Source organism: Monodelphis domestica, chromosome 4, assembly GCF_027887165.1.
Source record: "Monodelphis domestica isolate mMonDom1 chromosome 4, mMonDom1.pri, whole genome shotgun sequence".
NCBI classification, from domain to species: Eukaryota; Metazoa; Chordata; class Mammalia; order Didelphimorphia; family Didelphidae; genus Monodelphis; species Monodelphis domestica.
In genome coordinates, this window is record NC_077230.1 from 219,107,293 (window position 1) to 219,395,650 (window position 288,358).

Sequence of the window (288,358 nt, forward strand, 5' to 3'; positions counted from 1 at the left end):
ATGTGCTAGAAAGTGACAAATCAGAAACAACTGACTGCCTCCTAGGCCGGCCAAAGCCAAGTTTAAGCCACCATTGGTACATGTAAGGTACAGGAAATGATGCAAAGAACTGCCTTTAAATTTTGTTGTCACTTCCTGTGAGGAGGTCTTCACCTTGGAACTTGAGCATGGAGGAGCTTGAGCTTGAGATCTCAGATGGCTTCCCTTTGGACACAGTGAGTGAAAAGTCTTACTCCCTTTCCTTGGCTTTTTCTGGAGACATGAGCCTCTGGAGAGGCCATTCATCTTGGGACTCCTTTTCCCTTGGCTTTTTAGAGTCACCAGCCTCAGGAGAAGCCCCTCATCTTGGAGGAAGCCTTGTGGCTGGAAGCCATGTTAAATTTAATCCTCCATCCCCCTTTTCCTCCCATTTCTGGGGCTTCTGAATTCCCTCCTGGTTCAGATCAGGTAGGAGCAGCTAACTCTCTCTCTTTCTCTCTCTCATTTCCTTAATTTCTTCCCTCTATTTGTAAATAAACTATCATAAAAGCCTTTCTGACTTGAGTAATTCATTGGGATTTAGTAATTAAATCCCTGGCAACCAACTCTCAAATATTCAGTCCAACCATAAATTTTACCCCTTACATGGCTTAGGTATCAGTACTATATTTGTGTCATAAAAATAATTTGGTAGGACTCCTTCTTTGGTTATTTTGCTAAATAGAGTATATAGTATTGGGATTGTTATTTAAGTATTTGATAGATTTCACTCATGATCCATCTAGCCCTAGGGTTTTTCTTAGGGAGTTCATTGATGGCATGTTCAATTTCTTTTTCTAAGGTGGAATTATTTAAGTATTCTATTTCCTCTGTTGTTAATCTGAACAATGTATATTTTTGCAAATATTCTTCATTTCACATAGCCTGTCAAACTGATTGTTATATGTGTAAAAATAATAATTGATTATAAACTGATTAGATACTATGCTTGCTGTGCTTGCAAAGTATCTTCAGTTTATATCAGTGAAGTGAAGCTCATAAGTGAACTTCTCTTCAGGGTCAGGCTCAAGGACACGAAGGAGACTCTTGTTATATAAAAATAAACTATTTAATTAAAATATAAAGATAAAAAAAATGTCTAACTCTAAGGGAGTCTAACTCCACCTGAATAAAACTCCCTGGTTCCACAAGGAAACTCTTCCTTCCTGATCTGACTAACCCAAATTTTCTCTATTCTACAATAAACTAAACACTATTATCCTTATACTTCTTCATTTTGTCTGCAAGTTATTAAAAAAGCAAAGTCTATCTGGCTGAGCCTCAGCAAGAACCAAGTTAGGACTCTCAGCCTTAGAAGACTCAGAGTCCAAACCAAAAGACCAGGTCTTTCTTTGGTCTTCTCAGATATAAAAACAATCTATGTAACAACAATAGATAGTCACTAGTATTTCCCAAGTTGGAAAAGGAAAACCACTTAGCTCCTTCAGGTTTTTTCCCTCCTTTCCTTCTACTTAAGACAGTGAGGAGAGAGAGAAAAGATGTCACCAGCACTCCAAGAGAGAGTAAGTAACTGCTACTCCCTCAGAGTAACTGCCACTCCCAGAGACCAACTGTCAGAGAAAAACCATTAAAACCTCCCACACACACTGTCAACATTTGAAATTGACACTCTTAGATCTGCTTCAAACTCCAATTCTTTTTCAAGCCAGCTTCTCTACTTCTTATCTCTAAACTAATATAATGAGACCCAATTTCTAATATCGTCTTTATATGTAATTGGGCAAAATATCTCCTAATAATTGTTTTAATTTCCTCTTCATTGGCAGTGAATTCACTGTTTTCATTTTTGATGCGAGTAATTTTTTGCTTTTTAAAGCAAATTTGCTTTTTAACAAAATAAAATTAACCAATGCTCTATTTTGTGTTCTTTTCATTGAATCAATTCCTTATCTTATTTATTAGTTCAATAGTTCTTTTACTTTCAATTCTATTAATTTTTCCTTTTATTTTTAGGATTCCCAATTTAGTCTTTAATTGGGGATGTTTAATTTGTTCTTTTTCTAGTATTTCTAGTTACATGCCCAATTCATTGATCTTCATTTTCTCTATTTTATTGATATAAGCATTCAGGGATATAAATTCCCCCCTAAGTACTGCTTTAGCTATCTCCCATAAATGTTGATATGCTCAAGCTGAAGGTGATTCCTGAGGCCAACTTTCTTCTTTGATCCAACCTTCTTCTTGAAGCTGACTTCCTTTTTGAAGTCAAACTCCTTCTTAAAGCCAATTTCCTTCTTGGAGTCAATTTCTTCTTTAGGCCCAGAAAGTCAGGGCCTTTTATAGTGGGTTCTTGTCTCTTCCCCTTTTCAAAGGAACCAATCATAGCTTCCAATTGTCTAGCACTGCCAAGTGGGAAGTGTTTGTGGGAATCACCTTCTGTGGGTTCTTACCTTCTGAAGGTCAATTTCTCATCACAAAGGTTCACAGTTTCCTGATTGAACAGTGTCTGTGGGTGTGAACTCTTAAAAGAATTCATAAGTTTCTAACTAATTGAGTTAAGGGGAAGGTCAAAGTCCCCACTAGCAGAATATTATTATGTATTTCCTGCTTAAGCTTTTTTAGTCTCTCCTTTACAAAATCTGGAGGTTTCCTTATCTCTTTTCATCAGATTTATTTTTGCTTTAGCTTTGTCTGAGGTCATGATTGCTACTCCTGCTTTTTAAAATCTCAATTGAAGCCCAATATATTCTGCTCCATCCCCTTACCTTTATATGTGTATTTACTTACCTCAAATGTGTTTCTTGTAAACAACATATCCTAGGATTCAGTTTTTTAATATACTTTGCAATCTGCTTCCATTTTATGGGTGAGTTCATACCATTTACATTCACAATAATTTTCTGTTTAGGTCTGGTCTTTTCCTCAGGAATGCTTGGAAATCTATTTTATTAAATGACCATATTTTCCCTGGAACAAATATAGTCAGTTTTGATGAGTAGGTGATTCTTGATAGTAAACCCAGTTCCCTTGCCTTCCTGAATATCATATTCTAAGCTTTTTGTTCCTTCAGTGTAGAAGCTACCAGATCCTGTATAATTCTGACTGGGGTTCTATGATATTTGAATTGTTTCTTTGTGGCTGTTTGAAGTATTTTCTCCTTGACCTGGGAGCTTTTGAACGTGGCTATAACATACCTGTGAGTAATCATTTGGGGATTTATTGCAAGATATGATCTTTTGATTTCTATTTTACCCTCTTGTTCAAGAATATCAGGGCAGTTTTCTTGAATAATTTCTTGTGATATGATGGCATGACTTTCAGGTAGTCCAATAATTTTTAAATTATCTCTCCTAAGTCTATTCTCCAGGTCAGTTGTTTTTCTCAAGATATGTTTTCATATTTTCTTCTTCCAGGACCTTTTGATCCTCTTCCATTTGGTCAATTCTACTTTTCATGGAACTCTTTTCTTCATTGGATTTTTGTACCTCTTTTTCCACTTAACCAATTTTGCTTTTTCTAATTGACCAATCTTATTTTCTTTTTGCATTACTTTCATTTGTTTTTCTCATTTTTTCTTCCCATTTTTCTTCTATCTCTCTTATTTGATTTTTGAATTTTTTTTGAGCTCTTCCAGGGCCTGAAAAAAATTTCTGTTTTTCTTTGAAGTTTTGCATGTGGTTGCTTTGCTCTCACTGTTCCCTATTGAATTAATGCTTTGGTGTTCTTTATCTCCACAAAAATTTCCTGTGGTTAGGTGTTTCTTTTCCTGTTTGCTCATTTTATCAGCCTTTTTTGTCTGTGGACTGGGAGTTCCAAAAACTATTGGTTCTATTTTTTCTGCTGCTTGCAAGACTTAAAGCACTATGAGTTATTTTGCCCTGGGGCTAGGTACTTCACCACAGGTTTGAAAGGATCAAGTATTATGGATTTGGGGGCATATCTGCAGGGTTGCCAGGACTTGGAACTTCAAAGAATGGGTGTGGAGAGCTCTGCTATTGGCTTAGGCAGGGTCCCAGGGTCCCAAAGTTGACTTATGCCTAGGTTCAGAACCTAGTACAGTAGATGGGAGATGGCTGGTGTAAAATTTAAATTAAAATCCAATAACTCCAAGCATTATATTTTATAAAGTTTATTAATAATCACTCAAAGTAGAAAGAAAAAAAACTAAAAGGAAACAAACCTAATTATCTAACAAAAAATAACCCCATGTGTGCTGACTTAATCCTTAAGTGGTGGGGCGAGGCCTATGACCCACAGGAGCTAGCGAGTGACAAATCAAAAACAACTGACTGCCTCCTGGGAAGTACAAAGGAAAATTAAAGCTGCCATTGGTCCATGTAAAAGTGGACCAAAGGCATAGGATGTGATGCAAAGAACTGTTTTTAAATATGGTGGTAGGAGGTTCTTTCCCCTTTGAGCTTGGCCTTGGAGGAGCTTGGGCTTGAGACCTCAGACTGTTTCCCTCTGGACTGACACATGGGTGAGTGAAAAAGGCTGACTCCTTTTCCTTGGCTTTTCTGGAGACACTAGCCTCTGGAGGGGCCCCTTATCTTGGAGGAGGCCTCGTGGCTAGAAGTCTTGTTTAATTAACCTCTGTGCCCCCATTTGCTAGAGCCTCTGAAGCCATGCCTGGTTTAGACCAGGCCTGTGTAGTTATTTCTCTCTCATTTTCCTTACTTTCACTCTCTCTATTTGTAAATAAACTACCATAAAAGTCATTTTGACTTGAGTAATTCATTTGGAATTAAGTAATTAATTCCTGGTGACAATACCCGTAAATATTCAATCCAACCATAAGTTTACCCTTACAATTCAAGAAACAAAACCACTTTGCCAGTGATTCTACTCATCCATTCAACATTTACTATGGATACCACAATGTCTTAGGCATTATAGGATCATCTTAGGACACATCATATTGCTTTTGACTAAAGACCATTTCTAGGCTTACAGAGCAGATGAGATAAAAAAAAAATCAGCAAATTTCTAAGCATTAAAATATTTAGCATTGTAGAGGTTCTGTGTATTTTGGAGAGTAGCATGTGACAGAATTAACTTTTTGGATTGTCTTGTTGACTCACTTTGAGCTGCAGTCCGCTGAAACCTCAATATTCTTCACAATCCACATTCCATCTTTTAAATGCCTTTATAAAGACCATCCCCATTCTTAGAATGTATTCCTTAACATTGGACTTTTCTGATACCCAGTCTCTTATAAGATGTAGCTCAAAGGCCACTTTCTTCATGTGATGTTTCTTGATGCCCACAACTTACTTCCTGCACATAAATACATTGTGTTAATTTGATTTATATTTTGTATCTTCTTTTATCAATGTTGTTTCATCTTACAATGTAAATCACGTTAAAGGAGGGATTATTTAACTTTTGTCTTTGTATCCATTGCACATAACATAATAATAGGTACTTAAGAAGTAAGTCACCTCTCCTCCCACTCAGTAAACCCCATGAACTTCTGATTGCCTTCAGAATCAAAAACAAAATGCTCTGTTTGGCATTCAAAGCCATGCATAATTTAACCTTTCTAATAACTATTTTTCTAATCCTCTTATACCTTACTTCCTAACACATACTCTTTGATCCAATAACACTGGCCTCCTAGCTTCCACAAATAAACCACTCCATCTCTCAGTTCCAGGAATTCTCTCTAGCTGTCACTCATGCTTGGAATGCTTTCCCTTCTCTGCTCTGATTTCTGACCTCCCTGGTTTCCTTAAAGTTCCAACTATAAGAAGCCTCCTTCAGCCCTTCTTAATTATTTCCTATTCTTATTCCATAATTAGCTTTCTTTGTGTATATGTTTTTCCCTCATTAGATTATAAGCTCCTTGAGGGCAGGAGTTGTCTTTTGCTTCTTTTTGTGTTCTCAGTGCTTAGCATAGTTCCTGGCAGATAGTAAGTACTTAATAAATGCTTATTGATTGAATGATTGATCAAACAATTCAAATTTACACATTGATGATGTATGAAATAGTATGTTTCAATCTTCTCTAACCTGCTATCTATCTATCAAGAGGTAGAAAGTATATTTCATTATCAAATTGTCATGGTTATTGCCTTGATCAGAGATCTTAAGATCTTCAAAGTTGTTCTGGCAACTAGATGGTATAATGAATACAGGGCTGGACCTGAAGTTAGGAAATATGAGTTTGAATTCTACCTTAGACACAACTAACTGTGTGACCTTGAGCAAGTCTTTTAATCTCACCATTAGTACTTTGGAATTATGATGATCATTATACTAAGTATTCCTAATTCTTTCAAAGTTATTTCCCTTTACCCCAGTGTTGTCATTGTATAAATTATTCTGGTTCTGTTTACTTCAGTCTACATCAGTTCATATGAGTCTTCCCAAGTTTCTCTGAAACCCTCTACATCATTTTTTACATCATAGCTTTCAGTGCTCCAAAGTGGTATAAACCAAGGCAAAATCTGATTGCTACATCCATGGTCTGAGCTCTGCAAGTTTCTGGCCTGGGTTTGTATCTGAGCAAGAATAGATTGCTGCTGAGTCAACTCCTATACACCAAATGGAAAGCTCTATTGGTTCAGAGTGGCAGAATTGTATGATCTCCTTTAGTTTGGTATTCTTGCCTTGGTTATCTTGCTGTAGGTTGGCCTTGATGTAGGAAATAGATCCCCACCTTATTCCTTGGGTTTGAGTCACAAAGCTGCTGCTTGCTTCAGAACTTATAACTACTTATATACATTGCCCAAGACTCCTCTAAATGCTATCCTTATACATAGATCCCTTTCTCAGTTTGCTCAGATTCTGTGACCCCAAACTGAGTCATGGATAAAAAAACTGCCAGTTGGCACATGTCTCTACTATGATGGTCTGAATTGGTCTGGTGATAACTCAGTATGAGATTTACTCTAGTCCAGGTGCATAGCCTCTCCCTAGGTGACAGAATGTTCTACAAATGGTATATTCTTAGACTGACAAGTCCCCATTCAGACAAGTGTGAAGACTTCTCTGGTTGTCTCTTTGTGCCAATATTGAATGGTGTGAAAGAGAATTCTTCACTGTCTATCCTGAGTTAACAATAACTTAAGTACCCCTACTTAGTATCTCACTAGACTAAAGACAGAATTAACTTCCCCTTGTCTACTTTTGAATTGAATCAACAAAAGATTAAACACCCTACTTAGTACTAGGCGAGAAACTAGAAAAGTACTTAGAGAATTCACATGCTTAGAAATTCAATCAGTCAGGAATCTGTGGATCTTTTTGATGAGAACTTAACCTTTAGAAGGTGAGAAGTTGGTCTGCAGACACTTCCCCATGGGCAGTACTAGACAATTAGGAAACTTTGATTGGCTCCTATGAAGAGGGGAAGGGACAAGAAGTCACCATAAAAAGAAAGCCTTGAACTCCTTCAGAGCAGATTATCTTTGAGAAGACAGTCTGAAGAGATTGTCTTCTGGAGATAGTCTTAGATAGTCTTTGAGGGAGCTTCACTGGAGATTACCAGCTTGGATGGCTTGGATTGTGGTCTCAGAGCTAGGCTTCTACTTAGACTGTGACTCTTGGATTACTTTGTTGAGTGAGTAAAAGGCTGACCCCCTTCCTAGCTTCTGGAGAGGCTAGCTTCTGTCTTGGAGGAGGCCATGTGGTTACTCACTACCAGCTTTCCTGGTTGAGAGCTAATTAATCTCTGCCTGGATTAAGCAGACCTGGAGCAAAATATTTAGGTTGATAGGAGAGATACCTTCTCTATTCTCTTCAAATTTCTCTTCCTTATTGTTTTCTCTCTATTTGTAAATAAATTTCTGACTCAAGATATAATAAATACTGGCAACCTCATAATTTCATATAATTATTGTCCAACTATTGATTTTAACCTTTACAATGGACAAATGACTTATTGTGCCTTTTTATGGATGGCCCCAACAGTAATATCTGATGCATTTTAAATAGATCAGTTTTATGAAGGGAAACTCAACTGTATTGTTTCCTAAAACTCCACCATCTTGGCCCTGCCTTCTAGAAACAATGTTTCTTAGTGCTTTTAGATAAATACTAAAAAATCTACCATTTCCTTTATTTGTTTTCCCAAGAACAAACATGAGCCATCTTTCCACTAAACTGCAATTTTCTTTTTGTCTTTTGACTTCATTTGCAGTGAGAATATTGGTGCTCTGATGATCATGATCCTCTAGTAGTCTGAACTCTCACTAACTACTTAATAAAGTTTTCAGATTTAGAGCACTAGGAACTAAGTTAATGTTATATAAGTATGAAAAATTATATAATTTTTACTTAGCATCTCCTGCTTTGCTCCTTGATGAATACTGAAGTAAAAGAAGACTATATAATACTAAAGGACCTTTTGTATTTTTAGGAGTAACCATGGCCAAACTATTCATTACCAAGTGATCAAGATATAGGTGATGAGCCCTCTCATCTCTGGCTTTTCCTCAGAACATAGGTGTTTATTCTAGTTTAGAACTGGAAGCCTTCCCAACATAGCAGAAACCAGCTAAAGCTTACAATTCCCTGGTATAGCCTCTAGTATTATATAATGAATAGGGAAAAAAATAGAACAGTAGAGCATAACAGAAAATCCAGAAATAGAACCACATGTATGTTGGAATTTATTATTTGATAAATCTGAGGTGGCAAAAATTAGATAGAAGCATTATGATTAAAATAAGTTTAGCTCTGCACCTCATAGCATACTATACCACAACAGATTATGACTAGATTAATGCTTTAAACATTAAAAACAAAGTCAGAAAATGTCTTCTTTCAGCTTCTTTACTCCTTCTTATCCTTGTTAAAAATCTAAAGGAAAAGAAATACTGCAAGGGTCTCAAAAGAAAGCAAGAGAAAGATAGTTGATTCTCTTCAACTCTTCTTATTAGTCACTACTGGGCAGCTAATCTAGATTCTGTGTCCAATCATTTTCAAAGCAATCATTATACTAATGTTCAATCAGAAGTTGCTCTGTCATCTCAATAAGGTACATGTCCTCCAGCAAGAAACAGAGCACATGTCCCACAGAAAAGGGACCAGAGTTCCACTGGGAGGGGCCCTGGTTCAGAACTTCAAGAGGTTCCCTTGGCCACTCCTGTTACAGAATAACCTGGTAATGACAAACAGCATTGCAAAGTAAGCAATATGGCATGTTGGACAGAGAGCCAGACTTGGAATCAGACTTATTGGGTTCAAGTACCTTCTCTGACACATACTAAGATGGAAACTTGGACGAGTCATTTAACCTCTTAGTGTCCTGGGCTACTTTCAAGTATTATAAATTACAGAAAAGTTGCTCATATGTATTGAGAGAGGGAATTTCTTCATTGAAAATTCCTAATAACAATGAAATCAGAGAACATGGAGAAGAAAAACAAAAACAGCCATTTAACAATAGAAGTCATCATTTAAATTGCTTTATGATAAAAAAAAAAACTTTTTAAAGTTATCAAACAGATTATACCCTTTGACCTAGGGAGCTACACTACTGAATTTAAAGGGTTTTTTTTTTAATTGGAAAAACAATTAGGCTTTATTTTATATTGTTAAAATTATAAATTGTCATAAATTTATCTTGTAACATAAAATGTTTGTTTTAATGCTTATGTAATAAAAATGAATAAATCTTCTAGGCATGAAATAGAAAAGTATGGAGTGTGAAGATAGGATTAACTCCCCTCATATATTTTTAACTAAACAAATCAAGAACTCAAAGCACCCCTACTTAACACTAAGTAAGAGAATTCACGAGTCACTTACTAGAGCAAGCTCATACCTCCAAAGGCTACTCTCCACACACACACACACACACTTGGGTAGTGCTAAGCAAATTGAAAGACTGTAATTGATTCCTATAAAGTGGGGGAGCAACAGGAAGTGACATCAAGAAAACTGCTTTTAAAAGGCTAGCCTGAGGACTAATGCACTTTCTCTGCATCAGTGAGCTGGACCAGAGGAGACTTTCCCTGGATCCTGCATAGGCTTTCAGTGATGAGTGGAGTGGTTCCTTCCTTGGTTCTTCTGTGAGGAGACCCTCTCTACTCATTGGCACTTTCAGTGGGATACGCCCTTCAGTGTAAGTTCTGGTAACATTCTTGGTGGTCTTAGCCTCTTGTGTACTGAAGGTTCTTAGGGGATTCTTTGGTGTCTCCTGGCTCCTTAGATTTTGACTTCCTAATTAGGACTTTAGATTCTGGTGAGATTCCCTTTCAGATGCACATTTGCCATCTGGAGACATTAAGATTAAACTCAGGGTATTTGTAGCTAGGCAGTACTTGCTGTCTCTTTATACTACCTTTTCCCACTTTCATTCTTTCCACCTCTTTGTAAATAAAACTGCTAAAAGTCATTTGACTTAAGCTATAATGTTTTTAAATCTGAGACCACAATATTACTTTAGCATTCTCATATTTAGCATAAAACCTAAATTTTAAATTCTTACAGGAGGTTGTTGGGTTTTTTTTAAACTGCAATTGCAGTCTTTTATAAATGTCTTAGTAATATTATCTGTAGTGATAGAGGAAATCCAAAGCTGGAATATCATTACTTCATTACAGCACTTAGGACAATGACTGACAAAGAAAGATAGCTTAATAGGTGCTTTTTTGATTAATTAACTGTTTATTTATTGCTTAGAATGCTAACCACATTCCTTCTACTTTCAATTCTATTTCCTGAGTCCCCACTGGCATGCCTTTCATTTAACAAATCAGCCAAGATGACACCATTCATTTAAAAAAATATTTTATTTTTTTCAATCACATGTAAAACTATTTTCAACATTCATTAAAAATTTTTTTTGAGTTCTAAATTTCTCTCTCCCTCTTTTCCCCTCTCATTAAGAAGACAAGGTATTTGTTATATGTTTTACTTGTATGGTTGTGCAAAACATAAAATTTCCATATTAGTCATATGAAAGAAAACACAAACAAAAAATAAAACCTGAAAAAAAGTGGAAAAAATATGTTTCAGTTTGTACTTAAGAGTTCATCAGTTCCCTCTCTTGAGGTAGATAGAATTTTTCATCATGAACTCTTTGGAATTATGAATCATTGTATTAATATGAATAGCTATCTTTCACATTTGATGATCATTACAATATTACTAAGTACTATATTCTCCTGGTTCTGCTCATTTCAGTTTGCATCAATTCATAGACTTTTCCAGGTTTTTCCATAACTGTCCACTTTGTTATTTATTATAGCATAATAGTATTCCATTACAATTATATACTACAACTTGTTTAGCCATTCCCCCAAAATTGATAGACTTCTGTCTCCTCAGTTTCCAATTCTTTGTTGCTACAAAAAAAAGCTGCTATAAATATTTTGCATATATATGTATTTTTCTCTATCCCTTGCTTTTTAATATCTTAAGGATATATACCTAGTAGTGGTAATGCTGAATCAAAGACACAGTTTTATAGCCCTTTGGGCATAGTTCCAAATTACTCTCCAAAATGGTTAGATCATTGTACAACTCCACTGGCAGTAGTGTCCCAATTTTCCCAGATATCCAATATTTGTTATTTTGCTTTCCTGTCATATTAGTCAATCTGATAGGTATAATGTATCTCTCAGAGTTGTTTTAACTTGCATTTCTCTAATTAATAATGATTTGGAGTATTTTTTCATATTACTATTTTAACAACTAAAATTATTTTTGCCAATAGATGTAAGGGTAAAAATGGGTTTGACTAAATATGAATTTAAAAAAGAGATTGTGGTCACTGTTTATAAAATAATTAACCCTTAAGTCAAAATAGCTGTTAGTAGCTTTTTAACAATTTAGTTTAATATAAATGTAGTAAAAGAGAGAAAGTAGGAAAGAAGTAGAAAGTATTGCCTAGATAGATTCTCTATAACTGCTGTCAGAAGTCCAGCTCACCACTCAGCAAGAGCTCCCTTAAGTACTGATCTCCACATGGCATTGCAGTAGTCTCTTCAGCCAGAAGTTCTGGTGGTATCTTCATCAAGGGTTCCACCAACACAAGCCTCTTCCTTCAGCTCTAGTCACTCACCCAGCAAACCTCTCCATCACAGCAATCTCCAACCCAGAATGAACCCATAAGAAAGATCTCTCTCAAAAAGACCAGGAATCCATCGACAAGAAAGAAATGCTCAGGGGGTAGTGCTTGTAGCCTTTGGGGTTGATATATTTTTCTGTTAATGATGTACTGGGTGTTAAGTAGGGGTACTTTTAAGTTCTTGATTAATTAACCTAAAATAGAGAAAGTTTTAATTCTCTCTTCACAGTATAAATAGCTTTGATTTCTTCTGAAAACTGCCTTTTCCTATCCTTTTTATCAACTGGGGAATTATTTATATTCTTATAAATTTGACTCAGTTCTCTTAATATTTGAGAAAAGAAGTTTCTATCAGAGACACCTTTCCTCTTTCCCTCAGTTTTCTGCTTTCCTCCTAATCTTGGCTGCATTGGTTTTGGTTGTGTAAAAAATTTTAGGGAGTTCGATTTAATATAATCAAAATTATCCATTTTATATTTTATATTTATATCTTGTTGGATGAGAAATTTTTCCTTTTCTCATAGATGTGACAGGTAAGCTATTCCATGTTTCCTTAATTTGCTTATAGTATCATCCTTTGTATCTAAATCATGTATTCATTTTGACCTTAACTTGGCATATAGTGTGAGATGTTGGCATATACCTAGCTTCTGCCAAACTTCTTTCTGATTTATTCTGCAATTTTCCTTCTATCCTCCCCCCATTTACCCTTGTCTCTCCTTTCACTCTTTCCCTCCTCAAAAGTGTGCTTTTGACTACTGAATCCCCCAATCTACCTTCCCTTCTATCATCTCTCCCTTTTCCACCTCCTCTCCTACTTCCCTGAAGGGTAAGCCAATCTTCTTTACCTAGGTGGGTATGAAAATTCTGATGAAAGATTCAAGCATTGTCTGCACCACCCCCATTTTCCACTGTAAAAGCTCTTTTGTGGCTCTTCCATGTGAGAAGATTTACCTCAAAAACCTCTCCCTTCTCCCAGTGTATCCCTCTTTCTCACACCCTAAGTGTTTTTTTTAATATCTCACCATAGTCAATTCACATCCACACCCTCTGTGTATAATCCTTCTAACTGTCCAAATAATGATAAATTTTTAGGAGTTATGAGAGGGAAAAGAGGCTTAATTATATTAAAAAGTTGGACAAGATTATATTTAAATTAGGGTGGCCAGGAATTTAATTTATTCTAAAGAGTCTTAATTACAATTTAGAAAATCAGAGAGAGGATAGGGTAAGATATAACACTAGGTTCAAGTCCTTTTATATTGGCATAGAGGTTCATCAATCCCACCTGGATTGGTTTCTTTTTTGACCTGTGTGCTCTTTTTTTTTGGCACTATTCAGGTTAAATATGTGCTTCTATGGCACTATGTAGATAAAGTCTGTACTCCTTTTTTGATCCCATTTCCTAGAATCAGACACACATATTAATCATAGTCCCAAAATATTTATCAATAAATGTCAGGTTTCCATAGTCTAAAGCTTTTGGATATGCATTTATATGCTAGGTAAGTGGACATCTAGCTCATTCTATTGCAAAAATCAAAAACAGCTAACAGAAAATCTTCTCAAAACTGGTGACATGTGCTTCAAATGCGAAAAAAAAGAGAAAAAAGAAATCAAATACTATATGGCACATGTAGGAAGAAAAACAAGAATTTTAAAAATGTGTATATTTCACAATCACAGAGGTACTGTATTCAAAAATCTGTTTCTTCTTCTTTGCTACTATTTGGAGGGGAAACAAAACTGAAAAGGGTTAATATTAAGAAAATCAATAGAGTCTAAGAGGCACCACTTTCTGCCCCTTGTGGAGGGGCAGTAGCACCCTGAGAATTTTTTTGGACAAGCTCCAATTAAGTTATACTGTTGATGGGTCATTTTGTTTGAGTTATCATTTTCCCAATTTCTATTCCTAGAATTGTTATCATTCCTAAAATAGTGATTCCTATAATCATTATTATAGTTAATTCTATCAGTCCTAAAGTTGTGATTTCTATAATCATTATTATAGTTTTTCTATATTATTTTTGATTGCCTTGAATAAATTTCTACAGTCCATCATTGTGTGGCCCTTCTTCTCACAAAAGTAGCAGGTAATGGATCAATAGTTAGATTCTTGGAGAGCAGCAAGTGCCATTGGTTGAGTATCATGCCCTTTTTCCTGTTTATCAATCCTATTTCTTAAATGTTTCAATTCTTTCCTAATTGTTTCCATGAAATCATTAGTCTCTTCATCTTTTTCTTTGTTTCCTTTTGAAACATAAACAGCAGTTTTTCTCAATTCATCAAGATCTATCTCAGGTCACCTTGGGCAATGAGTCTTAAAATAATTCCTGATCACTTTGCAAGAGTTATTGACAAAATGTCTTCTAATTTGTCTTATGTCATTTTTTTTAGAAAGGTCAAAGTTTAGGTACTGATCCCAAACTCAATGAGCCTATCCATGAATCTGGAATGTGTCTCATCATCTGATTGCTTAAGTTTTTCAAATTCTGTCCATCTATGTATGTTTTCAGAGTAAACTCTCCTTGCAGCTAGAATGGCCTCCCTACAACAATATAATTGTAAATAATCTTCAGAGTTGTTATAGTCCCATTCAGGATCCTGTGATGGCCAATGTGCTGCATTGAGCCCCCAGACCTTATTGACATGAGAAATTATTTTTTTTCACATTCTGTTAAAAAAGCCTAGAGTAAATTTCCAATGTCTTTATAAGACGGATTGTGCCAAAAAAATATGCCAGTCATCTTTTTCATTACAACAAAGTGATCTTCTTCATAAGTGGGAACATTGTGTGTCAATTCATTCATGTCTTGTGGAGTAAAAGGTATATGGTGTCTTAGGGTTACCACATCCCTATTGCATACTATTTTGGGCACTTCCCTTAAAGGGAAAAGAAATTTATTTGAATTGGGTAATGGTGAGTCAGCTTGGAGAGGAACAGTTTTGTTAGAAGGACAAGATTTTCTTGGGGCTGGAATTGATTATGGGGTGGGAAAAGGAACAGGAGAATATGGGATTTCAGGAAAAGGATCAGGGGCAGTAAGGTCAGTCAAGAGTTGCAAAGCATCAGAGAGGTAGTTCTGCAGCTGAGATATAGGAGAGGGGTATTCCATTTCTATTTTGGAGGAAGGATTTTCCTCTCTTGGTTCAGGAACAGGCTTGTAAAAATCAGACATGTTTTGGATGTGGTCAGTATTTGCCATTGACCATGTAAGAAGTGTTTGAAATTGTCCAATTGAATTTGTGTGTCTGCCTGCATTTCAGCTTTAATTTTTCTTATGGTAGCATTTCTTGTCACGATATTAGAAATAGAAAAATAAAATTACCTAAGGACATAAGGAAAAGGAGACATTCTGAAACCTTTAAAATTCCCAATTGTTCAAAAGCCAGCCAGAAAACTTTCATGTAGAGTAGCATCCATTTTTAATTAATTTATTATATAAATATTTTTAATTTGTTAAGTTGCTTATAATTCTGGTTTTATTCAGTAGATGGAGCTACTAGTTTGGGGTTAAAGTCAGGGTGTGAAAATTAAAGGGTGTGGTAAGGGTGTGGTCCCTTTAAGGATGTCACAATTTGATTTGATTAATTCCTTGATTGGAGGGTGGGAGAATAAACCTTTTGTTGGAGGTTAAGTATAGGAGGAGCAAGGGGAAGCAGCTGACTTCTCCCTCAGGGTGAAAAACACTAGGTGTTTCTGCCACATACTTCTAGGAAGCAGCTTCCAGGCTGCTTTCTTCAGTTGAGCACATGTCAAAAAGGTTTTTATAAATTATTTTTTACCTTATTTGGGCTGTGAAAGCCTCTTAGAGTAAAGAGGACCAGTTTTGTTGTTGTTGTTACTTTAACACTAGTCTTCCTGATTGATCTCTCCAGGTTTTACTTCTCACTTAAGTTAACTCTAGAGAAGATGGGTTTGGAAAAAAGAAAGTAGATTTTCTATTGGGGGCAAGAGGAGGACTATTTTCCCCCTCAAGAGGGAGTGAAAGCTTTTCCCCAGATTTTTGCTCTCACAGCTAATTAAGAAATAACCTATTTGCTGCTGGTAAGGCAGACAGAATCTTCCCCAGGTGAAAACCTGAGAGTCTGCTAATTGGGTTGTTTGTGGGGGTGGGGGGTGGGAACAGTTTCCCCAGGTGAGGCCTCAGGGTTCAGCCACTAAGATTAAAAGCAGCAGTGCTATATTTATTTTTAAGTGGAAAAAGAAAAAAAATTGAACTTACCTCTGGCAGTTGTGAAATGTAGACTCAAACAAGCTATTAAAAGCTGACTTAGGGATAGTAACAAAAGTAAAGGAAAAGTCAAGAAAAGTTAAGAAGATAGAGGGTATTTCATCACAATTGCTGTGGTCAGCCAAATAAATGTAAGGGGGAAAGGTGTTAATTATATAAAAAGCTTAGACTGGATTATATTTAAAATAGGAGCACCAGGAATTTAATTTATTACAAAGAGATTTATTTACAATTTATTTACAAAATATAAAAAGAGTTAAGTTAGTAAATCAGAAAGAGGATAGGGTAAGATATCTACCCTAAGCACTAAGTAATTTACTTCCAGCCCCTGGCTCAACCTGGGCAAGGAGAGTTAGTTGCACCTAGCCTCAGCAAAGCTGAGGACCTGGGGAAGTCTCTCTCTCAAGAGGTAGGTCTCTCCTGAGGCTAGTTTTGTTGTTTGTTTGTTTTTTTTTTCAGAAAATCTTCAGGAAAGAAGTCAGTCTTTTGACTCACTATGTGTCAGTCCAAAAGAAGAGATTTAAGAACAGTCTCACTAGTAACAGGTTCTCAGGTCCAGTCAGCAAATTCTCCTCCAGTCTCCAACTCCAAAGAATAAAGAACTCCCTCTCCCAGGAAGTTCAACTCCAAGTAAAAACTGCTCTTAGGAAGTTATAACTCCCCTTTAAAGACACTTTCTTTTGTGTCACTTCCTGTGCCTTCCCCTAATTTTAAAAAGTCTACCAATCAAGCTAAAGCTTTGTTTTAGGATTGCCTAGGTGATTAAATCTAAAAATGGGCAGAGGAGTTAATTTCATTTTTACAATCAGGGGAGAGTTAATTAATTTCATTTTCATAATCAGGGGAGAGTTAAATTTAATCTTCACAGTTATAAATATCATTTTCTCATGTAGGAATGTAGAGGTTTAACCTTTTTGAATTCCTTATGATTTCCCTTTCCCATTTGCCTTTTTCTTATGCTTTTCTTGAACCTTATATTTGAAAATCACATTTTCTGTTCAACTTTGTTCTTTCATCAGGAACACTTGAAAGTCTTCTCTTTCACTCAATATTGTCTTTTCTCCTCAAGCACTATATTCAGTTTAACTGGGTATGTGACCCTTGATTGTAGTACTAGCTCCTTTGTTCTCTCAAATATCAGATTGCAAGCCTTCCAATCCTTTAATTTGCTAAATTTTGTGTTATCCTGACTATGACTTCATGATATTTGAATTGTTTCTTTTTCTATCTGCTTATAATATTTTTTCCTTCTACTGGAAGTTCTAGAATTTGATTATAATATTCCTGGGAGTTTTGATTTGGGATCTCTTTCAGGAGATGATCAGTGAATTCTTTCACTTTTTAATTTGTCCTCTGATCCTAGACTATTAGGACTATTTTCCTTGATAATATCTTTTTTTCTTCTTTTTTCTTTTTTTTTAAACATTATTTTTTTGGTCGTTTCCATACATTATTCACTGGAAACAAAAATCATTTTCTTTTCCTCCCCTCCCCCGCCACCTTTCCCTCTCCCATAGCCGACGCACGATTCCACTGGAAATCACATGTGTTCTTGACTCGAACCCATTTCCCTATTGTTGGAATTTGCATTATAGTGTTCATTTAGAGTCTCTCCTCAGTCTTATCCCCTCCAACCCTATAGTCAAGCAGTTGCTTTTCATCAGTGTTTTTACTCCCACAGTTTATCCTCTGCTTTTGGGTAGTATTTTTTAGATCCCTGCAGATTGTTCAGGGACATTTCATTGATACTAATGGAGAAGTCCATCACCTTCGATTGTACCACAATGTATCAGTCTCTTTGTACAATGTTTTTTTGGTTCTGCTCCTTTCGCTCTGCATCACTTCCTGGAGGTTGTTCCAGTCTCCATGGAATTCCTCTACTTTATTATTCCTTTTAGCACAATAGTATTCCATCACCAACATATACCACAATTTGTTCAGCTATTCCCCAATTGATGGGCATCCCCTCATTTTCCAATTTTTGGCCACCAGAAAGAGTGCAGCTATGAATATTCTTGTACAAGTCTTTTTCCTTATTATCTCTTTGGGGTACAAACCCAGCAGTGCTATAGCTGGATCAAAGGGCAGACAGTCTTTTATCACCCTTTGGGTATAGTTCCAAATTGCCCTCTAGAATGGTTGGATCAATTCACAACTCCACCAGCAATGAATTAATGTCCCCACTTTGCCACATCCCCTCCAGCATTCATTACTTTCCATAGCTGTCATATTAGCCAATCTGCTAGGTGTGAGGTGATACCTCAGAGTTGTTTTGATTTGCATCTCTCTGATTATAAGAGATCTAGAACACTTTTTCATGTGCTTATTAATAGTTTTGATTTCTTTGGCTACGAACTGCCTGTTCATGTCCCTTGCCCATTTGTCAATTGGAGAATGGCTTGATTTTTTGTACAATTGATTTAGTTCTTTATAAATTTGAGTAATTAAACCTTTGTCAGAGGTTTTTATGAAGATTGTTTCCCAATTTGTTGCTACCCTTCTGATTTTTGTTACATTGGTTTTGTTTGTACAAAAACCTTTTAATTTGATGTAATCCAGATTATTTATTTTGCATTTTGTAACTCTTTCTAATTCTTGCTTGGTTTTGAAGTCTTTCCCTTCCCAAAGGTCTGACATGTATACTATTCTGTGTTCGCCTAATTTTCTTATAGTTTCCTTCTTTATGTTCAAGTCATTCACCCATTTTGAATTTATCTTGGTGTAGGGTGTGAGGTTTTGATCTAAACCTAATCTTTCCCACACTGTCCTCCAATTTTCCCAGCAGTTTTTATGAAATAGTGGATTTTTGTCCCAAAAGCTGGGATCTTTGGGTTTTGCATATACTGTCTTGCTGAGGTTGCTTGCCCCCAGTCTATTCCACTGATCCTCCTTTCTGTCTCTTAGCCAGTACCAAATTGTTTTGATGACCGCTGCTTTATAATATAGTTTGAGATCTGGGACTGCAAGTCCTCCTTCCTTTGTATTTTTTTTTCATTATTTCCCTGGATATCCTTGATTTTTTGTTCTTCCAAATGAACTTTGTTATGGTTTTTTCTAAATCAGTAAAAAAAAATTTTGGAAGTTCCATGGGTATGGCACTAAATAGATAGATGAGTTTGGGTAGGATGGTCATTTTTATTATATTGGGTAGTCCTACCCATGAGCAGTTAATGTTCTTCCAATTGTTCAAGTCTAGTTTTAGTTGTGTGGAAAGTGTTTTGTAGTTGTGTTCATATAGATCCTGTGTTTGTCTCGGGAGATAGATTCCTAAGTATTTTATTTTGTCTAAGGTAATTTTGAATGGGATTTCTCTTTCTAGTTCTTGCTGCTGAGCTGTGTTGGAATTATATAGAAATGCTGATGACTTATGTGGGTTTATTTTGTATCCTGCAACTTTGCTAAAGTTGTTGATTATTTCGATTAGCTTTTTGGTTGAATCTCTAGGATTCTTTAAGTAGACCATCATGTCATCTGCAAAGAGCGATAATTTGTTCTCCTCCTTGCCTATCTTAATGCCTTCAATTTCTTTTTCTTCTCTAATTGCTACTGCTAGTGTTTCTAATACAATGTCAAATAATAGAGGTGATAATGGGCATCCTTGTTTCACTCCTGATCTTAATAGGAATGGATTTAGTTTATCCCCATTGCAGATGATATTAGTTGATGGTTTTAGATATATACTGTTTATTATTTTTAGGAATGACCCTTCTATTCCTATGCTTTCTAGTGTTTTTAGTAGGAATGGGTGTTGTATTTTATCAAAGGCTTTTTCTGCATCTATTGAGATAATCATGTGGTTCTTGTTGGTTTGCTTGTTGATGTGGTCAATTATGTGGATAGTTTTCCTAATGTTGAACCAGTTCTGCATCCCTGGTATAAATCCTACTTGATCATGGTGGATGACCCTTCTGCTCACTTGCTGGAGTCTTTTTGCTAGTATCCTATTTAAGATTTTTGCATCTATATTCATTAGGGAGATTGGTTTATAATTTTCTTTCTCTGTTTTTGGCCTGCCTGGCTTTGGAATTAGTACCATGTTTGTGTCATAAAAGGAGTTTGGTAGAACTCCCTCTTTGCTTATGATGTCAAATAGTTTGTATAGTATTGGAGTTAGCTGTTCTCTGAATGTTTGATAGAATTCACTGGTGAATCCATTAGGCCCTGGGGATTTTTTCTTAGGAAGTTCTTTGATGGCCTGTTGGATTTCTTTTTATGTTCTAAGAAGATCATAGTATTAACATCAATTGATTTTCTGGGTTTGGGTCAAGGAACTCTAGATCTTTTGGGGTCTAAATAAGATCATTTGAGGAGAGGACAGTTGAAGAAGAGGGTAAAAAAGGAGCAATTCATATTTGTAGTAGGTAGAAAGGAATGGCTTATTTAAAAAGCATTTAAGTCACTTTATCATGAATTTAAAAATCTGTGATTTCATAAGTGTTTGTACAACTTCTACCTACATTTCAACAGATATCTTCAAGATTTGCTAAAGCTAAAAACGTCACCATGTGGCCAGTCTATTATTCTCTACTAAACTTTATTCAAGTCAGTGCCCTAGGAGTTTAATGTTTGATATTGGAAAAAGAGGAGACACCCATAGATCATTCAACAGTTAACAAAAGGATGCTTACTTGGTAGAAGAATATTCAACAAACGTAATCATTTAGAGCCCCTTGATTGATTTAGCTGAATGGAATTCCCATTGTTATTTACCAGTCAAGTTTCTCAGAGTTCCTCTACTTCCTCTTGGCTATACTCAGGCAACATTGATATCAGCAGGTGAGCCAACCAAGTTTCTAATAATGTCTCAATACCTCTTAAGGAAAAAGTAGTCTAATTTGTATGGGAGTTAGAGGAGGCTAGACTATTGATCCCACTACTATTTCTCCCATTATGATATCTTTCCAGATTTGGGCTTATTCTGAAATATCTTCCATCACTGAGCCTGTTTTATGCATTTAATAACAACTTTAAATCTCACTATAATTATGGTTGTCCGGATAATTTCATTAAAAACATTTTCTTTTGGACTTCCGGTCAAGATGGCGGCTTAGAGAAAGCTAAAGTTCAGATCTCTGGAAAACCCTTCCAGACCGATCTCAAACTATAAGCTCCTAAGGCGCCGAAATTCAAAACGATCAACAGCATAGACCCTGGGAACCCTTCTCCTGGACCTGGACCTGGATCAAAAGGTATGGCCCCCCTCAAAAGCCAGAACCCAAGATCACTCGGACCTAAGGGGTAGGAGCGCAGAGTCCAAGGCTCCGGGAAGCCGCAGCCCCGCCCCGCTCAGAGAACAGGGTCCTTTGAAACAACAACAACCCTCAGGGCCTTCTATCCAACTCCCAGTTTAAGTCACTGCCCTCGGAGCTCCCCCCCCCGCAGAGAGCAGGGTCCTCTGAAACAACAGCAACTCTCAGGGCAGGCAAGACAGCCTCACGGGCTGGATCCTTCTATCGGAGTCTCAGTGAAAGTCACTGCCCTCCGAGCTCCGGGAAGCCGCAGCTCCTTCCTCCACAGAGAGCAGGGTCCTCTGAAACAACAGCAACCCTCAGGGCGGGCAAGACAGCCTCACGGGCTGGATCCTTCTATCGGAGTCTCAGTGAAAGTCACTGCCCTCCGAGCTCCGGGAAGCCGCAGCTCCTTCCTCCGCAGAGAGCAGGGTCCTCTGAAACAACAGCAACCCTCAGGGCGGGCAAGACAGCCTCACGGCCAGCTATTCTGAAGGCAACTTCCGGAAAGCAACCCAACCCAGTCCAGTCGAGCAGGCACCTTAGCAGCAGGGAAGCAGAGAGAACTGGGGGAGAGTGTGGCCCCCTGGTCCGACCCTTCCATTCCAGTTCCAGTGAAAGTCATTGCCCATACTCAATTTAACGCAGGGAAAGCTCATAGAACCGACAATCTGCCCAGGACTAAAGCCTCTGAACACCAGACAGAGATAAGAAAAGCTAATCCTCCCCATTCAGAGATGGCAAACTCCACAGAAGCACAGAAGCCCCAAAATCCCAAGAAAAATAAGAAGAAAGGGGCAACTTTGGACACATTCTATGGAACCAAAATACAAAATACAGAGGAGATAGAAGATGATGCACAAGAAAATGCTCCGAAACCTTTCAAAGGAAATGGAAACTCTCCACAAACACATGAAGAATTTGAATCAGAAATGACCAAAAAGATGGAAGCCTTCTGGGAGGAAAAGTGGGAAATAATGCAAAAGAAATTCATGCATCTACAAAACCGGTGTGATGAAACTGAAAAGGAAAACCAGGCTTTAAAGGCCAGAATCAGGCAGCTGGAAGACAACGATCATGTAAAAGAGCAAGAATTAATAAAGCAAAGCCAAAATACCAAGAAATTAGAAGAGAACATAAAATATCTCACCAACAAGGTGACAGATCTGGAAAATAGAGGGAGAAGAGATAATTTAAGAATAATTGGACTTTCAGAAAAGCCAGAAATAAACAGCAAACTCGACATCGTGATACAAGATATAATCAAAGAAAATTGCCCAGAGATTCTAGAACAAGGGGGAAATACAGCCACTGACAGAGCTCACAGAACACCTTCTACACTAAACCCCGAAAAGACAACTCCCAGGAATGTAATTGCCAAATTCCAAAGCTATCAAACAAAAGAAAAAATCATACAGGAAGCCAGAAAAAGACAATTTAGATATAAAGGAATGCCAATCAGGGTCACACAAGACCTTGCAAGTTCTACTCTGAATGATCGTAAGTCATGGAACATGATCTTCAGAAAGGCAAGAGAGCTGGGTCTTCAACCAAGAATCAGCTACCCAGCAAAACTGACTATATACTTCCAAGGAAAAGTATGGGCATTCAACAAAATAGAAGACTTCCAACTTTTTGCAAAGAAAAGACCAGAGCTCTGTGGAAAGTTTGATACTGAAAATCAAAGAGCAAGGAATACCTGAAAAGGTAAATATTAAGGAAAGGGGAAAAATGTTATCTTCTTCTTTTACTCAAACTCTCTTCTATAAGGACTACATTTATATCAATCTATGTATACTAATATGTGGGGGAAATGTAATGTATAAATAGAGGGTAAAGAAAGACCAAATAGAAAAATCTTTCTCACACAAAGATTCACATGGGAAGGGGAGGGGAAGAAAACTCCTATAAGAAGGAGAGGAAGAGAGGGTTTTTTTTTACTTAAACCTTAATCTCAGGGAAATCAACTCTGAGAGGGAAAAACATCCAGATCCATTGGGATCTTGAATTCTATCTTACCCAACAAGGGTAGGGAGAAGGGAAAACCAAGGGGGGGAGGGGGAGAGGGAGAACAAAAAGGGAGGGAAAGAGAGGGGGGAGAGAGAGGGAACAAAAAGGGAGGGACTAAAAAGGGAAACATCAAGGGAGGGGACAAGGGGGACTGATTCAAAGTAAATCACTGGACTAAAAGGTAGAGCCGAAGAAGAAAAGGTTAGAATTAGGGAAGGATATCAAAATGCCAGGGAGTCCACAAATGACAATCATAACTTTGAACGTGAATGGGATGAACTCACCCATAAAATGTAGACGAATAGCAGAATGGATTAGAATCCAAAACCCTACCATATGTTGTCTTCAAGAAACACACATGAGGCGGGTTGACACCCACAAGGTCAGAATTAAAGGATGGAGTAAGACCTTCTGGGCCTCAACTGATAGAAAGAATGCAGGAGTGGTAATCATGATATCTGATAAAGCCAAAGCAAAAATAGACCTGATCAAAAGGGATAGGGAAGGTAATTATATTTTGTTAAAAGGGACTTTAGACAATGAGGAAATATCATTAATCAACATGTATGCACCAAATAATATAGCACCCAAATTTCTAATGGAGAAACTAGGAGAATTGAAGGAAGAAATAGACAGTAAAACCATATTAGTGGGATACTTAAACCAACCATTATCAAATTTAGATAAATCAAATCAAATAAATAAGAAAGAGGTAAAAGAAGTGATTGAAATCTTAGAAAAATTAGAATTAATAGACATATGGAGAAAAATAAATAGGGATAAAAAGGAATACACCTTCTTCTCAGCACCACATGGCACATTCACAAAAATTGACCATACATTAGGTCACAGAAACATAGCACACAAATGCAGAAAAGCAGAAATAATGAATGCAGCCTTCTCAGATCACAAGGCAATAAAAATAATGATTAGTAATGGTACATGGAAAACCAAATCTAAAACCAATTGGAAATTAAACAATATGATACTCCAAAACCGTTTAGTTAAAGAAGAAATCATAGAAACAATTAATAATTTCATTGAGGAAAATGACAATGGCGAGACATCCTTTCAAACCTTTTGGGATGCAGCCAAAGCGGTAATCAGAGGTAAATTCATATCCCTGAATGCTTATATTAACAAACAAGGGAGAGCAGAGATCAATCAATTGGAAATGCAAATGAAAAAACTCGAAAGCGATCAAATTAAAACCCCCCAGCAGAAAACCAAACTAGAAATCCTAAAAATTAAGGGAGAAATTAATAAAATCGAAAGTGATAGAACTATTGATTTAATAAATAAGACAAGAAGCTGGTACTTTGAAAAAAACAAACAAAATAGACAAAGTACTGGTCAATCTAATTAAAAAAAGGAAGGAAGAAAAGCAAATTAACAGCATTAAAGATGAAAAGGGGGACAGCACCTCCGATGAAGAGGAAATTAAGGCAATCATTAGAAATTACTTTGCCCAATTATATGGCAATAAATACACCAATTTAGGAGAAATGGATGAATATATACAAAAATACAAACTGCCTAGACTAACAGAAGAGGAAATAGAATTCTTAAATAATCCCATATCAGAAAATGAAATCCAACAAGCCATCAAAGAACTTCCTAAGAAAAAATCCCCAGGGCCTGATGGATTCACCAGTGAATTCTATCAAACATTCAGAGAACAGTTAATCCCAATACTATACAAACTATTTGACACAATAAGTAAAGAGGGAGTTCTACCAAACTCCTTTTACGACACAAACATGGTACTGATTCCAAAACCAGGCAGGTCAAAAACAGAGAAAGAAAACTACAGACCAATCTCCCTAATGAATATAGATGCAAAAATCTTAAATAGGATACTAGCAAAAAGACTCCAGCAAGTGATCAGAAGGATCATTCACCATGATCAAGTAGGATTTATACCAGGGATGCAAGGCTGGTTCAACATTAGGAAAACCATCCACATAATTGACCACATCAACAAGCAAACCAGCAAGAACCACATGATTATCTCAATAGATGCAGAAAAAGCATTTGATAAAATACAACACCCATTCCTATTAAAAACACTAGAAAGCATAGGAATAGAAGGGTCATTCCTAAAAATAATAAACAGTATATATCTAAAACCATCAGCTAATATCATCTGCAATGGGGATAAACTAGATGCATTCCCAATAAGATCAGGAGTGAAACAAGGATGCCCATTATCACCTCTACTATTTGACATTGTACTAGAAACACTAGCAGTAGCAATTAGAGAAGAAAAAGAAATTGAAGGCATCAAAATAGGCAAGGAGGAGACCAAGTTATCACTCTTTGAAGATGGCATGATGGTCTACTTAAAGAATCCTAGAGATTCAACCAAAAAGCTAATTGAAATAATCAACAACTTTAGCAAAGTTGCAGGATACAAAATAAACCCACATAAATCATCAGCTTTTCTATATATCTCCAACACAGCTCAGCAGCAAGAACTAGAAAGAGAAATCCCATTCAAAATCACCTTAGACAAAATAAAATACCTAGGAATCTACCTCCCAAGACAAACACAGGAACTATATGAACACAACTACAAAACACTCGCCACACAACTAAAACTAGACTTGAGCAAATGGAAAAACATTAACTGTTCATGGATAGGACGAGCCAATATAATAAAAATGACCATCCTACCCAAACTTATTTATCTATTTAGTGCCATACCCATTGAACTACCAAAATACTTCTTCACTGATTTAGAAAAAACCATAACAAAGTTCATTTGGAAGAACAAAAGATCAAGGATATCCAGGGAAATAATGAAAAAAAAACACATATGATGGGGGCCTTGCAGTCCCTGACCTTAAACTATATTACAAAGCAGCAGTCATCAAAACAATTTGGTACTGGCTAAGAAACAGAAAGGAAGATCAGTGGAATAGACTGGGGGAAAGCGACCTCAACAAGACAATATACGATAAACCCAAAGATCCCAGCTTTTGGGACAAAAATCCACTATTCGATAAAAACTGCTGGGAAAATTGGAAGACAGTGTGGGAGAGGCTAGGAATAGATCAACACCTCACACCCTATACCAAGATAAATTCAAAATGGGTGAGTGACTTAAACATAAAGAAGGAAACCATAAGTAAATTGGGTAAACACAGAATAGTATACATGTCAGACCTTTGGGAGGGGAAAGGCTTTAAAACCAAGCAAGACATAGAAAGAATCACAAAATGTAAAATAAATAATTTTGACTACACCAAACTAAAAAGCTTTTGTACAAACAAAACCAATGTAACTAAAATCAGAAGGGAAACAACAAATTGGGAAAAAATCTTCATAGAAACCTCTGACAAAGGTTTAATTACTCATATTTATAAAGAGCTAAATCAATTGTACAAAAAATCAAGCCATTCTCCAATTGATAAATGGGCAAGGGACATGGATAGGCAGTTCTCAGATAAAGAAATCAAAACTATTAACAAGCACATGAAGAAGTGCTCTACATCTCTGATAATCAGAGAGATGCAAATAAAAACAACTCTGAGGTATCACCTCACACCTAGCAGATTGGCCAACATAACAGCAAAGGAAAGTAATGAATGCTGGAGGGGATGTGGCAAAGTAGGGACATTAATTCATTGCTGGTGGAGTTGTGAACTGATCCAACCATTCTGGAGGGCAATTTGGAACTATGCCCAAAGGGCGACAAAAGAATATCTACCCTTTGATCCAGCCATAGCACTGCTGGGTTTGTACCCCAAAGAGATAATGGACAAAAAGACTTGTACAAAAATATTCATAGCTGCGCTCTTTGTGATGGCCAAAAACTGGAAAACGAGGGGATGCCCATCAATTGGGGAATGGCTGAGCAAATTGTGGTATATGTTGGTGATGGGATACTATTGTGCTAAAAGGAATAATAAAGTGGAGAAGTTCCATGGAGACTGGAACAACCTCCAGGAAGTGATGCAGAGCAAGAGGAGCAGAACCAGGAGAACATTGTACACAGAGACTAATATACTGTGGTATAATCGAACGTAATGGACTTCTCCATTAGTGGCAGTGTAATGTCCCTGAACAATCTGCAGGGATCTAGGAGAAAAAAACACTATTCATAAGCAAAGGATAAACTATGGGAGTGGAAACACCGAGGAAAAGCAACTGCCTAAATACAGCGGTTGAGGGGACATGACAGAGGAGAGACTCTAAATGAACACTCTAATGCAAATATTATCAACAAAACAATGGGTTCAAATCAAGAAAACATGTAATGCCCAGTGGATTTACGTGTCGGCTATGGGGGATGGGGGGGAGGAAAAGAAAATGATCTATGTCTTTAATGAATAATGCTTGGAAATGATCAAATAAAATATATTAAAAAAACATTTTCTTTTAAAATATTTTAAAATATTATTCACTTTTCCTTCCCACTGATATTACCCTCCTTGGCCCTAATAGAACCCTCTCTTTAAATTAAAAAAAAAAAGGACAAAAAACCCCAATATGTCAAACATGCCTACAAATGCATGCTTTGTTTTACATCTACATTCCACCAGCAGACAGTATGTAGTATAGTAGAGAAAGAATGCTGGATTCAGATTCATAATACTTGGTCTGAATCTTGGCTCTGCTATTTCCTCTACCTGTTGGACCTAAGGCAAGATACCTACCCTATATGAACTTAAACTCCTTCATCTGTAAAGTGACAGTTAGATGACATGACTTCTAAAGGTCCCTTCCAGCTCTAAATGTATAATCCTATGAAAATGTAGCAGCTTCAGAAACAAGTCAGTGGAATATGCCCTTGCAGAGAAAGATACCTATTTGCTCAAGAAATACTGAAAACCATCTGCTTTTTAAAACAGGCTAAACCACAGATGGTTGACCAGTCTTAGCTGGATCCAACAGCTTTAGAGTTAAGGATCTCTCAGACTTAGTTTCATATATGCCAGAAGATCTGGGAAACATTATATGGCATCAGTCAATAGGATGACATCAGCCCCTTATAAACATGCAATCCACAAAGCTCAAAGGAATTTTAACTGTTTGAAGAAAAACAAAGAGTACTCACCACAGCCTTCATGGAAAATAAAAAAGGCCTGCCAATGAGCAGCTCTTTCCCCAGAGCTCTATACGAAGTCACTTAGAGTCATGTACTACAAAAGGCTCCCAGGAGGTGTCATTTCTCAACTGGTGGCTCTGTGCCACTAACTCAGCACAGTACAAGGTATCAACTTCACAACATTGTGGCTCTCCTGTCTAGTCTGCATAATGAAGCTGCTTTGTTGTCACTAGCCATCTGCCAGAGAAAAATGTTTCCCTTTTATAATTCCCATCCTGGCAGTGATGAAGGGAATGCTCCACAACTTCCTTGTCTTGCTATTTTCCCTGTCTAACAGAATGTCAGACAAGGAACCTCTCTTCTTAATCAACCAATCAAATAAGCATTTATTAAACCATTACTGTGTGCCAGGCCCTACATTAGCCACTAGGGATACAAAGAAAGGTTAAAAAATATACTCCCATCCCTCAGAGAGATCACATTTTAATGGGAAGAGACATTACACAAATACCCAGAACATACTAGATAGATAGATAGATAGATAGATAGATAGATAGATAGATAGATAGATAGATAGATAGTGTAAATGGGAGGTAATCCCAGAGGGAAGGAACTAGTAATATGTGTGGAGGCATTCTGGTATTTCTCTCTTGAGTTGCAGTCCTGGCAACCTCAGGCTTCACAGTATTTGTCCAGACACCAGAAACATGCTACCAGTCTTATTTCCAAAAAAGTTTTGGTCACAGACATCAGGTTTAGATATGACAGTTCTGAGGCCTGATCTTCCTTCTGTAATAAAGAATGGATAATCTGTTGGAGCTATATTTCTGGTTGCAGTAAATGATATACTCTGGCTTTGCTGACTAGAGAAATACTAGGGGAAACTGAGGGAAGCCTAGTTATAATGGAGATAGAAATATTTCTTCAGATAGAGAGATAGAGATGCTGCTAGAGGGGTTACTCTGGGGTTGCCTATTGATCACTGCTGATGGCTAATAGATTAATATTTTTCCTAACCTCCTCCTTCCTTGATACCACCCTTCACCTCCCAATTTCCACCCACATCCTTCTGCCTCCCTTTCCCCTCTCCCGGTCTTAGTCAGCCATCTTCTAAGTAACTCAGGGGAACTATAAGATTTCAGAGAAATATTTTTCACTCTTCCTTTCTCAAGTATGGGGATTTATTTGGAACAACAGGATGGGGACTGAGGTGAGAGGGATAGGGATGTCCCTAATCTACAAGGAGAATTAGGAGGATTATGGAAAATGTCAGTCCTGTCACAAGTATGACTCAGAGACAGTCAGAGAGATGGAGGACAACTGTTAAATCTTCTTTCTTCTTCCAATTACACAAAGCAACCAACAAAAGTTAATTTCTTCTCAGATTAATTCCAGAAGACCCCCCAAAGGTCCTTCAACCTAGGACAGACAAAGCCAGTCTCCCCTGGTCAGGAACCCCCCAGAGAAGTCTCAGTTCAATCTCCTCTGGCCAGGCCCCAACTACCTTTTCCTGGGAACATTCTATTGGAATCTTCACCTTGACTGACAGATCATGTCCCCAGCTTTGTTTCGCAAGCCTGAAATTCTCTCTTCCTCCATGCCTCTTCCACACTTCTCTCAGGAACACAAAGACCGTCTTTTCTCTGAGTGTACAAAGCCCACACAAATCCAAGAGCTTAATGAAATACTTAAATTTCTCTCTGAGTGTCAAATCCTCTCAAGTCTCCCTGGGAACAAGTGAGTGGGATAGTCAAAGCTATCATCTAAACCTTGATGGGGGTATGGGATGTGGAGGGAAATCATTATAAATCACTTGTTAGAAAAACTGGGGGCGGGGGGGGGGGGGAGAAGCAGTTCCCAGTACCCTTCCTCTGTTATCTTCTGCTGTTTGTCCTATCTTACACTCTCTGAATCAGAGACCATGCCTTAAAAAGACTTCATCTATTCAGCTTTAGAATTTTACCAGGACAAATTTTTGCCCTTTTGTCTTTTCTGATTAGTGAGTACAAACTCAGAAGAAATTTTATCAAGCCAGCCTTAGTCATGCTTCACATCCCATCTAACACCACCTTGATTTCTACCTCTCTTTTTGGGACCATATGTAACCAGACTCCCAGGCAAGTTGAGTAGATGAGGGGAAGCCTTATGTGGAATGCTGCCTTACAAAGCTTAGTTCTGGATGGGGGGTGGGAGGGAGATTACACTAATGTTGGTCTGTGTGCCTGCATGAGGGATGGAGATTGGGCTAAAACTTTGGAGAACAGAAACATTCATGATTTTGGTTTTGAGAGAAGACAGAAATGGTTTTAAATTTTTAATTTCAGGTTTTAGTCTTGGTGAGTAATGAGAGAGACAGACAGTCAGACAGAAAGACTTTGTAAGGCAAACATATAGGCAAATTTGGTTCCTAAACATATTCCTGATTTCCAGCTTTCCTCCCAAGAAATTCAGAGTAATTTCCCCTTAGGTGAGATCAAGGTCTCCTTTTTTCTATTGACAGAGATTTACTCTCATATAAAAAGCTTGTTCACTATTATGTATTTTCTGGCATAATCAAATTTGTATAACTTTTTTGATTGTTCTTTGCTATCTTGCTTGGATAAAAGTTTATTTTCTATTTGTGAGGGTATTTTATATAACTAGAGTTTGATAGGAAGGGATCAATCCAGGAGATGCAAGCAGTCAGGAAAGCAATTGTTTTTTTAAAATGTGTGTGCACATATGTTTGTATATATTTTTGAGAGAGAAATCTATATTCTATATATGCATATAAAATATATTTATATATGTTGTTTTTGAAATGTACATGTAGACATGTACATTTCAAAAAACAGCACATAAATTTTAAAAATCAATAAAAATCTTCCTTCTGACCCTTTCATAATTTTTCCCACATTAAGAAAGAAAAACAAAACTCCTGTTTTAAACATGAATTGTAAAGTAAAATAAATTCCTACATTAGCTAAGCCCCAAAAAAGTATTTCCCAATTTGGAGTCTTGGTTTATCTTCTCTCTCTCAGGAGATTACTGGGAGCCACAAGTGAGAGCTGGTTGTCAGGTGGGGGTCAGAGGCTGGAGAGCTGCCCTAGGAGAGCACAACAAGCCCTCTATACCAGAGATACTACCCCTCCCTGAACACCGCATACACCCATACTCAACAGATTCCTGTCATCTGTTTCAGAGCAGAACCTGACTGAATCACAATGTGGCTTCCGACCAGATCGCAGCACCATCGACATGGTCTTCACGGTGAGACAAATGCAGGAAAAATGCCTTGAGCAGAACCTGAGTCTCTACATTGTCTTCGTAGACCTGACAAAGGCGTTCGACACAGTGAACAGGGACACATTGTGGGTGATCCTCCGCAAGCTTGGTTGCCCAGCAAAATTCGTTAAACTGATCCAGCTCTTTCATGTCGACATGACAGGGGAAGTCCTATCTGGTGGAGAGACTTCCAATCACTTCAACATCTCCAATGGCGTGAAACAAGGCTGTGTCCTCGCTCCGGTACTATTCAACCTATTTTTCACCCAAGTATTATGACATGCTGTGATGGATCTAGACCTGGGCGTCTACATCAAATACTGACTGGATGGCTCACTATTTGACCTTCACCGCCTGACTGTAAAAACAAAGACAACAGAGAGACTCATCCTGGAAGCTCTCTTTGCAGATGACTGTGCTCTCATGGCCCACCAAGAAAATCATCTCCAAACCATTGTGGACAGGTTCTCCACCGCAACAAAACTGTTTGGCCTGACGATCAGCCTCAGCAAACCAGAGGTGCTGTTCCAACCTGCACCGGGGAGGCCAACGAACCAGCCGTGCATTACAATCAACAGCACGCAGCTTTCTAATGTCAACACTTTCAAGTACCTGGGCAGCACCATCGCCAACGACGGGTCTCTAGACCATGAGATTAATGCCAGGATCCAAAAGGCCAGCCAGGCACTCGGGCGGCTGCACTCCAAAGTCCTCCAACACGACGAAGCTCAAAGTGTACAACATAGTGGTCCTCAGCTCGCTCCTGTATGGTTGTGAGACATGGACACTGTACTGGAAGCACATGAAACAGCTGGAGCAATTCCACCAACGCTCCCTCCGGTCAATCACGAGGATCCGATGGCAGGACCGAATCACCAACCAGGAAGTCCTCGACAGAGCCAACTCCACCAGCATCGAAGTCCTGGTCCTCAAAACCCAGCTACGATGGTCTGGACACGTCATCCGCATGGACCCACAGCGAATACCAAGACAGGTATTCTATGGTGAACTGTCAGCTGGACTCAGGAAACAAGGCCGACCAACGAAAAGATTCAAGGATCAGCTCAAGTCCAACTTGAAGTGGGCTGGCATGATACCAAAGCAACTAGAACTCGCTGCCTCTGACAGAAGCAGCTGGCGAACCCACATTAACCATGCCGCCACCACCTTTGAAGATGAGCGACGTCAATGTCTTGCCGCTGTGCGTGAACGCCGACACCAGGCCACAACCGCACCTCCCGTAACAACTGGCGTCCCAGGCCCCATGTGCCACAAACTCTGCGCCTCAGCCTTTGGACTCCAAAGCCACATGAGGGTACCCCGTAGATGAAACTGCACAAAGACAATAGTCATTCTCGGTCACAGAGAGACTACCACTACTCAAGAGATTAGCATTTTTTATCATTAGTACTCTGGAATCATGGTTAGTCATTTTATTGATCAGAGTTCCTATGTCAAAGTTGTTTGTTTTTTATAATATTGTTATTATTGTATAAGTTGTTCTCTGGTTCTGCTCTGTTCACTCTGCACCAGTTCATAAAGTCTGCCCAAGTTTTCTCTAAAAACCACTCCTTTCATCATTTCTTACAGCACAATAGTATTCCATTCCATTTCTATACCATAACTTGTTCAGCCATTCCCCAACTGATTGGCATCCCCTCAGTTTTCCGTTCTTTTCCACCACAAAATTGGAGTATAAGGCCTACTGGTGGTATTGCTGGGTAAAAAGGCTTGCTCAATTTAATAACTTTGGGAGGATAGTCCAAATCGCTTTCTATAATATCTGGACAAATTCATAGTTCCACCAACATCCCATTAATGTATCTGTTTACTTTCTCCAAAAATATTATAGGCATCTTTGACCAGTATCCGTGCTTATTCATTCCTACAATGTGTAAGGGAAATCTGATCATCTCTATATTTAGCTAGGATTTTTGAGTGAATGACTACCTTAATTTGATCCAATACTCTCATTTTGTTTTTGCTTTTTAAAAAATTTTAGTGCTCTCATTGTGGATGTGGATGAATTTCTAATGCAATTTTTACATTGAAGCCATCAGATATGCAATCATGCTTATATGGTACCTAATTATATGTCTAGTTTTCCAATGGTATGATAGTTTCTTATACTCTGATTTATGTTTTTTTTAAATCAAGAGGATTATAAAATTAGTATTAAACATACTAAAAAAATCTTTCTGAAGATTTGACTCTTACCAAAAGGACTAAACTTCTGTTAGGCAAGGAACATGCCTCTTCCATCTTTGTAGGTTCAGTCCCTAGCACAGTGTCTTGAACATAATTAAAAGTAAGGTAATTAATATTTGTTCAGTTCAGTTGCTGCTTGTGATATTGGCTAATTTTGTTGAGTAAAGTTTGGAAAGAGGTGGCTTGAAAATTTTTTTGCATGCCTTTGCATATAATGTATAATTCCATAAATACTATATTTATACTTTTCTAGTTTAAAAGTGTTAATGTTCTCCTTAATAATAGTATTTAACATTAACTTGCATTAATACAATACTTTAAAATTTATAAAATACTTTCCTTTTAACAACTGTGTAAAATGAGTAAATACCAAGTTCAATGTGATTTAGTCTTCTTGATTATGTTAGGACTCCTAAGACATCTCAGGAAAATTAGTTTTTACGTAATGGAGGTCTCCTAATCCACCTTGGAAATCTTCATACAATTTTTGGAATCATTGTGGAAGAAGGAAAATACGTTCTCAGCTTGAGCCTCCATTCAATAGATTCTGCTCATAGACCACACAGTGCACTAGAAGTTAAATGATAAAGATTTCAGTCACATTAATATTTGTGAAGTGTAACTAGCTCATGTAATTAAAAATTATATACTAAGTTCCTTTTCTTTTAAAATTAACATTGATATCCTTGTTTTTATATCACCTACATTTTGAAATATATAAATCTAAGGGAAGGTATAAAGTTCTAAAGAGCACCATGGAGGGATTAGGTTATTTGTTTCTAATACCATAGTTCATGAGCCCCCCAAGTATGTTTTCTCCATGATTATCAGTTGATATTAATTAGTTAGCTAGACTTAATCAGTTTCAGAAAAGTTCAACATAAATGTGGAGAACCCAAGATTGGACAGTGGACACCAAATTGCCTAAGGAAAGATAAACCAGCCCAGGTCAAAGCTTTCACAGTGGAAATAGTTTATAAGTAGCCCTTACATTTTCAGCCTTCATGAGGTAGGGAAATACAGTCTTTTAAAAAATCCTCCCTCCTCAAAGTTTAAAACAGTCTCTCACAAAGCAGACCCAATTTAGAAAGGAAATGTTCCAAAAAGATGCTCATCTAGTGAACAACTGAGATGTTTTTTCACCTTTTAAATGCAACAGCATACTAGTTTGTCACTTACTTTAGGTGGTTTGTGATAATTTGACTGATTGATTTAGTTAACTTCTACCCTGCCATTTATATTGTTTTCTTGGTACTGTTAATTTTTCTCTGTATTAGATTATATAATTTTTTTTCAATTTAGGTCAGCTAGAGAGCCAGGCCTACCAACAGGAAATCCTTGGTTCAAATCTGGCCTCAGATACTTCCCAGCTGTGTGAACCTGGGTAAGTCACTTAACCCCAATTTTCTAACTGCTCTTCTGTCTTGGAACCAATACTTCATATTGATTCTAAAACAGATGGTAAGGATTTTAATAATTCTGCTCTTGCCCCTTACCTTTACTCTATGTCAGCATTGGCAAATCTTTTTGAAATCATGTGCCCAAGTTGCACCTTCAAGCTGTCTGTGAGTCCCCCACATTATCCCAGACAGTGGAGGAAGTGGAGGATTTAAATTATTGTCCAATACTGCAAGTGTTATATTTTACAAAGCTTATTAATAATAACGAGAAGTAAAGGAATAAAAAGGTAATTATCTAACAAAATAAGACCATGTGACCAAGCTCTCCTTGCCTGTTTAAAAGAATAACTGGCAGCTGCTCCAGTTACCAGAAGCATATAGAGAGAGATGGGGCTACACAAAAATTTATATCCTCTCTATGTCAGCACATAACGTGAGTTGGAAAGTGGGGTGCTGGGAATCATAATTTTTAGGGTAACAGATTCTAATTACACAATTCCCCCTGAATCACCCATGGAAAACTAGCATTTAGAAATCTCCCAGATTTACATGCCTAGTTTCCCCATGGAATCAGTACACATAACCAACTTATATGTCTAGAGATCTTTAACTAGAGGTACATACAATATTGTATATAGTTTTAGAAAAATCATTCTTTCTTTTATTTATCAATTCACTGAAAATTTTATTACTCTCAATTCTATCTCTTTAAGATTTTCATGGTAGCCAAAAATTGGACAATGAGGGGATGCCCATCAATTGGGGAATGGCTGAACAAATTGTGGTATATGTTGGTGATGGAATACTATTGTGCTAAAAGAAATAATGAACTGGAGGAATTCCATGGAGACTGGAACAACCTCCAGGAAGTGATGCAGAGTGAGAGGAGCAGAACCAGGAGAACATTATACACAGAGACTGATACATTGTGGTACAAGAGAATGTAATGGACTTCTCCAGTAATGGCTTTACAATGTCCCTGAACAACCTGCAGCGATCTACGAGAAAAAAACAAACAAAAAAAAAACTGTCCTCAAGCAGAGGACAAACTGAGGGAGTAAAAACACCGAGGAAAAGCAACTGCTTGACTACAGAAGTTGAGGGGACATGATTGAGGAGAGACGCTAAATGAGCACCCTAATGCAAATACCAACACCAAGGAAATGGGTTCAGAGCAAGGACACATGTGATACCCAGACGAATCAAGCGTCGGCTAGGGAAGGGGGAGGGGGGTTGGGGGGAGGAAAAGAAAATGATCTGTTTCCAATGAACAATGTATGAAAATGATCAAATCAAATAATGTTAAAAAAAGATTTTCAGAAATTCATTTTATGTGTTTAATTAGAGTTTAATTTATTGCCTTTCTAGTTTAAACAAATGTTGGAACCTTATTCCAAAAATCTTGTTGTTTTGTCTATATGTGAATAACTAGTTCTTTGACATATAAACAAAGTTGTATAAATTTTATTCCACTTTGTAATGATCACTTTTGTAAAAATAGCATTTTCCTCTTTAGCTGTTATATAGACCAAATTTATTGAACTTTATTGAAGGGAACACCAGCACTGACAACCCTGAACTAAAAAGATGTGATCATGCTGCTCCTCATAGCAGTGGCCAATGGTCAGTAAAACAGGATATCTTTCCAAAAGCAATTTCCTTATTGTGAACATATCAGGAATTCACATGGTTAACAAGTATTGAAATTTTCATCAGGGTCAATGCTAAATATTTGAGGCAAAAGCAGGCTTAATTTGGCTTTCTCAAAAGGAGCCCACTCTAAAGCTATCTTAATCAACATCAACATTACCAGCAGCCTTGTAATTAACATATCACAGAGCCTTTACCACAGAGAAGGGACACTGGAGATAAAGTACTTTACTTAGAGCTCACCAAGGCTCATGTAAAGTCAATTTCCAAGTCTCTATCAACTCTTAAATATTCATATAGTCATATGAATAATGGGTGAACATCCTGTAACAAGAGTTTTGACCAATCTTTGTTTGCACAGGACTTGCAAGCTTGTTGTGAACTATCATAATGTTTATCACTGATGACAGTGAGATAATGGATAATGGATTGACTTGTAAATAAAAAGATAAAGGTAAAAGCCCAAAGAAGGAAGAGGCTTAGAGGCTTTTTTCCAAAACCTACCTTTGTCTTGTTGTCTTTTTCTTCTCTCCCTCCCTCATCCCATAGTTAACGTCTATAGCTCCTCTGCAGTTCAAGAACCCATCAGGTATCTGATATGTAGGTTATAACATTTGGGCAATTCTACTTTTTAAGCAGTTTTCTTCAGTAAATTTGTATATATCTTTTCCCTATTTTTTTGTGCTTCTGTTACCAAACTGTTAACTATTTTTTGCATGCTTCTCTTAGATCATTTCTTTTCACAATTTTCCTTCTACCTTTCTTATTTAAAATTTTTAATCCTTTTTGAGATCTCCAAACAATTCTTTTTGCACCTAACAGCAATTCATATTTTTCTTTGAGGCTTTGCATGTAGCTGTTTTGAAATTGTTATTCTCTTTTAATTTTGTGCTTTGAAGTTCCATAGTAAGTTTCTACGATTAGGCTATTTTTTTGGTTTTTGTTTTGTCCATTTTCCCATTTTATTTCTTGACTTGTAGCCTTATGTTAAAGTTGGGCTGTATTCCTGGCATGGAAAGGAGAATGTGACAAGGTTCAGGTATGTCATACTGAAGTTTTTAGAACTAATTCTGGAAGCTGATATGTGTTCTTCAGGATAGCATGATTTATTTATTTATTTATTTATTTTAATAAATCCTTACCCTGTGTCTTGGAATCAATACTGTATATTGGTTCCAAGGCAGAAGAGTGGTAAGGGTTAGGCAATGGGGGTCAAGTAACTTGCTCAGGGTCACACAGCTGGGAAGTATCTGAGGCCAGATTTGAACCTAGGACCTCCCATCTCTAAGCCTGGCTCTCAATCCACTGAGCCACCCAGCTGCCCCCTAGGGTGGCATGATTTAAAAAGAGATGTGTTCTCTGCTCTCCTGGTCTATAAGAGACCACAAGCACTCTTTTCCACCTTATAAAATCCCCTATCCCACTCTGACCACATGTGCTAGCGTGCTAGTGCTCCTCCTCTTCCTGAGACTGTGACCTGGTTCTGTGACTTAGGTCCTTGTTTGGAGCTTCCATGTAATCCTCTTCTGATCAGCTGTATGGCTGGTTTACTGTCTATAGGTTAACAGGTTTGGGAGCTACCACCACCAATTTGGTTGCTCCTAAGGCTTGGCTGGGCAAGAGTTACTATTGGCTTGCCTTGGCCACCTGTGCTGGACTGCACTCCACTCTCACCTAGTGAGGAAGACCTTTTGTGTTGACCTTCTAAGTTGTCTTGGATTGAAAATTTGTTTTACTCCATCCTTTTATTGGATCTTTGTTCCAGAATTCTTCTTGAGAAATTATTTTTAAATTATTTGGAGGAGAATTTGGGAGACTTTAGGCAAGTTCTTTTTTTACTACACCATCTTGGCTCTGTCCTCTACATAATTTTCTTTTCAATAAATTTTGTCTATATAACAGCTAAAGAAGAAAATTCTATTTTTACAAAAGTGATCATTACAAAGTGGAATAAAATTTATACAACTTTGTTTATATGTCAAAGAACTAGTTATTCACATATAGATAAAACAAGATTTTTGGAACAAGGTTCCAACATGTGTTTAAACTAGAAAGGCAATAAATTAAACTCTAATTAAACACATAAAATGAATTTCTGAAAATCTTAAAGAGATAGAATTCAGTAATAAAATTCTCACTGAATTGATAAATAAAAAAAAGAATGATTTTTCTAAAAACAGATAAACCATTAGCTAATTTGTTTAAAAGAAGCCAAGTTATCAACATAAAAAATGAAAAAGAGTTCATAGCAAATGAAGAGGAAATAATGAAAATTTTTTAGAAACAATTTTGCATAATTATGATAAAGCTGGATAATTAAATGAAGTAGATTAATATTTACAAAAATGTAAAATGTGCAGATTAACAGAACCAAAAATAGATAATTTAAGCAAACTAATCTCAAAAGAAATTTAACAAGTAACAAATTCTTAAAGAAGTTCAGGCTAAACAAATAAATAAATATTTTTTTTTAAAGTTCAGGATAGCAACGTTCTCTGCCTTCTTCAAAGAAAGAACTGTCAATAGAACATTTTTTAAAAATGCACAGAAAAGAACAGAAGTTTCAGAGGGAAATATAGATCATGAAGATTATAGCTTACAAAATAATGTCCTGAGTTTATTATATATATATATATATATTTATTTATACATGCATTTTTGTATTTTATAAATAGTTATATGTAATAAAGATTCATGATTTCATATATAATCTTTTCTGTTCATGGTATATAAAATGTCTATTGATATTTGTCAAGTTCAAGATAAATAAAAATTAATTCATGCTGATTGTGGCAAAAATTTAGATTAGATCAGCTCTCTAATTACTAAGAAGAATGCTTAAAATGTGAAATAAACTATAAAAGCTGTCACTGAAGCCCAATTTTCTATTGTTAGACATATATAACAAACAAAACAGACCTATAGAAAAGTATGCCTATTCTTAATTAACCTTATTGACCATTCTTTAATTAATTCAGTTAAGAAGGCTGCACTTTCAATTACCTAGATATCACAAAGATCTCATTGTAAAGGCATGAATAACACATACTGTAAATAATTATTTCTTCTCTTTCATAAGGTCTAGGACTTCATGAATATGAGTGTTATCTTCCTCAATACAGACTGAGATTCCTTTATGGATTAGTAGACTATATAATGAGTTCCCACAGCCAAAAAATATTAATCACCTGGCTCCCAAAAAGTCACCAACCTTCTGGTAATAAGCTACTCCCAATTTAGCAAGGCTGATGTTTTGTCAGTAGACACATGATCTAGGTCCATCATAGGTCCATGTAAGGCCCATAATTTCCAGCATGTTAGCATCTTCCAGAGCTTGCGCTGTTAACTTTTCAAGAAATTAAGTCACCTCCTTATGAAAATGAAATACTATTGTTAAGGGTAAAATTTAGGGTTGTTGATTGAATATATTATATCAGTGGTTGCCAGGGATTTAAGTTCAATCCCAATAAAATACTCAAGTCAGTTTAGGATTTTATGGTGATTTAATTACAATAGAAGGAAGAAATTAAGAAGGATAAGAGGGAAAGGGTATAAAATTTTCTCCAGCCTAGCAGAAGCCAAGGGAAGTTCAGAGGCCTCAGCCAAGGGGCCTTCTCAGAAGATTAAATCTAGCTCAGCTTCTAGCCAAGAGGCCTCCTTCAAGATGAGGGGCCTCCTTGGAGGATAGTGCCTTTCAAGGGTCAAGGATAGGAGGAATCAGCCTTGGTTTACTCACCAAGGTTGCTCAGGGAAGACACCACACCTAAACCATGCTACAGAACCAAAAAGCTGCAAGCACGCCAAACGCTGCCAGGAGCTCCCAATGCCACCAAGAGAATGATCACAGGAAGTCATGCAAAATATATAGACAGTTCTTTACATTACTTCCTGTGTCTCACATGTACCAATGATGACTTAAGCTTGGCTTTGGACAGCTCAGAAGGTCAGTCAGATTTGTCACTTGCTAGCACATGCCAGTCATAGGCCAACCTCCCCTTGTGAACTTGGAAATTACTCCATTCTACTTAGATGTACTTTAGGGGAAGATAAAGTTGTGATCTCCTGATTGAACAATGAAGGTACTTAGTTCTCACTTTATAGTGAAGCTAGAACTTTAAGCTAAATCTATTTTTAGTGCCTTAATACAAAAAGATATTACGTACCTATAAAGGTTAAATTAATCACAAAAAGGTCAACTAACAAAAGGTGAACTTAACAAAGAAGTGTGAAGTAGCTCAAAAGATATAATCTAACCAGAGAAGGTGAGAACTAAAGAATGGGCAGTCCTAGAGAAAAGTATCTGCTATGCTTGGTAGATGTGAAAATTTATAGGAGGAGACACAAGAGTGAAAGGTCTATAAAAGAGGATGAAAAGTTCAGATTCAGACATTCGGAGATATGGGCAGTTCAATGGTGGAACTCAGCCTAGAGGAGCTCACTCAGTCAGCTTCCTTGAGATGGTCTTGTGGTGAGTGATAAGACTGACTTTCCTTTTCCCTTAAGCTCAGGGAGGCCCCTTTGGCCAAGGCCTTTAACTCCTGCCTGGCTCAGCCTGAGCTGGAGCAGTTTAAATTAACTCTTTCCCTCTCCCTCTCTCTTCTCCTTAATTCCTTCTCTATATATTAATTTAAATCACCGTAATTGAAAGCTGACTTGGGTATTTTATTATTTGGGATTTTCCCTGGTGACCAAATTAATTTAGATTTTAAGTCAAAATGCTAAAATTATCCTTACACCCTACAGTTAATCCTTAAGTGGGGGGTGTAGACATTCCTTGGTTGCTAAAATTCTAAAGACTAAGCAGGGTGGAGAAAATCTAAAATTCACAGTATGGAAAAACATATGTTTATATTAATCATACAATGCCCTCTAATAAGCTGCTTATTTTAGGGAACATATAAGTGATCTTCAACTAAAGCTCTGATTTATGTTAAGCCTCATTCTACACTTGCTGTGACTAAGAAATCAAGCTATAAAAATTATAGCATAGAAATCTATGAATTATGGCTAATGGAAAACTCGACTCTATAGGTCTTTTTTAATAGATTTGTAGAATATACTAAAGTTATAATGGTGTTGTGAAAAATGATTATTGATCCTGTATTTTATATTTTATGTTACTCTATAAGTTATTTCATTCTATAACCCCACATAACAAACCTCAGCCTCTTCTTCACCTCGTGAAGTGGTTCAAAAGTTTAAAAGTTCAAGCTTTCTTTCTCAGATTTAGATGCCAAAGGTTTAGGCTTTCTCACAGTCACTGTTAAAGAGAAACTCTTCGCTAGAGTTTAGAAGTACAATTCTACCATAAAACATTTGAATTCTATGGGAATTGTTATTTCAACATGACCTGCAAATCACTCCTGCCAAGACAAGTTTGTCATCCTGTATAACTTAAGTTTCTGAGAGACTTCGTGGCATTTGTGTGTTATTCTTAAAAAGATGACTAGATGGGGGCAGCTAGGTAGCTCAGAGGATTGAGAGCCAGACCCATGGATGAGAGGTCCTGGGCTCAGATCTGGCCTCAGATATTTCCTAGCTGTGTGACCCTGGGCAAGTCACTTAACTCCCATTGCCTTGTCCTTACCACTCTTCTGCCTTGGTACCAATAAGATGGAAGGAAGGAAGGAAGGAAGGAAGGAAGGAAGGAAGGGAGGAAGGGAGGAAGGGAGGAAGGGAGGAAGGGAGGAAGGGAGGAAGGGAGGAAGGGAGGAAGGGAGGAAGGGAGGAAGGGAGGAAGGGAGGAAGGGAGGAAAGAAAGAAAGAAAGAAAGAAAGAAAGAAAGAAAGAAAGAAAGAAAGAAAGAAAGAAAGAAAGAAAGAAAGAAAGAAAGAAAGAAAGAAAGAAAGAAAGAAAGAAAGAAAGAAAGAAAGAAAGAAAGAAAGAAGGGAGAGAGGGAGGGAGGGAGGGAGGAAGGAAGGAAGGAAGGAAGGAAGGAAGGAAGGAAGGAAGGAAGGAAGGAAGGAAGGGAGGGAGGAAGGAAGGAAGGAAGGAAGGGAGGGAGGGAGGGAGGGAGGGAGGGAGGAAGGAAGGAAGGAAGGAAGGAAGAAAGGAAGGAAGGAAGGAAGGAAGGAAGGAAGGAAGGAAGGAAGGAAGGAAGGAAGGAAGGAAGGAAGGAAGGAAGGAAGGGAGGGAGGGAGGGAGGGAGGGATGGAGGAAGGAAGGAAGGAAGGAAGGAAGGAAGGAAGGAAGGAAGGAAGGAAGGAAGGAAGGAAGAAAAGAAGAAAGACTAGCTGATTTTGTTCTATCTTTAGCCTCACTCTTGCCCATTACAAAAGTGGTCCTATCTAATTCCCAGATATCAAATGGTCTACATCCCTGATTACCTATCAAATCACCTCAGGATGCATCTGGATAAATTCACTAAAGCATTCCTTAGAGACAGAGAAGAGTGGCTCTGAGCACATGTACCATTTATGCCTGTTTTCCTTAATGCAATCAATCATGACCCCTCACCCTCATGATGCTGCCAGTATTATGATTTCCTTACCTGCACTGTGCTGTTCTTTGTTCTATGCTCATAAAAAGGAATTGCAAGTCCAACTCTCAATCTTTGGCTGGAAACTGAGGTAACCTTAATTGATCTCTTCATCAATAGGTATGACACTTTGGTAACAAACCATTATCTTGCCTGGAGAAATGTGCCTCATTTTACCTTTGTGTTAAATTTCACTCACAACAGTGTAGTCAGATTCAGATCAATTCACTGGATGCAGGTAGAAAGAAGGAAGATTTGGGTGGACAGGGTAGGAGTAAGTGAGACTCACTAAAAGGCAACAGAAATAAAAGGAGAAACAAGGATAAAACCATGTCTAATTGTGAGAAAGAAATTACTACACCAGAGAGATATTGGCAAGCAAATGCAAGAGATGGAATTTTGAAGGAACTGTCAATCAACCGTAAGGAAGGAAGATTCTAATAGAATTGGATGAGAAGGCAGTTGGGAACTGAGAGACTTTCTTCCTGCTAACTGAGAGGAAAGAGGCTGAGAAACATACTTGCTCTGGATTCCTGGCTACTCATTGACTTAATATTGAAAAGATTGGAGCTTAGTTCTGAAGAACCTTTTCAGTTTATCAGCAATATCTCTCTGGTGTAGTAATCTCTTTCTCACATAAGTTAGATAAAGCAGCACAGCACAATTTTTTTTTGAGTTTTATTTCCTCCTAAAATTTTGTTTCTGTATAGATATGACCAGTGAAATATGTGAGTAATATCAATGTTAAGTTTGTAGACTTGGTATATCAAGGTTTGATGGTTACCTGATACACCTAATTGGGAATAGGATCATCAGGCCCTTCCAGGTGCAAATGCTTTCTGAGTCTTAGACCAAGGTTTACAAATATCAAAAATAGGGTTTATTATTATTCAAATGTAGGAGGACAGGAGGACTAGGAACAAAGGAATCCCTCTTCTATGAATTCTGGGTATTCCTCCCACCTATGGGCCTTGCAAAAGGCCATCTTCGCATCTTCCACATCTTCTGGCTAACTGTTTACTATACTCTCTGTCTATGAAACTCAAGCTATATAACTATCTGACCTAATTAATCCCCCCAAATATTTGGATAAGTTTATAATTTGTCAGAGTTGTAGCTTTGAACTCTTGATGAGTTCAACCCTCTTCGGTGTAAAGGATACTTTTAGCATTGTGACCTAAACTATATTAATTATTTGGTCACCATGGATATCCCAAATTAAAAAAATACCCAAGTCAGCTGAAAATTTATGATGATTTAATTAATATAGTGAAAAGAAATTAAGAAGAAGGGAGAAGGAAAGAATGTAGGATTTCTCCTGCCTGGCTTGTGCCAGGGGGAAGATTAGAGGCTCTAGGAAGGAAAGGTTTTAGAGAGTAAAGAAGGAAGGAATCAGCCTGAACTCCAAGAGGGCTCAGCCAAGATGCCTGAACCTGAATTAGCTCAAGGGCAAACTCACTGCCAAAACCCAGACAAATATCTGCCACCACGCTAAGATGTTGGAATGCTTAGCACGCTGCCAGCCAGAGCCACCTCTCTGGGGAAAGAGAGCGAAGAGAGGAAGTCATGTGCCCTATATAGATGGTTTTATGTCACTTTCCTGCATCTCATCTGTACCAATGTTAGCTTAGCTTGACTTAGGACAGCCCAGGGGTCTGTCAGCTGTTTTCTGCACATCTGTTGAAGGCCATTTTCTTAGATACTTAATCCTTGAGTATGGGTGCAGACATTCCTGACCTTGTTAAACTAAGTAGGGTGGAGCAATGTAGAGTTCCCAAGACCTGATTCTGTTAGACCAAGTATCTCCATTGTTACAAATCAGGAAATAGGTAAATCAAATCTTCCAAAGTACAGTCTGAGTAGGGTGGAGTAGTTTTAAAATTCACATCGGGCTGGGCCCAAGATGGCTTTAGGCCTTCCTCACAGTCAGTTTTACTGACTTGCTGGCAGTTCTCTCCGCAGCAGTCAGGTCACAGGCTCAGGACTCAGGAACACTGTTAGATGACAAATTGGAAGAGAGAGTTGGTAGGATCTCAATACCAGGATACTAGGACAGTAGGACAGGTAGGTTTGGCTCCACAGGGAAAAGGTTGGTCAACTCCTACTTGGCTCACACAGAAGCTAGCCACCAAAAGTTGCTGGTCCAAGCTCTCCCAGGGACAGGAACCAACGACCTCAACTGTCTCATTGTGTCCATTCTTATATCTTCTCCACACTCTAGAATAGGGTCCTTATAGTTCTGTGGCATATAGCAAGTCCTCTTTGCAAACTCTCCTGTTGATTCTTTATTTGAAAACCCATTTCATTCTTTTTCCTTCCTATTCCAGGGATGTAAATGTTTAACAAACAGCTTTGGGGGGTGTACTTGAGATACACTTTTAAGTTTAATCCCCATTTTCAGCATTTTCTCCATTACTTTCATTAGTGCTCAAGTCTCCTGGTGGCAGCCTTTTGAATGTACTCTCAGTTCTAGTTCAGTGAGCAATTGAAAGACTTCTCTCCACCATGGAGTAAGTGGACAGGAAACAGTCATAGAATAATTGTTTTGCATGCTCTGGATTGATGACAAGCCTCCTTGATTACTCATCATCACACACACTTCTAAAAGCAAGCTCACCAAGTCCCTCTGGTGGATTGGCAGCAGGCAGAGTACATGGACATGCACAAGTCCCCCACTGGCCAGTTCCTTACTACAATGATACAGTAGGGAAGAGGGAAGTATCAAAGATGATGATGAGGAGGTTTTGAACCTGTGTGACTAGGTGGCTGTCAGCAGAAAGAGGGAAGCTAGGGTGAGAGTAAAGCTTAGGGGGTGGGTGGAAATGAGGCATTTGGGACATTTTGAGTCTGAGAAATCTGGATAGGGATATACAGAGTTGGTTACAGAAAAAGAATGTGAGGGTAAGACTGATGTACCCTATCCCATTCCCTCTTGCCTCTCCCCCAAATCCAACTTCATCTGATGGCTTCAGAGCTAGTTAGTTCTTTTGGTTAGTTTTCTTATATTTGAAAGGATCCAAAGATGAGTTCGGCTGGGAGAAGAGCAGTACCCTCTGAGGTATTAAATGTTTTCCCTTCACTTTCTACTATGGCAGATTTCAGTGGACAATCAATGAATCCTCCATTTCCTTTGCTAAGAAGTCATAACAACAAAACTGAAAAGCTTGTCATTTATTACAAAAACATTGCTAGAGGCGTTGATGTAACTTTCTTTTTTCAGTTGAGAAATCATTCAAGTTGATGATCAAATCATCAGCTCTCATCTTCAGGGGTTTCAATGGGTGTCTAGAGAATGAACAGTGAGAATATGTTGAAAATAGGTAGCAGTTTATCCTTTTCTGTCTCCTACAACAGGCAATAAGGTTATACAGCAGATAGAGCTCTAGGCCTGGGGTCAGGAAGGCTTATCTTCATGAGTTCAAATCTGGCCTCATACATTTATTTACTACCTGTGTGATCCTGGTTAAGTAATTTAATCCTGTTTGCCTCAGTTTCCTCATTTGGAGAATGAGCTGGAAATGGCAAACCATATCAGTATATTTGCCAAGAAAATCTCAAATGGGGATGTGAAGACATGAAGAGTGAGACATGACTAAACAACAGCAACAAATATTTATCTATTGTTTTAGTGGCTATGACACAATGTCAATCAATTATCACCAATGTGGAAAGGAAACTAAAACAAGTTCTGGACTTTCTGCCACTGTGTTGGAACAAGCAACAGTGGAAATATTAGAGAGAGAAGAAACTGACAAGACTGACAGTTGGTGGGGGAAGGGGCAACTGGGAGTGGCAGTTGCTCTTGGGACGAGCACTTCCTTTCTGGTGTTGGAGATGTGAGGAACTTTTCTTCCCAGTCTCAGGATAGAAGTGCCTCTATTTTTCTTCAGACCAAAGAGACAGGCCCAACCAGCTCTGAAAGTCAGAACTTTTCTTGATGCTTGCTGTCTACTGCTAAGATTTTAAAATTAAGAAAACTAGCACAGATATAGCGTAGACAGGAATAAGAGAAACCCTCCACCAGCCTGTGAGGCCTGGCCTCAGCTCCAATGCTGAGAGAGACTCTAACCTTATCTAGAAAAATCCCTCTTCCCTGATACCAATCCTAACTGTTTATTAAAATGTATCTTATTTGAATATTGAAGTCAGATAAGAGAGACTATCTTTTCAGGGGGCATAGAGGGAGCTGAACCTCAGGACAGCCATTCAACTACAAATGGTCCTTATTGGACCCCTGCTGGGTGACCAAAGTCTGGGAAAAGTTTGTCCCTCAGGAGAGTCCATGTTTACCTCCTCTGGGGCATCTTTGGCATCAATCCATAGAGAAAACATCCCCACAGGCTATCATAAGTGGCCCATTTCTCAGACACCCCATTTTGTTCAAAAATAGCCTCTCGGCAGGGGGCATCTCTCTCCTTTTGCCTCACTGGCAGCCATATTCCCTCTCTCCCTTCAACTCCTCCATTCCCTGCTACAAACCTTCCATATCCCCTGTTCTTCTTATCCACCCATCTTTCCCTATAAATATTACACTGGGGAAAAAAAAGCACCACATGCCCAATTATGTGTGCTTCTGGCTGTCCCAAGAGAATTACATCATTCAATCAATATTCACTGCAAAGTGCCAGGTCTTGGCTCTGACCTGTGCCCTGTCCCCTAGGTAAATGACAGTAGTATTCAGGAAGTCAATTCATTAGTTTCTATATTAGTAACCTCTGAGCTTTTGAATAGGCAGTCCCCATACTAGGAATGTTCGCCCTCCTCATGCTCCTTCTTACCCTACTAAAAGACCAATTTCTCTTGTAGCTCTTGTGCCACCTCCCACAAGAGGCTTTTCCCTGATTCCCTTAGTTGCTAATTTCCAACTCTGCCCCCTCCATTATTTTTTTCTTATTTTGTAATTTTTGGTATTTATTTATCTATGTATATATCCCTTTTTTTCATCCTGAATAGAATATAAGCTAGAGGGCAGAAACTATTTCATATTTGATTTGTATCTTTTAGGATAATGCCTGATACATAGTAGTTGATTAATAAATGCTAATTGAATTTAAATTAAATAAAAATTTGAAAACATGTTTTCAAAAACAGAGTAGAATTTAGACAAGAGGAGTCAATGATTTTCTAAGCAATGGGCATGTTATTGGTGTGTTATTGTATTATGCCTATGGCATAAACTTTTGTTTGTATTTTATAGTAAAGTTTTCCCTTGAAAAGGTGTCTGATGTGACTTCAACTCTTAATTTTGGGATGGACTAATATTTCTTAAAATAAGACCCTGACCTAACCAAAGTCTAGCAGGGAGTACCAAAGGAAACCTTCAATTACTTAGGATAATGGGCATGGATAAATGATATCCATAATGAATGCAAAATGTCTTTGTTTTCCTTTTTTCCCTTAAAGCCAAGTTTCAGTTTTCTCCCTCACAAAATCTTTTGTCCAAGGTGAGAATAAATAAAGTCATTAGAGGCAACATAGTTTAACAGAAATCATGGATTTGAAGTCTGAGAACATACATACTCACATACTCTTGCTTCTGGTAACCTTGGACAAGTCCCTTCACTGTTCCTTTAGTTGCTCTGCCTGTAAAATAAGGGTAGTGGTGGGCTAGTTGGTTTTTAAAATCCCTTCTAGCTCTAAATCTATTATACTACAACTTTTCAAATTTGCCTTTAATTTGAATTGTAGCATTACATTGTAACCCTTGTCCCAAACATACTGGTATAAGATTCTGTATTTATTGGTGCAGATGAAAGTCCTGCTTTGTGTAAGAGACAGATAGAGCAGGCAAGAGGTGGGTGAGCTCTGGATGAGCCCTACTATGTGAGACCTGTTGTTGTGTGGCTCAAAGAGAGTCTATATATTCAAGACTTGAACTCTTCCTCACCTAATACCAGTTACACAATGACCACACATATAGATAATAGCAAAGAAATCCAAAATCGTTTAACAGTTGGTGAACATTCCTTCTCAGGCTTTTCCTAGGTGAGTGTCCATCAGTTCTCTATACCTGCTAATTAGAAAGTTCAATTAACTTTCCTATGGGCTGTAGATGGTGGCAAATTGTTTTTTGTCTGTTTTTTCAAAGAAGACCGGTGACATCATTAGGTGATTTTTGTGTGTGAATTGAATTTAAGTAAGGCAGAATTGCACAAAGTTATCAACTTCACTCTTTCTTCTAGTCATCAAAGTCCAGTGGTAAGACCAAAGAGGGTGATCTTGGCCTTCTGAAGATTGGATTTGGCTCTCCCCTGATTGTAACAATGAAGGTATTTAGCTCTTCACTGATTGTGAAATTTAAAATTGTAATCCCCTGTCTATTTTTAGATTTTAATCCCCTTAAAATATAAATTGAGTATGGAAATCTACCCATTTTGGATTGTAACCACAAAAAGGTATGAACACCCATTTCATACATTGAGTGGGAGGTCTGTCACCCACATGTGAAAGAGTGGGAAGTCCTGGAGTGGAGCATCAGCTGTGATTGGTAGACATAAAAATTTAGGGGAAGTGACACAAGAGGAAAAGGTCTTTAAAAGTGGAAATACAGACACACATAGATACATGGAGTGAAGAGAGACACTTGGAGTGGAGAGAGACACTTGGAGTGAAGGCTCACACTTGGAGTAGAACCTCCTCTAAGAAGCAGTTCTACTGGAGTTGAGGCTGATAAAGAATCTGCTGATTAAACTGACACATGGTGAGTATAAAGGCTGACTTCCTTTCCTTGTCCTTTCTGGAGGAGGGCCCATCATCTTGAGACTCCTTTCCCCTGGCTGGGGCCTTTGAATTCCTACCTGCCTCAGAGGAAGCTGGAGTTCTCTCTCTCTCTCTCTCTCCATCTCTCTCTCTCTCTCTCCATCTCTCTCTCTCTCTCTCTCTCTCTCTCTCTCTCTCTCTCTCTCTCTCTCTCTCTCTCTCTCTTCCCTTTTTTTCTCTTTGTCTCTTCCTTAATATCTTCCCTCTATTGTAAAATAAACTACCATAAATTCTATTCTGACTTTAATAATTCATTTTTGGGATTTAGTAATTAAATCCCTGGTGACCAATTAAATATATTCAGTCCAACAATAAATTTAACAGCCTCTTCAATGTCTGACCAATTTCTAGCTGCTTCATAGTACCTGCTTTAACTGCTTTTATGGTTGTTGGAACAAATTGTTCTCATCTGCTCCTTCCCCTGGGAGGTCTTCATATGTTTGGCATAGATATCTCTCTAACTTTCTGATGGGTTTGAGGCCTGTTGATTATCCTCACCTGGTTTAACCCTCCTGTCTAGGCAATTTTACCAGTGTGTGGCAGCTATGCATGCTACAGTTTCTTGGAGCCACAGAAGAGAGTTGGGTGAAAGGTAGCCATCAGACATGGTGTATAAGCAGTCCTAAAAAGGGCTTTTTAAGCTCTCATATCAGAGGTGCTAGTCCCTCTGGACACCCTCCTACATTCTTTGGTACTGTTTTATAAACAAGAATCTCTCAGTTTCTCCTTAAAAAAAAACAACCAAAACCAAAAACCCTTACCTTCCATCTTAGAATCAATGCTGTGTATTAGTTCCAAGGCACAAGACTGATGAGGGCTAAGCAACTGAGATTAAGTGACTTGCCCAGGGTCACACATCTAGGAAGTGTCTGGGGCCAAATCTGAAATTGGGACCTTCCATCTCTAGGTCTGATTCTCAATCGACTGAGCTATCCAGCTGCCCCCTCTCAGTTTCTCCTTCAATTGGGAGATGTACTGAGTATGAGTAATTATATCACTTTCTACCTGCCAAGGCCTATGTCTCCCTAAATAACTTGCTTTCAAATTCCTTACTTTGGTCAAGTGATCCCAGCAAGGAATCCATATACTGATAAACACTTTCCCCACAAATAACATTTTAGCAATAATAGATGCTTTTTGATTTCTAGTGGGATATGCTTATGCATGCTAAGATGGTTAGTTATCACCAAGAATGACTCATTTTTACTATCTCCTTCCAGGGACAGAAAGTCAAGTTCCATAGACTTGCAAGTACTTATGTGCTCCAAATATGTAGCATGAGTTGGTAATGTTTTCTTTCATATACATCTGGTAGGTTTATACTGACATCTGTAGCCATTTTAGGACAGTAAAATTGATTTTTTGCCAATTCTACAGTCCTTTCTTGACCAATACATCCAAAGTTATCATGCAAAGTATTCAAAGCTACTGAGGGGCATGCTTTGAGTAGCATCAGCTGCTTCCTAAAATGGCATTCCATTGCACAGATCAAACTTCTGCCATTGACTCAGCAGTAAGCCACCTTTTGCAGTCTGGAACTTTACATGAGTAGGATCATTACCTTGCTTTTTGGCTTTTATTACTTCTCTTAGTCTTTCATCAGCCATCTGTTCTTGCCTCTAGTCATATCTTCAGACAACTTCAGCAAAGAAAATTGGCTTAATGTCACATGGTTCACATATTCTTTTGGCAATACTGTCTGCTAGAAGTCTGAAGCTTTCAACTATACTTCCACTCAGTTGTAGTCCAGGATCGTGAATATCATAGATTGCTCTCATACCTTCTTCTGGTACCATCACAATTCCAGTGTTCTGTGGAATTCTGGACAAATCCTCTACATCCACATCAGTCTTTTCAGGCCTATGATGTATGTTGAAGTCATAAATGGCTAATGCTGCTACAAAGGTATCTGCTGCCTTTGCAGCTATCTCATCATTTTGCTTCAGTGACAGATCCTAGGCACACTCTTGTCTGTCCAACCCTAGTCTCCCAAAATTATTCATCTGGGGATCATAGTTAACATCCAGAGAAAATGTCAAATTTGGACCTTAACTATATGCCATAGAAGGTATGGACTCCCAACTTACCCACAGATGGAGTAGAGTTCTTGGGTATAATGGTAACATTAAATATCTCTGCAGGAATGCTTCCCTTTGATTAGAAGAGCTCCTATCACTTTAAGCAGTTTCTTAATCCTCAGAGGATGAACAAGTCTGAAATTCCCAGGAACAACTTGCTTTGAGAGTCCCAAAAGAGACTGGCTCTGAAGAGTCCCAAAGTAACTTCAAGGGACTGGTGAAGGCTAGAGCTAGTGTTCTCTCTCTCTCTCTCTCTCTCTCTCCCTCTCTCTCTCTCCCGTCTCCCTGCTTCTCTCTCTTTTACATAAACACACACACACACACACACACACACACACACACACACACACACACACACAGGGGAGGGACTTCACTTCCACCTATACCATTGTATCTATGGGCTTTGGGACTGAGGATTACATTCTTATGCATTTCAGGTATTATCAGATGAATCTAATATTTTCATTTCATGGATGAGATCACTTATAGGGGAATGGCTAACTTGTTCAACCAATGATGTTACCTCTTACAATTCAATCAAGAAAAATGCCTTCACACTTGAGATGACAAAGGGTTAACAAATCTTTTCACTTTGTTAATGTATTAGCACAATATGCCTCATTATCTCTGTTATCTGTATCTTGCTTTTATAAACTTCTATGATGTAAACTAGGGTAAGATTGAAGAATATCAAGTGTTTAGAAACCAATTACCCCTATCTACATATTTATTTGTTTATTCCTATATATTATATAACATAATATACCAGAATTTTCCAGGACAGGGATCTTATCTGTGTAATGCTATTTGGATAAAAATATATGATAATAATATTTACTTAGATCCATTAAATATTCAAATATTATTTGGCAAATCTGTATAGTGACTCTATGGGATTTGCTCTGAATGGAACATAATAAAGCCACAAATTAGGTAGCTAGGTGATCCAGGGGATATAGTACTAGACCTGGAGTCAGTTCAAATTTAGCCCTAAGAGCCTGCAAGCTTTGTAACTCTGGGCAATTCATAGAACAGTAGAACCCTGACTACCTCATTTTTCTCATCTATAAAATAGAGTTAATAGTAGCATTTACCTCCCAGGGATATTGTAAGGATAAAAAATAAGATGGTATCAATAAAGTGCTTTGCAAACCCTAAAGAACTACTTATATGCTTGCTATCATTATTATATTCAATATTCTTTCCTTCCTTTCTTCCTGTGTCTGAGTTTCCTGATCTCACCAAAGGTTGGGAGTGAATTGGCTAATCAGCACAGAAGTTTTGACCCTCTTCATTTTTCTGACCTGAACGGTTTCATTTCTCAGCTTGGTGCCTAACTATTTTATATAGGAACTTTACAAATTCCTAAAGGCAAGCCTTAGAGCAGCAGGAACTCTATATCAGCAACTATCATTCCTCAAACTTACCCCGCCAATTCCTGATTCCTAGCATTCTCAAATTGTGGAATACACATACTCTTCTGTTTTCTGGAATACACATACCTTCTCTTTCAGGGTTCCATTCGCATCTTCCTCTCTGTAGCCCTTCCTAACCCCTCTAAATGAAAGTGTTCTCTCAATTCAAATCTTTGTAACCCAGGTTCCTTAGGGCATGCTCAGTTCTAACTGAGGAACCTTTTGAGTGACATATACACCCCCATCACCCCCCCATTCACCTATTGAGTAGGTTGTGGGGTGGGGTAGCCTCTTTTGATTGGCTGCCTCCATCCTTAATACTGAGACTGAGATATTTTGCCCTTTTATCTGCTTGTCCAGATGACTCTTTGCGGAATAGGCCAGGACTAGAAGTTTGAGTCATTGAGTCCTTGGAGCTAAGTTTGCAGATGAGATGGAACAGCCAGCTAGATTAGCATGGAAGCCCAGAGAAGCCAAGGTTCCCGAGACTCTTGCCAGAGAGGGATTTTGTACTTGGAACGGGGATGGACTTCTATGAGAACAGAGTTAAACTATGAATTTAATCCCTTTTTCTCTACCAGGGACTAAGGTTGTGTGTGTGTGTGTGTGTGTGTGGTAAGAAGGAGGAAGAAGATTATGCCATCCCACAGTGTTAGGGAAGGAAGAATGAATATTTGTGATTATCTATTGAAGTAAATATTTCTGTGTAAAAGTTAATCTGTTAGTGATTGAATGGAATTTGGTTGTAGAGGGCCACCCCTTAGATCTGAGGGAACTATCAGTGAGGGCTGGAACCATTAACAGAGTTTTTAGATACTCTAAACAGTTTTTTCCTACTCTAGAAACACAACACACCTGGATGTCAGTGGGTAGAAGAGTTGATCTATTATAGATTTCTAGAGCACTGTCTCCCTTCACTCTCTACCTTGTATTATATTTATTGTTGCTCAGAGACTCATCTTCCAGTTCATGACCTTTGGAGTAACAGACTCCAGATACAGAAGAATCTGGATATATCTGAGTACTTTGTTGAGCATCTCTGTCTGTCTGTCTGTCTGTCTGTCTCTCTTTTTCTTTCCCACCCCCTTCCATCTTAGAATCAATACTGTATATGGGTCTTAAGACAGAAGGGTAGTAAGGGCGAGGCAATGGGAATTAAATGACTTGCCCAGGGTCACATTGCTAGGAAGTTGTCTGAGGCCAAATTTGAACCCAGAATCTCGTATCTCTAGTCTTGGCTCTCAATCCACTGAGCCACCTATCTATTCCGTGAGTATAAATATATCTTTTGTTAGAGCAGGGGCAAGGATAAATCCAGTGATCTTCCCAATCAGAGTCCCTTTTGTACATTAATACAGTTCTTATTTTCCTTTTGGTTATTCTTCCCTCACCATGTGCCCTCCAAACATGAACTCTGGCTGTCCTGTCTCAGTTGCCATTTATTTGCATAGCCTTGCACAAGCACCTCCAAAGCATCATTTTGGCAACCATCTTATATTGCCTGAATATTACAGAATCTAAGAATTTAGAGCTGGAAGGGACATCAAGTTGTCCTGCAATATCCATGTCAATGCATATCCAAAAGAAATCTCCATTAAAATATATTTAGCAAGTAATCATCCACTTTTTACTTGAAGACCTCTGAGACAGAACCCATCTCAAGGCAACACAGTCTCCTTCTGAATAGTTCTAATTGTTAGGATCTTTATCAGTTTAGTTAAATTTACCCCTTTGTAATTTATGTTTTTGGCTTCTAGTTCTTCTTACTTGGCCTAAATAGAACAAATCTAATCCCTCTTATACATGACAGCTCTTCAAAGACAGTTATGATGTTTTGTTTTGGATCATTCTTAGTTCATCTTGGGTTCATTTTCTAGCTATCTTATTTTGGATAAGAAAATAGCCTGTTGTTCTTGTAGCCATCTCTCCATTGTCTTCTTAGCAGATATCTGATATAATACATCAGTCTCAAAGATAAAAAAGCACATTTCTTTTCCTGTCCCATCTCCACTTATACTCCCTTAAAATGACATGTTTAAAATAATGTATTCCTAACATGAAATCAGCCAGGATAATATACATTATATTAAAAGGCCCCCTTCTCTATATTTTGAGGAGACCAGTTTTCCTCTATTTTAGTCCTGAGCCAATTTTGTCCTTTGACACTTATCCGTATATTATTTCATTTTATTCTTACAAAACCTATAGGAAGTAGGTGCTATTGTCATTTTTATTTTATAGATGAGTAAATAGAGGTTACATAGAGAGTAAACAGAGGTGTGACATAGGGTCATACAGTTGGAAATGTTTGAGTAGAGATTTGAACTCTAATCTTCCTGACTTCAGGTCCAGTACCCTATCCTGTGGGCTGCCTAGCTGTGTGATTTGCACGTTTTGTTGAACTAGGAACCATTCTACAATTAAAGTCATTATAGAATTTGAGAGCTGGAAAGTACTTAGCAACCAGTTAGTCCAAAAGTAATGCCCACTATAGGACAAGCAGTTGTCTGTTAGGGGGCAGTTGGATGGTTCAGGGGATTGAGAGCCAGGTCAAGAGATGGAGGTCGTCCGTTCAAATCTGTCCTCAGACTTCCTAGTTGTGTGCAAGTCACTTAATCCCCATTGTCTAGCCCTTACCACTCTTCTGCTATGGAACCAATACCAAGTATTGATTTAAGACCCAAAGTAAGGGTTTAAAAAAAAATTGTCTGTTAGTTATGTTATAATAGGTATTCTCTTTTATATTTAAGAAATATAAATAGAATATTACTGTACCCACATTCTTTCAAGGTTTATTTGCAGAAAAACAGTTCCAGTCCTCAAGGAGCTTACTGTCTAGAAGTGGATAAAATATTATCCATGTTTAGTGTTTTTAATTTGCCATGGTGTTTTCCCATCTGTTACCTCACTTTTGCCCTTACAGTAACCCTGAGGTAGGCAGGTGAGATAATAATACCTGAGACTATCCTTTCTGAAATTCAGCTGTGAAGCTGTGATGTAAGTGGACTGAGCCTCAGGATTTGGGAGTCAGAGGCCAACCATGCTTCATGACTTTGGGGAGCCACTTCATCTCTCTGAAGATGGAGAGAGTAAGCTTCGAAGTACCTTCCCTTGTTCTGAGGATTGAATGATGTAGTCCAGATGCCAATTGCTTTGTAATGCAAGAAAGCTATATAAGCGTGATTTTAAATTATTTTTTAAAGACCTCATAACTTTCCCTCTGAAATTACTTTTCACTTACTCTGCATGTATCTTGTATGTGCATGACTATCGGCAAGTTTTCTCTTTCATTAGAATGTAAGTTCCTTGACGGCAAAGGACGCTGTTCTTTGCCTTTCTTGGCAAACACAGCACTTAGCACAACGACTGGCAGATAGTAGACACTTAATAAAAGCTAGCAGGCTGTTGGAGGAACTTCAGTCACTTGGGGCAGTTACATAATTCACCTCCATACACTCAGCTCACCCTTCCTCAGAGGTCGAGTTTCAATCCACAGTGCCCGCCTCGGGATAGGGAGGACCATTTCCAATTCGATTGCCTAAAAAGCTCGCACCACCCGTAAGGGCGGGAATTGGAGGGCTAATATCAGAAAAGTTACGTGAAACTCTCGTGGACTGGGGGAGTGAGAAAGGGTGTGAGCTGAAAATCCGAGTCCATTTGTGCATCTCAGGAGGGGCGGGGAGAGGGGGCGGGACTCGAAGGAGTTAGGAGCTCGCCGATTGGTCTGAATGAAGACGCCGGTTTCCCCCACCCCCCGGTATTCCCTCCCCCTTCCAGAGGAGAGTGTGTGCCTGCGTCAGCTCTACGCGTCACGGGCTCGGAGACGAAAGAGGGCGTGTCCTGGCACCTCCTGGGCCCCCTGATTGGCGGTAGGAGAAGAGCTATGCTCCCTGGCCGGCCGGGAGGAGGGCGGCGCGTCTGGAGGCCCTAGCCGGGGTTGGTTAGAGACCGGTCCAGTGGCACGATCATGGCAGCAAGAACCGGTCCGGGGGCCTTGAAGAGAGTGGTCTCGGGCTACCGTCCGAAGTCGGCCGCTGCTCCTGGAGGCCCGACCCCGGCTCGAGGCCCCTCAAAGAGCGTCAGGTAAAACCGCCAAGAAACTCAGCCGTCCTCGTAGTTGTTGCCTTGTCGCAATTTCACTCGGAGGCGGCTGCCTGGTCTGGGGGAGCGGGGAATCGGAGAAGGGATTTGGGGAGAAGGCATTTGACCCCTGACCGCCCCCCTTCGAAGCCCCGGAGTGGAATCCGGAGGAAGGATGGCCCCCGCCAGGGCTCGGGTTGAGCGGTGAATCATGATTGACGCTGGTGGAGACAATAACTTGCTGCGGGGTTCTTCCGGCCCTTCCCCCACTGCTCGTGGGGAAGCCGGCTGCAGTGGCCCTGGGGCCTGGCGTTGAGCCCCACTTCTCCTCCGCCCATTGTCTGTCCGGCCAGTTGCCCTGACCGGGCCTGCCAGGCTTGGGGTTAGAGCCCTTTGCTCCCCCGCCCTTTGGCGCTTGCAAAACGAAACACTGGTACTGGGGGGAATAGAGGAGGAGTTGGAGAGGAGGGGCGCCGAAGGTCCAATTCTGTACTGACCTGGAGGCTTGGGTTAAGCCCTAGCACCTTTTGCTACTCGGCTGGTTCCGTAACTTTGAAAACCTAGCACCCACCCGTTTGACTTTTAGGTTAGTAAGGACACAAAAGGACTTCCCTCGACTGCTTTTTCAAATCCTTTGTCTTCAGTCACTCATGTCTTGTCATGATTATAATAGTGAATTTATGGAACATTTTGGGTTGGTAAAAGCATTTTACAGAAAATCGGCTCATCTAATCCTTAAAAGTAGGGAAATAGGTGCTGTTATGATCCCTGCTTTGCAGATAATAACAATAATGACAACTAACATTTATATGAGGCCTACAATGAGCCAGGCACGGTGCTAAGAGCTTCCCAATTATCTCATTTGATTTGCACAACCTTCGCAGATAGGTGCTATTGCTATCTTCTTTTGACTGATGAGGAAACTGAAGCAAGCGAAAGTTAAGCGACTTGCCCAGAGTCACAGAAGTTCTTGGTTATATTTGTACCATAAAAGCCTTAAAAGTTTATGTTTGCAATGAATTATAAATGTAAACTTCATCCCAGTGAGAAAAAGACATGAATCTTATTGAGGCCTCTGAAGAAACCTAGCTTCAACAAAAATACAGAAATTTCTTCCTCTCTAATAAAACTTTTGAGTGGAATCTAAGAAATTTTTGTTCATTTCCTCCGCCTGTCAAGTTGTGGAATTGTTTATCCCCCCTGACACTCCATTGGTGTAGGGAACTCTCTCAACCTAAACATAACATTCCAGTGCTCCTTCTCTTAGATAAAGGGGGTTTTGGCTAAGATTATACAATTAGTAAATATCTGAGGCTGGATTTGAATTCAAGTCTTATTAATTCCAAGCCTAGCCCTTTCTTATGCACTGCACCACCTTACTTTCCCCAATTCATGAAATTCTGTACACAAAATATAAATTGTCATTATTATCCAATAAAAGGAGTTTTCATTTATGAAACACTTCACAGTAGCATTTCTTTAGGTACCAGACTTAATAACCAGACTAGTTGATGTAAAATTATCTAATTAAAAAAAAATTTTGTTTTAAAAAACTCATCCATGTAGGTATACCTCTAAAGATATATACTGAAGAAATAATTTATGGCTTAGCTGGGTACCCAGGGAGAGAAATTATAGAGAACTTAAAGTATTGCCAAGGAGATGTAAACTGTTAAGTAAAGATTTATGGTTTCCAGTAGCTATAATGCTATAATAGAGAACTTGTCCTGTTGTTGGCCATCTTAATTTCTTTTTTAAGGAACAACTTTTAGTTTGTTTCTAAGAAGATTTTTTCTAATTGGATTCATTTCTGATTTTTTAAATGGGGAGTTGGTATAAAAATAGTACCTATTTGACAGAAATTTGCCCACAGGTAACTTCCCATAAATGTGTTTACTTGTACAATCATCCCTCAGTTATTCACATTTATAAAATTATGTGAAAAGATTAACTCAAGAGGAATTAAAATGTGTCATTCCAGCCAGCTAGAGACAAAATGGCAGCTGTCATGAACAGTTCCTCTCAAAAAAAGGTATAGTTTCCATCATGATTTCTGGGAAACCAATAGAATTGGTGTCGCTCTCTAGCAATCAAGCAGAATGCCATTGTGTGAAACAGACATTGTTTGAATTAGTCAGTAAATTATAAACTCTTGTTTTATTGGTTAACCCTTTAGTCTGAATAAAGATGGTATGAACCTGTCTGTACTAAAAAAATAACTTGGCCAACTAATTTTTTTAGCCTAGCCTATGTATTGTATTCATTATAAAGATTATATATATATATATATGCATATATATATATATATATATATATATATATATATATATATATATATATATATAAAATCTAATTAGTCAGGAAGCTATCCTGAATAAGATTCCAATTCGTTTTTTTAAACCTTTACCTTTTGTCTTAGAGTCAATACTGTGTATTGCTTCCAAGGCAGACGAGTGGTAAGGGCTAGGCAGTAAGTGGAATAAGTGGTAAGGGCTAGGTTAAGTGACTTGTCTAGGCTCACACAGCTAGGAAGTGCCTTGAGCTAAGATTTGAACCCAGGACCTCCTGTCTCTAGGCCTTGTTCTCAATCTACTGAACCACCTTGCTGCCCCTTAAAATCCAAATTAAAAGGAAAAATACTTTTGATGATTAAATTCTCCAGATATTTTTCTTCAAAGATGATGTATACATTGCTCTAGTCTAGTACATTTCAAAGTTTCTTCAAGGAAATCCTTGTAATGGTGTAATGCAAGAGATTAGTCAAACCAGGAACACTGTAAAAACAAAGTGAATGAAGAACACTTTGCTTGGACTAATAAAGCAGATGGAAGGATAGTTCATTGATATAGTTTATCAATATTTATCTTTGATGATAAATATTGTGCTTCAGATAGATAATAGTTTGGCCCCAGAATTGAGAAGGATGAAATTTTACTGTTACCCTTAGGAAATTGTATCACACTTAAGAGCGGTAGATAGCATGATGAAAGTGGAAAGAACTCTGAACTTGAAGTCTCAGGACCTTAGTTCTAATATTGACTACTCTACTTTTTATCTGTATGACTTTGGGTAGGTCAAATAACCTAGCTTGTGCCTAATTTTTCTCATCTACCAAATGAGGGAGTTGAACTAGATGGCCCCAAGGTCCCATTCAGCTCTAGGTCTGTGATCTTTGTACTGTGACCTTAGCTATACAAAATCTCATCCCACCCATTCAGCCTTTTACCAGTCCACTGGAGCTTTTGCAACATATAATATTTTGCTCTCTACCTTTTTGTGCACCAGTCCCCACCTCATTCCACCTTTTTTGCCCAGGTAACATTAATCAAATTCATATCGCTATTAATACCAGAAAGAATAATACAATCTTCTGCTTTATTTCTTCACTTGCAATCCCTCCAATAATCTAAACCCTGACTGCCACTCCCCAGTAAGTGTTGTTTCCCTATTACAGAATATAAGCTTCATGAGGCAAGGAATTGATCACCTTCTTATTTGTATATCAAGCATAGTACCTAAAACACAAGTGGTTTATATGTATATATTTGCAGATGTTTTATTTTTTTAAGATTAAGTCTCCCTATCTCACCCATGTATAGGGGCTATTCATAGGCTCAATCCCACTGTTAATTGTCACAAGATCTTTGACCTGTTCTGCTTAGACAATTTGGTATGCCAGCCTTCTGCCTCCCATATTGATATAGAGATCTGACCAGCATAGCCTGCCTACTGTTTACCTTCTGAGATAAAGAGATCCTATGCCTTAGCCCAAATACCTGGGATTACAAGAATGTGCCACCACAGTAGCTGATTGATCACTTTAACTATATTCTTCTTGGGATGCTGTGTGTTGTAAAGCATGAAACAGCATAAGCTCAGAATTTTTAAAATTATAAATAGCTGGTAACATTGGAAAGAGGCAAAGTAGATATAAGCCATATTATTAGCAGTGATTTGTTGTTTCAAAGATATATATGACTCTAACATAGTGTGGGCTAGGCAGATGGAAAGAACAAGAAACAGTAAATGTGGGGGCAGCCAGGTGGTTGGGTGGATTGAGAGCTAGAGATAGGAGGTCCATTGTTCTGTGACTCAGACATTTCCTAGCTATGTGACCATGTCACTTAACTCCCATTGCCCAGCTTTTAGTGCTCTTTTGTTGTGGAACCATTACACAGTATTGATTCTAAAAGGGAAGGTAAGGGTTTAAAAAAAAGTGAAATAAAAGAAACAGGAAATGAATGACCAAAATAGTATTGCTAACCCTCAGAATGCCATAAGAATAAGAGGAAGTACTTTCTGACTTCTGGAAATTCATTTCACCTTTGAAGGCCTTAGTTTCTTCATCTGAAAATTAAGAGCATTGAATTCAATAAATTTAAATTTTCTGACTCAGTCTATCTCTAACACATTGAATCATTACTCTTTAGAAGATTTATGGGGGGAAATGGGCAAGAATCACAGTGGCTGAGAAGGTGTGAAGTTGCTGATGTTCACATGTTTTTTTAAGGTTGGTGAAGGAAATAAACGGATAAAATCACAGATCTGATAAAGCAACCAGACAACTTATTATATTACTTAGGGTCATATGAAAATATGGCTATTTCTAAATCTATAAACATACTTGAAAAAAGCATTTTAATAAATGAGACTGGCTTAAAAAATTCAATATTATTGGCTACCACTACAAAATATTTGGATAATAATAATATTTGAACTTACGCTATTATGTTCTTTATCATGATTCTTTTCTTGGATTCTCTGAATGTAATAACTATTCCTAATAGTTAAATAGTGTAAGAGGTAAATTAATGTCCAAAGGGAAACACACCCAGGTTTCCAAGGCAAGCAGCAAGTAAGCACTCAGCTGTTGGCAATGTAAGGGAAAGAGGAATTTTATGTTTTCCAAGCCTCCCGGGAGCTGCTCCAATCAGCAGCAGCAACAGCAGCAGCAACAGCAGCAGGAGCAGCAGAATGACCACCCTGGCAGGGAAGCAAGCAGGAGCAGATGGCAGCTCCTAAGAGAGTTCAGAGTTCTCTTGGAGTTCTCTAGTTGGGTGGGTGGGTGGGGGTGTGTGGCAGGGTTGGGGCAATAAGCTATGGCAGGAGAAACATGGTTTTGTTTTGTTTTTTCCCCAAACTAATCTACTCAGAGAGAATTAAGGGTTTCTGAACCCCACTTCTGGTCACCATATATGTAAGAGTTAAATTAATGTCCAATACTTAAAGTATTATTTTTATAAAGTTTATTTGACAAAATAGAACCTTGTGAGTAAGTTTTCTACCTGTTCAAAAATCCCCACTCAACCAAAACTGCCAATAGGAAGGAAAGAGCCCTAGACACCGAACTTCACCCAATTTAGCCTATCTACATCATCACATAATGACAGGAAGTGAGTGGGGTCCTGGGAATCATGGTTTTTGCTGGGAATCAGTTTTTTAGGGTAACAGATTCTAATTTCACAATAGTATACATATATTTATATAACATGAGAGTTATTCAGCACTCTGGAATTTAATGGCATCTAAAGCAGTAAGCAACCTCTTTTTATATTTGTATTTTTTAGACCCATTGCACTCATTCAAATGTAGGTAGTCCATATGCTCTGATCTTGATTCTTATATTTACTTATATTCTGAATAGCTTTATTTTATCAACTTTCTATTGACTGGGGAATGTTTTAGGCATCATCTTCAAAATTTCATGCTTTCTTAGATCAGAAAGGATTTTTTTTTTTAAACCCTTTACCTTCCATCTTGGAGTCAATACTGTGAATTGGCTCCAAGACGAAGAATGGTAAGGGCTAGACTATGGGGGGTAAGTGACTTGGCCAGGATCACACAACTGGGAAGTGGCTGAGGTCAGATTTGAACCCAGGACCTTCCATCTCTAGGCCTGGCTCTCAATCCACTGAGAGAAAGGATTTTTTTTTTTTGAGGTGGCAATATCATTTGACATGAATTCTTCTAATGAAATTCATTCATTGTATTAACACTACTAAGTCCTGGACAGACTGATAATTTCTCCAGGGAGTATCTTTTTTTTTTTTAACCTTTCTGTCAATACAAAGTATTCCTTCTAAAGCAGAAGAGCAGTAAGGGCTAGGCATTTGTGGTTAAGTGACTTGCTCAAGGTAACACAGCTAGGAAGTAATCTTAGGTCATATTTGAACCCAGGTCTTCCCAAATTCAGGTCTTGAGCTCTGTCTACTCTGCTACCTAGCTTCCCCTCCAGTTAATGCTTATATTGCACTTTATTTTTGTAGGATGAAATAGCTCGGTTTTATTTATATCTTGACTAAAGTTCTGAAAGGATAATTAATTATGAAAAAAAAAGTCATACTCCATAGACACAAAACTGAGAGTAGCCATCAGCAATAAATCCCTAAGTGGTTACATATACATATGTTGGTTATTGTAAGGAGCAAAAGTTGAATGACTAAAGAAACAGGTTTAGCCTTCTGAGCATATTGATATATTAAGCAATGCATGCCAGTTGCCCAACATATTGGGACCAGGACCCTTCCTCAGTTGATAACGGGATCCTGAATACTGGTAGAGACAGACTTTTATACATGAAAAAGAATTAATCAAATAAGGCTAATTAAAAGGAAACACAATCTTTGGGAAACTGATTTCTAATTAGATGAAAGATTAGAGACTTTCCAAGTTGGGAGGGGGTATGAACAGGTAAAATTCAATGAATTCAGGAAAAGAGGCATTCTTCTTTACAGGTATCTGAAAGCAACCAAAGGAACATGGAAACAATAACTGATTGATCAGTAATGGGGCCAGTTTTCAGATAAGATATAATAGGTTACTTGAGATGTACAATTGTGAGAAAACTCCTTATATCAGTCTTAGGATTTGACTGCATTTCTGGTCAACACATGACCTATATTCTTGCTTAAGGGTCTCTAAACAGCAGGTACAGATGGTTCAGTTTCCCCAGCCATGAAAGGTTAGATTCAAACAATACAATAAGGTTTTCTCTCAGTTCTCACAATTGAATAAAGTTTTCTCACAGAACAGAAGTTGGACTACAACCATAATGGAATAGATAGAGAAGTGAGCTGGCTCCACAATTGCTTCACAAGATGGAGTCAGTGTGGTTTACTTAATTCTCATAATTAATCACTTGCTGTCCTATTCTCTTAATTTCTCACAATTCTAGGTGTCAACTGTTCTATTATTGCTAACATGCAAATATCTAGTAACCATCGAAATTCCACTAGCTTAACCCTTCTTGTTTAAAAATTCAATTTTTTATTTCTAGAGTTTTCTGTTTTTTAGTTGTTTGAAACATGTCTGACTCTTTGTGACTGTCATTTGGAGTTTTCTTGTTAAAGATACTGGAATGCTTTGCCATTTCTTTCTCTAGCTCATTTTACAGATGAAGAAATTGAGACAAACAAGGTGAATCAACTTTCCCCAATGAGTATGAATTGACAGCTAATGAGTTTCTGAGGCTGGCTATGAACTCAGGAAGATGAGTCTTCCTGACTTCAGACCAGGCACTCTATCTACTCTTACTACCCCCAAAGGATTATAGGGAAGACTTTTTTTTAATTAGTTTTTATGAAATAGCCCCCAACACATGGCTGTGGTATGTTCCAGATTCAGTGCTCTTAATTTGTTTTACTGGTTCTTTTTATACACACATACCTATGCACACATGCATATGCATATGCTCTATAGTATCGTCAATTTCCACAAATTCCTCTTCCTCCTTTCTTTTTAGATATTTCCCTCGTAACAAATATGTATAGTCAAAGCAAATCAGCTCATTGGCCATTTCTGAAAAGGTTGCCTTTATTTTGCAATTCTAATCTATGCTCTCCAAGTCAAGTTGTGTGAAGGGATATTTAAAGTCTTTTGAAGTTAAGTAACCACATTATTGTGGCTATTCTTTTGGGAAGTCGATAATATAGACTGCTGGACCTAGAGTCAGGAAGACCTGAGTTCAAATCCAGCCTTAGACCTTTACTAGCTATGTGACCCTGGAAAAGTTATAACCTCCTTCACCCTCGGTTTCCTCATCTGTAAAATAGGAATAATAATAGCACCTACCTCTCAGGATTGTTGTGATGATAAAATAATATTGTAAACCAATTTGCAAACCATAACGTGCTATATAAATAGTAGCTCTTATTATCATTAGGTTCTGCTTATTTAAGTATCACTTCATAGAGATATTCCCAAGTTTTTCTGAAATTTTCCCTGGCACAGTTTCTCAGGGCATAATAATATAGTCTGTTGTATTCATATGCCACAATTTATTCAACCATTTCCCAGTCAAAGGGAATCCACTTTGTTTCCAATTTTTGGAAACAGGGCTGTTCCCATAGTGTGTCTCTTTCCACTGCAGTGTGCTTATCTTTTAAAGATTTCCAGCTTGGACCAACAGATCTTTGTACTCATCTATAATCTTCAAGAAGCCATTCTAGCCTCCATGCCACTGTGAAGCATCATTCATAAACATTTGTGGAGTTCTCCTTTGGTAAATCTGGAGGAAGCCTAAAACTGAATTTATATATATATATACACTTTACTATGGCTTGAAGTTATAGCATGGTAAATTCTTTCCTCATTGAGAACTGAAAAACTTTGAACTAATCATTATTTAAAACATACCTTTCTCAGAGTAATCAAAAGAAGATGGAGTAAGACCTAATTAATTTTTAAATATTTAGTTTTTTTATTAACAAAAATCTGTCTCATCTCCCTTCAACACCATTCTATTGGAAGAGAAAAGACAAAAAAACTTTGTAACTAAAATAAAACATGTCCAAAAAATATTTGTCTCCTGCACCCTTAGGATGTTACCTCTCTGTCAGGCTATGGCTAGCATGTGTTGTTCTGGAGTCATGATTGGTCATTGCATTAATCAGAGTTCCTAACTCTTTCAGAGTTGTTTGTTTTGACAGTGTTGTTACTGTATAAATTGTTCAAGTTCTATTCATTTCATTGCATCAGTTAATACAACTTTTTCTAAGGGTTCCCCCCTTAAAACTCTCAAAATTTCATCAATATATGTACATATATGTACATTTATACACCCTCCCCTTTGCTAGTTCTTCAGTCTAATCTCTTCAGAAAAAAAAGTTCAGTTTTCTTCCTTTTCCCAGTCTAGGGCTTGTTTTGTATCCTTATCTTTGTTCATGTTACTCCTTTCTAGAATACTCTTCACCCTTCTTTCTACTAATTAGTATTTATCATTTCTTTCATGAACTAACTTAAGATCTAATCTCCTGTAAGAAGCTTTCCCTGAGTAACTAACCTATCCTCATCACTCCTTTCCTCCAGTTTCTGTTAGCATTTAATACAACGAAAACCCTTGGTAAGTCTCTGTGATCAGAGTTTACTACTACCTTTTAAATTCTATATCATTTTCAGTTCTGAATTCTCTCCCTCCAACCTCCTTCCTCAACCCCCTGTAGAAAAGGCAAGTAAAACAAAACCTATTACAAAGAATACATAGACATGCAAAACAAGTCACCCCTAACTATTAACTTTAAAAACTCAATAACAAACTCCTTACTTCCTCCACATTTTTGAAGTTCATTAGAGTCACTGGTTTCTCAGCTACCACCTATGCCAGAAGAATAGAATGTCTGAATCTTGGCAAATCATTCTTGAAAGGCTATTAGTTTCTGTAGAGCATTATTATATACTTAAGTTTTAATAATGTATTTTTCCCTGTTTAATTTTCTTGTATCAAGGCAAGAGACCCAACTATGTCTTCTATGACTACCCTTCTTCTAATAATGAGTAGAATAATACTCTGGGTATAGCATTAGACATTTACTACATATTTGTTGAATAAGTGAATGACTAGAGTAATAATGAAAAACCCATTTCACATCAAGGGCCTAAGATTTTCTTTTGGCAGATAGAAAACAAAAAACGTAAATCAGTGAAGCCATAAAACAGATGTCAAGAAAAGCACAAATAAAAGCAGAAGGAAAGATTGAGAGGGAAATATACATAAAGGGTTACACCATGAAATAGCCCTACATAAAGACCGCAAAGAATTTAGAAAACTTCATCTTAGAAGGTCAAACAGAACATGAAGAAGGCAGAAAAAGATTTAAAACAGAATCATAAAAGAAAAGAAAATATACACCAACTCCCAGTGAATGAATGGTATCAGCAAAAAATACCATGTTTGACATCCTCTGAACACAAAAACATCACATATTGACCAAGAAGACATTCCACATGTTTTTTTGGGGGGACTGAAATGGCAATAACGGTTAAATGGATGCCAAAATTTAAAAGCCCATGGGAATGATGGAAATTGATCCAGTCACATTAATAGAAGTGGAAGTAATTGCCCGAGACACTTTTAAAGATCTCATATAATCATAGAGTATTTGAACAAAGAGATCAATATCCAGTCTAACTCTCTACTTTTACAGATAAGGAAACTAAAGCTCTGAAATGTAAGCTCTCCCATGCCAGTGCTTATTCTACATCCCCTGATATGCCCACCTATTTAATATATGGCATGTGGCCAATATCCTTCAAGACATGAAAAGCATAAAAAACTGTCCTACCTCTAGAGAAAAAAATAAACCTGGAAACATTGATATTATCATGCTATCAGTCTTTCACAAATCTATTAGCTCTTTACATGAATTACACACCAGTTTACATCGAGAGGGTAAAATCCAGCATTTTAAAGGAAAATGTAAAGGATATCAAATAACCCCAGCCTTTTCCTTTCATCTATATTGTGGACTACAAAAAGCTGTTCAACTTAGTGGAACAGCAGTAATATACTGTAGTTGAGTAAATGGAGTATAGGTTAAACTCTTATGTGGTAATATCTGGTGAAATACCAAAAGCATGATTTTCATATGCTTGCAATGTAAATTTATCTCATTAATTTATTTGCAAGTGCTTCCATTTCTAATCCTTAGAAAGGTGATACACTGTGGGATAAGCTGAATATATTACAGAGGCATAGTATATCATGTGACTGTAAGCTGACTTAACGCCAGTTTTCAGGAAGAAGACATTTTTGTATTTTACTGTGGCAGATAATCCTTTTCTTGACTACATGCTATTATTTTTAGTTTCCTGAGGTGTTAAAAAAAAAAAAAGCTCACAAACCTTATATAAGCTTATAAAACATGTTGAGAAGTTTAAGGAATTTCTGAAGTTGTAAATGATTCTAAAATATTACTTTTGTTTCAGTAGTTCTGATCACGTGCTTCCTGATAATTGTCCAATCACTCTAATACGGCATTTTTTTGTATTTTCAGACATCTGGCTTCCTGTGGTATTTTGATGACCAAAGTGCCTCCATTACACACACCACTTGTGCCTAAGGAGATCTCTGCAAGAACGTTCTTCAAAATTGCTGCTCCATTAATAAATAAAAGAAAAGAATATTCAGAGAGGAGAATTATAGGGTTTGTATAGCATAACTAGTTATATTAAGTGACAAGTAAATGCTGCTTCTCTGGCAATGGAACCTCATTTCTCCCTTTTCTTTCTATAGTCTCTTTTTTTTCCCCTACTTTTGTGAGTTTTTCTGCTGCCCTAGTTCAGAAGCTTTATTTCATTTTCTAGGTGCTTCTTAAATTTTTTAGTGATTTATTAATGTTCAAAAAAGTATGATTACATTGTATACTTTCTTTTTTATGTATATACTTTCTGATAAAGGTTTAAACTTAGGAATTTACAAATTATTTAAGTAAAGCCTTCTGTAATGTTTTTCATGAAGTTTGGTCATTTCTTTTACCCCCCTTTTTGAGTTTCTTAAGGATAATTCTGTAGTTTATAGGCTTATTTTATTCACTACCTTTCCTCTGGTCTCAAACAGATTAGGAAAATCATTGACTAGCTGTTGATTTGGCAAAAGCAGTATGGATAGGGAGAAAAAAACTATTAGTCCACATAAATCCAATGATACTTTTTGACCAGATGAAAGTTATTCTATCAACTTTATCTTTAAAAAAAGGGGGGGAGAAAAAAATCATCAATTTGTCTTGTCTAATGGTTGAAATTTCTCCATGTTTTCTATCATATTTGATGTAATTGAATCCGCTCTCGAATTTTGTTCCTTTTCTTATAGAAAACTTCATTTGTGTTTAATTCCTAGGGTAATTATATCTTTATAGGAATCTGTTTAGATTCTAACTTCATTTAACTTAGTTCAACATATATGGATTACCACTTAGTTTGTTCAGAGCACATTTGCTAGGCACTAGGATATGCCTGCCTTCAAGAAGCTTGCATTCTATTTAAATACTTGATAATTTCCCAAGTACTACAAAAGAAGTTTTAATTTTCTCTTGCTCCCTACTTTAATGATTTGATTTTTTTTTCCTTCTCTTTGTGTATGTAGTGAAAATGGACAAGGCATAGTCAAACAGGAGGTCCAAATAAGTAAAACAGTGAAACTAGCAGGGACTGAGAATGTGCCATTAGGGGTTAGCCTCCCTTTTCAGGTTTATGGTTTTAAAATGCTTCCAGAGATTAGTATAATTAGTAGAGCACTGTACTACAAGTTAGAAAACCTGGATTATAATCCTTCTGTCATGATAACTGGTAAAGATAGTCTCCATTATAGACAGTCTCCCTCATCTGAAAAATGAGGGCCTTAGACTAAAATATCTCTATAATACTAACTCTAAAAAATTCATAATTTATTTGGAATAGAATTTTAAAAATTTATGTCTGCTTCTTCCAAGATCAAAAAAAAATATAGTACTAGGTATGAAAAATTAGGTGCTAGGGGATTAAAAAATAGTCCCCTAATTCCACTTTAATGATTTGGGAGGAAAACTTTACATTAAAGGTTCCTTCACCACAATCAGATTTATTAGAAAAATTTAACTAAAAGAAAACACTAGCCCTTCAAATATATTTTCTTACTTGGAAATTTATTTTCTTATTTTAAATAATGTTATACTTCCTTCCTCATTGAAGGTAGAACTTCAGTCCCCCCCCCCCCCCCATCCCCCCATGGTATCTAAAAAAACCCTCTTAACTTAAAAGAAAGTTGGTGAGTGGTTTTTGTTAGAACATTTTCTGTAATAATTGAAATCATTGCTCTTATTTCTTTTAATTCATGAGCCTTTGGGAGGTATGCAACACATTTATTATTGTTCTCATTTTACAGGAAACTAAGCCTCAGAAAGGGCCTTGCCTTGAGATGACACAGTGAGTGAGAAGAGCTGGGCTTGAAATAGAATCTCCAGAGCCTCTCATTTCAAGCCCACGGGCTTTTTTCAGTGCATATTGCCTCTCATAAAAAAGGCAGTTTAAGGAGAATGACATTTTAAAAAATGTCTGTTGTTCAGTCATGTCCAACTCTTCTGTGACCTAATTTGGGATTTTCTTGGCAAAGTAACTGGAATGGTTTGCTATTTCCATCACCACTTTGTTTTATAGATGAGGAAATTGAGGCAAACAGGATTAATTGACTTGCCTAGGGTCACACAGCTAGTTAGTAAGTGTCTAAAACCAAATCTGAACTCAGTAAGATGAATCTTCCCGACTTTAGACCCAGAGCTCTGTCTACTGCACCATCTAACTACCCTGTACCACAAAGCCATAAATCAGAGAACTAAGAAGCATATTGATTTCCTGCCTGTTGGCTTAAACATCCAGTGTATGTCTGTGTGTGTATGTGTATACATGAATTTATGTGTGTGTATATATATTTGCATTGCTTATATGGTATACTTAATAATAGTAACTAACATTTATCCTAGTACCTTAAAGTTTACAAACCAATTTGCATTTGTTTTTCCTTTAATCTTTATAGCAACCCAGTGTTGGGTATGTACTATTGTTTCCCTCATTTTACAGATGAGGAAGCTGAGGCTGAGACTGGTTAAGTGACTGGCCTAAGGTCATATGTCTAGCAGGTGTTTGAAGCATGATTTGAGCTCAGGTTTTCCTGACTTCAAGTCTTGCGCTGTATTCACTATGTCTTATGGGGTAGAAAATATGTATATTCTAATCTCCAAGGTACAGATAATTTATAGTCCAGAATTGACCTGCACATGGTAAAAAAAAGCATTCAAGGGATTGAGAAATATGTGCATTTTTTGTGTTGATGGCAGCCCTTATAGACAACAACAATAAGACAACACTAATGAGTTATTTCAAAATGTATAAATGTGTTCCTTATTTTTTTCTGAATAATTAATATGATGTCAAAATATTTGGCTTTCTTATGCTAGTGGCAAGTTTTTCAGTGATTCACTTTAAAGGACACTTAAGGACAGTTTTTTATTGATGCATCTTATTTTCCACTCTGCTTCTTCTTGCCCTCCCAGTAAGGGACATGTACAAGGAGAAGGAGTAAAAGAAGGAATGTATTTTGCTATTGCTATTAAGAAAAGAAAATGGAAAAGGATGTACTTGCTCTTGAGGTCAAAGGTCCTTGCACTTGTCAAAGCTCTTAATAGCTGTTTTCTAGTTTCCTCTGCAATGGAGGGAATGAACATTAGTTGGAAGTTGAATGTGTACACTTTACATTCTCTTCTCTAGGCACTGGTTTAGAGAAGAGAGTAACAAATGTGAAAATAAAATTTTGATGATTTTATTAAATTTATCATTAAATCAATTAAAAAATTTTTAAAAATGATTACTCAAAAGAGTTCTTTGTTTCCTTATGCTTAAAAGGAACTAAAAAAATGTGAATGGAACCTGCATACTTTGTTTTTTATATATATAAAGTAAAAATGTACATGACTTTTTAAAGAAACTCAAATAGAATTTTGTAATTGACCAAAGGAAAAATAGAAAGATTCTTTATTTTGCCATTCTATGTGAAGAAAAGATACCATTCTATCACCAACTTGTTATGCTATTCATTATCCCCCCCCTTTTTTTTAAACCCTTACCTTCCATCTTGGAGTCAATACTCCATTTTGGCTGCAAGGCAGAAGAGTGGTATGGGCTAGGCAATGGGGGTTAAGTGACTTGCCCAGGGTCACACAGCTAGGAAGGGTCTGAGGCCAGATTTGAACCCAGGGCCTTCTGTCTCTAGGCCAGCCTCTCAATCCACTGAGCCACCAGCTTCCCCCTCATTATCCCTTTTTGAAAGATGGAAATGTTTTTGAAAGTGTAAAGGGGCAACTAGATGCCTCAGTAATAGAGAGCAAGACCTGGAGATGAGAAGCCCTAAGTTCTTTCTGGCCTCAGATACTTTCTAGCTATGTGACCCCATGGAATTGATACTTTGTGTTGATTCTAAGACAATAGGTAAAGGTTTTTAAAAAAGTAAGAGTAACCTATTAAAGTGGTGGATTAGAATAGCTTTTTAATAGATGAATGGGAAATAAAGATTTCAGCATAATTAACAAATCAGGTTTCATGGATTTTTAGTCCAGTCTTTGAAAACATAAGTTTATTTTATTACTGTTTCCCATCTCTTGATTCAGTTCGAAAATTGTTCACTCTAAAAATTCAATATATCCATAATATTATCCCATATATGCTTTTTGTTTATTTTCACTTTATTAACTTCACATATTCAATTCTGTACATTTGTTTCAGATATTCTATGCAAGAAATGTATGATGTAGTATCTGGTATGGAAGACTACAAGAATTTTGTTCCTTGGTGCAAAAAATCAGATGTAATATCAAAGAGATCTGGATATTGCAAAACACGGTTAGAAATTGGATTTCCACCTGTGTTGGAGCGATATACATCCATAGTAACCTTGGTGAAACCACATTTGGTCAAGGTAACTTTTTTCCCTCATTTATCTAGTTTTTTCCTGATGGGGGTCTCATATCTTTTATTATTCAGATGTATCAAAACAATAGCTTTAAAAGGTTTTCTCAAAGCTAATAAAGTTGGGAGGGTGCCTTGTTATTTTAAAATCTCCTTAAAGAGTCTCATTCTAAGATATTAATGTACACTCTTCAAGTGATAGCTATTTACTTACAACTTAAGAGTGGGGAACCCTTTTTTTCTAACAAGGACCATTGTATCAGAGAAAAACATAAGTTTAAGACTAATAAGTGAAAACATTAATTCTTGGATGTATTTTTCCCCAATTACATGTAAAAACAATTTTTTAACATTCATTTTTTAAAGTTTTGAGTTCCAAATTCTTTCCTTCCTTCCCTCCCTCTCTCCCACCCTCCCTACTCCCTGAGCAAGTAAACAATCTGATATAGATTTTACATGTGCAACCATGTAAAATATTTTTCCAGATTAGTCATTTTGTGGAGAGATCTCAAATAAAAAAGAAAGTGAAATATAGTATATTTCAGTTTGCATTCAGATTCCTTTAGTTCTTTTTTGGAGGGCAGATAGAATTCTTAACCATGAGTCTCTGGGATTGTCTTAGATCACTGCATTGCTTAAAATAACTAGGTATTCACAGTTGTTCATCAAAAAATATTGCTGTCTTTATATACAATGTTCTTCTGGTTCTGCTTAATTTTACATCAGTTCATTTAATTCTTTCTAGATTTTTCAGAAATTATCCTACTTGGCATTTCTTAGCTTGATAGTAGTATTCCATCAAAATCATATACAACTTCTTTTTAGAAAGAAAACATTCCATTAAAAAATGGAAAATTATTTAAAGTACATTTCTTAAAAATTGAGAAGGCCAAAGGAGAATGGAAATGTTCTCTCCTCCTCTATATTAATATAAGATTCATGTCCACGGCCTTGCACATAACATGCTTTTATGTGTGTGTTGTTCTTAATGAACACAAAGAAGAAGAAAAAAACAAATACATACAGACCAGAGAACAACATTCCTGGAAGAGCATCTTTGTGACTTCCTAGTATTATTAAAATTAGAGTATGTTACATTTTTGCGATTATTGGTAATCTCCCAATTTAAAAAAATATCATATTTTTACTTAGTACTTTTTCTCATGCCAAAATTTACTCCCAATTACATTATTCCCATATTTGGCATTCAACCAAGGCAAGGGAGGGGAGCAACTCTGTGATAGCAGAGGGAAGGGTACTACTCTACTGTAAATCAAGACTTTACTTTCTGACTAGTACTCCTGTCAAGACTTGGTAGTAGTCACACCATCATCTGCCAGGTAGTCTTAGACTGGTCCAGGACCATGTTAGTGAACCTGTGGCATGCATGCTGGAGAGGGCTGTTCTCTTCTCTCTCTCCACGCACGTCTGAGGACATTTCTCATGTCACCCATCCCTCTACCCAGCAGCCCAATGGGAGTGCTTCCTCCCTCCCCTGCCTGGTGTAAGGAGGTGACTCACACGCTGTGTAAGAGTACAGTTGGGCACTTGGTCTCTAAAAGGTTCACTATCACTGGTATAGGACAAAGCAGATGTCAGTGAAATAGAAAAGCATTAGGCATCTGAGTTCCTCTAAGTCTTAATCTGGAGATCTTCAGAGAAACTTCAGGCCAAGTTTCTTTTCCTGAGTTCCCCTCAGCTGACTCCAGAAATATTTAGTTTGGTCATTTAAAAGTAAAAAAAAAATTATGTTCACTGATTTGAATTGCTTAACATTTATGCCTAATTGCTATGCAAAATAGGAACTATTATGAATGTCATTGAATTCTAAGATACTTTGAAAGATCTTTGACTGCTTTGGTGTTGATCATTCCTTCCACCAGCTTATAGCTCCTCCATGTCTTAGTAGGTGGTGATGAGCCTTTCTGCTGGTTTGGACTCCTTTTCAGAACCCAGGACTACTTCTATCTCATGTTAAGGCATCAATGTAGGTCTTTTTAGAAAGATTATTAAATATGAATCAGATTATATTTGTTATGAGTTTTCATTTTGACACTAAGCTTGGCTCATTTTTTATTTCTACTGTACTTTGATGGCCTTTTCTCAATTAAAATGATATGACCATTCTCTCAGGGAGTCTAGCAGTGCAGAACTTGATGGCAGAAAATCATGAGAACTGTAGCTATATGACCCTAGTCCAATCTCCTATCTGATAATTACAATTTTAAAAAATATTTTAAATATTTTAAATAACATTTTATATATAAACCTATATGTATATCATAACATTTTGAGCCATTTCTTTCACACTGAAATTTTCCATCAGCCAAAGATTTTCAGAATACTCAGAAGTTTCCAAAATAGATAAAGATCTATTTTACCTTATAATCTACATCTTAGGGATGTATTGTTTTAGTTCCTTAATTTATCCAGGGAAAGTAATTGATACTCTCTTTATAATAGCCTGCATAGCATTCACTATATTCTGCCAATGCTAACTAAGAATGAAATATTTTGAAAATTTTATTCCTGATAAAACACATCAATAGATGGTGTTTTGTTAGATTAAATTGTGGTTGTAGATGAAATACTTTTAGATTTATATATTTCTAGCCCCCATTGATATTAATTTCATAGATTATATTTGCATCTTTATTTTAAGCACAGAAGACTTTTTTTGGTATTATATTTATCTTGTACGGCTTATCCTCTGCCTCAGAGATGACAAACACTCAAGGTGGGAAGGGGGCACATGTGGCCCATAATACTGCCAACTTTATGGTTTGAACTGGATTAAAATGTAGTCCTAATCTGATTTTAATGTGTTGATGTATTAATAACAAAGAAGAAACTTATAAATGTTTGCTTTTCTAATTCAATGTACATACAACCTGAAGAGGTACTTATGTATGATTTAGTGATCCCATTTCTATTTGAGTTTGACACAAATGCTTTTCATTCTACAATTATATTATGAAATCCAGGCCCTTGCATGCAGCAAACATTCTGTACACATTTCTGTGGATGAGTTAATGAATTAAAGTGCATTGTGTCACATCAACTTCTCTTTTAACCTATAAATTGTATTACATTAATTAAGTTGAGGCAATTGTTACTAAAGATGAATGTTAATATGAAACTTTTGAATATTAATTAGATACAGTGCTTTAATCTTTAAAGAAAATGCTAAAGTCTCTCCAGTGGCTTATCACTGAGTCAAGTTACTAACTCAGGGGATGAATAGTATAGGCTTTTAAAAGTCATATATAATTCAAGCTCCAGCATTTTGTCCTTGAGCTCTAACTCAAATGTTAGTTAACAAATATTAGCATTTTCTTTACATAAAATGTATAACTATAGAATATTCTTACAATAAAATATATTTTTGTTTAGAAATTAATTTTTTTTAAACTTTTACCTTCTGTCTTGTAGTCACTACTGTGTATTGGCTCCAAGGCAGAAGAAGAGTGGTAAGGGCTAGGCAATGGGGGTTAAGTGACTTGCCCAGGGTCACATAGCTAGGAAGTGTCTGAGGCTAGATTTGAACCTAGGACCTCCCATCTCTAGGCCTAACTCTCAATCCACTGAGTTACCCAGTTGCCCCCCTTAAAAATTAATTTAAACAAATTGCCATATTTTAAACATTGGTTTAATTTCAAATGGGTCCTTACATAAAAAAGGAAAGCAGCAGCCAAACTTATGAATAAGTCTCATTTTTTTGACTCTCATTCTGACATATCTAGTCTCTTTGGATTGAGGGATTGGGTTTTCCCCACAGTTCCCTCTCTCTGGTTGTGTGTAGAACAGGACCGAATTCTGAGCTTCATTTAGGAACTATGGGCATCTTGTTCCAATCTCCCCCTCCCCTTTAAGGCTGCTTTGATTTTTATTTAACATAATTTCCCCTGAATAAATATGGGAATGGTGGTACTTATTCTGGTACCTGCATCCCTAGTGAAATAAATGATCTGCCTATTCTTTAAACCTTATCCTGTCTTCAGTTGTCTGACATGTGAAAGGTTTAGCTTTTCTAAATGTTTATTTCAATCAGTAAAGCTTAACTAGTACCAAACAAATGCATTGAACTGTGCCTTTTATATCATTCTAGGCATCCTGCACAGATGGAAAACTTTTCAATCACTTAGAAACAGTTTGGCGTTTCAGCCCTGGCCTTCCTGGATATCCAAGGACTTGTACAGTGGACTTTTCTGTATGTATATTATAAAATACTTGAATTATTCAATATAAGATATATGAAGTCAACATAGAAGTGAAGCAAATAGACTGGCTGACTATCTTTAATGTATTTGTGTCATGACGGAGATCTTCCCAAGAATTGTCAAATCTGATCTTTGGTGATTCATGTGGGGACAAAGGATGATGAAAGCCAGAAAAAAAACTGAACGACTGGGACACAAATGGTACTTTCATCATTTGTGCCAGGTGAAGATAGGTGATTCAGAAGGGAAAGGCAGATTTAAGAATTGAAAAAGTTGCCAAGGACAATAAGTGGTAAATTTTTGACAATGGCTTCAAATATAGGATAACAGCTTGGAATCCTGATAGGGAAAAAGAGGGAAAACTGTCTGTGTAAATTGGTTAGATTTGGCTCTCCAGGTGTACCAGCACTTAGTAGGAGAAAGAGTAGCAGAAAATAGAATAAGTAATTCATCATAAAGTCTCCTAATAAGAGAGCCTGCATGAAACCTATGACCTCTGAAATCTATATACAAATGCAAAAAATAAATAGCCTACAAAGGCAAAAATTAACAGGATTAATTAAAGGTCCTTAATTAGGGAGGCAGAATTGATCTCAAGGGAATCACTAAGAGAGCAGGATGAAACTCAAATGAAATATGGCAAGCTTTTTACAAAAATTGCAGACTAGCTAAGGGGAAGCAATTGGAATTAGAGTAGCATTGAATATTAAGGTATATATGCACATATAGCAACACCAATGAAATATTAGTATTGAAAAGTTGGGCTTTTGTTTTTATGGAAAAAATGTACTTCTTTACTGTAATCAGTAAATAAGTATCTGCAAGTTACTAAAAGTTCTCCCACCCATTTTGCCTTTTCCTGTTCAATTTTGGGACCAACTTTCTGTCCACCTAGGCTATTCTGGAAATAATAGGATGTCCATCCAAATAAATGTATGTTAAGATGTAGGCAGTGGACATTTTCATCCAGTTGGTCTTTTCTGTGTGGATGAACAGGTTAACAAACTCCAAAACAGAGCAGGAACTTGATGATAAATGAAAGAATAAACATTAATCGGTTAACACTGTATGTCAAGCTCTGTGCTAGCTAGCAGCTCATTTTGATCACTAAATAATTGAAGTAAAAAAGATAGTAACTGCAGGGGCTACTTTTTCTCCGCAGAGCAAATGAGAATGAAGGATTGAAAAGTTTTAACATTCATGTTAAACTTTTGAGAGAACAGGTTTCAGAGAGTTCAAGGGAAGTATAGGGAAGATTAAATGATGAAATGTTTTCCTGGGGAAGTTAGCCCAAGAGGAAGGGGAAGCTCTCAAGAATGATTCTTAGCAGAAATTAAGAATGAAAAAGTGGAACCATCTGAAAGACTGCTTTACTCATGGGGTACTCATCAATAAACTCAGATTTTTAAAGAAGATGGGAGAAAGGACAAATAAATGAATATAAATGAATAATGTTCTCTAAAAATTGCATCAGGAATACTAAACCCAGAATGAACTAGTCAGTGGTAAAAATCCTAAGGACAAACATTAAAGCACAGCATAGCTTTTCATTCTAATTTTTTAAAACTACACCAGGGCAAGAGGAGGATCACAGAACAGCTCATTCTAGTCAGGTGGAGCAGGATGATGATTACTAATAACAGTGATAAAGCAGAGCTGGGTTTTTTTTTCCTAAGTTAGATAGTACAAAAATGTTTCGAAGTTAATAGAAAGGGGCAGCCAGGTGGCACAGTGAATAGAGAGCCAGACACCTGGCATTAGGAAGAACCCAAGTTCAAATCTGTCCTCGATATTTCCTAGTTGTGTGACCCCGGGCAAGTAATTTAATCCCATTTGCCTAGCCCTTGCTTACCCTTCTGGCTTAAGAGCTGTTACTAAGATCACCAAGCAAGGGTTTTAAAAAAAAGAAGCAGCAGTAGTCAATGAAAATCCAAAATACATGAGGAGAGAATAAGGAAGCATCTAGTTGACCTTGCTGAAAGACTAGCAGATATGATTACTTAGGTGCTCCCAGGGATCTTTGAAACATCTTAGAGAATGAAAGAAGTGTCCCAGGATTGGAGAAGAGCATATCTCTTGATTTTCAAAAACCGGAAGACTTGTATTCCTGGCAAAATTCGAGACATATTAGTAATGGTTGATATGTGAATGCTTAGAAAAGAAGTAAAGACCTCCATGAGATAATATGGCCTTATCAAGAACGAGTCAGACTGACTTAATTCTTTTTTGACAAAGTAACAAAAAATAATTAAGACTTATAGCCCCAGGACTCATGATGAAAATGCCAACCATGGCCAGAGAAGGAACTATTAGAATTGATGAGTGCCATCTTCTGCTTTATTTCCTTCATGAGATTTTTATTGTATTTGTGATATGTTTCTTCTATCAAAACATGAGCAATATGAAAATATGTATTGCATGAAAGTACTGGTATAACCTATGTCAGATTATTTACTGCCTTGGAGGTGGGGAAAGGCAGGAAGAGCGAATCTCAGACCTAAAATGTCAGAAAGCAAATTGTTTGTACAAATAACTGAAAAAGGGTAAAAAAGACAAAGCCCAGAAGAATGCTGTAAATCAAGTAGGCTTTAACTTCAGCAGAGCATTTGATACAAATCTCTCATGCTGTACTTGTGGATCAGGTTTAGAGATATGGGCTAACATGCTCACTTGGCACTTGACTCCTTTCTTTCTGGGAAAAGAGCTGAAATGAGAGAACAGGACAGGCTGGAGGGGGTTACGTGAGGTGTCCTCAAACAAAGCTTTCTGTATCTTTCCCAGGATTCCCATATTATGATTAGACAAACTCCTTGTCTTCATGTGGCAAAATTCAACCTAACCTAAACTACAGCAGTAGCCATGTGGTACTGCTCAAGAATTGCAGGCAGAAAATTTCCTTCAGGAAGTACTCTTCCTTCTGTGAAGCTGGCTGAGAACCTCCTCCAGACCCTTTCTTTCATACATTTTGTGTGAGCCAGAAACCTCGGTTTTCTTAGGATAGTGGTTCTAAAACTATTTAGTTGCCAGTTCTTGTTGATTTCACTTTTACAATATTACTTGTCTCCATCCATCCACTCATAAGGCTACAGCCCTAGTTCAGGCCCTCACTTTGGACCTAGACAATTAGAAAAAAGTTTTAATTGGTTTTCCTGCCTTTTGTTTCCCTTCTATTCAGTCCATCCTTCACATAACTGCCAAAATGATGCTTTTGCACACCCACTTGCCACAAAAACTCTTGCCCAAGAAGCAGCAGGGTTTAATCACAGTGGATAGAGCCAGGCCTAGAGACAGGAGGTCCTGGGTTTAAATGTGACCTTAAGGCACTTCTTAACTGTGTGACCCTGGGCAACTTACTTAACCCCCATTGCCTAGCCCTTACCACTCTTCTGCTTTGGAACTGAAACTTAGTATCCGTTCTAAGACGGAGGTAAGGGTTTAAAAATAAAACAAAATTTCTTATCATTTAAAGCCTTCCCCCGTTTGACTTATCCTGTGCCCTTATACAGTCTAACCAAAATGGCCACATACTAGTCCTCAGACATGACATTCCATTTTCTTTCTCCTTGCCTTTGCCTATCTCCTTCCTAGAATGTACATCCTGCTCTTTTGATCCTTAAAAGAGTCCCTCTTACCAGGCCTCTTGTTATACCCTGGTCCAAGCCACCAGCTCTATCTTCCAACCCAACTCTTATCTTGTATTTACTTCGTATGTTTTGTACATGTATAATCACATGAACATGTTATTTCCTCCTAATAATGTGGCCTTTAGAGATTGTTAAATATTTCTTTGTGTACTCTGTGCCTAGCAGTCCTGTCACGTGGCAGCTCATTGATTTTCTGCAGGTACTTGGATTTCAACTAAAATAATTTGACTTTTTTTCCAACAGATTTCTTTTGAGTTTCGTTCACTTCTACACTCTCAGCTTGCCACACTATTTTTCGATGAAGTTGTGAAGCAGATGGTAGCTGCCTTTGAAAGAAGAGCATCCAAACTATACGGTCCAGAAACTAGTATACCTCGGGAACTGATGCTACATGAAGTCCATCACACATAAAGGAAAAAAAAACTGGTGCTGTCCGCTTATAATGATCATCTTAATCTAGTCCACTTTGAAGTGTTTTCATCACTGTGCTTTCAAAAGACAGGAAATAGTTGTTAAATATAGCTTTGAGTGTAAAAATTGAAAATATGCAACCAGATGTACATAGATATTTGCTTCAATCAAGTGCAATTCAAGGTAATTTGTACATTAGCGTGTTCTGTACTTACGATAATGAAATGTAGTTATTGTTAGAATACTGATATCACTTTTCCCAGCACAATTTCAAATTTGTAAATCAGAAAAAACTATTGTAATTACTGCTTCACCTACAATATTAGCTGTTATTTCTGCGCTATGTAATATATTCATGATATATCAAGTTTAAGTTATTAAATCCAAAATATTTGTAACTTATTGTTATAGGGCCTACCTTGATAGCCTGAGATGTTTGATAATCATCAGTGCATCATTAAGGTAAAAATTTTATGACCTAAAAATATTGCTCCCGAGGGTACACGGCATTACTTTTGTGTATTTCATAGTGATTTTATCAGCCTGATTTTTTTTGGTCAGTGGTCCAGAGCTTTAAGCTACTTTCCAAGTAGTTTGTACCCTTCCCTCCAGGCACCCACTTGGCTGCTCTTTCAGCACTGTTGAGTGCCGAATTGAGTCAACTGCAGTTGATGAGATTCAGATGAATTGGTTGACATCTGGCAGTTTTCATCCCCATGTTTCTATTTATATAAATGTGTGCATTCACTTTCAATAATGTATTTTAAACCATAACTGATATTTTTTTAAACAAATCAATGTAAGCACTGAGGAAGTAACTTAATAAAGTTATAGCAATTTGTTTACCTTTTTGTACAGTTGTCATTAAAATCTTTATTCCATTTTCATGAATGCACTTCTAGTACAAGAACAAACCAAGTTAGGCTCATTTCTGATGGTTTAAGATTGATCAAAGGATCCCCAATACCTTTATATCTTGAATATGGTAAAACAATTTTTCATAGCTCTTTAAACCTAAAAATCAGCTTTAGAAAAAAAATCGGAACTTTAACCTTTTCCTCTTTTTTACTTTGGCAATTTTTAGATGAAACCAGCAGTCAAACTTTTAGTTCAACAAATTGATCCAATACCTTCCTCCTTTAGGGGTACCATCCCCAGTTTACAGGTGAGCAAACATGTCTGAGCTTCAGTAATTTGCCATGGAAGTTACAGGAAAAAGAACTCAAGTTGCTTTTTAATGCAGTAGAAGAAAATGCCATATTCCCTTTACATTTTTGGAAAATACTCTCATTATCCCATAATCCACAATTACATGATTGTCACAATTACAAACTTATGTTTGAGGCAGCTAGATACTACAGCAGAGAGCACAGGGCCTGAAGTCAGAAAGGCGAGTTCAAATCCAGCCTCAGAAACATTTAAACTATGATCCTAAAAAAAAATAAAACTATGATCCTAAGTAAATGATTTAACTTTGCCTCAGTTTCTTAATCAATAAAACAGGGATAATAGTACCTACATACTAGAGTTATTTTGAGGATTAAATGAGTCAACATTTACGAATGTGCTCTGCAAACCTCACAGAGCTATATTAATGCTAGTCTGTTAATTCGTTAGTCTGGTTTATGAAACCTTCTACCATGGTTGAAGCCAGATTTTTAGTAGCTGCACATCTATATTCTTTCAGTGATCATAATGCAAGGCACAGAATCAGATTAACTTCCTTACCCTAAGGAACTTACTACCATATGAGAGAAAGGGCTCAGCAAATACCAAAAGTAAAAGGACAGGCAAGACTTTTTTTTAGAAGTGACTGAAGACACCACAGAAGTAACATTTGAGTAGCTAGATATGTTGTACCCTCTCCTTATAAAAAGCCAGGTGATCAGTGGATAGCCAGGCCTAGAGATGGGAAATCCAGGTTTCAAATCTGACCCCTCCCTAGCTGTAAAACTGTGGGCAAGTCTCTGTCGACACACAATTGCCTAGCCCTTACCACTCTTCTATTTTGGAACTGATACTTACTATCAACCCTAAGACAAGGTAAAGGTTTAAAAAAAGGGCCCTAATCACTGAAATGAATTGCACGGGGATATAGCAGAGATTCTAATCCAGGCCACTTTAACCACCAATCCATCATTAGGGAAGGTTACAATAATACAAGTATTAAAAAATTTCACCCTAACAATTTTCAATTTACATTTGGTATTATTTAGATGAATCCAACATTTTGGTCAATTTTTAATTTAAATTGGTCAAATTTTAATTTAAAATTTTTTAAGAGTTCAGTATCTTTTCTTATGGTTTTAGTTCTACCAGATCAAAGAAATAATACAATTAGTAACTTTAAACAATTTTATTACACAAAGGTCATCACATAATTGGATATTTCTCTACTTTGTACACAATTTTAATTATTCTTCATCTGCCCATAAAGGCTGCTTCTGAACTTTCTAGTGATGGCAAACACTAAAATTCTGATTTAACAGAATAGTAGTAAAAATGCCTCAGCTGGTTTAAGTTGAAAGCAGAACATTGGTACATGGATCTTGCACCCAATATTAGGAATGTACAAATGTCTTTATTCAAAAAATACAAAATAAATTATCTGTAGGCATGGATAATGACAGCAGTAAACCATTACATATTTTGTCAACTGAAACCAGTAACTGATGGTTTATAGTGATTTTTTTAAACATCAGCCTTTACTTCAGTCTTCTCTCCAACTGACTTCTCTGAAGTTAGTGAAGAACACTGCCTTGAGTCTTGCTTGCATCACAGATCATAATGATTTTAGAAAGCATTATTCTAGGAAATTAGAACATGCCACCTCCCATGCCTCCACCCATACCACCCATCCCTCCCATGCCAGGTTCTTTCTCTTCTTTAGGAATTTCAGTAACAACAACTTCTGCTGTAGTTAATAAAGAAGCCACACCAGCAGCATCCAACAGAGCAGTTCTTACAACCTAGGGGAAAAAATTCAAGAAAATATTAATTTTACCCAACTAAATATTCCAAGTAACAACTTATAAAATGTGATAGAGAGATAATCGAATTCTCTAAGCAGCTCTGAATCTATTCCAAGTCTTGAGACACATATGGTAAAAATTAAAACTGTTTACCTTAGTTGGGTCAATTATTCCTTTTTCAACCATATTCACAAAATCTCCAATCATGGCATCATAACCTATCTCTGAAGAGCTTTGTAAAATCTTCTCAACTATCAATGAGCCTTCCACACCAGCATTCTTAGCAATGGTCATTGCAGGGATTTTCAGTGTCTTCTTAATTATGTCTATTCCTATAGAAGGAAAAATTATTTAGCAAGATCATCTATTGAGTTTAGTTTGAAAAAGTAAATATCATTAGTAGCACTTAAGGTTTGCAAAGTGTTTTTTAAGTATATTAGTGAGTGACTTGCTTGGCTCACAATGCTAAATATCTAGGGCAAAATTCAAACACAGGCATTCCTGACTTAGGTCCAATACTCTACCCACTATGCCACCTCTAGAATATAGTCCATTATTATAACCAATCACAAATCTGAAATACAATCAGATCATACTCTTACAGCCATGTCTCCAGGTCCCCCCCCCCCCCAAAACTAGCCATACTTCTTTTTTTTTGGACTGGCACACCAGGACAGTGCTGGTGATAATATACCCAGATTTCAACAAAGCACATGAAAGTTTGCTAATATCTTTGTAACGACATGATGTAAAGTGAGCTACAAACTACAATTGGGGGTATTCTAAGAAATGTCTTGAAACTATTGTTAATGCTGGATCACATTAGCAGCATCAATTACTACTACTAATGGACTGATGGTCAACTTAAAGGCTTTGGGGTCCTATTCTAGTCAAAAAATTTATTACAGCATAGATGAAAGGATAAGAATATATTGACCAAATCTGCACATGATTCAAGCTAACATGCAGATAAATGGGATCCAAACATGGATAAATTATTAATATTAATATTTTGGGAAAAGCTGCTCCAATACAACTGAAGCCAGGGTAACACTTCCAAAAAAGTGAAATGGGATGTCCTGGGAAATGGTGATACCTATTTTTGAGTAGGTTCCCCGTTCAGGTATTGTGTTGGATTAAATGGCTTCTGAGATCTTTTTCAGCCCTAAGATTGTATAAGACCGCTAATCATCTAATGACTATTAGTCATCCATCCCCTAATTACATCCTAATTTTTTCTGCCTTCTGTCAACAGGAATAGTACATTCTCAGTAAAGACAATCAGTTCAAGAGCACAAATTCACAAGGATATCCTTTACCAATTTTTTGATCTTCATTATTTGGAGTTAATGCTTCCAAGGCTGGAATGCATCGAAGCAATGCACAGCCACCTCCCAGAACTATGCCCTCTTCAACAGCAGCACGTGTAGCATTAAGTGCATCAGTAACTCGGTCTTTCTTTTCATTCACTTCTACGTCACTTGTTCCACCAACCTAAAAGTACAAGAAAACTCAGTTTTAAACACCACCATATTAAAAAGCACAGAGGAAAAAAAAAACATATTTGTTGTTAACTTCTTACAAGATACACTAATCAGGGTTACTTTGTTATTCAACTCTTGATCAGCCTGTACTGGGTTCATTTTGCCTAATCAGTTTTTAACCAATTTCCTATTGAAATTTCTTCAATTTTCATCATCAGAATCACAATTTAACCTAACCATCAGAGGTAACTTGCCATTGGGAAGAAAACAATCCAAATTATTTCCTTGGTTGAATTAGGTCACCACCCATGTCTTACCTTTATTACAGCAACACCATCAGAAAGTTTGGCCAATCGCTCATTTAACTTTTCTTTTTCGTAGTCACTAGTAGTGATCTCTAACTGTTCAATGATTTCCTGAACACGCTTTTCAATTTGGGATCTGTCACCCCTTCCCTTCAAAAGCATGGCATCATCTTTTGTCACAATAACCTCCCCGACTTTTCCAAAATCATGAGCTTGAATATCTTCAAGATTCAGAGTCAATCCCTCTTCTCCAAATACCTGTAAAAGGCATTATGAAATATGTTGGATATTAGGAAATTATAATAATTTATTTAAGTAGAACTTTTCTGCATCATATCAAACTCATTTGAAACATATCAATCTATTTAAACTTAAAAAAAGGATCCAGAACTATTAAAGTCCATACTAAAAAGAATATAACAGTACATAACCAGGCATCTTGCCACCATAAAAGGTTGTTTTGATCTTAAATCAAATTCAAGTCTTTAGATTCCAAGTTCAATTTAAGTAAGCACCATTATGTACAAGGCATTGTAGCAATCTAATTGCTTTACTATATCACACTACATATATTTAAAAAATAACTCATTAGAATGTGAGTGCAAGTATCTCTAGTCCTAATTGATGTTAAGCTATTTTACTTACTGTACCACCAGTAGCAATAGCCATATCCTTAAGCTGGTTCTTCCTGTTATCACCAAAACCTGGAGCTTTCACTGCAACAACCTGCAGTCCAACTTTTAACCTATAAACAAAAACATTACAAGATTATTCTAGGATGACCAAAAAACTCACTTTGCATTCTTTAGACCTAGTTTTCCTTGCTTTTTACTCCTCTCAATACTAAGAGCTGCTAGCCACAAAGCTGTGAATCTCTGGGGGAAGATTCTTTATTCTAGAAAATCTTAAGACCCAAGACCTTATTGACTAAATATGACAGCATGGTACAACAATGTACTTGTATGTCCCATCCAAATGCATCTTCATGTTTTTGGCTTGTGCAGATTCTAGTCCTGAATGTAATGTTAAAAATAATATAGAACGAAAACACATTTTTTTTTTGGTCTAGAGCAATGAAGTTTCTTAAAAAAAAAAAAAAAGCTGCCCAATGCACCAAGGTTAAGTAACCTGCTCATAATTACATAGCTAATCCTCTAAGAAATAGAAATCCACACTCCAAGGCTATCTTCCCACTACAGCATGCCAATACATTACTAGTAAAAACTCATTAACACTAAATTTATTGACAAAAAAGTAAACAGTCATGAGTTTCAGCCAGCCCAAATAATTTCCTGAAATGGGCCTCTTTACACCAGTGTTATTTCCTCTATATTCAACTGTCCCTGCATATTTTTCAAATATTCTATATATAAATTTTTTTTAGTTCGCTAAGCATATTTTATTAATCATTAAATAGGCTGCCTTGAAATTAATAGGTTAACATTTGGAGACATAAATTCATTGCATCAATTAGAAGTATACCAAATGGGTATCTAACTAGGTAACAAATGATAAAACCAGGTTTTCTTGCAGTTAAATTATATAAATAATACCACTATTTCTGTACTTAGAATGTTCTGTATATACGAATTCTACTGTTTTACTATACTAGCAAAAAGTGTAATGGGACATAAGACTAAATTTAGATAGACCCAATATCTAGCAGTATAATTAAATTACTCTCAATTTGTAGAGCCTCCAAATATCCATGCCTCATTCATTACCTGTTCAAAACAAGAGTACTTAATGCTTCTCCATCAACATCTTCAGCAATTATTACTAAAGGCTTACGGTGGGCATTTGCAATTTCAAGTGCAGGTACAATAGACTGGACACTGGAGATTTTTTTTTCACTTAGGAGAACATAGGCATCCTGGAATTCACATTTCTGACCTATATGATAGATAATGACAGTCTTTTTAAAACAAATTAAGGAACATTACTAATAAACTACCTACTATCCCCATAAGTTTGAAAAATAACAAATTATGTTAAATAAATCATAACTCACAAATGCCCCATGGGAAACATTGCTAAACATTTGTTCTAGCCTACCTTTAAAGAATATTCATTTAACTGCTCAAGTTTATCACACCCATTCTGCCATTTATCACACTCATTCTGCCACCTCCTTCACCCTTTTCCCTTACCCAAGTCTACCTCTCTAAAATGACTTAAGTTTGCTACGCTAACTAATGATCAGTAGTTTCCCCCTCATTTCCCAAAAGCAAAATTCTCCACAAATAGCCAAGACACAACATGACAGAATTCAGATTATCTAGCCCATGTCTTAAATGTCAGTGACCACACATTATTTACCTTTAGCTGTATTAATAAAATAAGGAGAGATATAACCTCTGTCAAATTTCATGCCTTCAATAATTTCTAATTCGTCATTCAATGTTTTTCCATCCTGAAAACATGAAAACAAATTATAAATACAGTGGGGAAAAAACATGCAAGAATCAAGTGAGCAAACAAAATTAGGGAAAAAATCTAAACAGGCAATTAAAAATTAGCTCATTGCAGTTTGTATAAATTGGCGAACTGGTGGTAGAACAGTAGATTAGTTCAAATTTTTTGGTAATCAATATACTAAAACCCCTATAATATAGTTATGCTTTTTGATCCAGAGAGAACCTAATAAGACTATAGTTTTAAGGACATTACTGGCCAAGATGGCATCAAAGGTACACGAATCCATCTGATCTCTACCAAAATTATGATGATGCCTCAGAATGAATTCTAAAGAAGCATAACTCACAAAAAGACAAGGTGAAGTAATTTTTTACAACTTAGAAGACCAGAATAAGGAATCTAGTACATCAGGGGTAGAAGTAGAGTATGAAGCAATGCACTAGCGCAGGCCCCACTGTCTCAACGGGCCCTGGTTGCAGCTGAAGCAGCGACAAAGACTTCCAGCTCTCAGCCAGAGATAGTAGGGTAGTTGGGAATTGGAAACTTCACATTAAAATATTACAGGGATTCTTTTGCTGATTCTAGGTGCAAGACTCTACTACTCATGCACAGATTTAGGAAGCAGTCCTGGGACATGGTCTCAGTGGGAGGAGCACTAGCAAGCATCAAGGCTTCTTGTCACAAGGGAGCTGGGGATCCCCAGTCACAGTTCCAAGGGAAGAACGCTGGTGGTTACACCTCCAGGCCTGGAGAGTACTAAACACACTTCTCCTTATATCATACCACCTCAGAAGAACTGAAAGCAGAAAGGTTCCTGGGGCCAGCTCTGAAGGCAGTTGTACAAAGAACCTGAAGCTTGGAAAAGTGTACCTTTCACCTCAGTTATAGACCCCAATTTTAACAGTTTCTTAAATTTAAAAAAAAAAGGCTGGAAAATGAAAAAATAAAAGAAAAAGGAAACTCAATATTCAAAGTTGTTTTGATGACAGGGAAGAGCAAAACAAACTCAGAAGAAAATGAAGTCAATGCTGTTACATCCAAAGCCTCCAAGAAAAATATGAAATACTCTCAATCCCCCAAAAAGTAATGGAGGGGATCAAATAAGAGGTAGAAGAAAAACTGGTAAAAAAGAGTGGTACAAGAAAATCATGAAGAGGGGGCAGCTGGGTGTCTCAGTGGATTGAGAGTCAGGCCTCAAGATGGGAGGTTCTGGGTTCAAATCTGATCTCAGACACTTCCTAGCTGTGTGACCCCATTGCCTAGCCCTTACTGCTCTTCTGCCTTGGAGCCAATATACAGTATTGATTCCAAGATAGAAGGTAAGGGTTTTTTTAAATAAAGTTTTATTTTAAAAAAAATCATGAAGAGTCAAGGGCTTGATAAGGGAGGACCAAAAGTATACTGAAGAAATTAACAACTTAAAAAGAATAGGTCAAATAGTAAAGGAGGAGCACAAAAAAGAGGACTCCTTAAAAAGCAGCATCAGTCAAATGGAAAATGATATACAAAAATGCACTATAGAGAACTTTTTAAAAGGCAGTACTGGTCATATGGAAAAGAGGGTACATTAATTCACTGAGGAAAAGTAGAATTGACCAATTGAAAAAGTAGAAACATTAACTCGGAAAATCATGCCTTAAAAATTAAAATTGGACAAGTGGAGATCGGAGATCAAGAAACAAAGTCAAAAAGAATGAAAAAAAAGGGGGAAATATCTCATTTGAACAACTGACCCAGAAAAAAATCCAGGAGATAATTTAATCACCTCCTGAAAGAGACCTAAAAGGTCAATCCCTAAGAATATTACAGCCAAATTCCAGAACTCTCAGGTCAAGAAGAAAATATTGTAAGCAGTCAAAAAGAAACAATTCAAATCTTGTGAAGCCATAGTCAGGATGATATATGCTTTAGCAGCTTCTACATTCATTAAATGATGAAAGGGCCTGGAATATATTTCAGAGGGCAAAAGAACTAGGACTTCACTCAAGAATAACTTACTCAGCAAAACTGAGCAAAATCCTTCAGAGAAAAAAAAGGGTATTTCAAACATTCCTGATGAAAAGACCAGAGCTGAATGGAAAATCTGACTCTTAAATACAAGATCAAGAAAAACACAAAAAAGTAAACAGGAAAGAGAAATCAAAAGACATTCAATAAAGATAAATTGTGCACATAACACCAAAGAACTTTATCATTTTAGGGCTGAATATGAGATGATGTAAATAAAATTAAAGCACGAGAAAGAGAAAAACACTGGAAGGGGAAGAGAATTATAGAATAAGCCAAGTTATCTCATATAAAAGAAGCATGAAAGTTTTCAGAGTGGAGGGGAAGATGAGAGAAGGTAGGGAGAGAATATATGAACCTTACTCTCATTGGAATTGGCTCAACGTACACAATCAATTGGATATAAAGACCTCTTACCCTACAGAAAGTTGAGAGGGGACAGGGATAAGAAAATGGGGGATGGGGTTTATAGAAGAAGGCAAATTGGGGGAAGAGAAGGTCAGAAACTAACAGGGAGAAATAGAATGAAGAGAAATACATAGTAATCATAATGGTATAAAATTTTTATAAGTCTCTAATAAAGAATTCATTTCTCAAATTCATAGATATGAGTTAAATATATAAAAATACAAGTCATTCCTTAAAAATGCTCTAAATCACTGTTAATTAGGGGAAAAAAACTGAGATACCTTCCCACACCTAACAGATCAACTAGTATGACAGAAAAGGAAAATGAAACTTGGAGGGACTGAGAAAATGAAGACAATAATATATTGCTGGGAGACTTGTGAAGTGATTCAATCATTCTGGTGAGCAATTTGAATCTATGCCCAACAATACTATTACTATATGTTTGTAATTCAAAAGAGATAAAAAAACAAAAAGGACCTATACATACAAAAATATTTAAAGCAGCTCTTTTTATGGGGGTAAAGAATTGGACAATGAAAGGATATCCATCAATTGAAGAATAGCTAAATTATAGTATATTATTGTGATGAAATAACATTGTGCTGTCAGGAATAACAAGTAGGAACTCAGAAAAACCTGGAAAGGCTTACATGAATGGAAACAGTATGAAATAAGCAGAACCAACACATTGTACCTAGTGACAGGAATATTGTACAATGAACAACTGTGAATAACTTAGCTATTCTCAGCAATATAATAATCCAAAATTATCCTAAAGGAATCGTGATGAAAAAATGCTAACTGTTCCCAGAAAGAACTGAATCCAGACCAAAAAAAAAAAGGTTTTCCACTTTTATTCTTAATTATTTTTTAAATTCAAGTTTCTTTTCACAAAATGAAAAAATGTTTTCCATGTCTACACATGTAAAATCTATGAGATTTCTTACCATCTCAAGGGGGGAGGGGGAAAGACAAAGAATTTGAGACTCAATATTCTTTGAAAAAATATTGGAAACTTTTTCCATGTAATGGAGGGAAGGGGGAAAACACAAAAACATACACACAAAATTCTTATCAGGTGAGACCTAACAATACAAAAGTTATTCTTAAGTAGCACTACATGATAGCAACAAACTGGACAGGAAGAATAGGAGATTGGCTAAATCACCTCTGGTCTCTGAATGATACAATATAATTCTACAATACTGTGAATATATTAAGAAGGCAATACAGGAAAAAAAATACAATGTTTCTGGTTACATTGCACAATTAAAAAAAATACATTTATAGCTTTATATCTCAATTTTAGACATTTATTTTTAGTTACTAAATTTAGAATAAGTTATCTACAGAATTGTTAGGTTCAAAGTATTCACAAAGTGCTCCTTATATGTAGCAGTCCACACCTGTCTAGGGGCAAGGGAAACAGTATGTACAGATTGTCCTCAGTCTTGCACATGGCTGGGAAAGCCTCTGACCCTTGACCCCAGCTTCCCCCAGGTTAGGCGGGAAAACAGGTTTCTTTGTGTTCACCTGGTTAAGAGAAAGCACACCTATACCTTGTTGATAATCATCCCTATGTGTTGTGTATATTTACATATCAAAGAGATTAAATACAGCCACAGCAGGCTCTACCTCTCTCTCCCTCACTTGGATCTCAGCTCTCACTGATGTCTGTCCTTGCTAGGCCAAGTTCCATCTTTAATCCTTCTCTATCTCTCTCACCTGGGACCTGGCCTTCGGCCAGGCACTTTCTTTTCTCTATCATCTCTCCGACCTGTGTGGTATTAAATTTGGATCACTGGACGGTACAAGCCTTCTGAGTAGTCCACTGATCAGAGTATTGCTGTGGCTCATTGATAATTAATAAGGCCTGCATTTCTCACTCATTCCTGCCACCTCATATCTATAATTTGGCTCTGCCATCCCCCTTGTGGTATCCAAAACTTCTAGCCTTCCTCTATCTTCCTACCTTAAAGCTTCTCTCCCCTCAGGAAGCTTTATTATAAAATAAGAGGCATATTTGTGATACTCAAAAAAAAACACACAAGCTTTTCCTCTACCCAATACATCCAGTTAATGTTCCAAGAGCGGAATTAATGAGACCCAAAGTCACAGTCTGAAGCATTTGTTAACTTTGCATGCCACTGGTCATAATAAAGATCAAATATGTGTAGCTGGTTCAGTACAGCCATCACCATTACTTAAACACTTAAGAATGTATATACCATAGATTAATCTAATATACAATAGATAACTTTGTACACTATTGTATAAAGACTTTCCAAATGAGTTTGTCTGATAGCATTAAGCTGCCCTTAATCAAAGAACAAATATTAACTAAGTACCTACTGTCTCAGGCACTATGCCTACACTCTAAAGATACTAGTGAATTAAATGAATACCCAGTGTAAAAGACTCATAACTTGCCTTTACTGTGATGACACCTTTTCGTCCAACTTTTTTCATTGCATCAGATATTATGTTGCCAATTTCTCGATCTCCATTTGCAGAAATTGTAGCAACCTAAAATAATTAAGTTAGTATTTCAAATGCAAAGTTTCATTGTCAACAATAATCCAATTTGGCCCTGGCAACATTAATCCCATTTTCATACCACCCACCATTAAAATACAAAAACTATCAGAAAAATTATATACATATGTAATTAAATTGTTATGGAAAAGTGATTATTTATAGATGCATTTCCTACATATAACCCTATAATAATGTACTTATATTTATTTAAAATTTAAATTGTTTTATTACTTTAGTCAGAATAACCCAAAGTAGTCAAATTAACTTGGGGCTAAATGTGAATCTACTGGTTCCCCAAATGGAAATACATTAAAATAGAAAGCAATACAATGAAACTTGAAAGCATATTTACAGTGAGTGTTCTTAGAGCCTGACCAATATAAAATAAAATGACAGCAACTATTTTTGTTTTTACTTTTAAAAGAGTGTAGTTGTGATCACAAAGTATTCACCTCATTAAGAATGCCTATCTGTGGGCAATGAGGTGGCTCAGTGAATAGTCAGGTCTAGATAGGAAGTCCTTCATTTAAATCTAAACTCAGATACTTCCTAGCTGGGTGACCCTGGTCAAGTCACCTAAACCCAATTGCCAAGCCCTTAGGACTCTTCTGCCTTGGAATCAGATACTTTAGTATCAATTCTAAGATAGAAGATAATGGTTAATCCAAAAAAAAAGCCTACCTGAGCAATTTCTTCAGGGGTTGTGACAGGTTTAGACTGGTTCTTAAGCTCACTAATGACAGCGTCAACAGCCAACATCACACCTGAATCCAGAGTAATTATTTGTTATAATATTTATTTTGAGCCAATGAATAAGTTTTGTGAAGCTGGTAAGAAATTTAGTCTAAGCCTATATATGTTGCTTCTGTGCTACAGTCTTAAAGAATTAAGGGAATTTTCAGTAACAACATAAAGGACTCAATGGATAAGTGGTCAAGGTTAGGAACAAATTATTGTCAAAACAATTCTCAACATTTAGCAATATGAAGACTCATTTCAAGTAACTAAGAAATGAAAATAAAAACCTATAACTTCACTTTACATCCAGAAAACTAGAAAAGATAAAAGAAACTGGCAATAATCACAATAGTGGAGGGATTACGGAAAGACAAACACACCTCTATCTTGTTGGAGATGTGAACTGGTTCAACCATTTGGAATTATGCAAAATAGCCAAACTATCTATATCCTTTAATCCAGAGATAGTAGGATTTGGGCATATGGTCCCAAAAGTTCAAAGTCAAAAAGGTCACATATAAATATAGGTACCCCAATATAGATTTTAAAATCTGAGTGTAACTGTTACACTTGCTTTAATAGTTATGGACTAATGCAATGATCTGGGATAATTCTGGAAGACTTATGCCTGGGAATGCTATCCACCTCCAGACAAAGAACTGTTGACCCAGATAGATGCAGATCAAAGCATACTCTCTTTCACATCAGTGTATTTATGGTTTTATTTGGGGGTTTGGGTTTTGTATGACTGTGCTCTTATAACAATGACCAACATGGAAGTGTGTTTTGCATGATGATACATCCATAGCCCAGAACAAATTGATTCCCAAATCTGAATGGGGGGAAGAAATGAGATGGTTTGGATCTTATAATTTTGGAAAAGATATGTTGAAAATTATTATTACACGTAATTGGGAAAATAAAATACCTTTGATTCAAAAATAAAAAGTTATTCACTGACAAAACTAAAAAAGAATTCATTCTACAAAGACTGATAAAAATCATAAGCTGTACTGATGAATAAATAACACCAATACTGGCAATTTCATCTTCCTCTTTAAACTCATTTCCCTACTTATTTCAAGAACTGTCAATTCAAGAGTAAAGAACTGTAGATCTATTTTTATTACTTTAGTGTAATAGCAAAAAAAAAAATTGTAGAAAAATAAAAATGAATGTTTTCAAGTTAATTAGCCAATAGTTATTTCCCTAACCAGCCAATTCATTAGTTTTTAAGTGTCAATTATATGAAGTCTTACCTCTCCTGATCTCCACTGGATTTGCTCCTTTGCTGATCTTCTCAAAACCTTCCTTAGCAATGGAGCGTGCAAGGACTGTGGCAGTGGTAGTGCCATCCCCAGCCTCTTCATTTGTGTTATTGGCAACATCCTGAACTAGTCGGGCACCAATGTTTTTATATTTGTCCTTCAAGTCAATTGCTTTTGCAACAGTCACTCCATCTTTTGTTACCTTGGGACTTCCCCAACTCTGTTCAATGATCACAGTTCTCCCCTATAAATGCAAGAATATTGAATGTGACAGTCAAAGCACATTTGTAGGTCCATACAGAAATAAAAGTATTTATACTGTGTAAACTCTGGAAAGCAATATCGAAGATATAAAAATATAGGCTATAAAAAGGAAAAGGATTTAGGAGCAGTGAGATACCACAGGGGATAGAACCAAGCCTGGAGTCAGGAGGAGCTGGGTTCAAATTTGACCTCAGACACTTCCTAGCTATGTGACCCTGGGCAAGTTGCTCAATAACATTTGCCTAGCCCCTGATCTTCTGTCTTTCAGAGTTGTTACAAAGACAGAAAGAAAGTAACGGTTAAAAAAAAAGTATAGTCACTTGGAAACACTCTGAGGCACTGGGAATATAATATCACCAGACAGTTTATTGCCTCACTAATAATTCAATCCCAAATCATAGTTCTCAAGGACACTGCTCCAGCATACAATCAAACCGACCTGCCCTCCAACAAGGGATCTATTATGGGATAGAAAGTGTAAATTACCAGATGCCTGCCCAAACCATTCATATTTTATCTTTTTGAAATGTAAATAGATAACATCTTAACAATTTACAGAAATAAAAAAATCCCTATTTTCAAAGTCTCAGACCTGGATAGGAAAAAGGACCCAGGATTTATCTGAGAACAGAGCTCAAAGCCTAGCACTTCAGAACTCAGTTTCTTTGCCCTATAAAGAAGATAAACTAGAGAGCCTATTTAGGTTTCTTTGAGCTCTAAATCTATGATCCTGGGTCATTATTTAGTCCAATATTCATTTTAAAGTTGAGGAAACCAGGGGCAGCTGGGTAGCTCAGTGGATTGAGAGCCAGGTCTAAAAATGGGAGGTCCTAGGTTCAAATCTAGCCTCAGACACTTCCCAGCTATGTGACCCTGAGTAAGTCACTTAACCCCCATTACCTAGCCCTTTCCACTCTTCTGCCTTGGAACCAATACATAGTATTGATTCCAAGATGGAAGATAAGGGTTTTATTTTTAAAAATAAATAAAATAATAAAGTTGAGGAAACCCAAGTCTAGAAATGTCAAGAAACTACTAAAAACTCAACCTCTGTGGCAGATGAAAGCAACAGAACATTAATCTATAGCTAAAAACAGTTCAGAGGCATTAGACTCCCAAACTGATACAAAGTAAGAACTAGATAGATCTTAACTTGCCACTTATGACCACATCAGTAGTATCAAACTCAAAACAGAAAGAGATCCCTATTGTAGGCATATTCACTTAGAAAACTTCAAATTAACACTATTTCTGTTGTACTATTGTTTTATTTTGTTAAACATTTCTCAATTACATTTTTATTTTTTAAACAAACACTTGTCTTCCATCTTAGATCAATACTGAACATTGGTTCCAAGGCAGAAAAGTGGTATGGGCTCAGCAATAGGAGTTAAGTGACTAGTAACTAGCCCAGGGTCACATAACTAGGAAGGGGCTGGAGGCCAGATTTAAACCTAGGACCTCCCATCTCTAGGCCTGCTCTCAATCCACTGAGTCAGCTCCCCCCTCCCCAAATACATTTTAATCTGGTTTAGGGTCACACTGGAGTTTTGCAGGCTCTAAATTTGGCACCTCTGGCTTATGTCAAGTATCTTTACTTTCTAGACTTTAGTTCCTTCATCTATTAAACAAGGGGGTTGGACTGGATGACTTTTAAGGTCCCTTTGAGCTATCTGTTACTATGTTGTATCACACATGCCAATGTGACCCTCTTTGCATGACTGAGAGAATATTTGGCCTTTTGTAACTGCTTAATGTAGAGGCTTCACAGGAACATTATTTCATCTAATCAATACCAGAACTGATCAAATTTTAGTTATCTGTAACTTCTACAAATATCCATGGACTTTTGTATGGTAAAGAGAGATTTGCAAAATAAGTGGAAATACTATGGTGCCATGTCCCTTTTCTCAAGGTATAGGAGATAATACCACTTATGATTATATGGACCTCCAAAACTAGGATTAAGTTCAATTCTGAAACTTTAGTTGGACATGTTAAACAATAAAATTATTCTCCCCCAAAATATCAACTCTACCCATGTGAGTAACTACCTAGGATTACAACCATAATCTCTAAAAAATCTGTGAATTAAACTAAAAAAATGTCCATAAGATTCTTGCCTACAACTATGAAACTTGTCATTCCATTCACCCAACTTTCCATCTCCTTAAGTCAGCTGGACATAAGTTACACCAATGTTAGCAACAGGTTATGGAAAAACAAGGAAGCAAGCAGTTTTCTTTAAACAAAGTCTGAAGATTAATGTTGATTATCTTCCTCCATTCACTAACCCTAGATGTTCAGGCCATTAAAATTTGAGTCAAAGTTTAAATACTAGGTAGGCAAACCAAATTAGTTTTGCCTGGAGTTAAGAATTATTTTGGTATTACAAGGTAATGCAAATGACTCCTATTCATTTAATAAAATAGTGAAAAAAAGAAAATTGAGATTCAACATAAAAGTCGCAATGGAATCTGACCCATTGGGACTTTGGCTTAATCAACTGAGCAAAAACTGCTTTTTGGAAGTTGCCTAATTAATGTAAAATCTTACTCTTAGCTCCCCTGACAACATAAAATTTCATTCATTCTTATTCAATCCAAGACAGTTTTAAGGGGAAAAAAGGATACTGATACCTTTGGCCCCATAGTAACAGCAACAGCGTCAGCTAAAAGATCTACACCTTGAAGCATTAAGGCTCTGGCATCTGCTCCAAATTTGACATCTTTAGCATAAGCACGTGTCAAGTGAGGGGCCAGTGCCCTAGACACTGGCCTTATCTGCCGAAGGACTGTGGACAACCGGAGCATTTCTGGAAAAATGAAACAATTAGATCAGTTCCAATGCTCTAGGCTCCCTCTGGCTCGATTGTGCCACCTGTTGACAAGAACATGAAGTGGTAGGCACTCGTTGCAAAAGAGTCTCCCCTACATCTTCAGAAGGCATTTCTCGGTTAATGCCGCCACCATCAGTGAGGATCTGACTACTGCTACATCTCATAGCCAGACCATTAGTCTTGGGCCCTAACACAAGGCCTCAGCTCCTCTGCACAGTGCAGATGCACCTGAGCTCAAATTCTTCCCCTGGCCTCCAGCTAAAAACCAGAGTTAATCATTCCTTTCTGTACTTGCTGGAAACGTGCTTCCAATGGGCCCCAAGAATGAATTAGAGGGGAGAAGCACACAAGAAGTAAAACTACAAGTGAGAAATGAGACATTGGTAGAAAATCAGGGTGAGGGCTAGAGCGAAAATCCCTGACACAGCAAATCGCCCATCAGGAGGAGGAAATGTCTCCTTGTATCCAAGTTGTTGAAACAGTATCAGCGTGAGATACACTTGAGACTGCGGTGCAAGGGGCCCGCCTGCCCACCCCACGCCCGGCCACATGTCTTCCTATCAGGACACATGGTACAAGGTCAAGGCTCCATCGTTCCTCCCCCTGCTGTCGGAAAAGCAGAGCTGCACGAACCCGGACCACCTACTACCCCCTTTTCCCCTCGACCAAGTCTTCCCGTTAAGTTTTTTTCCCCAGGATCCGATCACGGCCCTAGTCCCACCCCCGTGGCCCAGGGCGGGCGCCTCCCAGCCGCCGCCGCCCTCCGGAAGGGAAAAGGCTGCCTAGAAGCACTGAGGCAAGGGGCCAGGCCTAGCCCCGGAACGCGCTAGTCCGGGGCCTGATACCAAGAGATTAGTCGCAGAATTCCATCAGTCTACACAGACCTGACCCCACCCCAGCCCTGCTTCTTCTCGCCAAGGTTGCACCTCCAAGGAGGCTGCCGCCATATCCCGCAGCCCAGTCCAGGCCCTCCCGCAGCTGAAGCAGCGCCCCCAGCTCGAAGGGGAAAGCATGTAAAAAGAGGCCGTAGGGAAGCTGGCCCAAGCCGTAAAATGGCTCTCTTTCGCCATCCACGCGCCGGGCTCGCCGGTAGGGAGACAAAAGAACATGGGAGGGGAAGGCTGGGAAAGGGAAGGGAAGCGCGAGACAGACCCTCGTGTACCTGCGGGGGCAGGCGGACAAGCGCGCGGTGCAGATCGTCAGCAACGAATGAGGGACACACGTACAGGGCGCTCACGGCAAAGAATTCCAGACCCCGCCCCCCCTGCTGCACCACATGTGCGGATGGCGCCTCCACCCCCGACTAACCGCCCCCTGGGGCCCCGAAATCTGTCTGAGTCATACCCTGGCTCCACCCCTCTCGACACTCGCGAGCCAAGCTAGGGTGGAGCTAGAGAGGCAGGGAATGGTTTAGGCTCGTTCCTGGGACCCCATTTTTCCAGAACTTTCTGGAACGCGCCGCTACAGACGCGGGTCAAGGGTGAAATTGCGTCATTTCCTGGGGGCCCGAAGGGATTTATTTTACCGAGTCCAGCAGGGAAGAAAAGTCTTGAAAGACCTTTTTCTCCTGTTTCCTCTTCCCGTGTATTGGTTTGAGTAGCGGCCCGAAAGACGAATAGTACCTCGCGTAGCGGCCACCGCTATCCGACGTACTGAGGCATTTAGCAAGGTAGGGGGCGGGACGCGCCTGCGCGGCAACTAGTCTTTCCTAGTGTACCCCCCCTTTACTACATTCACGTGTTTCGCGGACCGGGCTACGAGTCTACCGGCGTCCGGGAAGGGACGGAGGAAACCGACTGAGCAAGAGCTACAACTGCGGGCCACTGCGGAAGCCATGGTGAGTTCGACCCCCGCGGCCTTCTAGACATGCAGCAACAACAGCCCTGCCCAAGCCCTTCCATCCTCCCTTTTTCCTGGTACCGGGCCTCTGGGGCCGGGCAGCAGCCTTACGGCCCGATTGGCCGTTGACAGTTATCCGAACCACAAATTCTTTTACTGATATGATCATTGTCATTTTAATAATAATAATAATTCAGGACGTCCCGGAAAATCTCAGTGCAGCTTTAAGCCACGGAAGTTGTAAACTGCCGTAAGACTTTCGGGAGAATGTACAATAGCAGCTAACATATATAAGCCTTGCAAAACTTAGATTTTCTCTTATAGACTGAGACCAAAGGCATCCCCACCCCTTTTCTTAACTATTTGGGGAGATTGATGTTCTTATCGACATTTAATAGGCAGAGAACCCGAGGCTGAGAGAAAAGTTAAGCATTTGGAAGAAAAACTTGGGTGGGGAACTCCCGAGTTCTAGGAGCACGTGTAGACCGCCCTCCCCCCACTTTCTGCCCATCTTGCTGAGTGAGGGCTTGTATTTGTTGGGGAGGGTGGACGGGTTTCTGCCCTCTAATGTTCCACCCGACTGGCCTTGCACACGTGCCCCAAGGCAACTGGGTGGCGGGTCCCCGCTGTCTGCAGCCATGTGGAGGCCTCCATCGACCTTCTCCCATTGGGGGGCGGGATCGGGGTGCAGGTTGACCCCCTAGAGCGCCCCCACTCTTTCCTTATGAGCCAGGAGAAAAATGAAAAGTTTTGACCTTGGTTCGTCCTGGTAGCCATTCTGACCTGTGAGTGGGGAGACAACATAGACTTGATAAAATTTAAAATGCAACAAACTTGAAAGTGGAGATCAGAGATTTCGAAAACACGGTAGGGCCATCCCACAGTTAACAGGTGTTGTGGAATGGGGAAATCGGGCAAAAGTTTTGACACTTGTTCATGGTAATTTTCTTCAAGGAGGAATGACTTTTTGTTTGTTTGAAAATATATATATATAAAGTTTCTCTCTCAACAGGCGGGGCAGGCTTTTAGAAAGTTTCTTCCTCTCTTTGACCGAGTTTTGGTTGAAAGGAGTGCAGCTGAAACTGTTACCAAAGGAGGTATTATGCTTCCAGAAAAATCTCAAGGAAAAGTATTACAGGCAACCGTAGTAGCTGTTGGATCAGGATCCAAAGGAAAGGTAAATACAGATTCCTCAGCTTAACTATGTGAGAAAAGCAAAAAGATAACTTCTTTGTCTTGATTTAATTAGTAGTTTTTCAAACATACTAGCCCTTAGCTCAGTATATTCCAGTCTTCCTCAGTCCATCTAAGTAAGTGAATTTGAAATACCCTAACTACTGAGTACTCTTGTTTTTTTTTAAGTGAAAAGTCCTTATATGTAGATTGACACTGATTAGGAAATGATGCTGGAGCTGATTATTCATTACTGATAAGATGGATCTTGATAAGTTAGGCTTCCAGTTCTTTTTTTCACTTGTTCCTGTGAGTAGAATGCTCTTTACTCCTTCAAAACTCAGCTCAAATCTACCCTTCCAAGCCTCTTTACCCTATCCTCAGGATTCATTTTACACTAACATAGTTCCTGTTAGTTTTTTGCATGCTCTTTCTCCCATTGAGAGTGTGGGTTCCTTGAAATCAAAGAATGGGATTTTGCCTCCCTTTTGTCAGGGCTTACTCAGCCCACAGCACACTGTTAATAAATGCTTTTTGACTGGCATTTACTTGGCAGTCCACAACTTTAAGCAAATTTGTAGTGAGTATAATGTATTTCAAAGTAGCGTTTAAAAAATATGTAATTTTATCATAAACTAATAAAAATGAGTAAATAATATTAGGGACTGAGGGGAATTTTCTATCATTATAGAACCTATACCCTTCTCATAGATGTATAAATAGCATTGAGGTTCATAGCGGGTGATTTTCACTTGGCTTATAGCTTGTAAGGAATTCTCCTGCAAATCTGAGGAACCCCACTATGCCACATGACCTGTATTTTAATTATGTTTTTTGTGTATATTATTCCAAGCCCCCTTTAGAGGGGAATTCTAATTTTCTTCCTTTCTTGGGGGGGGATGTGGTGGTGGTTAGGAAGAGTTAATTTTCATAAATTTACACTCAGAAGTAGTCCATGTATTGAGACATCATTTAATCTTGTTGAATCTAAATTTTAAGGCTGTGTGGAAACTTATGGGAAGGGAACATACAAATCTTTTAAATACTTTAGTATGTGCCAGGCACCATTAGTGCCTTGAAAATACCATCTTATTTGATTCTCACAAACAACCCTGGGAGGTAGGAACTAATAATATCTGCATTTTAGAGTTGAAGAAAAGCAGAAAGAAGTTAAGTGAATTATCCAGGGTATCTAAGGTTGGATTTGAATTCAGGTCTTCCTGGCTATCATCTGATTGTATCCCTTTATTTTAGAGTTGAGAAAACGTTCAGAGAAGTTTGTTTTGGCAAGATCCCAGTGATAGATTAGTGACAGAACCAGGATTATAGAATGACTTGTGTTTACAGAGAAAGTTCTAGCAAGTTTTCCAGAAGCCTAGAGGGGAGTTATCAGAAAAGTTTTGAAACTTTTATGGTTCCCTATTGAAATCTTTTAACTATGCTTTTTGTTTGATCAGAAGATAACACCCTTATGTTTCCTTCTCCTTTGGGCCCTACATTTTAAGCTGTTATATCTGAATAACAAAAGTTGTACATTTTTCCTTTATCCTGTCTTCTTTACATAGAATAAATTTCTTATATTTGAATGAGAATGTAGATTAACATTTCCACCAGAATTTTTAACTGTTTCAGAGCTCTTGAGTTGTGTTATAGAAAGAAATGACTAACCAGGGTACCTCAGAGTTTAACCTAATGTTTAACTTGTAGTATAAAGTTCACTGAGAGCTTCCAAAATTTAAATCTTTGTGTGACTAAAGTGCATAGTTCTTTTGCTAAAGATAAATCCTTTGGCTTTTAGGACTAAAGAACTAGTTTTGAAATAATGGATCTTAATAAAATTAAAATATGCCACAAATTTATTGTTTTAATAAATTTAATGTGAGAGTTGGACAAAGAAGATGCGATCACTAACAATTTTTTTTTCCATTTTGTAGAGTGGAGAGATTCAGCCAGTTAGTGTGAAAGTTGGGGATAAAGTTCTTCTTCCAGAGTATGGTGGCACTAAAGTAGTCCTAGAAGACAAGGTTTGTTTTATTCAACTTTAAATGAGTGAAGTACTGCAGTGTTGCTAACAGAATTAACTAATATACTCTTTTTTTATTTGCAGGACTATTTCTTATTTAGAGATGGTGATATTCTGGGGAAATATTTAGACTGAAATCACTGTTGAAGTGGCGTCATGAATGTTGCCCATTCCACTGAAGTTCTGAAGTCTTTTGTTTCATCATGTAAATAATTTCCAGGTCTCTTGTTTTATAATAAACGGATATCTAGTGTCTGAAATCCAATTACTCTGCACCGATATGAACATTTCCAAATAAAAAAATGTATAAATGGATGGTTAACCATTTTTTTGTGTGTGTTAAAAATTCTCTGAAACATTTTAATGTCACAATTTTTAATAGATTTTAAGAGTTAAAAGAGGGCACCTAGGTATGTAAGTAGATAGAGTTCCTGGGCCTGGAGTCTGGAAATCTTGAGTTCAAATGTAGCTTCAGACAATAGCGGTGTAACTCTGGCAACCCAGGTAACAATCCTGTATGTCTCAGTTTCCTCATATATAAAATGAGGTAGAGTAAGAAATGGCAAATCACTGCAGTATCTTTACCCAAGAAAACCCCAAGAGAGCATCATGAAGTCAGACACAACTGAATAATAAAGAGTTAAAAGACTTTAAAATTGGGTGCTTTGCCTTTAGTTTTGATATAATTGTATCTGATTAAAAATAAGAATAAACAGTAACTTTCTTTTTAGTGCCATTATGTAAACCAAGTCTTAAGTAGTAACATTTTAACTCCCTAAAAGTAGAATTATTTACATTGTTGATAGAGGATCTATGTTATAGATACTTAGTGCTAGCTTAGTTTTGCTGAATAAAGTTTTTGTCTAAAATTTTTTAGTTAGGAATTTCCTAGGTAGATTCACTTTTTAAATATAGACCAGAAAATTGTCTCCTAAGAACTGAAAACATAAGATAGAGTATAATTTATTTCAGACTGTTGAGAGTGATTAGTTAGAACATGCTGAAACAATTATTAGATTGTTTCAAAATTACAATTTCTGGAGTCATGAAGACTTAAAATCCATGCTTAGACACTAGCTGTGTCCCTGAGTAAGTCATTTAACAGTATCCTGTTTCCATCTAACAGAATAATGTACCTACCTTACAGGGCTGTGAGGGGCAACTGCCACATCTTATAAGAGGCTTTGCAAATTTTTTCAAGCATATAAATGTTAGCTATTCTGTATTCCCAATAACCAATTATGGATTAATTTACATGGGCTAGTGGTGTAACCAATAGGAAAAGGAGTTACTGGGCACCTGTCACAGTTTTGGTGGTGTCTGCATTATTGCTGTATTCTTTAACACAACTGGATTGGCATACTAGATGTTTTGCCCTGTTCTTTAACTTCATAGGGCGTTTGTTTTTATTCTAGTAAAGAATTTTTTGATAAGCACAAATTCAATCAGATTTGTAATGTAGTCCTTGACCCTGTAAATAAAAGTGTTTTGGATCTGTCACATTCCAATAAGATAGATAATAGTTTAAGGAACAATTTAGAGAATTTTTAATTAAGATGAGTTTTTCCTTGGTCTCAGTAAAAATGATTTTGAATTTTAATTTGAAATCATAAATTTTAGTATTTAACTCAATATGTCCACTCTAAACATTTTTTTCAATTGCATGTAGAAATATTTACTGATGGTTACATGACATTTTGTGATTCAGATTCTTCCCTTAAAGTGGTAAGTATTCTGATATAGGTTTCACTAGTGTTGTCATGTAATACATATTTTCATATTCCTCATGCTGTAAAAGAAAACTCGGAAGAAAAACTCGAAGGAAATAAAGTAGAAAATGGAATTCTTTGATCTGCAATCAGACCCCAACAATTCTTTGACCTATGGGTAGCATTTTTTATCGTGAATCCTTTGGGGTTATCTTGGAACGTGGCATTGCTGATAATAGTTTAGTGCTTAACATGTCAACTCTTCTTGTTGAGGTCCTTGTACCTACAAGAATATACATGAATATCCCTGCTTGCATATCTCCATAGAAGTAAGTACAAAGGGCTTCTTTTTATAACTAATTTCTCAGTTTGGATTCATTTCCCACCCTTCTTTTTCTAAATGAAAAGTTGGGCCCAATAATAACATCCATGGTCACACAATTCTATCCACATCTTTCATATCTAGTTTCTAACACTCCAATTAATCAAGGCAAGAGAAGATAGGGATAGAGGTTTTTAACATTTTTTATCCCCTTTTTTGGGGGGGGGACATGGAGTACTTATGCTTGCATATAGAGAGAAGGAAGTTGCTTGAGGAGAAATGATCAAGAAAAGTTTTCACAGGACTTTGCCAGAAGACCAATAAAAGATAACTAATTTCTAGAACAGTATGCTGGAATTTTCATTTTGTTTCTGAAAAGGGGAAGAAAAAAGGGATAAAAATATGTAAAGGGCTATTTCTTGAAATCTTCCATTATAATGGAAAGCATGGTTTTCTTTTTCATTTAAAACATTTGTGCATTCAAGTTTATTAAATTATTTGAAGATTGGTTAATACCTTGAACTTAAGTATCTCCAAAGCAAAACATTTAAATGTCATTTATTCATCCTATTTTAAAAAAATTATTTGAGAAGGGAAATGGGGCAGCTAGTATGGTTTAGTGAATAGAGCACTAGTCTTGGAGTCAGGAAGACTTCATGAATTCAAATCCAGCCTGAGACTAGCTACATGACCCTGGGCAAGTCACAACCCTATTTGCCTCAGTTCCTCATCTGGAAAATGAGCTGGAGAAAAAAATGGCTACCCACTCCAGTATCTTTGCCAAGAAAACCCAAATGGGGTAATGAAGAATTAGAAACACTGAAATGACTGAACAGCAAAGAAAACAAGCAGTCTTATCAATTTTCTTCATTTGTAATTCTCAACTTCTCCATAGCCTTTAAAACTATTGATCACTCTCTCTTCCTTGATACTCTTTTCTCTAGGTTTTTGAGACACCATTGTCCCGAGTCTCCTGTCTTCTGACTACTCAGTCATTTAGATCACATGTTCTAACCATATGTGGCCCACAGGGTTCTTCCTGTCTGGGGCCTCTTCTTCTTTGGTACTACTTAAGTTGGTGATCTCACCAGCTCCCATGGATCTAATTACCATCTCTATGCTTATGATTCTCAAATCTATTCCAACTCAACCTCTCTGCTTATCTTCAATTTCATATCTTCATCTGCTTTCCAGACATCTTAAACTCATGCTTAAAACCCCACTCATTATCTTTCTAAGTCTTCTCCTGTTCTACCCTCCCCATTTCTGTTGAGGGCAATGTCATCTTTTCAGTCTCTCAGGCCTTAAAACAGGTATTATCCTCCATTCTTCTCAATAAATTCTAGCGGCTCTCTATTACCATCAAGATCAAACATGAAATTCAGTGTTTAATATTCAAAGCCCTTCATAATCTACCTGTCTCCTCCCTCTTTATTATTATTTTTAAATACTTACCTTCTATCTTAGAATTTATATTAAATATCAGTTCCCAAGGCATAAGAGCAGTAAGGGCTAGGCAATTGGGGTTAATTGACTTGCCCAGGATCATACAGGTTTGAACCCAGAACCTCCTCTCTCCAGGCCTCTATTCACTGACCCACGTACCTTTCCCTGCCTCTTGTCTTTTCAAGTTTTCTTATACCTTACACTGTCATATATTTTTTGATTCAGTAACAATGTCTTCCTGACTGTTCTACAAACAAGACACTTTCTCAGCTGTGGGCATTTTCTTTGACTGTCTCCCATGCCTGGAATACTTTTCTCATCTTCATCTTCTGACTTCCTTTAAATCCCAACTAAAATTCCATCTTCTAGAGAAAGCTTTTCCCAACCTCTTTTAATTAATACATTGTCAAATGTATTAATTAAATTAATTTAATATTAACATTAATTTTAATTTAAGGGATTTTTCTTTTTTAAATTATGTCCTATCTTGTAAATAACATGTGTGCACACATTTGTTTTATTCCTTCTATTAAATTGTGATCTCGTCTAAATGATCACCCTAGTGCAAATATTAATGGTATAGAAATGGGTCTTAATCAATGACACATGCAAAACCCAGAGGAATTGCAATCAGCTATGGGAGGAGGTTTGGGGGAGGGCAGGGAAAAAATGTGAATCTCGTAACCATGGAAAAATAAAAATATTAATTTCTAAATTAAATAAAATTTTCAAAAAAAGAATTGTGAGCTCCTTGAGGGCAGAGGCTGTCTTTTGCCTCTTTTTGTATCCCTAGCTCTTAGCACATAGCACTTAACAAATATTTACTGACTTTTGTAGGTGGAGAAGGCATAAAAAATTACCTGCCACAAATGACAGATGGAAGAATGTGAAGGCTGAATTTTGAGGTATAGTCAACAGGGCAAAAGTCTTTTTAAAAGGGGAACAATGTCCTGTGTTTGAAGTGTATGAAGTACTTAAAAAAGCCACACAAAAAAACCAACTACCAGGAAGGCTGATTCTGTGATTTATTCTATAAATAGTGTAGGAAAGGCCAAGTGGAGCATAGAAGCAAGTCACTACCATATAGTCTGCTGAACAGTAGTTTTGGAAGTGATGGAAATTTCTCCTGTTTCTTGATTCTGTCTCCCTCCCCACCCCACCCCCCTTTTAAAATCTAGGTTCAGGACAGAACCAGGACCTCAACTGTGGCCAATTTATCATTTCCTATATTGTTTCTAGCACTATACATAGCAAAAAACCAAGGGGAAAAACTTGCTCTGCAATTTCTCACTTTTTTCAATGGGTTTTAAGGAAGTTTTGGCCAACTTTCTACCTATAGGAAAATCTACTGGTTGAAAGAAGGCATTGTTCAGACTGCTTTACTTTTGTAAATAATAGAACAAGATAGCTCAGAACATTATGTAGCATGTTGTAATGTTACTAAACCTTGAGCACCAGCTATGAAATAAGATTTATGAAAGTGATTATGAGACTTTTGATTTTAATGCACATAAGTGCAGTGAGAACCCAAAAGTACTTAGGAATGAATTTAGTCTAATTTGTTCATACCATGTAATGAAATCATTTGTAAGACAGAGCTGATTAAGTAGCTGTTTTGGTTTAATTTCATAATATATTCCCAATCTTAATAACTTTATGCACATCATCTCTACCCCTCTCCCACTTAATTTTTTTCCCCTTTAACAGATATTTATTTGACTTGCAAACAGTTGTGTGTATGTGTGTGGGAGGAGAGAAATTCCTGGCCTTGGAATTGCAAAGCCTAGCTTTGTGTGTCATGCCTGTTTCCTCATCTAAGATGTAGATAATATTTGTACTTTTAAAGCTAAGATAACAATATACTCAGTGACTACAACAATGTAAATGGAAAATACTTGCAAAACAAGTGGAAATGGATGTTGCGAAATTATAAGGAATAAGCTTGGCCCCAAAGAATAGATATATAAATTGAACCTGTATGTCATTAACCATCACCCCCCACTACCCCCACTTGCAGATATTGGGCATCTACACGTGTTGGGTATGGCACATTACTACAGCAGATTTTTCAAAGTATTGATTGGTTTACTGAATTTTTTTTTCTCTTCTATGTCTTTTTTTTAAACTCTTACCTTCTTAGAACCAATACACAGTGTTTGGTTCCAGGGGAGAAGAGCAGTAAGAGCTAGGCAATAGGGGTTTAAATGGCTTGCCCAGGGTCACACAGCTAGGAATATTAGTTATATAGGATGACTCTGGAAGGAGGATGGGGAAGACTATGGAGGTGGATCTAAGCTATATTAAAGCAAAAGATATCAATAAAATGTATTTTAAAAATATTTGCTCTAAGAACAAGATCTGGAGTTGGGAAGACCTGGGTTCAAATGTGACCTCAGACACTTCCTGCTATGTGACCCACTTAATTCTGTCACTTAACCCCAATTGCCCAATGCTTCATGAAGGTAAGGGTTTTGAAAAACAAAACATTTGCTCTCCCTACCTCAGCATAAATATGAGAATACCTTGTAAACCACAGTACTATCATAGTAGTAGTAGTCTCTCGGTAACCAAGGATGACGATTGTCTTTGTGCGCTTTCATCTATGGTGTATAGATGAGTGTGCACAAAGACACTTGTGCGTGAAGGAGATTTAAGTGGAAAAGTCGGTGCACAGAGACAGTCCCACTCTCTCGGCATTGGAAGCCTGGGTCCAATGGCACAAAAAGTCATTACGCCTGGAGACTTCCTCAGCTGCATTATATAGCCCTGTTGTCTTTTGTGCTCCAACACGCCCTAAGCACTCCACAGTGCTTTGCTGCATCGCCATCTCAGCCGTTGAACCTTCTTATTGGTTTCTTCCATCTGTTCTGCTGAAGCAGTCTTCACATGCTGTGTGAGCAAAGCCCTAGTTCACCAGGGGTCGATGACCCGATGGCTACCCTCACAAGATTTAGCTGGCCTGTCGAAGCCATTGCCTGGGGTGTGTCTGCTGCCCCATGCTAGCAGCTACTGGGAGCCACAAGTAAGAGCTGGGTGTCAGGTGAGGGTCAGAGGCTGGAGAGCTACCCTAGGAGGGCACGACAAGCCCTCCATACCAGAGATACTACCCCTCCCTGAGCATGCTGGGTCTGGAGTCAGGAGGACTTAGGTTCAAATCTGACCATAGACATTTCCTAGCTGAGTGACCCTGGGCAAGTCACTTAACCCAGATTTCCTAGACTTTGCCACTCTTCTGCCTTGAAACCAAAACATAATATTGACTCTAAGACAGAAGAGTTAAAAAAAAAATTTAAGTCAAATGGAGAATTTTCTATTTGATATTGAATATAATAGGGAGACACTGGCTTTTATTGAATAGAGGGTAAGGGGTGACATGGTCAAACTTACTATATAAAGTGAATAATTATTTTGACTATCTCCTTTTGAGTCTGAATCTGTGGTTTTATTCATATAGGAATGATCATTGATAAAAGGAATTGGCATGCAGCCTGTTAAAAGCAAGATTTATGGGAACTTTCTGACTCAAGCTAGTTCTCTATCCACTATTCTAGGGTACTTTTCATTATGGCCCAGAGAGTTTAGATTATTTGCCCCAAGGTTACTATATTTAGCAATCCCTCTGTTGGATATAGATTCCAAGTCAGTCACAGATAGAATGGCAAGTCTCCTATATCCCAAAATGCTTGTTGTGGAAGTTTTTGTGGTAGTAAAAATCAACAAAGATAACCCTGGAAACTATTTGCAGATAGATTAGGGAATTACTGCACAAAATGTGGTTTGTAAAAAGTAATGGAACAAATCTGAAGAATTCAAAGAAACGTGGGAAGACATGAATTGACAGAAAGTAAGCGGAACCAATAAAGTATATACACCAACTACAATAATGTCAACAAAAAGAACTTTGGATTTGGAGTCATAAGGTTTTGGATTCAAGTTCTTCTGCTACTATCTATGTAACCCTGCACAAATTATTTTACTGAACTATTTTCTTATTTATGAAGTTGAAAAAGTTGGACCACATTTCTTAGGTCCTTTCCAGTTCTGTAGCTTAGGAACTTCTTTGAGTCAGTTTCTGATCTCCCTCCAAGCTTTGGTGCTACCCATCTCCCCTCTCCCAACAATTATCCTATTTGGACAGAGGGTTTTGGGGGTCTGACATGTGATTTCATTAGAATCAGAAATTCCTGATGAGGAAACTCTTTCTCCTTATATAGAATAGCACTTGTTCTATTGCTGATAGTCCTATATAAGATTTGTCCAGGAAACTGAGAGAAGGTTTGAAGTGAGAATAATAAGCAATTGTTTACTGTCTAAAGAGAAAATAAGATAAAAGCTTCTCAGTGACCAACACCTCTAAAAAATAAGCTCAGAGAGAAAAACAAAAAAGTAACAGATTTAGTTCAACTCAAAATATTAAATCTGAGAAAATCTGAGACACTACAGAGAAAAGAAGCAAGAAGAAAAATTAGGGGATTTGGGAAAGACCAGTATTGAATGCCAGATAATTATTAACTAGTATAACAACACAACAACAACTCATATTTGTCATTGTTATTTGTCCTTTTTTGACACAATATGTGATGTCTTGATTTTGGAGTGAATTGAATTTAAATAAGGCAGAGTTACACAAAGTCCTCAACCTCAGTCTCTTCCAAAATCTTCAAAGTCCAGTGGCAATACAAAAATCAGCATGGCTGTTGGTGGTCTGGGATTAAGTGGATGGTTTTGGTATCTTCCATATCAAACAACAGTTTGCTCTAGCTGCTTCCATGGACATTGGAATACATTGTTCTCCTCAGCCCATCCCACGAAAGAAAGCCTTCGCTTGTTTGGGGTAGACATTCCCCTAGATGACCAATAGGTAACTATGTTGTGTGTGTGTGCGCGCACACACACACACACACAAACATAAAGCTCTTTAAAAGGGAGGGAAAGGAAGGAGGCAGCTAGGTGGCTCAGTAGATTGAGAGTCAGGCCCAGAGATTGGAGGTCTAGGTTCAAATCTAGCCTCAGACACTTCCTAGCTACATGACCCTAGGCAAGTCATTTAACACCCATTGCCTACCCCTTACCACTATTCTGTCTTGCAACTAATACACAGTATTGATTTTAAGATGAAAGGCAAGGGTTTAAAAAAAAAGTAAAACCCTTACCTTCTATCTTTGAATCTATATTAGGTATTGGTTCTGAGGCAGAAGAGTGGTAAGGGCCAGGCAATGGGGGTTAAGTGACTTGCCCAGGGTCACACAGCTAGGAAGTATTTAAGGCCAGATTTGAACAGAGGACCTCCTGTCTCTAGGCCTGGCTCTCAATTCACTGAGCCACCTTGCTGACCCTATATGGCATTTTAAAGTAAACAAAGACCTTTCTTCACAACAATCCTGGGAGGCAGATATTAGGAGTATTATTATTCCCACTTTTTAAATGAACAATAAATCTGAAGATTTCAAAGAAACATGGTAAGACATGAATTGATGTAAATTAAGCAAACCCAGTAAATATATGCATCAACTATAACAATGTCAACATTAAAAAGTAGAACCATGTAATTATAAAGGCTTATCTTCATTCCAGATCATGAGAGAAATCTAGACAGATCTAAATAAATGGAAAAATAGTTATTGTTCTTACATAGGTCATATTAATATAATAAAAAGGACACTACTATCTAAATTACTATATGCAGTGCCATCCTACTCAATCAGATTACCAAAGAATTACTTTATAGATCTAAGAAAAAAGTAAGGAAATTCATCAAAAAGAAATATCAAAATCTGGCCTCACTACACTTCCTAGCTAGCTGTGTGACCCTGGGCAAATTGGTTAACCTCTATTGTCTAGCCCTTACTTCCCTTCTGCCTTGAAACCAATATATAGTATTTATTGTAAGATAAAAGATAAGGCTTTTTGTTAACAACAAAAACAAAAACAAAAAAACAGAAGGATCAAAAATCAAGAGAAATAATAAAAAAGGGGGAAAGAAGTGGGGCTAGCAATACCAAATCTCAAACTACAATGCAAAACAGTAATCATCAAAACTATTTTGCAAAGTGTCATTAATCAGTTATTTAAAATTATATTGACATGTAATCCCTAAAAATTAAAAATAAGTCAGAACTGGCACTGGTTAAAAAATAGTTCTATCAATGAAATAGATTATGTACACTTCTGACATCATTCAAATGAAACTTCACACTCTAAAGTTACCAATGATCTTTTAATTACCAGATCTAATGACTCTTTTCTCAATTTTTATTCTTACTGTCCTTTCTTCAGTTTTTAACACTGTTGATTACCTCCTTGTGATACTTTCACTAGGTTTTTGTGACATTGCTCTCTGCAGGTCCTCTTCCTATCTCTCCAACAGTTCCTCACTTACCTTTGCTGGTTCTTTATCCAAGACATTCCCACTAATCCTTAGGCTCTGTCTTGACTCTTATTTTCTTTTCCAAAACTCCTTGATGATTTTATTAACTTCTATGGGTTTAATTATCATCTTTATGCAGATGATTCCCAACTTTATACATCTAGCTCTCATCTCTATCCTGAACACAGTTTTAAATCACCAATTGCTTTTAGACATTGAACTGGATATTCCAGAGATAACTAAAATTCAACATGTCCAAAACAGAATTAATTTTCTTTCTCCCTCCCCCAAAACCTTCCCTCTTCTAAAATTTCCTACAACTTTTGAGGACATATCCATTTTCCCAATCATCAAAGTTGCAGCCTCCTGGCCCGCGAGAGGTTGCAAGGAGAGAAGATAGAGATAGGGAAGAAGTTTTAGATCCCTCGAAGGGTATGAACGAGCCAACTTTAGAGATGTAAATAATCGAGTCAGTAAACAATTATTATTTATAAGAGCCACAGCTGCTCCGACCACTGGGCTATCCAGGCTAACCCACCCAATGGTCTCAATTTAACACTGCACTGGTCAGAGGATAATGCTAGCTCAGATGGAAAGGAGATCAGAAACTAAAGGAGGTAGATAATGCTAGGTAGCATTAGAAGAAAGAGAGAGGAAGGAAGGCAGGCCTGGCCTAAAGACCAGGCCTTAGTGAGAAAGATAGAGAGGAGAGAGAAAGGGGAGAAGATGCTCCTTTGCAAACCTGTGGGTGTCCTCCAAGTGGGCGGGCTGGCTGTGGCTCCTCAATTTATTGTCTTGGTAGCTCAATACATATTGAACAGTTACATGATACCTTAATGCATATGGATGAGTTACCTGGGGTATTCCCATTGGATAATGCAACTTATGACAAGATGAAGGTGGGGTTATTATCCCCGGGAGAGTGAGACAAAGGAAAGCAAGGTTTCGCACCTAAACTTTAGCCACACTGGCAATAAAGCTCATTGCCATGCGCAGGATGGCCATGTGCTCACTCACAATCCTTGTCTCCCCATAATGCCTATGGGCTGGACTGCTACAAAAGTTTACTACCTTGGGGTCATCTTCAACTCCTCTCTCAGATTCACTCTACATACCCAATTTGTTGCCAACTGTTATCGACATCACTCATCTTTCCTTCGTTTTGCTTATATAGCAACTACCACCCTGGTATAAGCCTTCAATATTTCATAGATGGATTTTCACCAGAGTTTTCTATTTGGCCCCTTCCCACTCCAATCTATACCTGACTTAGATGCCAAAGAGATTTTCCTAAAGCACAGATCTGAGCCTGTTATCCTGCTATTTAGTGAACTTCAGTAGCTTCCTATCACTCCCAGGATCAAATTAAATCCTGTGTTTACTATTGAAAACACTTTACTACTTGGCCTCTTCCTACAGCTTATATCTTACACTATACTCCCCTCTATTTACTCTACAATGGAGTAACACTAGCCTTTCTGTTTTTTGAACCAGACAGACATTGCATCTCAACTCTTTGGTTTTTTGGTGGAAATCCCCCAAGCTCAGAATGCTCTCTTTCCTCTCTTCAGACTTTTTATTTCCCTGGTTTCTATCAAGACTAGCAATGGGGGCAGCCAGGTGTCTTAGTGGATAGAGCACCAGACTTGACCTCAGACATTTCCTAGCTATTTGACCCTGGACAAGTCCTTTTACCACAGTTTCCTAGCCCTCATCACTTTTCTGTCTTACTTATTATTGATTCTAAGACAGAAGGTAAGCACTAAAAAATGGTCCAAATTTGTTACTTGAACATGAGTGACACATCAACAAATTAGAAGAATAAGAAAGAAATTATATTTTATCTCTATGGATTGAGAAAGAGTTCAGGATCAAACAAAGAATATATGTAGAGGTTCTCAGAAGATAAAATGGACAATTCTGATTATAAAATATTATAAATATACATAGAAACAAAACCAATGTAATTAAAATTAGAAGAGAAATGGGCAATCAAGAAAAAAGTCTTTTTTTTCTCTGATAAAGGTCTTATTTCCAGGATATTCCAGTATATATATAAGGAACTGCTTCAAATTTATGAGTCATTTCCTAGCTGATAAGTGAAAAGTCAAAAGATATGACCAGATTTCAAAAGAAGAAATCCAAACTCCCAAGATCCATGTGGAAAATGCTTCAAATCCCGAATAACTAGTGAAATGATAATATTAATAGGTAACATATATGCCTATTAAAGCAATTCTGAGGTTCTACCTCTCACCTATTAGACTGACAAGGATGACAAAAGTGGAAAATGATAAATGATAGAAGGACTATAGGCAACTGTCACTGATCAGTGTGTTAGGCAGGATTTGTGAGTGAGTACTTTTTAACTTAAACTTTTCTTTTTGTTTGGTGTCTTTATACTGTTCCTACTTGACACGACATTTCTTTTGGGCTGGTTATTCCTCCAGGCTCCCTAGGTCAATGATGGTGAGCCTTTCAGAGATAGAGTGCTGGGCACCACCCCTTCACTGAGTGCTGGGCATGCCCCACTCCTTAACCCTACACAGGGGAGGGAGAGCTTTCATTGGGCTGCTGGGTGGAGGGGCCAGTGAAGTGAGGAATGTAGGTTTTCTCCCTGAAGCTCAGTTCTCTGGGCCTGTTTCCTGCTGAGTAAGGTATTTCCTATGGCTATGTGCTTCTCTAGCAAGATGTAGTTGTTGATGGGAAGAAGAAAGAAGTCCTCTTCCCCACTCTGCTATTTTCTGGAAGAGACTCCGGGAAAAAGAATAATTCTCTCTTGAGAGCAGAGGACTTCCATAACTCCATAACATCCTCCATAACTCCAAACTTCCTTCATAATTCTTCTCGATGACCTAGCTGGCTAACTAGCTTTTTTTCACTTAATTAAAGAAAATTTTTTTCTCAATTACATGTAAACAAAAATTTTGATTTCCAAATTCTTTCCCTCCATCCCTTCCTTTGCCCCTCTTTGAGAAGGTAGACAATTTGATATATATTAAATATGTGCATCCATCTAAAACATTTCCATATTAGTCATGTTGAAAAAGAAAATCCAGAGCGAAAAATAATAAAATTTGTTAAAAGTATATTTCAATCTGTATTCAGACACCATCACTTTTTTCTCTGGAAGTGGAGAATGTTTTTCACTGTCCCTCAAACCAGACTATAAAAAAAGTTATGAACAAATCCCTATGCACACTGCACATATCTTATTTTAAAGGAAAAAAACAAAATAGGAACAAATACAATATTTAAAATAAAGAACAAGTAAATTTAAATCAACAACCTGACAACATAATGGTCCCTGTAATAGGGGCCATTATATTGTACATCTAGGGGGAGTATGAGGGCCATTGTACTACTGTGTTTCCCTGAAAATAAGACACTGTCTTATATTAATTTTACTCCAAAAAACAGAGGGTGTCTTATAAAACACCCAGTGGCAGTGGTGGGCTTCTCACAGTAGAGGCCCTCTGCTGATGTCACAGGCCAGATCACCACTATCTGATGCCTGTATTCAGTACTGGAGGTGGTGCCAGGCTTGTGACACTGTATACTGCTAGCAGGCTGTGATGGGCCTGTCACACCTTGCACAGGCCCATCACTGCCACCACTATGCCAGGCAGTGGTACACACAGTGTGGAATCCCCTCCCCCAGATCTCGGCACCATGCTGATGGTTTCCATTGTGTAGCCACATAATCCTTTGCACAGAGCCTAGTTCTCATTCAATTACTCTTAGAACAAGGAGCCACGCAAAGGATTATGTCGCTGGAAGTAGAACTGTACAGCGCCACCTCGCTTTGGCGTTGCCACATATAGTGCTCCTCTCACTGATCACCAATGAAAGAGGTGCCCTGGAAGTGCGGTGGGGGCCAGACAAATGGCCTCAGAGGACCCACAGGCTGTAGTTTGGGGACCCCTGATCTAAAAGAAGGGTCAATTACATGAACTGATGCAGAGTGAAATAAGCAGAACCAGAACATTATACATAATAACTGCAATATTGTGGAATGACCAAATGTGATAGACTTTGCTACTAACAGCAATACACTGATTGAGGACAATTCTGAGGGACTTATGAAAAGAATCCTATCCACCTCTAGAGAAAGAACTGTGGGAATAGAAATGAAGAAGAAAACACATGATTTATCAATTGTATATTTGGGTATATGACTTGGGGTTTTGGTTTTATAAGATTATTAACTTATAAAAATGAATAATATGGAAATGTTTTGTGTTATAATACATGTATAACATAGACTGAATTGCTTGTGAGTTCCGGGACAGGGGAGGGAAGAAAGGAGGGAGACAACATGATCCATATAACTTTGGAAAACTTATGTAAAAATTTGCTATTAAAATAAAATAAAGACATTAAAAAAACAAATAAAAGAAGAATTAGTGGGTTGTAGGGAAAGGGCAGTTCTGCCCCCCCCACATTTAGTGGGAGAGTTAATCATTTCACATCACTGTACTACACACACTAGACAAACAACACTGAATAGAAAGATTTTTTTCCCTTCTTAATTGATGCAGCATCCTGTTCCTCTGCTGCTCTCTTGGGGAAAAGATCAAAGGACTATCCAATTCAGCATTGAGCCACATATGTCTGTGAAATATATGGAATTTTCCAAGATAGCCCTAACATATGGTATGAAGGTCTTTGTTGGTCCATTCCCATATATACTTTGTGTAGGTTGCAATCTCTTTGCCAAGTAACTGTCCTAAGTCTGAAAGGTAGATACTATTTAAACTATTTAAAATGATATGTGAACAACTCACTCGTTTTAGCCAATTAAGATCTGAAGTGGATGAAACCTGAAATCTTACATATAGTTTTAGCATATGCCTGAGAGTCACTTTATTTCAAAAGAATCTTGAAGGTAGGGTTTTACACTATCAAATGAAATATTTTTTTTGAAAATCAATAAACAATTAATGTAGTAGGAACTTTTTGTCCAGTCAATTCTATGATGATAAAGATATCTACTATGTGGGGCAGTTTGGTGGCTCAGTGGACAGAAAGCCAGGCCTGGAGACTGGAGGTGCTAGGCTCAAATCTGGTCTCAGACACTTCCTAGCTGTGTGATCTTTGGCAAGTCACTTAACTCAATTGCCTAGTCCTTACCACTCTTCTGTCTTGGAACTAATTCAGAGTATTGATTCCAAGATGGAAGGTAAGGGTTTATTAAAAACTGTGGACTAATGCTTATACCTGAACAGGTCTACCTGTTCCTCCTCTCAGACCCTCATTAAGGATACCCTCAATATATGTGTACATTACTCACAAATATTTCATATAGATAGAAAAGTAAGCATGTTGATATGTGGTTATTGAGATTTTCTTGTTTTTTTTTTAACTGTGGAAAATACTTGGAAGACCTCTATTTCATTAGACATAGCTCCTTCTTAAACTCTGCAATCCAGCCAAACCCACCTCTATTCCCACAAAATATGCTCCATTTTTATCTCCTTGCCTTTTCCTGGAATGCATTCCTTTCTTAATATCTGCTTCAGAGAGTCCCTTTCTTCCTTTAAGCCCCATCTTCTCCATAAAACCTCTTTTGATCCCCACAACTGAGTGTCCTTCTTCCAAAATGATCTATATTTAACTGCTTAATATATGTAATAATTTATTCACTTAGTATTTATGCTGCAAACAAGTATACATTAGAATATTAGATCTGTTTGAGTAGAGAGTTTAATTATTTGTGTTTCTAACCCCAGTGCCTGGCACATAATAAATACTTGTTGATTGACTAACAGATAAATATTAACAAATAAATACCTCCAGGAGAATGAGAGGCTAATTATGCATTCATCAATTAATTTTTGTTGTTATTTAGTCTCATCTGACTCTTTGTGACCCCATTAGGAGTTTTCTTGGAAAAGATACTGGAGTAGCTTGCCATTTCCTTTTCTAGCTCATTTTACAGATAAGGAAACAGAGACAAACAGGGTTGAATGACTTGCGTAAGGTTGCACATCCAGTGTTTGAGGCCAGATTTGAACTCAGAGATGAGACTTCTTCATTCCAGGCCTGGCACTCAATTCATTATACTACCTAACTTGTCTATTAGAATATCATAATTGGAAGGAATCTCAGGGGTCATTAAGTCTAACCCTTAACTGAATAAGAATTCCTTCTTCAGCATCAAACTCCAGGGGTTTCCCAGCCTGGAACTGAAGAGAACTAGTGAAAGGGAGCTCCTTGCTTCTTGGGGTATTCTACTTGTAGATCCTTTCCAAGGTTATTATAAGATTGAGAAAATATTTGTAAAGTCCCTTGCAAACTTCAAAACACTATATAAATGTTAGTTATTATTTTATATTGTATCTGCATATCTGTATTACAATATTTATATGTGATATAATTATTAATATAATAGATATTATATAACATTTCCCACCTCTCATGCACAGCAAGTCATCTCTTGTAACAAAGACTACAAAAGAAAGGAAAACAAAGCATTTCAACATAACTAATCATTAGAGTGAATAAAAAAAACACCCCTCTTAGATTAATTCATCTATTCAATAAACATTTATTAGGTACCTACAATTTGTTAGACATTGTGCTAAGTGCTAGGGATAAAAAAAGGAGGCAAAAGACAGTTCTTGCCCCAAGACGCTTATAATCTAAAGAGGACAAGATCTAATCGAATCTAGATTTAATTGAATATTTGGTTATATAATATACTTACACACACACACACACACACACACACACACACACACACACACACACACATGAACCACTGTGTGAAAGAGCTGCTTATCAGTGTGGAAAATCCTTCAACCAAGGCAGATGATAACTGTCTATAATTTATCATTTTTAGAGAAGGAAAGAGAAATGAAGGGAACAATCTTACTCTGTGCCAGGCACTATGCTAAGGGGTTACAAATATTATCTCTTTTAATCCTGAGATCAAGAAAGGATGGTGTCAGAGTTGTCTGAGTCATAGAGTTATTAAGTGATTAGCCCACAGTCACATAGGTACAAAGAGTCAAAGGCAGGATTTGAATCTAGGTATTCTAGACTCTGATGCCATTACTCAATCTATTGTACTATTTTGTCTTATCAATATGTATTAAAAGAATATGTTACAGATGATTTACTGATGTGCCTCATGGGAGAGACTTTCTACAGGGAGTCAGAGGCTCCTTACAAAGATGCAAGACTGGGTTTGGACAGAAGTTTCCAAAGGCCTTTAAAAAATTAAATTAAAAAAATAAATGAAACTCTATTGAGGATCCCCACAGGATAGTAGTTATTAATATCTGCTTATTGAAAAGAAACATGGTGCCCAAAATCTACTATTAATTCAGTAACACTTTAAAGTGAATTTGTATTTTATTAGCCTCAATAGGAGCTACATACGTTTAAAAAATAACTTTTATTACTATCATGTTTTTATGTCAGTTAAAATTTTCGGTATCTCTCTTACTCTCCTTCGCTATTCCATATAACAAAGATATTTTAAAAAAGAAAAGAAAGGGGGGGAAATCAACAAAATCAATAAAACATCTAAAATTTGAACATTTCACACCTTGTGAACCTCCCACCTTAAAGTGAAGTCAGAGTATGTAAAAATTAAAATTAAATCCCAAATAAAATATTATATTATATATATATAAAATATATTTATATTATATATTATATTTTAAGAGATTTATTAATGATCATTAGAAATAAAGGCATAAAGAGGATGCAGAATAAAGACCATGTGCCCATGGCTAATTAGCCCATTTAAAAATCCCAGTTCTTACCACTACCACCATGCTGTAAACCTTAAAATTTCTTAGACTTATGAATGTTGGAAATTTCCCCATTGGGAAATCTCATACTGGAAAAAATTTCCTACTGATAGTAAGAACTCTATTGGAATGTGAACCCCCTTGGCATGGGAGGATCCTTCTCCTCCCTACTTGGGACTGCTTTAGGACAGAAACCTTTTGCTGAACAATGGAAAGGGCTTTGACCTATGCTTAAGCATAGAACAGGAAGTTCTTTGAGTCATGATTGATTTTAGAATTGATACAATAGAGATACTTGGAATGACAGAACCAGGTCTTGGAACTTACAATCTCCACCCTACTCAGCCTAACAGGATTTAGGAAGGGCTGCAGCAAGGATCAAGATTTAATTATTTGAGAATATGACCTTCAATAGACATGTGCAAAGGGGCAGACCTCTGGGCGGTCCTGGGTTAAGCTAGAGCCACCATTAGCACAGGGAAGACATGGATAGTGATTGGTAGATGTGAGAACTGAGGGGAGGGAACTTAGATGGTTTCCTTAAAGATAGCAGGGTCTGAGGACTGGAGGAAGTGCCAGAGGAGAGTTTTTTTGCTCTGAGAGAGAGGAGGTTTTGCTCTGAGGGAGGTGGCTCTGAAGGAGGACTGAGGAGGTTGCTCTGTGGGAGAACCAGGAGAGAAGGCTGGCTCTGAAGGAGGAGAATTCTCTGGAAACATTTCTTGAAAGGAGGCTCTCTTGAAGGTGGAGCCTGAGGTTGGCATGAGAAGCCTTACCTAGAGAGATCTTGGGTGAGTGATAAAACCAACTGACTGATTTATTCATTCTTATTCCTTTCTTACTTTCTCTCTTTTTCTATTGATTAATCAGTGTATTATAAATTAAATTTCTCTATAAAACCCAGTTGGCTTGGGCATATTCATAAATTGGGAATATATTCCCTGGTGACCATCTTATATTTATATAAAACCAAGACACAGTAGAAACATATTTCAGCGGTCATAAGTGATATATATATTTCCCTTGCTCCCAAACATTTTAATTATCACAATGCTCACTGCAAGCCAAAGTGCCCAGGACACTCCACGTCCCTGCCTAATATCCCTTGTCTACAGGAAGTACACAATGACAGGAAGTCAGTGGGCTCTGTTACAATTAAAATTTAGTTTCTCTGCTAAAAGTATTATATTTTTATGAGGTTTATTAAAGATTAAGAAATAAAGAAAATACAAAATAAGAAAAGCACGTGTCTAGGAGGGCTGAAAGCCCATTCACCTCCACTTACTCTACATCTTGAGAGACAAGTGTGCTTAGAAGCGGAAGCAGGGAGAGGGGCGAAGTAGGCAGAGGGTCAGTTTAAATACAAATTGTGTTCTTGCACTCAGGTGAGGACTCAGGGTGATATTATAGGGAATTCTGGGAACTACCAAGGACTTCTGGGAATTAAAGTCTGGGGTTCAAATCTCCATTTGATATGTAGTTCTTTCTTAGGGTAACAGATTTTCAATTATACATTTCCCCCTGATGATGATTGGGAAACTAGTCTCCCCAATTGATCACTTAATATTATCAACTTTTAAATTACAATAATTTGAGGATAAAAGGGAAAAGAACAAACCCAAGATTGTTAGGTACATTGGCAAAAAGGCAGTCAGGGGGCAGTCCCCTTCGGCATAAGAGTATGCATACAAAACAAAATGCATTCAACTCCACACAGTTCAAATCATCGCATCTCAAAGTTCACTCTGGATGTCCTGGTGCAGTATATGGTCTGTGGAGGCATCCTCATGGTACCTTTTACAAACAGTTCACTTTCTGGATTCGGAAAAGTAGCATGTTTCTTATCCTAAAATTACTCTCAAATAGAACTGAAACGTTGCATTTTAGAATAATAATACATTCCCCCCTGAAGAGGGTGTTGAAAAACACAGGGATCACTGAAGGATGCACGGCTGAATTATGAGGTGTATGAATCAATTGGCAAGAGAAATAAAAAACATAAAAAAATCCAAATAAAAGAGAAAAGATAACTTCTGGATAAAATATAGACTATCGAAGTCTTATATATAAAAATTCTAAGTAAAAGAAAAATACATTTATAACTGGTCCTTGAATCAGGGCCCAATTAAACTGATTTATGTAATTATGTACTTACCTAATCAGTAGCCAAGACTACAGAAAGTTGCAATATTATGAAAGACAGAAAGGGGGCTAGATTTTTGCAGCAAATGGGAAACAGCATTAATTGGCCTGATTTTCATATTTTTCTCAGGGGTAATGGAGTCAGAACAATTGATGTTATATACTTGATAGAGAGTGTGTATTACAAGGAAATACTGCATTTAACATGTGTTAAACAGCCACAACCTTGAGTCTCACACATGATCAAGTCCTTGCACTCTTTGCACAGAATGTCATCAATCAATGTAGGATTGGTATGGTCTCTTTGACTTTGTGCTCTATTGGCACTATGCAAGTAGCTTTGTGCTTCTTTGGCACTGTGCAATGACTGTTTTTGTATTCTCTTCTCCTAGAATCAGACAGTATCGTTAATCAAAGTCCCATAATTTTTTTAAACAATCAATGTCATCATTTTTATAGTTTAAAGTTTTTGGGTATGCATTGACATTAGGGCAAATGTATTTTAAACTTATATTACAGCAAAATTAAAAAGAATTAAAGAGAAATCTTCTCAATACTGTTGACATGTGCTTCAAATACAAAAAGGAGAGAAAAATAAAACTGAGAAGTATATTGCAAATGCAAGCCAAAACAATAATAAAAAAGTTTTAAAAATAAAAAAAAATAGGGAGCAGCTGGATGGCTCAGTGGATTGAGAGTCAGGCCTAGAGACAGGAGGTCGTAGGTTCAAATCTGGCCTAAGATACTTCCTAGCTGTGTGACCCTGGGCAAGTCACTTAACCCCCATTGCCTAGCCCTCAACACTCTTCTGCCTTGGAGCCAATATACAGTATTGACTCCAAGACAGAAGGTAAGGGTTAAAATATCTATATCTATATCTATCTATCTATCTATCTATCTATCTATCTATCTATCTGTCTGTCTGTCTGTCTGTCTGTCTATCTATCTGTCTGTCTGTCTGTCTATCTATCTATCTATCTATCTATCTATCTATCTTATAACCATTGACACACTGTGTCAGCTAAGGAAAAGTAGAATACAAAGGTTTCTCACCCCAAAATGAGATCCATTTCCTTTTCAACCTTGGACATGATCCACTGTTTACAAAGTAACAGTTTTTATGAAGAACAATAGTACAACATATAATGCACATTCAAGAAGTATCAAAATTCCCAAAGTTTTAATAGCCCATTTAATGGCAATATCAAACAAACCCACTATCATTAGGATTCACATGACTCTGCTGTATGACTAAAACTAATGGATACTTGTGACAAGTTTTTCAGATGTAGCAATGTTTCAACCTTGGCTGAGATATTTTTTTGAAAAATGTATTACTGCCATCATTTCAAAAATGTGGCAGAGGAGTCTAGAAAAAAACAAACCTCTGTTCTATTGATGTTGGGTCTAAAAATGTCACCAAGAATCTAGATCATTCTGGTGGAAGGGTAGAATAAGCAGAAGAGTTACAAATGAGAGATGCTCCCTCTTGGGAGCCATCCAGGAGTACCATGCCCTGGGATCAACTTCCCAGCTCCTTTGGTATGAGACTGTTATGTCCCATCCATTCACATTTTTACAAATGTGGAGGTGGGAATGATAATAGTACTTCACTTCAGCTTCTAAAATGGACTCTTTACTTTTCGTTACAAATAACTCAGAGGCAGGCAAAATTATCAGTTAGAGTTATTGAAAAAAATGTTTAAATCATGTCTAAAGACCCCTTAAAATCAATTTAAGATACTTAGCTCATTAAATTTCTCAAAGGTTGTTAGCCAGGTTGAGTCCATCCATCATCTATGTAACAATTTACAAAGCCAAAGTGGAAGAAAAAGCTGTTTTACATTTTATGAGGTTTATTAGAAATCAAGGAATAAAGAAATACAAAATAAGAAAACAACATGCCTAGGGCTGATTAGCCCATTCTAAGCTTACTTATTACATCTTGCAAATGCCCAGTAAAGAGAGCATAGAAGAGAGTGAGGTAGGCGTTGCTGCGAGTTTAAATACTAATTGTGATCTCACCCAGGTGGAGATTCAGGTGAGATTATAGGGAATTCTGGGAAATAACAAGGACTTCTGGGGATTGAAGTCTAGGGTTCAAATCTCCATTTTTAGACTTATTCAATAATATTTGTTCAGTATAATTATACCGAGGAAGACTGGTCTCTCCGATGGGTCTTATAAACATACCGGCCAGGAAATTCCAATAATTTGAGGATAAGAGGAGAAGGGAATATAAAAAATAGACTCGAATACAGGACTACAATCCCCACAAGCCTTTGCTCCACTTCCCCAGAATGCCTTGTAATCTCACCTGGGCCGAGATCGAGAAGGTATTTAAGCTGATTCAAAGGCTTTTGAGGGATCGCTTTTGGACTTCCTTTTTGGAGCAGACACGTCTCTTGCATGATGTGAGGTTATTTTGTCTAGGCCTCCGGCCTAGGCACATGTTTCTTACTTGTATATTCTTTAATCTTTAACCTTTAGTAAACCTCTAAAAAATATAATACTCCTTGCAGAGAGAAACTAATTTCTACCTGCCTCAGTCTCCTCATATTCCTAAATTTTAACTGTTACAAGAACAAAACCAAAAATTGCTAGGTGCATTGACAAAAAGTCAGTTAGGGGGCAGTCCCCTTTGGCATAAAAGTATACATACAAATAAATGTTCAATCAACCATACCCAAAGTTCATTCTTGATCTTCTCGTGCAGCTTGTGGTCTGTGGAGGCATCTTCATGGTGTCTTCTCCAAACAGTTCAGTTTCTGGATTCGGAGAGGTATCATGTTTCTTAACCTAAAATTTCTCTCTCAAGGAATTTAAACTTTTCAATTTAAAATAACAATAATTTTACATTCCCCACCCTGAAGAGGGTGATTGAAAAGCACAGGGATCACTTAGGGATTGTAAATCTTGAAATTTCTCAGACTTGTGAATGTTAAAAATTTCCACATTGGGGAACTCTCCATTAGAACAATTCCCTACTGGGAACATTCCCCATTTTGACAGTGAGAACTCTACTTGGATCAGAAATGGGAAGACCTCTACTCCACCCTTCCTTAAGACTGCTTTAGGGGAGAAAACTCCTTGCTAAACAATGAAAGTACTTAAACCCATACTTATAATGAGGCAAAAAGTTCTTTAAGCCATGCCTATTTTTAGAATTAATACAATGGGGTGCTAAGTACCTATTAAAGGTTAGGCAACTTGTAAACTTGCCAGGAGCAAAGAGGTGAAAACTTATTCAGAAGTTTTTTTCTGGTACAAACTTACTAAAGGGATTAGTCAACCCAGCAGTGTTTTTAGAATGGGCTGTCCTTTGGAAAACATCTACTGTGATTGGTAGATGGAAGAACTTAGGGGAGGTGACATAGGAGAAAACCCCCTATATGAGAAAAAGCAGAATCTCTTGAAAGTCAATCCTTTTGGTGAATCCTTTTGGAGAATCTCTTGAGAGAGGTTCTGGAGAAGGGAAGCTCTTGGAGGACAATCTCTAAGGAGGTCTCGCTGAAGCTCCTCTGAGGGGACTCTGTCCCTCTGGAGGCTCTTGAGAGAGGCCCTTTGAAACAGTCTCTGGCTGGAAGGCTCTTTGAGGAGGACTCTGGCTGGAACTCTCTCTGAGGAAACTCTGTCACTAGAATCCTTGCTTACACAGACCTTGTGGTGAGTGATAAAAGACTGACTGACTGATCTCTCTCTCTCTTAAGACTCAGGTCTAGGACATGTTGGTGTAAGGCCCTTCATACTTATTTTCTTTTTCTCTCTTTCTCTCTTTTCTTTAATTCCTCATTGTATTATTAATTAAATCCTCTATAAGACCCAGTTGACTTAGGTATATTCATAATTGGGAATATTTCCCGGGCAACCACCTTATATTTGATTTAAAGCCAAGACACTGTAGTGAAACATATTTTCTGCGGTCACAAATATACTTACCCACTCTTATATCTATCACAATTTAAGTCTTCCACTATTTTAATCTACTACAGGATGCATGGTTGAGTTATGACATATATGAATCAATTGGTAAGAGAAATCAAAAACATGGAAAAAAATCCAAATAAAAAAAGATAATTTCTAGATGAAACATAGACTATCAAAGTCTTATGTGTAAAAATTCCAAGTAAAGGAAAAATAAATCTATAACAGGTCCTTGAATCAAGGCCCAATTAAAATGATATAAGCAATTAAGCATTTACCCAGTCAGTAGCCAGGACTACAGAAAGTTGCCACATTTTGAAAGACAGAAAAGGGAGTAGATTATAGGAGCCAAATTTGAGATACTTGTCTGTAAGTACTTTCGCAAAGAGTGTGGATACAAGGAAATCTTACATCTTAATGTATGTCAAGCATCGCAACCTCGAATCTCACACTAGGTTCAAGTCCTTTGTATTGGCTTAGAATTTTCATCAACTCCATCGGGACTGGTTGGTCTCTGACCTTGTGCTCGATTGGCATTATGCAGTTTGGCTTTTTGCTTTTTTGGCCCTGTGCAATGGCTCTTGTCCTGTAATCAGACAGAATCATTAAGCAATGTCTCATATTTTTTTATCAATTAATGGCATTATTTTTTATAGTCTCAAGTTTTTGGGCCATGCATTTACATTATAGCAAATATATTTTAAACTTATATTACTGCAAAATCAAAATAGTTAAAGAAAATCTTAACACTGGTGACATGTGCTTCAAAAATAAGGAGAGAAAAATAAAAAACCAAAATAGTATATTGCACATGCAAGAACAATATAATAATAAAAGTTTTAAAAATAAAAATATAGCTTATAATCATTGACATACTGTGTCAGCTAAGAAAATATAGAATACAAGGTTTCTCACCAAAAATGAGATCCACTTCCTCTTCATATCTGGCCATGATCCACTGTGAGTACAAGCAAATGATTTTTACAAAGTAACAGTTTTTTTTATAAAGAACAGTAGTTCAAAATCCCCAAAATTCTCAATAGCCCAATAGCAAACAAACCCACTATCATATTTTACATAAGTTGTATGACATTTAAAGAAACTAGATACTTATCACAGTTTTTCAGGTGTAGCAATGTTTTGACCCTGGCAAACATATTTTTAAACAAAGTAGAACTTATTTGGGTCTAGAACATCATCAAGAAATCTAGATATCATTAAAAAATGTGGCAGAGGAGCCTAGGAAAAACCCAAACCCCTGTACTGTTGATGTTGGGTAAAGTGAGCTAAAGAGTTATAAATGAAAGAAGTGCTCCACTTTGGGGAGTCATCCAGGGGTATAATGCTCTGGAATTAACTTCCCAGCTCCTTGGTATGAGACTATGATGTTCCATCTGTTCATATTTTTATAAATGTGGGAGGTGGAGGTTATAATTGTATTTCACTTCAGCTACTAAAATGGACCTTACCTCCTCTTAGGGGCAGGCAAAATGACTAGAGTTGTTGGGGGGAAAAAATCATGTCTAAAAGACCCCTTAAAATCAATTTGAGATATTTAGCTCATTAAAATTTTCAAAGGTTGTTATACAATTGTAGCCAGTTTGATGAAGTTCATCTACCCTCTATGTGACAATTTACAAAGTCAAAAATAGAAAAAGGCTGTTTTTATATGGGCTTATTCAATAATATTTGTTCAGAATAATTATAGGGGAAAAGCAACAGAATATAACACTAGTTAAAACCCAGTACATTAAAATGATTCAGTGTAACAGAATAGTATTGAATACATTAATATATGAACTTAAAACCACAAAATTAAATCTTTAAAAAAAAAACAATCAGTAAAATGCAATAAAATACAGAGATTTTTTATAAAACATTGGAGTCAGAAAAGTCTTAAAAATATAACCTCCAGTCTCTTTAAAGTTCATTTTTTAAAATCCATTTAAATGCCTATTGTCAGAAGGCAGAAGATTGGTAAGAGGTAGTCAAGGGGGTTCAGGTGACTTGCCCAGGGTCACACAGCCAGGAAGTGTTTGAGGCCAGATTAGAACCCAGGACCTTCCATCTCTAGGCCTAGCTCTCATTCCAATGAGCCTCTGAGCTGCACCCCCCCTCCCAATAGTGAGGGTGGGTTTTAGGAATCTCAAATTGGGCCAAAGAGTTGCAGGGAGATGAAATTCTCTCCTTAATCTCAGGTGAGATAAATAAAAGAATCAGTGCAGTCATGAAAAAACATCCTTTTAGATAGGAAATGCACTACTCTCTCATAGAATATGCCATATTTGTAACTTCCTATTTGGATAAGTCTCTTCCTTCTCTTTGTTTTCCCCCCACATCCCCATGGTCCCTTGGCACATGGAGGCTAATTGTAGCCTAAGGAACGATCACCCCCATTTTTACCAGCTGGTTTATGATTTGGAAGACACAAGGGGCAGCTACCAGCAGCCTGGGTCCTGGGGCTGGGCCTGGGGTGATCTGGCTCAGAGGCTGGATATCATCTGGGGCTGGGCTGGGGAAGGGCGGGATTGGGAGAGTGATCTGGGTTAAGCAGGTCCAGAGTGGATGAATTGAGCGCAGAAGCAGGCAGCAGTGAGTTGAATCAGAAGCTTTGCTGCTGAAAAGCCTTGGAGAAACGTGGCTTAAAAAATTATCTAGGCAGTTGTTCCCTCAACAGCTGATCAAAATAAGCTATTAAAAGCTGAACTTATGGTTAGTCACAGTAGAGAATAGGTTTAGGAAAGTTAAGAAGATTGAGGGTATTTTGTCACAACTGACGTGGTCAGCCTAAACTGTAAAAATTAAATTTAGTTCCTAGTAATAGAGATATTATATTTTCTGAGGTTTATTAAGGATTATTAGAAATTAAGGAATAAAGAAATACAAAATAAGAAAACCACATACCTTGGGCTGATTAGCCCATCCTAAGCTTACTTATTACATCTTGCAAATTCCCAGTAGAGAGAGCATAGAAGAGTGAGGTAGGCATTGCTGCGAGTTTAAATACTAATTGTGATCTCACCCAGGTGGAGATTCAGGTGAGATTATAGGGAATTCTGGGAAATAACAAGGACTTTTGGGGATTGAAGTCTAAGGTCCAAATCTCCATTTTTACATTTATTCAATAATATTTGTTCAGTATAATTATAGGGGAAATGTTAATAGAATATAACAGTAGTTAAAACACAATAGATTAAAATGATTCAGTAAAACCGAATAGTTGTGTCAAGGAAGTTCATTCCTTTCCCCCTCCTGAGTAGCCTGACCTGTCCATCAACATTCCTCACATAACACAGTTACACCAGGTTTTGCATCCGTGTACGTTCAGTACATCAATAAATGTGAAGGAGCAGTGATGGACCAGGCTTTTGGCTTTTGAACGAACACAGGAACAGAGCAGATAGGTAAGGGGGAAAGAGGAAGGGACTGGCAGGCTAGGTAACTCATGGTCAGGTTACTTAGAGGAATGATGAGATTTAAAACTATGATTGTCTATCTTTTCTAATAAACTTTATAAAATATATATCTGGGTAGAAATATTAATTTAATTCTCACATAGTATTGATCCAATTAATATGTGAACTTAAAATCAATCAAATTAAATTGTAAACAAAACAATCAGCAAAATAGAATGAAATAGAGAGACATTTATAAAACATTGGAGTCTGAAAAGGCTTAAAATTTCACTTCCAGACTCTTTAAAGTTTTTTTTCTCTATACATTCAGATTCCTTTTGTCAGAGCTCTGGGATATCCCATAGTGAGAGAGAACATGGTTTTGAAGAATCCCAAACTGGATGAATCTTAGAAACTGGGCAGATCAAAATGGCAAAGGGAGATGAATTTCTCCTCTGAATTTCACACAAGATAAGTGAAAGGATCAGAGTTTAAGAGGAGAATTCCAGAGTAGGAGCAGGAGTGGGAGCAGGCAGTATCAGCAGCAGCAAGACCAGAGGCAGCAGCAAGGAACTGAGGAACATGGGCTCAAGTAAATGGGCAAGAGAAACAGTTTATCTCTTCTTTGCGAATAGTCACAAAGCTAAAAATAGCCTGGCTGGTAAGGAGGGTTACCAGGCAAAAGGTGGGGATGGCAGAAATAAAGCAGCAACTTCAAAGAGAATTTTGAGTTCTCTCAGAATTTGCGAGGGTGGGTGGGTGCAAAAAGCTTTGGCAGGAGAAATGTGGCTTAAAAATTTTTATCTAGACTATTTAAAAAAGTTGAGAGGTTCTTCTCTCTTTGTGGTTGCCAAAAATGTAAAAATTAAAATTAAATCTCAAATAAAAATATTATTTTTAGGAGATTTATTAATGATCATTAGAAATAAAGGAATAAAGAGGATACAAAATAAAGACCATGTGCCAATGACTGATTAGCCCATTTAAAAATCCCAGCTTTTAACAACCACAACATGTTTGCTGCAAGCCAAAGAGCCTGGGATCCCCCATATCCCTGCCTAATATCCCTTGTCTACAGGAAGTACATAATGACTGGAATCAGTGAGTTCCTGGGAAATGTAGTTCTTTTTTAGGGAAACATTTTCAATCATACAAGTATCTTCTTATATCTCTTTACTGGGACAATGTTTATGCTTTATAATTTTGAAACATTCACTTTTGATTATTTTTGGTGTTGTTCTTCCATATTAGGGCAGCTAGATGACTCAGTGGATAGAGTGTTGGGCCTGGAGTCAGGAAGACCTCAGTTTGCATTAGGCCTCAGACAGTGTGACTTTAGGCAAGTCACTTAACTTCTTAATCCACTGGTGAAAGTAATGGCAAACCACTCCAATAAACAACAACAACAAAACCTCACAGAGAGTAGGGTTCACAGGTTCATGAAGAGTTGGACATGATTGAGCTACAAGTCATTGTGTATACTGTTTTCTTGGTTCTGCTTACTTCACTCTGCATCAGTTCATGTGAGTCTTCCCATGATTGTTATATTCATATTTGTCTTTTCTTACAGTATAATAATATTCCATTACATTTCTCACAATTATTCATTTTATTTATTTGTTCCCCAACTGATGACCATCTCCTTTGTTTCTAGTTCTTAGATACTACAAAAAGACCTGCTATCATTATTTTGATGTAAATTTGGACTTTATTTTTATCACTGACTTCCTTGAAGTACATTTCTGGCAATGGAATCTGTGGGTCAGAAGGTACAGTGATTTTAGTCATTTTATTAGTAAAATTCCAAATTGCTTTACAAAATAATTGTACTAATTCATAGCAGGATCTATAAACATTTAAAAAATTAATACATATTTGTGAAACTTAGTATTTATTCAGTCTATATAAGTTATGTGAACTTATATGTGAATATATATGTGAACTGGTGAACTAAGGCTTTGCTTACCCAGCATGTGAAGACTGCTTTGGCCGAACAGACGGAAGAAACCAATAAGAAGATTCAGCGGCTGAGAGAGCAATACAGCAAAGCACTGTGGAGTGCTTAGGGCATGTTGGAGCACAAAAAACAACACGGCCATCCAATGCAGCTGAGGAAGTCTCCAGGTGCAACGATTTTTTGTGCCAATGGATCCAGGCTTCCAACGCCGAGAGAGTGGGACTGTCTCTGTGCATCTACTTTTCCACTTAAATCTCCTTCATGCACAAGTGTTTTTGTGCACACTCATCTACATCATAGATGAAAGCGCACAAAGACAATCGTCATCCTTGGTTACCGAGAGACTACTACTATAAGTTATGTTAACTTACATTATGTTGTGCTGCCTATTTTCTTGGTGATCAAAAATCACAATGACAATGCTTGACAGGCATAAGGATTTTTAGCTCTCTTCAATAGTGTGTACAGGTTGATATTTGATATTCTAAGGTATCCTAAGGGGTCTAGAATTAATATCTAACCTGTGTTAATTAGTGAACTAATGTTAATAAAAATAAACAGAAACACCAAAAAACAGTCAATTCTGTGGTGTCTTCTTTTGCATTATATTTTGCTGAAACATATTTACCAATTCTAACTAAATTTTTCTGTTTTTCCTTTGTACTTCCTATTGTGGAATATAATATTCTAAGATAAGCTTTTCCAAGAAAGAAACAAATATTGAACTTACATTTTTATAGTGAAGGTAGGATCAAAAAAAGGAAAGGAATTTAGGAGAAGGGAGAGCAAAATGGTGTAGGATTTCTCCCACCTGGCCTGTGCCAGGGGAAACTCAAAGTCCTCCACCACGAGGTCTCTGAAGATATGTGGCTTTCTAAGAGGGTAGTGTTTGGAAGGTAAAGGAGAAAGAATCAGCCTAAACTCCGACAGAGCTCAGTAAGATGCCTCACCTGAACTAGGCTACTCAGCTTCTCCCAGTATAGTATCAAGAAAAACTCACCGCCAAACTGGACAGTAGCTGATGCCACACCAAGATGCCAGAATGCTTAGCACATTCAGCAAGCTGCCGCCAGCCACCTCTCCACTGCAAAAGAGGCTGGAGAGAGGAAGTGATGTGAAATATATAGAGGGTTTTACATCATTTTCCTACATCTAACCTGTACCAATGGTAGCTTAAGCTTGACTTAGGACAGCCCAGAGGTCTGTCAGCTGTTTCTGATTTGTCATTTGTGTGAATCTTAAAACTATTCAGACTGTACCTTAGAAGATTTGGTTAAGCTATTCCCCATTTTTAACAATGGAGGTACTTGATCAGGAATGTATTGGGAACTTTTAAATTTATTACACCCTACTCAGACAGTGCCTTAGGGGAAGATAAATTTGAAAACTCCTGATTGAACAATGAAAAGCCCCTAACTCATACTTATAGTAAAGCTAGAACCTTAAGCTAGGTCTATTTTTTGGATCTAATACAAAAAGGTGCTAAGTACCCATAAAGGTTAAATTAATTACTAAAAGGTCAAGCAACTTACAAAAGGCAAGCTTAACAAAAGAGGTGTGAAGTACTCAGAGGATTTAATCTAACCAGAGAAGGTGAGAACCAAAGAAGATGAAAATTAAGAAAGGGCAGTCCTGGGAAAAAGCATCTATTGTGATTGGTAAACATGAATATTTAGGGGCGGTGACAAGAGAAAATTTCTTTAAAAGGAAGGGGGTAAAAGGTAATTTAGTTAGCTGGAGTTTGGAGTTGAAGTGAGGACATTTGAATTGAGTTCGCAACTGAATTCAGTTTGGAGAGGATTTCAGTTCAGAGTGAAAGAACCCAGCTTGGAGATGATCTTGTGGTGAGTAATAAAGACTGACTCACTCTCCCTTAAGCTCAGGCCTAGGCCATTTTGGCCTAGGCCCTTTTATATGGCTTGGCTCAGCCTGAGCCAGAGCAATTAATTCTCTCTCTCTCTCTCTCTCTCTCTCTCTCTCTCTCTCTCTCTCTCTCTCTCTCTCTCTCTCTCTCCTTCCCTTCCCTTAATTCCTTCATTTTATATTAATTCAAATCTCCATAAATCCTCAGCTGACTTGGGTATTTTTCATATTTGGGAATTTCCCATGGTGACCACTTATCTAGATTTTAAGTCAAAACACTAAAAATTATCCTTGCAGTTTGGCCAAAACCTTTACAGAGTTTGGCATTTACAGGTTTTAACATTCACATTTGCTAGCACATGTCTATCATAGACCATCTTCCTAGATAATTAATCCTTAAGTATGGGTGTAGACATTCCTGATTTTGTTAAACTAAGTAGGGTGGAGTAATCTAAAGTTCACACTTATCTGCTCCTCTTCTCCCCTTCCCCAATAATCCTTATAAAAATGTGGAGAATATTCTTGAAATATTTGTGTAAAAGGGAGAAATTATGACATAAAAAGACTGTCATACTAAGACTAAAATAATTTATCAAATTTTCAGACTACACACAGGATTGAGAGGGGGTGGGGGGAAGAGAGAGAGAGTGAAAAGTGAAAGAGAGAGGCAGGAGAGGGAGGGAAAGAGAAAAGAGAACAGATGTGTAATTGAAAATCTGTTACCCTAAAAAGAACTACATTTCCTGGGAGCCCAGTGACTTCCTGTCATTATATACTTCCTGTAGACAGAGGATATTAGCAAGTGGGCAGTCCTCTTGGGCCTCTTTCTTGGGCTTGCAGCCAGCATGGTGGTGTTGTTAAGCTAAGTGGGGGAATTTTAAATAAGCTAATCAGCCATGGGCACATGGTCTTTATTTTGTATCTTATTTATTCCTTGATTTCTAATGATTATTAATAAAACTCCTAAAATATAATCTTTTATTATTGTGATTAAATTCTTACATTTATGGCAACCAGAAGGGATGTGAAAAAAATCTCAATTTTTTAAAAAAGATAGCCTAGATAAAATTTTTAATCTATGTTTCTCCTACTAAGGCTTTTCACCCACCCTCACAAACTCTGAGAGAACTCTCTTTGGAGCTGCTGCCTTGTCTTTCCCTACTTTTCCATCAGTCTCTTTCTGGGCTATTTTTAGCCAGGGGACTCTACTTGAACCCATGTTCCTCAGCTCCTCACTGCTACCACTGGCAATCCTCCTCCTGATCTCCAGCCCCACTCCTACTCCTGCTCTTGAATCATCCTCTGCCCCAACCCTGACCCGGACCCCAATCACTGTTGCTGACCCTGCTAGGCTGCTGATTGGTGCCCCCGAGAAGGTAGGAGTTCTTGGAGCCTCTCTCAGTGCAACTGCTAAAAACTGGGGTGTATTTTCCTTAGGCAACAATTAGCCTCCTGACTCCCTCTCCATGTGACTGGGAAAACTAGCATTTTACCTCACGGAGAAAGGGAAGAAGGAAGTTACTCTTCCAAACAGGAAGTAAATTACAAGCCTGGCATACTCTTTGAAAGAGCAGCACTTTGCCTATTTCAAACAGCTTCTACCATTCATGAATGCACTGATATTTTCAATTATCTTGACTGGGATTAAGGGGAGAAATTCATCTCCCTACAACCCTTTGCCATTTTGGCTGCCCAGTCTCTAAGATTCATCCAGTATGGGATTCCTCAAACCCATGTTCTCCCTCACTATCAGAGATCCCAGGGAAGGAACTTTAAAGAGACTGGAGGTGAAAATTTTAAAGCTTTACAGACTCCATTGTTTAATGAAAGTCTCTATATTTTATTGTATTTTGCTGATTGTTTTGTTTATGATTTAATTTGGTTGTTTAAAGTTCATATATTAATCTGATCAATACTATTCTGTTATACTAAATCATTTTAATCTACTGTGTTTTAACTATTATTATATTCTGTTACCTTTCCCCTATAATTATACTGAATAAATATTATTGAATAAGCCCATAAAAAAACAAAACTGCTTTTTCTTCCAATTTGGTTTTGTAAATTGTCACATAGATGATGGATGGACTCAACCTGGCTAACAACCTTTGAAAAATTTAATGAGCTAAATATCTCTAATTGATTTTAAGGGGTCTTTATGCATGATTTAAAATTTCTTTCAACAACTCTGAATGATCATTTTGCCTACCTCTAAGTTATTTCTAACAAGAGGTAAAGAGTCCATTTTTAGTAGCTGAAGTGAAGCGCTATTACAATCCCCACCTCCACATTTGTAAAAATGTGAATGGATGGGACATAACAGTCTCATACCAAAGGAGCTGGGAAGTTGATCCCAAGGCATGGTACCCTTGAATGACTCCCAAGAGTCTCTTATTTGTAACTCTTTTGCTTACTCTATCCTTCCACCAGAATGACCTAGATGTTTGGTGACATTTTTTTTTAGACCCAACATCAACAACATCAACCCAACAGGTTTGATTTTTTCCTAGACTCCTCTGACACATTTTGGTAATAATGGCAGTCATAGATTTTTAAAAAAAGAATATCTCAGCAAAGGCTGAAAGTCTTGCTACATACATAAAAAATTCTGACAAATATCCACCAATTCATAGGTTTTTAAAATGCCATAAGCAGACTCATGTGAATCCTAATGATAGTGGGTTTGTTTGCTATTGCCATTAAATGGGTTATTATAACTTTGGGGATTTTGATATTTTGGGGATATGCATTACTTGTTGTACCACTGTTATTTATAAAAAACTGTTAATGGATCATGGCCAGGTTTGAAGAAGGATATGGATCTCATTTTGGGGTGAGAAACCTTTGTATTCTGCCTTTCCTTAGCTGACACAGTGTGTCAATGATTGTAAACTATATCTTTTTTATTTTAAAAACTTTTTTATTATTGTTTTTCCTTACATGTGCAATATAGTATTTCAGTTTTATTTTTTCTCTTTGTATTTGAAGCACATGTCAACAGTATTGAGAAAAATTTCTTTAATTTTTTTGATTTTGCATTAATATAAGTTAAAATATGTATTTGCTATAATATTAATACATACCAAAAAAGCTTCAGACTATACAAATGCCATTGATTATTTTTAAAAATATGATGGAACTTTACTAAATTATTCTGATTCCAGGAGAAGGGAATACAAAAACAGTCATTGCACAGTGCCAAAGAAGCACAAAGCTACTTGCATAGTGCCAATAGAGCACAAGGCCAAAGAGACCAAACCAATCCTACATGGATTGATGACATTCTGTGCAAAAAGCACAAGGACTTAATCATGTATGAGACTTGAGGTTGTGGCTATTTAACATGTGTTAAATGCAGGTCTTCCTTGTACCATACACTCTATATAAAATGCATGACATTGATTATTATGGCTCCATCCTGGCTCCCATTTGCTCCTATAATCTAGTTCCTTTTCTCTCTCATAGTATGACAGCTTCATGTAGTCTTGGCTGCAAATGGGTAAGTGAAATACCACTGCATTTTGTCCTACACATGGGTGGGATAGAAATTACCTTAATTGGGCCCTGATTAAAGGACCTGTTATAAATTTATTTTTCTTTTACTTAGAATTTTTATACAAAAGTCTTTGATAGTCTATATTTTATCCAGAAGTTATCTTTTCTCTTTTATTTGGATTTTTTTATGTTTTTTATTTCTCTTGCCAATTGATTCATATACCTCATAACTCAGCCATGCATCCCTAAGTGATCCCTGTGTTTTTCAACACCCTCTTCAGGGGGGAATGTATTATTATTCTAAAATGCAATGTTTCAATTCTTTTTGAGAGTAATTTTAGGACAAGAAACATGCTACTTCTCCGAATCCAGAAAATGAACTGTTTGGAGAAAGCACCATGAAGATGCCTCCACAAACCATACACTGCACCAAAAGGTCCAGAGTGAACTTTGAGATTTGGTGATTTGAACTGTGTGGGGTTGAATGTATTTGTTTTGTATGTATACTCTTATGCCAAAGGAGACTGCCCCCAACTGGTTTTTTGTCAATGAGTCTAGAAATCATTGGTTTTGCTCTCTTTTCCTTTTATCCCAAAATTATTGTAATTTCAAAGTTGTTTATGTTTACAAGATCCATTGGAGAGATTAATCTTCCAAAGATCTCAGAAAGGAATGTATAATTAAAAATCTGTTACCCTAAAAAAGAACTATATTTCCTGGGAGCCCACTGACTTCCTGTTGTTATGTACTTCCTGTAGACAGAGGATATTAGCAAGTGGGTGGTCCTCTTGGGCCTCTTTCTTGAGCTTGCAGCCAGCATGGTAGTGGTGTTAAGCTAAGCAGGGGGTTGGGGGGTGATTTTAAATGGGCTAATCCACCATGGGCATGTGGTCTTTATTTGTATCTTCTTTATTCCTTGATTTCTAATGATCATTAATAAATCTCCTAAAATATAATATTTTATTATTGAGATTAATTTTAATTCTAACACAGAGAAGATGAGAGGAAAGAGGGAAGAGGAGGGGGTGGGAAGAAGAGAGAGAAAGTTAGGATTCAGAAAACTCTTTATAGGGTAGAACACAGAACCAAGTCTAGTAAGATGACATTTAATACAGATAATGTAGAGTGTTTCACTTAAGTTAAAAAACAAAAACAAAACTTTACAAATACAAGATAAGAAAGGCTTGGCTCGACAGCTGTTTAAAAAAGATACTAAAAAGGGGGCAGCTGGGTAGCTCAGTGGATTGAGAACCAGGCCTAGAAACGGGAGGTCCTAGGTTCAAATCTGGCCTCAGACACTTCCCAGCTGTGTGACCCTGGGCAAGTCACTTGACCCCCATTGCCTAGCCCTTACCACTCTTCTGCCTTGGAGCCAATACACAGTATTGACTCCAAGACGGAAGGTAAGCGTTTAAAAAAAAAAAAAGATACTAAAGGTAGATGATTGCAAACTGTGAAGATTGAATTTGGCTATCCCCTAATTGTAACAATGAAGGTACTTACCTCTTCCTTTATTGTGAAGATTAAATTGTAATCCCCTGTCTATTTTTAGATTTTAATCCCCAAAGTGTTAACTCAATATTTAAACTAGATTTACCCATTTTAACTACAAAAAGGTGTTAACTAACCAAAAAAGGTGTTAACAACCCCAAAAAGGTTACTACTAACTACAAAAGGTGTGACACGCATTTCATACCTTGAGTGGGCAGTCCTGGAGAGGAATGTCTGCTGTGATTGGTAGACATAAAATTTAGGGAAGGTGACACAAGAGAAAAAGGTCTTTAAATAGAGGAAACACAGACACACAAGAGGTCGATCAAAGGATCAGTCACTCAGAGCTTGACTGGAGATCAGTGACTTGGGCTTGGAGTGAAGAAGAATCACTCGGAGGAGAGACTGGAATCAGACCCTCAGACTTGGAGTGAAGACACTTGACTGTGGAACTGGACCCCTGGAGGAGCTTGTACAGGAGACCTCAGATTGCTTTCTTTTTAGACAGTCATCATGCTGAGTGAAAGGCTGATTTAGTTTCCTTGTCTTTCTGGAGGTGTGAACCTCTGAAAAAAGCCCATCATCTTGAGACTCCTTTCCCCTGCCTGGGGCTTAGAATTTCTAAGTGCCTTTGAGGCTCTCTCTCTCAGAGCTCTCTCTCCCTCTCTCTCTCCCCTTTTCTCCCTTCCTTTATATCTTCCCTCTAGTGTAAAAATAAACTACCATAAATTTTATTTGCTTGAGTAATTCATTTTGGGATTCAGAAATTAAATACCTGGTGACCATAAATTAAATATTCAAGTCCAATCACAAAAATCTAACAAAGCCCAGGATGAATCAATATTGGGATATGGCAACTAAGACAACTACCTGTAAACCTCAAAATTTCTTAGACTTATGACTGTTAGGGGTTTCCCCCATTGGGGAATCTTCTACTTAAAAAAAAAATTCCCTAGCAGATGGTGAGAACTCTACTTGAGTGTGGGGGCTCCTAGCTATGGGAGTGTCCCTGCTCCACCCTACTTAAGATTGCTTTAGGACAGAAAACGGCTTGCTAAACAATGAAAGTACTTTGACCCATGCTTATGGAAAGGACAGGAAGTTCTTTGAGTCATGCCTGTTTTTAAAATTGATACAATGGGATGCTAGGTACCCATATAGGTGGGGCAACTTGTAAACTACTTAAACCTAAAAGGATGATAACTTATTCAGAGGTTTTTTCTTAATGAAATTTGTCGACACAGCAGCATTTTTTTCTGACTTACTAAAGAGGTTAAAACTACTCAGCTGTGAATTCAAAATGGGCGGTCCTTTAGAAACATCTACAGTGATTGGTAGATGTAAGGACTTAGGGAAGGTGACAGAGGAAATTTTTGCCCTTAAAAATAAGAGCTTGGATCTCATTCAGGGATCTCGATTTCTGATTCTCATTCTGGAGGATCTCATTCTGAGAGACTCATTTCCTTGAGGACTGATGCTTGAGGGCTCTTTCCTTGGAGATAGATCTCTTTGAGGAGAAGTGCTCTTGGAGAGAGCTGGATTTCTGACTCTCATTCTGGAGGAGAGCTCCTTGAGGAGCTCCTCTGAGGGGCTCTGTCCCTCTGGGGTAGGAGCTCTGGAGGCCCTTGAGAGAGGCTCTTTGAAACAATCTCTGGCTGGAAGACTCTTTGAGGAACGACGCTGGCCTGGTGTCACTAGTATCCTTGTTTAGTCAGACCTTGTGGTGAGTGTTAAAAAAAAACTGACTGATTTCTCTTTTAAGACTCAGGTCTAGGCCATATTGGCTTGAGGCCCTTCATACTTATTCCTTTCTTACTCTCTCTCTCTTTCTTTGATTACTCATTGTATTGTTAATTAAAATCTCTATAAAACCCAATTGACTTGGGCATTTGAATAATTGGGAATATTTCCCTGGCGACCACCTTATATTTGATTTTAAAACCCAAGACACTGTAGTGAAACATATTTCTGCGGTCAAATTTACTCACCCTCTCTTATATCTATCATAATTTATATCTTCCACTATTTTAATCACTACAGTTTAAGACCTCAACCATTTTAAATCTCACATACCGTGATGATAGACTTTAGTCCTTCCAGGAAAAAGGAGTTGATGGTCCTGTTGTCTGCTGCCCTTCAGACCACATTTAGAGTATTTGTTCTATATATTATATTTTTGGAAGATCATTGATAGTAGTAGATTGTCTAAAGTAACTGGGATGATGAAGGGCCAAGAGTTTATGTCATATAAGAATCTGCTGAAGAACTGGATTATAATTAGTCTGGAGGAAAGGATTTTTAGATTTAGACAAAATAGTTGTGTTTTATTTTTTTTTAGGGTATGCCTTTTTTTCCTTTTAAATATTATTTTACTAGGTCATTTTCAAACATTATTCATTAGAAACAAAGATCTATTTTTTTTACTCCCCCCTCCTCCCGCCGCCCCTCCAATTGTCAGAGCGTGATTTTTCTGGGTATCACATGTGTCCTTGATCTGAACCCATTTCCATGTTATTGGTATTTGCATTGGGGTGTTCATTTAAAGTCTCTCCTCAGTCATTTTCCCTCAGCTCCTGTAGTCAAGCAGTTGCCTTTCCTCGTTGTTTTTACTCCCACCTTTTGTCCTCTGATTGTGGGTAGTGTTTTTTCTCATAGATCCCTGCAAATTGTTCAGGGATATTGAATTGACACTAATGGAGAATTCCATTACATTTGATTGAACCACTGTTTATCAGTCTCTGTGTACAATGTTCTCCTGGTTCTACTCCTTTCGCTCTGCATCACTTCCAGGAGGTTGTTCCAGTCTCCATGGAATTCTCCACTTTATTATTCCTTTTAGCACAATAGTATTCCATCACCAACATATACCATAATTTCTTCAGCCATTCCTCAGTTGAAGGGCATCCCCTCATTTTCCAATTTTTTGCCACCACAAAGAGCGCAGCTATGAATATTCTTGTATAAGTCTTTTTCCTTATTATCTCTTTGGGGTACAAACCCAGCAGTGCTATGGCTGGATCAAAGGGCAGACAGTCTTTTATTGTCCTTTGGGTATAGTTCCAAATTGCCCTCCAGAATGGTTGGATCAATTCACAACTCCACCAGCAATGAATTAATGTCCCAACTTTGCCACATCCCCTCCAGCATTCATTACTTTCCTTTGCTGTCATGTTAGCCAATCTGCTAGGTGTGAGGTGATACCTCAGAGCTGTTTTGATTTGCATCTCTCTGATTATAAGAGATTTAGAACACTTTTTCATATGCTTATTAATAGTTTTGATTTCTTTGACTGAAAATTGCCTATTCGTGTCCCTTGCCTATTTATCAGTTGGAGAATGGCTTGATTTTTTGTACAATTGATTTAGCTCTTTGTAAATTTGAGTAATTAGACCTTTGTCAGAGGTTTTGTTATGAAGATTGTTTCCCAATTTGTTGCTTCCCTTCTGAATTTAGTTACATTGGTTTTGTTTGTACAAAAACTTTTTAATTTGATGTAATCAAAATTATTTTACATTTTGTGACTCTTTCTAAGTCTTGCTTGGTTTTAAAATCTTTCCCATCCCAAAGGTCTGACATGGATACTATTCTGTTTTCACCTAATTTACTTATAGTTTCCTTCTTTATGTTCAAGTCATTCACCCATTCTGAGTTTATCTTGGTGTAGGGTGTGGGGTGTTTATCCAGACCTAATCTCTCCCACACTATCTTCCAATTTTTCCAGCAGTTTTTATCAAATAGTGGATTTTTGTCCCAAAAGCTGTGGTCTTTGGGTTTGTCATAGACTGCCTTGCTGAGGTCACTTAACCCAAGTCTATTCCACTGATCCTCCTTTCTGTCTCTTAGCCAGTACCAAATTGTTTTGAAGACCACTGCTTTATAATATAGTTTGAGATCTGGGACTGCAAGGTCACCTTCCTTTGTGGTTTTTTTTTTTTCATTATTTCCCTGGTTCAAGGATTCCAAAGGATCCTTGAACCTTTGTTCTTCCAAATGGTTTTTTCTAATTCAGTAAAAAAGTTTTTTGGAAGTTCAATGGGTATGGCTAGTTTGGGTAGGATGGTCATTTTTATTATATTAGCTCATCCTACCTATGAGCAGTTAATATTTTTCCAATTGCTCAAGTCTAGTTTTAGTTGTGTAGAGAGTATTTTGTGGTTGTGTTCATATAGTTCATATAGTGTTTGTCTTGGCAGATAGATTCCTAAGTATTTTATATTGTCTAAGGTGATTTTGAATGGAATTTCTCTTTCTAATTCTTGCTGCTGAGATGTGTTGGAAATATATAGAAATGCTAATGACTTATGTGGGTTTATTTTGTATCCTGCTACTTTGCTAAAGTTGTTGATTATTTCCACTAGCTTTTTGGTTGATTCTCTAGGATTCTTTAAGTAGACCATCATGTCATCTGCAAAGAGTGACAGCTTGGTCTCCTCGTTGCCAATTTTAATACCTTCAATTTCTTTTTCTTCTCTAATTGCTACTGCTAGTGTTTCTAGTACAATGTTGAATAATAGAGGTGATAATGGGCATCCTTGTTTCACTCCTGATCTTATTGGGAATGCATTTAGTTTATCCCTATTGCAGATGATGTTTGCTGATGGTTTTTGATATATTCTGTTTATTATTTTTAGGAAAGATCCTTCTATTCCTATGCTTTCTAATGTTTTTAATAGGAATGGGTGTTGTATTTTATCAAAGGCTTTTTCTGCTTCTATTGAGATAATCATGTGGTTTTTGTTGGATTGCTTGTTGATGCGTTCAATTATGTGGATGGTTTTCCTAATATTGAACCATCCTTGCATTCCTGGCATAAATCCTACTTGATCATAGTGAATGATCCTCCTGCTCACTTGCTGGAGTCTCTGCTAGTATCCTGTTTAAGTTTTTTGCATCTATGTTCATTAGGGAGATTGGTCTGTAGTTTTCTTTCTCCATTTTTTGACCTGCTTGGCTTTGGAATCAGTACCATATTTGTGTCATAGAAGGAATTTGGTAGCACTCCCTCTTTGCTTATTATGTCAAATAGTTTGTATAGTATTGGGATTAGTTGCTCTTTGAATGTTTGATAGAATTAACTTTGAATCCATCTGGCCCTGGGGATTTTTCCTTAGGGAGTTCTTTGATGGCCTGTTGGATTCTATTTCTGATATGATTATTTAAGAATTCTATTTCTTCTTCTGTTAGTCTAGGTAATTTATATTTTTGTAAATATTTGTCCATATCGCCTAGATTGGTATCTTTATTGCCATATAATTGGGCAAAGAAGTTTTTAATGATTGCCTTAATTTCCTCTTCATTGGAGGTAAGGTCCCCCTTTTCATCTATGATGCCATTAATTTGCTTTTCTTCTTTCCTTTTTTAAATTAGATTGACCAGTACTTTGTGTATTTTGTTTGTGTTTTCAAGTTGTCTTTTATTTGAAGGCCTATCATCTGCAAGAAGGATTAGATTTTGTTTTGTTTGGCCCCAAAGACAGAAATAGGAACAATGAGTGGAAGTGAAGTTGCTAATTCAAGTATGAGGTAAGACAAAAAATTATTTGTAAATTATTGTTTGGTTGATGTCTAATTCTTCCAGATCTTATTTGTGGAAGACTAGAGTGGTTTTCCATTTTCTTCTCCAGATCATTTTTACAGATGAGGACCCTGAGGTAAATAGAGCTAGGTGACTTGCAGAAGATCACATAGCAAGTAGTTGTTTGAGGACAGAATTGAGGTCAGAAGATGTTTTCTTGACTCCAGGCCTAGCATTCTATCTACTAAACCACCTAACTGCCTTTTTAAAAATTAGAATTATACAAAAGTAGATTGATCTGTCCCACAAGCTAGTGAATTCTTCTTTATTGAAAGTTTTTAAACAAAACAAAGGCTGGATGATAATTTTTTTTCCAGATTAGTTGTTGAGGGATTTTTTTTTTCAGGTGTAGGTAGTATTAGATGACCAATGAAGATTCATTTCAACTCTGAAAAATTTGAGAGAAAATCCAGGTCTTGTCATTAGAGCAGTGTATTTTCTCATTGCTTTTTAATTTTCCTTAACTGATAAGTCATATTTAGAATAACATTTTAAAAATGTTATCCTGAAGGTTAATAATTTAAGGGGAAAAGATTCTTAAAAAGTAAAGAGAGCCTTGTTGTTCATCCCTGTAAATACTTTCATTATAAGTAAATTCCTTCTAGTTGTTTTTTTTCCCCTTCTGAAGAAGGATTAAAAGTTAGAATAGAGGAAAAGAAAGATAATCAGTTATCTTAAGAAGTTTGAGAATCTATGAGCAACCTGAAATGGGCTCAGCAAGCTATCAGACAGGAGCGGCTTGTCTTCCCTGAATACCCCATATACTCCACTACAATAATTTTAGGTATAGACATGATGATGTTACTCCTCTGTTCAGAAATCTTGAAACAATGATAGCTTTATCAGATTTTCATGAAGGGGAGTTAATTTTTAAATAATATGTTCTTATCATATAAAACTATTGCATAGGTATTGCTCATGAAAAGAGTGTTAGACTCAGGATTAGGAGGTCTGGATTTGAATTCCACTTCAGACATTTTAGTTCCTGCAAGTTCAGGAATCAATCATTAATCTATCTGTTTCTTCATTGATCTATAAAGTGGGTATATTAATATTTATACTACCTTTACATGAAGAATGCACTTTGCAAATCTTAAATTGCCACATAAATTATAAACTGTTATTATTCATATGCTATGCTCTGAGGAAATAAAACAAAAATGAAGCATCTGTCCTCAAGGAGTTTACATTCTAGTGGAATCACAAGGAGTAATTTAATATACTCATATATAAATAAAGACAAAGTTAATCTGAGGTACTTGGGTGGATAAAGAAAGGCTTCATACAGGAGGTGGTTCTTAAGCTTTGGTGCTTTGAAGGAAGACAAGGATTGTGTGGTAGAGGAGAGATGGGTGGCCCCATAGCCATGACAGAAAGCCTGTATGTAGGCTGATTATGGGAAACAGCAAGCAAGTAGTTCAGTTATTTGGGGTATAAAATGTATGAAGGAGAAAAACATAAAATAAAGCTGGAAAAGTAAATTGAAGTCAGATTGTAGCACACTAGACTAAAGAGATCATGTTTTATACTAGACTTGATAAAGAAGTAATCAAGATTTTTTAACAAGAGTGACATCATAACTATACCTTAGATTACTTTAATGGAGTGTATACAATGTTTAGGGAGGACTAGTACCTCTTCTATGAGAGCTTGTTGAGCCCTTTTGGGATTGCTCATTCACCTTTGGGGTCCACCTATCACCCAGTTCTTACCTGTGGCTCCAAGATGCTTTAGCATGTGCAGGGGCCACAACCTGGCAAAACCATCTAGGCGGACAGGCTAAACCAGTTTGAAGTACACATCACTGGATGAGAGATGAGATTATTGAGTGTACCAGTAGAAAATTAACAAGTTAAATTTTTGGAGAACACCTATGCTTAAGGCTAGAAGACAGAGTGAAGGGGATTGAAGGGTGCTCAGATATGTAACAAGAGAAATATGAGACAAGGTTTATTGAAATCAAAGGAGGGGGGAGTAACCAGGGAGATAGGAGAAATTCAAAGGCTGCAGAAAAGTCAAGTAGAATGAAAGCTGAGAAAGTATGGAAGTTCAGATAAGCAGTTAAAATAGAGGCCAGATTGCTGGGGATTAAGAAATTAGTAGGAGATAAGACATTTTCTAGGACTTTGTTTATGGATGGAAAAAGAGATTAAGTAGGATAAAAGTTTGAAGGCAGGGAAAAGTGAAACTGAGAACTAGTTGGTTTAATAAAAACACTTTAAAAATATTTATATTTAATCTTACAACAACCTTTTAAAATAGAAAGTCCAAGGATAATATTATACTTTTTAAAAATATATGATGAGGAAACAGGCTCATTAAGGTCAAGTGAAAGTAATTTGTCCAAATTCATACAACTAGTTAATGACATTTCTGGGATGCTAATTTGGATTTCCTGTTTTCAAGTCCAACTTGACAGCACTGCTACTAAAGCTAAATAAATGGTTATAAAAATTAACCTTTTCATGGTAATTTTTAAATTTCCTTTTTTGGGGGGCCAGGCTTTGTGTTGATTTTGGATGCTCTCAGCCTCTTGTCAAGGAGAGAGGCAATTCTTTTGTGATTATCTTCTTAGATAGATAGTTGTCTGAGGCATTGAAAGTTAATAACTTTTCTGGGGTAGGTCAGCCAGTAAGTGTAAGAGGTGATGTAAGATGAATCCAGGTCTCATCCTTTTTCAGAGGTCTGATCTCATATCTGGTATTCAACATTTAATCTATGTATTTGATATATTTTATTTATCTTTTATTATAAGATGCCAAATTATTGCCATTGTCCCACTTTATCTTTGAAAATGCTTTCTCTACAAAAAAAAGAAAGGTAAGTATAATGTTTTTATCCTCCTTATAAATGTAGAAACTAAGACTCACATGCATAAGTAGTTCAGAGTCACTGTCAAAACTAGGACCAGCCAAAATCCAGGATTCTTGAATTCCAACTATTCATATATTACCTCTAAAAATAGCATACCATTTGTCTACTACAAGTTGTCAGGTGGTCAGAACATTTCTGACGCAGTTGCTGATGTTTTTCAAAACTAACCCTGAAAGCTTATCAACATGAATGTGAGGGTTATAGGCTAGAACCATTTTATCCATAGAGAACAAGGTTATTCCTGGGAACAAGGCCAGGATTTACATCAGAAGACTTTTTTCTCCTCTCCTCCAATCTTCTAGGATGATGCTTTATACTTCTCTGAACACAATTCCATTTATTTCTTTTATTCTGTTTTTATAGGCTAAGTGAAATTTCCTAATGCTACTTCAGACTTGAGGCTTCTTGGTATACTCTCAGGGGAATGCTACAGGATGGATATATGAGACTTGTACTGAAGCTTGAGGTTTGTCTATTTCAAAAATTCTCAGATTGTGGGGAGTCTCTGAGATCCTTTTAGGGGGTTCTCAAGTTCAATTAAAAAATAATATTTAGGAAATTTGCCAATTAAAATACTTCTCCCTTTTCCAACTACATCTCTGTGTGAGGCCAGATTTTCTTCAGATACTTCAACTAAAAAAAAATCACAACAGATTGAATGCAAATTCAATTCAATTCAAGGAATGTAAATATGAGAATACAGCTGTCCTCTAATGAATCAGACATTAATGAAATTTGGGGAAAAAAAATAAAACAATGCCATTATTCACTAGATTTTTTATTTTGGAAAATATAGTTACTTTTCTTAAAAACTATTATTTATGTTAACATGTAATAGTTTAGTACTGCTATTTGAATTAAGTATATTTAAGTAATTTATCAGCTTTAATTTCAAATATGGTAAATATTAATAGATATACTAGGTTGATAGAGCTTTTACTGAAAAGTGATTGTTAGATTTTCAGTGTGAGCATTTATACTTCAGAAATCTATAGATGCTACACATCAAGGCTTGATTTATTTTTTGTTGATTTTCTATACTTAAAGTGATTATAAAATGTTGATGTCGCAAATTAAATTTAAAAGCATACCCTCCTTTTTGGAGAGTCAATTATTAAACATTTACCAATAACCAACATAAACAAAAGCTCTTTGGGGTCCACAATATTTAAGAATGTAAAGGGCTCCTGAAACCAAAAAGTCTAAAGATCTAGTCAATTTCCCTCCCTCCCCCAACCAAAGTACTTTATTCCAAATCTAGTTCATGTTCTACTACATGGCAGCTATCTCAGAGCTGGAAGGGGTAAGTAACCAAGTGAAGGTGAGAATGTCAAATGCTGTAGGGAAAGGAAATGAAATTGGATTAGGCCTGAGAAAGGTAGAGCTATGGTGAGAAAGTCAAGAAGCATTTATTAGGCACCTACTGTGTGCCAGCCACTGTACTAATCCTTGGGGATACAAAGAGAGGCAAAGCCAGTTCTTGCTCTCAAAAACTTACAAGTCTAACAGGGTAAATGAAGTGCAAATAAGACACATTCAAGATAAACTGAAGATAATTTCAGAAGGAAGGTACTAGCATTTAGAGGGAATCAGTAAAGGCTCCCTGAAGAAAATGGAATTTTAGCTGAGTCTTGAAGGAAGTCAGGGAAATCAGGAGGTTGAGGTGAGAAGGAAGAGAATGACAGATGGAGACAGCCAGGGAAAATTCATTGAGTAGGGGAATTTAGTGTCTTAAGTGAGGGACAGCAAGTAAAGCAATGTCATTGATCATAGATTATGTAGAGGAGAATAAGGTGTAAGAAAGTTACAAAGATAGGGAAAAGGCCAGTTTACCAAGAAAACAGAAAATTCTATGTTTGATCCTGGAAGCGAGCCATATAAGTTTCCTGAATAGGGGGGAGGGGGGAGGTGAGTTAGGTAAGTGGACAATGTACTGGAATGAGCTGATATTTGAGGCACAGGGACCAACTAGAAGGATACTGTAAAATCATACAAGCAAGAAGTAATGTGTAATTAAGGTACAGAAAGCAATTTCAGCTGAAATGCAAGACAGATTTCCAAAGGACTGAGAAATGAGTGGGAATTGAGGAAATGGAGATGTTGAATATAGATGACTTTTTCTAGGAGTCTGGCTGAGAAAGGAAGAAAATATTATACAGGACAGCTTGAGGGAATAGCAAAGTTAAGCTGAACTTTAAAAATACAAAGCAATTTAAAGATATTTAATCTGTTTAACAATTCTGTGAGATAGTTCATCTTTATTTTACAGGCAAGGAAACTGAGGCCCAGAAAGATTCTTGAAACTTATTTCTATTATCTTCATTAATGAGGCACCTACCTTGGAATCTTCTCCTTGTGTTTTTTTGTTTGTTTGCTTTTTTTCCTGAGGCCATCTTCCTTTGGAGTATTCTCAGAGCCTCTAGACTTAATTCCATACATGGGCAATTATCCAATTTAGACTAAAGTAAACTCTTCACTTCCCATTCAAACTGGGAAACTGTTTCAGATGCAGTGACACTCACCTTGGCATACCCAACTCAAACTATGGGCCTTTGTTTTTTTTTTTAATTTTTATTTTTTAAACCCTTCCCTTCCCTCTTAGAATCAATACTGGGTATTGGTTCCAAGGAAGAAGAGCAGTAAGGGCTAGGCAATGGAGGTTAAGTGACTTGCCCAGGGTCACACAGCTGGGAAGTATCTGAAGCCATATTTGAACCCAGGACCTCCCATCTCTGGGCTTGACTCTCAGTCTACTGAGTCACCCAGCTGTCCCCTGGGCACTTCCTTTTAACTGGAGAATATCTTGGAATTTCTTGGAATCTAGTCTTCTTGGTTCTTTTTTTTTTTTTACTCTTTAAACTGGTTTCTGAATTGCTGTAACTCCTTTTCCCAAATCCAAGGCTTTAAGGTTTCTGAGCCACTAGAAGACCATGCTGTGCATTACTGGCTAAACGTTGACTAGTTGACTATAAATGACTCAGGTTAAGAAGTCAGAAACAGATAGTATACAAAACTTCCACTTGACATCCTTTATGGGAGAGGTTTGTTCCCTCCAAGCTCACAGAGACTTGTAGAAACATAAACATATGCTAAGGCTAGCTAATATATAATATCAGATGACCATTTCTAATACACAACCTACCTCTTTTAAACAGGGCAAATAGAGCTCAAACTCAAAAGCCTTGGTTTTGAAAAGGGGCCTGTGGTGAAAGCTAAAATCTTACTTCATGCTCTTAAATTTTGAAGTTCCCCCAATCCCTCCTCATTTTCTCTGTCCTCCAAAACTACTAGTGCCTTCCCTCTGATAATAATTTCTATTTACACACTCTTTAGGACACATTTTAAATCATGTTGTCTCCATTTGAATGTGAGCACTTGAGGGTGGGAACACTAAATTTGCCTTTCTTCGTAGCCTGAGTTTAGCAGTTCCTGCCAAATCATAAATACTTAATCCATGCCTGTTGACTAACTTATGTGTGAAGAAATATGCAGATATTCTGCCACTTTTATCAACCTTTGGGCCCAGTAAGGCATCTTAGCATTTTGCTTTTCTTTTTCCTGAGGGTCACTGGGACTGAAATCTATTTTTCAACTTTGCATTCACAGAATCAGAATCAAACAATCAATCAATCAACAAGCCTTTATTTATTTAAAAGCCTTATGTTGGGGGGAAGCTGGGTGGCTCAGTGGAATAAGAGCCAGGCCTATAGATGGGCGGTCCTAGGTTCAAATTTGACTTCAATGTTGGCACAGCAAAAACTTAAACACTTTGGCTTTCCCAAACTATTTTATGCAGCGTAAGCACTCTCACCTCCTTGGGGTTAAGGGGCGCCCAGAACACTTGGACCCCGAGGTGAGCTTCCCCAGGCTGAGAAGCAGGAAGGCCCAGGGGCGCTTCCACATTCTCCTCTCTCCGGCCTGCAGGCAGAGTCCTTCTACTCAAGAGGCTTCCTCCCTCCCCTCCTTTCATTGTTCCCTACTCTCCCACCCAACAGGGGCCTCGCTCTTTCTCCCTTCGATTTTCCCTAAACTGAGTGATTACTTCCCACCTCCCAAGTACCTCCGCCATACTTGTGCCCTTTCCTCTTCTTCCCTCCCCCCTTTCTTTTTTCGGTTAGTCTCTCGCCCTTAGGCGGAGAAGAGCTGTTCCGTCGGCTGCCGTTCCGCCCGCCACCGCCGCATTGTGCGGCTGTTCCGTCGGCTGCCTCTCCCCCCCTAGCCCTTGGGCGCCTCTCCTGCTCTCCCCGCCCTCGCCCTCCGCGCCCCGCCCCACCCCCCTCCCTCCGCGCCCGGAGCCGTCCCCCAACATCCGGGTACCGGCACTAGCGGCCCTGACTCTGGCACTATGGTCATGGCGGAGGGAACGGCAGTGCTGAGGAGAAACAGGCCCGGCACCAAGGCTCAGGTACTAGCTCAGCCCTGTTCTGGGCCAGGGCTTTTTTTGGGCCGGGAGGGACTCGGGGTTGATATCGCTGGGAAGGAGATCGCAGCTCGCTCCCGGGGCGGTGCCCTGACACCTGGCGACCGGGCTGGTCGGGTCGGGCTGGGCCGGACCCGACGAGCCGACCCTTGGGAGCTGTTGTCTGGCCTACTGCTTCCGCAGCCACTGGCGTCCGCCGGCGGCGGTCAGGCCAGGGCGGCTCCGGAAGAGGGGCTGCGGGGGCGGAGAGCCTGGCCCTGCAGCGGTCAGTTCCGCCACTGGTGATCGGGCTCGGGACTGAGGGTGGGCTTAGCTCGCAGCAGGGGCCTTCGGGGTGGGGGTGGGGGGTCTGTCAGAAGACTGTCAGTAGCAGCTGTTGGCCGTCCTGGCTTCCCTTCCCCCTCCCCTCGGAAGATCCAAAAAATCCCCCACCCTCCGCAAGTGAGGGGGCCTCTGTGTGTATGTAAACACTGCTGCTCTCTCCCCCGCCTCGTTCATCTTCTTCCCTCCCACTCCACTTTTCCCAAAACTATCCCAACCTGGGGAGATGAGCTTTTGGGATTGATCCTGGTATTCATCCAATTCTCAGGGTAAATAAGGACTGTCTGTGGTCTGTCTGCCTTTGACAAGTTCATATTGTTGTCCTTGTGAACTTCTCTGGTCCAGCAAGTTTTTCTTCCATCAGGCTGTGTGACTTGTTAGAAGGCAATGTCGGCTATTTTCCGGACTAGCCCTTTTTCAGGTTATGGGAATGACATGTTTCTAATTTTGCCAACTTCTAATAGAGCATTTTATTGGACTGAATCCGTGTTTGTTAATTATATACATATATTTTCTTCTGAAGCTTGGCTAAGATGCTGCACTAAACATTTTTATTCCAACTGGTTCTAAGATTGTCAACTAGACTACTCCATGTAACTTCTAAACCTTCTAGATGCTGTGATTAACCCAAAGATCTTTAATTTGAATATATATATATACACATCATATATGTGTATAAATAACTATTTGAATATAACTGTTTTTCTTTATAATCATATAAAACATCATTCTGAGAAAAGAACCCATATAGACTTCACCAGACAGCCAAAGGGAACTGTCACAATTATAACTAAAGAACCCCTTGCTTCTAGAGTAGTTTTCAAAGAAATCAGAAGAATGGTGTTATTGAGATGGTGGAAATTAAAATTTTATAGAAGAATGAAGTGTATTGCTAAAGTTGTATAATGCTATCTCCAGCACAGGATACCTTAATGAACTCTATTTTGAAAGTGTTTTTAAAGAACCACTTTGATAACAGTCATGATTTTTCCTGGTAGTTTTATAGTCATCCTGAGTTAGTAACAGATTCAGACATTTTTCCATTTGTTCTGTGAAGTTTCTGCTTTGTAAATGTACTTTTATCAACTACTTTTTATTTTTCCATTGGTGTGTTACTATTGGCTCCACATTATCCTCCTGCTAAATTAATTTTCTTAATTTATGAACTTTAACAGTTTTTTCTATCTTGAAGTTTATACTCACTTCATTGGTATCTTCTCATTTATTTAGGTAACACTTTTTAGTTATTCAGAAAATGTTATCACCTTATTAATATAGTAACATTTAATGGCTTATTCATATTTATGGGGAAAGAATATATTAAAAGCTTAGGGAAAACTGTGGTGTTCCCTCCCCCCCCAAGACATTATTATTGGTCTGTGTTGTAAAATAAAAATTAACCAATAAAAAAAAAAGTCTGACAAAAAAATGCCTATTTAAGCTCCTGTCATTTCCAGCCTGGGCTGTCAAACATGAGACAAATCAGTTTCTCTTATGTGAAAAATGATTCATTCCCAAATTCCTAATTTAGAGGATAAAACTAAAGGGACAGGATATCTCTGTTCTTATTTAATTTGTTTGAGAAAGTTAGGTAGATTGATTGAAATCAGATAAACTTTATTAATCTTGGTTGTGCACATGTTTCATGGTAAAGTGAGCTTGAATAATTTTTAAGATCAGCATTCTTTTGTGCTATATTATATGTTCTCTTTTAAATTCTAAGGATTTTTTTCGGGGGGAGCGGTTGGTCAAGAAAAATCACCTTTTAAACCTCAGAATTTTATCATCTTTTAAAAAATATTTAAAGGACAAAAAAAAACTGTCAAAATGTTTTGATTTATCTATGTGAATGTCCTTTCCCTCCAAGAGTATGTAAATTTTTAAAGAGCAAGATTGATTTTATTTTTGGTCTTTGCATTTCCAGTGCCTACTAAGTGTTTTGTATATAGTAGATGATTAATAAATTCTTCGTGAATATTTGTTTTGTGTTAACCCACCTAGAAAGAATTGTAAGGGGGCAGCTAGGTGACTAAATGGGTTGAGAGCCATGCCTAGAGACTGGAGGTCCTGATTCAAATATGACCTCAGACAGTTGCTAGCTCTTTGATCCTGGGCAATCCACTTAACCCCCAGTGCCTAACCCTTACCTCTCTTCTGCCTTGGAACCAAACACAGTATTGGACCTAAGATGGAAGGTAAGGGTTTAAAAAAAAAATTGCAACAACTTTTTTGTGACACTTTAGTGATGACATTATATTCTACATTACTATAAGATGATGTATTGTCTTTGTTTCCTGTCACTTTTCCTAAGTATTAGGGGAACTATGCATATTAAGATCCATTTGAGTATCAGAGAATTCAGTTTCTTTATATTTTAATAGTGTTGGCTGTCAGCTTTAAAATCCAAAACATTATTTGGAATTAGAAAAATTATATCTTAAAGGATCCTTCTGCTTTGTTTTGTTTAGCAGTAGATTTACTTATTGAATAATAGCCCTTGTCAGAAAAAAACAGTGTTGCTCAGTTAGTTGCATTTGTAGTTGATTTGAATGATCATATAAATATTAGTCTTTGGAAATATTTTCAAGATAACTCTTTGAAGTGTTAATCTTGCATAGTATTTAATATTTTCATTTTAACCTACTAATTCAGTAAGATTTTTCTTACTGAGTACGCTTTTAGGAATTTTGGGGATGAAAGAATATTTGCTTTAAGGTGGAGCAAAAAATCTTGTTCATTTGAAAGAATTGAATAAAAACTCTTAATTTTTTTCTAATTTCCATATTATAAAGACTTTTTTGCCTTTCCTAGTGTAATAGCTAAGTGTTGAGGTATAGTTAAAGAAGTTGAAATGACCATAACTAATTTTTTTTTCCATAGGATTTCTATAATTGGCCTGATGAATCCTTTGATGAAATGGACAGCACATTAGCTGTTCAACAGGTAGGAAGTATTTTCTTCTAGGATACTAATAATTTTGTGACCTATAAACCTTTCTCAATATGTATCATATCTTTCTTTAAAAATTTTTAATAAACTTAGCAACAGGAATAAGGACCAAACCTTTTATTTTGTTGGCATAGGGAACTCCTAAGTGAGGAAACTTTCTCTAACAATTGTAAAAATATAGAATAAACAATTGAATAAATTATTATATTCAAATAAAATGACAAAATCAAACTAAAACCTTTTTTAACCTAATTATGCTCATTTTTATTCTCTGTTCTTTTCTGAATGTGTATATGAATATAATGTTTTGCTGTTTTTTCAATTCTTAACTTATGGTTTATGTTAGTGAGGATTTTTTCTTATTTTGCTTACTTTGCATTATATCACTTCAAGTCTTCATATTTATTATATTCATAGTAATTTTTTTGCACAATAATACTCCATTAAATTAGAATTCTATAATTTGTACAGCAGTTTTCCAGCCACTGGACATAGGGATTTCTAGTTTTTTTGTTTTTTTGTTTTTTTGCGATAAAGCAGCTATGGATATTTTTATGCATATAGATATGCTTTTACTTTTTGATTGTATCTATAGACTGAGTCTCAGAAATGGAATCATTAGGTTGAAGAATGTGGTCATTTTTGGTATTTTTATTATTGTGTATTGCTAGAAACTCCAAAAATTTTTCATTAATCTACAATTCCACCAACAACATAATGGTTAATTTAGAGTCATTAACCTTGAAATTTACCATTTTTGGCTATTTTAATTGTTGGTTGTGAAAGGGTATTTAAAAGTTGTTTTCCTTTGTCCTTTTTTCTTTTTAAAATGACAAACTTAATAAAATCCAATATGCAAAAACAAAAAAAATTATTTAATTATTATACAGTAAATTTCTGTTATTTACAAGCGTTTAAAAGTAAATGTTATTCAAAAGGTAAAAGGGGAGGGCAGGTAGGTGGCTTAGTAGATTGAGAACCAGGCCTAGAGAAGAGATTTTGGATTCAAATGTGACTTTAGATCAGTGGTTCTCAACCTTTCTAATGCTGTGACCCCGCAATACAGTTCCTCATGTTGCAGTGACCCCAAACCAAAAAATTATTTTGGTGGCTACTTCAAAACTGTAATTTTGCTACAGTTATGATTCAGAATGTAAATACCTGATATGCATTATGTATTCTCATTGCTACAAATTGAGAGGTTGAGAACCACTGCTTTAGATACTTCCTCAATGTGTGACCTTTGTACAATTCATTTAACCCTCATTGCCTACCTCTTAACAAGTGCACAGTATTGATTCTAAGACAGAAGGGTAAGGGTTTTTTTAAAAAAACCAATAATGAAGTTATCCTATTTTTTCCTGTTCTCTCAATTTTTTTCTTGATTGTCTGTTTTTCCAGATTAATTAGCATTTCTGTCCCTGTCTTTGTAAATTCTTCATCACAAATCAGATTTCATTAAAATTCATATAACTATTATGGAAAGGATACTCATTCCAAACTTTTCTCAGTCATGATTTTGTTTCAGGATGTTAGAACAAACCATGAATCACTTAATTTGTCAGAAAACATTTATTAAACACCTACTATTAAACACCAGTGCTGAGGATACAAAGAAAGGTAAAAGATAGTCCCCTACCCTTGAAAAGCTCAAAATGGAGGTATAGTATAGTATAGTATAGTAGTAGTAGTCTCTCAGTAACCGAGAATGACAATTGTCTTTGTGCGCTTTCAAAATGGAGGAGACAACATGAAAATAACAAAAATAATAAAACAAATAAAATAACCTATTAAAAGTATCCAAAATTGGCAAAAAATGTTCAATCTGTTAGTTACAGTGGAAGAGATTATATGTACGAGGCACAAAATTTAAATAGTTTTGTAATGCACTGGATATATAAGAACATTAGAATTTATTTACATTTTGTTTGAGCTTTTTATTATTGAGTCCTTTATTTTCCTATATAACTATATGGTGATTCTTCCATAACTTACTAAATACATATTCTGGTTAAAATCCACCTGCACAGATGTAAAAATGATTTTTTACCTAGCTAATTCCCAAAGATTGCTTTGATTACAGCAACAACAACAGCTAGCATTACTATAGTACTTTAAAGTTTGCAACATGCTTTATAAACACTTTCTCATTTAATCCTTTTGACAACTTTTTTCCTTGAAACAGTCCTGGGAAGTGGGTGCTGAGTACCTCCATATTATAGATGAAGATGATTTTTAAGTGGCTGCCCAGAGACACACAGCTAATAAATGTGTGAGATTGGATTTGAGTCCAGTCTTCCTGACTCTGGGCACCAGCATTTCATTTGTAGTGCCAGCTAGCTGCCTCAGTTTATAAAAGAAAAATGAAAATATAGTTAGGATTTTTATGTATTCTGATAATGATTATAAATTTCTGATGAAATGCATTAAAATTTTGATTTAGAATTTAGCCAAGTTTTTAGAAGCAAAAGTTCCATGATCTGGAAATCTCTTTACTTAAGAAGGCATTCCTTCTATTCTTGATGTTTATCTCCTATGGTCAAAGAGCTGTTTTATTTTATGGAATTAACTGAAGCTTGAGGTATATAGAAAATGTAATTATAATTAATTCTTCTTATATTACCTGTTTCATTCATAGCTATTATCTTAGTTGAGAACCTTTAATTCAGATAAATCAAAGGTTCTTTGCCTGGGGTCCACAAATTTGTTTTAATATTTTGATAACTATTTCAGTACAGTTGGTTTCTTCCATAATCCTATTTATTTTAACTTTTTCATTTAAAAGCATTTAGAGAAGAGGTCCATAGTCTTCACCACATAGCCAAAGGAATAGGTCTGAGACATACAAAATTCAAGAACTCTTTACTTCAACTGCATGTGTTATACTATTACATATTCATATTAAGAGTATAAGAAAGGAATGGTCAGTAATGAATAGTCATGCTCAATAGTCATATATTTCCATCCCATTAAACCAGTAAACATTTTTTGAATATCTGTACCATTAAACCAGTAAACATTTATTGAATTTATTGAGCCACCAAGTGTACTTGACACTGTCATAGTCCCCATGAACAACTCTGAGGCTCTAGGCAAGTCACTTAAGTTTTTTGAGTCTCAGTTTTCTTGTCTCCCAAATCTGTAGAATTATACTACAGAGGCACTTTTGTGAGGATTAAATAATATTTAAAAGCACTTTAAACATTAAAATGCTTCCAGCTATTATTTAGAAATTTAAGGCATCACCTTGCAAAGACTTAACATAGGCTTAGAGGAAAAAAAAGGAACAATTTAGATTAACATGACTACTGCCTCTCCCTTATAGCTATACATTTTTCCCCCAATAAGAAAATTTTTGGTTTGTAAATTTTTTTTCAGAAGATTAATATTGGTTGTTTTTCATTCTGTTCAATTGTGTCTGACTTTTTGTGATCCCATGTGAGGTTTTCTTGGCAAAGGTATTAGAGTGCTTTGCCATTTCCTTCTCCAGTTATTTTATAGTTGAGGAAATAGATAGGGTTAGATGACTTGTCCAGGGTCACACAGCTAGTAATGGTCTGTGGCTAGATTTGAACTCGGGTCTTCCTGAATTCAGGCCTTCACTTTCTCACACTGTGCCACCTAGCTGCCTTCTCAGTTGCTACTTGGCCTTGTATCATCTAAAATGATTTATAAAAAGTAATAGAAATATTTTTTAATGTAGAACTATCTTTAGTTTCAGATTGTTACAGTTTCTACACGTGGATGACAAATAATACAGTGTGAAACTAGAGTTCATGAGCAAAGTGCATCTCTATCTCTAGGAGGCTTGCTGTTTTTATAGTAGAAGAAAGGATGATTCAAAGTAACCCTGTATTATAGATTTCTGCTTTTTCACTTTTGATGTGGTGGGCTAATTTACTCCTGCCCTCACTATTGCTCAAAGAAGTAAAAGTAGATTGAACATTAACAGTGAAATAAAACCTCTCTTGGTGAGATGGTGTGATACTTTTTTTTTTTTATATAACCCTTACCTTCAGTATTAGAATCAATACAGGTTCCAAGGCAGAAGAGTGGTAAGGGCTAGGCAATGGGGGTTAAGTGATTTGCCCAGGGTCACACAACTGGGAAGTGTTTGAGGCCAGATTTGAACCTGGGACCTCTCATCTCTAGGCCTGGTTCTCAATCCACTGAGCCACCCAGCTGCCCCCAGTCTGATACTTTTGTGGTTTAATAAAAAAAAATGTCTTTAAGAAAGAGTAATTTATAAGTCTCTTAAAATAGCTATAAATATAAAGACAAAAATTTTTTTTTGAAAATTTTTAGTCAATTTAGAACATTATTTCTTGGTTACAAGAATCATATTCTTTCCCTCCCTCCCCTCCTCCCACCCTTTCCGGTAGCCGATGTGCAATTCCACTGGGTTTTACATGTGTCCTTGATCAGAACCTGTTTCCATGTTGTTGATGTTTGCATTTAGAGTCTATATCTCCAATCGTATCCCCTTCAACCCATGTAATCAAGTAGTTGTTTTTCTTCGATGTTTCTATTCCCAGTTTTTACTCTGAATGTGGATAGTGTTCTTTCTTGTAGATCCCTCCCAAGTTGTTCAGGATCACTGCATTGCCACTAATGGAGAAGTCCATTACATTCAATTGTACCACACTATATCAGTCTCTGTGTATAATGTTCTCCTGCTCTTCACTCTGCATCAATTCCTGGAGGTCATTCCAGTTCACATGGAATTCCTTCAGTTTATATTCCTTTGAGCACAATATTATTCCATCACCAACATATACCACAATTTGTTCAGCCATTCCCCAATTGAAGGGCATCCCCTCATTTTCCAATTTTTGGCCACTACAAAGAGCGCAGCTATGAATATTCTTGTACAAATCTTTTTCCTTATTATCTCTTTGGGGTTATAACCCAGCAATGCTATGACTGGATCAAAGGGCAAGACAGTCTTTTAGTGCTCTTTGGGCATAGTTCCAAATTGTAAAGGCAAAAATTTTTTAAATGATTAGGTTAAATATTTTAAGGACTTAGGCATATCTCTGCTCATAAGTATCAAAGAAACTAATTCATTTTATTAAGATATTAGAAATATTTTGGCACCAAAAAATTTATATTCTTGCATCTAATACTCAAAATTAATGAAAAATGTTAGTGGTACTAGAACTACTACTGCATTTGTCAGGATTCAAAATACATAGCACAGAAATATGTATATTCCCAAATGTAAAACATCTTTAAGGATTTGGCTAGATATGCCATTTGAGATTTTGCCAAATATATATATCTCTTGCAACATGGAAGTAAGGTACTTGAGTAGCAAGGCTCTGGTTACTTAATTTTTTTTTGCTTTCAGCAGGAGGAAACTGGTCTATGTTTAGAAAATAAACAAGCTGCACCGAGTGATAGTTTAGAAAATGATTAGACATAGTTGCATATAGCACATTTTATCTGGTGAAACTTTTTATTTATTTTTTTCCCCAGAAAGTGAGGGCTTTTTATATCTAGTCAAAATTCTTCTAAACCACTAGAACATGGCTTTCTTTGTTTTACTATTCAGTTCAATTTTATGAATATTTATTACTGTTCTAGTCATTGTAAATAAGAAGGTGAAAAATATATTTACCTTACCTCTAGGAAATAAAATCATATATATACATATAATATTAATGTTTTTTCTATTCATTGGATATGATTATATGTTTATCATTCCTGCTTCTGGGAGACTGAGGCTGAGGGATTGCTTGAGTTTGGAAGTTTGTTTATTTAAAGGAATCCTTATCTTCTCTCTTAGAATCAGTACTAAGTTTCCAAAGCAAAAGAGTGGTGAGGGCTAGGCAATTATTGGTAAGTGACTTGCTCAAGGTCACACAGCTATGAAGTGTCTGAGTCCAAATTAGAACCCGGGACTGATTTTGAGAGTTCTGAGGTGCAGTAGGGCTAAAGTCTATGGGTGTTAAGACCAGCACTAATATGGTGAATCCCTCAGGAGCAGAGGGCCACCAGACTGCCTAAGGAGGAGTGAACTGAACCACATCAGGAAAAAACGGCAAATTAAAACCTCTCTGCTGATCAGTATTGGGATCAGACCTGTGAAAAGACATTGAATTGCCAGTCTGCATGAGATAGGAAGACTAGTCTAAATATAAATTTCTTCTTCTTAGAAATTGTCAGATTCTTTATACTTTAGCAGCTTCTATTTATTAATAATTTTTTGACATTTTAAAGTTAATTCAGTTAGTAAACTTGTTTTCAGAAGAACTACCTTAAATGTCTTTATATTAAATAGAATATTATCATACATTATATATTTTTATGAGAGTTTGTGTATATGTTTGCTAAAATGTGTAGTTACAAATCGTAGTACCATAATACTTGAAAGGGAATTCTTTGAGTGTTGACATAGTTAGGAGGCACTTCATGGAAGAAGTGATACCTGACCTAGGCCTGGAAGAATGGGTAGAATTTGTGTAGGAGGAAAGGAGGAGAGACAACAGTATAGGTATGCTGGGAGGGGATGGGTTGAACTAGATGAGCAAAGTAATAGAAGGAAGAATAAGCATAGTATTTATTTGTTTTTGGAGATTCCGTAATGAAAACCATTGTAATTAGATTAAAGTGTTAGGAAGCAATGAGAAATGAAGTGGGATAGGTATAGGGGCATCAGGTTTGAGAGGACTTTGAAGGCCAGACAGAATAGTTTAATTAGGTAGGAATTATGGAGTCACTGAAGGATTTTTAGGAGAATTATGATGATAAAAGTGATGGTTTAGGAAGATACCTGACAATATAGTATGAAAGATGCATTGAAGGAAGGAAGAACAAAGAGTCAGGAAGGTCAGTATAACTGCCCAGTTATATTATTTAAGCTAAGGTGGCTCAGTGGTTGATAGCCAGGCCTAGGGATAAGAGGTTTTGGGTTCAGATTTGACTTCAGACACTTCCTAGCTATGTAACCCTGGGTAAGTCACTTAACCCCCATTGTCTAGCCCTTATTTCTCTTCTGTCTTGGAACCAATACACTAATGATATGGAAGGTAAGGGTTTAAAAAAAAATCTGCAAACTCTAGTTGACTATGGTATTCCATATTCAGGCTTAAACTTTTTTTTTATTTCATTTGAGTAGTGTTTTAAGTCCTTTTTACTTTCATTTGAAGGTGGCCAACAGTGACTTTGTGTACTTTATAATTTCTTACCACCTTCTACCATGTCACATATTCTAAAATTCATGTTCAAATGAAAATGATTTTTAGTTTCATTCCCAGTTCTAGGTCTGAGAAATATATCTCTATATTAGATTTCAATTTCTTTGATAATTCAGCATTTAGAACGTTTTCAAGAATTAGTATTTTTGCATGACAGTGACTGACTTTCGGTTATTATTGATTGTGGACTATACATAAAAGGATTTTAAAATTCTGCCATTCTGAAATGGCAAAATCATATTTAAATGTATATAAAATTTAACATAGGTAATGTGCTATGTTATATTTAAATAACTTTTAGGACTTTTTGTTCATAGTATATTCAACAGAACATAAGGGCAGACTGTTCCAATATTGACAAAATTCTTGAACCACCTGAAGGCCAAGATGAAGGCGTATGGAAATATGAGCATTTAAGGTAGGAAATTACTATTTTTAATTATGACTATTTATTGTTTTTATTTGCCTGACTTCTACTAGTAATTAACTAGCATTAACTATGATACATGTGGCCTGTGTATTTAGAGAATTAAGCCAAATGACAAAATTATTGCCTTTTAGTACTATAGTCTTCTTACTTTGGACATTTACGCTTATCACTATTGTTTAGAACAAGTAAGGCAACTGGAACTTGGCTTGAGAGAAAAAGTTAATAGATTGTTCCAGAACCTGTACTGAAACACTACGTAAGTCTCTGTACTTGATATTTACCTTTTAAAAAATACATTGTTTCAGTTATTTAATCATACCCCATAATTATAGGGAGTTTTAAGTTTCCTCATTTTTGCTTCTTCTTTTTTAAGTACCTATTAACTTTTTTTTTTAAACCCTTACCTTCCATCTTGGAGTCAATACTGTGTATTGGCTCCAAGGCAGAAGAGTGGTAAGGGCTAGGCAATGGGGGTCAAGTGACTTGCCCAGGGTCACACAGCTAGGAAGTGGCTGAGGACTATTAATTTTTTAATAGAATGATTTTTACCATTCTTCATCATTTGACTTTGAGGACTCTGTAAGTTTTTATAGATCATTAAATTTAAGTCTAGGTGGAATTTTGGCTTAAGATATTTATTTTAAAATCTTTCTCAGTGTTCTTTGAGTGAGGAGAGTGAGAGCTATTGAACCAATTCTTTGGGTGGTAGTATGAATGACTCATGAATTTGCTAGGCTTAATTCAAGAATTACTGGCTTTTCAGGTTGTTGCTTGGGCTGGGGAGTTTGGATTAGGAGTTAAAATTAGAGAGTGCTATGAGGCATTTTCTCATTTCTTGTTATGACTAACAGGGGTAGTGTAACTTCCTTTTGGCAAAACAGGTTCTGTATTTGACTGTGATAACTTTAGTATAGACAAAACACCTTATTTCCTGTTGCTATGACTCAATTATTTAGGGTCAGATTTTTTTTCCTAACTTCAAAATACTGCCATTTCAGGAGACTGACACATTTCAGTATTCTGTGCCTGGTTTTCTTGATTAAGTTACTTGATTACAAATTTCCTCATTTTTCTTTTTCAAAAAATGAGTCTACCTTAATCTTTAGAGTTACTGAAAAATGTAGGTTTACCTGGTCATTGTCATGATCCCTTTTTCTAAAATAAGACATTTTGGGGGCAGCTGAGTGGCTGAGTGATTTGAGAGCCAGGCCTAGAGATGGGAGGTCCTAGATTCAAATCTGGCTTCAGATACTTCCTAGCTGTGTGACCTTGGGCAAGGTACCTAACCGCCATTGCCTAGTCCTTACCACTCTTCTGCCTTGAAACCAATATACAAAATTGAGTCTAAGGAGGAAGGTAAAGGTTTAAAAAAAATTTTTTTTAAAAAGGAGGAATTTTGCTATACTCAATTAAATTTCAGTGAACTTTGATTTCATCCATAAAGTTGTGGCAGGTCAGTATCAAAGACTATTTAATTGCCAGTATTCCTCTTAAGAAAAAGGATGCCATTTTGTTTATAGGATTTTTATTTTAGGCCTTATAGAGCTCTAGATTGTGGGGGGGATTTTCTCTTTATTTACTAATAGTTAATTAAAGGTATATATATAATAGATAATATAATATAATAGATAATAATTTTTTTCAATTTTTTTATACATTCAGAAAAGATATCTGAAAAAAGTTTCAAGGGTAATAGCTTTTTGTTTGAATTTAGTACATTGAGATACTGTTTGTTGATAGTTGTTTAACAATATTGTTTTTGCATGATGCTAATAAAGTTTAAGTTACAAATTCTTTTCTAGGAAAGGCGAGTTGAATTCACTGTATTTTATAGCCACAGATTGCCACTCATACTTTCACCATAACTGTTTAGTACAAATAAGCTATTTGGTCATAAGGGGAACCAGGTGAGAGAGGCTGGTTGATATAGAATTCATAAGGGGAACCAGGTGAGAGACAGGTTGGTTGATAGAACTCATGGCCATTGTTGGAAATACATCTCAAAATACATAGTACAAATAGTAGATTAGATATGTACCATTAATGAAATACTATCATCATTATTTTATTATTATAAAGAATTTGGAAAAGAAATAGGGTTAATATCAATTGAATATTTGATCCTTGCTTTTCCTTTTCTTTCTTGGGTTGGCAAGTAGTGTCCCTATGGTAGTATTCCTAACTTTAAAAAAAAGATACTTCTTACTACTGTTTATTTAGTGATACTGTTCTTGCACAGCATGATGAAACTTAAGCTTACTTCTCTTACTAGTTATTTTTTTAAGCTGTGTTGCATTTCTCTTTTGCTTTCCATAATGCTAGCATTACATTTCTAGGGAACCAAAGTTTTTTTTTTTTAACTCTTTTAAAATTTATGATGGGATTGTAGACATTATCTTTTAGTGAGGCAGTGAACTAAAACTCACTAAATAACTGGGTTTTTTTCCTTTTTCTGGGAATAATTAGTTTTTCAGTAGCTGGAAAATAGGATATCTATGTGGCTCATTATTACTTAAATAAAAATTCTTCAGCTACCAGTGTATATATAAAATGACACTCTTATTTTGGTGCATTTTTTTTTTAAACCCATACCTTCCATCTTGGAGTCAATACTGTGTATTGACTCCAAGGCAGAAGAGTGGTAAGGGCTAGGCAATAGGGGTCAAGTGACTTGCCCAGGGTCACACAGCTAGGAAGTGTCTGAGGCCAGATTTGAACCTAGGACCTCCCATCTCTAGGACTGGCTCTCAATTCACTGAACTACCCAGCTGCCCCCAGTGCATTTTTTTAATGACAGTTCATAGATTATAAGTTTTGAGTGGGAAGGGATATTGAAGGTATGGCTTTAGCAAGTTTAAGAGGGAGTATGGTTGTTATTTTTTGACTGTATGTTTTGAACAGTGGCTAAATGGTAAAGGAAATATTTTTACATTGCATAGAAATTTATTTCTTTATGCTTTCTTTTCAATTTTTGTAATATGGAAATTATATTTACTGAGATTACAGGTGAGAATAAATGAGATATATGTGAAAGTTTGAGCTCAAAGGAAATGTGGTATTTGAACTATGGTGATTACTCTATTGTCAAAAGCATAATGTGAAATATTATCTTTGAACAACAAGAGATTATTATTTTTAATTATATATTTGCATTTTCAGGCAATTCTGCCTGGAGCTAAATGGACTTGCAGTCAAACTTCAGGTAATTTTTTTATTTAAAAAATTTTAAGTTTTTATGTTTCAATTGTAATATTTGTAAAAGTGCTTATATTTTTTCCTCTTCGTTTTTTCATCTACTGTGTTTAAAGAAAGTTATACACAATTTAAAATTTCTTTCTTTTGGAATCTTAGAGTTTGATTAATATGCCCTTTTATTATGTTTATATATTGACATTAAGTACAATTATTTTAACAGAGTGAGTGCCATCCAGATACATGTACTCAGATGACAGCAACTGAACAATGGATTTTTCTTTGTGCAGCTCACAAAACTCCAAAAGAGGTGAGAGTTTATTTTGAGAGAATTAAGAGTTATTGAGTATATAGATTTATAATATAGCTCCTTCACTTAAATAAATGGGCAGTGAAATTGTATAAGTATAAGAAGTTAGATACATCTTTAAATGTAACTGCTTACACTCAGTTTAACAAATATTTGTTAAGCACTTAAGAAGTCCAGTGCACAAAGCTAGTGCTGGGAATACAAAGGACAAAAATGATAATCTTGGTTCCCAAGGAGTTTAAATTCTGCTGCTACTTAGTATTCTTTCATCTACCAAGATTACCAAGATTTTGTGTGGATGTCTGTGTAATTTTGATTTGAATCATATTAAGTGTTCTAGAATTGTGTGGTTAGTGAAATTTATAGATGTACTAAATGATAGTTTGCTTTCTGCATACAGTATAATCTGAGTAATCTTTCAGAATCTACAGAAAAAAGTGACATGATGGTTGAACTGAAACTCATGATATCCTCCTTTTATAAGAATAGAATGATTACTAATTGATACTTTACATACTTGTTAAATGAAAAACACTTAAATGAGTAGGTTGAAGAGCATTCTGATATGTTGTGGAATAGTAGTAGGGTCTATTAGCAAAAACAGTGAGTTTTGTAATATTGTGAGAATAATTTTTCTTCATTTTTTTGGCATTGCTGGTATATATATTGAAACCTTCCATATCACAGCTGGGCTTTGCAATGAAAAGTTTGTTCAGAATGATCCTCCATGTTTGTAGGTGCTAATAATTGTTTATTGCATCTTTTTTTTAAACCCATACCTTCTGTTTTAAAAATTGATACTAAGTACTGTTTCTAAGGCAGAAGAGCAGTATGAGGAGGTCAGTGGGGGGTAAGTGACTTGCCTAGGGTCGAATAGCTAGGAGGTGCCTGAGGCTACTTTTGAACCTAGAAACTCAGTCTCTAGGCCTGATTCTATCCACTGAGCTATCTAGCTTCCCTTCTCATTGCATCTTTTTGACAGGAAGATGTTGAAAGGTAAACTTAAGATTTCTCAGTCAGTCATTAATGTTGTCAGCCTTGAGAACTTTAAAGCAAGGGACTTACCTTATTTTACAATTATGTTTGTTTTTAGAAGGAAAGAATTCTTTAAAATGCAACTTTTGAAACACTTATTTTATTGAATAGTTCTAAATTAGGAAGACTGATTTATTTCATGTTGTTGATGTCACATCCTTTGAATTGATGATAAACCTAAAGAAAAAGGAGATTAAATAATTGGCTCATACCTAGATAAACCTACACACAGCAAGCATTGTCTTTGGTAGTATGTAGCTAAAAGCTTTTAGTGAGTCTTGCCACTTAGCCATTCTAGTGATTAGTGATTGCCTTAGATTTTAGAAACAAAATCAAGAAGCTTAGTATATCCTTTGGTAACTAGAAGAGACAAGGTGGTGCAGAGCCAGTTTAAGTTTCACTCTAGATTGAGGGTCTTCAAAAATGGATGTGTTCAACTTGTTGAATGACTGCAAGATCTGAATATCTTAGAAGTGTCATGTCTGGCTTCTTTATTTGTTTCAAAGCTTATTTTATTACAGTGTAAATGAGAACACTACCAATGAGATCCTATAAACAACTAAATCTGTCAGTATTGGAACTCTGCTTGCTGTCCCTCTGAATGGAAGTGTATAGAAAATAGGTGAAAATGAGAGCCCTTTGAAGTTACTGTGTGGTGAACTAGTAGAGGGTAATTTGAAGACCATTATTATTATGTTGTGGAATAACTATGGAGAGGGTCTGCTAACAGAGAACAGTTAAAAAAGAGTAGTTATATAGTTTTAAAAAATCAGAAACCATGTGGGTAACTAACTGTTCTGAAGCAAAGGCTTTACTTTCTAAGAGGATGAGCCAGAGAACAAATGGTGCTAGCTTTGCAAACAGTGACTTCATTGCCAAAGGACAGTTTATGTGTGCACTGTGGAAAAGACTGCTAGTTTGATGAGTTTAGTTATATTCATACTTTCACATTTCTATTACTATTGCAGCAATTATAACTGTGAAGGATGACAGTATATTTGGAAAATGCATATGATTTAAGTAAACATTGGGTATGGTACTCTAGTATGTGTATAGCTCTTGTGGATTTTTTGAGAAGTGAATATTCCTTTGTATGTGAATATGCACACAAATATCTGTTTACCATGGTGCCATATTAAGCAATGTTTAAACAGTTGGTAGTTTCCAAAGAGCAATTTTTAAAAGCACAATTAAGTTAAAAAAAATTTTTTGAACCCTTGTCTTCCATTTTAGAATCAATACTGTGCATTGGTTCTAAGGCAGAAGAGTGGTAAGATCGAGGCAATGGAGATTAAGTGATTTGCCCAGGGTCACACAGCTAGGAAGTGGTCAGATTTGAACCCAGGACCTCCCATCTCTGGGCCTGGCTCTCAGTCTACTGAGCTGCCCCCCACAATTTGCTTTTTAAAATACTATCTCCATTGGATAAACCATAATTATTGCCATTTCCTTTACCATAGTTTGAGTCTTTTCCTTATGCTTTGCATGTTTGGTTCCCTGCTTGATTCTTTTCCCCACCTTTCTTGCTATTTGTTTTTTCCTATTTGCCCTCTGGGAAACTGGAGAACCCTAGGATCATATATCTGAACTTAGAGAACTTAGAGTCAGAGTGCCGGACCCCATTTCTTCTCCCTCCCCTCCCCAGTGCTATGTTCCTCCCACCCCAGAGATCAAGTGCAGTGTTGAACACACCTTTTACTCCAGACAGGGGAGAGAGGAAGCACTCCCATTGGGCTGCTGAGAAGAGGGGCAGGTGAAGAGGTGTGTTTGTGGAGAGGGGGAGGAGAGTGGCCCAAGTGCTCTGCTCCCCTCCAGCTCTGCTGTGCCTGTGGGCTGCTCACCTTACCCACTGTGGGCTCCCATTGGGCTGCTGGGCAGAGGGGGAGGTGATGTCAAATAATATAGTCAGGCATGGTGGAGAGGGGGAGGGGAGCTACTCTGCCCATCCCTCTGCCTTTCTAGTAATGAACTCTAGTGGGGGTGTGTGTGGCCTGCATGCCCACAGAGAACATTCTGCATGCCATCTTTGACACCTTTGCCATAGATTCACTATCACTGGTCTAGTCCATTTCTCTCATCTTACATATGAGATAATTGAGGTCCAAAAATGTTAAGTGACTTGCTCGGGCCACCCAAGTAGAAAGACAACTGCGATTCAAACTTAGGTCCTGTAACTTCAAGTTGAGCTCTTTCTCTTCATCACCATGCTACCTCATTCTGTTCTCAAGGTTTTATTGGTAGTAGCAAGGGTAAAAAAAACTATGAGACAGGAGAGGTTTCATTGTTCCTAATATAATATATACTATACAGAAGTGCTTCTTAGATTATAATATAAAGATTCTTTAGTGCTATAGCCCATAAAAATCCAATAATGTCTGGTGGAATGGGGCAGGAAGGAAAGTTCTGCAAATGGTGTCTAAGGGGTAGGGTTCCAAGGATATATTAGGGAACCATGGGGTGTTAAAGTCAAGGGGATGGGGACAGTAAATTTAGTGAGAGGAGAGATACTTCCAGGCAGTGTGATACACTAAAAAGAAAATTGGACTAGGAGTTAGGAGATCTGAATTATAACTCTGATCTGCCTACTTGATGGCTAAGTCATTTAATATTTCTGGGCCTTGTTTTCCTGTGATTAAGATGTTTTCCTAAGATTCATTTTATCTTTAAAATTCTTTAAGGACAAGTCTTGAGATTGATGTAAAAAAATAGGGGTGAAGAACAAGGAAGTAGAGTTTGTCTTGGAGAAGCTGTCTAATATGGTCTTCTGTTAGCTTATTAAAATCCTATTTACTAAAATAACAGTTCATTTGCATATTTTAATCTGATTTTGCCACCAAGAATTCAACAGATTTTTATTATACCTCTATTTCTATCTAAATTTTGATGGACTTTTCCTATGCATATGTTCTGTTAGGAATAGGAAAAGGCAAGACCTTTGTTATTTGCATAAATATATACAATACTAGAGTTGAAATGTTTGGTGATATCATTTTATACTTTTTCTTTTGTAGTGTCCTGCTATAGACTACACTAGGCACACACTTGATGGTGCTGCATGTCTTCTGAATAGCAATAAATATTTTCCTAGCAGGTAAAAACTCTTAAATATGATGCTATTTAAATTCTTTATTATTTCAAAAAGCTTCTTACTATTTTAATGAATATCAGGTTGCTAATACAATGCATTTTTATTCTGAATTATATTTCTGGCATAATATATTTCAAGTTATTTAGGTTTTGAGATTCAATCGTACATTCAAACCAAAGCAAATAATTACAAAGTAGAGGTGGTATTGGCAACCTATGATTGGCATTCAGACTAATTTTCAGTAACATTACTGCCGTCATACCTTATGTTAGCTGCCTTTGAGGCCTTACCATTAAAAGAGGGGTTTATCATTTTGAGATGTCACTTTGGTTGCTTCAGACTCTGCATTTTAAATTTTGGCTACCCCAATAGAATTGTAAAATCTGAGAAGTTTCATTTCTGGTTCCAAATATAAAAGGGATCGTTAGATATTGCTTTATAGCAGCAAGCCTTTATTGTATTTATGTTCAAGTAGTTGGATTTAACGATTGTTTTAAAAGTGTAATATAATAACAAAAAAGTAAGTATGCATTAATGTAAAATATGTAAAGCCAACAACCTGGAAATTAACTTAAAAGATACTTTCTTTACTTTTTTAATGTGAAATAAAAGAGTAGTTAAGATTCGTGATGCCAGTTTTTATTTGTTTTTGTTTTTAATTGAAAAAAATTTAATTAATTAATTTAGAATATTTTTTCCATGGTTACGTGATTCATGTTCTTTTCCCCACTTTCCCTCTCCCTGTAGCTGATGTGCAATTCCACTGGGTTTTATATGTGTCATTGATCAAGACTTATTTCCATATTATTGATATTTGCACTAGGATGATCTTTTAGAGTCTACATCCCCAATCATATATCTCCATCAACCCATGTGATCAAGCAATTGTTTTTCTTCTGTGTTCCTACTCCCACATTCTTTCTCTGGATGTGGATAGTGTTCTTTCTCATAAGTTACTCAGAATTGTCCTGGATCGTTGCATTGCTGCTAGTAGAGAAGTCCATTGCATTCGATTGTACCACAGTGTATCAGTCTCTGTGTATAATGTTCTCCTGGTTCTACTCCTCTCACTTTGCATCAGTTCCTGGAGATCGTTCCAGTTCACATGGAATTCCTCCAGTTCATTATTCCTTTGAGCACAATAGTATTCCATCACCAACAGATACCACAATTTGTTCAGCCATTCCCCAATCGAAGAGCATCCCCTCCATTTTCCATTTTTTGGCCACTACAAAGAGCGTGGCTATAAATATTTTTGTACAAGTCTTTTTCCTTATGATCTCTTGGGGATATTATAAACCCAGCCAGGGGTATGGCTGGATCAAAGGGCAGACAGTCTTTTTGCACCCTTTGGGCATAGTTACAAATTGCCATGTGATACCAGTTTTTAGAAAGTCATTAAATTTTTTTTTTGAAGAAAAAATCAAATTAATGCTTTTGTTATTAATTACTGAATAGAGAAGACTGTTGAAATCCTAAATGGAATTCTGCATTGATAATTTACTTTTAATACAATACATTAATATCTTAAAACATTTAATGCCTTTATTGCAGAATACTGAATTGTAGTAATTGAGTGAAGTCAAGAGATAACTGAATTGAAAAATCAAAAGCTATGACTACTATTTCTGATGGTTATGAATTAGTTTTGTAATTTGAGGTACATTACTTCAGCAGAATGTGACCCTGGGCAAGTCATTTAACTTCTCAGCGCCCCATCTATTTTTTGAGGGCAGAATGTGGCAGATCTGTTGCTTGTCTACTTTCTTAGCCTGCCTTTTTTTTTTTATCAAAGTCCCCAACAATGATGAAATCATAGATCTGGACCATGCATTTAAGAGCAAAACCTATTATGGTGAACAATTGCTGTGCATTCAGTGAAAAAAATTTCATATATAACATTTTGTGAGGATAAAAAAACTCACAGAACCCTATTTATATCAGATGAGTTCTATGGAATAAAGTTTGGGAAATGCTAGGCAGATGAACTCTGTGGTCCATTCCAGCTCTTTGATTTCATGATTTGTATTTTCTCTATTTTTATAGAGTTAGCATAAAGGAGTCATCTGTAGCCAAACTAGGATCAGTGTGCCGTAGGATTTACAGAATATTTTCACATGCTTATTTTCATCATCGGCAAATATTTGATGAATATGAGGTACGTATATTACTTTATGTTGCTGATAGCTACTTAATTAAATGGTGATAATTTTATGGTGGTGGTGGTATACATTTCTGTTGGTTTTTGTTTTTGGATTACAAATTAAAATATTTTTTCTCCATTCCACAGAATGAAACTTTTTTGTGTCACCGATTTACTAAATTTGTGATGAAATATAATTTGATGTCTAAGGATAACCTGATTGTACCAATTTTGGAAGAGGAAGTGCAGAATTCAGTGTCTGGGGAAAGTGAAGCATGATGAGAATCATACATAAAAATGTACTGAACACATAATTAACATTAATTATGTACTGTATATATCATTTTAGACACTTCAATCATGTATCCATATTATGGCTTCTTTGTTTAGTATAGTTTTGTATCTTGTGTGTTGCCTTTTAAAATGGGAAAGACTTTAAGTTATTCATGAGCTGTATATTCACCAGTGTGGCACTCATGGTTTTTAAATAAGATTAGTATTATCTGTTTATAATGCCTGTTAATAAAAGAATTTACAATTCTGTAAAATTGCTGCTAAACAATCATTGGATCACAGTCCTCATCAGACAAACCTATCAGTAAAAGATGAGTGAGCTCTAGGTTTCATATAAGCCATTTACTAATGAGATAGCAACATTTTTCCTTAGTTTTGTGTCCTAAATTTAGAATACTTTAGGAAATTCATATAATACAGTTCAGACTAAACTATAGCTCATTTTTGAAAAGCTGGTTTTCAAGGTCTCCTTATGAATTTTGACATATATCTATGAAGATTATGTGTATATCCAAATGTAAAAGCAAGTGCAGTGTTAGTAATGCTAAAATATTAATCTTACTCTGCTACACAAAGTATATTCTGGGCCAACATACTTGAAAGCTGTATGTTTTTCTGGATTTACCTTTCTGTAATAGTGGACAAAAGAAGTTTTGCATACATCATGATAATGATGCTAAGGCAAATAAATGCTTCTCCTAATGAAACCCCTTTCATTCCTACCTCTTTCCCTCAGTTCCCTCACCAAAAACAAAGCAAACAAAACAAAACAAAAAACCTTTTCCAGGCTAACATAAATTACTAGTATAAAGGCTTATATGTATCTATATTAATTATCTACAGATTATACCTCATAATAACATTATTACACTACAAGAAAAGTGTACTGGCATAATTTCTTGTTTCTTTTTGTTTGGTGGAATTATTCTAACTAAGTACTTGGAAATTTTTAGTCTTTAAAATAGTTTGGATATTTCTATTAGTAATATTAATCTCATTGTTCATCTAGACAATACTTAGGGCTGAGAAAATAATCTAGCATCTCTACCCCCTTTCAAAAAAAGCTTATATTTGAATTATGTGCACATGTGAGATTATTTGCAATAATTCACAGGATCCATGAGTGCTACTTAATGGTGTTGCACTGGTTGGACCTTTTTAAAATGAAATGCCTTAAGGATAGAACTTCAGATTTGATAATATGAGCAGTGTAACTGAATGCAATCTTTAAAAAAAGCACGTGTCTTAATTTTAACATTGTATATATATATATACATATATATATATATATATATAAGCTTTGAAATATAGGGGTTAAGAGAGTGTAAAAAGAGTGAAGAAAATGTCTAACGATAGACTTTTTGATGGTTTTAAATGCCCGAAAAAGAAAAATATTTTGAATGTAGAAGTTAAGGTTATTTGGAAATAAAAGTGAAATGCATTCATTTTTGTATCACCATTTCTTTCCAATTTGAGGTTAAACCTTATATAATATTGTTATAAAATGTACAATGAGGAAATGTGAGTGTGAGGTATAGAGAGTGTTTATGTAAAGATATTTCCTTTTAAAATCTGTCTTTTGTTCTGATGTACTTGACTGACAGTAGTATATTCTAGTATTCAGTAATTTTTCTTTGAAAATATTTTGTGTCACCTGTGGTTCTATCTTTAAGGAAGTTTTCTTATATGTGTATGAAAAGAATATTAGCTTTGAAATTTTACATTTATATTAATCTCACTGTAAACCAACTGAAGTAGTAAAATTGCTAAATTTGGGGGAAAGGAGTACACTTCTAATAAGTATAATGTATCTGTTTACCTTAGCAAGGGACATCCTAATGAATTTCTGTTGCTTGATTTATCTCTTAGTTATAGTTTTGAACTAATGCAGTAACTAAGAGAGATGACCTAATAACCTATTCACTTCAGAGCATAGCTCACTGCACTGGGGAAATACCTAAGGCTCCTTTTCCATTTATTCCATCTTTCATAAACTGTATGTTGGGAGTTGATCCTAAAAACAAAAACAAAAAACTCAAATCCAAACAAAATCCTGCAACCAGTTTGTTTTGCTTTTGTATTCATTTTAACATCTCATTCATATGTGTTATACTGTGAAGTTGATTTGTTATACTATGTAACCTGACTATAAAAGACCTAAGTGAAAAAATTCCTATCTTTTTCTTCATGTTGTTTACTGGATTTATCTAAAAATGTACATGTACTTAAGAGATGCTTACTCCAAGAGTTTAATGAGCCTGGCCAATCACTGATTTGTATAGCAAGTGTTTTAAGAGGAAAATTTGTGAACTTAAGGCCCTATGTGATAGGAAAATTGAGTTCCAATTTGTCTTTGAATTATGTTGTAAAGGTCAAGAGGTTAAAATTAAATTTCTCACTTTCCATACCAAGCATATTTGGCCATGTGGGTCCCTCCTGTTACCTTCCATTATGACTGAGAAAGCAGATGGCTTCTGATAATTCATGTTTCTAAAAGTGACTCATTCTAGTTCTGTTCATTATTTCTTTTTTCTTATCTAGTTTAAGGTGTTGATTTTTGTGTAGCTAGTAAGGTTTCTCATTTCTGTTCTATAAAATTTACCTAAACTCTCTAGAAATAAGAGGCATCTAATGGAACATTATGATAGAATTACTTTCCCTTTGTTAATTAAGAGTTTTTTAAAAGACTGTCAATACTGATACGTTAAACTGCACAAAAAGTTATTTTTTCAATTTTTTTGTTTGCTTGATTGATAAGAAGTAAATGATAGGTACCTCTTTTCTAAAAAGTTTCATCAGTAACCCTAACTTTTTAAACCAATCTTATTGTTTTGCCCAAATGTGTACAAACTTATGGGCATAATTGTAATTTAGCATTTATTCAGTGGCTTTTCTTAACCACAATTTTGTAAGTGGTCAACATTTAATTTGAGACCTATGGGTGCAGCTAGTTGGCTCGTGAATAGAGAGGACTTGGAGATCTTATGAGTTTTTGGATTTAAATTTGGCCCCAGACATTGTCTGTGTGACCCAGGGCAACTCCTGTTAACCAGCTCTTATCACTCTTCTGCCTTGGGACCAATATACAGTCTTGATTCTAAGATGGAAGGTAAGGGTTTTTTTTTTAAATTTTTTGCGACCTGTGATACATGGTGGTATGAGTTGTTTTTTTTTTAAACATTTTTTCTAGAAATGTTTATGAGGGGACAGCTGGGTAGCTCAGTGGATTGAGAGCCAGGCCTAGAGATGGGAGGTCCAAGGTTCAAATCAGGCCTCAGACACTCACTGTGTGACCCTGGGCAAGTCACTTAACCTCCATTTCCTATTAAAAAAAAAAAGAAATGTTTATGAACTTTTCAGTATATAAATTTCAACGTTAGAAGTATTTCAGTTTTGCAACTACTTGTTGCTGCTGCAAGCTTCTGGGTTTATTTCTACCATGTTGTGTAAACTTTATGTTAAAAGTATTGGCTTTCATTTTTAGTATGACCCTAATTAATAGGTAAACTGATAATATAACTGTATTTGTTGCAATTCTGTTGACTAGTTCATTGAGTTTTCTGAAACATGCCAGTGAGAAAAATCAGATTTATTTAATTGATTATTTACATCAATCAATACCCAGATTATGTTATAAACATGCAATGCTACCAAGTAAATCCACTAGGGGGTACTCACTCCACAAAGTGGAAACATCTTTAAAATTTAGAAAGGGGCACTTACAGTGCTTGGAAACCATGCATCTTATCTTTCTATAATATTTTGTGTCTGCTAACTGTTTATCTTTCCCTCCTTATACACATATGTTTTATATCAAGTGCAAGAACAAACAATGGAGTTGAGTGATCAGAATTTTTATACGTAGTCTGTATTTGCAAAAGATAATTTCATATGTTAAAATTAATTCTATAATCTAAATTTTAGACTCAAGCTTCAAGATTTATGAAAACTATCCCCTTTCAAAACCATTTATATTTTTAAAAACAAGACATATAATTGAATTTTACCATTTTCTAGAGTTCTTTTACAAATGTCAAGAGCCTGTTATGGTATTCCCATGAGTACAGTTGCTTTTTTTTCAAGGTCAAGTGTCATATGAGCAACTTTTACTGTAACTCATATAACTTGAAATCTTTTTTTAAGTCATGGTTACATTATGGTAGTTTGTAATGACAGATTGTTTTAGCCTGGTTTGTAGTTATAGTATAGTATAATAATGGAACTTTTGAAATGGGAATGACTTATTTATAGGAATGTTCATTTCCCCTCATTTACTGATTTAAAGGATTTTTCATTGTTGCTTTAGTAATAGTGCTTTTATGAAAATAAAATAGATATCTTTAGCCACCCTCTTGCCTACCAAATGTGCACTGTCCCGGCACTAAAAGTAGAGAATTAAAAATAGATTGAGATGACAGACTTTCTGAAATTGTTGTAAAATAAGGTGAGAGCATTTCTTTGATGTCTATTTCCTGCTCCCCTAAAAATAAGCTAAGTTTGGGAAGTGAAGAAGGAGAACTATATTTCCTTAAAGCAGAGAGCCAAATTGTTACTTCTGGATATTTGTTTTATGGTTTAGTAAGAATTTAATAGGAATTACGAGAATTTCTAAGGAAGGAAGTTAACTCACTTTTTGCTTGCGTTTAGTTTGCAGATAATACCTTTGGATTTTGAGGATAGAATATTATTTTAATCTCCTTTATCCCTATTACTTTACCTTTTAAGTTTTTAAGTCACTATCTTTGTATAGGTTAAATATTGGCCTTTATTTGATTTTGAAAGACTTCTCAGACCATTCTTGGGTTTAGTCATGGGGGAGGGTAATAAAACCAATTTGTAAATCAAATCTTTATAGAAATGCTTGAAAGTTATAAAAGTGGATTCACATTATGCCTGATGACTTGTAGATGTTGAGCTGGGACTCATGCCTACTTAAGTCCTAAAGAGTTAGCATTAACTCCATGCTGGTGCTAATTTCTAGAACCATGGAGCATCCTAGAGGTTAAACGGCTGTTGCCATCTTTTTCACCTTCTCTTTTTCCTAGTTGCTACTTTGACACAGGGATTGCCCTCATCACCTTCCTTCTAGTAAATCTGTGTTTAACCAAAATCATCCTCCATGTTAATAAAATGTCATTTCATTGATATAAGGAATTCCCTTTGAGGAGACTTCCTTTGTTGTACCAGTGTAGATGATTAATTGCTCTGCAATTTGTAGTCATAGGTTTCTGGGACAAACAAGGTTTAAGTATTTGCCCAGTACACAATGAGTATTTGAGAATCAGAACTTGAACTCAGGCCTTCTCTGGATTTCTAATTCATTGTATCACTGTCTCTCTTTGTTTTATTACTAGTAGAGATTGAGAATAGTTGAATACCTTGCTCTACATGGGTATCATTAATTCATTTCCCTAAATATGTAACATGTTCTTCTTGGCCGTGGGTCCTTGAAATGGATTCTCCTATGAGGAATATTAGCAACTGTTGACATCAGCACTGCTTTTATTTCTTATATATTGTGCTCCTACTTCAGTCTCCCCATTATCTTGCATGTCATTTTCCTAAATTTTATACTTTAAAATAGGCCTTTGGTTTCCTTATCTGTAAAATGAGCAAGTGAAAGTAGATCACTTGTCAAAGGATTTAGAATTGATGAGGAATCTTTGTGATTTTCATAATTTTATTGATGAGGAAACCGATTCAGAGTGTAACATAGAAATACATCCAAGGTAACAGGTAAGAAAAAGAGCCAGTATTTTAACTCAGGTCTTTTGACTCCAAGTCTAGTATTTTCCTATACTACAACCTCCTTTGTTCCCTTCTAGCTTTAACAATGTGATCTATGACTTCTTTCTGTAGGGCACCATGCATTAAATTCCAAATAGTTAGCACTAATTCCCAGATAGCCTCTTTCTGGTCATAATCTAGCCAACTGATGTGTTTACTCAACATCAGAGGGAGATGGTGTAGAAACTGGCATCTGTAGTAGCCCTGAGAGCATGTTGAAAGCAGCAGTAAGAACTCATCCCTTTAGGCTTCTAGGGGATGTTTGGGAGTATTAAAAGATTACAGCCACCTTCTTGGGAGTCTAGAAGTCTTTGGTGTCAAGTAGTGGGGAGTTGAGGCTGACTCTTTGTGTCCCCGACTGATTGCTCTTTCCCTCCAAGTAATTTGTCAATAATAGCTTCCAAATGTAGCTAGTGCTTTACATCATTTCATTACCTAAAGACACCCACTTATAGATTGTATAGATTAGATAGATAGCACTGTCATGTTTACAAAGCACTTTCAAGCTACCTTGTAAGGTTGGTAAACCAACTGAGAATATTCCCATTTAATGAGGAAACTTAAGGCCTAGAAAAGTGATTTACACTAGGTCACACAATATGAGAGAGCTGGAGTTCACACACAAGTGTTTTGACTCCCACGTTTAGTATCCTTTCTTATATAAGCTTTTAAAAAAGTTCTTGTAACTTAGTAGCTAACAAACACTTAAGAACAACAAAAAAAGAGCATTATTTTGAAACCATGTTGTTTTTTTTTTAAGTATATAGTAAGTTTAACAGGATACTTACAAAATTGCCTGGTTGGATTCTTGAACTTATTTGTTATTTTTTTTTTGCTTGTTTTAATTGACCATGTTTGAAAATCTTGTCATTTCCTGTACCTTTTTGCCAAATTGTGGAAGACATGTTTTAGCATCCGTCTTTTGAAATCATGATTGGTTATTGCGCTGATCAGAATTCTGAAGTTTTTCAAGTTTAATGTACTCTCCCCTGAATGTTATAGTTTAGGTTTTAGCTCAAGCAAATTAGGCAAGTTCTAATAAACCATTAATTTAGATAAGGGCCACCACCATGGCAAAACTATAGCAAAACTTCTTGTTATATTCCCAAAACTTCAGAATGGGGAAAAAAAGCTGAAAGAATGTTCATGAGGCTTATAAAACAATGTTCATTTGACTAGTCCTAGTCTTGAAAAGGAACTGACTTTCTGATGTTGATTTGTTTTGAGTTTCTCAGGTTACTATTAGCGAAACATTTCCATTAGGCTATTGCTGTGTTATTGGTAGATGTGTGGTCTAAAATAGTGATTGCTTTGAATGAGTTATTCTATTCAATCTCTCTTCTCAAAATCCCAATTCTAAAAATATACTGTAGTCAGCCAGCCCTGACAGTGAGTGCACTGCTTCCTAGGAATATTTTTGAATTGCTTGTGACCTCTTTTTAGCCACAGGAATTTGTTTAGTATAGTAGTTGCTTTAATACACTAAATAGTAGTGATGTTCATGGATTACTAAAGACCCCTAATTTACTCCCATGGAGTAGTTTATTCCTTATTACAATCTGGGTGATTATAAACATTCTCTTTTCCTACCTTACAATTCTATATAATTATTATTTAAAAATATTTTTCCATGGTTACATGATTCATGTTCCCCCCTTTTCTGGAGCTGACTGGGTTATATATGTTTCACCTTACAATTCTAAATGTAAAACAGGCCAGTCATTAACTGGCTAAATTTCCAGCCTTCACTTAGTTATCACCATCCAGTTTATAAGGATGCCAAAGGCTTCCTAATGTTATTCTTATCAGAACCTCCTCAGATTCATATTAACCTGATGGGATTCCTCATGTTGGACCTAAACAGGTTTCTTTAAGCTATGACTTAATATTGCATTATTGTCATTTTTGGAATTTCCTTTCTTCCCTGAAGTCTTTCTGGAGATAAATATGCAGAGTAGTTCAAATGCAAAGTGTAAAGACTCAAATGATCACCCTCAAAACTATACAGAAAACTTGTATTTTTTTAAGATTGAAAAGTGAATTAAAAAATAAAAGATTAAAAAAAGGAATTTGGGAAGTTTGGTCAGTTGATACTTTTGGGTTTTGCTGGTCTAAGGAAATCTGTGACTGAAGTGGACTAAAATTCAATATACAGTAGATCGCTTCAGATTGAATAGTGCTTTAGGGATCTGTGATTTTGTCAGCTTGAGTATTCTGCCTGCTTGAAGCAGTTTGTAACCCCATCTACATTTCAGTAAATTGTCTTTGTGGATTTCTATAGCCAAAGCAATTAATTGCCCAGTAATCAACTTAAATGTAAGCTCCTTCTTGTGCTTCTCACATGCAAGATATATACACTTTCCAGTTTGATGTGTAGGACTTGTCAGAATTATTGGCTAGCAAGTCTTTGAGACCCCAGAATTTGCTGCTTTCTCAACCATGATGCATCAGAGTAGCACTTTAGTGGAGGGAGTTGAACCATATCAGAACATCAAGGATTAAGAGCTGTAAGAGATCTTCAAGATAATCTAGTCCAAACCTCTCATCTTATGGATGAAGGAACTGAACCAGAGTCAATAAATGAGTTGTTCATGGTCATCCAGGTAATCAAGTAGCAGATCTGGGGTCATGAAATAGAGAAAAAATTAAATGCTTTAAAATGCAGAATTAGAAGCATCTTTTTAGTATGCAAGTGATATACGTAGTATTAATTTTTCAGTGCCCCTTAAAACAAGCCTTTGTTTGGATAGGATCACATTTTACATGCCTCATCAGGAAAGAGGAATGAAGTATTTTTAAACTTAACATTTTTTCCAATAACAATAATAGCATTTTTAGAGCACTTTTAAGATTTGCAAAGTGCTTTACAAAGAATTCATTTTTATCTTCACAACAACTCTGGAAGGTAGGTGCTATTATTATCCCTGTTTTACAGATGAGAAAACAGACAGACAAGTGAGTTGCCCAAGGTTACATGTAGTTGATAAGTTTCTGAGTCTGGATTGACAGGTTTTCCTGATTCTCATCCAGCAATCTGTCCACTGTGACATTTTTTTTCTCCTACTCCCTAACCCATCAGAGTGGGAAAAACCCCATGTAACAAATAGACAGTCAAACAAAACAAATTTCTTTATTGACCTTATCCAAAAATGTCTTGTCTTGTTTTGCAAATATTTGGTCTATCATCTCTTTGTCAGGAGATGGGTAGTATTCTTCATCATTAGTCCTCTAGAATTTTGACTTATTACATTGATCAAAGTTCTTAAATCTTTTCAAAGCTGTCACTTTTACAATATTAACTATTATTCTCTTGTTGCTCACTTCACTTGGCATGGGCTTATATAAGTCTTCCCAGGTTTCTCTAAAAGTATCCTCTGGTGGGGGGGAGAGGAGGAGAGTGGCTTAGGGGATTGAGAGTCAGGCCTAGAGATACTTCCTAGCTGTGTGACCCTGGGAAAGCCACTTAACCCACATTGTCTAGCCCTTACTGTTCTTCTGCCTTGGTACCAATACATTGTATTGATCCTAAGATGGAAGGGAAGGGCTTAAAACAAATAGAAAGAAAGTAGATAAATAGACAAATAAATAAAAGTATCCCCTCTGACATTTCTTACAAGCCAGTAATATATCATTCATTCATATACCACAATTTGTTCAGCCATTTCCCAGTTGAGTGTCCTCTTAGTTTCCAGTTCCTTATTACTTCAAAAGAACCTCTACAAATTTTTGTAGACATAGCACCTTTTCCTTTTTCTTTAGTTTTCTAGGTCAAATGGCATGCAGTTTATTTCTATTCATTATTTTAATTTTATTGTAGACCTTTACTTTCTTTCTTGGAATCAATATTGAGTATTGGTTCCAAGGCAGAAGAGGGGTATGCAGTTTATTTCATAACTTTAGGGACATTGTGCCAATTGCTTTCCAAAGTAGTTTTCTAGAATGACTTGACCAGTTCACAACTTCACCAATAAGGTATTAATGTACCTGTTTTCCCATAGTCCTTCCACCATATTCCTTTTTTTTTTTTGGTCAACTTTACCAATCTGATGGGCATGAAGTAGAACTTGAATGAGATATTTTGAACAAAAAAATCTAAAGCTTACAATTTTTTACATGAACTGATGAAGAATGAAGTAAGCAATGCCAGTGGAACAATTTACCCATGAACCCCAATAATAATAGGAAAGCAAAAGAACTCCAATGCAGCAATGAATTTTGATTTGAGAAAACATGATGAAATCTGCTTTCCACCTCTCAGTAGTGAGATTCTGAACCAGAGGTGCACATTGAGTCATACATTTTCAGACATGGCTAATGTATTTATTTCAGTTAATGGATTTTGGACAACATATTTGTACAAGAGAAGGTCCTATGGTGGAGGGAAAGGAGAATCGTTGGAAACTGACAATTACAGAAAAAAGAAAAGCATCAATAAAACAATCCTTTAGGTATTTAAAATCCCAGGGGCAAGGTAGGATATATGTTAAAAAATTTTTTGGTGACGTTCTGTTGATTTTATATCAAAACTATTTTTAAAAATTCCTCTCCTGAACCTAAATGAGCCCTTTTATATTACAAAATCAAATTGATTAAAACCAACAGACATTGGGAGTATGAAGATATTATACTGGTAGCTTTCTTCCTTTCTACCAAAGGAAGAGTAATGAGTAGGAAATGCATTTTTGAAAGTACCTTGATCAGGACAGTCATGGTTTCCTGGGAGTCAGAATTTAGAAAAATGACAAAATGATAAAAAGTTTTAAGTTTGTGTTCCCATAAGTGAAATCGTGTTAGAATACCAGATAAGAAATTTACCTGTAGACCCTGGATTTCTCCTCAGATAGTACTTTGGCCACTTGAATGAAACACCCTAAAATGTAAAGATTGACTATAAAGTAAGTATAACATATGATATAGGTAGAATCCTGTTTTAAGAAATTCCATTGACATCAGTCTAATACCGAAAGCTTATTTTTCCAATCATGGCTACTAAATAACTTTTGGTTATGTGGATATGACATATTCTGATGCCAACTTCCTTAAACTAAATGTATCCACAAGTACCTGTTCACTTAGCAATCAATCTGTTTAATGATGATTTTTTTTCTTTTAGTGATGGACTAATGTATAGTAACTATTTTGAATCTGTATTCATATTCAATATGTACAGTGTTCAATATGTGTTTTTAAAAAATAAAGCTGGACTTTTTTTTTTAGAAGATGTGTGTGTGTGTGTGTGATTTTTTTTTTGAAATATAAATGGGAAAATGAAAAATTCTTCTTGACTATTGATAGATAGGTACCAGCCTTTCTAATCTCAGAGTTAGGCATCTTGCCATTTTCTTTTAATGAAAGACTGGAGAGAGGCTTAAAAGGAATATAATCTTAATAATCACTAATTCAAGGGAGGGAGATCTTATAGAACAGTAGGAAAGATTCTAGGATTATAGATTTTAGAATTAGAAAAGCATATAGAGGTCATCTAGTTTACCTTCTTTATTTCACTGATGAGAAAACTGAGGCCCAGAAAGATTAGGTGCATAGGTAGTATGGCAGAACTGGGATCTAAATCTGTTTCTGGCCAAGAGCATCTTCTGAGCATTTCTGTGACTTTCTTGGGATATATGCCCAGTAGTGGTATTTTAGGTTCAAGGGGTATGGATAGTTTAGTAAATTTTTTTGCCTAATTCCAGACTGATATCTAAAAAGTTTGTACCAATTCATGCTTTTCTGGCTCAATTTCTACTAAGCCATACTGTCTTTTAAGACACCAGAGGGGGCAGTTGGATGACTCAGTGGATTGAGAGCCAGGACTAGAGATGGGAAGTTCCAGGTTCAAATAATGGCCTCAGACACTTCCTAGCTGTGTGACCCTGGGCAAGTCACTTGACCCCCATTGCCCAGCCCTTACCTCTTTTCTGCTTTGGAACCAATACACAGTGTTGATTCTAAGACAGAAGGTGAGGGTTAAAAAAAAAAAAGACACCAAACTGAGTGCCAATAGCCAGAAAGAATTCTTAAAAAAACAAAAAACAAAACAAAAAACCACCTAGGCTCTATAACTGATTTTATTCATTTTACTTTTTATTAAGAATGTCCTCTTGCACTGAAATAGAGGCAAATAGCAGAGTATGTCTTTCCTCTCTAGTACCATTGCTTTAGAACACCTCTCTCCTATAACATTGGCCCCACTTGGGCTTGTTGGCAAATGCAATAGATAATGATGTTTATGTAAGCAAATAAAAAAGCCAATAAGCAACATAGTGCTTCCCTCCTGTCCCTTTAGCATTAGGACTAATTTTAGATATAATATAATCATTAAAATTTTTATTGCCAGGAGCACCTACGTGTCTCACTGGATTATGAGTCAGGCCTAGAGACAGGAAGTCCTGGGTTCAAATGTGACCTCAGACACTTCTTAGCTGGGTGACCCTGGGTAAGTCAATTCCCCCCCATTGCCTAGCTCTTACCAGTTTTCTGCCTTATTGAATCTAATACAGAAAATAAGGGTTTTTATATGAAAAATTAAAATTTTATTTCTACCTTAAAAAAATCATTTGGTTCTTAATTAGCCACAATCTCTTTGGCTCCTCTTCCCCCTGTGTAAAACAAAGAAAAAGGATGAAACAAAACTGACCAACAACACAACTGCCTCTGGTGATGTATGCATGTTGTACTCCTGAGTCTCTCAGCTTTCTGCGAGAGGAGGGAAGCATGCCACATCATCTATTCTCTGGGATGAGACTATTGCAGTTAGTGTGAATACTCCAATAATCCAATGAGGCTGGGAATTCATTGATGTGGGTATTCCTTCCAATCGGGCAGATCACAATCCATCCGATCCTGCCCAGCCTCTGTGTAACTCTAGTTTCCTAAGAAGGAGTTCAGTACTTGATGAATCCGTGCTCTTGTTGACCCTTCATCACCCTCTGGCCAACCTTGTGAGGGAGCTGTCTGTGCTCAGTGGCGCTGGTCCTCCAACAGCAGAGTGAATTCAGTTCATCGCAAACCTATACTCAAAACCTCAATAGCTTGCTAAGATCTTGGAGCCTGCCAGCCCCTGGCATGGAACTTTTGAGGTTCCAGAGGCTCTACTTTGCAAACTTTAGAGTTTTATAATAAAGATACAAATGGATTATTACCCAATTTTGCTATAATGTTGCAGAATCCCATTGTAAGACTGTCTCGGAGAAGACTTTCATCTATTTGTCCACAATTCATTCAGTAAATGATTAAGTGCCTGTATGTACTCTGCACTGGGGATACAAAGGCATGAATGAAACAATCCTGCTTGTAACATTGTACAAGTCTGTGGAGCTAACTTCAGTGCCCTTGAACATAGTTTCACTCAGTAATATATTCCTATGGAAACAACGAACAATTTAGGTTGACCTTTTGCCTCTTTGTAACAATGTTCTTCAGAAGAGCCATAAAATTAATTTGTAGGATCTCTGTGATTCTCACCTGTGGGCCAGTTGTAAGGCATGTGTATATCAACCTTTTTTATTGGCACAATAAATGAGGAATCTTTTCCTTGTCCAAGAGAATAAGGAGGTGACCTGTGAGCCACCTCTAATAGATTGATAAGCCTACAGTTTAAATATTGACACAGATCCTGGCCCCTTTTAGTTGCAGCCTCCATCTTCAAAGTGCTGTAGCCCTTGAGATGTTGGTTATTTTCTTGATAAGGCAGCATGGTGCAGATGAAGTCACTGGACTTGGAGCCAGAAGACAGGGATTCAGATCCCAGCTCTACTACTTGCTACCTGTGTGACGTTGGGCATTTGCTGTTCCTCTCTGAGCCTTAGTATCCTCAGTTGTAAAATGAGACGGCTGGACTAGGTGATCTCTAATGTCCTTTCCAGTTCTGATATCCCATGATCTTAGGGCAGGAGGAATCTCAAAGGAATGTTGATGAACTTCTAATTTTTGTTAAGAATTTAAAATACCTGAATTTATATTCAAGATTGAGCGTCCATTGTAATAGAAACTGATGATAGAATGAATAAAATCTGTCATCCAAGTACTAGGCTTGCTAAGTTTATTTTTATTTTATTTATTTACTTAAAAAAAAAAAACAACCCTTAGCTTCCATCTTGGAGTCAATACTGGTACTGGCTCCAAAGCAGAAGAGTGGTAAGGGCTGGGCAATGGGGGTTAAGTGACTTGCCCAGGGTCACACAGCTAGGAAGTGTCTGAGGTCAGATTTGAACCTAGGACCTCCCCTCTCTAGGCCTGGCTCTCAATCCACTGAACCACTCAGCTGCCCTGCCTAGCTAAGTTTAAAGAGGTTCTTTAACCATGTTAGCTATGAAGGTTGAAGACTTTTTCTGCTTCACAACTCTTCACCACTCTCTAGTTGTAGAAAGATTATGATCTATCCCAATGATGCCAAATGCAAATAGAAATGGGGCCACTAAACCATACATAAGGATCCTGCTGGCCTCGTTTCAACTTAGGAAATCATATCTTAGCAGGGTCTGTATTCTATTCTATTTTTATTAATTTGTTTAAATATTTCCCAATTATATTTTAGCCAAAGTAATAACTGTTGCTGGCTGAACATTTGACATTTTTGATCTGTGCCATGGATGAGAACATATATATTGGGGGAAAATACACATTTTTGAGGTTTAAACTCATTCCAGTGACGTACTTCTATTGATTGTGATTTCTGTTATGTATAATGTGTGTGTGTGTGTGTGTGTGTGTGTGTGTTTTGTCTAGACCTTTACTGATGCCTTTTGTTTTTACATAATTTCCCCTTGTATCTTAACTCTGTCCCCTCCTGGAAAACTATCATTTATAACAAAGAATTTAAAAAAAAAACATGAAGAGGAAGAACACTGGGAAAACTGATGAACATGGAGGGACAAAATCTGATGTAAGTTGCAATGTTCCACACCCATAGACCACCTCCTGCACCCAAGCTTCTGCAAGAGGAGAGGCCGATGCGTTTTCAAGTATCTCTTCTTTGAGTTAAGCTTGCTATGCATAATTTTGCAACATTCATTCTTTTTGCTTAAAGTTTTCTAAGTCCAGCTTTATTTTATGTTTAGTTAAAAATTGTCTCCCTTCTATTCCCCCCCCCCATTAAGAAGACAAGAAGAGTAAAGCCAAGTACAGATATATGTAGTCAAAGCAAAAATCAATTGCTGAATTAGCTATGTCCAAATAAATATACTCAAGATATGTTTGTATATATATGTGTGAAGTGAGTACATCGATACATACTATATATATGCTATATGTATAGAAATCCATGTGTATACATATATATCTATATATATACATATCTATATCTATCTCTTTCTATCTTCTCTCTCTATCGTATCTATCCCTTCCTCCATGCATCTCTCTCTCTCTCCCTTCCTTCCTCTCTTCCTCCATCCATCCATCTGTCTGTCTGTCCATCTGTCTGTCCATCTGTCTGTCCATCTATCTATCTATCTATCTATCTATCTATCTATCTATCTATCTATCTATCTATCCCTTCCTTCCTCCCTTCCTCCATACGTCCATCCATCCATCCATCCATCCATCCATCCATCCATCCATCCATCCGTCATATGTAGAGCTTTGACCCCACAAACCCTAGTGGAGGACATAGGAGTCACAGAGACATGTGTCATATCTGACAGCATCAGCATGAGTGTCCTGAGCTTCAATGTGCCAGAGCAGCTCAATGTGGCCCTGGAGGGAGGAGCTAGTGAGGTTTAAAAGGCAATTGGGGGAAGTAGAGAGGGGCTTTTTTACTTCCACTCTAGAACTACTGGCTCCCTGGGCTGGCTCTCTGCCTTATCTGGCCTGACCATCTCTGGCAAGTTCGGTCAGCCAATCAGCTGAAATGGGGGAATGGATCTTTCCCTAAGGTTAGATAGGCTGAAAACCCTCTTCTGTTCCCTTCCTCTCTACTAATAAATGCTTATAAATTTGGTAATAAGCCTCCAGAGCAATTTTTATTTCTAACAGGTTCACACAGATTTCCCTAGATTTTTCTTAAATCATCCCCTTTTTTCATTTCTTACAACACAATAGTAATCCATTATATTCAGATATCATAACTTATTCAGCCATTTCCCAGTTAATGGTTTCCAATCCTTTGTAACCTTGAAAAGAGCTGCTATAAATATGTTTGTAGATAGGGGTTACTTTTCTTTCTTTTAACTTTTTGAGTTCCAAATCTAGTAGCAGTATTGCTGGGTCAAAGGATATGTAAAGTTCAATAGCTTTGTGGACATAGTTTCAAATTGCTTCTTAGAATGGTTGGATCATTTTTCAGCTCTACCAATAGTGCATTAGTATCCCTGTTTTTGCATGATTCCTCCAACATTTGCCATTTTCCTTTTTAGTCATCTTTGCTAATCTGATGGGTGTGAGGTACGACCAGCAAATGATTAAATGACTGAGGAAACAAATTGGTCTTCTGAACATATTGATTTATTAAGCAGTGCATGCCCTTTGCCTAACAAAATGGGACCATGTCCCTTCCTCACTTTAGGGTTGGACTCCTGAAGACGACAGACCTTTATATAGCAAAAACAATTACTTAAGCAAGACTAATAATTAAAAGGAAGCAATACAACATTAGATAATCAGATTTCTAATTGGATAAAAGATTAAGGACTTTCCAAGTTGGCAGGGGGAGAGTGAATAGGTACAATTCCCTGAATTCAGGACAAGAGGTGTCCCACTCTTCAGCAAGTATCTATAAAAAATAAAAGGAAAATGTAAATAATTGATTAACAGGGGCCATTTTTAAGATAAAACATATAGGTTGCTTGAGATGTACAATTATGAGAAAACTTCTTCCATCAGTTTTAGGATCTGACTGCTTTTCTGGTCAACATAATCTAGCTCTTCAGTTAAGGATCTCTAAACAGCAGATACAAGTGATTTAGCTTTCTAGCCATGCTGGGCTGGCTTCAAACAATGCTATAATGGTTTTCTCCCAATTCCCACAATTGAATAAACTTTTCTCACAAGGCAGAATTTGGACTAGACCCATAATTGAATAGAAAGGGAACTAAACTAGCTCCAGAGTTAAGTCACACAACAGAGTCACTCAATTCCCACCAAAAGTGGTTTACTCAATTCTCATAATTAACCACTTGTTGACCTAATTCCCCTCTATGATTTTTTCACAGAGGTGTTATCTCAGAGTTGTTTTAATGTGTGTTTCTCTAATTATTTGTGACACAAAGCAATTTTTCATATGGCTTTCCCTTTTTTTCTCTCTTTGTCTCTCTCTCTCTCTCTCTCTCTCTCTCTCTCTCTCTCTCTCTCTCTCTCTCTCTCTCTCTCCCTCTTCTCTGTTTCTCTCTCTTTCTCACACACACACACACACACACACACACACACACACACACACATGCACACTCACGGAAGCCTGGGGTTAAAAGAGAAAGAACTATAGATAATTTTTGGCCCATGATTTATAAACCTTGTCTTGTCTTAAGGCTTCAGATCCCAGTCTTCCCATTTAAACCATGCAGGCAATGTCAGAGAGGAAGCATGTTACCTTAGTGACTCATGTTCTTTTCATGAGCTTCCCCAGACTGTGCCTGTCAAATTCTATATCACCTAGAAATAGTCAAACAGGACCCAGAGTTCTTATAACAATAAATAGAAATCAAGGAAGTTCACTACACATTGCCTGCATCTTTAGCTACACTTGGGAAACCTTTTGAAGTTTCATACTCTTGTCTACTATGTTTTCTCATGTTCTGAAAATTATTTTCCACAAAAGTGTAACTATAGAGCATCTTCCTCTTCTTCGACTTCACTTTTTTCTTTGTTTATTTGTATTCATCTTCGAGGAGAGGATTGTATAACTTACTCAAAGACCCCAAACAATTCTCCCAGTAAGCTGACATTTCTGGTAACCCTGCAATGATAAAATAGCTTAGGCTGGTTATTCCTTTTGGGATACTCTTCTGAGTGCCTGAAGAGGTGAGGAGTCTGTCCCGGGGAGTTTTTGCCTGGAAAAGGTTAGGCGTAGGGTAAAAGGGAAAGGAAGTGTTTTTCAAAATTGGGGAGAAACTGTTTTAATTCAGCTAAGACTTCTGCAGCAGGCCTCACCTTGAATCTTAAATCACTTCAGGACTATGAGCTGCATTTTCAAGTGGGGTGAATTTGTTTGGGCTGGCTTGTCTGTTCTCAGGACTTTGCGGGCACATTGTAGTGAGGTCCTTTGGCTGGTTCCAGATTCCATGGTTGCCCTGGGTTTTGCTGTGTTTCCTCAGGCATTTTCTTATTTCCCATTCTTCTCATGTTCCCAAACAAGAGCCCTTTTTGCTTGCTTAAAATTAAGCATTCCTTCCCCATACACCATAAAAAAAGTTGCACAGCCCATCCAGACTTTGAATCTCCTGAACTCTTGCTCCTTCCTACTTTTTCCTCCAACTTGGGGACAGTGAATAACCTGCAGTGTTCAGTGTTGGAGCCGATAGCTTGAGAACTTAAACTGGTGGTTTGTTGAATTGTGCCATAGGAATACAGTGTGCTCTACGAAATGATGACTACGAGTGATCCAGAGATACATGGGAAGAATGATAGGAACTGATACAAAGTGAAGGTTGATCCAAGAGGATAACATACACAATGACTATAATGCTGTAATTGAAAATGACACTAAAAGATGATTGGATTTAGAGGAATGGCTATGTCCAATCTTGATCCCAAAGAATAGATGATGGTCTCTTCTCTTGGCAAAGAGCTGGAAGGAGATCCCACCTGGTTGCTTTATCAGTTGGATTTTGTTGAACTTTTTCTTTAATATAAGCCAATCATTAAACATTTATTCAATGCCCACTATGTGCTAGGCACTGTGCTAAGCACTGGAGATACAAAGGGAGGCAAAGGAAATCCTTGCCCCAAAGGAATTTCCAGTCTGCAAATAAATATATACAAAGCAAGGTATATTCAGAATAAATAAGAAAAAATTAACAGAGGGAAGGAACTAGAATTAGTAGGAGTTGCAGAAGGCTTCAAGATTTGGTGGGTATATGAAGATGGGAACTATGTATCAGGAAATGATTATAGTGTCAAAAACAAAATGTCAGCTAAATTTAAAAAAGGCAAAGATTATTATTGATCCAGTGGACAAATTTATGAAACAAAACTTCCCTCTTCTTGGGTGATCTGTGGTTGACTGTAAGCATAGGTTGTTTCATTTGCTGTGAGATACCACTGCTGTGTCACTTGGTTTTGCTTAACATTTTGTTGTTGTAATGGAAAGGGAAAGGCATGTATTGGGAAACGTGTATGAAAAAGGCATCAATTAAACTTTAAATGAATGAATTAATTCAGTGACCCTGTCCTCCTCAAATAAATGAACCAAAAGGATATTTGGTGTTTGTGCTGAATCTGACAACAATATTGTGAGCTCCCAGGATTAGGGGGTTACTAGCCAAGATTGTAAATGGAGTAGGTCAAAGCTTCTATGCTGAACCAGAGTGGGCCATTGAACTTCCAGTCTCCATGAGATAGGGAGAACTAGTCTAAATAAACAAACAAAAAATAAACATTCCTCAGTACCATCTTTCCAGTGAGGCAGAGGAGAGTCTGTGGCAAAGTATTTCTAGAAATAGGAGGCATGTATAAAGAGAAGCACAAATGAAGTGGCCAACTGTTTGATGGCAAAACTCAGTTCCAGCTGCAGCACACAGCTGAATGTTTTGGAAAACTGAATCTTCATCAGTAATGTGTGTGTGTTAAAAAAGGAAGCATATTTTGTCATTTATCATTTCTTAGAAGAGCAAATTCAAAAGGACTTTTTCCACTGTGGAGGATATGTTTGTAGAAACAGAATGAAATGTTCAGCCCTAATCCTCAGATGTCTTGAACAAATATCCAGTTTTGCCTCCAGCCCTGGAGAGAAAAAAGGAACAATTAAATCCCTAAATTGAGTTTGTTGGAGTTTTGTATTAATTAACTGAATGAAGACAGAGATGCTTTGCTCTCCATTTAAGCAGAAACAAAACTTGGCCTGTATTCCTCCCAGCATAATGGTATCTATTAAAATGAAGTGAATCTCCATTTGAAAAATTACTGTAATACATAAAAAAATCCTGCCCTAGAGGATTTCTGTTCCCACAAAAATGGAGGAATTATGAGGTATGCTATGATCTTATTGACTGCTAGAGCACTGGTTTTAAATATTTTTTTGCATGTGACATGGACTTCTTTCATGATGAAACCTATGGACTTCCCAGAATAAAGTTCGCAAAATAAGAGATTTAGGATTATAAAGGAAAACAAAGGTTAGTGAAAACAAAGATGATATTTTTTCCCATCCATGTCCATGGACCCCTCTCAAATCTATCCATGAAACTCTGGGGGGGGGGTTCCCTTGGGTACCCTACATCAGTGATAGTGAACCTTTCTGAGACAGAGTGCTGGGCCCTGGTTCCACTCCACCTTCCAGACTGAGTGCCATGCCCCACTGCCGGAGATCAAGTACCACTCCCCGTCCCCCAGAGATGGAGTGCCATGCTGCCCCCACCTCCCACCCCTCTCACCCTAGATGGGAGGGAGAAAACACTCCCTTTGGGATGCTGTGCAGAGGGGTTGGGTCAGTGAGAAATGACCTCAGGTTCATGGAGAGGGGGAGGGGAACAGCTCTGCCCTAAGTCTCTCTGACTTTCTAGTAATAAATTCTGGTGGGCAACTGCAGGTGTGCCCACAGGGAGGACTCTATGTGCTCTTTTTGGTACATGTGTCATAGGTTTACCATCATTGCCCTAGGTTAAGAATGTTTTTCTCCAGAAGCAATGAAATATTATCAAAGTACTAAAAAGAGCTGCCTGTGTATTTCCTGTCACACTCATGGGCTATCTTCCTCATCATTCTCAGTCAATTTCAGTCCTCAGAATATTACTCAGAAAGCATAATATTCCAGTGTGATGTGCAGTTCCTAGTGACTCAATGGAAAGTACCCATTTATGGCATGATTGAAACTTAAGGTTAGTTCCAATTGTTTTGTTCTTCAAGGTGGGTCTTTGGATTATTCCATTCTTACTTGAATAATTCAATGACAAACAAACATAAAATAAATCACCTTGCTCTCTCATTCCTATTGGGAGTCTTCTCTTGGTGGACTGTCTTCTTTTTGCAGAGACTTCTGTGCATAGAAATAGTGGACCAGTGTGAAAATTTGTCTACCATTACAGAAATAAATTTCCTTTGAATCTATTTATAGGCAAGACTTCTAGACTGAGAGCCAAGAAATTAAGAAGTACAGATGTCCTGTGTTTATGGGTAGGGGCATGGAGTTGGGAAATGATTTCTATTTCTTCTTTCTAACCACATCACAGGTTGGCTGAACATTGAGCCAACACATCTGGCATGTTATACATTTTTCCACATATATAATTCTGTACATCTGCACGTAATAGGGGAAGAGAGGAGGTATGTGTGATTTGAAATGCTTTTTGGTTCATGCTAGGCTGGCCCAAGACTGACTGACAGAAAATACAGTCAGTGACAGGAGAGTAAAGGAACAATTTAAAAATGGGAGGCAATATTTTCTTTCTCTTTACTCATAAAGTAATAAGGGAAGTTCAGAGGACTGAAACTTCCAGAACAGCAGTGAACAACTCACAAAACCTCTAATTGCTGTTACAGGTCTCCCTCATTATTTTGTTTTTAAAAATATATCTTTTAAATTTATTTTGTTAAATATTTCCCAACTATATGTAAGATGTTTTTTTAAACATTAAAAAATTTTTTTAAGTTCTAAATTCTACACCTCTCTCCTTCCCCTCTCCAACTCCTTGAGAAGGCAGGTAATATGTCTATTATTACATGTGAAGTTATGCAAAACATATTTCCATATTATTCATATTGAAAAATAAAACATCTTTACCTTCCATCTTAGAGTCAATACTACATATTGGTACCAAGGCAGAAGAACAATAAATGATAGGCAATGGGGGGGCGGGGGGTTAAGTGGCTTGTCCACTTAAGTGGCTTGACCACACAGGTCAGACATATCTGAGGCCAGATTTGAATCCAGAAACTCTAGCCCTGGCTCTCAATCTACTGAGTCACCTAGCTGCCCATAGATAGTCTTTTTCATCATGGGTCCTTTAGTATTGTCTTGGATGATTGTCTTGATCAAAGTAGATGTGTCTTTCACATTTGATCATCTTTTCAGCCATTCCCCAGGTGTTGCACATCTCCTCAATTTCCAATTCTTTACCACTACAAAAAGAGCTGATTTAATATTCTTGTAGAAAGAGGTCATTTTCCTTTTTCTTTGATCTCTTTTGGATGTGTACCTTACTAGTGGTATAGTTGAGTCAAAGGGTAGGCACAGTTTTATAGCCCTTTGGCAGAGTTCCAAATTATTCTCTAGAATGGTCAGACTTGTTCATAGCTCTACTAGTAGTGCATTAGTGTCCCAATTTTTCCACATTCCCTCTAGTATTGGTAATTTTATTTCTTAACCAATCTGATTGGTGCCCTTACTACCTTGTAATGCTGCCATGAGGGAAAAGTGGAGAAAGTTCCAGTTCAGATCCAAGAATCCTCACAATAGAGCAGTGTGGCTATAGACCTGACCTAGGCTACATACAACTAAGGTATCATCCTACCTGTGAATGGGGATATTGAACTTTATTTGATAAAGTAGTTGATATATCCTACCTTTAACTAGAAAATTTAAGTATAAACAAAATTAATGGGAAGTGATATGATTTTGCATATTGTTTCAGTGGAAAGCATAATCCAATTCATAAATACTGGGATCACAAATTAATATATCATGATCTTGAAGGCATCTCAGAGGTCATCTGGTCCAACCTGCTCATTTTAGATGAGAAAACCAAGGATCAATACATTTAGTGACTTGCCTAACATAATACAGGTAGTCAAAGTCCATTAGTCAACTCCATAGATTAGGTCCTAGATTGCTTTCTTCCATTTATATAATTTTGGGCTTAGTTAATGATTTCTCTAGAATACCTAACCAAGGAAATGTGGCATGAAACCCAACTAAACCAGATTCATCTTGAGTGTTGATAGATACCAACAGAAAATGGACAGCAAATAAATTGGGGTGGGAGGTGGGATCTGGCAGCATTTCTATTAAAAAAAACTATTTTCATCTTTGACAATAGTGATACTTCTGCATTTGGATTCAAATACCTCAGTACCAAATGTACTATTTAAGGAAGCAAAAATACACCTAGAAAAGAATCAGTGCTGTTGGTGATAATTCTGAAGTATGTAGGGACTGATTTTTAAGATATTTCTAAGAGGAGAAGCTTCTAAGTAACTGGGAAAATCATGCATAATATTATTTTCTGAAAAGGATGATTGAGGGGGCTTGGCTATATGGGTCAATAGTTGCTGGTGGTAACAGTCATTCATTTATGAGGTTTTTGTTTGTATGAGGGTTTGTTTTGTTGGAGGTTTTGTTAGATTTGCAATTTTGATTTTCACCCGAATTGAGTATGGTAAAACAATAACCAAGTATCAATCTCAACATTGTGGAGGAGAGAATTTGAAAAGCCTGCAAAAAGGCTGGAAAAGCAAAGACTCCAGAACTGTCAATCAAGGAGAACCTTCTATTTGGAATGAGGGCTGGAAAAGACAGTTAAGAAGTTGTCAAACTGAAATTTTGGTCTTTTTGCCTTGGAGACAGAAAGGAGAAGGGATCTCTTGGCTTGGGGACAGGAAGAAAGAAGGACAAAGTCAAGCTCTCTCTGATTTCTCTGCTGTGTTACAGTGACTGAATTTCCAGACTTGTTAACCCATTTTCTCAGTCTGAACTATATTCCACCATCCTCCTATCTAGGAACTATCCTATTAGGGAAACACCAACCCTCTTTCCCTCCATTTTCTTATCTTTACCTTTCTCCCCAATAAATACCTTATCTGAGAGAAGGGAAAAGAATGATTTACTTGATACACCACTTTGAGTTGATTGAGAGAGACCAACTGAAGAATCAACAGGAAATAGGAGGGTGGAAGGGAGGAGGGACAAGGAGGGACAAGAAGGGAGGAGAGAGGTAACCAGGGATTGAAGGGAAAGAGGGAGGAAGGGAGGATATTAGCAGATCTGATCTTTAGTTATCATTTATCACTCAAATAATCCCTTATTACAATTTGGCACCCTGAACTGACTGAATTCACAATCCTGAATAGACTATACAAGAGGAAACCAGAAAAAGACAAAAATGTTTAAGCAAATTATCTGTGGGGTGATAATACTGGCAGCTATTGCAGGATATTGGATATACAATGTACAATGACAACTATAATTTTAGATTCTGTGGGGTATATAGCTAACACTACAACTTTCATATTGAACATGCCTTTTCAAAAAGACACAATACTCTGGCAAATACTGACCTAGATCGACATTATTATTATGGCTGCAATACAAACGATCACCTATATGAAGAACATTTATTGAAGTGTAATTCCTAAAACTACAGCACAGATCATGGTAGTGGATACCAATTTGGAAACACTGGTTAAGAACATGTTTGAGGAATTCTTAAAGGCAAAAAGCCTAGATCAGATAAAGGATAAGGGAAATGGTCAGGCAGACAATGCATCTAAGGATAAAGAAAGGAAGACCAAGAAAACAAAGTCGGGTGCACAGGGAAATGACAATGACAAGGAAACTAAGGCAAATAATGAGGCTGAAAAAATCTTTCCACTAAAAGACATTACCAAGATATTTGATACAGCTGGAGTGTTGTACTCCAAAGTTCATAAGCAATTTACTACTCAAGAATTAGATTCTATGAAGAAAAGGTTGGTTTCCAAAGTTTATCAATATATAAATAGAGCCCCATAGATCTCATAAAGAACTGAAACGTGCTTTTTGTATTTTTGAACCCAGTTTTGAGGATGTGGAATTTCTTCTGGCAGAACTTTTTAGCCTCCGTGAACATCACCAATTTATTGATAGAACAAGATCAGAAAGCACCCTGACAAGCTGGCCAACAGAGGAGCAAAAGAGAGGACTTTGACTTCTCTAATTCCATTAGCATGACTTACCTAAGGAAATGCAGGGAGGACTTGCTCCAAGCTATTAAAATGTGTTGCTCCAAGCCAAATGCTTGGTGAAAACTTGATAAGATGGACAAGACAAGGGAGAACATTCAGTTTCATTTATTGGTCGCCTTTCAGAAACAGCTGAAAGTATCATGGGCATAGAAAAAGATATGGATGACTCTGTGACCCATGTTAGGAGACAATTTCTGAAAGGATGTACACCACACCTTAGGAATTTCTTCAAACATTACTTTCCAAAATGTGATACTGTAAATTTGACAGAACTAAGAGACTCTGCATCATATATTTTTGACAGTCACTGAGAGCAAAATAGACAGGTTTCAAAATTACAGAAGAAGTTGCATGAATCACAGCAAAATCTAAGACAAGGAGATTGAAGAAATTAAAAATTTGAACACTGTTAAAACATACTCAAAACCTGTCTATCGACAAAGAAAAATTCAGAGACCAGACAATGTTTTTTCTGTCATAAAACTGGATGCCTAATCAAAGACTTTTCTCAAGAAGTATGAGGTTAATAATAACAATAAGATCACACAAGGAAAATATAATAAGCATAAACCAACATGTAATCACTGTTTGCTAAAAACAAGTCATAAGCATAAACCTACATGTAATCACTGTTTGCTAAAAACAAGTCAACAAGCAGCAAATCTTCAGGAAATGAGAGAAGCTATCAATGCAGGGACTAAGCCCAAATATGCAGACATGGTTAGGAGAGAATTATGAAGCCAGGATTATGGTGTATTTAGTTTGGTGCATGGAGATAGAGAAATGCAAAATAAACTGGTTGTTCTAAAACAAAAGAGAAAACAGAAAAGATACAATGAAAAGGTGATGCAAGAAATTGAATCTGTGAGTTCTGAGAAATGCAAACCAAGTGAAAGGCAGAGACAAGTAAAAGAGCTTGATGAAGTTAAAAAGGTCATTTCTCAAATAAACACTGACATGGGAGACTTAGAAACTGTATAGTAACCACTCAGTTAAATCCATCTGTGGTGCCAAATTGTAATAAGGAATTATTTGAGTGATAAATGATAACTAAAGATCAGATCTTCCAATCTCCTCCCTTCCTCCCTTCCCTGCCCTTTCAGTTGATTCTTCTGTTGATCTCTCTCAATCAATTCAGGATGAGTTTGATGATGTTTCAAATAAAATACTCTTTCTCTTTTCTAAGATTAAGTAAGGGTTTTATTGGGGAAGAAGAGAAAGATAAGGAAATGGAGGGAAAGAGGGTTTGAGGTTTCTCTAAACACTAGAATAATTCCTAGGTTGGAGGATGGTGAAATATAGTTCAGATTGAGAAAATGGGTTAACAGGTCTGGAAATTCATTCACTGTAACACAGCAGAGAAATCAGAGAGAGCTGGGCTTTGTCCTACTTTCTTTCTGTCCCCAAGCCAAGAGATCCCTTCTTCCTTTCTGTCTCCAAGGCAAAAAGACCAAAATTTCAGTTTGACTCCTTCTTTACTGTCTTTTCCAGTCCTCATTCCAAATAGAATGTTCTCCTTGATTGACAGTTCTGGAGTCTTTGCTTTTCCAGCCTTTTTGCAGGCTTTTCAAATTCTCTTCTCCACAACACTTAAGAAGATTTACAGAATGTGAGACTATTTGAATGGATGAGGAAAGTAAAATATTAAGTGAATCTTCCAAGTGCCTAAATTATTCTTTGGTTGTGTTTAGAAATCACATTTAACCCTTTGGAGTGTTACAAGGGAATCACTTTAAAAGACTGATATATATTAATTTAAGGTCGCCAAGGAATTCAGCTATGTAATTCCTAAATGAAAACTCAAGTCAGCAGTAAATCTTTTATGGAGTTTAATTACAATAGGAGTAAGAAAGGAATTAGAGATAGAGAGAGAGAAAAAGGGAGAGAAGGGAATAGGGCTTAAATACCCCTTCTGTTTAGGCTGGGCCAAAAGGCCCAAGCCCTTAGATAGCTGGGGCAAAGAAAAGAGATCAGTCCCTATTACTCACGTGACCAAAATGGAGAAACAGTCTCAGAGGCCCCCACCTTCAGCTTCCTTCAGAGCAAGCTTCTCTCAGAGCACACCACAACCACTCCGGCCAACTCCTCCACCCCCCCCCAGTCTCCAGACCCCCCTGATCTTTAAGGAAACCATCCAAGTTGCCTCCCCTCAGTTCTCACATCTACCAATCACTGTCCATCAATTTCCCTGTGCCAATGGAGGCTCTAGCTTAACCCAGGACCGCCCATAGGTCTGTGGCTTTGCACATGTCTGTTGAAGGTCATATTTTCAAATAATTAAATCTTTGCTCCTTTGCTCCAGCCCTTTCTAAATCCTGTTAACCTGAGTAGGGTAGAGATTGGAATAATTAAATTTTTAACTAGGCTGCAGCCCTTACTCAATCCTGTTAGGACTGAATAGGGTGGAGATTGATTCCAAGTATCTCCACTGTATCAATTCTAAAATCAATCATGACTCAAAGAAATTCCTGTTCTATGCTAAGCATAGGTCAAAGTCCTTTCCATTGTTCAGCAAAGGGTTTCTGTCCTAAAGTAATCTTAAGAAGGGAAGGAGAAGGAACCTCCCATGCCAATGGGGTTCACATTCCAATAGTCAAGACCCACTATCAATAGGAAATTTTTCAAGTATGAAATTTCCCAATGGTGAAATTTCCAACATTTATAAGTCTAAGAAATTTTGAGGTTTACAGGAGTTTATTAGCTTTATTCTATGATTCCTTTTCCTACCCTCCCACCCCCCTTAAACTCTTACCTTCACTCAGAAGGGCCTTCATTCTCTCACTTCAATAGAATAACTACTAAAATACTTATTTTGTTTTAAAATTACAATGAAATTTGTCTTCCTTCCTATCTTTCTGCATGTAATTCATGTCAGTGGAACCCCCATGAGCATCCTATTATTTTCTGTTGTTTCCATTTCTTCTCCAAAAATCCTTTCCTTGGAGCCTCCTCCATTTGGATTAATTAGGCTGAGCTTCCCTTTGGGCTGGCCAATGGTGTTTTTCTGCTGCTGATCTCGACTCTAGTGGCAGGTCATGGTGTGATTGTTTGAAGTTCTGGTCATCCATTGAAGTAGAAGGACTTCAAAACTGACCTCTCCTCAGCATAGATGGCAAGCACACAGATGCACTCTGTTTCCAAAAAAAAAAAGGATGTTTTGGCCCCTTGAAAATTCATTAATGTGCCTGAGGAGTCTATTATTGCAGATGAAAAAGCAAGAAACAGGCAGTAGAATAAAATAGTCTACCTTTGGGAGTATGTAGTCTATTCATTCTTTTATTTATTTAATGAGTCTTGATTAAGTGCCTCCTAAATAATGCTTAAGCTGGGGATACAAAGACAAAAGCAAAAACAGTCCTTGCCCTCAAGGAGCTTACATTCTACCCTGTGGTGATGAAGGGGAGATGGACAAGTATACAGATAAATACTGACAAAATATATACAAAGCAAATACAGTGTGATTGAATTTACAGGTAGAGGGGGTCTAATAATTGGGAGGTATCAGGAAAGGTCTTCCATAGGAGATAGGGCTTGAATTGAGCCTGGAAGGAACCTAGGGAATCTGAAAGGCTGAGGTAAAGAGGGAGAACATTTCAGGCATAGAGGACCATTTGTTCAAAGAGGTACATAGATAGGAGTTGTTACTAAGCCTCCATCTTGGCTCCGACCTTCCAAAGAGGTACATAGCTAGGGGTGGAATGTCTTGTACAGGCAATAGCAAGGTCACTTTGACTGGATAATCAGTTTGACTGGACTGTGGAGTTTATGATGTGTAGCAGATGTGTGATGAGCTCAGAAAAAAGGCAGAAGCCAGACTGTGAAGGGTTTTAAACAGAAAGGTTTATATTTGTCCTAGAGGCAATAGTGGAATAGTGGAATAGCCAGTGGAACTTTTTGAGCAGGACAGTCATATGGTTAGACCTGTGCTTTAAGAATATCTAGCAGGTATGTGGAAAATAGATTGGAGAGGAGAAATATTTAAGGCAGGGAGACCATTGAGGATATTATTGCAATAGATCAGGTGAGAGGTGATGAGGTCCTGATCTAGGGGAATTTCCCTGGGAGTAGAATGAAAGAGATGGATTCAAGAGATATTGTAAAGGTGGAATGGTGAAGACTTGGTAACTGATTTTTTAAAATCATGTCAAAACTTTAGGACATCTTGAAGACTCTAAAAGACTCCTATGAAAGTCCATTAACTCTTGCATATTTATTTCAGATGCCAGATGGTTCACTAGATAGAGCACGAGACCTGGAGTCAGGAACATCTGAGTTTAAATCCAATTTCAGGCACTTACTACTCATGCTACCTTGGCCAAGTCATTTAACCATTATCTATCTCAGTTTCCTCATCTGAGGTAAAATAGAGATAATATAATAGCACCTACCTCTCAGGTTGTTGTGAGGATAAAATGAAATAATCTTGGTAAAGTGCTTTTGTAAACCTTAAAATGCTATGTAAATGCTAGCTAGCTATTATTATCCTCTAAACAACCTGACATGTTTCTGTTAATATTATCTCTAGTTATGCATACAAAAGCAGCAAGGCTGAATATTCTATACTAAGCTTCTGGAAGAGTAATTCATTGTGAAGGTTTTGATGCAGGGAAATTTTTTCTTCTTTTCTTTTTTGAAAATGTATGACCCTGGGCAAGTCACTTAACACACACTGCCTAGCCCTTACAACTCCTGCTTTGGAACCAATACACAGGATTGATTCTAAGACAGGCAGAAAGGAGTTTTGAAAAAGAAAAAAGAAAATTTGGGATAACTTTATGTTAAACCCATCATGGATAATGCTAGATTTTCTTGTGGGGGGCTTTCTTTCCCATCATGTAACACAATTATTTCATATATTTTTATATGCGACACATTCATTTATGAATACATATTAAACATATATATCCATTCAATGGCTATACTCTTCTACTAAATCAAAAAATTTAATGCCAATTAAATGACCCTTTATTACTCAAACCTTCTTTAGAACTCAGTATCAATGATGTTAAGCTGAACAACAGGCAGAAATCTATAAAAGTTAGGCTAGTTGGAATTCTCTTGAAGATTCCATAATACCTTCATTTCTATGACTCCCAAGTCTTGCTTTCTCCTGCAACAAGTAGACAAAAATTCTTTTTCATGAGTTTCATCTTCATTTATCCCAGACTCAGTTTGAGCAATGGTGAAGGCACCCATTTATATTTCTTGGGCCAAGGAAAAGTCATTGGTTGGAACTAGCAAGTCAAAGTATTTTATCTGAAGTGTTCTGAATACCCATCCTCTTCAGTAGCTGAATTTCCAGGCCTGAAAAAGCTGTTTCATAGATTTCTTGATTTCGATAAAGAAAAGGAGAAAATCATTAAAATCTAAAGATGAAAATTTTGCTTTTCATTTGTTGCTTTGTTATTTTCTGATTTTTTAATAAAGAAAAATTACACTCTCCCTAAGTTTTCCCTCCTTTATTTTGAGATGGTGAGTGTTGTTCTGCTATGGTTATTTTCTGATGTCTAGAAGAGCAGTACCTCATCTAAATGAAATCATTGAATAATATAGCATTCTTGGTGAAGCAACGATGTACACAAAGGGACATTTTTTGCAGAAATATTTGAATGCATAGGAGTTGCTATAAAGTACATACATGCTGCACTAAAGATAAACTGGTGGATGTCTACATGTAGGAGAATAACTACTAGGAAATTCTTTATTTCAGAACTATTTTTAGACCCTTTGGGGTGGGGCAGGGTGATAAGTAGTTTTCCAAAGGACTGTTATTCTGAACAGTAGTTGTCTGAGGTGAGTATAAGAAATGTCAAACGATGGAATTCACACAAACACGTAAAATGGAAGGACATTATTTCTTAAAAAACTAAACATCTTGCCCTGAACAGATGTTCTTAGTTGACAGGAGCATAAACATGACTCTAATGAATTTACTAATAATAGTTCTGCATTTAGGGGCAGTAGCCAAAGCCAACAAACAAAGGAAAAAAGACACAAGACTGGAGCATCACACAGCCTTACATCAAAATGTATGAAGTAATGTACTTAATTCACCATTGAATTAAATCTCCATGATTATTTACAGGTCCATTGACTGCAGGTATCACATGCAGGCTCACATACAAGTGACCTGTGTCACCCCATCCTCCTGATCGTATTGTCCGTCATCCAGCTCCCTCAGAACACTATCATTGCTGCTGACCCCAGAGAAGCTGCTATATGGGCCCGGGGTCCCTTCTCTGGTCCAAGGGTCTTGAGAAGGAGAGAGATGACATTCCTCAGATGGGTGTCTGCTCTCTGCAGGGCGAGAAGTAGCTGTGTCTAGCCCAATGCTCCGGCTAGTTACTTTGCTTTTCTCTTCTCTTGTTTTTATCTGCCTCATGGATTTCTTCTGAAACATAAGAGATGTTCACACAGGAATTATAACAAGACAGCTGGCATCTGTTAAGAGGCTAGTGGTGTGAAGCTCAGACAAGGCAATTTGTAATGTGTAGCCAAAGATCTTGTTTAAGACACTTACCAGCTGGGGGGCTCGGGACAAGTCACATACCTCTGTAGGCTTTGGATGCCTTATTTCTAAAATAAGGGGTCTGGATTTGATGCCCTTGCTGACTTAACACTTCTCAGTGCTAAAGGGACCTTGAGAGCTCCCTCTCAGCTCTGAATTTATGATCCAATGAGTAAATGGTCTAATTCCATGTTGGCAAATCTATGGTACCTATGGTGAGCTGGAGGGGGCTGTTTTCTTATGCTCTCCATTGTGCCTAAGGACATTTCTCACTTCACCCTCCCCTCTGCCCAGCAGCCCAATGGGAGCACTTTCTCCCTCCCCTGTCTGGGATAAGGGAAGGTGGGGGTTCACATGTGGCATGAGGATGCAGTTTGGGCACTTGGTCTCTAAAAGGTTTGTCATCACTGGACTGGTCTGTTTCTGCAGACTCCATATCCATTTCACTTAGATCTTAGTCCAAGATGAAAGGTGGGGTTAATTGGGATCTGCTTTAGTTTATGCTTAGTCCTACAGCCAAAATGCTTCTCTAAACTTTTTTGTTATTGTTCTGCCTTGTCTTATTCTTTGTGACCCCATTTGGGGTTATCTTGACAAAGATAATAGGGTGCTTTGCCATTTCCTTCTCTAGCTCATTTGGCAAATGAGAAAACTGAGGTAAATAGGGGTAAATGACTTGTCTAGGGTGGCACATCTAGGAAATGTCTAAGGCTGTATTTTAATTCAAGAAGAGAAGTTTTCCTAATTCTAGGCTTGGCACTCTATTTACTGTGCCACCTAACTGCCTGCCTTTAAACTTTGCTTCTCTACAAACTTTTTGCCTGTGCAAGTGGGGATCTCAAGCAGTATGATATGTTCTATGCTTTAGAACACTTTATGGGCTCTGGCTGGTCTTGATAATTATTTAGTGAGTGGTCCCAGCATCTTTGATCTTGCTCAGAAGAAAGATAACATCACATGATCTCTGCCAAGGACACCAATCTAAGCAAGAAAAACAACCTGATGAGAGGAGAGGGAAGACAGAATCACTGTTCATGATAACTTCTATTTGTAGAGAACTTAAAAATTCACAAAACTTTTTCTTTCCAACAATTCTTTGAGGCAGATAGTATTTTACTGTCCCCAGCAAATAATAGGCACTTAATAAATGTTTATTGGGGCAGCTAGGAGGCACAGTGTATACAGTGTCAGGCTGGGAGACAGGAGATCTTGAGTTCAAATTTGGTCTTAGACACTTCCCAGCTGGGTCTGGGCAAAGGATATTGACCTTGGCAAAGTCACTTAACCCCAATTATCTAGCCCTTACTGCTCTTCTGCCTTAGAACTGAGTCTTAGTACTAATTCTAAACAGAAGGTAAAGGTTTAGAAGGGGGGAAAATATTTATTGATTGATTGGTTGTTGGGGAAACTGAGGCTCAGAGTTGTGGAGTGACTTGAACCCTCTATCTTCTAACTCCAGAGTAGTACTTTCCCTAAGACCTCATTTGTTAGTGCAGCAACGTGATTGAATATATCAGTATTCACACATGCTCTTGGTTTATCACCCTGCCAGCATGGTTTTGATGTATATGACATAGAGGTGATGCTTGCATGGCACCTTCTCTAGGCTCACTCCCCTCCTATTCAGACTTCCTAGTAGGTGGGGTACCAGGTCTCTTAGATCTAGGGATAGCCCTTTTGGATGGCCACACTCCTAACACTGTAACTCCTGAGTACTCACTAATTTGCTTCCTGTTAGCAGTTGCTCTTATTTATTGATATTCTAATACAATTATATTTATATTTATTAAGTATATATTTAATTTAATATCAACTAAATTAATCAAATCAAATAAAAATAAAATTAATATCAATAAGATATAATTTAATGTCAAATGAGAACAATAATAAATAGATAATTATATGTATACATACATATTTATACATGTATTTACAATATTTGGGTTGTGACCAGTGTTATGCCAATCACCTTGGGCAGCACCAGCCTTAAGGGCTATTTTGGGACTCTCAATAGAGACACACACAGGGAGAAAGAGAAAGAGAGAGAGAGAGAGAGGGAGAGAGAGAGAGAGAGAGTCCTTAACCCCTTCAGCTATCCTCTTGGCTCCCTGCCTTTCCATTTCAGCATTCACATTCATGTTTAGGCTGATGTTATGTTCAGGTTGACACCAGGAATGCAGGTAGTAGACAGGGGATGACGTCACCTTTGTGACCTGCCCCCTCCCTCTTCAGTGGGGAGGGTAAATTTCCTTTACACACAAATAAAAACATAAATATTCTATTTCATAGAATAAGATAAATTCATTATAATCTATATGAAAAAGTAGTTGGAGAATGCAGAGAAAATAGAAAATGCATAGAAGAAAATGGAACAGCTTTACTTTGCATCAGTTCATATAATTTTTCATGAGGTTTTTTTGAAACCATCTCCCTTAACATTTCTTAGAAGACAATTGTATTTAATCACAATCAGATTCTACAATGTGTTCAATAAATCTCTAATTGACGGGTATCCCCTGAATTTCCAATTCTTTGCCACTATAAAAAGAGGTGCTATAAATATTTTTGTATGTAGAAGATCTTTTTTCTTTTCTTTGATCTCTTTGGGAAATAGTCCTAGTAGTGGTATTGCTAGTTCAAAGCATATGCATCGTTTTATAACTCTTTGGACATAGTTCCAAACTGATCGACAGAATGTTTGGATCATTTCAGAACTCCACCAACTAGGGCATTAGTGTCCCTGTTTTTCCACATCCTTCCAGAATGTGTCATTTTCCTTTTCTGTCATGTTATCTAATCTGATAGGTGTGAAGTGACACTTCAGAGATGTTTTAATGTCTATTTCCCTAATTACTAGTGATTTAGAGAATTATAAATGCAATTCTTACAAAATATCTCATAGTACTTAGAGGTATTATTCCTTGTAATTAATTTAAAATTATGAGATATATAGTCTAATTTCTTCAGCATCAATGTCATTTCTTTATTCAATAATTCAACAAACATTTATTGTTACTTACCATATGCCAAGTGCTGTACTAATTGATTTACAATTTACAAATATTACATATATTTAGTTTTGATATAAAAAAGATTTTGTTTCAACTGAGGAAAATAATAGACTTTTATAGAATAGTCTTCTGTTCTAGTTGTCAAGATACTTTAGCTCTAGCCTGAACCACCTACACATACCAGGTTGAAAATAGATTGAGATTTCCTGTTAGGAAAAATAAACATTCATTAAAGCTAGATAAGTTTATTCAGAAACCGAGTCTTAACTATTAATTGCTCATATTAATTACTCATTCCTCTCATGTTGTGGCTAGCTCTATTAGGAACTCTTGGGCAAAGAAGATCCCATTACCAAGGCAGGTATTTTGAATTCAAAGATACAAATATAAATAAATAATCTCTTTGTATACTTCATATTTAAAATATTGGTGATGTTATATTATTTGGAATTAAAAATATCAAACAACAAAATTCAAGGTATTCTCATGAATCCAAAAGGATGTAGGTGTAGAGGTTATAAAAAGTAGCTATCACTGGACCACAATTAAATACTATAGTTAAAATACAGCAAACACAAATGTTTCCAGTGAAGGAAATTATTAAATGTGAGTCTGAGGGGCAGCTAGGTGGTGCAGTGGATAGAAAACCAGGCCTTGAGATGGGAAGTCTGAATATGACTTCAGACACTTCATAGCTGTGTGACCCTGGGCAAATCAATTAACCCCAAATACCACTCTTCTGCCTTGGAAGTGTTACTCACTATCAGTTCCAAGATAGAAGGGATGGATGAAAAAAAATTAGTCTGACTGGTCTAGAAAATTTGAATCCCCACATCTGAGTTGTACAAATCTCAGCTAGAGGGATAGTGGCTGGCTCTATTAGATCACTAATATTAGGAACCCTTGGATGAAGAAGATTCCTCTACTACGGCAGGTATTTTCTATTCAAAGAGCTTGGAAGTGGAGGATCTTGGACCTTACTAGCTCTGAGACCTTGGGCAAATCACTTAACTTCTTGGAGTTTCAGTACCATATCTGGAAAGTGAGAGGGTTAGACTAGATAATTTCTATGATCTCTTCCAGCTCTAAATCCTAGGTATTTGCTGTCTTGTTAAGACTTGCCCAAGGTTTGTGCACCACTTGCATTGACTTTGAGAACTTAAGATCACCCCTATTTATAGAAAAATGTTTATAGCAGCTCTTTTTTGGTAGGAAAGAATTGGAAAATGCAAGAGATGCCCATCAATTGGGAAATAAACATGAAAAATGCAAGACATTCCCATCAATTGGGAAATGAACATGCTATATAGTAAATGAATATAATATATAATACTATAATGCTGTAAGAAATGATGAAGGGTATTATTTCAAGAGACACCTGGGAAGACATGTATGAAGTGGTAAAAAAAATGAAGTGAGCAGAATCAGGAGAACAATCTGTACAATAGCAACAATTTTGTAAAGTTAACCAGCTTTTTAAGACTTAAGAACTCTGAGTAATGCAATGATCAATCACAAATCCAAAAGACCCATAATGAAACACACTAATCATTTTCTAAGAGATGATGGATTTATGGTACAGATTAAGATGTGGTTTTTTTTGGACATAGCCATAGTGGGAATTAATTTGCTTGAGTATGTGTTTGTTACAAGGGTTTTATTTTTCTTTGGGAGAGGAGAAGGAAGAGAAAAATAGATTTTTGTTAACTGATCATTAAAACAAACTAACCTCAAGGCTACCTTCATTTCATAATATATAATTCATGGGCTTTAGTCAATCAATAATTATTTATTATAATATGTGTCAGGTATTGTGCTAAGCACTGGAGATTTTTTTAAAAAGCTAAAAATACTACCTGTCCTTAAGGAGCTTACATTCTTTTGTTGTCTTTTTTCTTTTTTAATCCCTGGCCTTGCATTTTATTGATTCTAAGGCAGAAGAGTGATACGAGCTAGGCAATGGGGATTAAGTGACTTGCCCAGGGTCACACAGCTAGGAAGTGTCTGAGATCATATTTGAACCCAGGACCTCCTGTCTCTAGGCCTGGCTCTCTATCCACTGAACCACCTAGCTGCCCCTAGAATGATGTTTTAAAATGCAGAAAATAAACCACATAGGATCTATCTACAGATTCATTAGGGAACTTACATCTTTTTTGAAGAAACAACATGCAAATAACTATAGTTACATATAAGATACAAACAGAATAGATGGGAAAGTTATCTGAAATGAGAATGCATCCTAGCTGGAGGAATAAGGGAAGGTCTACTGTAGAATGGAGAGTTTTAGCTGAGTTTTGAAGGAAACCAGGGAAACTAAGACATAGAGGTGAGTGGGCAGAGTACTGGTGGGGATAGGTAGGAGGGAAGGCAGATAGTGTGAAGGCAAAGAGAAGTTGGAGTCATATGTTAGAAGAACAGGAAGTAGGAAGTTTAACTGGTTCATTTGGGTAGAAAAGTTTTAAAAAATGGCAGAAGTAGGAAGGGTCCAGATTATGAAGAATTTTAAATGCCCATAAGGGATGATATTTAATTCTAGAGGTAATAGAGAGCCACTAGAGCTCAATGAGAGCTAGTTAAGTATGGAAACCTGTCTATTTTTAGATTCAATTAAAAAAAGTGCAAACATGGTACTTAAAAGTTAAGTATGAAGATCTGCCCATTTAGATCTAATCACCAAAAGTGCAAATATTCCACTCACTCATGAAGTGGGAGGTCTGTGACTCGTGTGTACAATAGTGGGTGATAAATCAGAATCAACTGACTGCCTTCTGGGTAGTCCTAAAACAAAACTGTGATTGGTAGATGTAAAATTAGGGGAAGACACAGGAAGTGATGCAAGAGAAAATGTCTTTAAAAGGAGCTGTCACTTTCTGTGAGAGATAGTTCTTCATTTTTGGAAGTGGAGAAGGGAGGAATTCTTCATACTTTCAAGTTGAAGCTGGTGAAGAGGGGCAGAAGGATCTGCTGACTGGACTGACACGTGGTGAGTGAAAAGGCTGACTCCCTTTCCCTTGGCCTTTCTGGAGGCGCCATCTTGAGACTCCTTTCCCTTGGCAGGGACCTCTGAATTCCTGCCTGGCTCAAGAGGATCTCTCTCTTTTTCCTCTCTTTCTCTCTTCCTTAATATCTTTCCTCTTTATTGTAAAATAAACTACCACAAGACCCATTCTGACTTTTGTAATTCATTTGGGATTTAGTAATTAAATCCCTGGCGACCAAACTCTTGAATAATCAAAGTCCAACCCTTTAAAAATTAACCCCTTCCCTCCCCCTTACAATATCCAATTCAAGATGTCCAATAGGCAGTTAGAGAGTCAAAACAATAGCTGAGAAGGCCTGGGTAAAATAGATCTAAGAATCATCAACAAAGAGATAATAATTAAATCCTTAGGAGTAGATGATGTCACCAGGTGAAATAGTATCCAGTGAAAAGAGAAGACCAAGAACAGAGCCTTGGTGGATATATGGGCATGACATAGTCCAACAAAGGAAATTGAGAAGGTGAACTTGGATGAACAGGAAAACAGACAATGGCCTGAAAACCTAGAAGGGAGAGAGTATGCAGGAAGAGGAGGTGCTCAAACTTGTCAAATGCTGTCGAGAGGTAAAAAAAAAAATGAGGCTTGAGAAAATTAGGCCTTTAAATTTAACACTTAAAAGATCATCAGTAACTTTGGAGGGAGCAGTTTAGGTGAATGATGAGTTCAGAAGCCAGATGGCAAAAGTTTAGGTATTTGTGTATGAATCTCAACCTGTTTAATAAATTGTATGCTCCTTAGGGTCAAAGACCATGTCATATCTTATTTATAGTTGCATTTCCTCCATCACCTACCTGTGCTTTTTACAACAAGAAATCAAAGACATGGAAGGTTCTTCAATTGTTACTTAGTAAAGTCCATATCAAGTGGGAATTTATTAGCAACCTACCCAATAAATGGAGACCTTCAGGGATGAGGACCCATCGCCACCCAAGACAGTCAAATTCCATTTTGGGATATTGTTAAAGGCTAAGGAGTTTCCTTTTACAATGAACCAACTGAAATCTGTCTCAAGGCAACCTCCACCTTACATAGTTGGATAGATTTTTCTTGAATATTGAATGAATGCAGATAATTATATACAATCTTTCAGAAAGTAAAATTTTTTTTTTAAACCCTTACCTTCCGTCTTGGAGTCAATACTGTGTATTGGCTCCAAGGCAGAAGAGTGGTAAGGGCTAGGCAATGGGGGTCAAGTGACTTGCCCAGGGTCACACAGCTGGGAAGTGTCTGAGGCCAGATTTGAACCTGGGACCTCCCATCTCTAGAGTAATTTTTTTTAAAGCAAGTTTTAGCTACTAGAATAGCGGCACTTTGGTGTGGTGGTCCTTCATTCACTGTCATGTAGGTTTCTATTCTCTAAGATCTTTCCTAGAGCCAGATGCTTGAGGAAAAAGCAAAGAATTTTTCCAGTCTAGCAGCCAATTTTCAGTATTTTATAATCAGTGTTATATTAATTCATAGACTGCTTCATTTAAATTATATCACCACAGTTTTGTCTGCTGAGTATAAGGCAACATGGAAAGTATTATAAATATGTAGAAAGGTCATAGAGGAAAAACTAAGCATACTTTCCAAACCTTTCATTAGTTTGTGATTAGCACCCAGCCCTAAGTCTACTGGAATACTTGGAGGTATGATTTAATTTGGGAATATTCAGTCTCTCTCTCTCTCAATCTAGTTACTTAATCTTTGTTTAGATCAAAGTAATAAATGCCTATTGAATTTAATTATGGGCCTATATTTATTTTAGGGCTCATTGGTATGAAGCTCTGGCATATTGTTAGTGCCTAAAATAAGTGTGACCATCTTTAAGAACTCTCTTATTAGTATTCTTCCTTTTCCTAAACTTGGCCCTTTAGGGACCATTATTCTCCTCTCCTGATTTCTTTTTACCACTTGAATATAGATGGTACACAAAATTATAAAATTTCAGAGTTGGAGAGGATACCAGAGGCCCACTTAGGTACATTACCTCAACAGGAAATCTCTAAAAAAAATTCCCAACAAGTACCTATGGAGGCTATGTTCAAAGAGCCCTAGTTTTGGGGGACCCATAATCCCACTAAAGTAGCATACTCCACTTATGGACATTCCTAATTTTCAAGAAGTTTTCTTTCTATTCTCATGCCCAGATCAACCTTTCTGAAACTTCCACCCACTCTCTGGGGCCCAGCAGAGTAAGTTCAGTCCCTCTTCAACATGATTCCTAGATTTCCTTCTCTCCCTTTACATTCATTTGTTCATTCAACAGATATGTATAAGTGTTTACTGTTAGGCATTGTGCTAAGTGCAGGGAATAGAAAAACAATAGTGAAGACCAAAATCTGTATATTCAAAGTAAAAATAAAGTCGTTTTAGATAGTGAGGAGTGGGGGAAAGCCACTAAGTGATTGAGGAGATGAGGATACGTATTGTGTGGAAGGTGGAACTTGAGCTGAGCCTTGAAGAAAGTGAGGGATTCTCTGAAGTGGAGGGATTACAGGACATTTCAGACAAGGGTGCAAAGATGAAGAAATAGGAGATGCAATGTGACATACTAGAAATGGCAAGGTCAACTTAGCAAGATAGTAGGGAGAACAAGAGAGAATAATATACAGTAATCCTAGGAAATTAGCCTGGAGTCAGACTGTGAAGTGTTTTAAATAATAGCTGACTAGCACTTATATGGTGCTTTAAATTTGTAAAGTGTTTTATATATGGTGTTTCATTTGATTAGAGGAATTTGTAGTTTATCCTAGAGGCAACAGGGAGTCCTTGGAGCTTTTTGAAAATGGCCAGACCTATGCCTGAGGAGTATCAATTTGGCTGCTCCATGGAAGATGAAGTAGGGAGGAGAGAGATGAGTCAGAATGATTAATTAGGAAATTATTCTAGTAGTCCAGGTTAGAGATGATGAGGGCCTGAACTAGGTTCATGAGTGGTGTTCAGGGAATGATTGCAAGAGATACTTTGAAGGGAGGATTAATAAGACTTGACAAATGATTAGATAAAGGGATCGAGGGAGAGGAAAGAATCAAGGGGGGGCTTCTGTAATGACTGAAATTATCTGTAGGCTATATTTTTAAATTTTAAAATATTAATTTATTAGAAATAGACTGCTCACTACAATCTAACTAGCCATGGACTCCAGCCCAGAACAGACTCCATTGAACTCCCAACTGGGTGAGAAGCTAGTCCTGCCAGCAGAGAGCTGGACCAAGATCAAGCAGCTGGATCCATGCTTCCAGAAGAGAGAGCCAGACTTCTGTTGTGTGAGCCAGTATATACCCTTTCTGACATCATCATCTTGTCCCTTTCTTGGATATCCTAAGAGGTTTCTCAATGGAACTCAAGAGACTTCCTCCTAGGAAGTGGTGGATGTTTGAGATGCCAAGAGACTTTCTTTTTCCCTGCCCTGAGGCTGCACAATGCACAATCCAACATGGTGGCTGGCTAGTTGATTTCATCATCTAATTAAGTCCTTGTTTACAGATAAATAGGGGGCAGGTCTTTACCCTACCAGTTTTAAAGTGAGACAAAAGAAGGGAGGACTCAATCAGGTTTCATAGCCTGGGAGAGTTTTGTAGTTTTTTAATGAAATTGTTCTTAGGGGACAAAAGGAGAATATGTCTCAAAAAATGTCTCATTTCTATGTTAATTTTCCACATTACAAAGTTATAAAACTGGGTAACTGGCAAAATGGTAGTGTTCTCAGCACTGGAGGGTTCAATGGCTAGTCAGGTCCAGAGACAGGAAGTCCTGGGTTCAAATGTGACCTCAGATACTTCCATCTATGTGACCCTGAGCAAATCACTTGACCCCCATTGCCTAGCCCTTACCACTCTTCTGCCTTGAACCAACACAGAGTATTTATTCTAAGATGAAAGGTAAGGGCTTAAAAAAAAAAAGAACAAACATGACTAAACATTGAATATGACAGTTTCAGAATATTGAACTTCCATATTTTTGGAGCACCTTTGTAGTCCTTGTTGATATCTTGTCTAGAAAAGAAGCAATATATTTTGGCATCATAACAATATTATTTCACAATTTCTGTACTATTATGAGTTGTTGGGAAGGAAAGGGGAAGAGAGCAAACATTTATTAAAAATTTACTATTTGCCAGGCACTGTGTTAACCACTTTACAAATATCTCATTTGATCTTCACAACGACCCTGGGAGGTAGGTGCTATTATTATCTCCATTTTATAGTTGAAGAACTGAGGCAGAAAGAGATCAAGTGACTTGTTCAGGGCCACACAGCCAGTAAGTATCTGAGGCTGAATTTGAACTCAGTTCTTCTTGACTCCAAACCCAATGCTTTATCCAGTATAATACCCAGCTATAGATAGATGGCAATTTTCTATTTGGAAATCAATAACACTCTTGCTTGGGGAACAGGTAGTCATAATCGATGTGATAGTAAAAAGCTATTACTCAGAGGTATTCATCACTAAGATCAAGAACACTTATTTAAATAATTTGAGGGTTTAAAACTTCCTTATGTTTCCCAGTGACTGCACCAAATCCCTCATGATTCTATCTAGCTTTTTGGGGGCTAGACCTTTGTTCTCATTGATGAATAGGGAACATCTGATGTGCAAACTTCCCCCACTGAAACAGATCAGTAACGTCAGCATCTCTAGTTTACATAAGTCTTGGAAAGTTGCCTGTGCGCCCAGGAAGATTAGGAGATTTGCCCAGGATCACACGAGTAATATGTATCAGAGGCAAGGCTTGAGTGCTTGTATTCCTGATTCTGAGGCCAGCCCTATATCCTGCACTCCACACAACCCCTCAACTTCATGTGTGTGGGGAGGGAGGGGAACAAAGTTTTATTAAATGCCTGCTATGTATCAGGCACTGTTCTAAGAACTTTACAACACTCTCTCTTATGTTTGGAGAAAAAGTCCTCAGAAAGTCCAACTTCTTTATATCTGCCATAAAGAAATAGGGGTGAGAGAATAAATACTAATGGAATTTACATTGCTATTATGTCCATACTATATCTGTCTGTCTGTCCATCTATCTGTCTATCTATCTATCATCTTTCTATCTATCTATCTATCTATCTATCTATCTATCTATCTATCTATCTATCTATCTATCTCTGTCCATCTGTCCATCTATCCATTTGTCTATCTACACATCTATCCACCCATCCATCTATTTAGTATATAATATATAGTATATACAAATACATAATATTACATATAGGGTATATAATAAGTATATAATAACACATTATATACAACATAACATTTATAATATGTTATATATGTATATATTTTTTAACTTACCTCTGGTGTTTGAACAGCTGAATTCCACATAACAGGTCTTTGAAGAAATACAACCTGCTTTGTAGCCAAATTTCCTTCACTGCAAATGAAAACAGACATTAGGGTTTGAGAAAAGACAGTACTCCATAGTCCATACTCAGTTGGGATGTTCACAGATTTGAGGATAGAAGGGATCTCAGAAGTCACCTAGTCCTTCCTAACCTTGCTCCCCATCCCGTTTTACATTTGACCCATTTTACAGATGAGGAAATTGTTTCAGAGAGATTAAGTGACTTAGAATCACACAGATAGTAAGTAGCAGAGCCTGAATTTGAGTCTTTGAAGCTTGACTCCAAATTGAGAAAAGAAAATTAATTCTATTTTGTAATTGATTTCATTTTGTATTACTATTAACCTTTTGTGTAACTACCCAAGTCCTGTTTCATTTCTCTAATTTTTGAAGTTCAGCTTTTCTGTAAATCTCTCATTAGCTCCTAGTTAAGTTTAGAAGTTTATTTTGATTAATAATTGTTGTTCTATCCTTGTGTCAAGGAAATCTGTTATCCTTGAAGGAAGCAGGTGGATGCCAGGGAGTCTCGTTGTATGGCTGCAACACTGGATGTCCTTCAAAAAAATCTGGCCTGTTATCACTGTGACATTAATGAGCCATTGCAGTTGACTAAATCAATCAGAATTTGCTGGTGAGAGGTTGCTGTTAGTCCTGAATTTTCCACTTCCTAACAATCATAGTGTCCCCCACATTTATGATATGTCAGACCCAGCTATGATGCTGCTTTCTATTTTTTTGGATGCTTCTTCTTTTGTCTATAAAAACAATCTGTCGGTCCTCATTTTGGGTCTTAACTAGTTGAAGAGGCTAAGACTCTATTTACTGGCAAATTTTCCCTTTGCTAATAAATTGGTTGTGCTTGGAATTTTAGGTCTGTTTAATTTCATTTGGGATAAAAATCCAGGGTTTTGTTCTTTATGTTGCATATCCATGCATATATTTTTTTGTATGTCTTTTCCAGATCAATCTATTGGTTACAGATTATTTTTGGTCCAGAATGATATTTTCTTTTTAAAAAAATTTATCTATTTTTAAATATTTTTACATGGTTACATGATTCATTTTTCTCTCCCTCCCCTTTTTTCTCCCCACTCCCAGAGCTGACAAGCAATTCCACTGGGTTATACTTGTGTTATCACTTGATACCCATTTCCATATTATTTATTTTTGTAATAGAGTAATCTTTTAAAAATTAAAACCCCAAATCCTATACCCATTTAACAAATGATAAATCACATGTTTTCCTTTTGAGTTTCTACTCCTACAGTTCTTTCTCTCGATGTAGATAGCATTCTTTCTCATAAATCCCTCAGGATTGTCCTGGATTATTACATTGCTATTAGTAGCAAAGTCTATTACATTTGATTGTGCCATAATGTTTCCATTACTGTGTACATTGCTCTCCTGGTTCTGTTTATTTTGCTCCATATCAGTTTGTGGAGGTCTTTCCAGTTCATATAGAAACCAAGTAGTTCACCATTCCTTATGGCACCACAGTATTCCATCACCATCAGATACCACAATTTGTTCAGCCATTCCCCAATTGAGGGACACCCCCTCATTTGGAATGGTATTTTCATTAATTTAGGGGACTTCTGGTATGGAAATTCCCTCTATCAATGTAGAGTGAGAATGGATCTATAGCTTATAGTCTTAAGAGAGCTGTCTGGAGTACTGGGGAGTTGTGACCTGCCCATAGTCTCATAGCTAGTATGGGTCAGAGGCACTATTGGAAGCCAGGTCTTCCTGAATTGAAGGCCAACACTCTGTCCATTATGCCATGCTATAGCTCAGCTGATTAATATACAATACCACATTAGATAGGCATGGACACATTTAGAATGCATATTCAGTTAAGAGAATTCATCCACTCCAGGTTTTTATCTTCAAAAGTCTTGTCACAGACTGTCATTTTGAGTTCTTTCCTTATTCAACTATCATCATGGCAAATTATCCTTTACCAAAGGGAGTCAGAGGACCAGATTCTTCTAGAAATGCTTTTCACAATATCTCCATGGATTTGTGGGTTGGAGTGTCTGTAGCTAATGTTGCCCAGTTACAACTTTTATCATGCAAAAAGTAAAAACAAAACCCTACTATTATAGATGTCTATCAATCTTGACCTCTTTTATTTAAAAACAAATGTAGCATTGAAATGCAACCAAAAATGTGAGTAAAATTCCCATAAAATCTGAAATTCCATAATTTATTGAAGTAGTTTAATGTTAAATAGATCCAGATTTTCCTTACTGATGTTGACAAATATTCATTCCGAATCGACTTTAAATCTTCCTTAGGGTCAGAGCTTGCAAAAGAATAAAAATAACATTTAATTTAGTTCTTTATTTAATGGCAAAAAAATCCAAGTTTTTATTGGATCTTCTAAAAAGTCTACTGAAAGGGGACTGAATAGGCACTACTGCCAAGATGCATGGGTTTTAGTAAAATGTGAAATAGGAAAGAACAACTAAGTATAGGCTATATTCTGAAGCAGGGATTCTTAATCTGGGGTCTGTGAATTTTAAAAACAATTGATAATTCTTTTTCAATATAATTGATTCATAATTCAATGTATCTTACTTTATGCATTTAAAAATATTATTCTGAGAGTCTAAAGTTTCACTAGATTGCTAGAAGGGATCCATGACTCAAAAAAAAAAAAGAGGTAAGAAACCTTGATTTAGAGGGTGAAATCTGGGGAGAGAGTACATGAGGTGATAGTAAATAAGGATGTCTCAGACAATGTTTCAGGATGATTTTTATGTTTCAGGAAGTGGATTATATGAATGAGTGTCATATGGTCAGAAACCTCTAGAGCAGGGGAGAAGGTATCAGAGTTCTTAAGTAGAGAAAAAGTCTGCCAAGATGGTGATAGTAACTATCCAGGGAGCATTTTCCTCTTTCTAGCATATCCATGCCCATCATATCTAGGGTGTCCTAGGATGGATTGTTTGGTTGAGAGCTAATGTACAAAAGAATTCCATGTTCATGGATTATTTGGAGAAGTTTCTTGATATTTCTCCACTAAATTCTTGTTCTAACGCTTTATCATAGTGTGGAGGTAAGCCCAGGTTCTTGAAGACTTTTATTTAGCAGACAATATGTTTTAGCAAACTGGAAAGTTTTCCAGTAAAAACCCAGTGACTCAGGGTCAACTTGGTTAAGGTTAGAAAGGCTCATCCACAGAGGGGTGACCAACAGTTGACAATTTTTTTGGCCATAAGAACTTATCAATCAACAAATATTCATTAGCACTTTAATATGTGCCAGGCATCTTACTGGGGATACAAAGAAAGTCAGAAAGTCTTTGTCTTCAAGTGGCTTATATTCTAATAAGGGAGATGGTATGTAGAAATTGATACATACAAGATAAATCCAGAGGAAATGGAGAGTAGTCTTAGAAGGGAAAGCACAAGCAGCTGAGGGATGAGGAAAGACTTCTTGGAGGAGCTAGCACTTGATCTGAGTATTAAATGAAGTCAAGACCTCTAAAAGTCAGAAGGGAGAAGGGAGAGCTTTCCAGGCACAGGAACAGAGGCTGGGAGATGGAAGATGGAGAATGGGGTGTGAGGAACAGCAAGTGGACTATTACAAGTGGCTGTAAAGAATAGAAAGTTAGGAAGGGACAAATGATAAAGAACTTTAAATACCAAACATAAGTATTTATATTTGAGCCTAGGGAAAATAAGGAGCCAGTGCAGTTTATTGGGATGTATGAGACTGTGACACGGTCAGCTATTCTTTTTTAAGAAAAAAATAATTTTAGCAGAAGAACATAGTATGGACCAGAGTGGGGAAAGATTTGAGGAGGGAAGCCCATTTAGAATGTTATTAGAAGAGCCTAGGAGAAAGATGGTGATGGTCTGACCTTGGTGGAAGTTGACTAAGGGAAGAGAAAGTGGCCATACATGAGAGACGATATAGAGAAAGAAATGACAAAATTTAGCATTAAGTAGGATATGTGAAAAGACGGGAGGAGTCAAGAATAGCACCAAGGTTTTGAATATAGTTGAGGGGAGGAAGGATGGTGCCCTTCCTAGAAACTGCCTAATTCATGGAGGGGATAGAGTCTATGTTTAAAGAAGGAGAGCCCACATTGATGATGCAGTGGATTTTCTTTTTGTTGTCCTTAGTTTATTCCAGAATGTTTTAGTACAAAATCTTGATTCCTACATCCTGTCTTCCTCCTTAGCCCCCATCTACTTGTGTGCTGGAACCTAACAAAACCATGGACATGGGCCACCTGACTCACAAAAATGGCAGGAGATGGGCTCCATTTTCAGGGGTGACAATGTTATAAGTCCTACACATACATGCACACACCCATATACATACACATGTGTATATACAGGCACACATACATACATATATGTGTATATATGGGGGGAAACATCATTAGAAGCCACTTTACATGCAGTGGATTTTCTGAAGAACTTACTTAGATATTCTTGATGAGATACATAGCTCAACTGTCTTATTGATTGACTGAATTTGGCGAGTTCGACAAATTCAAGAATGATTTCTTTCCCTACACAAATCCCTATTATCCACATGGAAACATACCAAATTATGAAACTTGCTTTTCATTTTGAAATATGAAAAAAAAGAGCCCAATATTTGTTTTTTAGGGCCTTGTTCCCATAGTACTTGAGCTTTATTGCATTATCTAATATTAAGTTCCCAAGTTGTATGAGTTAAGACATCACTCAATTTGGCTTCTTCAATAATTTAGACAGGTCAGGATGAAGTCGAAGACAAATGTATTCCACAAAGCTTATTTTATAATCCATGTCCTGAGCTGACTTGCCCAAAACAAAGATGAACTTTAGGTGTGGGTAAGGAACAAAACTTTCTGAATTTGAATTCAAATTATACACTATTAGCTCTGTGTCTATTTGGTACTTAAATTCACCTAGGCAGAAAAAATCCCAGACCACAGGAAGGGGGTTTATTTCACCCACATTTTATTTAGGTTTAAGTAAGTTAATACAAACTTTTCAGAAATGGAATTGATTTGGTAAATAAGAAGTGGCCAAAGTGGTAGAAATGGGAGAAATTCCAGGGTTGAAGACTTTCCTTGTATGTTTAAGATTCCAAAGTGTTTTGAGTTTCAAAATATTGCTTTATAAACATTCAGGAATATGATAAAATAAAAAGTTAAAGGTGGCTGCCTATACTGACGTGTTTCACAAGAAGACAGGCTTTAGAACTGGAAGGGACCTTAGACATTATCTCTTTTTACCCCTCATTTGTGGATAAGGAAACAGGCTCACAGTGGTGGTTAACTGACTTGCTCTGGGCTATACAGGCAATATGTAGAAGAACCAGACTGGAACTGTCTATTGATTCTAAATTCAGTAAATTATATTTTTTTCTAAAACTTTTTTAAGCAAAATTTTATCATAGGTTAATCATTTTATATTTACTTAGCTGTAAATGGTCACAAAGCCCTTCATCAATTTATTCAGGACTTTGAATTTCATTTTTTTTGTATAATATTTCCAAAATTTTAATCTGCATAGGTGAAAGAAGTCCATATTTCTGTTTCAAAGAAAAGGTAAAAATTCCAGCTCAGAAGAGGAGCAATCAAGAAAGCTGGAAGCATATAATAGGCAAATTGACTTTTTGAAAAAACAGCCTTATTAAAATGCATCTCACAGTAAGATTGCTTTGGTTTAATTCACAGAAGTGTACAATACTGAGTTTTTCAAAGAATTTGAATTAGAAAAAAATAAAAAAGACCAAAAATGATCATTTACAGTATTCCCCCAACTCTCTTTAAATATATAATCTCTTTGTAAGGCTGCCACATGAGGAATTAGATGAAGCTATTAGCTATACTTGATCAAATATGTGGTCTTTCGAGCCATGAATTAGTTTTATCCTTTCCAATATATGTAGATTGTTTGAATTGTAAGATTGTCCTGTTTCTTCTATAAGGGCAATAATTTGCTCCGAGGAAAAGAGATGAGCAAGTCTCAACTTCCATTTTAAAGTTTTGACATTGTTATGGAGACTTGACTTTCTCTTTGGTCATTTATATTGTGTTCTTAGGAATAGTTGTCAAGGTTAGGCATCTGCTCTTTGTTTAAAGTGCAGAAGAAATGGATCCCTCCATTAAAATCCTATTCAAGGGGGGCAGTTAGGTGGCTCAGTGGACTGAGAGCCAGGCCTAGAGATGGGGGGTCCTGGGTTCAAATCTGACCTCAGACACTCCCCAGCTGTGTGACCTTGGGCAAGTCACTTGACCCCCATTGCCTAGCCCTTACCACTCTTCTGCCTTGGAACCAATACACAGTATTGGGGGTGCCATTGGATCCTCAAAGGCTGTACCAGCAGAGTATGAGTTCTGTTGTGAGTATGAGGACCAGTCTGGTAAGCTCAGAAAGATCCATCACCAGGACATTGGTCATCAGGTCCAGTGATATAATTTCTGCCATAAAACTCCACAAAGATGATCTGTTAAGTATAAGGGGATTTCAGTATGTGACAATAGAGGGAACATTCATTAGATCAAATGGAGGCTCTTTTAAAACCACTTCTACTGAAACCAAGGGCTGTGATTGGATCAGTGCATAGAATGCCAGGATTGGAGTCAAGAAGATCTGAGTTCAAATCCACCCTTGGATTAGATGTGTGACTCTGGACAAGTCACTTCATTCTGTTTGCCTCAGTTTTCTTATCTGTTACATGAGCTGGAGAAGGAAATGACAAACAGCTCTAGTATCTAGTACTCCAACAGTTGGGAAAAAAATTTTTTTTAAACCCATACCTTTTGTCTGAGTAACAAGTCTAAGACAGAAGAGCAAGGGCTAGGCAAATGGGGTTAAGTGACTTACCTAGGGTCACATAGTTAGGAAGAGTCAAAGGCCAGATTTGAATTCAGGACCTTCTAAGTCTCTAGGTCTGGCTCTCAATCCACTGGGCCACTTAGCTTGCCCCCTGCTATAGGAATTTATCATATAGACAAATAAGTCTAGGAATAAAAGTATACCTCATTTAATGGAAGAAAAACATTGCAGCAAAGTTATTAAATGAGTCATACTTTCCCTCAACTTCCATTTTAAAGTTTAAGATGAATTGTAGTAGAAAATTGTAGTAGAAAAAAATTCTGGCTCTTGGTTATGATAAAATAATACTTAAAGGGTCAGCTGGGTGGCTCAGTGAATAGAGAATGAGGCCTAGAAATGGGAGGTCCTGGGTTCAAATGTGGCCTCAGGTACTTCCTGGCTCTGTGACCCTGGACAAGGCACTTAACCCTATTTGTCTCCCCTTATCATTCTTTTGCCTTGGAACTGATACTTAGTATTGATTCCAAGATGGAAGGTAATGGTTTTAAAAAATATTTAAAAAATTTAAAATAACACTTAAGATAATACATGTATAACCCAGTGGGATTGCTTGTCAGCTCCAGGTTTGGGGAGGGAAGAGGGGAGGAAGAGAACATGAATCATGTAACCATGGAAAAATATTTTAAAAACAAAATTATATTAAAAACTAAAATGATATTTAAAATGAATAAAACCCCTCCAATCATATATATATGTATATATATATATTTAAAATGCCCTCACCTTCCATCTTAGAATCATTATTAGGTATTGGTTCTAAGGCAGAGGAGTGGTAAAGGCTAGGCAATGGGGGTCAAGTGACTTGCCCAGGGTCACACATCTAGGAAGTGTCTGAGGTCAGATTTGAACCTAGGACCTCCTGTCTCTAGCTCTGGTTCTCAATCCACTGAGACATCCAGCTGCCCCAATGATATTTTTAAAGAAATAATAAAAATTTCTTCTAAAGTTGAAAATATTATAAGCATTGAACTAGACCAATTGCAAAATAAAACTATTGAAAGTAAAACTATAGAACTGTTTTAGAAGTTCTGACTGGATGATGGCTTGCCTCACTCTGTCTCATAACATTCTGAAAAGAGAAATAGAAAGGCACGTAGTTTTAATGATTTGATTATTATTTATTGATTTTTGTTGTTTTTTGGAAGGGACATCAAAATTCTGTTTATTTCATCCATACTCTTATAGTCCTTGTGGCCAAGGCACGCTGTGCTTGGACTTCTTATTGAGCTACTCTCCTTCCTTTGGGTTTAATCTTAAGCTTCTCAGTCCATAGTAGTCCTCTGTTTTATGAGCCATTTTCTTCTCTGTACTCCTCTCTCTAGTCTTTGTTCTCAGACTGAGAGTTTGTGACATAGCTGCCTTCTCTAGCACTTTGTATGGTATCCTGTTGACAGTGTGGGTGCCACTGTTGCTGCCTGGTTGCAGGTACAGATACAGTAGTTCCTTTCTGTCTCTTCCTGATTCCCCAACTGTAAAATGAGGGGACTGGATGAACTAGATGGCCCCCGAGGCCAGAAAAGTCCTCCTCTCCCTCCATGGCCTTGTGACCCTTTAGTTCTTCCACCATCCTGGCTTGGAACTCAGAGCTGGCCAGGAGCGAGGATTCGGTGGGGTCCTCTGCTTAATCCCTTCTTACTCTGTCTTCTAGTAGCTTGGGCTGGCACTAGCCTCGTCTGTCTCGGTCTCTGTCCCTTCCTTTTTCAATCAGTAGCCAAGATTGGGCTTTATTGCCTGCCATGGTCTTCCCTCACAAGATAAGGAGATGACGTTGGTGTTAAACCTCCTAGTGGACTCTGGGAAAATCCCTTCAGCCTCACTCCATATTGATTCACTGATGCTGCACCGAGACTGAAAACTCGCCTGGACACCTCTGCCCCATGTCCATTTCTGTGAATAGCTGCCTGTTAGGACCTCCAAGAACACTGGAGATTGTCGTGGTTTCAGCTCTCCTGGAGGGCTCTGATGGGCGAGGAGGTGTGGGTGCCCCTGTTGTTCTCCACTTTCTTGGGCAGATGGGGGGGGGGCTGGCTTTGTTCTCTGTCGTAGCACCAAAAGACAAAGATGAAGGGTCCCATGTGGGCCCTGTTCACCAGAGTTTGAGTCAACCTCAGCCCATTTCCACCTTCACCCCCCAGACTGGTGTGGGGGCAGCTGCAGACTTGTGGCTATCTTTTTATATAGTTCTGGTCTGAGCTTGCCCAGCCTGCCTCTTGTTGTTATTATTTTTTTAATCATTCCTTCACCCAGCACTCTTTTAAACTCTTTCCTTTGGAGTTTCTTAAGGGAGCTGCAAAAACTCCTTCCATTGGTGATGACTGACAACGCCATTATAATTTATAGTCTTAGGGAGTTGTCTGGGGATGACAGAGATCAAGTGACTTGTACGGCTAGCATATGCCAGAGGCAGTGTTTGACCTAGGTCTTTCCCACTCCAAGGCTAATCCTCTACTGATTATACTCTGTATTCTCATCATAAGTCACAAATCTCCCTACTTACTTACATTTTGAATCTAATACAATTTCTTCTTCCCCTTTTACATTTGCTGTCACTTTAGTCTTTGGACCTACCAAGCCAAAGACAGGAATGTTCAATCCTTACTTAGCAATGAAACCTTACTCAGTGCTGGGTCTTCCTTTGTGATTCACTCTCTGAACTACCAGGTATGACTAAAAAATAAGGCCTGGGAGTCATTATAGAATGTTTCTTGTAGACATTGACCCACAGCCAGAAAGAGCAACACAATTCTGGGGGCATGAAGACACATACAAAACCATGGCACAGTCCCATCTGAAATATTGCCTGTACCTCTAGGGACCTCGCTCTCACCCATCGTATTTGTATCCCGAGTATTTAGTATGGTGCCTGGCCCACAGAAAATGCTTAATGAATATCTGTTGATTGTATCATGGAACCAGAAAGAATCCAGAGAAAAGTAAAAGAAAGGATCAAGGAAATAAAGAGGCTACCCAACGAGGGCACACCAAAATGCTGAATGCAGAAGGATGAAGACTGAAATGATGAAAAGTCTATACAATCATAAATCACACAGGTAAACTCATAATATATGTTTGGGGCATATTCCTAACCTTAGAAACCATCAAAACAGGCTACCATACTCTTCTACAAGACCTTTAGTGTCTCTGTAAGCGATAGATGACTGGCGTAGAGCTCAGTAAAAACATCTAACACGGCATAGCAATTGTTGTTTGTATACTAGCTAAGGACAGCTTCTTTTCAGGTTGTCAGTGCTATTGTAGGAGTCCTAAAGCCAACCCACCAATTAGTCCTTCAACCATTGTATAATTTCTTGAAAATTTGTTGTTGTCAAATTCCTGTTTCTGGAAGGACTCAAGAGAAAATGGTTTTTCTTTTAAGTGTAAATGTCTATCTTAGCCTGAGTTTCAGTGTTTCTCTGAATATTGATTGCAGTTATTTCCTTCAGGGAATCTAAAGTATGTTACTGTTAAGTCATTATCTGTACACAGTGCCCTGGTGAGACTCTGTTGTCCCAAGCTCACATTTATTGGTATTCCTAATGCAAAACAAAAATAACTGTTCTGTGGAATACATACAGAAAAGGAAAATTACAGTCAGTAAATCTTGCAGGTTAAACTTCTTACTGGTACTTCTAAGAGTTTTTAATATGCCATCTGGCCTCTAAGGCCCAAAGCCTTGAAAAAGAACCCCTGTTTTAGAGTCTACAAAGCCACCTTCTGTAATTCTACACTGAACATGCATTCTTAGGGCAGCCTATTAACACAAGTCAGGGCATTTCTACTCAGGCTGGTCTCCACTGTCTCGTTAATGAATACAGTGAACACAGACATCTCAATTACCAGTAAGGGATCAACTATTCACCCTAACTCTCTCTCTCTCTCTCTCTCTCTCTCTCTCTCTCTCTCTCTCTCTCTCTCTCTCTCTCTCTCTCTCTCTCTCTCTCTCTCTCTCTCTCTCTCTCTCTCTTTAACATGCTACTTAGCCAAAGTGGATATCATCAGAAGCACCTTTTAAAACACCTTAAGAGCAAGAAAATTCATATAAAACAGTTACACAACAATTACTTGAGTGCAATTTATTTTGCAGAGCATGTGTAGAAGAATCCCTTTATAATCAGGAATGTTTAATTCTCCCTGAGACTGATTCTGGCATAAAGCTATAAAAATGTGGCAAACACAGAAGTACAGAATTTTGGTTCTGAAAGGAACCCCACAAGAATCACTTCACATTAAGGGCTCTGAACTTTTTTAATGTCATAGACCCCTTTGACAGTCTAGTGAGGACCAGGGATCTCATCTTAGAATGGGTTTTTTTTAAACCCTTACCTTCTGTCTTAGAATCAATACTGTGTATTGGTTCCAAGGCAGAAGAGTAGTAAGGGCTAGGTAATGGGGGTCAAGTGACTTGCCCAGGGTCATTCAACTAGGACATGTCTAAGGCCAGGTTTGAACCCAGGACCTCTAAGCTTGGCTCTCTATCCACTGAGCAATCTTGATGCCCCTAGAATGATGTTTTAAAATGCAGAAAATAAAACACATAGGATCTTTCTACAGATTCATTAGGGAAGACTAAGAAACCCCCAATTTAGTCCAAACCCCTAGAAAAAACTGGATATGGAGAGAAATGAATTGCCCAAAGGCACAAAGTTAGTTAGAGGCAGAGCCAGGATTAGGTCCTAGGTTTCCTGAGTTCTTGTTCAGTATTTTCCTACACATATGGACTGAAAGAAGATATGTCTTACTATAGATTCTGCTTAGTTGTGCGCACTTTGGTGATACAGTTCCTAGTGAGACGGGATTCTTTAAAGCATTCTTTGGAGTATACAAGGGAATTTTAAGAATTCTTTAGGCTGCCATCCCCAAAGGGAAAAGTGAAGAAGCCGGCAAGCCTATCTGTGGAATCACCAAATGCTCCCAGCTGCTGGCTCAGCTGCCCCATTGGTCTCCGAGATGTAGGGCCACACAAGTGGTCCTTGCAGCTCTGCACTGGGCATGCCCTTCTTGGCTTCCATGCATCTCAGACTAGATGGTTTCTATCCCTACCAGATTCCATCCATGTAGGGACTTAGAAGTCAGTCAGTGGGAAAAAGAGTAAATATCAGCTTAGATAAGCAAGAATATTACTGTGGAATCAAGTCACTAAATGGTACTTTATCTCCAAGAAATGGCTAGGGGAAATCTGAAATAAGTAAACTACTGAGTTTTGGAATTTGGCCAAGATAGGAACGGATTCTGTTGCCACAAAGTACCCATAATTAGAATTGTTCAGTTAATTTCGAATTTAGTTTTATAGTGGCAAAATGACTCTGCCAATTCTCAACCAGTAAAATAATCATCTTCACAGGAGGCTCAGGAGGCATGATTAGCCAATGGTCATAAAGACCTCTAAAGAGGAAATGAACTATGCATGGTATTTAACTTTCCCAGAGGGTATAGGCCATCATAGCATTTTAGAGCTGGAAAGCAATTAGAAGCATTTGGCAAAGCACCTCCAAACAATTCTAGGAAGTGATGTCCAGGGAAGCAGGTAACCTATTATACTGATAGAACAATTCTCCTCCTGTTCTTGTGACAGTATAGTCCCTCCTGGATGTCTCTACCTCTCAAACAAAAAGATCCTCAAATGGTAGTGTTTCAAAGACATGAAGAAAAGAGAAAGCAGTTAATAAAATCTTTCCTCCCAGTACCCTCTTCCTGGCACCAAAATGACATTGTAGAACAGTGAGATGACATTGACTGGAATCAGAACACCTACGTTCAAGTACTTTTGAAGACAGCTATCTGTATTGACCTTCTTGGGCCTTAGTTTCCTTATCTATAAAATGAGAAAGTTGGAATAGCTGGTCTATGAAGTCCCTTTCTGCTCTTGATCTATGATCCTCATTAATTTAATTCCTTTAGTATTTGTTGAAAACATTTTTTAAAAAACTCTTACCTTCCTTCTTGGAATCAATACTGTGTATTGGTTCCAAAGCAGAAGAGTGGTAAGGGCTAGGCAATGGAGGTTAAGTGACTTGCCCAGGGTCACACAGCTGGGAAGTGTCTGAGGCCAGATTTGAACCTAGGACCTTCCTGTCTCTAGGTCTGGCTCTCAGTCTACTGAGCCACCCAGATGCCCCCTGTTGAACACATTTTATATGCCAGGAAAAGGACAGCTAATGGGGGAAAGCAATATATAGAGAGCATACAAAGAATGAGAAAATGGTATTTGTTGACCAAAAAAAGGGGGAAATGGGTTCCAGTTGGATGTAGAGGGGAAGCAAAGAAAATAAGGAAATACTTTCATCAGTAACTTTTCCCATAATACCCTAGATAAATATATTACAAAGACAGGAATTATCATGCAATTAACCATATCACCCTGATAAATTAATCTATACTAAATTAGTGGAAAGTATAGCAAGACACTAAGGAAATGGAATGGAATATATATATGTGTGTGTGTGTATAAATTAATATATTATATATTCCATCATATATATATATATAAAATTATATATATAATATATTATATTTAGACCTTCTCTCTCTTTCTCTCCCTCTCTCTCTCTCCCTCTTTATCTTTCTCTCATTTTCTCCTGGGGATAAGGGAAAAAGATGGGGAAAGAAAGTCTGGATCCTATGAGTAAGTAAAGGTCTAAAGTATAATGTATTGAGGAAAAGTTGTTTGGTAGAGTTACTATAAAGAGAAGTACTTGGGAGGGGACATCAAAAGAGAAGGTGTTTTTTGTTGTTTTTTTTGCCTTCCTTATACATCTGGATTAAGGGAATATGGTGCCACTGTATCTCTGTATAATGGTTAGAGGAGATGGAGGTTGGGAGAGACTGATTCTAGACCACTGGATAACTTGGTATGGGGAAGAGAGTTTCTTTCCATGCTTAATCCTAGTATGTATTGATAAACTGACTTACGTTGGTGTAGTACAGATATGGGATTAAATCCCAGCTCTTGCATTTACTTATTGTGTGACCTCACCTAGCCTCTCTTCATTTCTTTTTCCTCATCTGTAAAATGGGAATAAAAAAGTGTTTTCACCTCTCCACCTCATTGGGATGTTATGAAGATCAAATCAGAATAATGTTTATAGAGCACTTTAAAAACTTTAAAGGGCTACATAAATATGAATTATTAATTTTACCATAATGAACTAGGAAAAGCTGGGAAACCCTATGGGGCTACAACCTGCATCTTGAGGAATGTTGCAAAAACAACCCTGGATACCAAAAAGCTGAACTGATTGATGATATTAAAAAAACCCCAAAACATCTTTCCCTTCCATCTTAGAATCAATACTGGGTATTGGCTCCAAGGCAGAAGTGTGGTAAGGACTAGGCAATGGGAGTTAAATGATTTGCCCAGGCTCACACAGTTAGCAAGTGCCTAAATCTAGATCTAAACCCAGAACCCCTTAGTTCTCTGGCCTGGCTATCCACAGAGCCACTTAGCAGCCCTCTGATTGAGCAATATTTTGTTACTCAATGATTCTTAATTCCCCCTACTCTGAAGTGAGTGCATTTTCATTCAAGAACACAAGCTGTTGTGGGGCAAGAGAATGCATGTTATAGGTTTGCTAGCCCTTAAAAGGAGGGGAAAGATCACCCTATTGTAGTGCCAGCCTTGTTTATGTTGGCTAGTGAGAGTGGATGAACCCTGAGATGGAACAGCAACAATTCCTCCATTTGATGATTCTGCTGAATAAGAAAGTGAAGAGTGTTCTGACTTGTCTCTTCCTTCAACTTTAACACCCATTTATTAAATGCCTCCAGGTGACAGATTGGAAAGAACTCGGATTTAGACTCAGGGGATTTGCTTTAAAATTTTGGCTATAGGGATCAGCTAGGTGGATCAGTGGATGAATAGCCAAGCCTAGAGAGTAGAGGTCCTGGGTTCAAATGTGACCTGAAACACTTGCTGTGTGACCCTGGGAAAGTAACTTAACCCCATCGTCTAGCCCTTAGTGTTCTTCTGTTTTGGAAGAAATACTTAGTATTGATTCTAATACAGAAGGTAAGGGTTCTTAAAATAAAATAAAACAAAATCTTGGCTATACTAATTACTATCTGCATAATCCTGGGAAAATCATTTAATTTCCTTGGGTTTCCATTTCCTAAATTGAAAAAATAAGGTCGTTGGACCAAATGATCTGTAAGGCCCCTCCTAGCTCTCTGCAGCTAAGCATAGGTCCTGAGAGAGGTACAAAAACTGAATAAGGCATGATCCTTATCCTCATGAAGCTCATAATCTGGGTGTGTGTTTAAATATCAGTGCAAGTAACCACACTAGAAAAATTATTTGCTATTAAGGCATAAAATTTTAGAGTGGGGGACTTGTTCATTTCTTTGTGCCCATTTTCAATGAGCAAAATAGAGAAAAGTCTTAAAACATAAATATGTTTATTGTTAGGGAGAAAAAAATAATTAGGATAGGAAGAATGAGACTTCGCCCTAGAGCATTAATGTAAGGGAGAGTTTACTTATTCTTTGTGGGGATCACTGTTCTTTCATCTCATTTTATGGGCTCCTGCCACCTTATTATTTGTGTGACTCTGGGCAAGTCAATTAACATAGATTGCCTCAGTTTACTTGCAGCTGATATACCTGGGATCCTATCACTACCTTTTTGGCCACTTTCTCCATTGACTCATAATTGAACTTTCTGTTCTCTGTGTCCTTCCTTTCTCTCTTGTCCCACAAAATGTTTTTGCTTCAGATGAAAACATTTCTAGCTAGACTTCTACTGTTCAGGTTTGTTGGAAAAAAAGATGACTCAATTTCTCTAGTTAGCTCTTTCTAGTGTTCCCAGGAGACAATCATAGTAGACTTGGAGAAGGGGAAGAGAAATGGGACAAATCTGAATGCTGAAGGATGTAGTATCTAAGAAGAGGAGTTTTCTCACAAGTCATTCTGATTTGTGGTGAGAATTCAGTAGTTAAATGTATATTTACTAGCTTGGGTCAACTTAAAGAGTTGAACTGCTAATGTGGTCCGAGGGCTGCTTCTGTTTCTCTAAGTCTTATTTTATCTCCAGACCTAAGTTGGACTCCCCAACTGGACAATCGTGTCAGGAGGGGTGTGCGTAGAACTTTGTAGCTACAATGTAGGATACCAGAGCATTGTGTCTGTTGGGATAGATACTTTCTCCCCATCTGTAGGTTCTAACTGCTCTTTCTTTATTCAGATTTTCCAATTGAAAAAGAAAAAGTTTCCATTTTACCGAAATGTCACCACAATAAATACACTTGTTTCAATTCCTTGTGGAAAAGGTGACTGAGGCAGAAAGAGCTCTGGATCAGGAGACCTGGGTTTTAGCTCTGATCTGTCATTAAATAGTTAGACAACCATTAGCAAATGATTAACTTCTCTGGGACTTATTTTTTTTACTCATTAAACGAGAGGGGCAAATTAGATTATAGGCAGCTAGGTGGTACAGAGCCAGACCTGGAGGAAAATCTGACTTCAAATCTGGCTTTAGATACTTTCTATCTGTGTGATCCTAGGCAAATCAATTCTGTTAGCCTTAGTTTCCTCCTATACAAAATGAGCTGGAGAAGAAAATGGCAAACCATCCCAGAATCTTTGCCAAGAAAATCACAAATCAGGTTTTTGTTTTATAAGATTATTCACTTATGAAAATGAATAATATGGAAATATGTTTTGTGTGGTAATACATGTATAACCCAGATTGAATTGCTTGTTGGCTCCAGGAGGAGGAAGGAAAAAGGGACAGTGACAATTTGGATCCTATAAATTTGGAAAACTTATGTGGAAATTTATTATTAAAATTTTTTAAATTAAAAATAAAAGAAAACCCCAAGCAGGGTCACAAAGAGTCAGACATGACTGAAAATGACAACAACAAAACTGGATTATATTTATTCTATCTTCCACATCTAAAACTCTACCTCTTTATGAAATCAATTTGGAAAGTCTTGTGAAATACGGGTCTCTAAGAAATAACCTATAACTTAATTTAAAAATGTAATGCCAATGTTGAAATACACTTTCATGGTACCTGTCATGTCTTAATATGGGTGTTGGAAGTACACTCGTCAAGAGCCATCCAAACTCCGCCAGAGTATGCAGTAAGGGACCATAATCAGTTTTAATTTCACAGCCCTGCATAAATAAATATAGAAACATGTAAGTACTCTGTATGTCCATTTTGTTAATGTAAAGTAATTAAACATATGTTATAAGAAACCACAGTTAATGCTAAAAAATGGTAATTAGTGGGTGATAGGCAAACTCAGATCATGACCAATTATAATAGAGACCTCTGTAACATAAATAACCCAAAATAGATAACATGACAAACTGAAGAGTAGTTTCTAATAATTCCTTTGCAATCCAGAAACTATTTTGCTTCAAGAAACTACTGGGTGGAAGCAAGATATAACCTTACCGTTTTCTTCTCCCATTTACTCTGGTCCCAAGACTAGATGGTCTTGGTATATTTTTTACTTTTAAATTTACTGATATATTTTCACATAATCTTCATATTGTAACATATTTTCCCTATCTGCCCCCCCCCAAAGTGATTTCTTAAGAATAAAAAAGAAAGAAGAAAGCAAAATGGAAAAAAGCGATTTACAAATATTAATTCAATTGATTCTCATAACAATCCTGTGAGACAGGTCCTATTAGGATCCTCATTTCATAGCTGAACTGAGGCAGAGAGAGGTTAAGTGATTTGCCCAGGGTCACACAGCTAGTGTCTAAGGCTGGATTTGAACTCAGCTCTTCCTTTCTCCAGGCCCAGTGCTCTATCTATGGTGTTACCAGCTGCCAAACTTAGTCATTGTGATTACAGAGCATTTAGTTTCAATTTTTGTTGCTATTGTTTTTTTCTATTTTCATTTTTATTGACATTATGTAGAATGTTTTCCTGATCACTCCTTTGCATCTCTGAATTTTTTGTCTTCCTTTCTTACAATTCAGTAATATTCTGCAATTTGTTTAGCCACTCTCCAATCATTATACATCTATTTTTTTCTAGTTCTTTGCTAATACTAAAAATACTTCTATAAGTATTTGAGTTAATTTTTGGATCTTTCTTTTCCTTCTTTGATAGATACTTATTAGTGGGATCTCTAGGTCAAAGGATTTGGAGGGACAGAGTCTTTCATAATTTGTTTTATTATCCCAAAGATTGCAAAAGAGGTACATTTTGGTTCCAACTTTCTGGTAAAGGATTCTAGAAACTCAGCCAAATGCATCCATGAAGACAGACACAAATGACATTATTCTTCTCTTATCTGACTAAGTTTACATAGAGGGCTGACATCTAGGTAACTAGGCTTGAAATCCTGTAATTGGTTTTGTAGATTTATTTGTTTAGATTTTTATTGATATTAGAGATTATTTTAGAATTTACAGATTTATTTCATCTAAATTGTACCTGTCTCTGTGAGAATTTTTAGTTTCAAAACTTGGGTAAAAATCTATCTACTATCTATCTATCTACTATCTACTATCTATCTACTATCTACTATCTATCTATCTATCTATCTATCTATCTATCTATCTATCTATCTATCTATCTATCTATCTATCTATCTATCTAATCTATTTATTTATCTATCATCTATCTTCTGTCTGTCTCTGTCTCTCATATTTTAGTCATTCTTCAATCCCCTCTGATTCTCTGTGACCTCTTTTTGGGTTTTCATTGCAAAGATACTTGGAGTGGTTTCCCATATCCTTTCCCAGCTTATTTGACAGATGAGGAAACTGAGGGAAATAGGGTTAAGTGACTTGTCCAGGGTCACATAGTTAGTATCTGGGGCCTAATTTGAACTCATGAAGATGTCTTCTTGATTCCAGGCTTGACACTATCCACTGTGCCACCTAGCTGCCCAAATATATCATATACATATATATTACAGTTGTATTTTAATATATGTTGGTGAAAATTAGTTTTCACACTGAGAATGTTCCCAAAGATGAAATCACAGATCCTTAACGTACTGACATTTCATAAAAATGCAGCTCATGTTTTGAATTTTCTTATATTTTCCCACCAATTCTTTCAAGGTTTGGGCCAAATTCTGCCTCCTCTGGGAAACTTTTCCTGGAAACTTCAGCCCCTTTCTATTTCTCCTTCCTCTAACCTGCTAGATACATTATTTTTCATTGTTTTACTCTTTAACTGGGCCATGTATGCAGGGTTTCCCCAAAAGATTGTATTGTTTTAAGCTATTAAAGCTTATTTATTTGTATTTAAGTTATTAAAGTTTAAAACTGCACAAAGTCTTTTGGGACACTTTTTGTCTGTGAGAATATAGGGGGCTGGATTAGATGACTTCTGTAGTCCTTGTATCAAATTTATGAATCTGTGATCCTCCAGGAATAACTACTGGGATATGAGCTTGGGGAAACTGAGGGAAAGAAGGATTTCATTTTATTGAAGAGGCTTTGGTGGCCCTCTTCAAGTTTCTACAGCAATTCATGGACCCAGGGAAGAGGCAGGAAGCAGATCAGAGAGAGACTGGATATGAAGGTTTTTTCACTTTATATTTGTTCAGATTGAATTGAAAAATTTGTACTTGGGACCCTCCCTAATACTTTGCTACCTTGTGTTTTCTAGTTTCATGGAAAATAGATCTTCTACATTTATTCTACTATCTGGCATGTGGCTTTCTTATATGAAAGTTAATGCTACCAATACACATTGATATAAAAATTTGCTATATCTAAAAAGAGTGCTAGCCATAATAGAAAAGAAACTGGAAATAAAAATTATGAGCTAAATAATTGAGGAATAATTAAACAAACTGTGATGTATGAATGTAATGAAACATTTTCATGTCATAAATGTACCTCTTTTGCAATCTTTGGGGTAATAAAACAAATTATGAAAGACTTTGTCCCTCCAAAACCTTTGATTCAAAGATGCCATTAATAAGCATCTATCAAAGAAGGAAAAGAAAGATCCAAAAATCACCTCAAGTACAGTAGTATTTTTAGTATTAGCAAAGAACTAGAAAAAATAGATGTATAATGATTGGAGAATGGCTAAATGAATTGCAGAATATTACTGAACAGTTCAGAGAAAAATAGGAAGATTTATATGGGCTGATGCAGAGCAAAGAAAAAAGGACCAATACTCATTGACTATAGAAACATGAATAAAGACACTAAGACAACAGAATTCAGATCAATTAGAGTTGCCAATGGAGGTTCCAGATGACTGGGGTTAAAAATACATTCCCATCCTTTCTGTTAAGAAATGGCAAACTATAAGAATGGAAAGTTTCATTTATTGTCAGTCATAGGCACTAAACTCACTGTTATAACTAGTAATTCTAGTACTAAGGCTAGCATAAAAATAAGGGGTAAATGGTGAGAAAACTGCCCTTGGATCTACTTTCAAAAGTAAGTTAGATGGGGCAGCTAGCTGGATAGAGAGCAGGACCTAGAGACCAAAAATCCTGGGTTCAAATATGGCCTCAGATACTTCCTAGCTTTGTGAGTCTGGGTAAGTCACTTAAACCCAATTGCCCAGCTCATCCTGATCTTCTGTCTTGGAATCAATATTTAGTATCAATTCTAAGACACAATGTAAGGATTGTTAAAATAAGAAGCAAATCAGAGACCTTGGACCTATGATCCTAGGTTATGGCAACTTTGGGACACTATGAGGGAGGTTTCTATCTGGAGAAAGGCTGAGTCAGGAAAGAGCTCACATAGGTTATGGCCCTTAGGGAAGTGAATAATTATGTTCAGCAATTTGATACCTTCCAATTTTACCTAATTATTTTTGTTAAAGAGGTTCTAAGTTGGGGTCAATTGGGTGGCTCAGTGGATGGAGAGCCAGGCCTAGAGATGGAAGGTCTTAGGTTCATATCTGGCCTCTGCCGCTTCCTATATTGATTCTAAGGCAGAAAGTAAGGGTTAAAAAAAAAGAGGTTCTAAGTCAGTTATTTTTGTTTGCTCTAAATTCAGTGCCCAGTGACAAAGTTCCTCTTTGTCAATCCTAATTCTAGTTCCACCTACATTGGATAATTTTAGTTATTTTTTTGGGGGGAGAAAGTATGTATATGTGTGTGTATTGGGGTAGTGGTGGTGTAGGTTACTGGGACATGATTGATATGTCAAGACAAGATGTATCAATTTTTAAAAAAGAAAATAGATCCTTCACAAAGTCTTACTCTGGTGCCTTATTTGGTAAGGTAGTGATCTGGAGTTCTTAATTGTTATGCTAGAAGAGTGCAAAGCCTGGAAGAGTCCATCAGGCTGGAATATTCTTGATTATGGTTTCAGAAATAGACTATGTTTGCTCTCCAAGGGTTAACCTAACTAACATGGCTTAGGAGTAAGAAATAAGAGAGACCAACGTCTTGTAGACTATTTAGAGTATATAGACTATATAGACACCTATATATGTGATTTTTAGATTCTCTCCATCTTGCTTGGTCTAGCACCCAGGAATGTGCACACCCACATCACACGGGCATGTACTAGGAAATGACAAATCAGAAACATCGGACAGACCCCTGGGCTGTCCTAAGTCAAGCTAAGCTATCATTGATACAGACGAGACACTGGAAAGTGGCATAAAACCGTCTATATAAGGCATGTCACTTCTTCTCTCTGCCTCTTTCCCCGGAGAGGCGACTCTGGCTGGCAGCATGCTAAGTGTTCCAACATCTTGGTGTGGTGGCAGCTATTTGTCTGGGTTTGGTGCTGAGTTTGCCCTTGAGCTGATTCAGGCTCAGACATCTTGGCTAAGCCCTTTTGGAGTTCAGGCTGATTCCTTCCTCCTTACTTTCTAGAGCCTCTGGTCTTCTTTCTGGCACAAGCCAGGCAGGAGAAATCCTACTCCCTTTCCTTCTTCCTTCTTTTTAATCTCTTTCCACTATAGCAATTAAATCACCATAAATTTCCAGCTGACTTGGGTATTTTATTATTTGGGATTTTCCCTGGTGACCAATTAAATTTAGATTTTAAGTCACAACTCTAAAATTATCTTTACATATATCATGAACACATTCATCAAGAAGAGAGCTGGTCAGCATAGTCTACCAAGAATTAAAGATGTAAGACACCTAAAGGATGGTGGAGAGATTCAGAGGACCTAGGGAAAGGACCATCCAGATTATCAATTAGAAGGTGGGGTTAAAGATATTATAAAAGGCTATGATAGGCATAAAATAAGGCATATATTTTCATTCATGGTCTGTGTGTTGATTCATTTTACTTGACCATCATTTGTTACAAAGGAGATGTCTTGAGGAGGGGGAAGTCAGTGGAAAGTAACTCAAAAATATATATGTATCCATGATGGCATTAATTTGGATGTTCTATCCAAGACCAACCAATCAATTACTAAACATTTATTAAGCTCCTACTAAGTGCCAGGCACTGTGCTAATCTCTAGGGAAACAAAAAAGAGGCAAAAGACAGTCCCTGCCCTTAAGGAGCTTACAATCTAATGGGAGAGATAACATACAAATAAATATACACAAGCAAGCTATATACAGGATAAATAGGAAATAATTAAGAGAGGGAAAGCACTAGAATCTAGGAGTTGGGAAAGAATTCCAGTAAAAGTGGAGATTGTTTAGAATTGAATAGAAAGAAGGTTGTGGGCTAGATTGCCTTTGTGAAGATTTTTAGTGCTTTTAATAATCCCAAGTGTCTTCCTGAAACAGGACTTCATTTTTGTAACAACAATAATCTTCTGATGATGATATTTGGCAAAAGCAGTGGAATAAATTCCATAGTCCTCAAAGAATTAAAGTTGTAAGTCATCCAAGGGATGATGGAGAGATGTATCATAGCCGTGAGAAGGGTCAAGCGTATTCTCAATAAGAAGATGCATGAAAGATATTATTAAAGAAATGTTTGATTGTGAAGAGACAGCATGGCTTAGGAAGCTAGTTTTGGAGGCAGGAAGACATGAGTTCAAGTTCTACCTTTGACCTCTTTTAGAGGAATTGACAATCAACACCAGTGGGGAGTGCTTCTACACTAAAAGTTTCCCCACAATGATATTTTTAAAAACTACAACAGGAAATAGACTGGTTGTATAATGAGAATGAAGGATGATGGGTGGAAACCATCATATTCCACTGGTAGCCATGCAATGTCAAGAGATCTAGAAATCTTCCTTCTCCTTCTCCCCCCACATCCCTGGCCCCAATATTGGACAGATCTTTTGCAGAGAAATTTTCTAGAAACATGGGCAAGACTCACCAGGATAAGAAGGCTTGGATGGGATACAATCTGAATCACCAGAAAGAATAGCCACGCTAATGAAACTATAGAACTACATAAATATTAAAAATAGATAGTCTATTAAAAATGCAGAACTACAAATAAAGGTCCTAAAAAGAATGGCCTAAAATGCACAGCTGCATATACTTGCACTCGGGATAGAAAATTCTGCCAGGCAGGCTCTTGAAAGATCAAAGTCTTCTTTTCCATTATTTAGAATGCATGGTACCCTCAGCAATATCCTATCTGATTGGGAAGAATGTGCCAGGCAAAAGGGAGTATTTTTAAAAATTCCCTGGACTTTGAACTGTGCCTAGGATAATACTTAAACAACCAGTCAATTGCATAAAAAAAGTCATCATATGGAGATGGACTAGTGGATAGAATCCTGGGCTTTTAGTCAGACATTTACTAGCTTGTTAACCTGGGCAACTCCTTTAAGTTCTCTTTGATTTGGTTTGCACAATTGTAAAATGGGAAAAATAATAGCACCTCCCTCCCAGGGTTTTTGTGTGGATCAAATGAGTTAATATGTAAAAAGCATTTAGCATAATTAGCATAGAAATGCTAGTTATTGTTAGTATTACACAAAATAAGTAGTTAGTTGACTGACTGACTTTATATATCAAGTTTCTCCTCTTTGTTGTGGCATTGTACAGATATGGCCAAAGTATCACAAGGCTTTAAATTTTACATTAGAATGTTAAATCTTTTTAGGATACATTGTTATCAGTTTTTCAGCTAAATATTTGTGTTTCCTTTAAAATTTTAATTTTTAGCTATGTGACCCTGGGCAAGTCACTTAATCTCAATTTCCCAGCCTTTTGAACAGAAGGTAAGAGTTAAGTTTAAACGAAAGTTTAATTTTGCCATATCTGACTAAATGTAAAGTAAATGATTTAAATCTGAGAGGAGACTGCTAATATATTTTTGATCAATTCTCATCTATAAACAGATATCTAGGAATAATGAGGCAACAACAACAACAAAAAGCTAACCTAGAAAACAAAAAGTACCAATAAAATTATTGCCAGATAATTTTGATTTACCTCAATAACGGTCCATTGTTCTACTACAATAGCATCATTTCCTTTCCTGTTAGAGCCTGGCACTCCAGAACCTTCTTCTTCATATATAAATAATCCTTCCAAAGATTTGGACAAATGATCTGTGGAGACAAGGGATACACTTAGGAAGGGTTTCACATATGTACTATCTTCATCCTAAAATAACCTTGTGGGAGGCTGAAAAGAAAAAAAAAACCCTCAAATAATTGGTTAATAAGCACTTATTTTGGTTGTCCTAATTATATCGTTCTCCTTTTTAGTTAAATTATAGCTATTTTCCCTCTTCTTCAAAGGAGCCAGACAATGGGCATTGAGTCCCCTAAAGTAATTGTCTGAAATTAGAAACAACAGGAAATGCCCTTCAATTTGAGAAAAGATTTAGTTTATGTTACATACTTTCAATATATATTATTTAGGCCAATAAGAGAAGCAACAACCACCTCCCTCCCCCCTTCCTCTTTAATTGCCTGAAATGATATAATGATGCCACAAATAATACTAAGGAAAAATTAATTCAAAATACACCAACACAAAAGGCAGAATTTAATCCAATGAACCTAATAAAAAATGTTGACAATAACAACAGGAAAACTCTAAGCAGACATCATTGTCAGAAGGATTCCTGATGGGAAGGAAGTTATAAGGGAGTGCCCTTCTGACTTGTTTCTGAGGCATTTGTAACCAAGTGTCATGGAAGCCCCTTTTTTTCCTCTATTGGGCTTTCACTAAGGAAGGTCTCCATGGCCATATGCTGGCTAAGTTTTTTGATTTTGATTTTTTTTTATTTTTTAAACCCTTACCTTCCATCTTGTAATCAATACTGTGTATTGGTTCCAAGGCAGAAGAGTGGTAAGGGCTAGGCAATAGGGATAAGTGACTTGCCCAGGGTCACACAGCTGAGAAGTGTCTGAGGTCAGATTTGAACCCAGGACCTCCTGTCTCTGGGCCTGGCTCTCAATCCACTGAGCTACCCAGAATCCCCGTTTTTTTGGTTTTTAAAGAATGGCATATATCTATATCCTTTTTTTTATTTTGAAGAATACATATTCTAATGATTACATTAAAACTTTGATCCTTTATAATCTAAACATGAAGAACTTTAAGGTATTTAAAAATAATTTTTAATTTTAGTTTTTGAGGTCACAGACATAAGGAGCAAATCATTTCTTTTTGATGTGACTTAGTCCTAGTGCAATACCAAAAAGATTACATTTTTTGGGGGAGGGATCAAAAGTATCCCCCATTTGTTTGATTTGGTCTCTTAATTGCTGGTTGCTGGTTTCCTAAATATAGTAGATATCCCACTTCCTTTAAGTGTAATTTTCTAGTGCCACACCAAAGATTGCCAGAGTAGTCAGATATTTTTTTGAATAGGGGTTTAAGGTTTCTCTAGGACATCATCATGTATTTTGATGTTTATGCAGCTGTATGTAATGTGTCTCTTGTTTTGTTTGAGATTACACGATGTGAAGGTCAAAGCCTCGTGGCCTTGACCGTCAGGTTTGTGTGTTTTCAAGGCTGGGGCTTCTGGTTTTGTTGGAAAGAAACAATTTCACCTCAGTAGGAGATGTCTGCCTCCTGTCTGGGACAACAAGCGGCAAGCTTTAGGAAAAACTGCAGCAAGATAATTCACTCTGTCCCTGGGATGGTGGCTGCGCGGCAATCTGTAGGCCTGTATTTTTATTAGGTTTTTTTTTTCCCCAATAGGAATGTTTGTAGGTGAGTGGTGTGGAGGTAGGGGTGATATTAGGCCAGACCTTGTGGGAAGATTAACACTTGAGGCTCCATTAACATCTATAATTATTAGGTATATTGAAAGATGAATTGACTTCTCTGGTCATGAGGATAATATAAAATGAAAGAGTTTCTCAGTTTTGGGGCCTTTCCAAATTGATTAATTTCTTTAGATTATGTAATGAATTCCCAAGAAATAGAATAATTTTGTGAAATAGTTACTCTGCTAAATAAAATTATTTGAAAGGAAATTATTTAAGATATGATTATTTGATTTTGATTGACAATGGAAGTTATTTTTTTTTCAAAAAATGCTTTATTGATGCTCCTTTAAAAACAAAACAAAACCTTCCTTTGCCCCTTAAAATCAATACTATGTACTGGTTCCAAGGCAGAAGAGCAGAAAGGGCTAGGCAAGGGGGGGTAAAGTGACTTGCCCAGATTCACACCGCTAGGAGTGTCTGAGATTAGATTTGAATCTAAGCCCTCCCGTCTCTGGACCCGACTCTCAATTTACTGAGCCACACAGCTGCTCACACTATTGATGCTCTTTTTAACATCTACACTACCTCCCAGTGAATTCCCCATGCCAAACAGAATTCTCCTCTGTAACAAAGATATACAATTAAACAGAATAAATCATCCCACTGACCATGTCTCATATTTCCTTGTCATAATGTACAACTTCTCTAGCAAGAGGTTAAGAGGCATCATATAATTTCCTAGTGGCCATCTATCCTGCTGGCGTCATCCTCAACCTAAATTCTCATGCCAGTTCATTGTCCATCCTTCTTATCTACTCAAGATACATATATAGTGTAATGTGATATAATATAACAACATAATATAATATGTAACAACATAATGTAATGTAATGTAACATGATATAATATAACAAAACATAACATAATATATGTAATAGATAATATATAATAATATATCTAATGTATAATAAATATATAATATGTTACATAATATAGTTACATATATAAATTAAATGATGGATATTATTCCCCTGGCAGAATAGGCAAATGAGAACAATTTGTTCCAGTGACCATGAAGGTGACTGAAACAGGCACTTTGGAGTGTCTAGAGCTTGATTAGACTCTGAAGACACCAAAGTCAACAATGGAAGTAATTTAATTAGCCGTAATAAAATAGTATTTTAAGCCCATACTGGAAATGGATACCTTTAAGCAAAGACCATCACTGTGCTGGTGAATACGGATTTCTCAGTCATTCAATGCGCTCCTCCTTTTTCTTCCCTATCCCATATTAAACCCTTAATATTTTTTTCCATATAAGCCCAGAGCTGCTGTTCTAAGATTTCTCTGCAAGCCTTTACTTTCTTCTCCTTCACTGTTTGAATTCTAAAAAGAAATGTCTACAATCTCTACCCCATCCCCCTTTTGCCCAAGTACTCTTCAGTCCATTGCCATCTGGCTTCTGACTGCCACCAAACGGATCTCTTTGAGACCATCAGAGTAACCTTTTGAAAGCTGAAAACAATAAATTTTTCTCAGTGTTCATCCTCTTCCACCTTTCTTTAGCCTTCGACAGGACTGATTATGTTTTTTTTTTCCTAAATATTTTCTCCTTTGATGTCTACCATGCTGCCATCTTCTGGTTCTTTTACCTATAGGAATGTTTCTTCTCTGCCTCCCGATGGTTTATCTTCTACTGTCCAAGGTGATGGATGGGGGCCTTGAAGGCTCTGCCTGTGGCTCTTCTTCTTTCTTTATACTTTCCTTAGCAATTTCATCCATTTTTAAGGGTTCAATTACATCTGATTCCCAAATCCACACACCCAACCACAGGCCTTTCTGGCTCAGATGTAGCTACTCACCAAACTCCAAATAATCCTTTGTTTATTTGTAGATTAAATGGTCTGATCTAGATGGTTTCTTTCAGTTCTAATGATTCTAGGTTCCAACTCACCCTCCTTCCAACCAGAACTTTTTTTCCCTATCAACTGACTTGCTTTTTCTGTTAATGACACCATTATCCTCCGGGTCATTCAAGCTCAGAAACTTTAGAATCCTATTTGATTCTTTCTTCTCTTTCATATACAGTTCATTTATAAACCCTCCTCTTTACTCACTTTGGTATCACCAACTTGCTTCCAGTCTTTACCCTCTCTAGGTCTCCCCCCTTTTCTTTACAACCCTTACCTTCTGTCTTAGAATCAATACTGTGTATTGGTTCCAAGGTGGAAGGGTGGTAAGGGCTAGGCAATGGGAGTTAAGTGACTTGTCCAGGGTCACACAGCTAGGCCAAATGTGAACCCAGGACCTCCCATCTCTAGGCCTGACTCTCAATTCACAGAGCTACCTCACTGCCCCAGTCAAATGCTTTAAAAAATTTAATAAATAATAAATGCAGCAGGATCTTGTATTTTTGTTAGATCTTTTAGTTAATGAGCTGTGTTGATGGAGGTCTTCTGCTGTAGAAAATCACTTCTGAAAGCCCACCCATTCGTCTTTTCATCAAGAATGACTTTCACAGGTTTGTAAAACATTGTCATAAAGATTATGTAGTAATAATAAAGAGGACATCCCATAGTTAGCTGCCAAAATAGTTTTTTAAAATACACAGGTCTGACCATGCTATTTCATTGCTGAAAAAGCCATTTTGGTGGCTCCCTATTGTTGAAGGCATACAACTCAAACTACTTAATCTGACATTCAAGGCCCTCCATGATCCGGTGCTAACTCACATTTCTGGTCTCATTTCTCATAATTTCACTTTATATATTCTACATATATTTTGTGCATTTCTGAGTTTCTAAATTTTTTCTGTGTCTTCTGGTCATCATATATTGTCTATGGCTTCCATGAACCCCCCTACCAAATTCCCCTTTAAATTCTTATACTGACCCACAATATATTGAAACCACAATGAAGTTGAGATGTGGGATACCTGCAACCTGATATTATATACAATATTTGATACCTGTTGACCCCTACCTTTGCAAAGGAGACAGGAAAGTTATCTTTTCATGTCTCTTCATTGGTGCCAAGCTTATTCTTTATAATTTCACAAATTTCAATTTATTTATTTTGTGATTATTCTTTAAATTTATAGTCAGTGTTGTAGTCATTGGGTATGGTTTTCTCCCTGGCTCTGATTACTTGTTTTTTCATCAATTCATGTCTTTTGATACTTCTCTTTATTTATCATATTCGTTCTTTCTTACAACAGTAACATTCCATTATATTTATGTGCCACAATTTGTATTAGTCTTTCTCCAATTTAAGATTGTCCACTTTGTTTTCAGTTCTTAGCTACTACAAAAAATGTTGCTATGAAATTTTGTATATATAATGAATTTCTTTTTGCCAGTGATCTCCCTAGGGTATTTGCCAACCAATGGAGAAACTGGGTGAAAGAAGGACATTAAAAATGTTATTCATTTTATTTGCATAATTCCAAATTGTAATTCAGAATGGATGGCTCAATTCCCAGCTACCCTAGAGAAGATATGTTCTGGTTTTTTCTTCCAGTCTTGATCGTTTCTATCTTTTGTCATCTTTGCCAGTTTACTTAGATGCATGCAAAACTTCAGGGTTGTTTAGATTTTCATTTCTATCACTCAATTATTTGGAGCAATTTTCTCATATAGTTTGTTCTTTGTCATTTGCAGTTCATTTTCTGAGAACTTAACTTAAAGAGATGGATTTTTCTGTTAGGGAGCTGCCTAGGAAAGGTCCTCTTTCAATAATGTGCCTTCCAACAATATGTTCAATCATCCAAATTTACTTAGAGCAGCAATAATTTTATTCAATAACCATCTGATTATTGAGCGGGTCATCAAACTGGAGGTATATTCTTGTCCACGGTATTTGCCACCATTACTGAGAATATGCAATACATAGTGCAAATGGAAAATGGAATCTTTAAGTCCTCTCTATGCTCCTGTTTGTGCATGACATTGTACTGATTTCAACAAGCTAGGAATCTTGTACTTTTCCTTGAGAGATTTATATTCACTCAAAAGATTCTGGTCTAACCAAATGGAGAAGGAATATCTATTACTCAGATTATGTAGCAGGCAGTTGGATGGGTAGCCCATAGGAATAGTCCACCAGTCTGCATAACTTTGTCAGATACTGTGCATGGATAATAATCTTGGTTCAGAATTGGATAGGAATAGAGTAGGGGGGAATCACCTTTAAATGATCCTCGGTTTTTTACAACATATTCTTCTGGCGCTCTTATATGGCAGACACAACAGTCTGCATTGTTATTAATTAATTTAATTAAAGCTCTTAGAAAAATAGAATTAAAGCTCTCAGTTACCAGATAGATAATGGAGAGATGCATGGTGAGTAGGTATGAGTAGAGTCTGACATAATTTCTATGAAACAGCATAAATTTTATTATTAAAATGCATGACTAGAAAAATGAGGTGCGATGGTGATAGAACGTGAAAAAGGGGAAACTGATTAAATAGCTCGTTTGCTCTATTAATAGTCATGCAGATGATGTCATGGGGGCAGCTAGAAGATATAGTAGATAGGGCACTGGGCCTGCAGTCAGGAAGACATGGGTTCAAATCTGACCTCAGACACTGACTACCTATGTAACCCTGGGCAAATTACTTAATCCTGTTTGACTTCGTTTCTTCACCTGTAAAATGAGCTGGAAAAGGAAATAGCAAAGCTCTCTAGTATCTTTGCCAAGAAAATCCCCCAAGGGGTCATGAAGAGTCAGACATGACTGAAAAACAACTAAAACAAAATTATGTTGAGAGCTACAGAGAAGCCCTCAAGATGTTGTATGGATCTATGGGAGGAAACAGGAAAGGCCATTCAAAATGAGCAGGCACAGAAAACATGCCATCTTCTACACTGGGGAAAGTAACTCCATTGAGCGCTATAATGAATGACAGAAACCGTCTGACCTGCAACATTTGCATTTGCCTAGCCTAGCACCTCTAGGCTCCCTCGCTATCTGAGACGCAGTCACATTGCGTGCATCCCTCAGAGAGAGGCTGCTCTCACCGCAAGAGTCCCACCAACGAGCTTCTTTTTTAATAGTCAGTTAGATGGAACAATTTACTCAAAGGAAAGACACTAATGGCACAGGGAGAACAGCACCTAGAAACACCTCCCCCGAAGCCTGGGTGTATACACGCAGCAAGTCGGGGAAGAGTGGCCATAAATACACCAATAATGGCGCGCACACAGAGGAAGCACTGGGGGCCAAGGCAAACGAGCCTGTCATGCTGCCAGCATCCAATCTCTTCTTGTGCCTATGCGCGGCTGCCTCCTGGATGCGGTGCATTTGCTTGGGGGGCGGGGGCAGAGAAGTGCCTGCACCGCTCCATGGTTAGACTCCCGATTCTCAGCCTTAGTTACCTCTAGAGCTAGAGCAGGCTCTCCTCTCAGAGACCAGGCGCCACATTTCTTGAAATGCTTTCTGCCCGGGATTCCAGCTCTGGCTCCAGAGCTGGTTGGGCTGCTTCCTCACCTGGTTGTCATTCTCTCTTCCCCTAGAACTGTGCTGTCTCCTGCTGGACAGGTAGCGCTACTACAAGATGGCTCAGGGGATTGGCGGAGGGAGGGGGGTGGGTAAAGAGAAGATAAAATATCTTCTTGCCTCGCTCTGGTGCAGAGAGCTTAATGCTTCCACTGCTTCCAGGATTGGAAGACTTAGTCATTGTTATTTTTCCTTAATTTTATTTTTATTGCCATACAAAAACATACTTTCATGTTGGTCACTGATATAAGAGCACACGCATACATGACCAAAACCCCCAAAATAAAACCATAAATACGCTGATGGGAAAGACGACTCCAACAGGTCTTTCTCTGGAGGTGGAGAGCACTCCCTGTCATAAGTCTTTAGTTATTGGGTTTTTTTTTTTTTAACCCTTACCTTTTGTATTGATTCTAATAGGGCAGAAGAACAGTAAGGGCTAGACAATGGAGTCAACTTGCCAGGGTTCAATTTATGAGAAAGAACACTATCCACATACAGAGGAAGAACTGTGGGAGCAGAAACACAGAAAAAAAACAACTGCTTGATCACATGGGTCGATGGGGATGTGATTGGGGATGTAGACTCTAAACGATCACCCTAGTGCAAATATCAACAATATGGAAATAGATATTGATCAATGACACGTGTAAACCCAGTGGAATTGCATGTTGGCTAAGGGGGCGTGGGAGGAGGGGAGGGAAAGAACATGAATCATGTAACCATGGAAAAATTCTTTTAATTAATCAATTAAATAAAATAAAATAAAACTTGCCTAGGTTCACATATCTAGGCTATGTCTAAGGTTAGATTTGAACCCAGGACCCTCCATCTCTAGGCTTGGCTCTCTATCCATTGAGCAACTTAGTTGTCCCCAAAGGCTTAGAAGAGTAGTAAGGGCTAGGCAATGGGAGTCAAGTGACTTGCCCAGGGTCACACAGCTGAGAAGTGTCTGAGGCCAGATTTGAACCCAGAACCTCCCATCTCTAGTCCTGGCTCTCCATCCACTGAGCAACCCAGCTGCCCCTCTTTTTTTTTTTTTTTAACCAATACTATGTATTGATTCCAAGGCAGAAGGCTGGTGAGGGCTAGGCAATGGGGGCTAAATGACTTGCCCAGGGTCACACACAGTTGGCAATGTCTGAGGCCATATTTGAACTCAAGAAGAAGAATTGTCCAGATTCCAAACCCAAGAACCTCCCATCTTTAGACTTAACTCTCAATTCACTGAACCACCTAGCTGTCCCCAGTAGTGGTGATAATAGGCATCCTTGCCTCATTGCTGATCTTATTGGGAAGGCTTCTAAGTTATCCCCATTGCAAGGAATGAACTCTTCTTAGGGATGTTGTAAAGGAAGATATTCTTCCAATATGCTTTGGACTGGATAGCCTCATAAATTCCTTTCTGCTTTGAGATGAAGGCGTTCTATAAACTTAGAAGAGAATGTTTGCAACTCAGCCCTTTTCCAGTTGTTTCCAGATCTCCATGATCTCATTTGGGGTTTGATATTAGAGCAATCTGCCTTTTTCTTCTCCAACTCATTTTACAGATAAGGAAAATGAGCCAAGCAGGGTGAAGTGACTTGCCCAGGGTCACACAGTTACTAAGTGTCTGAGGCCAGATTTGAACTCATGAATCTTCCAGATTCTAAGGCCACTGTTCTATTCATTGAGCCACCCAGCTGCTCCCTAGATTTGCATGTTTTCAGAGAAAGGGATTTAACTTTGGGGAGGCAATGCTGGTTCTTGCTCCCCTCCTCACACGGGCATCTTTTCCCATGGTGGGCTATCTTTTAACACCCATCCGTGTAACCCTTTTGCAGTGTTGCTCAGGAGGCCTGAAATAAAGTCATACGAACGAACAGCTCACCCAAGTAGTGCTCAGGGACGGAAATGTCAACCGACGCTGAATCCAGTAACTGAGTCCAGCTGGAGCCCTTTAAAGTCCTTTTCCAGATGTGCCAAACATTTTTTCAGTCTCTGCATCGGGGCCTCTGGAGAGTCCCGAGTGACGCACCCCATCAAACTGCCAAAAGGCTGAGGCTGGTTTGGGGCTCTGCCTCGTAAAGCGGGCTGCGGAGGACGTCTAATGAGACTGCTCTGAGCCACGATGTTCCCGAAGCCCGGACTGTAAAGAGCTCTGCGTAAAGAGCTCTGCGGCACAGGGGGCCCACAGAGCCTCCGGCGCCGCATCTGCTGAGGCTAATTTTGTTGCAATCAGGCAAAGGCCCAAGGCACTCGGGGGCGCCTGAGAGTCCGGGAAGGGGAGATCTTTTCTTTCCCCATCCAGTAAAAAGACGCCACCAAAAGTGAGGAAGCAGTGCTTGGCTTGGGGGCCTCAAGGCTTCTCTTGGGCTGTCCGTGCCATTTTATGAAAGGTAAGCAGCTGTCCAGCTACATGGTCTGGGAAGAGAAACGTGACCGCTCTGTGCCCGAAAAGGCCCAAACGGAAAAAAACTCTAGTAGCCAGCCATCGCCTGTTTGGCATGTACCATTTAGGCTATTTCAGGCCTGCGGAAGGCCTCCAACATGCCGCTTTGTTACTGAGCAACACCAACTAGGTTGGCGAACGGATGTCAGTTTTCAGGACGGATTCTTCCAGAGTATTTAAAAATGGTACAAATGTAAAATATTTCCATTAAAGTCACTCTATAAATCGGAAATGTAAATTGAGTAGTTCTTATTTCATTTGCTTTTTCATTCATCCCTTTATCACCACAGAGTGATTTCCAGAAAATGTCAGGCATCCACTATAATAGGACAAAAAATCCTCTACAACTGGCTTTCTTCGTTTCCAGTTAGAGTAACAATATGCCATAACCAGGAACCTTCCTCACGATATCCTGGGAAATGTAGCCAACTATTATTATCCTCAATTTATGATAAAGATATGGAAATTCAGAGAGGCTAAATGGTTCTCCTAAGGTTACACAGCCAGTAAATGTCAGAGCGGGGATCAGAACCACATGTCCTAATGCTAAGTCCAGCCCATCTGCTGACACTACATCTACCCACACTGCGTGCTTTCTTTCTAGGAAGTGTCCGAGGCCAGTTTTTAATCATTTAGTATTTACGAAGCACCTTCGAAGTGCAAGGGATTGAATTAGATGTTGAGACTACAAAGACTAAAATAAATCTAATAGTTCCTGTCCTCAAGCACTTAAAGGTAATCAAAACACAATTTTGTTTTTAAACCCTTATCTTCTGCCTTGGAACCAGTACTGTGTTCCAAGGCAGAAGAGTGGTAAAGGCTAGGCAATGGGGGTTAAGTGACTTGCTCAGGATCACACAGCTAGGAAGTATCTAAGACTAAATTTGAACCCAGGATCTCCTAGATTTCTAGCCCTGGCTCTCAATTCACTGAACCATCTAGCTGCCCCCTCAAACCACAATTCTTGACAGAGTTGCAAAATATTTCTATATCACAAAGCAGAAGAATGGTAAGGGCTGGGCAATGGGGGTTAAGTGACTTGCTCAGGATCACACAGCTAGGAAGTATCTAAGACTAAATTTGAACCCAGGACCTCCTAGATTTCTAGCCCTGGCTCTCAATTCACTGAGCCACCTAGCTGCCCCCTCACACCACAATTCTTTTTTTTTTAATTTATTTTTTTTCAATTTTAATATTATTTTATTTGGTCGTTTTCATACATTATTCACTGGAAACAAAGATCGTTTTCTTTTCCTCCCCTCCCCCCCCCCCCCCCCCACCGCCTTTCCCTCTCCCATAGCCGACGTTGTTGGAGTTTGCATTATAGTGTTCATTTAGAGTCTCTCCTCAGTCTTATCTCCTCCAACCCTGTAGTCAAGCAGTTCCTCTGTTTGTGGGTAGTATTTTTTTTTAGATCCCTGCAGATTGTTCAGGGATTGCATTGATACTAATGGAGAAGTCCATCACCTTCGATTGTACCACAGTGTATCAGTCTCTGTGTACAATGTTTTCCTGGTTCTGCTCCTCTCGCTCTGCATTACTTCCTGGAGGTTGTTCCAGTCTCCATGGAATTCCTCCACTTTATTATTTCTTTTAGCACAATAGTATTCCATCACCAACATATACCACATTTTGTTCAGCCATTCCCCAATTGAGGGGCATCCCCTCATTTTCCAATTTTTGGCCACCACAAAGAGCGCAGCTATGAATATTTTTGTACAAGTCTTTTTGTCCATTATCTCTTTGGGGTACAAGCCCAGCAGTGCTATGGCTGGATCAAAGGGCAGACAGTCTTTTATCGTCCTTTGGACATAGTTCCAAATTGCCCTCCAGAATGTCAAACCACAATTCTTGACAGAGTTGCAAAATATTTCTATATCACAAGGCAGAAGAGTGGTAAGGGCTAGGCAATGGGGGTTAAGTGACTTGCTCAAGATCACACAGCTAAGAAGTATCTAAGACTAAATTTGAACCCAGGACCTCCTAGATTTCTAGACCTGGCTCTCAATTCACTGAACCATCTAGCTTCCCCCTCAAACCACAATTCTTGACAGAGTTTCAAAATATTTCTATATCACAAGATTCCTTTCTGAAATCAGTCTTACCTTTAGAAGTTTCCCAGGATACAAAAGAATCAATTAACGATAATCCTTGTTTATAATAAAATGTAGTCAGCTCTAGCCAGTCAGCATCTAGTGTACTAATTACAGATCCTTTCCTTGTGACTTTCATTGATAAAATGCCTTCTTGATAGGTCCAGCATGTTGATTCATCATCAAAAACATTGAAGACTGTATATAATTTATTATCTGAGGATGAATAGCACAAGAGAAAAAAAGAGAAAAATGAATGACTTCATCTTTTAGGGAACTCTTTCAAAAGTAATTTAAATAAAAGCAAATTACTTTGGGAAATGGTTTCTGAAAGTTTTAAATTAAATCAGCAACATTTTGGACTCATAATTTAAAAGAATAGAAAATAAAGTTTAGAAAATTAATTGTATAAAAGTCAGAAATGGGTACCAATGGGGAGGCTGAGAACCAATACAGGATTAAATAAGGTAGCAGAAGGAAGGACAGTCTCTCTTTGGACATACCTTTACCCTGCCATGCCTGAGTGACTCTATTTGCTTAAATGAACTAAAATAAGGGAAAAGAAAGCTGGGGGGTAGGAAAGCAGAGCCAGCAGAATGAGTACAGAGGCTACCCAATGTGTAGATGTGCAGAGGATGGAGAAGAAATATTGGGAGAAAGCTCTATGTTTTTTAGTCAGTAGAAAGAACAAGCTCTACTAACAATTTAAGGATATCAAAGGTAAGATCATGCCTCCTCTACACATCATGACACTCAATATCTTTTTCTCACTGACTTAGGCATGTTATGATATAGGTGATGCCTTCACCTCCCAGTCCTAGTGATATGATAGGATTTCTTGAAATTAGCAGGAAACAATATCAAATGACTATAGCCCTGGCTTTCTTACAAGGGTGTTTTCTTCCATGCTAAAAGAATGATATGTGAGGATCCATTATTGTCCATTTGGGGGAAGATTGGCCTTTCTTGATTACTGGAAGCAAAGCACCAAATTACCTGCAATGTGGGTATGGCCATATCTAGACCACATGGGTTATTTTCTAAGCCAAATTTGTAAAGTAGGAACTCTCTGAATACTATAAGTTGGAATCTTTCTTTTTTTTAAAACAGTTTTTAACTCTACTCAACATCCATAGATAGTGATATTCTTTAGATAATTTTGTTTGTGGATAATATTGTGCTGATTGCAGGAAGCTCGGGGTCTCCAAACTTAAATCCATGATCATTCAAAAGAGTTCTGCTGCCTATACACACAGGAAAAATCAAATGGATGAAGACTATCTACTGTCCAGTCCACCATATGCAATTGGATAGACAACTCATAGAACTGGTCCATGAGTAGCCAAATCATGGACAGAAACTGCACACAGACAATGGTTTGGGCCTAGACTTGAACATAGCTTGGATTGCTATGAGAAATTGAGAAGTAGGTTTTTTTTTTAAATTTTAATTTTTTATCAATTACATGTGATAAATTTCCACACAAATTTGATTGAACTTATCCCCTTCTGCCTCTTCTCTTCCCCTGCCCAGTACTGGCAGGCAATTAGAAAATATGCAGTGTTTTTCATGACTCTAAGCTTCTTCTTTTTTTTTTTAAACCCTTTAAACCCAATACTATGTATTGGTTCCAAGGCAGAAGAATGGTAAGGGTTAGGCAATGGGGGTTAAGTGACTTGCCCAGGGTCACACAGCTAGGAATTGTCTGAGGCCAAATTTGAACCCAGGACCTCCCATCTCTAGGCATGCTCATCCACTGAGCCATCTTGTTGTGCCCCCTAAGCTTCTTTTTGTAACCAAGTCTCACATTTTTGCTGTGAATATTCTTCTGGTATGGCACTGAGTTATAGAATCCCACAGTCTCCAAAGACTTTCAAGTAAGAGTCATGAAAGAAAATAGATTTGCACATGTTGGGTTTGAGTAGGCTATAATCCATTACTAATGAAAAACTGCACAAGAGAAATGTCTTCATGGATGTGATGAGAAACATATATAAGTATTAAGGAAAGTGGGCTAGTCATGTAGCAAGCACGAGGGACAATTCGGATAGCCCGTGTATTCCAAATAATGTCAAGAGATCCAGGGGAAGATGCCCAGCAGAGAGATGGTTTATAAGACAAGCTGGACCAGAGTGAGAAGGTATATTTGGATCTGTTGTGGGCTGCCCTGTTTGAACCCAGGACCTCCCATCTCTGGACCTGGCTCTCCATCCACTGAGCCACTTAATTTCCCCCCATTACATTTTTTTTAAGGTTCCTCTCAGTTCTGAGTATTTTAAAATTACTTAATGCTTTTGGAAGGGTAGTCCTAGAGTCAATAGAGGCCTGGGGTTGAGACTTGCTTCTTACATTTACTAGCTGGGTCACCATAGATGAGCCATTTAATCAGGCAGCCTCATTTTTTTCATCTTTAAAATGGGATTATCAGATCAGTAGTGCTTATCTCTTTGGAGTGGGGTGAGGATGAAATGAAAGTATATCTATGAATGATATGTGAATGCCAATTCTTAAAAAAAAAATCTTTCAAAATTCATTTTTGGATCCATTTACCTTCTCCCTCTTTCAAAAAGCCACATTTGTCTAAATTTAAGTTAGGAATATGTCCTAATTCTCCTCCCCCCCCCTTTTTTACCTTCTCCTTTTCTTGATTTGGAGGGAATAGGACTTCCTTCTCTTCCCATTTGCCAGAGTCCACTTTCATGATGAATTTCTTCTTCAATTCCACTTTCAGAAGACTGACCACTCAAAGTTCCTTCATTCCAAATTTTACAGTTTTCATCTGAGTTGTGTCTCTGGTGCTCTTGAATTCTGTACAGGCTTGACTCTGATTCCACATCACCATCGGGGCTGGTGCCATTGCAAACTTTAGACTGAGGACAATGTTGTGTTACAAATCCAACAAATTTCATTCCTCTTTTAGCAGCTTCGTTTATCTGTGTTTAAAAAGGAAATGAATAATGAAAGATAAGCATACATATAAACCTCAGTTTTCATTTTGCCTGTGAATTCTGGAGTAATTTTATTAATAATTGATTTATAATTATTTTATCAATAATAAAGAATCATTAAATATATTATTAATTATTATATAATTATATTTTTAAATAAAATTGGAGATTTTCATGGGATAGATCAGGCTTAATTGATTCTTATTAGTAATTGAATATCTCTGCCAAATAACTTTCTCAGCTATTACATATCTTGACCAAAGTACTCTGTATTCTCTTTGTAAGAGGGTATCTTGCATTGTTTATCCCAATTAATTTGATGAGATATGCTATGTCATGATACATTCATCAAGCAAAATTGCCTCTTTATTTCCGAGCAACAGAATCAATATACTGGCATAGAAAGAACAGAGTTAAGTTGGGAAGGAGTAAAAAAACTTAAGCACTGGATGAAATCAGATTTTTAAATGCTATATTGGGTTTGGCTGAAAGAATTAGACATGTCTCTGGATCCATGTATATCAGAGAAGATAGGTTTAGCTATTGCTTCAAGAGCTAAGCTTTGGGAGTGCTTTGAGTAGCCAGAGGTCAATAAAAGGGGGGCAAAGTAGAGATTACAAAGAAAGGGAGTCACATTCTTTTCTCTTTCCTCCAGTCTTTCCACTTATAAGTATAAACATGACAGTGGCCTATATTATATTACCTGAATAACAGTGTAGTTAAGTCCTAAAATGCTCTTCATTACTAGAAAGTTGACTACTTTTTTTTTTGAACAGAACAATTATAAAAGACCTGTCACTTAGGGTATGGAGGTCTTGTGATTTGCATCAATGAAATAATTTCATTCTTGAAGCAAGAAGAATTATGCTTCTAATATTGAATAACTCCAAATCTAATTCTCTTCTTACTTCCCTACCTAGTTTCAACTCAAGGGTTAGTTATTTTAATACTGTTCCTTCTTCCACACTTAAAACACTTGGTCCCCCTTCTTCCCATCTTCCCTTATCTTGCTAACTCCCTGCCCCAGCTCTGTAACTTTGGAGTCATGCTCAATTCTTCATTCTCCCTCATCACACATATGTACTCTTGCCAATTCTAGTTCTACTGCCCTCTGCTCACATAGACACCATCAGAGTTCATTAACTTTCTCACCTGAATTATTGTAATAGTCTTTTAATTGATCTCCCTGATTCCAAATTCTCCCTTCTCCTATCCATCTTCCACATAGCTACTAAAACATCCATCTTAAAGCATGATTCTGATAATATCACTCAAGATTTTTCAGTAGCTCTTTATCATCTCTAGATCAAAGTATGAAAATTCATTTAGTATTTAATCTTTGTAATCTAATTCCAGACTTATTGCATTTTACTCTTTATACACTTTATATTCCAGCCAAATGGTCAATTTGATGCTTTCCAAGTTGGGTCTTCTATCCTCTCCCTCTGCTTTTTTGTAAGCTGTCTTCCCTCCTTACTTCCATTTTTTAGAATCTCTAATTTCCTTCAAAGTCCAGACCGAGCGCTATGTGTTACATGAAACATTTCCATGATAATTGTTAGTGTCTCTCCTTCCTCAAATGATACAGTATTTACTTGTCTGTGTATGTGTAGTATTCCCACTATAATGCAAACTCCTTGGGGCAGGGATTGTTTGTTTTTGTCTTCCTATTCTTGGTCCTTGGCATATGGTAGGGGCTTCATAATTGTTTGTTGATTTTTAATTTGTTTCTGTTTCCAAGTAGCAAATCTGCTAGAGAAAAATCAGAAGAACACATCCCTTACAAAGCTATTCTACCTAACTTCAAGTATGTCTTCATGACTAACATGACAATCTTTTTAGTCATTCCTTATTATATAGTCTCCACAACAGGCATTCCAAATCTTCAACAGTATTCCCCCACTCTCTTTTCATTTTCAGCAGCTGATCTTGACTCCTATTTTAATGAAGAGATTCAAGTCTTCTGATTTGAATTTCTCAACTTCTCCCTTGTAACCCCTCTAAAATGGATTACTTAGATCCAGCAATCATTCTCCTTTTCTCTCTCTCACGTGTATCTTCAATGTCTCCCATTTTACTGAGTCCTGTCTATATTATAAATATGCTCAGGACTATTCTAACCTAAAACATTAACTAAAAAACCCCAAACGAATCACTCTTTCCTTAACCCCACCAAACCCACAAGAGTCTATGTTTTTAACACTTGCCTACTCTTTAGTCCCTTGTAATTTCTCCCCTTTCCCCAATTTTAATTGAAGCTACTCTCCATTGATGACCTCCTTTATTACCAAGTTTGACTCTCTTTTTTGTCCTTCTTGGCTCTCATGATGTATTCTAATGATTCTTCTCTTAGCTTTCTGACTGATAATACTCTGTCTCTTGTCTCTTGTACTTAATTCTTGAATGTGGACCTAAAGTTTCAGTCCATACGTGTTCCTTTTCATTTCTATACTATGTATGTTGCCACCTTCACCCCACTTCCATGGCTTCAGCGATCACTTCCTCACAGATGACTCCTTAGTCTTTATTTTTCCTAACTTCCCCTCAGAGATCTAATCTTGTATATCGAATTACCTATTAGATAGCTACATCTGGAATTTCCATTGGCATCTCAAACTCAATATGTTTAGGATTGATCACCTCCCCACTAAAAAACTCCTGATCCTTCCCCCTTTTTCTTTTGATGGTGCCTCCACTTTGCCAATCAGCCAAGCTTAAAACTTCAAAGTCACCTTTGACTTTTTCTTCCCTAACATCCCAAGATTCAATCAATGGCCAAATATTCATTAGTAAGTCTACCTCTGAAAGAATTCTCCTATTCGTTGAGTTCCACTGCATGTAATAGACCTAGTTCAGGTCTTCATTTCTTCTTACATAGACTATTATAATAGCATCATAACTAATGTTGCTACTAGCAGTCTCTTCCCTAGCCAATCTATCTTTTTCATTGCTGTAGAAATAGTCATCTTAATGCATCGTTTTTATTTTTGATCAGTCAATAATCGTTTATTAAGCACCTACAAAGAAAAAAATAAATAGTCTCTACCTTCAAGAACTGCCTTGTATCAAGGGAGATAAAATGTACATAAATAGGTATAGATAAGAAGAAGAGTAGTAATGATGATGATGATGTTGAAAGAAGACAATATTAGGAAGTATTTATATAGCACCTATAATGGGCTAGACATTGTCCTAAGTACTTTAAAAATATATCATTTGGGGGACAGCTGGGTGGCTCAGTGGATTGAGAGCCAGGCCTAGAGGCAGGAGGTCCTGGGTTCAAATCTGACCTCAGATACTTCTTAGCTGTGTGACCCTGGGTAAGTCACTTAATCCCATTGCCTAGTCTTTACCATTTTTCTGCCTTGGAACTGATACACAGTATTGATTCTGATGGAAGGTAAGAGTTTGCAAAAACAAAAAACTACCAAATATATCATTTGATCCTCACAACAACTCTGGGAAGAAGGTGCTATTATTACCCCCACTTTATAGTTGAAGAAATAGAGGCACTTAATAGATAGAAAAAAAATATAAGGTAGTATTCAGAAGGAGAGCGCTAATATTTGTGGGAGGGAGTTAGAAAAAGGAAATTGAAGTGATTTATCCAAGGCCATACAGGTAATAAGTTGTGGATCTTGCCACTTCCCTGCTCAAAATCCTTCAATGGCTCTCTAATAACTACTGAATCAAATATAAATTTCTTATCTTGGCATGTAAGGACCACTACTCTCTGGCTCCAAGCTTCCTTCCTTCCTTCCTTCCTTCCTATTTTGGAATCAATACTGTGTATTGGTTCTAAGGCAGAAGAGCAGCAAGGGCTAGGCAATGGGGGTGAAGTGACTTGCTCAGGGTCACACAGCTAGGAAGTGTCTGAGGATAGATTTGAACCCATGACCTCCCATCTTCAGGCCTGGCTCTCAATCCAATGAGCCACCTAGCTGCCCCCCCCCCCAACCTACCTTTTCAGTGTTATTTCATACTATTCCTTTTTCACATACTCCATGTTCCAGGAATATGAGATTATTTAACTATTTTTGCTCTTTGTTCTTTTACTGTCAACTCTTGTTTCCACACTTTTCTTCATACTGTCTCCCATTCCTAGAATGGGCTTCTCTCTCCACTATCACTATTTGTTAAAGTCTCTCCCTTCCTTAAAGTCTTTGCTGGAATGAAAACATTTCCCATTCCTCTATCCACTTTTCACTAATTAAAGGTGATTTCGCTTTCTATTTATTAAGTATTGTAATGATTAAATCTCATCTTCACAATATTCAAGGGTAGATTTAAATTTAGGTCTTTTTGACTTCCAGTCTAGTCTATCCCAAGCTGCCTCCCAAAGGTGGTCTCCCATCCTTATTGCCCTCTGAACAATTTCCAGATTATCAATGTTCTTCATAAAATGGGGTGCCCAGAACTGAACACAATATTCTAGGTATGATCTATACAGCACAAAGGACAGTAGGTCTATCACTCTTTTAGAAATGAAAAATGTGTAGGGGAAAGAGGAGAGCAGCTGAGATTAACGGGGTGGGGGGGGTAGAATAAAGAAGGCAAAGCTGGAGAAGACAACAAAAGAAGAAAAATTGGAGAAAAGAAAGAGGGATGGAGTAAATGGGAAGGACAAAGAATTATGGTTGATGCAAAATCATTTTGAAATAAGCCAATTCACACAACTTTTTCTCTCCTAACAAAAAAACAATCCTAAAATATATGGGGAGGAGACAGAAAATGAAGAATGAGGTAGAGAAATGGGATGCCGTAAGTGGGGACTTCAATTTTTGCTTACTTTCTGAATTCTAAGTTCATAACTTTTAATGACACAATACAAAAAAGGTTGGACTGTTTTACTTTGGGTATAAATAAAGAAGCATTTCTAATTCTTTCAGTTTTAAAATAAAGGACATTGGTGTTTTCTTATAATTTTATTTTATAGTTTCTGTAGTTTTATTTTATTGAACAATTCTGGATAATTATTTTTTCCTCACTTTCAAAATTAAATTGGTGTAAGTGTAAAGTTAAATCTTATCTTTGTAATCCAGTTGCCTTACATTGAAGGACTTATTCAATGTAGTTTTCTTAAGATTAAATGGCTCTTATCCATGACTATTGGTGGGTACATATGGTAATTTTCAAATATTTTATGTTCTTTGTTTCCTGAAACATCTTTATTTCTGGGACAACCACTTTATTATAAATGTTGAAATAACAATTTCCTGTTTCAATATGTCTTCAACCATGTTCAGGAAGTTAGAGACAAAAATAGTTCTCTGAGTTTGTTCTAATAGGAATATAACAGGAGTCAAATTTAAAAAATTTCAAAGTAATTTTTGTTTAAATGGAGATTTTCTCCTAATACTAAAAATTTTGCAAACATGATCTGAGTAAATGTTCATGAGTTTTTTCTTATAATATTTAATCTTATGTGTTTCATGTATCAATCTAAAACAGTTCCCAAATATTTGTAAACATGTCCATATCCACAGTAGAAACACATGTACTGATAGCTTTATTTTTTTTATTTCTTTATTTATGAGTGGCTACCATTGGTTTTACACATATATCATAAAGCTTTTACTTATCTTCTTCTAAGTCAAGGGAATAATAGAAACACTGACAAAATTAAGGGGAAAATGTCACATTTCTTTCTCACCTAGAAAGCAAAAACCTCATGTAGTTTTTGCTGTCCACCAATCACTTCCATTTGAATTGTCTTAGGAAGATTCTGAGGATCACCTGGCAAGATAAGATACCAGGCACCGAGGTCCTTTTTCAAGTTGAACTGCCAAGCATTCAGACTACTGCAGAGAGTTTGACTCCAATGGGCTGGCCATGTAGTTCAAATGCCAAATATATATTTGTCTAAAAGAATACTGTATAGAGAGCTCACACAATACAAAGACATTCCAATGGTCTCTTTGAAGATCTTTAGTATTGATTGGAGAAGTGGGACATTCTGGCACAGGACTGTCCTGCTTGGCATACCAGAATCAAAGATGGTTCTAAGCAAAGCAGAATTGCAGTCATTCAAAAGAAATGAGAGATTCCCAGATTTAGAGACATCCCCAGCCCAAATGTTCACATGAGCTTTTTTTGCCCAACCTGTATGGGGTAGAGCCTTCCAAGCTTGTATTTGTCTGATCAGCCACAGTCCAACACACTATACATTGACCTCAACAGAGTGACCAATACCTTACTCTTGAACTATGTTTTCCAACAGAATTTTCACTATTCTCCTCTATGTTCACTTTTGTATTAAGTTCATTGCATATTAAAGAAAAGTCTATGTTGATTTTATTTCATGAGTATTATCAAATTCTTTGCAGAATTTCCCTACCTCCTGTGCAAGAGATTTTGGTACATGACTTGCAATAATCTTCTAAATGGTCCTTTTATAAATACTTATCAGGACCAATGAAATATGAGATGAACACTATAAAGTGGTATTTCCTGCTGTATTTGGATGCATGATAAAACTAATTTTGCCTACACTTTTATTTGTTTCTCTATGGAGGACTTGTGAGTCATCCTTTCATTTAGCCATAATTTCTATTGTTTTTCTTCTTAAAAAAACAAAACAAAACAAAACCAAAACCAGAACCCTTTCCTTCTCTCTTAGAATCAATACTGTGTTGGTTCCAAGGCAGGAGAGTGGTAAGGGATGGGCAATTGGGGTTAAGTGACTCGCCCAGGCTCACAGAGCTGGGAAGTATCTGAGGTCAGATTTGAACCCATTTTCTTTTGATTTTTGTTATAGCGATAATGTCACAATTGATATTTAATTCTTAAAATAGTATGTTTATTCACCAGACCCTGAGAAAGCATCTCACATTTAGAGCATCAACAGTTAAATTGTTAACTGAAAACTATATGATTCTTAGTATCCTCTGTCCCCTTTCTGACTCTTTTGCTGCCACTGCTATTTAATGGGGAGGTTGGCCAATGAAAGCTTAGTCCTTAAGGAATTAAAGTATTTGGTCTTGCTGGTGGGTTGGACAGAAGACTCACAATAATCCCTGCCTTCTTTCAATTCAATATGTAGAGACTCAATGAGCCTGATTCTGGTCATGGATGCTTATGGGCGTGATGAAGAGTCTTCTGATTAACTCAGGTACCTACAAGGTTCAAGTGAAGACCTCTCTTTGTTCCTTGTTGACTTTCAAGTATGGATTGTTCTATCCCCCACCTGCCGCTGCCAGCCTAGATTTCTTGGATCTCTTTTGTGCTTATTCTTTCTTGATCATAGGAGAACTAGTATCTGGAGACAGAAATGACCAGGTTTCAACCTTGTGAGCACTGACAGGTTGGGAGAACCCTTGAAAGGTCCCAAAGCAACCTGAGTTGGAAGCAGAGACCACTGGATCTGGTGGCAGCAGTAGCTTAGGCTGCTGAGGAGCCAGGCTAAGGAGCGACCTGCTTGACCCAGCCTAGTAGTAGACTATCCTGGGAGCCCAAACATGGAATCTGGTGAGGAGCCGGCTCAGCTAGTGAAGAAACGACTCCCAAAGCAAAAATAAAAGGCTTCCCAGGGCCAAGAATCATGTGACATACTAATCCTTCTTTTTTTTAACTTAAAAATTGTTTATTTTTTAAAAACCTTTACTTTCTGTCTTAAATATTAGTTCTAAGGTGCAAGAGAGGGCTGGACAATGGAGGTTGTTAAATGATCTGTCCAGGGCCAGATGGTTACAAAGTGTCTGAGGCCAAATTGGAACCCAGGACCTCCCATCTCTAGGTCTGTTTTTTTTTTTTTTTATCTGCTGAGTCACTTAGCTGCCCCTACATTTATTCTTTTTCTGCTTTACAAACAACTTTCATTTATTTATTTATTTATTGAAAATTTTATTTAATTAGACAATTTAGAACATTTTTCCTTGGTTACAAGAGTCATGTTCTTTCCCTCCCCTTCCTATAGCTGACATGCAATTCCACTGGGTTTTACATGTGTCCTTGAGTAGAACCTGTTTCCATGTTGTTGACTAACAACTTTTATTTAGAAGTGCAACTCTTTACTTGTGAGTTATGCTCTCCTATTCCTCCATCCTTATGAGTCCTAGATTTATTCTTAAAATGTGTGCCTGACTATCTCTTTCTATCCTTCTAGCTTGAGCCTGCTCTTCACTGGATCTGAAGGTGGGTAAAAAGTAGGGTGAACCTCCAGTTTGGGGGATATTTTAAAAAATAAATTTATTTAATTAATTTAGAATATTTTTCCATGGTTACATGAAACATGTTCTTTCCCTCTCCTCCTCTTCCCTCCCCCGTGGTCAATGAGCAATGCCACTGGGTTTTACATGTATCATTGATTAAGACCTATTTCCTGTAAACCTTAAAATTTCACAGACTTATGAATGTTAAAAATTTTACTCCACATTGAGGAATCCTCCAATTCACTACTTGAAATAATTCCCTACCAGATAGTGAGAACTCTACTCGAATGTGAAAACTCCTTGCTATGGGAGGATCTCTACCCCATCCCTACTTGGGACTGCTTTAGGGCAGAAAACTCCTTGCTAAACAATGAAAGTACTTGAAAACCATACTTATAAAGGAAAGGAGTTCTTTGAGCCAGGCCTGTTTTTAGAATTGATACAATGGGATGCTAGGTACCTAAAAGGGTCAGGCAAGTTTTCTCTTGATGAGATTAGTTGACTCAGCTGTGTTTTCTCTAGTTCAGACTTACTGAGGAGATTGGTCGACACAGCAGCATTTTTTCTGATTCAGACTTGCTGAGGAGATTGGTCGACTTAGCAGGAATTTAGATGGGCAGTCCTTTGGAAAGCGTCTACAGTGATTGGTAGATTTAGGGACTTAGGGGAGGTGACATGGGAGAAAAACCCCTATATAAGAAAAAGCAGAATCTCTTGAGGATATCCTTTTGGAGGAATTCCTTTTGGAGGATCTCTGATGAGGATCGCTTGGGAAGAATCTTTTGAGAGAGGCTCTGGAGAAGGGAAGCTCTTGGAGGACAATCTCTAAGGAGGTCTCGATGGAGCTCTCTCTGGTGAAGTCAGCTGAGATGGAGCTGGCCTGGTGTCACTAGAATCCTTGTTTAGGCAGACCTTGTGGTGAGTGTTAAAAGACTGACTGACTGATTCTCTCTCTTAAGACTCAGGTCTAGGCCATATTGGCTTGAGGCCCTTCATAATTATTCCTTTCCTACTCTTTCTCTCTTTCTCTAATTCCTCATTATATTATTAATTAAAATCTCTATAAAACCCAGTTGACTTGGGTATTTGAATAATTGGGAATATTTCCCTGGCGACCACCTTATATTTGATTTAAAACCAAGACACTGTAGTTAAACATATTTTCTGCAGTCAAATTTACTCACCCTCTCTTATATCTATCACAACTTATATCTTCCACCATTTTAACTCACTACAGTTTAAGACATCAACCATTTTAAATATCACATTCCCTATTATTAATATTTGCATTAGGGTTATCATTTAGTGTTAACATCTTGGGGGATATTTTTATAAGTTTTGTCATTGCTATACTTTGGACTAGAGGGAGTCCCACTGGATGGGGGCTTGTGATGGAGTATAAGAAGCCACAATCCCTCAGAATTACCCAGAGAGTTAGTGTAAGAGGAGTTAGCTGTCATTTGGGGACCCAAACTTCGAGGGAACTGGGAGAGTGATCTAGAGGGGGCAATACAACTGCAAAAATGAAAAAAAAAAGGCCACAAAAATCTGAAGAGCATTTAATATTTTTCCTTGTTTCATGGTTTGTCATGGCCAAGTGACTAGCCATTGTTGATGAGTTTCTGTAATGTTAGGTGAGTCCTCAGAAAGCTGCAAGAGAGATAGGTAGGTAGTTCAGGATAGAGAGCCAGGTCTGGAGTCAAGAGGACCTGGGTTCAAATTTGCCCTCAGATACTTCCCAGCTGTGTGACCCTGGGCAAGTCACTTAGCCCCAATTGCCTAGCCTTTACTGCTCTTCTGCTTTAGAATTGATGCTTAATCTTAATTCTAAGACAGAAGGTAAGGGTTTTAACTTAAAAAAAAAAAGCAGAGAGATCTGTCCCTGGGACCATGCTTGGAGCCTTAACAGCATGGTAGAAAAGCACAGGCTCCACTCTTATAGTATTCTAGGACCCAGGACACCGTAAGGCATGAGAAGGCAAGAACAGTTCAAATTTAAAATGTTTTTATTGTGAATAATTCTTAAAATGATAAATCAACAAACTAGGGTTTGGAAATCTTATTTGTTATTCAGAGGTTTTGGTCAATCTTTTTTTTTTTTAGAAAAAAATCACAAAAGAATTAGAAAAAAGACCACAGTAGAATAGAAATGGCCAAGACAAATGGCAGTACCTTTTCTATCAACCCTTTTGCTCCTTCATTTGTTAGAGTTTCATACGACAAGGGACATTCCTCGATTACAAGTCTGGGCCGGGCTTGTCCTTTGGGTGTTGTCTGTGTCTGGCTGTGACAGAGAAAAGATCTTGGTTAGACTTCTATTGCTGACTTTCACCTAACATTTGTCCATCAAAATGCTTATATTTGTAGATAAATTATTACATTCCTAGGTATTATCTGTAGACCAACCTATAGATAAAACTTTAACCACAGTTTTTCCATAATTGTATATAAGATTTGATGGCTCCACACTCTTATTAGAATCATCTTGAAAACACATTTTAATAGTGGTCAAATCTTTCTAAATACTAATGCAAGCTGATTTCGTGTCTAAAAAAGCTTTTATTTGAAGAAAATCAAATAACTCTGACATAAATTTTAAGACTGATATGTAATCTTCATATAACAAAATGAATCAAGAGCATAAATAAAATACTACTTAGATAGAGAGGAAGAATTTCTGGGGAAATAAATTATTTGAGATAAGAATGGAAAAATTATTTATACATGACTGATCAGATTTGTAATTAGGACACAAACATTCCTACTGTGTCATATTTGCTTAATAATGCTTGAATTACTACACATGTATTAAAATCCAGTATTCTATTGGAAGCTAAAGTATAATTGTGGAAAAATAGAAAAATCATTCAGTAAAAGATAGTTCTCTTTACAAATATACCTCATTTTAGTTCATAAAGGTCTTTGACAAAAATATTGCTACATTTTTTGCCTTTCCCCCCTCCCTATTTTCTTTTCCCTTTTTCTTTCCTATTGCCTGACTGCTTAAGAAGATTGCTCAGAGCCACTAGGACCATTTTGAGCTAAATAGGTTGTTGACCCTTGCTCTAAGCCAAATATGAAGGGTTTGCCGGATTTTCAGATGAAATCAAGGGAATCGTGATGAAAAATCTCTTAAATCCAGATATTTACCTTAGTTTGGAGTTTATTATAAGTATTATGATGAAAATTAAACACTGACAAAAATAATTTAAGCTATTGTTTTTAAAATAAATCATTTAAAAATCCTGATGGCTAATTTTTGAAACCTATGTTGGGGAAAACAAGCCAATAAACTTCAGGAAGTTAATCTATACTTACAAAAATTGGAAATTTATCACTAATCCAATGAGCACATTTTATAATTTAATGCTAATTTCAGTTGCTATTATTTAATTTAACTCAATTCAGAACACTTATTAGGTTCTTACAAAGAATAAGACATTTTGATTGGCCCATTGGGGTCACACAGATAAAATAAGCCACATTCCCAATTCTCAAGTAATAAAATTTAGTCTGGAAGATGACACAAAAATAACAATAATATGAATTAGAATGTGATAATTACCAAGTAGAGTTCTATGAGAAATTTGACAAAGAAGGATCCAGCAGAGAATGGGATAAGATCAAAGAAAGCTTTGTGAAGAATATGGCACCTGAGTTGACCTTTGAAGGAAAGGCTGGATATCAATGGCAGAAACTCCCCTGAAAGCTTGGGATAGTAACAATGGTTTGGAAATGAAAGAAAGCAAAACAAGAGAAGAGAAGGGGGAATAACCTATTTTGGGTGTAATGCAGAGTGTGTAAAGTCGAGTAGAATTAATTTAAGCTGGAAAAGCAGGTTGCAGTTGGAGGAGGTGTTAGAAGCAAGCTAAGGAGTTTGTAATTTATTCAGTAGACAATTAGGAGTCCCTGAAGGCTATTTTAAGAGGGGAAATGATCAGTGCTGTGCATTTGGAAGATTATTAGGGTAGCAATATAAGGTTGGAGATAGTGGTGGTCAAGAGACCAGTTAGCAAATTATTATAATTGTCTAGGTAAGAAGTGGTAAAGAACAGAATATGGGGTGCATAGCAGGGTACAGACACAAGATATTGTGAAAGTACATCACATAGCAATTTGTTGGATGTAAGAGGGAAATGAGGGAAAGGGAAGAGTCAAATAAGACTCTGAGATGTCATTTTATAGTTCTTGGGAGAAGACTAGCACCATTAAAAAATGGAAATTAGAAATAAGCAAAACCAAGAGAACATTATATACAGCAACAGAAACATTGTCTGAAGAATAACGTGTGAATGTCCACTACCAGAGAAAGAACTGACAAATGGAAACATGTCATACATAGTTTTATACATATGTATGTATATTTTTGTCAAGTGATGCCTTCTGTGGTGCAGGGAAGGGAGAGGGACGTCTGGGAATTTGAACATAATAAACAAATTAATTAATGTTTAAAAATGAAAATTATGAAGAGGGTCAGGGTATATAAAAAGAGAACCAAGAGATGATGACATGTCCTGAAGATTTGGCTTCTAAGCCTAGTATCTTATTACGAAAAGTAACTTCATTACATAATTAAATTCCCTGTACTGACCAATGGTGGGCACATTCTACCTCCATATACAGCAAGTCAATAAGTGACTTGAGGAAATTCAGTTCAGTAGCCTTGGTCTTAGAAAAGCAAAGGGAGAGATCATCCACTAAGAATGAGAAGAAAGAGAACTGAGTTGTGGATTTGAGGCAAGAGAAATAGCTTCTATGGATTACATAATAGGAATGAAAAAATTAAAAAATGAATACAGAAGTTATCACAGAGCAATGAAGATCCTATTGAAGTTAGACAGCATGGATTTGCAGAAGACCTTCTTACAGTTTCTTAAATCCCTCTAAGAGCATTTGACTCACCTACGGTAGAAATAGAGATGGAAGGCAGTGAGTCAGCAAGATGGGAATAATGGATGAACAATGGTTGGGGTGGGGTAGGTGAATGATATTAAATGGTGGAACATTAAACATTGCAGAAATAGCTTTTCACTGGGTCAAGAGAAGTGATGCCAGTGGGTGATGAACAGGCAGGAATGAAAGAACCAAAGATCAAGTTGAAGGCCAAAAATAGTTTTGGGAAAAGTAAGGATAGAAGGAGAGGGGGGAGAGAGAGGGGGGGGTGGAGAGAGAGAGAGAGAGAGGGAGGGAGAGAGGGGGGGTGTGGAGAGAGAGAGAGAGGGAGGGAGAGAGAGAGAGAGAGAGAGAGAGAGAGAGAGAGAGAGAGAGAGAGAGAGAGAGGGAGAGAGAGAGGAGAGAGAGAGAGGGAGGGAGAGAGAGAGGGGGGGAGAGAGAGAGAGAGAGAGAGAGAGAGAGAGAGAGAGAGAGAGAGAGAGAGAGAGAGAGAGAGAGAAAAGAGAGAGAGAGAGAGAGAGAAAAGAGAGAGAGAGAGGGAGGGAGAGAGAGAGAGAGAGAGAGAGAGAGAGAGAGAAAAGAGAGAGAGAGAGATGGAGGGAGTGATTTCAGAGACTAAAAATTCAATTATAGAATACTGAGAAGACAGAATAGTGAAAAGGTTCAATGAAAATGATTTTTCTTTAAACCCAGGCAGCTCTGATATTGTCCAGTAACCAGATTATTTCTAATTAGCTCTGTTTTGCGATTAACTTTTTTTTTTGATTGACACTCTTATCTATTACCTCTTTCTCTGCATACAGCAAAAGGGAAGGAAGCTTGAGGATTCCCCCCATTTATTCAGATTCAGCGACCAGAGAATGATCATTTAATTACTTTTTTCTCATTGCTTTTCTTAATTCTGCTCATCCTGAGATGGTGTGAGCCAGATATAAAGCAAATAGAGAAGGCAGTTTTACCTAGCCTGAGAGGTGATGGCGTTCACCTTCTGCAGGATATTAAGTCAAAGGAAAGATTGAGAAGAGGCCTAACTTTACAGTGTCTCCTGAGGGTTATCTTTGCATTATGGTTTCATTTTTTTGGACTGGAAATGTTGTGAATTCCAAGAATGATAATAGCTAACAATAATAACAACTGACATTTATATAGCACTTACAATGTGCCAGGAAGTGTACTAAGTCATTTATAATTATTATCTCACTTGATCCTTACAACAATCCTGTAAGGCTAGCTACTATTATTATCCCCAATTTATAGATAATGAAACTAAAGCAGACAGTGACTTGCCTAGGGTCACACAGCTAGTAAGTTTCTGAGGCCAGATTTAAACTTAGGTCTTCTAGACTTCAGACCTGGCTCTCTAACCACTGTCCCACCAGCTGTGTAAGACACAAGTTCAAATTTAAACCCCCAAACACACAGCAAATTCAAACAAAACATCTTTAAAAATTGTAAAACTCCTATCCATTGCTAAGAAATCAATAATTAATCAATTGGACTCAATTTTATACACTGAAAAATGTTAGAACGTTAAAAAATTAAATATGATGGAGCAATGTGGTGAATTGCTCAAATGGTTCAATTATATGAGTGGCAAGATCTTTAAGACAATCTTTGTATCATGAAATGAATTTTAATTTGAAATGAAATGAAAATTCATTTATTTTTTCCAACTAAAAATGGGTAATGACATCCTAGAATAATCTTACTTTCTGGCCCAAACATACCTTAATTTTAAGCGAGACAATACAACTCTATACAGATGGCTTGCTGGCAAGTGTCTTCTTCGTCCAACAGATACTATAACAGGGTGAACAGCATCTACAGTATAGCCTTTAACGTAATATTCTTCAACTTTTGGTGCTATATCCAGAATTGAGCTGATCTTGATAACTTCTGGATTTGAGGAAGCTGAAATGTTCAAAGAAAAGGAAAGCACCATAATTTAATTCAATTCAACAAATGTTGACTGGGTCACCTAAGTGTGTAAGGTATTATGCTAATCCCTAATGGGGTGCAAAGATAAATAGGTCATAGTTTCCACTTTCTAGAAACTTGCAATGTAGTGGGCCACAAAATCTGCTCATACAGTATTGTTTGTGTATTTATAAAACAAAAAGAAAATATCAACATGTTTGTGGTGATCATATTTTCTGAAACAAAAACCAGGACACAATGTGACAAATGCTTCTTTGTTAAAGGTACATCTTTCTCCCCTTGAACTGTAGAAAGCACTGGCCACTCTGTGGTATATAGCTGACATAGATGCAGCTTAATTTCAAAGTAAGTTATAAGAAAAGCATTTGTACTTTTGGTATTTTGTTAGAGAACATCTAGAAACTGCTTAATTATTTTTCAGTAAAAATGCTACAGTTATCACCTTAAATATTTTTCAATAAGTCATAACTAATTAATACAAAGGAATTTAAATGTATAATTTAACTATCATCTTGAATATGCTGTAGTTAATATTATCTATAAAATACAAAACAGAAGGTAAAATTAGAGAAAATGTTCTGAATGTTGTGCACTAATACAACTACAAAAACAACGTTTAAAAAAATCTCTATTGGAAATTCTTATTTTCCTGGAAAACAATCAAGAATCAATGTCTAGAAATAGACTTGTAATTTAGTAATCTTCTTGAATAATAAAATATGAAAGAATTTCCAGGTACGCTGGCCCCATGAATCATTGCCAGTGCAAAGAAATGCTGTTAAATGCATTAACACAGGAAGGAGGTTAAAAAACAGATGAGGAAAAAGGGTCAGAGGAAATACTCCACCCCCTACTACCAGCCATCCAACACCCACGAGTTCTGACCCATGCAACTGGAGGTGAAATCTACCACCAATTGGAATATATGCCAACTTCTGAAATTTATAAACATTCAAAACAGAAAGCCATATCAAGCTAGGTCACTCCATTTCCCACCGCTTTTCATCCCTCTTTTTCTTTTAGAGTAATAGTCTATTTAAGTATTTCCTCTTCATCATTAACAGCAGGAATGAAAACAAAGAGAATAATGTTAGACTTTTAAGAAACAGCTGGGCTTCATTTTAAATAATGCTGCCCTGTTTGGTTGTAGTTACATCTCTTAAAACACCCCATTTGTTTTTACTTTGGGTAGTATTCTGAATACTAAGCCTGATTTATAAATGAAAATATTTAAAACTAAAAAAAAAAATAACCCAAAGTAGATTCATAGTTAAGGAAGAAAATTAAATAAACAGATTTTAAAAGCATATGATCTCCAAAGAATGTGCCATAGATTCTTAGCAAATACAAGCTATTTTTAAAATGTTTTCAATATGATGTACTTTTTTCATTTACTCCAAGAGTTAAAAGTTGTGTTTTTTTTTCAAACCTTTACCTTCTGAGTAACACGTCTGAGACAGAAGAGCAAGGACTAGACAAATAGGGTTAAGCTACTTGCCCAGAATCACACAGCTAGGAAGTGTCTGAGATTGTATTTGAACCTGGGTCCGAGGACTCCAGGCTTGGATTTCTATCCACTGCACCATCTAGCTGGTCCTAGGACTACATTTCAATCATTTTGCACCCATCGTATAACTTTTATAATTCAATTAAAGCTCTTAGATAATGGATATATTTGCAATGCACAAATTTTTTTTTTCATTTATAATGCAAAAAAAAATGGCACCTAAAGTCCTACTTCAGCAATTCTTCATGGCACGGATGGCCATGCCTTGGGTTCTTAAAGATTATGCTAGCAAAGTACAAATGTGGGGGTCCCTACCAATCTGGAAAAATGTCAAGCATGGGCCTGGACCAGGTTGTGAGTTTGATGACTGCTAACCATCCTGCCTAATCTGGGAGACTCATTATCAAAATGCCACAGAGTGATCATTCCTTTTGGCCACAGCAACTCCCAAAGACTGCCTGCTAAAGCCTAGGAGCTGGGAGCTGTGTTGGTGGAGGGAAGACCTACATTGACTAAATCATGGATCTCTGAAGTACTGAAATAGCCCCGGCTCCTTTTCAATTTTTATAAAAAGACTAAATGCAATCTTCTCTAAAAGGATATGAAAACTTTAAGAAATTCAATTCTTTAAAAAAATAATACTACTGATTTCATTACCAGGCCACTGAGGATGTGAACTAGTATAAAAATTGGAAAAAGTTAAAAAGTTAAAATTATTTTTGAAAAAAGCTGCCTACAATGTCTTATGGCCCTCAGAAAAACCACCTTGTGGCTGGCCATCTGTACCAAGCTGGTTATTTAAGTGGGTGTGCTTTGCTATAATTGTTCATTAGCCTGGGCTCAGAATCCCTCCTGGATGTTAGCCTGGGTATTTTGCTCCTTTTCTCTATTTTGATCTCTCAGGGCCTTTGAAGGCCCTCTCAGCCTTGGCATATCTCCTAGTTGGGAGTCCACCAACATGCTATCTGTAAAGTGGGAAAATGAAGACACAGTGGAAAAATCCTACTCCTATCAATAGTTGATCCTCAAAAGGAAAACAGTTCTGCTAGAATTTTGCAGTGAAACTCTACCAACAGGAGAGACAGAAATTTGCTATAATTTCACAGACTTGTTTTCTTTCAGAGATTAGTTATAGAAAATGCTGATTTCTCCCTGTTGCTATAATGGAAACGATATAATTTATGCCCAATCTAGTGGGAATCGAGGAAGGGAATGCGATATAAGTACAAACAACTGACACAAGTTGGTAAATGGTTAAATTCATGGGGAAAGGTCAAATGGAATGGCCCAAGAAAATCAAAGAGAGAAAACTAATGAAATATCAAAGTAAGTTAGTGATAGAGAAGGGAAAGGAAGAGAATAGGCATTTATATAGTGACTACTATGTTCCAAATACTTTGTGAAACACTTTTTACAAACATTAGCTCATTAGACACTCAAAACAGCCTGGTGAGGTGGGTGTATTGTTTTTGCCACTTTATAGTTGAGCAGACTAAAGCAAACAGATGTCACACAGCTATTAAAATCTCTCTAAGGTCAGATTTTAATTCAAATTTTTCCTGATTCCAGACCCAGCATGCACTGTACCACTTATCTGCTTCAGAGAGAACTAGGTGATAACTGAAATCATGGCAGTGGACAAAACTGCCAAGGGAAAAAATACAGGGAGAAAAGAAAAGAGGAAAGGGAAAAACGAGAGCCAAAGACAGAATTTTGAGTGATGCCCATACTTTGCAGGCAGGATAAAGCAGAGGACCAGGTAAAGAGGGAAAAGAACCAATGAGAACTGCAGAAAACCCAGGAGGACAAAATGTTATGGAAGTCAAGAGAAGAGAAAGTATTCATGAAAATTTAGATTAGTACATTGGTATGTATGAGATAAAAAAAAGTAAAGAATCTCCAGAAAATTGCATATATGGAAGCTTTATGGGGAAATAAAGGCATTGTGGGAAAGTATAGAAATGTCTCCATCTTTGTTGGCAGAGGAAGTGTCCACACTGATGAAATCACAGAAACTTCAAATTAAGCTTCAAATCAAGAAAATTAGTATTCCCACATATCCTAAACTGCCTCCAGTCACATTCAGGGTATGGTAGCTGGAGTTCTGAATATTTTAATAGGGAAATTGCCATATTGGAGTAACTCTAAAGGAGAGCACCTAGGATGGTGAGCAGTCTGAATAGCCCATCATAGGTCATATGAGGACTAGTTCAGGATAATGGGAATATTTATCATGGTAAATTATGGGGTTAAGTGACTTGCCCAGGTCACTCAAATAGGAAGTGTCTGAGACCAGATTTGAACCTAGAGCCTTCTGTCTTTAGACCTGGCCATCCACTGAGCCACCTTGCTGCTCTCAGAGAACTTTCTAATGATTTCAGTTGTCTGGCAAAGAAATGGGATGATTTTCAAAGACCTGAGCTCTCCATCACTGGTATATTTCTAGCAAAGAATAGATATGATGATCTGTCAGGGATTTGGCAGAATGAATTTGGTAATGGTAGGATGAATTAGATTATAAGACTTCACTCATATTTATTTCATATATTTGTATAGGTTTCTTTGATCTGTAAGTTTCTGCAATTGCCTGTATGCATTTACTCCCCTGTATCTTGTGCTATCTTGCCAACATAGGGGAAGAATAGTCTGAAAGAATGGGCAATTGGGATGTGAGAGATATGGCTACTTACTCTGCTCTTACTCATTTGCAAATACTGGTAAGGGCCAAAGAACCCTAGGATACTTCCAGTATACAGAGGCAATGTAGAAGAGAATATTCCAGATATAGAAGATGGGGAAAGGGAATGAAAGAGGCAATAGAGAATTGGGGGGGGGGCAGGCAATGGGAATAATTAGTAGGCCAAGAGAGGCATGAGAAAAATATTGATATTCATGCTGGAAAATTTTTCATTATGTTAATTCTTAAATTAGCTTAAATTAACTATAATTAACTCAAATTTTAATTCTGCCTCTGAAATTTCTGCCCACTGGTCCTAGTTCTGTCTTTTTGTGCTAAGTAGAACAAGCTTAATTCCTGTTCCATATGAAGTCTTGAATATATTTAGATATAATTCTTTTACTTTACTAGTGTAAACATCACTAACTTCTTTCACTGATCTCCATATGGCATGGGCTCCAGCAGCCTCCCCATTATGGGTGCTTTCTAGATATTCTTCAGCTTGTTAATATCATTTCTAAAAAGTGTTATCTAGAACCAAACATGATTTCTTCAAGCAGGTTTTGAGCTGGGAAGAATATACCAGAACCCTTGTTCTGAACACGTTACTTCTTAATATAATCAAAGAATTTATTAGCTTTTTTGTCTGCCATGTCATGGTATCATAATGAGCATGCAGAAAAACAGATCTTCCCCCAGACTATTATCTAACCACATTTTTCTCAGCTCATTATCTGTACAGTTGATTTTTTGAAATCACTTTTATCCTCATAAAATTGTATTAACGTGTCAAGATTATTTTGGGGATCTTTATTTTGTTACCCTTTATGTTATCTATCCCTTCCAGCTTTATAACACCTGTGACTTGGATAAGCATATTATCAATGCCTTATTGATAAAAATGTTGAATAACATAGGACCAAGAACAGAATCCTTGACCCAGGCAAGTAAATAACATCCTCCCAGTTGACACCCACCTATTAATATCTAGTGTTTTGGCTGTCACTGAAATATTTTAGAATCTACCTAATATGTACTATTCCCTAACACGATGTTTGATATTCTCCATTGAAGAGGCCTAGGAGAAAGAGAGAAGGAGAGAGATAGAGACAGAGACAGAGAGGGAGAGAGTATTCAAACCCTTAACTTCTGTTTTAGTATTGTAAATGAAGATTTTGAGAAGTGACAAATGCATCTGCAAAAAGAAAAGGAGCTCAGAACTTTGTGAAATGCCAGTCAACTGAGATGGGGAGACAGTTCCCATGGAACCTTGGGAAAAAGCAGTTAAGCAGCTTGAGCTGGCTGAGGGAGATTCTTTCTCTGGCTGTTGGACCAGAAGGTGGAAAATAGACTACTCTCTAGTCATTGCCTTATCCATAAGACTGTGAGCTGAAAAGATATTTGGGTTTTAGCCCAGAAGAAACTTGTCAGCATTGCTGTTAAAATCTCCCCTTAGGGAAAGATAATGTTTCTTGAATTTGAAGATATCTTGAAATCTTCAATCAACAGGATAACTTAGAAAATTTAGGGAGACCTAATTTCCTCTCACCCCTTCCCTCTCCTTTCCCTCCTCTACCCAAAGAATAAAGCCTTTTAGTTGAAAGATTTGATTGTGGGATTTAGTGATTAGGGGAAATCTTTAAGTTTACCATCCATCAGTGAGGAGAATATTTCTAAGACAGTTGAAAGGGAACAGGAAGTAGTGTAGGGGGAGGGGCTAAAGATCCAGTCTTTTCCCTGGCTTGCTTCCTGGTGTTACCTCTCTAACATTTCCCCATTATCATAATTCCTCTAGTATTAATATCTACTACTAGAATCTAGGCTGCCTTTTTAGGTGTTACAAATTTGAGGATGTTCCTGATGTCTGTTAGTGTCTGGATTGCTGCCATGGCAGCAATAAGCTTGTGTGATTATTTGCCATACCACTGTGTTATTTGTAAATGGCATAGTTGTTATGAATGCAGTTGAGTTAGCTCTCATTCCTATGGTGTCCATCATCACTCCAGTAACTGCACTGTATAAAATACTGTAAATCCAAAAGCAAGCAAAAGCAGCCAGTACCTCCACACAATATTTGCAGCATCATCTTTTCACTTTAATCTATATCCCTTAGCCTGGGGTGGGTCATATTTTTCTTGGGGTGCCAAATTGTAGTAGATATTAATGCTAGAGGAATTATGGTAATGGGGAAATGTTAGAGAGGTAACACCAGGAAGCAAGCCAGGGAAAAGACTGGATCTCGAGCCCCTCCCCCTAGACTACTTCCTGTTCCCTTTCAATTGAAGATTTTCCCTAATCACTAAATCCCACAATCAAATATTTCAACTAAAAGGTCTTTTATTCTTTGGGTAGAGGAGGGAAAGGAGAGGGAAGGGGTGAGAGGAAATTAGGTCTCCCTAAATTTTCTAAGTTATCCTGTTGATTGGAGATTTCAAGATATCTTCAAATTCAAGAAACATTATCTTTCCCTAAGGGGAGATTTTAACAGCAATGCTGACAAGTTTCTTCTGGGCTAAAACCCAAATATCTTTTCAGCTCACAGTCTTATGGATAAGGCAATGACTAGAGAGTAGTCTATTTTCCACCTTCTGGTCCAACAGCCAGAGAAGGAATCTCCCTCAGCCAGCTCAAGCTGCTTAACTGCTTTTTCCCAAGGTTCCATGGGAACTGTCTCCCCATCTCAGTTGATTGGCATTTCACAAAGTTCTGAGCTCCTTTTCTTTTTGCAGATGCTACCAAGCTAGCTGTCCCTTGTAATATATTTTAGTAGTCACTATAAAATGGTTTTTAAAGAATCAGTGATGTGGAAAATTTACTCAGTCTCTTAATCTTCAATGATGCTATGTCAATCAGTCAAGTCAGTTGATAAGCATTTATTAAGCATTTACTATGTGCCAAACATTGTGCTAAGGTATTTTGGAATTGCAATGAAGATAATTTTGTCTCTCTTTGTTGAGTTCACACCTCATGGTTCTCAATGAACTAGAAGTATTTTTATGAGTCCTTGAATGAAGAAATGTTGCTTGTGCCAGAAAATACCAACACAATATTTAGCCCTTTGCTAAGAAGATATTTACTTTGGTTCTTAGCCACAAATGGTTTTATGTAATTATAATTATTAAAATGTTTCATCTATGTACCTTTTATTTCCCCAACTATGTTAAAAGCTCTGAAGAACTGTCTTTTTCTTATTATATCCTTCCCCTGCTTGATGCAAATAATAGTAATAATAGCCAGCATTTATATAGCGCTTAAATCTTACTCTTAGTTCTGGTATATTGCAATGCACATAACAGACCTTCAATAAATGCTTATCAAATGAATGAACAAATTAAAAATATTTGGTTTGAACAGAATTGAATGACATGTAGCAAATGCCCCTACTAAGATTTCCTTAATTCTAAACTTTAAAATCTAAAAAGTTCATTTATTTTTTAGGAGACTTTTGGAATGATTTAGATGGTTGATAATTTAGATTTGTTCTAGAGTGGTAGAAGGCATAATAGAAAGGATCGGATAAGTGAGGGATATTTTGGAGGTAGAACTTATAGGATATGATCTTTTGTTGAATATTAGAGATAAGGGAGAAGGAAGTCAATTATAATTTTAAAATTTTGAATAAGGGTTGAATAGTGAATGATGTCACTGATAGAAATTCAGGAGGAGGAACAAGTTTGGAGGGGAAAATTAATTAGTTTTGCTTTGAATCTATTGAATTTGAGCTCTTGGTGGGATAGACAAGAAAGGATGTTCTGAAGGCAATTAGAGATGCATGTCCAAAGTTACTGAGAGATCAGGAGATTGGAGATTTAAATTTTGAGAGTTATTTGTATAGAAGTGGTTGTTGAAGTGAATGACATTTCCAAGAAAGAGTGTAAAGAGAGAAGGGCAGGAACAGTCTTTGAAGTATATTCATGGTAAGGCCTTTTCAGGAGGAAGAGGACCCCTCTCCCAGTGACAGACTGATTAAGTAGTTAGAGAGGGAGGAAGAAAATGTATTTCTGAAGCCAAGATGGGAGAAAATATCTTAGAAGGAGGGAGTAATCCACAGTGTCAAAAGTGGTAGATATCAAGGACAAGGAATGAAAAAAAAGTCATTGGATTTGGTGATTTGGGTGTTATCATTAACTTTTGGGAAAGTAATTTCAGTAGAAACTCAGGAAATGGAAGGATTGGGTTTAAAAAAACAAAAGGAATAGTATATGGATAATGTAGAAGCATCAAGGAGAAACTTCTTTTTAAGGACTGGGGAAATGAACATAGTTATAAGCAGGAAGGAGCCAATGGGTAAGAAGAGACTGAAGATAGGAAAGAGAGATGAAGAGAAATGGGGATAGGGATGAGGGGAAGAAGGAAGAGAGACAGAGATAGAAATAGTAACACAGAAAAAGATGACTCCTGGATTTAGAATAGAGGACCTGGAAAAGGTAGGAAGGAATAGGATCAAGGGTCCAGGGAAAGTGATTAGATTTAGTGAAAAACAGGATATACAGATAAGGAGGAGAAAGCATATGTCAACATATTGATGCTAAGAAGTTTTGAGGAATAGAGGAAGGCAGTTGGAGAAATCCACTTTAGATGGCCTTAATCTTTTTGGTAAAATAGGCGTCTAAGTAATGTACTCTGAGTTGTTGGGGTTCAGGGTACAAGTAGGGTTGAGAAAAGAAGAAAAGGTGGGAATATTTCCATCAGGGAATGAGAAAGGAATTAATTGATAACCACAGAAAGATTATCAATGGTAGAAAGAACCCAACTGAGATTTGTGTGTATGTGTGTGTAGCTCAGAATCCCCTGATCTCATCACTATGGAGAACTTTCTCTACTGAATCAGATTAGCAACTCACCTGTAATTCACAGTACTTGCTGTGGGGTATTGAGAGTCACAAAGCTATATTAGAAGCAGGACTTCATAAAACAAGATCTTTCTGGACTCAAAGGCCAGATTTCTTATATGACATAAATTTGTAGTGGGTCAGTTTGATTTCCAAATTTTCTATAGCAGTGCCTATCAGCGGCTTTTTTAGCAGAAGCAAAGAAATTGGACGGCAAGCATTAGAGATGAGATTTTGGAATGACAGAAGGTAAAGGATGGGGCAGGGATTCTATGGTAGTAGCTAGTGAGACATTATAATGGCTAACCATGAGATCAAGGCTGCATCTGAAGCCAAGGGAAGCCAGAGTGGGCAAATGGCCTGAAAGAATATTGAGAATATTAAGAGATTGGGTGCAATTACAATAAGAACAAAGAATAGATTTAGTGTGAATAAAGGAATGCCATGAGTGGAAGGGTACAAGGCATGGGGTTGTATGTAGGTGAAAAGTACACACCAAAATCCATCAAAATGTTGACTTTTTAATAAAAGGTTCTACATTTAAGTCTGAGTTTTTCTAAACAGTCTTAATTCAATGCCAATAACATCAGTGATTGGCTCTTCTTTAAAACAGTGAAAACTGAGGAATAAATTGTTTTGACTGGAATGTGATGATTATATCTGAGTCTCTTTACCCTTGTTAACTCAACAACTCAACACACCTTTTCACAATTCTTTAAGAAAAGAAACAAATGCAGTAAGAAGCTATTAATTTTATAAGCATTCTTTCTAGAAACATTGTTTAAAAATTTCAATGGTTTCCTATTGCTTCAAGAAGAAAGTCTATGGGGGCAGCTGGGTGGCTCAGTGGATTGAGAGCCAGTTCTAGAGATAAGAAGTCCAAGGTTCAAATTTGACCTCAGACACTTCCCAGTTGTGTGACCCTGGGCAAGTCACTTAACCCCCACTGCCTAGCCCTTATTGCTCTTCTGCATTAGAATCAATACCAATTATTCTAAGACAGAAGGTAAGGGCTTTTTTTTTTAATTAATAAAAAAATAAAAGAAGAAGAAGAAAGTCTAGAATAAAACCAATACAACCAAAATTAGAAGAAAAGAAGAAAGTTGGGAAAAAATTTTTATAGCAAGTATCTCTGATAAAGACCTTATTTCTTAAATATAAAGACAATCGAGTCAAATCTATAAGAATATGTCATTTCCAGGTTGATAAATATTTAAAGGATATAAAGAGATCAAAGCTATATATAATCATATGAAAAAATACTCTAAAGAATTTTCAATTAGAGAAATGCAAATTAAAACACCTCATACCTAACAGATTAACTAATATGACGGAAAAGGAAAAACAATAAATGCTGGAGGGGATGTGGGAAAATTAGAATACAAATGCACTGCTGCTGGTGGAGTTGTGAACTGATCCTACCATTCTGGAGAGCTATTTGGAACTATGCCCAAAAGGCTTTAAAACTGTGTATACCCTTTGATCCATCAATAACCACTATTAGGTCTGTATTCCAAAGAGATTTTTTAAAAGGGAAGGGACATGTTTGTACAAAAATATTTATAGCGACTCTTTTTATGATGGCAAACAATTGGAAACTAAGGGGATGTTCATCAGTTGGGGTATGTCTCAGCAAGTTGTGGTATGATTGTAATGGGATACTACTGTGCTATAAAAAGTGACAAGAAGGATGATGTAAGGAAAACCTGGAAAGATCTACATGAAGTGATGCAAAGTAAAGTGAGAAGAACCAGGAGAACATTGTACCCAATAACAGCAATATCATATGATCAACATTTATGAATGACTTGGCCATCCTTGACAATGCAGTGCTCCAAGAATCCTCAAGGACTCACGATGCCATATACCTCCATAGAAAGAACTGATGGACCCTGAATACAGACTTGAGATATACCATATTTCACTTTATTTCTGCACTTCTATTTTGTTTATTTGAATTCTCATTCACAAAATGATCAACATGGAAAGATGTGTTAACCTATCACACATGTAAAATCTGTATTAAATTGCTTGCCCTCTGAGGGAGGTGGGAGATGAGGGAGGAAGGGCAAGAATTTGGCTCATACTTAAAAAATGAAGGATAAAAAATTGTTCTTTCATGTAATTGAGGGAAAAAAATAAAATTAGAAAAAGAAGAAAGACCCAGTGCTTAAGCTTGTCCTTCAAGGCTGTCAATAAGCTGATTCAGCTTAACTAACCTTACTTCCCACTATTCCCTTATATCTCCTTCTTGTCAAGCAACTTCATTTACTCATTAATGAAGATGCTGCTGCACATTCCTATCTCAGTGTCTTGGTTCATGATATTCCATCTGTGAGGACTGTCTTCTCTTGTCTATTGCCTTGTTCTAGTCTTCTTACAAATCTCATGTACTTTATGAAATCTTCCTTAATTACCTCAGTCCACACCTTTGTTCCTTGAATTCCTGGAACAATTTATATAATGTTCATTTGGCACTTCTATGCTACCTTGTATTCTGATTTATCTTTTCGCCTATAGTTTCTGCCTCTTCGGCTATATAATCTAATGTTCTTGAAGGCAGGGATATCTTTTAGCCATTTTTTGAATTCCCCTGTACTTAGCACAATGAGTTTTTTGTAATTAGCTTGTCTATAATTTTGTTGTTGTTATTCTTGACAATGGGAATCTTTTATTTTAATTCCGGTGAGGAAACTAGATGCTTAATAATATTGTATTGAGTAGATTTTGTTTCCTAGAAAGCAGAATCTACAACCTGATCTTTTATTAGGTTCTATGACAAACTCATATCTTTGTAAAAATTCTAAAGACAAGGATACATATATCTAATTTTGCTATGACTGCATTCTAAAAGCACATTTTGAAGAAGAAAAATAAGAATACAAGTGCAGAAATGGGCTATTTGCAATGTTACTGAGTGATAGTCTGAGATCATATTCCTATATTTGGAAGAGAGACAACTCATAATCTTTAATAAATGAGAATGTAAAAGCTATCACTGCATTCTGTTACCTTATAAGTGTATTGTCAGAAAAGGTATTAATAAGTAAAGAACCAAGAATCTACATTTTGACAGCCAGTGCATTCCAGTAATCAGAAGAGCAGATCAAGGATGGCATCATGGAGCATATAGCTTAAGACAAAGGAGATTTACAGTCATCCTGCTCAGGATCTCATGAAGAAACGATGGTGTCTTCAACAAAAGGGACACTTTAAAAAGAGACACACAGATAATTATGGCCAGAGACTAAAAGTAATAATAATTGAACAGCTTTACTCAGAAAGATTAATTTGAAATGGTCTCATGGAACACCTAAATTCTAAAGTGAAGAAGTAAGAAGAATATTCCAGCAGGAAGAATATTGTAAGTAATGGCTTAAGGGCAGAAGAAACTGGTAGCTTATAGTTTAAGTTTCTTTGTTAGAAGGCTTGCTGCCTGCAGTGGAATATAAATAGATGATGCATACTGGGAGGTAAGGGGAATTTCCAGCCTAGAAGGGAAGGGGGGAAATATGAGTAATATGTGTGTATGTGCCTGAAAAAAATATTTAGGGAGTTTAGGTTTGATTTTTTTTAAGGCAACTGTGTGCTCCTTAGGCTTTAAAGCCCACAGGAAGTGATGTGATAAAAATGATGATGCGTTTAATTCATTTTAGCCAAAATAGTACAATGGAAACTTCATGTTACCTTATTTGCAAGTTAACCTGTAAAAGAGTTGACTCAGCCAGACAAAGGCCATAGGATAGATTACAAAAGAAAGAGTTCATTAAAATTATAATCAAAACAACATGTGATGTGGAAGTCTCAAAAGGCATCTTCTCTTCATTGGGACCTCAGTTCTTGCCCTTTGGGCTGAAGAGTACAGAAGAAAAATCTGACCTGGGCTGATAAAAGATGATGAAGTTGAAAGAGGTAGAAAGTAGGTTCACCATGAGCATTCCCAAGTGTAAGCTGTCTTTGCTTCCCCAAAGGTTGCCCTAAAATCGGTCTCTGGCAGACAGCAGGAGACATCACTAAAGTCTATTCTGTATAATTAGGACAGCTCATAGGATTGAATGGGCCACATGGACCTCCTTGATCAGCGGTGAATGGGAGGCTCTCTACCTCCATTATGTCCTTGGAGGTGAGATTGGGCAGATGGAAATAGTATAGGACAGCAAAGGCTCCGAAAATCTAGGGAGTAGGAAAGTGGTGGGAGCTGGTAGATACTTTCCCAATTCATAGGCACTGGCAGAATGAAAAAACAAGAGGTAGCCTGAGGAATGCAACAATGAGGAGAGCTAGGCGCCTGCACCTAATGGGAACCAGGTGTACATGTGGGTGTATACACATTACATGCATACATACATATAGATGGGCAAGTGTATATATGCACTCCTCCCCCAATGAGAAAGAACCTTATTTTCATTTAAATACTCCATTAATCTCCAAAGGTAGTTCAAGTAATTGGTAGGAGTGACAGGCTCTGGGGGTGGGGTTGGGGGTGGTTTAGATGGATAGTGACTGACTGAATTCTGAAGTTCTACTTATCTTTTTGATTCTAGTATAACTCATGAATACAAACTTGTTTAAGATTGTTATGCTCTATTCAGGGGGGACAAATTTGAGGCTTTTCCAGTTTGTTTTGAGTTATGTGATAGGTTTTATAAAGAGAGCAAATAGCAAGTCTTAAAATGTCATTTCAAGATGGCTCTAGCCCCCATTTTTATAAATAGCTGAAAAGTTCTTGAGGGTTACTGAGTGTAAACACGTGTACTGTGGATTTAGGAAACCTAGTCCTAAATCCCAAACAAAGCAGCTATTTGGAATATAAATGCCATTCTAAATTTTTTTTCATATGTGACATTTCTGGGGAAAAGTATTAAGGAAAATTCATGTATCATTCTAGAAAAACAAAACAAAACAAAATATTTACTTGATTTTAGTCCACAAATCACTCATTTACAGTTGACTACAACATCACAACTGATTTACTTTTATAGTTAAATGAAAAATAAAGAATATGGTAATTTTAAAGAACATAAGTAGTTTTTAAAAGGCCATTTAAAATAAATGCTCAAAAATATAGGGTGTTCCAAAGTTTCAGTGCAGCTTTCAAAATGTAGTAAGATTTTTTAAAAACTTGATATATGCATAGAAATCTATATGTATTTAACTATTATTTATATCAAAACATTATAATGGAATTTATATGCTAGTCAATCCAATTTCTGACAAAGCAACATAGGTTACATTATTGTTGTTGTTGTCCTTATTAGCTACTCTCCCACAAAGGCATGTTGTTTCTTGAGCAAAGCAAGCAAATTAATAATGTGCACTTATCTTGAGAAAGACAAATACCATTTGCTACCTGGTGTGCTAGTCTAGCTTAGTATTAAGCTTTATGCATCAATACTTGTGTAGTTGGTTAGAATTTAACAATAGGAACTTCTGTTATAAAAGTTTTAAAAATTGCTATTATTGGAAAATTCCAACATTCCCAAATGATCTCAGCTTCATCTTGTTAAAAAATCCTAGATTAAAAGGATGTTTCTGTTCCCTCAATGGTCAATTTTCATCAGTGCGCCCATTCCGAACTTTCAAGCCACTAGAGAACTAGTTAATTGTAAAATGTGAGGCCAAAGTATCTATGAAGTAGAGCTGCCTCCGTTCCCAGAGGGCTGCCATCTGGGGTTGTTTATTTGTGTTTTCAACTTTCTGGAACAGGGAGTTTCTCTGTTTGAGACAGGACACCCAGCAAAAGGAAGTGTCCTGCACAGAGCTGGCTACCGCTAAGCCGTCCATACAAACTTCAGGTTTGCTTCAGTCAAAACATGAAATGATCACTTACAGTGTTAAGACGCTCAGAAAAATCAGTACAAATTTCAAACCTTAACCGTTTTTGGCAAGCCTACAGGACTCCAATACATCTCGGGTTGCCCCCCAGGCTTTTCTTTCTTTCTCATACGGACACTACGGCTATGGTTAATTCTCCTGAAAACTGAACATATATCACGTATCCTTCTGAAACAGTTCTTTGATTTAGTCCACGAAGAACAATTTTCAAGCCGTTTTGCTCAAGTCCAGAAAGTCCGAATAAGCTAGGTCTCTAGAGAAAACTTTTAGAAGATACCTAAGAGACTGAAGATGTTTACGTATAACAACACTCAATTTAACTCGGAAGGCTTGAATGACCAAGCTGAATATGACCGCCTCTTTAAAAAAAAAAAAAGCATAAGCTAACACCTAACCATCAGTAGCCTTTTCCCTTTGAAACCCTGAATTTAGGAGAGAAAAAGAAGACACAAATACCTTCTAAAGTAAAATCCAGCAATACATATTCATAAGCAAAGTCCGTCTTTGTTTCCACTTGTGGTCTCTTCAGTGTCGAAAATATTTTTCCCGGGCTGCTATCATCAGGGTCTTCTAGTTTTCTAAGTCCGCACCCCATGGCAAGATCTGAGAGGAATTAAATTGCAGCAAAGAGAGGGAAGCGCTGCAAATTCTGTTCTTGGAGCTGCGAAAAGAAAGTCATCAACTTAACTGCTTGGATTTTGTTTACGGCTAAGCCATAAACCTCCAGGGAGAAAACTTTTGGGTTCCCGGCAAAAAGCTGACAGTATCTTCTATCCATTTTTACGCGGAAGCATCGAGCCCATGGTCAAGCGACAGCTTCAGGAGAGCGGGCTTGATCTTAGAGAAACACACAAGCTCCAGTAACTTAGCCGAGATTTTCCATGCCACGTCAATTTATAGCCAGCCCCCTGACTGCGAGGGCTCGGTTGCACAGGGCACTGAGAGTGCTTTGTCCGTCCCTGCTGGCGGAATCCTAAGGAGGTCCCGGAGCACTGAAATCTAAAGGCAGGCGTGAGGCTTGAGTGTAATTACCTACAATTAGAAGATGTACTCCTACAGGAGCGAACAATTCTCCTTTGCTTTCCTGTCTTCCTCCAAAATTCTACTCCGCCTCCCTTTTCCACCACCACCAAAGAAGGCAAGGGAGGGAAAAAAAAAGTGAGAGCTAGATGGAGTAAAGGAATGAAAAAATCTGATTTTCAACATGGTTGGAAATGAAAATCATTTCCAGAAAGGAAGTCGGTTTTGAGAGGAAACAGTTTCTTGCCTTGCAAAGGAGAGAAAAGAAAAATATTTAGTCCCTGTTTTGAGATTGGAGGATTTGTTTCCTGTTTTCTTTCCACATGAATTTCCTTTTTGCTAGAAAGGCACAGATTATGTTGTTATCGCAGCATTGTAACAGAATGATGAAAAGCTCAAACATGATGGAAGTGTGAACATTAAAACAACTTAATTCCAAAGGAGAGATGTTTTATAGAGATTTCCCTCAAAATATGCTAGTACTCCTCTCCTGCCAGGAAGTCTACAATCCTTACTAAATAATCACAAAATCTAAAGCACCAGAAATATCATTTTTTAAAAAATGACCCTTACCTTCCACCTTGGAATCAATACTAGGTATTGGTTCTAACACAGAAGAGTGGTGAGGACTAGGCAATGGGAGTTAAGTGACTTGCCCAGGGTCACACAGCCAGGAAGTGTCTGAGGCTACATTTGAACCTAGGACCTCCCATCTCTAGGCCTGGTTCTCAATCCACTGAGCTACCCAGCTGCCCCCAAGAAATATCATTATTAATGAACACTGGCAACATTTTAGCTAGATATATACCTTTGGCGAGGCACAATTCCTGTTAGAGCAGTACTGATGATTGTTGATTTCATTTTACTTTCTATGGAATAGAGAAAGGATTGCTATATTTTTATGTGGGGAATGAAATAAAAATTTTGGTAGCAAAATATTTTAAATAATAACAATAATAGCACACACCATAAGAGCATGTTTAGGCTTATAAGCCCTTTTCTTAAAATAATATTGTGAAATAAATGGGGCAAATGTTAACAGACTCTTTTTCCAGAAAAGAAAGCTGGAGAGGGAGTTTAAGTGACTTGTCCAAGGTCACATAGAAGGTTTCATCTTCTTATGACTACATTGACATTATTTTAATTAGCTTATGTGTAAGCCAATTTAAAAACTTCCTGTTAAGGGGAGGGACCCAAACCAGCCATCACTGCATTTCCCATGGGATCACTCTCTGGACTTCACCATGCTTATGCCTTGGGTACCTTCTCCCCTTCCTGCTTTTCAGTTTCCATTAGTGTGTTTTCTCCTACTAGACTGAATCTCTGTGGATTAGGATTATCTTTCTATTTAGTATTTGTATCCCTAGCTTCAGCGTACTGCCTGACATAGAGTAGGCACTTCATAAATGTTTATTGACTGAATAACTGATTTGGAATCAGAAGAACTGTGTTTAAGTCTTGCCTCTGACCCTTATTGCCCATGTTACCTTGGACAAAGTAACTTTCCCTTTCTAGGTCCTGGGTTGTTTTTTTTTTATCTGTCAAATGAGAGGGTTGAGCTAAATGAATCCTGTAAACCTTAAAATTTCTTAGACTTATGAATGTTGGAAATTTCCCCATTTCCAACATTAGGTAGGGAGGGTCCTTCTCCTCCCTACCTAAAACTACTTTAGGACAGAAACCTTTTTCTGAACAATGGAAAGGGCTTTGACCTATGCTTAAGCATAGAACAGGAAGTTCTTTGAGTCATGATTGATTTTAGAATTGATACAATAGAGATACTTGGAATGACAGAACCAGGTCTTGGAAAATACAATCTCCACCCTACTTAGAGTAACAGGATTTAGGAAGGGCTGCAGCAAAGGATCAAGATTTAATTATTTGAGAATATGACCTTCAACAGACATGTGCAAAGCCACAGACCTCTGGGCGGTCCTGGGTTAAGCTAGAACCACCATTGGCACAGGGAAGACATGGACAGTAATTGGTAGATGTGAGAACTGAGGGGAGGGAACTTGGATGGTTTCCTTAAAGATAGCAGGGTCTGAGGAGAGAAGGGGGGTTGGAGAGGTTTTGCTCTGAGAGGTTGTGCTCTGAGAAGCTTGCTCTGAAGGAGGCTGGAGGTGGAGGCCCCTGAGACTGTTTCTGCATTTTGGTCAC

At 37.2% G+C, this 288,358-nt stretch overlaps 4 protein-coding genes and 1 long non-coding RNA gene across 15 annotated transcripts; 2 read left to right on the top strand and 3 right to left on the bottom strand.

The window, feature by feature from the left end:
- Positions 1-28,994: 28,994 nt before the first annotated feature.
- Positions 28,995-56,770, bottom strand: LOC130453742 (uncharacterized). Its single transcript, XR_008911277.1, has 5 exons — positions 56,559-56,770; positions 49,048-49,110; positions 34,370-34,569; positions 30,065-30,170; positions 28,995-29,316 (listed from the first exon to the last, which is right to left on the bottom strand). It is a non-coding gene; the product is annotated as an uncharacterized LOC130453742 (long non-coding RNA).
- Positions 56,771-56,845: 75 nt separating this feature from the next.
- Positions 56,846-82,687, top strand: COQ10B (coenzyme Q10B). Of its 3 annotated transcripts, XR_467791.3 has the most exons (6): positions 57,631-57,862; positions 69,130-69,279; positions 73,385-73,577; positions 77,676-77,777; positions 81,675-82,025; positions 82,254-82,687. XR_467791.3 is itself a non-coding variant. In XM_056794160.1 (5 exons), exons 2-5 carry the CDS (start codon positions 69,155-69,157, stop codon positions 81,840-81,842), a joined length of 588 nt encoding a protein of 195 aa, XP_056650138.1. In that variant the 5' UTR covers positions 56,846-56,868; positions 69,130-69,154; the 3' UTR covers positions 81,843-82,687. The 3 variants fall into 3 exon arrangements, 2 of the variants coding, with proteins under 2 accessions (XP_056650138.1, XP_001379337.1); XM_056794160.1 differs by lacking the exon at positions 57,631-57,862 and adding an exon at positions 56,846-56,868 and having other exon boundaries at positions 81,675-82,687; XM_001379300.5 differs by having other exon boundaries at positions 57,589-57,862; positions 81,675-82,687.
- A 1,496-nt stretch (positions 82,688-84,183) lies between these two features.
- On the bottom strand, positions 84,184-100,749 carry HSPD1 (heat shock protein family D (Hsp60) member 1). Of its 3 annotated transcripts, none has more exons than XM_007494564.3 (12): positions 100,612-100,749; positions 98,887-99,062; positions 95,975-96,227; positions 94,659-94,741; positions 93,870-93,965; positions 88,923-89,016; positions 88,328-88,496; positions 87,249-87,348; positions 86,616-86,861; positions 86,134-86,308; positions 84,968-85,146; positions 84,184-84,811 (listed from the first exon to the last, which is right to left on the bottom strand). In XM_007494564.3, exons 2-12 carry the CDS (start codon positions 99,058-99,060, stop codon positions 84,659-84,661), a joined length of 1,722 nt encoding a protein of 573 aa, XP_007494626.1. In that variant the 5' UTR covers positions 99,061-99,062; positions 100,612-100,749; the 3' UTR covers positions 84,184-84,658. The 3 variants fall into 3 exon arrangements, with proteins under 3 accessions (XP_007494626.1, XP_001370003.1, XP_016289245.1); XM_001369966.4 differs by lacking the exon at positions 100,612-100,749 and adding an exon at positions 100,249-100,563; XM_016433759.2 differs by lacking the exon at positions 100,612-100,749 and adding an exon at positions 100,239-100,333.
- A 40-nt stretch (positions 100,750-100,789) lies between these two features.
- On the top strand, positions 100,790-184,829 carry LOC100022336 (MOB-like protein phocein). 2 transcript variants are annotated; one of them, XM_016433760.2, is made up of 9 exons: positions 100,790-100,923; positions 101,938-102,102; positions 156,062-156,124; positions 163,647-163,747; positions 166,919-166,961; positions 167,175-167,261; positions 171,308-171,387; positions 173,431-173,542; positions 173,675-184,829. In XM_016433760.2, the coding sequence occupies exons 1-9, from the start codon at positions 100,921-100,923 to the stop codon at positions 173,804-173,806; spliced, it is 786 nt and encodes a 261-aa protein (XP_016289246.1). In that variant the 5' UTR covers positions 100,790-100,920; the 3' UTR covers positions 173,807-184,829. The 2 variants fall into 2 exon arrangements, with proteins under 2 accessions (XP_016289246.1, XP_001370032.1); XM_001369995.5 differs by lacking the exons at positions 100,790-100,923; positions 101,938-102,102 and adding an exon at positions 152,699-152,845.
- Positions 184,830-190,862: 6,033 nt separating this feature from the next.
- Positions 190,863-286,408, bottom strand: RFTN2 (raftlin family member 2). Of its 6 annotated transcripts, XM_056794163.1 has the most exons (10): positions 285,635-286,383; positions 270,117-270,300; positions 265,669-265,780; positions 255,031-255,331; positions 252,411-252,614; positions 240,642-240,760; positions 233,387-233,490; positions 216,478-216,556; positions 194,670-194,732; positions 190,863-193,480 (listed from the first exon to the last, which is right to left on the bottom strand). In XM_056794163.1, exons 1-9 carry the CDS (start codon positions 285,771-285,773, stop codon positions 194,685-194,687), a joined length of 1,290 nt encoding a protein of 429 aa, XP_056650141.1. In that variant the 5' UTR covers positions 285,774-286,383; the 3' UTR covers positions 190,863-193,480; positions 194,670-194,684. The 6 variants fall into 6 exon arrangements, with proteins under 6 accessions (XP_056650141.1, XP_056650142.1, XP_056650139.1 ...); XM_056794164.1 differs by lacking the exons at positions 190,863-193,480; positions 194,670-194,732 and adding an exon at positions 198,725-201,765; XM_056794161.1 differs by lacking the exons at positions 190,863-193,480; positions 194,670-194,732 and adding an exon at positions 201,893-205,025 and having other exon boundaries at positions 285,635-286,408.
- Positions 286,409-288,358: the final 1,950 nt, after the last annotated feature.

Excerpts from the sequence above, each read along its gene's own strand:
- COQ10B (XM_001379300.5), top strand. The coding sequence starts at position 57,747 with ATGGCAGCAAGAACCGGTCCGGGGGCCTTGAAGAGAGTGGTCTCGGGC. Across the intron at positions 69,280-73,384 it reads TCAGAGAGGAGAATTATAGG|ATATTCTATGCAAGAAATGT; the intron begins GTTTGTATAGCA and ends CATTTGTTTCAG. Across the intron at positions 77,778-81,674 it reads CTTGTACAGTGGACTTTTCT|ATTTCTTTTGAGTTTCGTTC; the intron begins GTATGTATATTA and ends TTTTTCCAACAG.
- HSPD1 (XM_007494564.3), bottom strand. The coding sequence starts at position 99,060 with ATGCTCCGGTTGTCCACAGTCCTTCGGCAGATAAGGCCAGTGTCTAGG. Across the intron at positions 86,862-87,248 it reads CTATTGCTACTGGTGGTACA|GTATTTGGAGAAGAGGGATT; the intron begins GTAAGTAAAATA and ends TGCCTTTTACAG. Across the intron at positions 85,147-86,133 it reads TAATGAAGATCAAAAAATTG|GAATAGACATAATTAAGAAG; the intron begins GTAAAGGATATC and ends TTCCTTCTATAG.
- LOC100022336 (XM_016433760.2), top strand. Across the intron at positions 102,103-156,061 it reads GATCAGGATCCAAAGGAAAG|GATTTCTATAATTGGCCTGA; the intron begins GTAAATACAGAT and ends TTTTTTCCATAG. Across the intron at positions 173,543-173,674 it reads AAATATTTGATGAATATGAG|AATGAAACTTTTTTGTGTCA; the intron begins GTACGTATATTA and ends TCCATTCCACAG.
- RFTN2 (XM_056794161.1), bottom strand. The coding sequence starts at position 285,773 with ATGGGGTGCGGACTTAGAAAACTAGAAGACCCTGATGATAGCAGCCCG. Across the intron at positions 252,615-255,030 it reads CAAATCAAGAAAAGGAGAAG|ATAATAAATTATATACAGTC; the intron begins GTAAAAAAGGGG and ends ATTCATCCTCAG. Across the intron at positions 216,557-233,386 it reads CCCATATTAAGACATGACAG|TGAAGGAAATTTGGCTACAA; the intron begins GTACCATGAAAG and ends TTTCATTTGCAG.